The sequence below is a fragment of the Microtus oregoni genome, unplaced genomic scaffold, assembly GCF_018167655.1.
Source record: "Microtus oregoni isolate MIOR12 unplaced genomic scaffold, Mior012 000014F_ref0000157, whole genome shotgun sequence".
NCBI classification, from domain to species: Eukaryota; Metazoa; Chordata; class Mammalia; order Rodentia; family Cricetidae; genus Microtus; species Microtus oregoni.
The window spans coordinates 22,553,007-22,841,364 of NW_024543073.1; the positions used below are offsets into that span (position 1 = coordinate 22,553,007).

Here is a 288,358-nt window from a genome sequence, read left to right on the forward strand (position 1 = left end):
CTGGACTTGACTTTGTCCTAGCAAAGATAATCTGTAACAAGTGATGGCCTCCAAGATTAGTGGTGAATATGCTTCCTGGACTAGGTGGGAGAGCTTCTGAATTGGTTCTTTCTCTCCATTCCCTCTTCTTCCCGTTCTTTTTCTTTTACTCTAATTTTTTAACTTGGAGAGCCTCCTCCAAGAACCTTGCGCTTTTTTCAAGTCCTGTATGATGGGAGCTTGAGATCTGTACCAGGCACAGGCTCAGCTGTAGATTCTCCAGTTTCTTCAGAAAACTGTATTCTAATCTTCAGACAATTATACTATAACCTCACAAGGAGACCCTGAGGCAGAGCCACTGCTGTTAGCTCCCAACTCTCAGAATTCATATGGAATAAGGAACTCTTTTTTTTTATTTACATATTTATTTTAATATTTCTGATCTTAAGTTGACTAAATACATGAATGTGGGAACTGCATACACAGAGATAACTGTGATTTTTTTCCAGTTTCTTTTTTCTTTTTTTTTAAAATTTATTTATTTATTAAGGATTTCTGCCTCCTCCCGTCACCGCCTCCCATTTCTCTCCCCCTCCCCCGATCAAGTCCCCCTCCCTCATCTGCTCGAAGAGCAATCAGGGTTCCCTGACCTGTGGGAAGTCCAAGGACCGCCCACCTCTATCCAGGTCTAGTAAGGTGAGCATCCAAACTGCCTAGGCTCCCCCAAAGCCAGTACGTGCAGTAGGATCGAAAACCCACTGCCATTGTTCTTGAGTTCTCAGTAGTCCTCATTGTCCGCTATGTTCAGCTAGTCCGGATTTATCCCATGCTTTTTCAGACCCAGGCCAGCTGGCCTTGGTGAGTTCCCGATAGAACATCCCCATTGTGTCAGTGTGTGGGTGCACCCCTCGAGGTCCTGAGTTCCTTGCTCGTGCTCCCTCTCCTTCTGCTCCTGATTTGGACCTTGAGATTTCTGTCCGGTGCTCCAATGTGGGTCTCTGTCTTTGTCTCCTTTCATCGCCTGATGAAGGTTAATATTCATGAGGATGCCTATGTGTTTGTCTTTGGATCCACCTTCTTATTTAGCTTCTCTAGGAACATGAATTATAAGCTCAATGTGGAACAAGGAAATCTTGATAGTCACAGCAGAAAGTTTTAGGAATTATTTGTTGTGTAGCATTAGATAACTAATGTAAAATTTTCTTGATACTCAGTGTTTCTCAAAAAAGAAAAGACCTCCAAGTTTTAATAATAATAAGGATGCCTAAAGTGTTAGGGAAATGGCTTAGCAACTGTCTTAGTTAGTTTTCTACTGCTGTGAATAATACACATGGCCAAGGCAGCTTATAGAAGAGAGAGTTTCTAATAGGTTTACAGTTTCAAGGGCTAGAGCCCATGATCACCATGGCAGGAAGGACGGCATGGCACTGGATCAATGACTGAGATCTCACATCTTGAGACACAAGCATGAGGCAGAGAAAGCAAACTGGAATGGCATGGGCCTTTTGAAACCTCAAAGCCTACCCCCAGTGACACATCTTCTCTGACAAGGCCATCCCTTCTAATCCTTCCCAAAGAGTTCCACCAACTGGGAACTAAGTAATAAATATATGAGCCTATGGAGGGCATTCTCATTCAAACCACTACAATAGGTTCAGGTGCTTGTAGGCAACTCTTACAACCCAATTTTCATCACCAGGAACACGTGTTAGAAGGGCAGAATTGACTCCCACAAGGTATCCTCTGATCTTCACATATGCACTACGGCACACGTTTACCCACACAAACATGAGTGCTCTTGTGCATGCACATACATACACACACACAATAAATGTTTTTTTTTAAATAATGGAAAATGATTGTTTTTAAAAGCCTTAAAGTAAAACAAAATTAAAAGGAGGGGTTTCCTTCGAACATTAGCAGAAAGCTAAGGCTGCTTCAGGTTTGCCATGAGGATCAGAGTCACTAAGGGCAACAATGATAATAGTGCCTGGCCCATTCGAGCTCTCTCTCTCTCTCTCTCTCTCTCTCTCTCTCTCTCTTTCTCTCTCTCTCTCTCTCTTTCAAGATAGTGTTTCTGGGTATCCTTAGCAGTTCTGGAACTCACTCTAGACACTCTAGACCAGGCCGGTCTTGAACTTACAAAGATCCACCTACCTCTGTCTTCCAAATGCTGGGATTAAAGGTGTGCATCACCACCGCCATCCAACTGGCTCATACGAGCACTTTCTACATGTAAATGTCATTATTGTTGTTGCTTGAGTAACAGAGACTTTAAAGATGTAACTCAATCTCTGAACTTTGCAAGAGAGGAAAGTGGAGGTCCAGAGAAGTACTAATTTTTAGTTCAAGACCTCAGAGCTCTTTCTTCTCTGAAATGTTATTTTCATAAGAATATTTTTCTTTCCATTTATCTTGGTTACATCTGCTGAATATCACATCTTTCAAAGGTCTACTTTGAGATTCTTACATATAGTACCTTATATTTTAACCTTTAAAATATTTTTATTTCTATTCTATAAGAAACTTGGAGCTTATCACTTGCACACACAAAACTGTTCAGAAGTAAAGCAAGAATTCCAGATCTGGGTTTTGGGGATATTAGTCATAGAAGCACCTTAACCAGCTGGAGTGTGAGGATTTTCCTAGCTCTGGTCTTATAAGAACCTAGAGCAGACAGTTTCTGTGGATTGGTTGTGATTTGTATGTGGAATATGTCCCAGAGGTTCAAGTTTTGATCATCAGGGTGGCACCACTAGACAGCAGCAAAGCCTTTAGGAAATGGGGCCTTAGAGCAGGCTCTAGCTCACTGCAGGAATGTTCTCATGGCTGATGTGGGACCCTGCCCTATCTTCTTTCTCTTTGCTTCCTGGTGTAGGATGTAAGTGGTTTGTTCACTACACACTTCTGTCATGATCCGCTGCCCTTGCTAGAGCAAACAGTGGAGCTGTCCAACCTTGGACTGAACCTCCAGATCCCTGAGCCAAATTTTGTTTAATAAGTTAACTGTTGCAAGCATTTCAAATCTAACAACAAAGATTAACTAATGTACTATGTTCTTTTCCTAAGTGCTGGGTTTACAGGCATTCTATATAATATAATATGCCACTTTCATGTTTTTTAAAGAATATTCAAAAGTGAGATCCCAAGTTTACCATTCCAAAGACTTATTTCCATATATAATACTGTAGTAGGAGGCCACTTGTTTGTTCCCAGCCGCTCAGCCCTGAAATAACCACACAGAAACTGTATTAAATCACTGCTTGGCCTATTAGCTCTAGCTTCTTATTGACTAGCTCTTACATCTTAGTTTAATTTATTTCTATTAATCTGTGTATTACCATGTGGCTGTGGCTTACTGGCAAGTTTCGTTCCAGCATCTGTCTCTGGTGGGAGCTACATGGCATCTCTTTGACTCTACCTACTCTCTCTCTATATATATCTCTTCCAGCCTGGTTATATTCTGTATATATAAGCCATTGGCTGAAGAAAGCTTCTTTATTAATAAAAGTAACACATATACAGAAGGAATTCCCATGCCATTTCCCCTTTTCTGGTTAAATAGAAAGTTTTTAACTTTAACATAGTAAAATTCCATATAACAAAACAGGTATCAAACAAGAATTACAATTACAATATTTATATTCATTTTATCTTTTATCATAGCAAGAAAAACTATATATATTCTTCAACTCTTTCAAAGACTCCAGAAGGGTATATTACCCAAGAAAACAGAAAGTGCATTGTAAGCAACTTCCAGAACGCTAGAATACCTGGACAGTTACGCAACGTTGTTCTGTACTATTGGGGCATCCATCTTCAGCCTACAGGCCCATAGTATCCAGCAGACTTTTCCATGAAGCAGGGAATTTGAAGATCTCTTTGCCTTGTACTGGCAGAGTTTATCATTTGCTTTCTTTTTTGTCCTGCAAAATGTCTGGCAGTTCTCTCATGACACAGGAACCCGGAAGGACGGTCTCACCTTAAGGCAAGTTCAGCAGTCATTTTTTCTGTGGGTCCTGCATGTCTAGTTCATCAAGCAGTCCAGGCAAGAGTAGTTTCTTGCCCAAATGGCTAAAAGACTCTATAAGGAGCGATTTGGATGCCCATTATCCTCTTGAAGTAGATTGGAGCATATGTGTCTCACTGTCATGAAAAGCCTTAAGCTCTTAAAACATTTGAAATGCCATATTCTGAAGGTCTCTGGAAAATTTGAAGAATACCTATCTAACTGAATTATATCTTTATATATCTAGAAAACTTAACAAACATAACTACACACTTGATTATTACAGATGATTGTCTATTAACATACATTTCTTAATTATACATTACATTTTTAAATGAGCTGCAGAAACACAATACCTTAATCAAGAGCAGAAATATACAAGTAACAAAACTGACCTAAAATTTGTATCAATAGACCAAGATTCATACCAATGAAAATCTCTCTAGCATAGCCCCCTTTAATTGTAAACAAACATTTGTAAACATTATTTGGGAATTTGGGTGTAGTTCTCTCCAAACTGCTTCCTGCTTTTTGTTGGGCAAAGTAATTTTTGGGAGTGTTCATGGTGACCTTTCAGGGTGTCTTTGTCCTTCAAACCACATTAGTATGGAAGGATTACACAGGTTCTCATCCTCTGTGGAAACAAAAGAAGAACCTCATTTCCAAAACAACACCTTGAGACCCAAATTTTGAAGTCAAGAAACCTTTAAAACATATATGTTGGCTTATCTTAGCAGCCTGTACAATGATATGTCTCTCTGTACTTAGCTCCTTCACAGTCAAAGAAAACATAATAATATTCATAATCCAGACACTCTGTATATTCCATCTTTGTATGGCTCATTTTTCTTTATTCCTATTACTTTTCAACAAGTTTATTCTGTCTCTTTAAAGACTTTGTTTTGTTTTTTAAAAACCATTTACTTTTTATAACTCTCTATACTCTTTTTCTTCTCTCTTCCAATTCTACGTACATTTTTAAATGCACTATAACTCATTTAGAGTTCTTTTTTCAATCTGAATCTGTCTTTATTGTGTATCTGTAATTATTTACTGACCAGAAGTGCTTTCATTTTTTTAAATGCCAAGTGGCCCTGTCTGCTTGCTCCGCCCAGTCCAATGTGGCAGAGTCATATTCTCTGCTTCTGAGAGTAATATACATTGCCCATTTTTAGGCACACAGAGGGTCTATGTTGCCACTAGGCATATTGTAGCTTTCTGCTCACAGACCCTACTGAAATGCTTCATAACTGGACTTCCAGAAAAGAGTCAGAGCCAGTTGTGCTGGTGAACAAGGAAGCCTTCTTAAAGAAGCCACACAATTTTTGCTGCTACTGCTGAGTCAGGAATCCTTCTCTTAAAAAAAAATACTCCCTCTGCTTGTTTCTAGTGAACAGAGCCTACTCAGGAAAATGCTGCTACTAAAAAGCCATGCTTAACTCTGTTCTTTTGTGTATAGAATTTCTTTTTAAGCTTTCTCAAGTTATATGTGGATATAGTCAACCACATTGGCACAGCAATTTGTCTTGTTTTCCTTATTATCTTATTAAAAATGGTTTGAAAACAGGGCCAAGAATGAGGCACTTTAAGAAATAACACAGTCTTTATAGACTAATAATGGACAACTAGTTGAGAAGATCAATACTATCGAGAGGGATATCATCAACTTGACAGAATTTTCTGAAAGGATTTGTGCTGTTGAATTTAACAATCGGAATATCTTGAAAAGTTATAATATATTAATGGACAAGGTATCTTTTCAGGAAGGTAATATGTACACCAACAAAATTATGTCCAAGGATGAGATGTTATCTTTACTGGACAAGTTTCATACATTGGAATCCTCAATGAGGGCATTAGAACAGAACATTGGACAGAAGATTCAGACTTTACAATAGGCAGTAGTGAAAAGAATTGAAAAGATTGAGGAATTTATTGAAATTGATGAGCAAGGACAGAATTTAGCCTCATCAGTACGTTTCAGACCCCTGGATGACTTATACAGAGTTGTAACTTTATATCTAGTAATTTTCTCAGAAAAACCACCTGGCACAAAGGTAGTCAAAGAATATGCATGGGAATCAATATGTATGTAAGAAATAAAACAAGCAATAGTTTTCTATGGGCTACATTCACCATTTGTCAGGGAAATGGTGAAAATGTGGTCTTCAAGCACTAAAGCACCCCACACGATTGGCTTCAATTAATCTCAGCAGTCCTAGAAAATGAACCTCAGCTGCTTTGGAAGTGTTATTTGAGAGAAGAAGCAAAAATTTTAGAACAACAGAGGAAAGCAAAAGGATTTGAGATTTCCCAAGAACAAATTATTGGTGAGGGTCATTACTCTGATCCTCAGGAGCAAGCTCGCTACGACAAACATACCTTGTCCCTATGTAGTACAGCATCTTGAAATGCTTGGGACAGGATTCAGGAACTACAAAGGAGGACCCAGTCATATATTAGGGTTAAACAGGGCCAGAGAGAACCCTTTACTGACTTCTTACAAAGATTAACTAAGTCTGTACAATTATGAGTGACAGACCCTGAAGCTAGACATATACTAATTGAATCCTTGGCTTTTGAAAATGCCAATTTAGAATGTAAAAAGATGCTTGGGTCTGTAAAGATTAGATCAGCACCCATAGATGAATGCATCTTGCATACAATGAATGTTGAAACATTTAACTATAGTACTGAAGCTGGGGTAGGAGAAGCAATTTCCAGTGGTATAAGGAGACACCAAAATGCCAAAAGTTTTAATTGTGGAAGAGTAGTACATGTAAGAAGGGACTGTAGACAAGGAATTCCTAGGAATAATGTCTCCTTAGGAATGGCAAAAATAGGAGGACTCAGCCTTTTGGTTGTGTAGAAGGTGTGGCAAAAACCAACATTAGAGGGCCGGGCGGTGGTGGCGCACGCCTTTAATCCCAGCACTCGGGAGGCAGAGGCAGGCGGATCTCTGTGAGTTCGAGACCAGCCTGGTCTACAAGAGCTAGTTCCAGGACAGGCTCCAAAACCACAGAGAAACCCTGTCTCGAAAAACCAAAAAAAAAAAAAAAAAAAAAAAACCAACATTAGACTAGTGAATATAGGTCAACAAGAGATGGACAAGGCAATCTGACACTACCAGGAAACTCCTTGGGGGGCCTCTCACAGAAGCCCATGTCAAACAACTTCTAGTCATTCTGAACAACTGTGGAGACATGTCGCACCAGGAAAATTAAACAATCCAGTGCTTACTGTGAAAAAAACCATACTGTTCTGGATGATGGAATAGACCTGGAGGATGAGTTTAAAACAAAACAAAACAAAACCTCTAATAGGAAATAGGAAATGTATGTTTTGGCAGACATTCTATGAATGATCAAAGACCAAAACTAAAAGTGTATATAAATGACATTGTAATTGAGGGATTACTTGTCATAGTTGTGGGTGTGACTATCATTACCCTAGAATCTTGGCATCCAGAATGGCCTCTTCAAGAAGCAGATATTCAATTCCAAGGAATTGGAATCCTATCTCAATTAAAAAAAATTATGAGGTGGGTTGAATGCATAGGCCCAGAAGGACAGAAAGGAAGGCTGAGGCCATATGTAGCTAATATTGCAGGAAATTTATGGAGTTCTGACTTATTGCAGCAATGGAATACTCAGGTTAACATTCCTGTAGTCCCAAACACTCATATTTATGGGAAGAATATTATAAGTTATTATAAATGAAGGTCACCAGCCATTCAGGCTGTACAAGAATACAAATAAACTAACAAACCTTTGAAAGACCCCAGCTTAGCTGCTGTAATGCCATTTTGCAAAGCCTTCACACAAATAAATGTACGTTCAAGGTAAAGTCAGTACTCCTAGGTGGTCAAACAGGATATCTGTGGTCAGATACCAGGCCTAGGAGGGGAATGAACAGTTCTGGGAAAAACTACATGTACCCTAGATAGGGCCAAGTCTGTTATTATTATCAGACCTTCATGTCTCCGGGGAACTTGTCCCCTAAATGAACCCATCGCCTCATTCGAACTGACCAATGAGATCCCTGTAACCATGCATTGCTTCTGTATGCCTGCTTTTGCTAACCTTTTCCTATAAAAAGACCTTCTCCCAGCCTGCAGGAGCGCAAGTCCTCCGAAAGGACTTTGCCGCCCACAGGTACCTGTGCCCACCCAATAAATCTCTTGCTAATTGCAGCCAGTGGTGTCGACTGTTCCTTGGGTTAGGGGTCTCCTCCTGAGGGAAGGACCACTCTGAGGGTCTTTCACCTTCAGAGGTACTAACAGCCTTGCCTTTAAAATGGTTAACTGAGAAACCCATGTGGGTTGAACAATGGCCTTTAACAGAAGACAAACTGCAGGCTTTAGAACAGCTGATATAGGAGCAATTAGATGCTCACCATATTGAAGAATCAACCAGCCCTTGGAATTCTCCTGTATTTGTTGTTAAAAGAAATCTGGAAAATGGAGAATGGTGACAGATCTAAGAGCTGTCAACAATGTTATCCAACCTATGGGCCCTCTACAGTCTGGAATTCCTCTGCCTTCTCTATTATCAAAAGGATAGCCTCTTGTAGTTATTGATTTAAAGAATTGTTTCTTCACTATACCTTTACAAGAAAAGGACAGAGAAAAATTTGCTTTCACAGTGCCTACTTCTAATGATTCTCAGCCTACTAGGAGATACCAGTGGACCCTCCTCCCACAGGAAATGCTCAATAGTCCTACCCTGTGCCAATACTTTGTAAATTAGCCATTAGAAATAATACACAAGAAATTCCCTAATTCTATAATTTACCATTACATGGATGATATTTTGTTATCTGACCCAAATGCAGATACTTTAGAAAGAATGTTTTAAGAAGTAGAAAAAGTTTTGCCTAAATGGGGATTACAAATTGCTCCTGAAAAAAATACAAAGAAGAGATTCTGTCAATTACATAGGTTACAAAATAGGTTTACAGAAAATTAGAACACAAAATTCACAAATTAGGAAAGACCAGTTGTGAACTCTTAATGACTTTTCAAAGATAGTTAGGAGACATTTCCAGTCTATGACCAGCTGTTGGGATAATACCTGACCTAATAGTACATTTAAACAAAACCTTAGATGGTGACAAAGAAAAATGATTTCCCAATCCCTAGTGGCAATCAAATATTACTAATTTCTCAGATAGAAGTGCAGATTCCTGAGCCATCTTCTGCCCATGCTAAAATTTTTGGCTGACTTGATTTAGTAGCCCCTGTGAGCCCATGAGGGCAATGGCCGTGTTGTGCTCAGAAGACATTTGTCAGCCCTTTTTCCGTTCTCTTGCTTTTACATCTTTCCTGCCCCTCCTTTTTGGTGTTCCCTGAGCCTTGCAATGTGTGTGTGTGTGTGTGTGTGTGTGTGTGTGTGTGTGTGTATGACAAAAAAAGAGAGAAAAAGAGAGAGACTTATGTGTTTTATGTGCAGCTATTTGTCCATGATCCTTTTCTTAAATTAATGATTCTCTGTGAAAATAGAGCTAGTTCCATCTCCCAGAGGCATTTTGTCAAACTCTATTTGACTCAATAACTATGGCAGGATACTAGGTATTCAATAATATTTTATAATAAATGGTGTTGGTTGATAGACTAATGAGAAAAGCAGAAAATTCTTAATGAAATAATATGTATCATACAATACAACATATATAAAGGACATAACAGAATTCTTCACAAAAATCAATAATCTAATTGTCTACTTCTTATGAAAACATAAAGAACCAAGCAGAGCTAAAGCAATCCTGAGTAATGAAAGAACTATTAAACGCATCATCATCCTAAATTTCAAGTTGTACTACAGAGCTATAGTAATAAAACAAGCATGACACAAAACAAACAATGAAATCGAAATTAGATTTCAGATAGAAGTCTACACAAATATGGAAACCTGATCTTTTTTAATTAAAAATCCAAAATACACACTACAAAAGAGACAGTTTCTTCAACAAACAGTGCTAGCCAAACTGGATGGCTGCATGTATAAGACTGTAAAAAGATTCATACTTATCACCCTGAACAAAATAATACAGAATGAATCAAGGACCTCAACATAAGACCAAATACCTTGAGTCTGATAGAAGAGAAAGCAGGTTATAGACATCGTCTCATCGACACAAGACGTTTAGAACAGGTTACTGATAATATGGGCACTAATACTAACAGTTGATAGATGGGACCTAATGAAGTTTAAAAGTTTCCGGACAACAAAGGACAGTATCATTTGAGCAAAGCAGTAGTCTACAGAATGGGAAAAATCTTTGCCAATTATCTTAAAGAGTGTCAATATGTAAAATACCTGAAAGAGTATAAAAGAAAACTGGACATCAAAAAAACAAAACAAAACAAAATAAAAACAAATTGCACAGTTTAAAAATGAGGTAAAGATACTAAACAGGGAGCTCCCAACAGAAGAAACACAACCAGCTGAGAAACACTTAAATCATTCAATGTTCATCATCTCTAGTGTCTTAGTTACTGTCCTATTGCTGTGAAGAGGCACCATGACCAAGGACACTCAAATAAAACATTTAATTGGAGACTTCCTTACAGTCTCTGGAATTAGCCCTTTATTAGCGTTGGAGGAAGCATGGCATCAGGCAAGCAGATATGGAGCTGAAATCTTACATCCTGATCCCAAGACAGGCAGGCAATGGGGGGGGGGGGAACCTGACATGGGTCTTTGAAACTTCAAAGCCCACCCCCGTGCCATACCACTTCCAACAAGACCACACTTCCTAATCCTTCCTAAACAATTCCACCAACTTGAGACCAACATTCAAACATATGAGCCTGTGATGGCCACTCCCATTCAAGCCACCATACATAGCATCAGGGAACAATACACTACTCTGAGATTACATCCTATAATGGTCAGAATTGTCAAGATCAATAAACAATGACGGTACATGCTAATGAGGATGGGGAAGGGGCACACTTGTTTATTGCTGCTGAGAGTGCAAACTTTGTATTAGCTACTATGGAAATTAGTGTGGAGCTTCCTCAGAAGGTAAGCCTTGATCTATCTGAAGATCCAGCTCTACCACTCTTGAACATAAATTCAAAGGACTCTACATCTTACTACAGAGATACTTGATCATCCATGTTTATTGCTGGTCTGTTTTTGATACCCAGAAATTGGAAACAGTCTAGATGTCAGTCAATTGATGAATGAATAATGAAAATGTGGTATATTTTCACAATGGAATATTATTTAACTGTTAAGAAAAAGAAAATCAAGAAGCAAATGAATGGAATAATAAAAAAAAAGGTGAGCAAAGTAACCCAGACCCGTAAAGATAAATATGGTTTGTACTCTCTCACATGTGGATGACAGCTTCTAAGCCTTTGATGTGCTACAATCAGGATAACCACAGAAGTTAGGTACCTTATAATGGACGAGGAGGGACAGGGCAACCTCCCAAGGAAAGGGAAATAGAATATATTCTTATGGAAAGACAAAAGGGAAACTAGAAAAAGAAGACTAACAGGAAGGGGTTGGAAGACAAGGGTAATAAAGGGAATATGGGAAGGGACAACTCATACCAAATGTCATTTGAAAAACTCTATGGAGCCGGGCGGTGGTGGCGCACGCCTTTAATCCCAGCACTCGAGAAGCAGAGGCAGGCAGATCTCTGTGAGTTTGAGACCAGCCTGGTCTACAAGAGCTAGTTCCAGGACAGGCTCCAAAACCACAGAGAAACCCTGTCTCAAAAAACCAAAAAAAGAAAAAGAAAAACTCTATGGAAACCTTCCATTGTAGAAGTTTCCTAAAGCGTATACACAAATAAAAGGAATCGGAATGTATTCACAAAATAATAGGCGCGATAAAGCCCCAACTAGACATCCTATGTCACCAAGTAAAACCCCCAGCATCAGCAAAATTATATGTCCACAATGAAACTCTTAAGCAGATAAGACCGTTTTCAGAGTTTTGTTTTGTTTATTTTAAAATGTGTTTTGTGCTTGCTCTGTTGGTTCTTTCCCCTGGAGACTGAAGGGCCTTTGCAACACAACTGGAGGCCAGGGGAGGACTTACTATTGCCTTCCTGGACTTGTGCTGAGGGGGAGAATTCCTTGTAGTAGTAGGAGCGGCAGAGCTGCGTCCCCAGCACCCCAGCCACCTACATGGCTGGCTTAGTTTATGCCCCGAAATAATTACATGGAAACTGTATTGTTTTAAACACTGCTTGGCCCATTTCTATCTAGCCTCTTCTCGGCTATCTCTCGCACCTGGACTAGCCCATTTCTTATAATCTGTGTAGCCCACAAGCTGGCTTACCAGGAATGATCTTAACCTGCGTCTGCTTGGAGTGAGAGAATCATGGCGACTCCTTGACTCAGCTTCTTTCTCCCAGCATTCTGTTCTGTTTACTCCACCCACCTATGTTTTAACCTATGAGGGCCAAAGCAGTTTCTTTATTGCTTAACCAATGAAATCAACAAATTGATATATGACACTCCCACATCAATTCCTGAAGACTTGACCACACCGGGCACTGGTTGTCTAGTGATGGTCCTGAGGATGAGGCAGGAGGAAGAGGAAGGACAGAGCAAAAAAGAGTACAAGGGGATTTGGGTGCCCCTCCGATGCTGACTGTAGACAGTCTTTTGTCATTTCATTGTTATTATCTCCTAGACCCTGTACTTGTTCTTGGTAAATTGGAAGACACCCACGCCAGGGAGAGATGATGTATGATTACACTTCCAATCATTCTGAGAGTGGAAGAGGGGGCCAAGCTCAGGTGTTTTGAAGGTCTGATGGCCTGAGAAATAAGAAGCACCAATTCCTGGAACCCAAAGACAGAGGCTGTGTATGAAAAGCTCTGTCATAGGCACAGTTGGCCCATGATGGTGCCACAGGCGAAAATCTGGAGAATAAATAACTCAGCCTCTTTCTTCTATTTCTCTGATCTCTCAAGGCTCTACTTCAGTTCAACTTATGTGGAAGACCAGTGGGCAAAGGACAAATCTTCCAGGCAGAAAGTAGTATGGGCCAGAGGCGAGATATGAGGGCCAATGGAAAACCTCACACTGCTGGGAGATCTGTTCATCTTTCCTTTGTTGGAAGCAATTAATAAAGTCAAATTATAGCAGAAAATGCTTAGGCAATATAGATCATAGTAAAACAAATTTCTTTACTGGTATTATTAAACCTTATATTCTAATGCATCCAATTCAAATTTAAAGGTCTAGTGCAGATCTGAGAGTTTGAACTCCTGTTCCAAGAAACACATTGCTGTTTAGTGTAGTGGTGCAAATGATCTCCTTTTTATAATTAATTTTTCTGCATTTATAGCATAAGTCATTTTTCATATTGCAGATTTCATCATATGTTTTACGCACATGTGTATAAAACACTATGATTTATACTTCTAATGGTTATCATTTTTGCAAAGAAAAAAACTTTAAACATTAGTTTACTGCTGTCCCTCTTCTATATATAAACGAGAAGAACATAATAAAGGTGAATTTATATATGTATTGAAGTAGTCAGGTAGGCTCATTCAGTAGCCAGCAATCCTGGAGAATCAGTATTTTTGTATGTATCAGTCAAGCACTAACCCCAGGACTAAAATCATTCCAAGTCCAGATGTGATACAGTCAAAAGGTCAGTTCATTAAGACTTATAGTCAGGTATTTCTTTCCTTCCTGCTGGGTACTGGATGCTTGCTGTCTATCAAAATGGGCAAGTTCATGAAATCTGAAAACTCCTGGTCCTGGCTGGATGCTACTCCCGAGGCAAAGTTGTCATTGTGAAGAGCATTGATGATGTCTCCTCAGACCACTCTTACAACAATGCCCTGGTGGCTGGAATTGATTGCCATCCCTGAAAAGTGACAGCTGCCGTGGGCAAGAAGAAAATTGCCAAGAGGTCAAAGATCAAATCTGTGGTGAAAGTTTATAAGTACAATCACCTGATTCCTACTAGGTACCCTGTGGGTACCCCCTTGGGCAAAGAGGATATCCTTAGAGACCAAGGACAGGTAGGAGGCCAAGGCTGAGTTTGATAAGTTTGAGCAATGATGTAACACAAGGAAGAACAAATGGTTTTTCTAGAAGCTTTGTTTTTAATCAAAATTAGAAGAAAAAAAAGACATTATGGTTAGATTAACTGATTTTGGATTTTTGTAAAATTCATTATCTGAAAATCTCTTTGGACTTATAATTTAGTATTTGGTCACTGTGTACAACATACAAAACAGAATAAGTGAAGGTCAGGTACCCATCACTCAGGTAGAAATGATATCACCAGCCTGTGCCTCTCGCCCTCTGTCCCTTCACAGTCTCATTCTTCTCCCACTTCCACCATGATGTGCTGCCCTGAGTTTTGTACTTTCTTTTGCTTTTCTTGATCATTATCTCAAAAATGAATGCACAAATTATTTCATTTCCTACTTCTTTGTCTATATCTGAGATAATGTTATTTTTCCTGTCTAGCCCCTTATCTCAATGTGCAAGTTTATGAAATTCATTATATGAACATATGTTGCTGCAGTTAATTTTGACTTCAGTATTATCTTTCATTTTATGATTTTATGAGCAAGTGCGGTTATTCATTTATTTTATTTTGGTAGTGGTGGTCCTAGGAAGTGAACCCAGGGTCCCATGCATGTTAAACAAGTGCAGTTTCATAGAATTATATCCCCAGTCCTTCATTCAGCTTCTTGTATTTGTGCGACCACCCTTAAGAACGTATGTACTTATTTATTTACATTACTTTTTTTTTTAATTGGTTTTTCGAGACAGGGTTTCTCTGTGGCTTTGGAGCCTGTCCTGGAACTAGCTCTGTAGATCAGACTGGTCTTGAACTCGCAGAGATCCGCCTGCCTCTGCCTCCCGAGTGCTGAGATTAAAGGCGTGCGCCACCATCGCCCCCTTTACATTACTTTTGAAATATCTCTTGGTGTTTCATTTCTTGATGGGAAACATCTCTTGGGTAAGAATTTCTGTAGAGTGTTTATGTAGGCACAGAGTTGCCAGATTATGTGCTCAGCTTTATTTGAAACGCTGTCTTTTCTTTTAAAAAAAAATTGTCTTGAGCAATTGACAAGTTCACTCCAAGTGCTTAAATATTTCAGGCATGTCATTCTACAGATGATAGAACACATAGAAAAACCTATTTTGATTACTCTTGGCATGTCTCTCTTCTCATGACTTCCCTTCTTGACCCATGCTTTTTTTTAACCTAAGGTTTTAACACAAGCTGTTTCTCAGATGCTGAGCAAAGTGTGGAATGGTGTGTAGGTTGATCGATAAATAATCCTGGTGTTCATCAGCCTGGTGCCCTCTCAGTGACACGCTGGCCCCATGCTCTACCCCTTCCTCAGTTACACACACCCACCTCCCCAACAACGAGTTGTTTACTGGGTGACCGTGCTGTGGTACCTGAATGGAGGCAGAGCTCTAATGCGCATCATGTGACCTAGGTATCAGGATCCATACTCCTGCCTTTGGAGCCACCTGATAGATTGTGCAATTGCAGAAATTAAAACTGAAGAGTTCAATTTGGCAGACATTTCTTCTAGATGTTAATGCTAAAATCTCACTCAGGGTTCATTCATTAGAGTAGCTAATCAAGCAGTGCGGGCGCACATTTCAGGGTGAACCAGAGGATACTTCTCACCTATGCATAAGAAAGAGCATTTTACACAAATGCTGGTTCGGTCTTGTGGTGGATGTCAGTGGTCGGTGGTAAAGTTATTAATAACGGTTAAGATTAATCATGTTCATACTCCAAAAATATGAAATAGACAAGCAGATGAGATAAAATTCAACTATTCTCAATCAACTTCACTGAATATTTGATAATAGTCATCTAATTCAAGTTTTAGTGGCACTAATAACACTAAGCATTAATATTTAGCTTTTAGAATTTTTAGTGGTACTAAGAATTTACTCATCCCAACAAAGAGGTAATTCTGGTATTTCCATCCAAGTTCCAAGTAGGAAAACTTACATTTGCCTCTACTGGGAGACAGGAGGTGGAGGCAGGAGAATCCCTGGAAGTTTGTGAGCTAACTAGCCTGGCATACGCAGCACTTAGCAAGAGAGACCCTGTCCCAAACAAGGTGCAAGATAAAGACTGGTACCCTAGGCTATCCCATGACTCCAACATATGTGCTGTGGTACATGGATGCTCCCTCTCTTTCACACACAAATGAGGTGAGCACACATGTGTGACACACACGCCAGAAAGAAAGGTAATTTGCCAAAGGCCCCGGGCAGTGAATGGAATGACAAAGCTAAAATAAACATGAAATCCATAGGCAAATAGACTTCATGTTTTTGCATAACGCATGACTTTGAAGTTCTTTTTCTTTTCTTATATTATTTCAAACACATTTCTGTTTTCTATAAACCAGAAGTCCCACTCCAGAGGTCTATTCTTAGTTTTCTGGCAGCTTGGACAAATACCCAGATGACTGGTATTTCAGTCTTTTTTTCTTTTCGAAGTACTGACTTGTAGGTGGCAATGCTAGTTTCAAACGCTGCTTTGCATTTTTTCCCCTGTGGAAGATTAAAAAAACCATCTGGCTAGTGTCACCCCGAAAAGCACTCTGAGGGGAACTTTCTTAAGGAAAAATTGCAAGCAAAGAGTATAGGATAAAGCAAGGCAGAATATAGAGCAATCTAGACAGTAAGTAAATCTAGATTAAATTCTGATATCTGTGGCTATTGTCTTCCTGTATGATAAAATCTTGTATGATAAAGGTATTTCTGCTAACCTGTTTTCATATTGTTTTCTGAGAAGAGGCTTCTTTGAATGAAATCTTTGTCTTTCATGAAAAATTGTCAAATCTTGCTCAGTTATAGCTTCTCTAGTCTTGAATTTTGGGCTCCTTTTCTGTGCAGCTGTTTCTTCTATGCAGGCATTCATTATGATCAAGCCCATCTCTTAAATGTTGACAACCTTACCAAGAATATTTATTCAGAACGGAATCTGGTAAACAGAGGCTATTAAATATGTTGAATAGTTGAATGAATGAATAAAAACCGAATCAGGGAACAAAGAGGCATGGAGGAAGATTAATGTGGACTATATACTTACCCACATATATTGTAAAGAAACCTTTGTTTCTAAACAAATGACAATACCAGTTGACATGCCAGTGTGGATGGGGGAACTCTCAGAAGGAAATCCTCTAGATAAAGAGCTATAGGCTATTGATGGCTGCTGAGAAAGGGAGGACCAGTGTTCTCCAGACAGTAAGCTCCTGAGAGGTGTTCTAATCCCAAGCAGTCAGTTCTAAACCATGTCCATGTGAGCAATGTTGAATGAGTCTAGCAAGTTATATTATACATTTATATATTAGTAAGTGCATATCATATATTGCCTTTATTATTGTTTTTTACATATATTACAATGATAATTAAAGTAGAAGAGGCATGAAATAAAGAGAAGCCTTTTATACTATTATATTTTTACATAACTTTAGCCTTTATTAACATGTACAAAAATGTTGAAGGTCCACATGTCTATATTTTCAGTTCTTGGTTCAAAATAAAACCCCACTAATTTAAAATATGACTTTGAATTCAGTGAAATTCTTTTGGTCTAATTAACTCATTTAATTACAGTTATTCTCTTCAGCTACTTGGAACTACAGTATTGTAGATCCCCATTTACTAGAAAATTCACTTTCCATTTGTAATTTCTATTATATTTATTTGAATATTATTTTACATTCTAAATTATTGCTCAGAATGCTATTTTGCCTTAGCCTTTTATAGTTTTCAAAGTAATGAAAGCTAAGCATCATGATGTTAGTTTGTCCTTATGGAAGCACACATGTTTTACAGCTGTTCCCTGATGCCAAAAGGAAAAAAGGAGAAGAAAATTGAGACAATTTGGACTTATTTTAAAATGACTTCTTATTTTGTTTTAAGTGTGTGTGTGTGATCTATTAAGAAGGGGAACAAGGGAGGAGACTGAACAGGACTTGCAGCCCTGTTGTTAGGTCAGTGGGAAATTCCTTAGCCAGATTTACCCATTCTGCATCATGTAGCCATGAGCTAACACCTGGGTCCCTGCCGTGCTGTTGTGTGCTAATTTCTTCCAAACTAAAAGCTTCCATTTTCTAGGAAAGCTTGGTAAGCCACAGAATGTTAAAAGGGAGGTGCAACAACAGATAAGCTAAAACATTCCATCCTGCAGGGAAACAAGTTAAGTTCAGGAAGTAAGCAATTGGATTGCTAGTAAGTCCCTGAAACCCATCAGATTCACTAGGCTTCTCCCTCTCCTGAATATACAGGCAGTAACTACTGCACGTACTGGCTTTGGGGGAGCCTAGGCAGTTTGGATGCTCACCTTACTAGACCTGGATAGAGGTGGGCAGTCCTTGGGCTTCCCACAGGTCAGGGAACCCTGATTGCTCTTCGAGCTGATGAGGAAGGGGGACTTGATCGGGGGAGGGGGAGGGAAATGGTAGGCTGTGGCGGGGAGGAGGCAGAAATCCTTAAATAAATAAATTAATTAAAAAAAAAAACTGCTAAGAGACTCTCTCAGCCCAGCCAAGCTGCTTGAAAGAGAATAAGACCAACTGAGCTATCTGGGAAGGGCATTCTTTTACCTGTCCAGTTGCCTTCAGGCTGTGCAGTGAGCTCCAGGTTTCCAGCGCTTGTGAGCTGCCACTGATGTTGGGGGTAGTCTTTTAGTGATGCAGCTGTCTGAGTCACTTCTGCTCCTACAAGTAATCCCCCTCACCCATACTTCTGTAAGTAACCCCAACAAAATTCACTGGATTACCAAGTTGGACTTGGGTATCCTTACTTCAGTCCATCATTAGATCCCTATCTAGGATGACTAGACATGTATTAACATCTCCCCAGGACACACAACACATGCTCAATCATTAGTTAGTTTCTATAGGAGGAACAGTCTCAGCCATCAGTGTGGTGGTAGCTCCAGAGACACAGTAGCCTGGCTTGTCAGTCAACTGCACCCTCCACTTAGGAGAGCCTAGCAGCATTAGGTGTGGCCACCTTGCTTTCTGTCACAGGTTAGATGCCCTTGTTATTTGCTCTTACAGTAAAATATATTTTCCTATTCTCTGTTATTATCATGAAAATAATTGTCTTCTAAATGTTAAAAAGCTCCTCCCCTCCTCTTTAACTAGGAGCTATATAAAGATAGTCATTAGATCCATCTTATTCATCTGCACTTCTTAAGTTGCACGAGAGGCACTAATAGGTACAAATATATTAATAGTCATTATTATTGTGACTATTATTTTTTTCTTTTCTTTTTTTTCTTTTTTTGGATTTTCGAGACAGGGTTTCTCCGGAGCTTTTTGGTTCCTGTCCTGGAACTAGCTCTTGTAGACCAGGCTGGCCTCGAACTCACAGAGATCCGCCTGCCTCTGCCTCCCGAGTGCTGGGATTAAAGGCGTGCGCCACCACCGCCCGGCTTGTGACTATTATTTTTTACAGGACTGAGGTTTGGACCCAAGGACCCCACAGCATGCTTGGCAAGTATTCTACTGCTGAGCCACAACCTCCAGTCTGTGTTTGTTATTGCTTTGGTGGTCTTTGCTTTTCTGAGACAGTCTCAGTATGTATCAATGGCTGGCTTTGAATGCATTATGTAGCCCAGGCTGGCTTTGAACTTTTGATTCTCTCGTTTCTGCCTGCTAGGATTACTGGCACATAGTAGTTATCATTTGTTTCCACTCTTTCTGTTGTTTGACACATTAAAGAATTTATTCAAATTAATCTTGCACTACAGAAAAATTACAGGTTACATATTAATACCATTTTCTCCAAAGCATCTTTATTTTTTAACATATTAGCAAGTTTTTTTTTTGTTTTTTTTTTTTGAGACAGGGTTTCGCTGTAGCTTTAGAGACTGTTCTGGAACTAGCTCTTATACACCAGGCTGGCCTCAAACTCACAGAGATCCACCTGCCTCTGCCTTCCGAGTGCTGGGATTAAAGACGTGCGCCATCACCACCTGGCTGCAAGTTTTAATTAAAAGTGGAGAAGCTTTGAAGATGGATTTATGGTTGTACTAATATAACTCATACATAAAGAAAGAGCTCTTGAGCTGGGCATGGTGGTTCATGTCTTTAATCCCAGCACTCAACAGCCAGAACACCTAGATCTTGGTGAGTTCAAGGACAACATGGTCTACCTAGGGAGTTCTAGGACAGCTGGGGTTATGTAGAGAGACACTGTCATGAGAGAGAGAGAGAGAGAGAGAGAGAGACACAGAGAGACAGAGAGAGACAGAGAGAGGGATGGATGGATGGATGAATTGATGGAGGGAGGGAAAAAGGAAGGGAGAGAGGAAGGAAAGAAGGAAGGAAGGGAGAGAGAGAGAGAGAGAGAGAGAAATAAAAAAGGAAGGAAGAGATCTTGGTCCTGTGATAAATTCCTTCTGGTTTCGTTAATGGATATATCATGACTCCTTTCCTCTTTAAGCACAAGAAATATTTTTAAGCTAGTGATTATTAGCATCTGTCTAAATAACCTGCTTATATTAGTTACTTTTTGTCATTATAACTAAATATAGTACAACCAGCAATTTATGGAGGAAGGCTTTCTTTTGTCTCACAGTTGGAAATGGCAGTGTTTATCATGGTGGAACTTGTGGTGGTGGTAGCATATGACTAGGGTTTCTCACATTTCCTGTGCACTAGGACACAGAGAAAGAAAATGTGGTGCTCTTTATATTCAACGTAAGTTCCCAGACCATGGGGTGGGTGCTTCTCACAATCAGGATGAATATTCTCTCCTCCGTTATTTCTCTCTAGAAATAACATCAAAACTAAGTAAAACCCATACTTCCAAATGACCAGTGTATGTTATAACATATAAAAAAAAACCATGCACAGAAATTTAGCCTAATTGCAACACAGACCAAGAACTTCTTTCTAATTTCAATAACATTTTGTGGTGTATTTGAGACAATGAGTTACATATATTCGTACACACAAATACACACACAAGCTATAATGATCAAGGTAATGAACATGAGCCTTACTCTCAGAAGGTTTCCTCATATTCCTTTGCAATCTCCCCCATCTGCCCTTCTCTGCTCTTACTCCATCTACCAAGCTACGTGGACATGCTTTTATAATCAATGTTGGTTTGTTAGCATTTGGGTTCGGTCCAGTTTCTTTCAATGATCTGTGTTGCTGCACGTAGCCGTTGTTTGTTTGTTTCTATTCTGAGCAGTAGTCTATTGAATGGATAAATATAGGCAGGCTGGTCTAGTTCTTCCTATACTTCCGAGTGCTGGGATTATATAAATGTACCAATAGGCCCGAACTGTATATTTATCATTTAAAGAAGCGGCTGAAATGTTTTACATGGCAGTTATACCATTTGGTGTTTCCAATAGTATTGCATGAGAGTTTCAGTTGTTCTATATTCTCACGAACGCTTCTTGGTATGGCCAGTCCTTGTGGGCCTAAGCAATTGCTCTACCACCGAGTATATCGTCAATCTTCAATGATGGTCTGTAGGCTGGCCTTCTTTGCTTTATGTTTAAAAACCACCTATGAGTGAGTACATGTGATAATTGTCTTTCTGTGTCTGGGTTACATCACTCAAAATAATGTTTTCTAGCTCTATCCATTTTCCTGAAAAATTCAAGCTGTCGTGATTTTTTTTTTTCTGCTGTGTAGTACTCAATTGTGTAAATGTACCACATTTTCCTCATCCATTCTTCGGTCGAGGGGCATTTAGGTTGTTTCCAGGTTCTGGCTGTGACAAACAAAGCTGCTATGAACATAGTTGAGCACATGTCCTTGTGGCACAATTGAGCATCCTTTGGCTATATCCCCAAAAGTGGTATTGCTGGGTTTTGAGCAAGGTTGTTTTCTAATTTTCTGAGAAATCACCACACTGACATCCAAAGGGGTTGTACCAGTTTGCATTCCCACCAGCAATGCAGAAGTGTTCCCTTTTCTCCAGCATAAGTTGTCATCAGTGTTTTTGATTTTGGCCATTCTTGCAGGTGTAAGATGGAATCTCAGAGTTGTTTTGATTTGCCTTTCTCTGATGACTAAGGATGTTGAACAGGAATGGTGCTCACATGTTCAGCCCTTATTTGCATATCAGACCCTGGTGGTTTGAGCAGACCAGGCAAGAGCAAGCACCCTGTCCTTAACTTCTCAGTGACTCTGGAAAAGCTGCTGGTCACCTTCTTGCCTTCAGAAGGCCAATGAGGAAAAGAGTTCATTTTCTTTCTTAAAATTTACTTTTATTACTTCTAATTATGTGAAGGTGTGTAAGATTTATGTGGTTTTACACATGTCAGCTCCGGTGCCCCCAAAGCTAGAGCCTTCCATGCCCTGGAGATGGAGTTACAGGAGGTTGTGAGATGCCTTATATGGCTGCTGAGAACTGAACTTGGAACTTCTATAGTGGCATTTCATTTGTATTTTAATAAATAAAGCTTGCCTGAAGATCAGAGAGTAAAACAGCCCCACTCCACTGGTCAGCCTTACAGACTAGGAAGTGGTAACACACACCTTTAATCCCAGTAGCCACTCTAGTTGCCTTAGAAACTGGGTGGTGCATGCCTTTAATCCCAGTGGTGCATGCCTTCGATCCCAGCCCTAGAGAGGATTATAAAATGGGAGGATTTTATATTATAATCCCAGCCCTCAGATTCATTCTCATTCTGAGGTTTTCTGGAGACAGGATCACCATTTCAGACTGAGGTCAGGGTAAGAGTCAGTAGCTGTCTGCTTTGCTTTTGGATATTTAGGTTGAACCCCAATTTCTGTCTCTGAATTCTTATTAATCATGCTTCAGTCCTCTGAAAGAGCAGTTCCTCTTAACTGCTGATCTCTCTCTCCAGGCCCCGTTTCCATTTTTAACAAAAACTTTTAATACAACATAATTTGATCATGCTTTTCTATTCCCTCAATTCCTCCAAGCCTCTATACCCACCCAATTCTATTCTTTCTCTCTCTCTCTTCTAAAAAAGGAACAAGAAGGTAAAAACAAAAACAAAAGAAAAAACAATTATATTCCATTGATCAAATGTCTGTTTTCCTGCCAAGCCCCTGCGATTTTTATTACTGCAGCTCTGTAACACGACTTGAAATCTGAAACAGTGAACCTCCAGCAGTTCTCTTATTACTAGGGATTGTCTTAGCTATCCTGGGTTTATGTTTTTCTACATAAACTTAAAGATTGTTTTGTCAATTTCTGTGAAGAACTGTGTTGGTATTTTCATGGGGATTGCATTTATCTGTATGTTACTTTTGGTAGGAGGGCAATTTTCACTGTATTAGTCCTACTGACCCTTGAGCATGGGAGCTTTTTCGTCTTCTGTCACCTTCTCTAATTTCTTTCTTCAGTGTCTTAAGGTTTTTATTACACAAGTCTTTAGGTTAGAGTTATCCCAAGATTTAGATATCTTTTTGAGGCCACTGTGAAAGGTGTTGTTTCCCTGACTACTTTCTCTGTCCAGTCGGTTTGTCACTTGAATAAAGGAAGGCTAGAGTGGTTTTGTTGTTGTTGTTGTTTGTTTGTTTGTTTGTTTGGTTTTTCTAGACAGGGTTTCTCTGTAGCTTTGGAGCCTGTCCTGGAACTAGCTCTTGTAGACCAGGCTGGCCTCGAACTCACAGAGATCTGCCTGCCTCTACCTCCCAAGTGCTGGGATTAAAGGCATGTGTCACCACCGACCTACCGGCTGAGGGCTAGTGTTTTTTGTGAAAGAGTTTTTCAGCTGTAGAAGTTTAGAAGTGGAGTTTTTAGGGTAATTTATCTGTAAATCATATCATCTGCAAATAAAGATACTTTGATTTCTTCCCTTCCTATTTGTATCCCCTTGATTTCCTTCAGTGTTCTTTTTCTAATTTTTTTATTTTTTTCCTTCAGTGTTCTTAATGCTCTAGCTAAGACTTTAAGCACTATATTGAATAGGTATGGAGAGAGTGGACAACCTTGTCTTCTTCCTGATTTCAATGCAAATGTTTTACTTTTCTCTCCAGTTAGGTAGATGTTGGCTGTGGGCTTATGCAAACCACCTTTATTATATTACGTCCTTTGTAACCCCATCTCACCAGGACTTTTATTACAAAGAGATACTGGATTTTGTCAAAGGCCTTTTCTCTTCTGTTGAGGTGATTATGTGATTTTGGTCTTTTAGTCTGTTTATGTGTGGATTACATTTATTGACATACATATATTGAACTACCCCTGCATCTCTGAGATGAAGCCAACTTAATTATGATGAATAATCATTTTGATGTGTTCTTGGAGTTAATTTGCAAATATTTTAGTGAGATATTTTCATCTATGTTCATAACGAACATTGATCTATAATTTCTTTGTATGTTTGTGTAGTTTTGTTATGGGGTAATAGTGGTCTTGTAAAAAATTAGGAACTGTTCCTTCAGTTTCTATTTTGTGTGATAATTTGAAGAGTATTGGTGCTAATTCTTCTTGGAATATTCTGATAGAATTTTCCACTGAATCCATCTGGCCCTGGGCCATTTTGGTTGGAAGAGTTCTAATTACAGCTTCTATTTCACTAAGCATTATGGGTCTAATTAGATTGCTTATTTGATCTTTATTTAACTTTGGTTGGTTGTATATATTTTAAGAAATTTATCCATTTCTCCTAAATTTTCAGTTTTATGGAGTACAGATTTTAAAAGTATATTCTTATGATTCTCTGAATTACCTTGGTATCTGATATATTGTTGCTTTTCCCCCTTTCTTTATTTGTTTAAAATTTTATTGATTCTCTGTGGATTTCAAATCATGTGTTCTCACTTCTCTCCTTGTACCTCCCATCCACCCTTTGCCCCTGCAACTCCCCCCACTAAAATCAAAACCAAATTTAAAAGAAAAACCAAAAACCAAACCAAACAAAGCAATTAATTAAAAAAGGGTGTGTGTGTGGGGGGGGAAGAATCCTGTTGTGGAAGCTGTAGTGTGGCATGAGTCACACAGTTACCATTAGTCCATTCATCTTTACTTGCCCATGTTCATTACCACGAGTCATTGGTCTGGTCGAGGCCTCTGGTTTCTGTTACATCACTCATAATGGGCTCTCACTGGGGCTCCTCTTGGATATCCTGTTGTCCTGGATACTGGAGATCCTGTTGTTTTGGATCTGTAGGTTCATCCCCTTCATGCGTTTCCGTGGATGTTGGGGTGAGCTAACTCATAGCCCTGGTTCTGGGCCTGGGTGGTAGTTGGCTGGCTGCTCAGCCTGCTAGCTGTCCCTCATCATCACTGTTGTGCTTTCCTGTCTCTTCAAGGGACAAGCCACGCCCACTCCCATTATGGTTTTGGTCCCTTTAAGAGACAAGCCACACCCATTCCCCTCCCCATCCGCTGAGGCAGGCTGATCTTCAGCTTCCGGCGTGAGCTCGCTCTCTTTTCCATCTTCCTCTCAGAGAGGCAGCTTAGCTTCTGCCTCTCTCCCCACTTCTCTGCCTCTTTCTCTCTCTCTCTCTCTCTCTCTCTCTCTCTCCCCTCTCTCCCTCCCTCCCTCCCTCTCCTCTCCTCTCCCCTCCCCTCCCCTCCCCTCCCCTCCCCTCTCTCTGTCTCTGTCTCTCTCTCTCTCCCTCCTCACCCTGCATGTCCTGTCTATCCATGTTTCTGCCCGCCCGCCTGCCATGTGTCTCCCTGCCTGAAACCAGCCATTGCTCGGGGACCAGCAGCCGTCTCTGCCTGGGGCCCACTGCCTGCTGCCACATGGCCTGCCACCACTGCTCTGAGACCAGCAGCTGTCTCCTGGGACTGGCTGCTACGAGGGCCCGCTGTCTGCTGCCACATGGCCCGCCACCATGGCTCAGGCCACCACTCTGAGACTGGCAGCCATTTCTGCTTGGGACTGGCTGCTCCCAGACCCCGCTGCCTGCCACCACATGGCCCCCGCCACCGTTTGGGACCTACAACATTTCTGCTGCCTACTGCCGCGGGGATCTTGCAGCATTTTTTAAAAAAGAATAACAATCACTACCGAGGTGATCTCTCCAGCACTGCCTTGGCTAGTCCACCCAATGCAGCCTGCAATAAGGAGTGGGACCATTTCTCCTGCTCTCAGACCTGGATCACCACACTCACATCACCAGGGCCAGCTCTACTGTTTTGCCCAAACAAGGAGTAAGGCCCTCTCTCCTGATTACTGTAGGGGGCATATGGTGTGTGTGTTGAGGGAGGGTGTCGGGGGCCAGCCTTGACAAAAATACCCTTTCCAGAGCAGAGGCGTGGGAATTTACAATATAGTAAAGAATAAGAACTGGGCGGTGGTGGTGCACGCCTTTAATCCCAGCACTCGGCAGGCGGATCTCTGTGAGTTCGAGACCAGCCTGGTCTACAGAGCTAGTTCCAGGACAGGCTCCAAAGCCACAGAGAAACCCTGTCTCGAAAATCCAAAAAAAAAAAAAAAAAGAATACGGAGAAGAGACGTGAACATATAGGATAGTATCGGGAGGGAATTGTTCAGAATTTTTCAGTGAGTACTGAAAATTCACTTGTGTTTAATTTCCAACTGGTTAATATACTCCTGACCCCAAAATGTAGGAGTAAAACAAAAGGCTGCATTAACATACAAATTGAAATTCACGGGCTGCATTCACTGCTCCCGCCCTAGAGTAGTTACACTCTAGACCAAACACTCTGTAGGCAAACCACTCCCTGGACAGAATCCCAAATTATTTTCATAAAGGGAACTGGAAGTTAGTTGGATCCTTAGGCTTTTGTTTTATGTAGGAACCAACTACTTTTCTATTTCAGGAACAGGAGGTCTGGCAACTAGCCACACCTGTTGACAATAGCCTCAGAGAGCAGAACTGATTTACAACTAGAGGGGAACTTTCTTTGAGTTAGAAGCTCAATAACCTTGAATGAACTAAAAACAAGTCCCAAAACTCTCTGACCTTTGGCCTCTTTGTGCCTCTACAGAGAGGCTCAGCCTCTGGCTCTAACACCCTCAGGGCTGCCTCACCTGCACACCCAACAGCAGGGTCAGCTCTAGTTTGCCGCCCAGATTGGGAGCAGAGCGGTCTCTCTAGTGCACTGCAGCCAGTGAGGGTCAGGGCTGGCTCTCCCATCTCACTCTTGCGATCCTAGGGCTAGCTCTCTCACCGACTGCAGGTGACGGGGGGGGGGGGGGGGGGGGGGGGGGGGGCGAGGGCATCTTTCTCTGATCCAAGCCACCACAGGTGAGGGGATCACCGGGTCAACTCTCTTACTCTCACAACCTTGGGGGAGGGGGCTCATTGTGTTTCTGAGCACAGAATTAGCTCTAGTGATAAGGTGCCTGCCTGTGGTGAGGGGTGGGGCCATCTTTCCACAGTGCAGGGCACAGCTTGCCCCTGAGGTCCAGGGCCAGTTCTCCTGCTGCTGTGTCCAATGAACAGTGGGGCTGGCTCAACACAGCATGGTTCCAATGTGTCATTGGACGTCATCACAGACCTCAGCTGCAGCAGGACCATGTTGACCCAGACATGGACCTTGGCAGCAGCTTAGGCCAGGACTTTACCATGGCCCCGGAGGCAGCACAGGGCACCCAGATAAGTATGGCTCCATTGGCAGCAAGGTTCTTAGGCATCAGCATAGTCTCATGTGGTTGACCAGACCCTGGGCATCTGCAGAGTCCTCAGTGGTAACAGGAGCTATGGAAACCACCCCAGACCCTGGCTACTGCTGGACCATGAACCCAGCCAAGGCCCTCAGCAGTGGCCTGTGCCTAGATGTCCCTTTGGTCCCAAGATAGCAGTACTGGCCACCCATATCAGTATGGTCCCTTATTAGTGGCATGGTCCTTGGACACCAACATGGTCGCAGGTGGCTGAACAGGTAGGTAACCTGTCATCCACATGGCCCTCAGTGGTAACAGGAGCCACAGATCTCAACTCAGATCCTGGCTGTTGTAGGGTCACATAGACCCAGACAAGGCCCTCAGCAGCAGCCCTGGCCTGGATGATACCATAACCCCAGATGATGGCACAGGCCACTCAGATCAGCATGTCCCTGGAGGTAGCACAGCCCTTGAACACCCTCTTGGTGACAGTTTGCAACCCAGACCCCTAGAGATCTGTGGTCTTTGGTGGATCACAGACATCAGTACAGACCTTGGCTGGAGTAGAACCGCAGACTCAGGCATGGTCTTATGCAGCAGACTGGGCCTGAATGTCACCATGGTCTAAGATAGCGGCGCAGGCCACTCAGACTGGTATGGCCCTGCAGCTGTGTGGCCCTTGGATGCCAGGATGGCCCCAGGTGGCAGCCCAGACTAGGTCCCCACACAGGCCCCAAGTGGTGACAGGAACCATAACTATGAACACAGGCCTCCTCAGCTGCTCCAGGGTCCCAGACCAAGACCTGACCCATGGCCCTAGGTAAGGCCTAGAAATCACCCCCGGACTTGAGTGTTCAGCAGGCCATTCATGTCAGCCCTTTCTGCACCACACTGACCTCTCCAGATCTGCCTCTCTCCTCAGCCAGTGAACCGTTCCACCTCCCTCTTCTATCTCCCCTCCCTGTATTCTCCTACTGCAATGATGCCCGACTGCCTGGCACCAGGGCTCTGGGTCATAGGTAGTGCTTGGGTGAGTCCGTCCTGCTCAGCTACACGGCATGGCATGGAGCTGTGGTTGTTCCTGTCTCCCATGCCTGGGCCTAGAAACCTTGGGCAGCATTTGGTATGATGGTGTCTAACTGCCCCTACATCCTCAACATTTGTTGCCAGATTTATGATAGCATTCTGACTGGAGTGAGATGGTGTCTCAAAGTAACTTTTCCATTTCTCTGACAACTAGGGATGTTGAAGTTTTAAAAAGAAATTATTTGCGTTTGTTTATAAAAAGCATATGTTCAGCAGCCTGACTGCTGACTGGCAGTTTCTTTCTTGGTGTTTCATTCTTCCAGTCCTGGAATTCTGGACATTAGGCCGCTGTCTTAAGTATAGTTGGCATAGATTTTCTCTGTTCTGTGGGCTGTTCGCTCTGCTTATAGTTCTTTTGCTTTGCAGAATCTGTTTAGTTACATGTAGGCCCATCTGTTGATGCTTGGGGCTTGGTCGTGTGCTACTGAAATCTTGTTCAGGATACACTTTCTGAACTCCAGTGTCTGGAGGAGCATTTGCCATGTTACCCTCTAGAAGTTTCTGCCTTTCCTGTCTTAAATTAAGGTTTCTGATCCAGTTTGGGTTGATTTTTATGGAAGCTGAAAGATATATTAGTTTGGGTATAGTATATACTTTATATATAGAGACCAAGAAAGCAGAGAGTTAGGAGATGAGGAAGGACAGAATCTACATAAGTCACAGTCCAGCTCTGTCATAGTTGGTTGGCTTTGTTTTGACTGTGTGTGGTGGTTAAGTGCATACAAATATTGACAGTGAAAATGCATGCAGAGCCCTCAGTAAAGCTTCGTGGTTCAGAACAGTCATTCTAATGTACAGACATCCAAGGGGGTATATAGGTTTTGTTACTGGACAAGTGTAAGCATGCTGTTGCTATCCTGAACTCCCCCATGCCTCCCTAGCTATGATGCTCTGAAACTTCTGAAGCCACAAGCTAACAAAAACCTTTCTATTGTGGGAAATCCTTCAGTAAGTGTGTTGCTTTTATTGGTTAATGAATAAAGAAGCTGCTTTGGCCTGTGATGGGGCAGAATAGAGCTAGGCGGGGGTGGGGGGGGTAGGGAACTAAACTGAATGCTGGGAGAAAGAAGGCAGAGTCAGTGAAAAGACGGGTAGCTGCCATGGCAGACAGATATGCTGGAATCTTGTGGGTAAGCCACAGCCATGTGGGGAATACACAGATTAATGGAAATTGGTTAACCAAGCCTGGCTGTGGTGGCACACGCCTTTAATCCCAGCACTCGGGAGACAGTAGCAAGCAGATCTCTGTGAGTTCGAGGCCAGCCTGGGCTACAAGAGCTAGTTCCAGGACAGGCTCCAAAGCTACAGAGAACCCCTGTCTCAAAAAAACCAAACCAAAACAAACCAAACCAAAACAAAACAAAAAAACCAAACAAACCAGAAATGGGTTAACCAAAGATATGAGAGCTAGCTAACTAGCAATACGCTTAAGTGACTGGCCAAACAATGATTTAAATAATATAGTTTCTGAGTGATTATTTCATGGTCTGGGTAGCTGGGAATGAACAAGTAGTCTCCACCAACACCTTTCTTTGCTTCTTCCTGTCAAATTTTTTGGTCTCAATGAGGAAAAAAGTAAATACAGTTTCCCTTTAGAATGCCCATTAGCTGTATCCACCATCAAGCTGGAATGCCAGCATTATGATCAGATAGAACTTACTCTAGAGCAAAGAACAGATCACTTAACACTGGGGGTGGGGGGCAGTCCATAATAATAAAACTTTGTAGGAGATGAAAACTCCAGCAACAACTGATAGACATACGAGAAATATGGAAGGAGCCACATTATAGTCGTATTTCAGTACTTTTCAAGCACTGGGCATTGAACCCAGGGCCTCACATGGTAGGCTGAACTCTACCTACAGCCCCAGCCCATCAGTATGCCTTTCTTGTAACTAAAAGGATGAGCAAGGCAGGAAACTGTAGGGATGTTGAAGATCTGAGTAATAATATCACCTGACCAGACTTGATTGATGTTTGTAAGACATGCTATCCAATGATTTTATATTTTATTTCCAATGCACAATGACCATTACTTCATCGATACTTGGACTCATGTGACAAGCTTTAATACATTTAAAATGACTAATTAGAAATTATTAATAGAAAGTATTCAGAAATATTTCTTTTTTGGGGGGGGGGGAGGTGTTTTGAGACAGGGTTTCTCCGTAGCTTTTGGTTCCTGTCCTGGAACTAGCTCTTGTAGACCAGGCTGGCCTCGAACTCACAGAGATCCACTTGCCTCTGCCTCCTGAGTGCTGGGATTAAAGGCGTGCGCCACCACCTCCCGGCCCAGAAATATTTCTATAATTTCAGACATTACTGTACTTATAAAGCACCCAATAGGCCAAAGAAGAAATAACGTGGAAATTATATAGGATTTCAAAATAGGATGTGGAATTCAGCTAAATCGGTATATAGTATAGTACTATTTAGTATATATTTCATAATTTGTATTCATTATATGTAATCATTATACAATGAGTAATCAGTATGTAGTAAGATAGCATACTATATAGTAATCAGTATATTTTATAATAGTATATAGTAAGTTATTATATGACCAAAAGTATCATGACGATGACCTCTGTGAGTTAAGAGAAAAATTAAAGTTTAATAAAATTTTATTAACTAAAAGCATTGAAAATAATAAAGAAACAACTAGAAAAAACAAAAGCAATAATCACATCTACAAAGACAAATTATCAGTTTAAGGAATAGAAGCAGTCGGATATTGTCTGAGTGGGACAATAACGGGACCATCGTTAACAGATTTACATCAATAAACCAAACAGTTTAGACAGTTTCACAAGATATTAAACAGCAGTGGCTGTTGGACAAGTGAGACAGGGTACTGGGTGGGTTTGGGGCATTATAGGCAATTTTTTTTTTTTTTTTTTGTCTCCAAGACCAACTAAAACTCAATACTGATCTTCCCAGTAAGGGCGAGGTGAGGCTGATTTTCGACAGTCTGGAAGGCCCGCTATGGACAGAGCAGGTCGGCAGGAAATAGCCAACGGAAGAGCAGCTGCACCAGCCCTCGGCCGAGGAGCACAGGCAGCGCACGGTCCCCGTCCGGTCCCTACCCAGCACCGCGCCGCCGACCGCCAAGCCTTCCCAAGGCGGGCAAGCTCGCGCCTGCGTAGTTCAGCCAACGCGCTCCCCACAGGCGGCTGCCGGAAGTCTGACCTTTGGCTCCCGCTGCTTATTCCCCTCCGGGGTCACGTCGATCTTCCGGGTGTCTCTGACAGGGCTGTCTACGCCGCCTTTTCGGCGACTTTTTGGTCTTCCGCTTTTTTTTCCTTTCTTTTTGTTGTCGCCGCCCCCAACCTTCCACGCCCGCGCGGGCCTGGCCTTGTCGGCTGTCGCCTCGCCGCCGCCCTGCCGGTTCCTGGGTCACCCCCCCGAGCTGGGCCTCGCCGCGCTGCGGGCTGCTCGGGCGGCCGCGTTGGCGGGCGGTGCCGCTGGGCCCTGCTCGGCCCTTCGGCGTGGACGCCGGTGAGTGGGGGCTCCGGAGGGGATGCACGCGTGTAGGCCCTGCTCCCCGGCCGGGCGCGCGAAACTTTTCTGAAACTGGCGCTGTGTTTTGCGCGGGAGAGAGAGAGCCTGGCGCTGCCCTGCGGCTCCCGGACTAGGGGCGTTCCCCGGGTGCTGGACTCGGTGAAGAATGTTGGCGCCGCTGGCTTCTCTCTGATTCCGCCTTCTCTCTAGTTCTCACGCCGCCTCCCGCGCTGTCCTCACTCCCTAGACCGAAAGAGTAAGACTGGCTAGATACTCCCATCTGGTATTCCAAAAGGCCGTGGCGAGCCAAGGTAAATGTCCACATTAATGTGCTATCGTGGAAGGCATTTATCTTTGAGGCATTTAATTAAAATAGCGTGAAGTCCCCTCGGTCAAAACACAGGTTGGGACGGGCTGATGGTTTCCCCGGTCAGATTTCGTGGCTTGGTGCTCCCAACTTTTATCTGGTTAAGAGCACCGGAGTGGTGGTGGGGCTCCTGTGTTTCCCAGACTCGGATCTAAGTTCCCTGCCTTGGTTTGGCCTCTTTGAGCTTTGTTTATGAGAAATCGATTGCGCATAAAAGAAAAGAACAAGATACTTAAGTTTTCTTTCTTGTTTCGCTTCTTTCAGCTTTGTTTAAAAGTAAGATTGCTGATATAAGGAAGAGAAAGAAACGATGCAAGTACGGTTAGAAAATTAAGTACGTGGGTTTTTTGTGTGTCTCTTGTGTTTGAATACAGATGCACTACCATCATATAGTTCAGTCCTACCAGGCTTTGGTGTGCTAACCACGATAACATTTTTAATTTGCACTGACTGATAACTGGTATTAGAAACATTACTTAGTAGTGTGAATAGCCCCAATTGTATGGGATCTAGAAATGTCCCGTACTACATAGACTCCGTGTGACACAGGCCAGTTTTCAATTATTTGAGAAATGTCCATTTGGAGCCGTGTTGCTAGAGTTTCCTTTTAACTCTTGGATGGAATTTAATTCTTAATAAAGAAAGGAATGCTCCGTTAAAACCCGAAGGTGGTTTTGACAGTGGGCGAGCAGGATTTAGGAGTTAGACTTTTTTTCTGTTGTGGAGAAAAGAACTGAACATTTTAGGGGATCAAAGATACTTAGTTAATGTGAACAGAGAACTTGATCTAACCATTCAGTTCTTGTTTGTATTAGAGAGGTGCTGCTTTCCAAGGAGTCTTGGTGAAGAGACCATTATGTAAACTTGAGTCTTCTATAACTTGTCGGAGAGATCAATTGGAGGACAATAATTAAGTTGCAAATTAAGAGACCAAATACTGTTATCATTAGAAATTCTTTCTGAACTATTTATCTTGTCTCATGTCTGCTCATTTGCATATAAATCTGTATTAATCTTGCACTGGTTTAAGCATATTAGACAAAGCAGTCTTTAAGAGTCTTTTCTCAAGGCAAGAACCAGTATCATGGTTTCAAAAACGGTAATGATTTTACCTAGGTTATTCTGTTTCACTGTTTAGTACAGATTAAAAAGCCAGTAATTCAAGGTAAGAAAAGTTCGATGCTATCCATTTCTGGATGTTAGTATAAAATTTATCATACTACCGCAGATAGCAAAGAATAATTTTTTACAGATTGTGTGTAGTGAGGAAGCTTCATTAAGACTATAAAGAAACCGGGTCTTTAATCCCAGCACTCTCTGTGAGTTCAAGGCCAGCCTGGTCACAGCGCTGTGAGTTCCAGGACAGCTAGGGCTATTACACAGAGAAACCCTGTCTCGAAAAACAAAGCAAAGCAAACAAACAAAAACTATAAATTAGTTAAAATTTTATGAAGTTCTGGTATAGTGATTTTATTTCATTAAACTATATTTTTATAAAGATTCCTTATGTTTTGCTATTGAGTCTCGCGTACCCTTGGCTATCCTGGAACTTGCTTTATGGACCAGGCAGGCCTTGAACTCAGAGATCCTCCTGCCTCTGCCTTTCCAGTAGTGGCATCAAATGTGTGTGGCACTACATCTGGTTCCCTTGTATTTTTGCAATAGATCATTGTTTCAGTATCATTACAATCATGATACTGATTTCATTTCTCTAGATGGTCAGATAGGCTATTTGTGGGGGTGAACATCGAATACTATTTGTTAATTCTTAGGAATGGTTCTATTTTGAAGGTTGCCCAGTTAGGAGTTTGACTTAAGGGTCAAGATTCTTGAGAGAGCCTGAGTAGTATTTTATTTTAGAAGTACTCCAGAAGAATGAATCCTTCTCAGCTTCAGACTGATCTCTGTGAATTCAAGGCCAGCCTGGTCTGCTTAGAGAGTTCCAGGCCAGCCAGCTTAGGACAGTGAACCCTTTCTCAATAGAATAGTATAATAGAAACTAATGCTCCATTTTTGTATTGGAATATGCTGAACTAGATACATACCCTAGAGTAAAATTTTAATTATTTTTAACAATTGTCTAGGCTTCAAAGCTTTTAAGTGTAGAATCATTTGGTTTTAATGTTTTAGAGTAGTTCTGGGTACTGTATCATCTTTTAACTTCTACTTAGTTTGGAGTTGATTGTGTAATGGGATAGAAATATAAGTGAGAGGTGTATCCTTAGCATTTTTGCATCTTTAAGTCTGAATGCAGACATATATGGCCTTATTTGGGTCCAGAAGAAAAAGACAATTTATTGTTTGTAGTTAAAAGATTGTCTAGATGTTGAACAGTGAACCTCTGTAAATGAACCTCAAATAGCATTTGTTGTTGTTTTTATTTTAGTTTTTCAGATGTGTCTATTATTTTATGTGTGTGTATCACACACATACTAGTATGTACATGCCTAGTACCCTGGAAGGAAAGAAGAAGGCATTGGGTTTCCTGAAAGTGGAGTTACAGATAGTTATGAGTCACCATGCAGGTGCTGAGAACCATACCTGTGTCTTCTGTAAGAGCAGGCAGTGCTCTTAACCTTTGAGCACTCCAGCTCCCATGTTTGCTTTTAGAGATGGATTTTTACTCCTATGGAACCCAGGCAGTGCTTAAACTTCAGACCCACCTGCCTGAGCCTCCTGGATTCTGAGATTTCAGACATGCACCACTACTCCTAGCTTTGAAATAGAACTTTGGTGTTGTGTTTTTTGAGACAATCTTATGTCCAGGTTGGCTTTGAACTTGATGTGTCTTCCCAACTAGTCTCAAATGCTGACCATCCTTCCAAGTGCTGGGATTCAGGTGTGTGCCACTATGCATGACTTAAAATAGAACTTTTTAATTCTAGTTTTTCTAAGTAGAGATGGCTTCTTTTAGTTAGGTCTATAGTTTCTGTATTCCTGCAAAATGAAATGTCAAGCAAAATTTGTTATAGCTAATCACTTAATGACTTTTTTTTTATAACTCCCATGAAAAACGTTGTTTTAAAATGAGAAGTTAGTTCACAGAAGTGGAATAAAGGGAACCAAATCTTAACCATTATTTCCCTCAAAACAGTGAAATTCAGAGAGTACAGGTCAGCAGATATAAAAAAATAACAAAACCAAGCAACCCCTCCCCCCCAGTAATAGGAAGTACAGACTTCATGGAAGAATTTGACAGACTTATTTCCTATAGACAATACTTTGTTTCTGGTAAAAATTAGAGTCAAGCATTTGGAATGAGGTATGATAATGGTGGTAAGTTGCCTGTCCACTACTTATGATGAAACTTGGACTGATGAAACTGATTGATAGTGGTCAACCTAGGAAATTTTAATCCCATAGAATTGGAAAACCAAGGAACAAAATTTGTATGTGTGAGTTTTAGTTGCTTTTCAGGCTCCCTCCCATCCCCATTCTGTTGATTCTAACAGTTTTTCTAATCCTTTTAATGTCATTCTCTAATACATTTATCTGTTTAGGCTTTGTTTTTCTTCTGATAAAAAATTAAGCTTTTGTAGTTCATTCTCTGATTTGCTTATCAGAAAAGAAAATTTATCATTTTTTGTAACCTGAATAATCTTTTACATACACACTATATACACACCTAAAACTTGACATATCAGTATATAATTTCATAATATAAAATGTGTAAATATACTGTATAATATATAGTAAATGATATATAACAAATACAACAACTAAATTGGTATATTTAATGGTTATATTATTATAAGAAACATATTGCCAGGCTGTGTGTGTGGTGGCTTGTGTCTTTCATCCTAGCATTAGAAAGCTTAGGCAAGCAGATCTCTAAATTGGAGGCGTCCTGGTCTACAAAGTGAGTTCAAGGACAGTCATGGCAACCGGAGAAACCTTTTCTCAAAAAAAAAAAAAAAAAAAAAGACCCCAAAACTGCTGGGCAGTGGTGGCACACACCTTTAATCCTAGCACTTGGGAGGCAGATTCCTGTGAGCTCGAGGCCAGCCTGTTCTACAAGAGCTAGTTCCAGGGTAGGCCTGATAGCTACAGTGAGACCCTGTCTTGGAAAAAAGAAAAAACAAAACCCCCCAAAAAAAAAAAATAGAAAAACACTCAGGTGTGATATGGAAATGATGGGAGGAAGGGTAGATTATTGAATCTACTTTACTCCAAAAATTAATCTCAAAATATTTTACATCGATAAGAATTTTAGTTTATTGGTACAAATTTAAAGTTATTTTTGTTATGCTGTATTGTGTTTCTACTTTTGTTTGGGATATTATGTTTAAGCAACTCATTTAAAAATATAATATATAGTTAAAAATATAGGTTAATAGTCATCTATAATTGTCAAACTTATAGTCATGTAAGGTATGTATTCAAGGGTAAACATATTTAGATAGATGGTCTTCAAATACTTCAAAGACCTACAGAATATGGCATTTAAAATGTTTTAATAATATAAGGCTTTTTATGACAGTAAGATATTTCTGCTCCTGGCAGCACTAATCTACTTTAGAGAAGGTGATGGGCATCAAAGAAACTCTGTATGGAGTTTGTTTTCTTTATGGCAAAAGCTAGCCATATGGGCAAAGAAACTGATGATGGTTTTTTATCCAAACTGAACCAGCAGGACACATACAAGGCGACTGCTGAACTTTGCCAAGACAAGGTAGGACAGTCCATCAGAATTCCCTGCTTCACCAGGAAAGACTGTCAGATATCCTAGGCTTGTAGGCCAGAGTGGATGCCCCAGTATTGCAAAGGAACTTTGGGTGACTGTCCAGGCAGCCTGATGTTCCTGCTATTAGATAACATTTTATCCTTCTGGGGTCCTTGAAGGAGTTAAAGACTAAATAGTTAAACTTACAGTTTTTTTAAAAAATTATGACAAAAAGCAAATTAGGTATAAAACTTTAGATTCACAAAGATAGGATATATAATAGAGTATTTTCTCTGATTTTGCTAAATACAAATAGATTAGATATTATGACTGTAATTCTTATTTAATAACTGTTTTGTTGTATATAATTTTACTATGTTAAAGCTAAAACCTTCCTTTTTAATTAGAAAAAAAGGGGGACATACTGTGGAAAAATCCGTCTGTACTCTTTTGTAAGTTATGCTCTGATTGGTCTAATAAAGAAGCTGATTGATCAATAGCCAGGCTATAAGGTTAAGCAGAAAAGCCAAAATGAGAAGGATAGGAAGAGAAAGGGCGGAATTGGAGGAGTTGCCAGCCAGATGCTGAATGAATTGGACACACAAATTGGGATAGAGGTAAAGGCCATGAGCCTTGGGACAGTACCTGGATTAATAGAAATGGATTAAATTATAAGAACTAATTAATAACAAGCCTGAGCTATTGGCTGAGCACCTCTGTTTGGTAATTTGAATGTTGGCTTCTTGGGCCAGAAAACTCCGTCTGCACTAATAACTCATTGAATACTCTATAAAGTTTCTTTTCTTTTTTTAAAAAAAGTATCCTTCTGTGTAGTGACTTTTATTAGTACTAAAGTATTATTGTTTTTTATTTTCAAGAGGATTATATCATTTACTTTTCTTTTTGTTTTCTTCAAATCCTTTCATTTGCCCCTTTTTGCTTTCTTTTGAATTCACAGCCTTTTTTCAAATTGCTGCTTGCATATATGTAAATACAATATAAACTTAATTATAACCTGTTCAGTTTGTATATATTACTTGTATGTATTATTTTAGGGCTGACCATTCGGTATTGGATAGCCAATTGGTGTGCTCTTTCCTGGGGAAGACTATTTCTCCCATGCTCAGCATACCTTAGTTGGCTGTAGTTCTTTGTGTACGAGTGTAGCCTCTTTCATTACTAGGAGACACAATCTCACAGCAAACTCCCTGATCCTCTGGCTCTTAGATCTTCCTAGCCCTCTTCCCACAGTGTTCTCCATGCCTTAGGTGTGGAAATTGTGTTGTAGATGTAGCCTTTGGGACTGGGCTATATGACTCTGCATTTTCATTGGTTGTGGTTTTCGTAATGGTCTCTGTTTATTTTAAAGAGAATTTTCCGTAATGAGAGAACTGCAGTAATCTCTGGGTATTAAGGACAAATATTTAGAATGTGGTTAGGTATTATGTTAGTTTAGTAAAGTGATGCTTGTTGGGTCTCCTCCAAGATCCATGACTTCACTAACTCTGGGTAGTTGACTAGTAGGTTTTCAGTACCAGGCATGACCCTCTTGTTGAGTCGAATTAAAGAGCTCTTGGTTACTGCCAAGGCATGCATGCCACTACTTCACCCTTAGGGTTATCGTGCAATGTTAGTGTTTGTTGTGGTTCCTAGGCATCATAGCTCAGTTGGACTGTTGGTTGCTTCTCTCCTTTGGAAGCTTTCATGGTATCTTCAGGTACCATGACAGCTAATCTTTAGGTTAGTTCCAGCTCAGGCCTCTGGACTCTGTGTATTAAGTGCATGGCGTCTTCAGGAATAGGGACTTAACTTTCCACCTCTGTGGGGGAAACCAAGGGCAGTAGCAATAGCCTGTAATGCTTTGGGAATCTGTTTGGACAGCTTTGACCAACAGTTCAAAAGAACTTTGCAGCTGGGTTTGGTGGTGCACGCCTTTAATCTCAGTTCTTGGGAGGCAGAGACAGGTGAATCTCTGTGAGTTTGTGGCCAGCCTGGTCTACAAAATGAGATCTAAGACAAAACCAAAGGGCAGGGGTGGGGGTTCTTTTCTCATGCCTGGCATTGGGGTTTTTGTTAGTTATTGGTTCTTGGAAGGTTTTAGGTTAGTTAATAGCATGATTCCTTATGACCTTTTCAAACATCCTTACTGTTATTTAACCTACTCCCCTCCTCCTATATATATTTATTTCCCTCCCCCTTCCTAACTAAAACTTTCCCCTTCCCATTTCCTGGATCAGATCACTTGTACCCTGCTAGTCCCCTCTCTTGTTCCCCCACCCCTGTACCCTAGCAATGGTTCCTTTTTCCTGGTTTCTGCAGTAACTCCAGGGTGTGTCCTCACATCTGAAGATTTGGAGCTAGGAACCTCTGATGAGAGAGAACATGCCACATTTTTTTTGGGGGGGGGGGTTCTAGATTGCCTCACTCAATATCGTTTTTTGTTCCACCTATTTACCTACAAAGTTCATGATTTCATTTTTCTATACAGCCGAATAGTATTCCCTAGTATATTTTATATATACCAGTTTCATTGTATATTTCTTAGTTGAAGGACATTTATTTATTTATTTATTTAGGTTTTTCGAGACAGGGTTTCTCTGTGGTTTTGGAGCTTGTCCTGGAACTAGCTCTTGTAGACCAGGCTGGTCTTGAACTCACAGAGATCCGCCTGCCTCTGCCTCCTGAGTGCTGGGATAAAGGTGTGCGCCACCACCAACGGCTTGAAGGACATTTATGTTGTTTCCATTTCCAGCTACAAGAAGTGGAGCTGGGTCATAACGTAGACTTATTTTTAGCTTTTTGAGGATTTACCCACACTGCTTTCCAGAGTGGATAGACCAGTTTGCAATTCCACCAACAATGAATGAATGAGGATTCCCTTTCCCCCATAGCCCCTTCAGCATTTGTTATTGGTTGTTTTGTTAATCTTTGCCATTCTGACTGAAATAAGATGATATCTCAGAGTTGTTTTGATTTGCATTTCTTGGGTACCATCTTTTTTTCTTTTTTTTTTTTTTAAATATTTATTATGTATACAATAGTCTGTCTGTGTGTATGCCGAAGGCCAGAAGAGGGCACCAGACCTTATTACAGATGGTTGTGAGCCACCATGTGGTTGCTGGGAATTGAACTCAGGACCTTTGGAAGAGCAGGCGATGCTCTTAACCACTGAGCCATCTCTCCAGCCCTTGGGTACCATCTTGAGACTACCTTTCTGCTCTGACTTTGAGCTACTGTTAACTTCCCTTCCTTCCCTTTCTGGGAAATTGCCCTAATGTGGTTTTTCTGGCTTGAGACTCTCCTTGTGTACCGAACTGGCCTTGAACTTGGCGATCCACTTGCTTCGGCGATCCACTGCTAAACAGTTTTGCACCTCAGTCTTAGTGCTGGGACTACTAGTGTGCGCCACCTGCCTCACCTTTCTCTTTTTACGCTTCATATCTGCAAATATTTTCATTTTCCCTTATTGATATTATCCACAGGGGTAGCCTTCTGGCTTTACATTTTACTTAAGCTTTAAAGCTTTAAAGGCATTAATTTGTGTCTTGTGGCTTCCACTATTAGAAAGTCCAAAGACATTTTGATCCCCAACTTTTTAATATTTCCTCTCTTCGAATATTAATAAACTGATTTTCTCTGGATATTCTAAAATTCTATCTCCCTCCCTCCCTCCCTCCCTACTCCTGCTCTGTGTTTCTGTTTTTCATGGACTTCTGTTATAATTTTGGCTCACATACTTGGATTCTCTAGGCATATATATATATATATATATATATATATATTGAATGTTTATTTGATATAGTTTCTGCTTATTTCCTGTTTCTTTTTCCTCCCTCTTTGGTGATCTGTGGATGCATTATTTTGAGTATGAGCTACTAGAAATCTAAATGAAAGCTTCTTATATGTGAGTGGTACCTGGTGGCTGTTAGGATTTCTTGTAGGTAGGCTGAGCACGTAATTCTGTTGACTTTTTTGGTGGTAGACCCTTAACTTTTACTGTGTTTTATTGTTTTTTTTTCTTATATCGTATACTGTCTCTCAGTTGAGTTACATGTTTTAAGAAAATGGTCACGCAAGTATCATTTTTAATTTGTTTTTTTGGTTTTTTTTTTTCTTTCTTTCAATTTTCGAGGCAGGGTTTCTCGGTAGCTTTGGAGCCTGTCCTGGAATTAGCTCTGTAGATCAGGCTGGCCACGAACTCACAGAGATCCCAGTGCTGGGTTTAAAGGTGTGCACCACCACCTCCCGGCTCTTGATTTTTGTATGCTATCTCACCCACCTTTTTGAAGATCTTTACTGGATTAGTCATTGGAAAAAAGCATCTAGTGTCTTACTAGGTTAGTGATGTGTTCTGATTGTCCTCTATAGTTTTCCTCCCTCTATGGAACTGTTTGATTGCAAGTCTTTTATGTATAACTGCTGAGAAAAATCTTGGAATTTTATGAATTAGTAGGTGACACATATTACTTGTTTCTTCAGATAATGTAAAGTACCATGTCCTAGATATCAGGTTATCACACGATAGCATGTAATTTTTATGAGTTAGGTTGTGAATAAATGTAAGGATCTGTGCAATTTAATTAAATCTCTTGAATGATTTCTTTTATTGTTTAGAATAGTGGTGGTAAAAGTTATGTTGCTTTTAAGGTACATTGATTAGAGCATATTCATCAGAAAATTTGAAACATGCACACTATTGAAAGCCTTTGAATGTGGTTTAGATTTTAAATGAGCTATTAGTGATTTGTTGCCCATAGTAGAATTTAAGATGCATTAACTTTCAGAAATAACTTTGCAAATGGAATGACTAATTTGAAGATAATTGTTTTAATTAGTGATAATACTAACCAAAGAGTTCTGTGTCTTTAAGCTATAATAATTTAGTATTATCCTTTAAAATTATAGGTAGAAGAATACATGTTCAACCTCAGTGAGCAAGAGCATGTTCCCAAACTCAATTTTGGGTCGTCCTCCCTTCACTCCAAACCACCAACAGCATAATAGCTTCTTTGCTCTCTCACCAACTCTTTATTCACACCAGCAACTTATTGATGCACAGTACAACTTCCAAAATGTAGAGTAAGTATACTGTTGTTTTGGACCATGTCATGACGCTCTGTTTCCTCTTTGGTATAATGTTGTTGTATGCAATATTTGAAAGCAAAGAAAATATTATTAAACTTTGTTTTCTTTTTTCTAAGTATTTAGTTTGTGTGGAATTTTTGGTTCTAAAGAAAAATATTTATGTTATTATTCTGTGTTTTTGGTAGCTTGTCTAGAGCTGTGACCTTACAGCCCCTGACATATGGAACTGTCAGTCCAATACAGACCTCCACATCCCCATTGTTTCGAGGAAGGAAGTAAGTATTTTTCAACTTTTTTAAAAAAATATTATAGTAGACTGTGTAGCAGCTGTATGAAATTATTTGGAGAGTATGGCCTAGGTTTTGTTTTCTGATAACCTGTGCAGTTAGATTAGTCAAAGAATTTTAAAACTTCTTTGGGTTCAAACATTTTAATAAATCTGGAGTTGTTTTATTCTTGCCACTGTGTGTTTTAGATGGAATAAAGCTATGTTTCTTTAGAAATCTGTGTTTTAATTGATAATTTTAGCCTCATCAGATGCCTTCTTAGGAATTTACTAGGGTTGCCATAGCAAAGTGCTGTAAACTGATACTTGATGCCATAAGGAGACTAAAAATCGAGATCATACTTAGCATGGCTCTGTTCCTTTGCAGCCCTTCCTTAGCATGTAGATTCCTGTTCTTGTACTGTGTATTCTTTCCTATGTGGTGATCTGATCTCTGCAGGACACATTATAACAGATTAGGGTCCATCCTCCAGGAGCCCAGTTACACTTAATTCTCTTTTGACAAGTTTTATCTTGTAAGACACTTTTTGTTAGTTTGGTTTTTTTTTTTTTTTTCTGAGCCATGTTTTCATATATATATATTTAGCCTTGGCTGTTCTGGAACTAGCTCTGTAGACGTGACTGGCCCGGGACTCACAGAGATCCACTTGCCTTTACCTTCCAAGTGTTGAAATTAAAGGCGTGCGTTACCACACCTGGCTGATATAAGGCTTTCTATAGCCATTTCAGATACCAGTCAATTTTAAAATAAATAATAGAATTTCAGAGGTATTTGTTAAAATAACATTTTGTAATATTTGTACAGTATACCTTTTAAAACCTAGTTTATAGTTTCTGTGTTTAGTTAAAAATAATAGTAATTTAAAATGTAGTAGTGTTCTAAAAACTTTAAAATAGTGTCATTAAGTCTCATTGTTATCTTCTTGCTTATACAAAAGCTGTAAGATACAGAAGTTATAGTTATTCAAGCAGAGATGGTATAGCTGCTTCTAGAACCAAGCTTATGATAAACATAAGTTTTTCTGGATTATCATTGGGAAAGTTATATAATGATTCTAAGAATATTGACTTTGTTAGTTTTATAATTTTGAAATTGCCTTAGTAACCAATTGGTAACTCATGAGTGAAGATTAGTTTAATTAATTCATAGTAACAGATATTGTTAAAAATTAAGATTTGTATTTTTAATTGAAGCTACTCAGTGTATATGTTTAAACTCAAGTTTAAAAAAAGCAAATGTACTTTTACGTGTCTAGCCCTATATATGTTTATTTATGAGTAGGAGTTCCAGATCTATAAAGCGAATACTCTTGGAGGAACAGTGTAATAATAAACTTTTAGATGGCATTGGCCCATAGGATTTTAGAGCTTGAAAGATATTGGACCATTTTCTGTGACAAAATATTTCATGTGAACAGCTTAGGTTATCAATGAAATAAATATCATTTTCCCTGTCAAATTACTCATTTTTACTCTTCCTAGTACTGGGGTCTGAGCCCAGGGCTTCACAGGTACTTGGCAGGTTCTCTGTGCTTACCTAATTATTTTCTTGTTATTTTGAAAATTTTTAAACTTTCTGAAAAATGTAAAAGTATATTTTCCCTTGATTTATTAGTTGTAAAGTTTAACTGTTTTTTTCTCTTTTCTCACTCTCACACTTTTTCTCCAAATTATAGTAAAGGAACTGTTGACATTAACTTTATCTGAAAACACTTCAGCCTTTTCCTTATCAAAGTAAAGACATTCCCCTATGTAACCAGAATGCTTTACTTATGCCCATACATCTGTGTTAATGTATATTATCTGAAATGCAGCTTGTTTTCAAGTGTCTCCTGTTGTCTAACTTTTTATAGCTTTTATAAAAATGTCAATTTAGTTTTTCCCATTGATGAGCCAGAACATAGGTATATTCAAAGAATCTTTAAAAAATGTCACACACATATCACTCAGTTTATTTACCCTCTTGTTAGAATTTATCTTTAATTCTTAGTGCTTGTATAATCCCACAAGTATGCATTTTTCTGTATTGTTTTCACTGTTGGGGATGACTCATTTTGGTAATTCAAAAGCCATTAATTATCTTTGTTTTTGGAAGACATTGGAAGGCATCTCTTGTTCTTAAAATGAATATTAAAAGTCCACTAGGGAGTTAATAATGTAATTCTATCCAAAGAGCCACAGTGCTGTTATTATCTGTTTCTATATTTGTATGCTTCTGTTGTCAGAAAGTTGTGTCTCTAGTCACTAAGGTGTATTTGCTTGCTTTCAGGAGAATAAGCGATGAAAAAGCCTTTCCTCTTGATGGTAAACGACAGCGTTTCCATTCACCCCACCAAGAGCCAACTATAATTAACCAGATAGTGCCTTTATCAGGTGACCGAAGATACTCCATGCCGCCATTGTTTCACACACACTATGTACCAGATATAGTAAGATGTGTTCCACCTCTTCGAGAAATTCCACTGTTAGAACCTAGAGAAATCACACTGCCTGAGGCCAAAGATAAGGTAATTATAATGCAGATGTTCATGTAGCCTTTTGGAAATTTCACATAAAAAAATGTATTAAAAGGATCAGGAAAACCTAATTTTCTACCATTTAGAATATGTGCTTTTTTTTTAATGTTTAAAGTTTTATTTACTTTCTAAATTTCACTATGATTTTTTTTTTTTCCTAGCATAAGTACATTTGTCAGGATCAGATTTTTTCTGATTTACAGATTTGAGATAAGAGCTGAAAAGATTTCATTTCTTAGTTGTTAGAGAATTCTCCTACAACTGGTTCTTTCTCAAATTAATTATTAATGGTGGTAGTGGTTGGTTTTTGAGGCAGTCTCTTTATATAGCTCTGGCTATCCTGGATCTCACTCTGTAGACAAGGATGGTCCAGAACTCAGAGATCTGGCTGCAAGTGCTCAGATTAAAAGTGTGTACCACCATGCCCAGTGAAACTTCTTTTTACTCTAAAAGACATGAATACTCATATGGTAATTGTAATAAAATGTTAAAAAGTATTGTCTTTTGGACTTTCTCTGAGAAGATATACATTAAATGGTGTGATCATGAAAGACTTACAAGGGGCTGAAGAGATGGCTTAGAGGTTAAGAGCACTGACAGCTCTTCAGATGTCCTGAGTTCAGTTCCCAGCAACAACATGGTGGCTCACAACCATCTGTGATGAGATCTGGTGCCCTCTTTAGGCATGCAAGTATACATGCAGGCAGAATATTGTATACACAGTAGATAAAAATAAATTAATAAAGATTTATCAAAAAATCAGTAAGAATTATTTCGATTAAATGAAAGTACTTGCTCCTCCTTGGACAATGATGTTAGTGTTGGGAACAAGGAGTTCTTTACTGTCTAATAGAAGAATGTTGCTCTCCTCTGTAGGTGATTGGGAAGGGTGTATAATGTCTACCATCCTTTTGTTCGTAGAGTGATACTGTAAACTCTCCCCTCTTTTCCCTCCCCTCTACTCCCTCCTTTTCTTTCTTCACAGAGTCTTGCTTTGTAGTTCAAGCTGGCCTTAGATTGAAACTCACCCTTTTCAAATGTACAGATCAATAGATTTTACTAAGTTCACAAAGTTGTGCAGTTATCTTTTTCCAAAACATACTCAACACTCCCAAGAAAGTTTGTACCTCAACAGTGTTCATTTTCCTTCCCACTTTCTGTAAGTAGAATCCTTTGATCTATGGCCATTTGTGCCCAGTTTCTTTCATTTAGCATAATGAAAGGGTTTATCCATGCTTGTTTTTATTTTCAAGACTACTTGCCATGTCGTTTAGATGAGCCTTGAACACATTATGTTTCTATCTCAGCTCACTCAGTGTTGAAACTGCATTTCTTTTCAGTAGGATGATATTTTGTTGTGTAGATATACTCCATATCAGTCTAATGGACTTTTAGGTGTCTGCCTCTAGCTTTTATGAATAATGGTGCTGTAATGTCTTGTGTACAAAATTTTGCATGGATATTTGTTTTCTCTCTGTTGATACATACACAGGAGTGAAATTGTTGGGTAATATGATAAAATATGTTTAACCTTTTAGGAGCATTTTAATTTTAATTTCCCACTGGTTTTGTCTAGCATTTCCTGAACATTACCAAGATGTTCTGGAAAGTAGATTTATATGTAGTCAGATGTTCCACTTTCTTTACATCCCTGTCAACACTTGTGACATTTATTTGTGATCCTCTCTCTTTTTAATTCCTTACAGTACTAGAGATGGAACCCAGGGCTTTCAACATGCTAGGCAAACACTGAACTACTGTTGAGGTTTATTCTTGTCTTGCCTCTTTTTATTAGAGCTGTTCTGGTATGAAATTGGTTTCAGTTTCCATTCCCTAATGTCATTTGCTTGTTGGACATTTCCTTGGAGACATGTCATTCAAATTCAGAATTTAGTAGATAGATTTCTTGTTGATGACCTCTAAAGCTGAAAACCTTTTCATTTCTATGTATTCAGTTTATTAGTTTCTTTACTTATTTATAGTTTATTTATTCAGCTTCTTTGGTTGCTTTGCTGTTAGTGTTGAATCTCAGAAACCACCACTCAATGCAATGTCTTGAGTATTGATGCCTGTCTGTTATAAGATTTGTTAATTTATTTTGAGACAGGGCCTCATTATGTGACTCTGGCTAGCCTGAAACTTGATATGTAGACCAAGCTGTCCTTGAACTCACATATATCTCCTGAGTGCTAGATTATATTCTAAGAATTTTTACTTTTAAGTTCTTACATTTAGGACTTTGATCCATTGAAGTAGGCTTCAGCTATATTCTACTTGTTGATTCATTTGTCATGGGATTATTCATTAAAAAAAACTTTATCCCTTTTGTGCCAACATTTTCCTTACTATGAAGTAAGAACAATTAGACAAAACCAGTGGGAAAGAGGAGAAAGCAAAGCAAAATGAAAAAACAATATGGGATTATCTGGTGCTCTTTCTTCCTCATTTCTCTGTTCCTTCTTTGCTTTCTAAGTTTGACTCCTATGTCATAATGTGAAAACCTATGGTATAAGGCCAATGAGGTGAATTCTCTAAATGGATATATAAATAGTTACTACATATCAGAAATACATTTTTTATATATATTTATGTTTGTAGTTAACTAGTAGAACTAACCAAAGAGCTTACTTTTACATATAGCTTAGGTATATGTTGAATCTATAAATTTAATAATGTATAATTGATATTAGTAATAAACATCTTGTAAGATGTGATTCCATATCTTTCTTTGCTTAGTCATATAGAAAAATTTCTCCTAGATCTTGTCTTTGGAATTATGGCATTTCCCCTAGAAAAGTAGAGATAGGTTTTATAATTGAATCAATTTCTCTGAGTGATACTAAAGAAAAGTGCTTCTTTTTGTTCTTTAAATGAATACTTTATTTCTGGAGGCAGGATCTCACTGTATAGCTCAGGCTGACTGTGAACTCATGATCTTGGTTCTACTTTTTGAAAAGTAAGATTACAGGTGTGTGCCACCATACCTGACTTAAGTGCTCTATTTTTAAGCACTTCTCTGTTCTCTTCTCTGTTCATTGATATCTTTGCTCTTTAGACATTCCATTCGTGTTATATTATTTGTTCATTGATATATTTGCTCTTTAGATATTCTATTCATGTTATATTATTTATTCTTTCAATAACCTAGTAGCATATAGTTATTGTCTCAAATTTTATGTTGTTCAGAAAGTTAAATGGTTTGCTCAAAGTCATATCTAGTAAGTGCTAAAGCCAAGATCTGACATCTGTGTCTAAAAATACAAAGAGGAGGAATTTAATGTGTTAAAGTCTAGGATAGAGAGACCACATTATGAGACTTGGTTGTAACATCACGTGATCTGTGATAGTAATAACAATTTTGCTGAGTGTCTGTTGCTGCCAGTAATGTGATAAGCAATTATGTTATCCCCTGTAGAGTGTATAGTGAATACAGTATCTGATGTGAGATAAATAGGCAGTGATTTGGGCCCTTGAAGGCATAGTCCAATAGCATTGAAAGTTTTTGAATAGATGAAATAACATAATTACTTGTATTTTGGGAGAACAGAGTTGTTTGGTTTGGAATGAGGTGGCCTTGGGGGTGGAGAGTCATCTCATAGGTTATTAATGTTTCTGGATAAGAGGTACTGCTGCATTAATTTGTGACAGATGGTAGTGGACATGATGTGTGAGATAGTGTCCAAGGAAGGTGGATAGGGTTTTGCTTTGTGGCTTAAGCTTGGCTTCATATTCACAATCCTCCAGTCTCAACTTCCCAAGTGCTGGGATTACAAATGTGCACCATTTTGACCCATATGTAACTATAATGGGTTTCATTTAAGCACTGTTAGAATTTCCTTATTTTGTGATGCAACAGACACTGAGTACCTATTGTAGTGTCTGGGATTATGTTGTTCGACTTCAGTTAACAAACTGTTGTGAGTCTTTCTCTGTCCTGCCTACCAGCTCCTAAATCACAACACAGAGACTTATTATTAATTATGATTGTTCATCAGTAGCTTAGGCTTGTTTCTAACTAGCTCTTATAGCTTAAATTAACCTGTATATTAATCTACATCCTGACACATGACTTTTACCTCTATCCCATTTTGTGTATCTGACTTGTTCTGTGGCTATCTTACCTCTCTGTCCTTCTTCCCAGCATTCTTTGTACCTGAAAATCCGGCCTGACTATTGGCCATTTAGCTTTTTATTAAACCAATTACAGTGACATATCTTCCTATGGTGTGAAAGACTATTCCACAACAACAAGCATTTTCTTTAAATGACCAGATAGCAAATATTCTAGGTGTTCAAGCTATTTGAGTTATTAGCTCTTTTTTCCTTTTCCACTTAATAAAATGTGAAAATAATGTAACTTGTTCGTACAATAGACTAGAAGCTGTATTTGGCCTATGGACCCTAGTTTGCCAATTCTTCTGTCTGGGTAAATAAAATTAACCCTTATATGACATTTAATTTTTATATTAACCATTTTTACATAATTTATTACAAACTTGGGTGCCTATATCTTGATATGACAAATAGCAAGCATGTACATAAAATGTCAATAATAGTGTTATTAATCCTCTCAGCTTTAACTTAACCATTCCAACATTATGTGACTACAATGTACCAACATAGGAGCAATCTTAATTTAGTTCATATTTTCCTTTTTAATTAGGGTCAGCTTGCAGTTTTTAAGTATTTCTCATGAATATATGCACATTTCTGTGTTTTGTTTTTTGGCATTGCAGCTGTATCTCTGTTAATGTAGCTTCTTTTTCTCCTCTTTCATCTTCTGACTATTCTTGATCTTTCACTTTTCCACATAAAACACATTTTCTTAATTTTTTGAAAGAAGGCTTCGGTTTTGTTTGTTTTGATTATTTTGACTCTGTGTACCTGTTTCAGGAGAATTGATTTGTTTACAGTTTTCTCATCTGTTAACATGGTATAGCTATTTATTTTTGTTTGGAGATAGGATCTTGTTCTGTTGACCATGCTGAACTCAAACTCACACCAGTCCATCCTCTACCTCCCAAGTGCTGGGATAACAGGCATAAACATCCCAGGCTTACCTCTTCACTTTTTTTTTTTTTTGGTTTTTCGAGACAGGGTTTCTCTGTAGCTTTGGTGCTGGTCCCGGAACTAGCTCTTGTAGACCAGGCTGGCCTCGAACTCGCAGAGATCCGCCTGCCTTTGCCTCCCGAGTGCTGGGATTAAAGGCGTGCACCACCACCGCCTGGCACCTCTTCACATTTTTGATGTCTCTTACATCAGTATCTTGGTGGATTTCAGCCTGTTAATCCTGTATAGCTTTTGGAAAATATTCTTGTTAATAATTTCATGCAGTTTGCTTCTGTCATAAGGTTTTTCATTATAAATTTTTCTTGTTAGTATATGTAATTTAAATTGTTCTTTATCTTCTTAGCAAGTTAAATTGAGAAAAGGCCTTTAAAATATGTAAAATGCCCTTATGTCTCCAGGGAACTGTTTTTCACTTTAGCAGTGTTTCTCTATTCATATAAAAACTTTATGGAAATTATTTCACATCTTTTTCAGGTATTATTCCTAAGCCTTTTTTGTTTTGTTTTTATTTTTTTCATTTTGAAATTTATTCTTTTTGGGATTTTAGTCCCCTACCCCAATGTTATTTATGTTTGAGTGAGATAGCTACTTTTTCTGTGCTCCTTTTAGATAGGGAAGGCTAGGCAGGCTAGCCTCATGTTTATGAGCCTTTTCTGTTTTCCTTCTTTTCTTCTGTTGTCTAGACTAGGAATTTTTGCTTTTACATTATTGATGCTATTAGAGCAAATATTTCCAGGGTCAGGCCTGTGTCTTGTAAGATGATTAGTTGTGTCACTGGTCTTCCATGCTCTACTCCTTGCTATGGTAACTAAAATAGTTTCCACACATTACTAACTATCTCTCTGTAGTTAGAATCATTCCCGACCTTTCCTTTACCTCTGACAGCCCTGCCTTGTTTAGATTTCAGGACCTGACAGTATTTTTGTTAGTGTTTTTTGTTTGTTTGTTTCTTTATAAGGGAGTTTTCATTTAAGTTTGAGGTTCCTGAACTTTTAATGGCCTTGGTTTGCTTATAAATTATAGCTTGTGAAGGTTTCTCCTAGAATTGTATATTTTCTACATTGAGGGAACCCTCAGTTTGGAGGCATAGAAGCAAAAGGTAGTAGCTAGAGACCATTTGATTTCTGGGAATTTGATTGTAGGGCTATTCTAATGCTCTTTCCCTTCTTACTGCTTTACTGCTTTGATACTGTGCCATTCTGGTGTTTGACCTTCACTGGTCATGTTTGGGGTTCATGAAGAATACCTACCTAGTCAGTTAGGTGTGTTTGTTGCCAGTGTTTGGTTTTAGTTTAGTTTCATCTGTTTTATTCTCCTACTTGTTGTTTCTTTTATTGTGGGGCAGGTATTTACAGAATTTTTTTTAAATTATGTCTGTTTCATAGTCTAGTTGTCAACAACTCTTGAACCTTCTTAAATATCCTGAATATGATTTAAAAAATAACATCTTGCTGGGCGGTGGTAGTGCACACCTTTAATCCCAGCACTCTGGAGGCAGAGGCAGGCGAATCTTTGTGAGTTTGAGGCCAGCCTGGTCTACAAGAGCTAGTTCCAGGACAGGCTCCAAAGCTACAGAGACACCCTGTCTCAAAAATCAAAACAGAACAAAAACAAGCAAAAAACATCTTAAATGATGAATGAGACTTTTTGTCTGGTCATACGTAGATTGTGGGAGGCTTAAGAGAGGCTGAAAACACAAAAAAGATTGAAGAATTGTTGAAGGTGTTTCTGCTCCTGAGGTGAACAACAGGCTTAGATAATAAAAAAAAGACAAAACGAAAAAACAAAACACTGGTAGAGGGCCATGGCAACAGGACACTTTGTCTTAACAGAAGGAAAGAGGCGAGATTTCCTTCAGAGCTATTAATTTATGTGCTTTAGCAAGATGAGGAATTATATTTGGTATTTTTAATTTTCTTAGTCCCCCCCCCCTTTTTTTTCTTTTAAGACAGGATCTCATGTAGTCTAGGCTGTCCTGGAATTCTCTATGAAGCCAAGGATGGCCTTGAACTCCTGATCCTCCTACCTCCATCCTCTTGAGTGCTGGGATTTGCAGATGTGCACCACTACGCTTGGCTTTTCTTAGAAAAATTTTAATATGAGCTATCTGCAAGAGAAAGTAAGTTTAGGCAGTAAACATTTTGGAATGAAATAGTGAAAAATGGGAACAGTATCTAAGCAGAGACAGGAGAGTAAAGGCTGAGTGATGCTAAGGACACTAAACTAGGCTAACCTTTATACCAAACCTTTGAAAGACTTCCCTAAAAGTTTTCAGTTTTATCTTTTAGTACCTTAGGTTTACTTTTAGTGTTTTCTTTGCCTTCAGATGAGGATTTTGCAGCATAGACATTAGAGCCTGAGGGATAAAATTTCTAAGGCATGATGAAAGAGAACGGTTTGGGAGACGTATTCTGGGATAGTGGCTGCATAGGGTAGGGCATTAGGATCATTTGGGTGCTGATGGAATGGAAGAAAAAGCATTTCAAGGGACTCCTGACTAGGTCTAGAACAGATCCATTAGAGGTGGGGTGATAAGAGAGTGCGTCGAACAGGAAATTGAAGCTGAAGTAGTATAATGGGATTTAAAATATCAGGACTAGAACACATAGCTATGAGAGTACACAAGTGAGAAATATTATAGTGAAAGAATTTCAGAAGTAGAGTATATTGTGATAAGTGTAGCTCACTACAGATAAGGGCATCCTTTATCATCTTACCATCCTGTGCTAATGGCGAGAGTTGGGGTGAAAGGGAAACATAACTATCTAAATAAGGGAGATTGGCAGATGGTAACTTCATTGGAAGAAGTCAGGGTTCAGAGAAAGTTATAAAAAGTAGAATAGAGGGTAGTTTGTTTGAATGTGGAAGATGGGAATGTTCTAAAACCTGCTCTGTATGACATTCATCAGTAAGACCACTAGAAGGAGAAAAAACTTCTTGAGAGAAACCTATAGTAAATATTTTAGAATATGTTATGTACATATGGTTTCTATTGACTATTCTTATTTACTTTGCATATTCTTACTTGTGATTATGACTCTTAAAAGTATGAAAATTATTCATGATCCTCATAAAAACAGACAGTGATGAAAAGGTGTTAGTTTGCTGAGCTACAATTATACTCATGAATTATCTGACTACTTTACTGTCAATTAAATAATATTTTATTTTTTAAATTTGTGTATAGTTTCTCAGGCCATTCTTTGTATGTGAGTAACAATAGCTTTGAATCAGAAAGTGTTAAGAAGAGAGTATGTATTTATTTTTTAATGTTGTCATTGATTTATACTGCTTAGTAGAGTAGTTATAAATTTCTGACTAAATATTTTGTTTTTTGTTTTCTTTTGTGGTGTATTCAAGCTGAGTCAGCAGATATTAGAGTTGTTTGAAACTTGTCAGCAGCAAACAAGTGACTTGAAGAAGAAAGAACTCTGTAGAGCACAGCTGCAAAGAGAGATCCAGCTGCTCTTCCCACGTACGTCTGCCTACTTTGCATGCCTTTCTTGTTTATGCTCCTGTTTACAAACTGCAGACTTTCTTACTGTTTTCTTCTGCATCTCTAGAAAGCAGACTTTTTTTGGTTGGATCGTCTTTAAATGGATTTGGTGCCCGGAGCAGTGACGGTGATTTATGCTTAGTTGTTAAAGAAGAACCAGTAAGTGATGAGACATTATTCCAAATCTGTTTCTCAAGTTAAATCAGAAAAGGAATGGAACTTAAGTTATTTTAATTAATTATTTGAAATGTCTGTTTACTCTAGCTCCAGAAGGACATCTTCCCCTGCCCTATACACGTAAGGCACCAGCATGGTGTGCACAAGAGCCGCTGTAGTAGTTCTGAGCTGTTGAAGTCAGCTAGCTCTGAAGTGTGTGGTTTTTAAAGTGTAGCATCTTATTGTGAAATGTCACTGGGCAGGTCAAGTGTTTACAGGATGCGATAAAGTAAAACATATGGCAGTATTCTCTATATGTTTTCTCCCCATTTGAGTTCTCAGTCCCTTTTTTATATCTGTTTTCCCTTTGAAAATGCTGTGTGCTTTGAATTTTTTTATAAAAAAACTAAAAATTTTTAAAATTTGTAAAAATTTAATGTAAGACTATTGTGATTATTATATTTAACAATTTTTCTAAGATATTTTGTTTCTGGTTTATTTTTATTTAATAACTAAATTGTATTATTTATAATTATAGTTATTTGGATTTCTTGTTAACTGATCTTTTGACAATATTTTAATATTATCATAATAGATATTCAGTAAACTTACTGCAGCCTCTTGTAGTTGTTGAGGAATGTGCTATTTTTCTGTGATTTGAGATACTATAAAGGGAAAGAAAGGGAAAAACGAAGCAAAGAATCTCTTACATGTCAGTATAATGGAGATTGTAAGCCGTGCAGCTAGACTACAAGACTACATTCAAGCATGTCTTACTAGCTCTGTGGTCTTCATTATATGTTTAAGTCATATTGTCACAGCTTATATACAAATTGACTTTACATTGTATGTAATCCATAAGCCCTTCACATTATTGATAAGAAAGTAACAAGTTGCAAAGTTAAGATTTTGTTACATTTTTTTGGAAGAGTTTTTTTATTTTTAGACACCATTTATACAGAAGAGAAAAATGACATGGTTCTTTTCAGTTAAAAAAAATTTGATTCTGAAATGTGAATCTGAAAGATAAGCATTGAGGGTTGACTTTTTCTGTAGTGTATAATTTGAAAAGTATATTTGAAAGAAAAATATGTTTTGTGTTTTGCTGTTATGTTATTTAAAAAAATCAAACACTAAGCTAAGGAAAAATAATGAATAAACACTTTAACTTTTCAGTGTTTTTTTCAGGTGAATCAGAAGACTGAAGCCCGCCATATACTCACCTTAGTCCATAAACACTTCTGTACTCGACTGTGTAAGTTTTAATGCCTTCTGACTTAACTAGTATTTAAATGTTGACCACTTCATTTTTCTGGGAAGAGTTGCTTATTTTCTGATGAGACTAGATATATTGTGGATTGTTTTCTTCTAACTAAATTCTTTTAAACTTTCTCTTTTAAAGATGGGAACTTGCTATAAATTTAGATAGCCCAGGCCGACCTTGAACTTCTGATCCTCCTGCCTCAAGCTCTTGAGTTCTGGTTGACAGGTGTGTACCATCATGCCCATCTTCTCTTAACTTCTGGCTACTTTTCACTTTTGGTTAAAAAGCATGATTTAGCAAATCGTTGTTGAACTTACTTGAAAACTATTCTATTGAATGCATCTTGAGAAGGTGTCTAGGTTTCCCTCCTTCCTCTCAGAAGTTTATAGACCTTCAGGAAGATTGGCATGTATGAGCTGTAAGGCAACTACCTGAAGAGCCAGAAGTGTGATATAAAATGTAAGGTTTACAGCACCGAAGGGAAAGGTCTCCTGGCAGTTGGGATCCAAGGGATATCAACCATAACGTCCACTGCACAACAAACCTCACAAAAAACACAGGACGCTGGATACCTTTGCTTGGGAGAGAAGCTCCAGAGATCTGAGTAGGAGGCAGGCTTTATATGGGGGGTCTTGGGGACAGAGCTTTCCAGGGTGACCTGGGGTTGGTGGGATATTTGTGGCCTGATCTTGCTCTTTTTACTCTGTTTGGTAAGCCTTGGCTGCCCGGGTCTCTAGGGGCTGGGTAACGACTCTTTTAGGGTATCAATTGAAGAGCGAGATAGGGAGTATTCTGAATTGGTTGGGGAAGGATATTTGAAATGGTAAAAGGTGGGCATGACTGAAAGCTAAGGGTAATGTCCTCTACTAATGCTACCGAAGAGAGAGCACTTGGAAAAGGGTTAGTGTTTGAGACCATTGTTAGAAGGTAGGAAAAGACAGTGAGTCATTGGTGACCCAAAGATTAACTTCTTTGATTCATGTGTGAGAAGTTCCGCTGTGGCCAGAGTGTTTAGACAAGGTGCCCGTTCTTGAATAGTATGGTCTAATTTTATTTGATAAATGTTTAGTGGACACAAAGGAAAATCTCAGTTGGTGACTTGGGACCCAGAGAGCATATCTCTCCTTTTCTGTAACATAGGGAGAGAAGGGCAAGTTAATTCCAGAAGATGTACAGCTGGGGCCTAGAGGAGGGCCTGTTGAAGCTTACTAAAAGGCTTGGTAATGGACACAAGAAGGAGCTCATGTGAACGGGCCCAGGGCCACCTTATATAAAGGGTAGAAGAGAAAAAAGAAAGAAGAAGTTCAAGAGCATAAAAAGTCAGCTATCCCTAGGAAGTATCGATAGAATTTTGTTCTTGGTGGTAGGGACTGAAAGCAACTGGATTAGAGGCTTCTTATCTAGGGTAATGACCTTGTGAGTTGGAGTAATAGCTAATCCCAGATAAGTAACCTGCAGAGTGGACAGCTGGACCTTAGAGGATGGAGCCCTGTATTGCTGCCTGGACAGAAAGTTTAATACGGTAGAGGTGTCTGCCTGGCTAGTTTGCATGTGTGGACCACAAAGGACAAGGTCATCTATGTATTGGAAAGCTTGGATTTAGGAAGAGACAAAGAGAGTAACTCAGAGGCTAGAGCCTGACCAAATAAATGTGGGCTGTCCTGGAATCTCTGGGGTAGGATGGTCCAGGTGAGTGGGTAAAAAGGTGAGTATCTAGGTCAGTCCAAGTAAAGGCAAGGATACTTTGTGACTAGGGATTGAGAGGTGTGGGAAAGAAGGCATCCTTGAGGTCTAAGACAGAGAAATGGGAGTTCCCTCAGGGGCTGGTGGAGAGGAGAGTATAGGGGTTGGGTATACTACAGGGTGAAGGGGAACACTGCTGAATTGATAAGTCAGAGGTTCTGAACTAAGCAGGAGGTTCCGTTGGGTTTTGAAAGCACGAATTATGGGAGTACTAAAGGGAGGAGAAGTGGTGTGTGGAAGATTCTTTCTTAAGAGGTCAGAGATGAGAACCTCAAGTCCCCTGAGACTTGGAGAGAGCGTGGGTATTGAGCTGGGTGATGTAATTGGTAGGGTTTTGCAATTGGATGACAAGAGGGGAATGATGTTTGGCAATACAGGGTTTGGGGGTGTCCAATACTCAGGGATCCACCTGGGAGGTTGGTAAAGGGAGTGGTGTATTAGATTGTGTGGTTTAGAAGGAGGAGCGTAACAGCCTGTGAGCCTGGAGTCAAGTGGATTGAGAGGCTTCCACTTTGAGGTCCTTTCCCAGCAAGGGGATGATACAGGTTGGTACCACTAGGAAGGAGTAAGTAGGGGGATTCCCCTGAAAATGCAACTAGGTGGTGGGGTTTGGTGAGGTTGGTAAGACTGTCTCCTAACCCTACCCAACAATAGGAGAATGAGAAGGAAAGGTGGCTCCCCAAAACATCAGGGCTGAACAGGTGACCCTGGGGTTAAGAAGGAAGGAGATGGATCCCCTGATATTGTGATAACTGCTGCAGGCTCCCTGTCAGAGATGACTATGGTTGGGCCAAGGGAGCCCAGACCCCCTTAGTCCATGACCAGACCTAGGAAGTTGACTGGAGAGCAATCTGGGCTTGCTGTCATCATGTGAAGAGGGACGTGGGGGCAGTGGCACTTTGGACACAGTTGAGGTGGTTTGTGAAGGCTTGGGCAAATAAGTCCAAGCCTCCTGAGTACCCCTGACCACATTTTAGACATAGGTCCTGAGGTCCTTGGGTTTTGGGAGGCAAGGGAGCCTGGTAAGTTGCTATAACTGGCCAGAAGACCCAAGCTCTAGCATCAGTTATTTTTGTTTTCAGACTGCTTTCATCTCTTCCATGGTACATTTTGAAGGCCATCGCTAAGACTTCTGCCTGGAGAGTCAGGGGCTCCTTCCCTAGACGTTTAAGTTTGGCCCTAATGTCAGGGAAACTTTGGGAGAAGAAGTAGAACTTTAAGGCCAGGCTTACGGAGACAGGCCAGGAGGCAAGTTGTCTGGACTTCATCTGCATGTGCTCTAGCCTGATCCTAGACTCGCCTATGCTCCTCAGTGTTGGTGAGAATCATATAAACGTCACGGAAGGTGAGGTTGTAAGATTGGGTAATATATTGGAATTCTTTAATAAAGGTGGAAGAGTTAGGAATGCAGGACCCCAGTCTCTCTTCTATTTAAGAGTTTGCTTAATGAAAAGTGGGCGTGTACCCTGACCAAGTGGTCTACCCAGGCAACTTCCTGCAAAGGAAGAACCATGGCCAGTTTAGTCCAGATAGAGGGGGTGGGCAAAGTGGAGCAAGAAGAAGTAGCAGGAGGACTAGGAACTGCTGGTGAACAAAAGTAGGTGCCAGGGAATGTCAGTTCAGGTGGCCTGTCACTAGGAGGGAGAGAAGTGACTGGGTTGAGGCCGAAAGGAGTTAGTGTGATTGAAAATAATGGAGCAATCATTTAGTTTGGGCTTCATTGCGGAGTTGTTTTTTCCTTAGTTGGCTTATGTGTGTGGTCACTTTTAAGCAAGATAGGAGTGATGTTACCTAACAAAAATCCATCCTTTCCAACCCTACAAAGATGGCTGACAGCTATCCCCCTGTGGGGACAGCAGCTAAGATGAAGGCAAGCCATATGTTTCCTTTAAGATTACATATCTATAGATTTTTTTTTACTACCAAGTTTTGAGTTACTCTCTTTTGTTACAGATTTTGCAGATTTGTATGCTTGCAAATCTTGAGGTATAGAAGTTTACACTAAATAGTCTTACAAACCTTGAGATAAGAGTTATACCTTAGTGAAAGCTTTAGAGAGTTACACCAAAACCAAGTGTATGAGACAAGTAGGAGTAGTCCCCTTTGGGAATAGTCTGTCCCTTTGTTCTGTTTTGTTCTCCTTTCTCTGTCACATAGTCAGGTAGCTTGCCTGATATTGGATAGAGAATTTAGAGGAAATTTTTGAACATCTTGCTTGGATCTAGAGGAGAGGAATGGCTTAATAGGTAAAGTGCTTACTGGATAAACACGAGGACCTGAGTTCAGATCTCTAGCACCCATGTGAAAAATGCTGGGTGTGGTATCTTATGTGTATAAGTCCAGCACTACAGGTCAAGGGTGAGGCAGAGATGGGGAGCCTGGCTCTCACTATCCATTCTGTCCAATTATTGAGCATCAGCTTCATTGAGGTTTTATCTCAAAAAAAAAAAGTTGGAGAAGAGGGAAGATACTAGATTTTGACCTGGACTTCACACATGGACTCACATGCATGTGGACTTGCATGTATATTGGAGGAAAACATGAAACTTTACCTTCCCTACCAAAAACCCTAATAAGAATGTTTTTGGCTTTTAAGAAAGAAAATCTGGTATTTTCCTTTTCTATAGTTAAAGATTTAGAATATTCATAAAGGTTTTCATATTTTTTTTAAAACTATTTCTCTTTTGTTTTTAATTATGTGTGTGTGTGGGGGTATGTGCACAGTGCAGGTGCTGTAGAGACCAGAAGAGTGTGTTGGATCCTATTGAGCTGGAGTTGCAGACTGTTAGGAGCTGCCCTACATGGGTGTGGGGGTCTGAACTCAAGTCCTCTGGAAGAGCAATATGTGCTCTTAACCACTGAGATACCTTTCTAGCTTTAATTCTAAAAGTTTCTAATTTTTTGCAGTTTACATGTATTATTTTCTACAGTTCATTTTTATACCTTTGATGAAATAAAAAATATGTATTTATGTTTCTGTATTTTATTCTTTTGAGATCATGCATAATTGAGTGTACTCTTGCTTTACCAAGTTGCAAGCATTTGCATATTATGACATTTCTGTGAGTCATACCACAATTTAGTTATTCTTTACTTTTAGCTATTTTTTTCACTCAGATGTCCCAATAAATGTCATTATAGATACTACTATATATTAAGATTGTATTTTCAAAAATAAAACACCTTCAATAGTATAGACCTGATCCTTAAAAGGTCTTGATATCTGTCTGTCATTCTTTCTCTGTCTCTCTCTGTCTCTCTCTTTCTCATAGGTTCTCACTGTGTAGCCCTGGCTTCTTGGAACTCTTTGTGCCCTTACTCTTCACTTTCTTTCTCAAGACAGCATGCATGTTCTCAAGTTGGTTTTATTTGGTAAAATACTGCTTTTAAAACTGTGCTTTTGTATACTGTGAGCGGAAAAACATTGGTAGATATTTACATTATCTTTTCTCCTTCAGCTGGCTACATTGAGAGACCTCAGCTGATTCGTGCGAAAGTGCCAATTGTGAAGTTCAGGGATAAAGTCAGGTAAATAATTACCAGTCCCTCTGTTTTGGGGTGCTTTAGATTAACTTTGGACAGTCATCCTAATGTGGCTAATGTGGATTGCCAAGAAATCAAATAGGTTATAGCACAGCAGCTTATCTTCAGTGTTCTAGAAATAATTTTCATATACATATACATATGTATATGTATGCATATATATAAATTTATTTTTTTGAGACAGTCTCATTAATCAGGCTCATTGTGAATTTTTATAACTGAGGACAGCTCTGCTTCCACTTCTTGAATGCTGGGATTATACTGTGTGCCACTATACCCTTGTCTTTTAGATTATTTTTTAAAACGATCTGGGCAACCTTCATGCCTAACTGATTTATCTACTTTGTTTGAATTTTGAGTATTTGGGACTGTCCAATATAAAAAAGTATTTGGGTTTGAAAATGATTTTCCTGTAGCCCGGCATGTGGCACACACTTGTAAATTGATTCTCTGAGTTTGAACCAGAGATTCATCTTGGTCTATACCAGTGGTTCTCCACCTTCCTAATGCTGTGACCCTGTAATGCAGTTGCTCATGTTATGGTAACTCCCAACCGTAAAGTTTTTTTTTTTGCTATTGTTGTTACTTCATGACTTTAATTTTGCTACTGTTTTGAAACATAATGTAAATATCTGATATGCAGGTGGTTCTTAGGTGAACACAAAGGGGTCTTGACTTAAAGGTTGAAAACCACTGGTCTTTACAATGAGATCCAGGCCAATCAGGTTATATAGTGAGGACCTTGTTTAAAATGTAAAAGATTTCATGTCTTTGGGACAAATAATTCTTTCCCCAAAACCTATCCTTTGATAAAATTCAGTGTGTATTAATATCAAAAGGGTTTGTTCTAACTTTAAGTATCATTAAACAAATTATATATCACTTAGAGAAAGATATAAAGCATACAGGGAATAAAAACAAAAAAGCTGTAAAAACACTCAATTTCAAAATTTTAGATTTTTCTTCATATTCTCCTAGCCAGGATTTTGATTTTCTAGAAATACTATATTAGAAGCTCTTACATGATATTTGAGTATAAATTACAAATAAATGGTTCGACCAAGTGTTGTAATTGTGGCACTGGGAGTTGGAGGCCGCAGGATGATGAGTTCAAGTGCAGTGTGGGCTACTAGTGAATGTCTGCCCCAAAACAAATGAACAGGCAAGCAGAAATAAGAAAAGTTAAGTGTAGATTGGTATTTGATTTGTTGAAAAGATTTATAAACTATTTTCTACACACAGGATTGTGATAAAGCAGGTTTATTTTTCTAGCTATTTATAGTGAAATTATATGCACGTATATATATTATATGCAGAATTGAGCTTTCTTATTTATGGATTTTACAATTAAGAATTATTTTCTTTTTAAATTTTTCTTTCATCTTTCTGTATTGTTAAGGTGTGGCAAAAATTTGGGGTTAGTTTAATACCTGTGCTCCAAAGTTAGGTTGAATAAGATGACATTCTGGATTTTTGGTTTAGCTTTCTCATCCCTCACACAGACGTCCTTCCTCATTGTCTAATTAGCACCTTTCACTATTTAGAGTGCTCTTAACCATAATTTTCTAGTAGTTCATAAGTGTGAGAAACCTGTGATACGTCCTGTGGAGAAAACATGACAAATGGATATTCAATTCATATTTTTGGAAAATTTATTTTTTTTTTGCTAGTGCTGGAAAATGTTTGCATAGGGCGTTAGGTGTGCAGACAAGTAAGTAATCTACCACCAACACAAAAGGGGTTTTTTCAGCCCCTTTCAAAAGATTCAATTCTGCGGTCTCTACCTATATGGTTGTGTTGAGTTTTGCAGAGGATATCTAAATTGGCTTTGGTGTTTCTTACCCAAGCATAAAGATTAAATATTGTCAGTATAAGTTTTCCAAAGCTAGCTGCTTATATCTTGGTAACACTAACACCACTATCTATAGTCTATGAATAGAAATGTGGGGATGCTTGTAATATTTTTTGGATCTCGAAAAAAAGAAAAACAAGGTAAAGTTCAGATTTTGTAATAACATGTAGAAAGCAATTAATTAATGAACTTTTTGAGATTTTTAATTTTTTTTGAGATAAGCTCTCACACATGGCTCAAACTGACCTCAGATTCTCAATTCTGCTTTGGCTTCCCAAGTGCTGGGTTAGAGGCATGCTTTATCATCGTAAGCCTGGGATCTTATTTTTGATAATGTTTTTGGAAGGGCATTTATTTAGTATATGTGTGACCACACATGCATGTACAGCACACTATGGTGTATGTGCAGAAGTCACTTCTTAGTTTTCTTCTTCTATCATTGGTTCTTGGGGATTGAACTTATGGTGTCAGTCTTAGCAGTAAGCACCTTTACTCCCTAAGTCATCTTTCCTTCCCTTTTGGTAGTCTTTCCATAGAAAACTGTAATATTTAAAGAAATTAGACCAAGCCGGCGGTGGTGGCGCACGCCTTTAATCCCAGCACTCGGGAGGCAGAGGCAGGCGGATCTCTGTGAGTCCGAGGCCAGCCTAGTCTAGAAGAGCTAGTTCCAGGACAGGAACCAAAAGCTACGGAGAAACCCTGTCTCGAAAAATCAAAAAAAAAAAAATTATTAGACCAATAGAATATAAGTGGAACTAATTTATGTAAAGTAATTCTTGTTTGTAGATTCTAACAATAATTACCCTGTTTTCTGAGTTGCAAGTTGAATATCTTTGCTTCAAAAAAGCATCGTATTGGTGATGATTTGAATGTTGCATTACTTCCCAGATTATCAGCACCTGCATCTGACATAGAATTTCCAGCCAGTTTAGAGGGAATATGATATATAGAAGCAGCTTTTTTTAAAACTTGCATTTTATTTAGCTTTTTATTTGTATTGTTGAAAGTAGGTAAACCTGTGCTTTGTAAGATATACCTTAGTGGGATGGTTTACACAGAATATTTTGCTCTTGTGATTTTTATTTATCTATGAAACATTGCATCATTTAAAACTTCATTTGGAGTAATTAGAAACATTAGTATATATGGATCTTTTAAAGAGTAATCTTAGTTTATATTTTTAATACACACCAAGTAACTTTAAATGACATACTATGTATATATTTTTCCTTCTTTAGTGACTCATTTTAAAACCACAGTCTATGGCTTTTCATTTCATGTTGCATCAGTGGATTAATTGTAGTTAGTTAATAGAAAGAGTGGATTTTTGTACTTGTGCTAAAATGTGTTTTCCTTTGTTCTTTTAAATAGTTGTGTGGAATTTGACTTAAATGTAAACAATACTGTTGGAATTAGAAACACATTCCTTCTCAGAACTTATGCCTACCGTAAGTTTTTGTTTGTTTCTAAATAACCTTCAGCTTTTGTTTTCCTTTTATGACTTTTGAACTATATTTATAGTAAATAGCAATACCCCATTGTGCTTAGTTATATGGTTTTGTATTTTTTGATAATATGTTGCTATAGTAAAATCATATGCTATGATTGTTGCAGATGAATCAAATATTCTTCACTGAATGATGATTTAAAAGTAACTAAGGGAAGCTTGTATCACACTGAGAGTGAGCTCTGCCTTTAGTATGGAGGGAAGCAGTGTTTCTTATTGTCATAGAATTAGGAAATTATATAGATTTTCAAAGAAACGGGTTTCATTTTTAAATGTTAATTTTACTTGCAGTTGAAAATCGAGTACGTCCGTTAGTGTTGGTGATTAAGAAGTGGGCAAGTCACCATGATATAAATGACGCCAGTCGCGGTACTTTAAGCAGTTACAGTCTTGTATTGATGGTTTTGCACTACTTACAAAGTAAGTATTATGGGAGTTTTTCACTTTTTAAAACTGAAATTCAAATAAAACTTTTTTGCTCATCTCCAGTTTGCATTGTTTTAAAAAGTTTTTTTTTCTAAGGCCTATACAACTTCTTTATCCTGTTTTGTTGCCTTGAACTGATATTTCAGAAATTTTATTCTCTGAAAATCATTGTAAAGAAGTTTTAATATGTTTTTTATCTTTTGATAGTGCTTATTGCACTTTTATATTAAAGAACTTTCACCACTGTATTGTTGATCCACTGTCTTGCAACAGATGAGTGATCAGAAAGACTGTTTTTATTTAAGACATGTTATAGCTCTGAGGGGAAAGGTGTCTCCAATGTGTTAACCAATGCTGAAGGGAAAGGTGTCCTGGCAGTAGAGAGCTAAGAAACACCACAAAGTCACATTGCACAACAAACCTCCCACAAGAGATGGTTTTTGGGAAAAACACAGGAGGTGACTGCCTCTGCTTGGGGAGCAGAGAACTGAGCAAAGGGTAGTTTTTATATAGGGCTTCTTGGGGGTAGCATTTTCCAGGGTGACCTGGGAATAATTGGATGTTGTGGCCTGATCTTGGGGAGAACTCAGGGATTAGTGGAATTTGATGATCTGATCTTAGGCTTTTACTGTGTAGGACAGAGCTTGGGGCATGGTGGTTGAAGGTCCTCATGGGCTGGGTTTTGAGTTTATAAGACAGAAATTAAATTATATTCTGGGCAAAAGTTTATAATCTGTCCACTTTGGCTCTTTCTCCTTAATTAGGTTTTATGTTTGCTGGGCTGTGATGTTATTTTGTTCTTTAACAAATAAAGCTTGCCTGAAGATCAGAGTGCAGAACTAAGTCACTAGATTCCAGGGAGTGGTGGCTCACACCTTTAATCCCAGCACTTGGGAGACACAGGCAGACGGATCTCTGTTAGTTCAAGACTACCCTGGGCTACGTATAATTGATCCAGTCCAAAAGAGAAACAGAGCTCACACAAAGGTGATCCTAGCACTTGGGATCCCACACCTTAACTCCCAGCACTAGAGAAGTGGAGGCAGGAATGATATGGCTGGGTGGAAAGAGGAATATAATGTTGTATGAGACAGGTGCTCAGGGCAGTCTGAGAAGCAGTGCTGTCTAGGCAATAAGTCTGGAGATGCAGTCTGAGGACAGGATCGCCCCTTTGGTCTAAGCATTGTCAGAGGTAAGAACTCTCTAGTAGATGGTTACTCTACTTCTCTGATCTTCAGCATTAACTAATCTTATATCTGCTCTGGGTTTTTATTATTAATACCAATTAGAATTTATGCTACTTTGGGCTATTCTGTTAGATTGTCCTCTAGAATGTGAGGGTAGCCAGACTGAGACATTGTCACCCTGTTGTTGCTAGTTCATTTGGATAATGTAGCTGTCTACCTTCTCTTCCCATGCTCCTTCATGTGTATCCCTTTTAGAACTGCACAGTCTGAGAAGATGACTTTCTCTGAAATAGGAGGACCATTCTTGACTCAAGAATATACAAAAAAGCTTTAGTTCCCTGATGTACCTCCAAATCAGCCCTCAAATTCCAAATCAGCCCAGATTTTAAACCAATTCAATTAAAAACAATTACCATTGTTTATGAGGTAATTCTGATAAGGCTATATATTCTGTGCTTACTGGGTAATTATAGTAAGTGATCACTTATAGTTTTTACCCTTTCATAACGTAGTAGTGGTGCAGGTTCCCCAAAATATAGCACAGACTGACGTGCTCTGGATGGAACCTTTACTTTCGTATTTAATGTTTTGTATACACAGTCCAATAAATAATATAATCCACATGTTTTACTCAGCTAGATGCTAAGGGAAATTAAAGAGAAAAACTATTTCTAGTTAATCACAACTAGGAGTCTGAGATGTTTCCTTACTGAGTAATACTTAATTGTAATAACTTCATTAACTGTGTGGCGGTACATTTGTGTAATTCTGACACTCGGGTGGCTTAGGACAGAAGATTCTTAGCATTATAGCCAGATCCTGTCTCAAAACAAAAAACAAACGAATAGGACCATAAGCATTATTAACAAATGTTAGAGCTGATGGGTTACTAACAGAATGTTACCTTTTACTACTACTGTATGCCTGTGTGAGGGAAGTTACTGATAGATCACTATCAGTACCATGTGGTCTTAACCAACTATTCTAGTGTAGTGGTTTAGAAAAAGTTTTATTGTATTGTTTGGTACTTTCTGCATTTAGATTCTGAAAGAGGTAACAGAGTTCATATATGTTGACTTTCCTTTTTTTCTCAAGAGATTTATCCTAAGACAATGATCAATAGATTTACATATAAAAATACTTTATAGTGTTTATTGAATTAATAAAAGAAGGAATCTGAGCTTTCAAGAGTGGAATGGCTAAATTAAGTATGGCTAAAATGAAAACTATATAGTCACTACCATCATGTTTTTAAGATTTTTAAGGATAAGATACTCTTGATGTACTGTCTTATACAACATAATATCAATAATTTTGTTTAAAGAATGACTATGTTTGTATATTCATATGTGTGCAAATACCAAGAAGTAATGTGTCAAATTTTTTTCCAATTTTTTAATAGAAAATTAGAATTTTTATCTAATATTTACTATATACTGGGTAGGTGCTTTCTATATTAAACAAGACAGTCAGTTTCATTTGAACATAGACTTCAAAAGAATTAAGACTTAAAATTGTTTAAGTATACCAAGCATTTTCTAGATGAGTCGTCAGAAAGGCTTGTTAAAGCGTCTTATGCCAATCACAAATTGTGTTTATTTGTCATTACCTTGGTTATATGTTGACTTGATGATTGATTCACTCCTTCAAAATTATTTGGAATATGGTGTGTGTTGTTTTAATCTATTCTGTATATCACTGTCGCTAATCATTTTTTCCAATTGTTTAGTTGTGTCTTCTCTTAGATAAATTTTTCAGAACTGCTCTCATCTTTTGCCTGACAGCTCATATTTATTAAGAATTCAGAGGGTTTCTTACAGATACTATAAAGAACAACACAGAAATCATAGTATCATCCAGAGTTGAATCATTTTAATTTTAGTAGTAATTCATAAATTACATTTACTTTCTAACATGCATGCATCTCCCTTATATTTACTGTATGTTCTGATATATTTCCTGTATGTATCTCTGTTACAAGTAAATGTTTGTCTGGTATATGCCTTGTCCCCTGTCCTTACTGGTCACATTAAAATTTTAATCGGTTAAGTGCATTATTAGCAAATGTACTTTAAGCGGAGGCACTTTAAGGTGATTTGTCAAACAAATTGAAAATTTATCTAGAATTAATATTTTACCAGAATAATGAAATTATTTTAGGATTTGGTTTCTTACTGAAGTCGTCCATGTATAATGACACTCTTAGCAAATACTTGTATGTAAAAACAGTTCTATGATGTGTAACTCCATTGGCCAACTTTAAGTAATCCTCTACTGCCCTCCCCCAAAAATATTGATGAGATAGGTAATTTTTTTCTTTGTTGTTATTTCCTTATTGGGAGAGAAAATGGCCTACAAGAGACTGAAGCGGTTCAGCCTTTGGCACAAGTTTTTGTGAAATTGATAACATTATTTTATCTCTCTGACCTTCATATTCTTACCTATAATATAAGTTGTTGGATAATGATTATTATTTAACTTTCTAAATATTCTCATACATATTTTTTTTGCCATGAAGGAAACAGTTGTTCTAAATATTGGTAGATAAAAGGTCATAGCATTTTTATGGTATATGTTAGTAGTCAGTAATAGACTACATATGTTTCAATAAGTGACTAATCAAAGCATAAGAGGAAAAAGATTCTAAGAGGCAGAGTTAACAGGTAAAATCAGTTGGGTAGAATTAAGAACATTTATGATCAGCTAGCTTCTTTCTGGGATAGAATTTTCTAACATCCATTTTTAAATTGTTCTTCATTTTCAAAAAGTGTATTATATACTTCCAATTACATATAGTGACACAGAATATATACATTACCATTCCAAAAGGGAGACATGGGGACATAGGAAATACTGGACCAAAGCAAGACTGAAACCCAGCAGGAAAAACTCTAAACCCTGTAACTATGTGTCTGATGTCAAAGGGCTTAGCTGCCTCTGCCATTCTTTCTGTGTTGCCTGACACATACATCTTTCTTGGACTGGTTATATTCCTTTTGTGCTCTCCTGGTGATGTCTCTTGCTTGATTCTGGTATTTCTAACATCTTGGGGTCTCCAGTGCAGTCCTGTCCTCACTTTGATAACTTCGATTGGCTTCTCCAGGTTTCTATGCAGGTACTTCCCTGGGACACGCTTGGGTTTATCGTCTCAGTCTAATTCTTTCCTCATGAATCCTTCCTGTTTCTAAAGCCAGAACCATGTGGACAACACTGCCAAGTTTGACCCCCTGCTTGGGATGGAACCAGGCTCCCTTGAATCACATTCACAGTTTTCCTTGGTTGTTACTTTTTAGGAGCAGAAAATTTCATAGGTATTTCTTTTGTGCAAGTTGTAAACTTAGCTGCGTGGGGGTCTTGTCTTGAAGGCACCCTTCCCTCTATTGTATTCCATACCAGCCTCTCTTTGATCTTTTCATCTCTTTTATCATAGCCTTAGCTCCTGCATAAACTTTTCTGGTGCTCTTTTCCTACTTCAACTGTATATTTTGTATTTCTTTTTTCTCCAAATGTTCTTTTTCATTAAGGAAGTGCGTAAGAGAAATAATGGATAGCCATATCACAGAATCAGTATTAGGTTGCTTTGAAATCTCTGCCAAAGAAATTAGTCTGCTACTTTTCTATTTAGCTTCAAGAGAATTCATAGGACAGCAAACAGCAGTCATATTCTTTATCAAAATATCGCAAGAATGATTTCTAGCCTAGTTAGTAATATTGTTCAACTCTGAAACCTCCGGAGTCTTGACAGTCAACATAGCTCTCAGTACTATTGCCTTCCAAGATCCTGCTAGAATGGTTCATTAAAATCTACTTAAGAGCATTAAACCACTTCTCTGGAACTAAGTCCCAAATCCACATTCTTCCAAAAACAAAACTTATGGTCAGATCTGACACATCAATAGCCCGCTCCCTGGTATCAACTTCTGTCTTAGTTACTTTTCTGTTGCTATGACAAAAGACCATAGCCATGGTAATTTATAAAAGAAAGCAAATAATTGAGCTTATGGTTTCAGAGAGTTAGAGTCCATGATAGTGGAACAGAAGCATAGCAGTAGGAGCACACACACACACACAAAACCCACTCTTGTGACATACCTCCTCCAACAAGAGCATACTTCCTAATCCTTCCCACAGTTCCAACAAGTGGGGAATGTATTCAAATATACAAGTCTTTCGAGACCATTCTCACTTGAACCACCATAATATCTTTACTTCTAAATTCCTTAGTTTTTAAAGTTCTTTTGTTCTTTGAATGGCTCTAAGCTCAGAGGTTGGTTTTTTTTTCTCCCCTGTCCTTCCAAATAATGGTTCTAGAATTTAAAAATATTCTTTGTGAATTTGTCTTCTTTTTTAATAATAATTTTAATTTATGAAGTATTTAATGGAAGAAATTTTAAGTAAACTAATTCCTGGTAAGAGAGTCACATTTATTGAAGTTTATTAAAAGCATTAAAAGTGTTGTAAAAATATAGAGAGATATAGAATTAAAGTGTCTGGGCTTGAGTTTACATGGAGGGTCTTGTAGAATGATGTCAGAATGCCTCTGGGTGAAAGTGTATTGACTGTGCTTGTATATATCATTACACATCAGGGTAATTTTGGTAAGTAGTAAATTAAATATTTGTCTTTATAGTCCCATTCATACTCTGCACATGCACACATTGCAAAATTTTATTTCACTGCAAGTTTCAAGTTAGTAATATACAAAAGGGAAATTTAACTATATCATACTACATTTTAGAAATAAAGAGTTGGAGGTTATATAGGTTAGTTACAAGACTTAATTATTTGTTTGTAAATGTAGCACAGAGATCATTTAAATTCTTTTTATAGGTAGTAAAGTATTAGGTATTCGTACTGAGCTTCAATTATATATAGACCCTATTCTTAAGTACAGACTTTATTGTATACTGTTGTATTTGTTCACTAATATGAAAGAAATCTTGGAATTAAAGTACTGGTATTTTATCATACTCCACATATTGTAGGGTTATGTCTTTTGCATTACATTTGTAATGATGTGAGATTATTGTTTATACATTTATTGAGATTAGGTTTGCTTAATCATTGAATTGTGAATTTCGTGAGGATATTGCTTTGTTGATAGAGTGTTTTTCTAGCATGCATTAAGCCATAGGTTTTATTCCCAGTACTCAATCCAGAACAGGGGCATGTGGGTGCACTTCTGTGATTCTAACACTTGGGAGATAGAGGCCTGAAGACCCAAAATTCAAGGTCATTCTCAGCTAAATAGTGGGTTTGAGACAAACCTGGTTTATGTAAGACCTTGCCTGGAAAAAAAGAAAAGAAATTTAATTTTAAATGAGGGTAACAGGATAATGGTTCCCCTGTGATATATTTTATTTATATTTCTAGGATGGCTATGCAAATCTCCTGACTTAGATACCTAATCTATATTGAGGTTCTTTAAAGCAATGTTATGAAGTTGAAGGTGACTTCAGTTTTGATTATTAAATAGCTAAATTTTCTTACTATAATTTTAATATTGTTTGTTAATAGAAATTAAATAATGAAGGGACAGTAATGACAGTGTTCTCCAATAATACGGGATCATCGAACTAATGGTATAAGAACCCTGAACTTAGTCTTAATATTAGATGTTTTGGTAGTTAATCTGTAGAATTCTGTGGAATTCAAAATCTGTAGAAGAATTGTGCCTTGCTTATTTTGTTTGTGTTTGATGTTTAATTGAATGACTTGTGTACCATTATTGGTAGAGTCCTACTCTGAAACGTTGTAGGAAACATTGATTCACATAGGAAGATACATAGGCCATTAACAACCTTAGATTGTTAAATAAATTAAAAAATTTAGGAGCTGTGTTCATGAAATACATGAAAATTTGAATTTTAGTATCAACCCTTGTGGTCTCATACCTGGGGTATAACTGACAAACTTTTGCATTGTAATATGAATCACGTGAATCACAGAAGCTTTGAACTTTTTCTTTTTATAGCCCTACCTGAACCCATCCTTCCATCCCTCCAAAAAATTTACCCAGTAAGTGTTTCTTATAAATTATTATAATACATAGTATGTCAATTATATATAGAATTATTATATTCAGTATCAATGTAAATATGAAAGTTATAAAGCTAAATATATAATAACATTTTCTATATAGGCAGAAGCATTGACCGCTAGAATAATTAAATACTTTGTTCACTTTTTCAGAAAGTTCTGGTACTTTTTAGTTATTGGTATATAATCTGGTCAGTTATGTTGATGTTTGGATTTTTCTTGCATGTTATGCATGGCTATATTAATATGGATCACATATACTCAGTTGGTCAAGGCCCATTTGACCTTACTCCAGTTTTCTTCATACTATTTTATGTAATTTTTCAGCATTTGTGTTTAGTTAATACTTGAGAAAAATTCCATCTTAGTGTATTTGTATTTTGAAAAGAGGGGAAAATTAATCTGAACAATTGGATAATCTTTTCACATTTTGCATCATCTTGTTAAGCAGTAAACCAAAAGGTAACAATAGTACACTATCTTGTTTGTATAATATCGAGACTTCTCATGAAATTGATAGAAAATAAAGTGTGCTGCTAGCAGAAGTTTAGTATGTACTATTTCAGTTGAGAGAAACCCAGATGAAGTAATGTGCACAGTCATCATTTATAGGCATTTTGATGCTTTTTCGTTGTTCTCATATTCTTCCACTCTGTTGTCATCAAGTTCCTGCTTTTCTTTAAAGAAGTTATTCATTGTTGTACATAAAATACAAGGATGCTTGACGTGCAACATCGTTTTAAATAAGTCTGTAATAATTGAGGTAAACTGATAACCTTGTATTTCAGTACTAGTTGTTATGATGCACACATGGGATGCTGCCTAATACAGGTTCCTAGATAGCATAGTGGATCTCCCAGTATCCTGTGGGTCATCTGCTAAAACAGACTATGATAAGAACCTCTGGCCCTGGCTGTTTTCTTTTTTAAAACAAATTTTTACTGTTGTGAGAATTATTCTCATGGGCTTTTAATGTAGTTAGAATTAGTCTTTATGTTCTTAGATACAAAGAATGACAATAGAAGTATAGAACAAAAAGTAGCTTATTTAACTTTTTGTCATTCTTTTTTTAGATAGTAGCAATAGTTTCTTTTTATTTTAATATGCTTTAGGGAGTATACAAATCTGATCATTCCCATCATTTCTGGGGAGCAGTGGGAAGCTGCAGTTACTTGAATTTACTGTTTTGTCATGGCTAAGAACAGCAGTTAGCCACAGCACAAGCCTCCTTCACGATGAAATGCACTAATAGCAAGACAGGTGAGGAGCCTGACTAGTGCCCCTGCATGGAAGGTGGCCTCTTTGTTATGGTTGGGTGTTTTCCTCTTTCCACAAATATTTTATACTTTAGCTCATACTGAATGGTCTGAAATAATGTTTGTGTGTTTTATTGTTTCAGCTTTCCTTTTTTTAAGGCCCAGTTTTTGGTGTAAAAAGAGTGACATGTTTCAGCACACAAAAAAATTCAGTACTTAAATCTAAAAGACTCTTTGTTTGTTGTGGTGGCACATACCTGCGGCTCAGTATTTGGAAGACTGAGCCAGGAGGATGATGTGTTTGAGATTAACCTAAGCTATATTGCAAGATCCTGTCTCAAAAAACAAAAACTATCCTTTACTGTATGTTGAAAGCACATCTCTGGCAATCTCACTTGCAATCCTGTGCCATGTAAAGTGCTTTTTTATGAATAATAGACATCAGTTCGGTGTACTGTGCTTGGGGTGGAAGGGGCAGTAAGCACCCTGTTTTTTACTTCCATGTTTCATTTTTCTAATTGTTTGACTTTTCTCTCATAATAGAGTTCTTATTTCTGGTCACATTCGCTTTTTATGGTTCTGTACTCTCCGTTCTTCTTTTGCTAATAGTTCTGTTTCTATGACTGTGATGAATAAATAAACTTACTATTAGCTTAGCCCACAGCCTTGAATGATACTAAGTGTATCTGGTACAGAAGAAACACATATATAATCTAGTATATAGGAGACAGAGACAAGAGGAAGCAAGTTGAGCCAGCCTGAAGCAAAAGACAAAAAACTAACTGTAAAATCCCCTATACTCTGGGAGTTCGAGGCCAGCCTGGTCTACAAGAGCTAGTTCCGGGACAGGCACCAAAGCTACAGAGAAACCCTGTCTCGAAAAACCAAAAAAAAAAAGAAAAGAAAAGAAAAGAAATGGTCTAATTTATATTCGTGTGTGGTTAGGCTGACATCTTAACTGTTTAAATTACAGTTATATTTGCTATAAGATTTATGTTTATATTCCTAAGAACTTACTGCCCCCCTTGGATTTTTTTTAATATGAAATTTACCTACTATTCAGCAGAATACTTTTTTAGTGGTCTATCTAAGAAACAAGCAAATCACCTTGTTTCTTCTTAATAATAACCATCACTTGCTTAGTGTATAAAATTTATTTAATCCCAGACATACAGATAGGTATGATTGATGCCTAAGTCAGTGATAAAACGGCTTTCATAGTTTGATCAAGCTATGTAGTTACAAATGAATGGTTCAGAAGCTGACATTTCCCCCAATACTGTGTTTCCCAGGGGAAAATTATTGTAGCATTCATTAATACAACTAGAGTTGTGTATTGCATTTTATTAGTATATGGCACCTATTCCTATATGAACTTTGAAAAAAAAAACATGGCATATTCTTAACTTACAAATGACTTAAAAGTTACATTGAAATGGGAAAATTTTTCCCTATTTCTCAAGAATTATAATAAAATATGGACCCCCTCTTTTTGGTCTTGGACAGGACCTCTTTTGTAGCCCAGGTTGGCTTTGACTTTTCTCTGGGGCAGCCTTTGACTTGAGTTCTAAGGATTGAAATCATGTCCTCAAACTATTTCCTCAGTCCCTGAGATAAAATAATTTTGAAAATTGATGTATTTCAGTTCACTTGTGATACTAAATGTGACAGGAAACTATAAACATATCATTACCTTCAAAAGAGGGCTAATACTTTAAGTTAAGGAAGAAACAGCCTAAATGATAAAGTCTGACAAAGTTCAAATGGCGGAGTGTGGGTTTAAAGTGTTTTTGTGTTATTGGTAGGCAGTTACAAAAGGTTGTCAGATATTTCTCGTGGTTTTCTTTAAATTTATTTTAAGTTGGAAGAGAAATGGGAGATTATATTTATCCAGAAAAGTTAACATTTATTTATTATTTGGAAAATACTCTCAGGATATAGAAAAGATCATTACAAATTTTGCTTTTGAAGCTCAAAAATAAGAATATCCTAAAAGTGTAAGGAAACCTTCCTTAAATTAAGAAAAGATTGAGCAGCAGTAGATGTTAATATGGAAAATCTGCTCCTAGGAACTATAATTGATTGAATTGCCTTCCATTGATTGTAGTCTGTAATTTTAAGGCTGCTTTTCCCTTTGTAGTGCTCTTTGTGCTTTCTAACATATTAGCCTAAGTTCTTCGCCTGCTTAACGATTAACATTATATATATTTTTCATAAGCCAGAATCTTTTTATAGTGTGAATTATTACCCTAGGCTGAGGATTTCTGCAGAGAAAAAAATTAATTTCTATTTACTTTTAGCTTCTTTTAGGTGTGGTGTGTTCTTTTTTTTTTTAAGTTTCATTTTCTCCTTCAATATTCTGTCATCATTGCATGACTCATATAACGTTGTACCAAAAGGAAGTAAGACTGGCCATATGGCTGTTCCAGTCATTCAGTATTTTAGTACAGTAGGTCTCATATCTCTTTAGTTTAATCTTACAGTTGCTGATCTTTTTCTTTAGCTTACCGAAAAAAATAAAAAGTAATGGAAAGTCAAACAGTTTAAAGAAATGTGTGTTCTGTTTTGAATCGAGTGTTGTATTACAGTGATAAGTGGTATGAATCAATTAGTAAAAAGCCTTCAGAGCAGTGGCTGTTCAACAGGGACTTGCTTTTCTTTTTAGTTGACAAAAAATAATTGTACCTACCACCTTTCTTATATTTGACCTTTATTATATTTGTTTTGCCAGAAAATGTTTTACAGTTCTAAACAATATTGCCCTAAGTCCATCTTTTTACCTATAAAGTGAAAGACAAAGTGAGGTAGAGATGGTGCATTTGTTCTTTCTTCTTCTTGAGTCTTTATTATGAAATGGAACTGTTTTTCTGTTTCCACATTTTTCATCTCCAGCTAGACAATTAAAAGTAGTTTGAGTTTAGTGATGCAAGTGCCTTCCTAGTATGCACAAGGTTTGGACTCTAATGCCACATAAAGAAAGTGGATGTGTAGTGCATGCCTGTCATCTCTTCGCTTGGGACACAGGGGTAGGAAGATCAGAAATTCAAGGTCATCCTCAGCTATGTACTGAGGCTGAGGCTAGCCAGGGTTAGAGAGCCTACATTTGAGGGGAGTGGTGGTAGTGAATCTTTATGAATATATATTACTTGAAAATCACCCTGTTCAGATCCAGAACTTGCTGCTAATAGAGGAAAGGTCAGATATGTAAATGGGTACTATCAGCTTTTGTACAGAAGGTAATAATTCACATTCTTTATATTGGATGCCTTATTGAGACCTAGTTCACACACAACTAATAACTCCTTCATAAATAACTATGATAAAGTTTACTGAATGTGTGTTGTTTGTAGGTATTCAGTCTTTCCCTGCCATCGTCTTTTCAAGTTCAGCTCACATGGAACAGCTATCTTTCTATTTCCCCTTAAAATACAACAGGAAAATCAAACAGTGTTGAAAGTCTCAAAAACTATACTATTCATAGGTTGACACTTTTGTGACCTTTGAGAGGAGTGTTAAGTTGCAGCTGGGAAGAGCTGTTGCCTTATGCTTGACATCCTCATACATAAAGTACAACTTTACTGAAGAAATAATTAGGGAGGTATATTTTATGAATATATGTCTTTGGGTAGAATCATGAATTCTGTAATAAAGTTTGACTCATGCTTGAATTATTTTGCTACCATAATGATACACTCAAGCCAAGAACTAGAATATCTTAGTTTTTCATTTATTTTATGACCTATTCCAGGTACTATGCTGGTGAGACCTTTAATGAAAGGAAGTTTTCAAATTTCTAACTGGCCAGCACAAAAAAAATCTAATTTCAAAAACTCTAGATAAGGTTTGATAAAAGTTCTTAGTATATGTTTTAAATGGCTTTGTGTCTTTTTCCCTTTTTCTTTCAATAGGAATCTTTTAGTACTTCTGTACAGCTGCACCTTGTGCATCATACTCCATGTAATGTTCCTCCTTACCTCTCAAAGAATGAATCAAGCCTTGGGGACCTCTTACTGGGCTTTCTTAAATATTATGCTACAGAATTTGAGTAAGTAAAACTTGAAATTGTTTTTGTTTTTTTATACATAAGTGACTGCTCTAGATTTAGGGAAGCTGCATTTGTTAATTTCAGTGCTGTAAGTGATTCATGAGATAGAGCACCTAACAACTAATTAATAGCAACTAAGATTTCAGTTCCTATTTTTTGATAAAAAAGCATTCTTAGTTTAATAAGCCTGGTTGTAAGATGTAGGTTTTTAAAATATGTGTGTTTGGTGTAGGTTTGTGCATGTGTGGGTTCAGTGCTCATGGAGTCCAGAAAAGGGAGGTGGATCCCTTGGAGCTGGGGTAATAACTGTGGGCCACTTTGTATGGGTGCTGAGTACTGAACTTGGGTCCTCTTCTTAACCTCTGAGCCATTTCTCAAGCCCTGGTAATGCTTGAGGTGTTTGGTTTTTTTTTTTTTTTTCATTTGTGCTTCTATTTCATGTTGAGGACTCTCTAGTAGGGTCTAGGTTGGTCTTGTGTTTTAGTTCTATGTAGGTTGTATATTGTTGGAACATCTATTTTCTAGGAATTTAAAATTTATAGGAAAAAATATAGCCAAGGCAAACGGGATTTTTAAAAAAAAACGATCAATATTTGAATAGTAGTTGTATTAGGGTAAAATGCAAATAAAAAAATACATCTTTTATTTGATTTGAAGGCAATATTAAACATGAAACAAACAGTGTACAACCAGACAGCAGAACTTCTTTGGGGAGTTCTAAGTCCAACTAGAGTAAGGCTGGTGATTTGAAATACTCTGGTCAATATGGAAAGTCTGAAGGGGGGGGGGGATCCTTAGGAGTTATACAAAGAGCCATAGTGACTTTAGTATTATTTTTTTTGAAGGGTTTGGAGAGGGGAGTGATAGCACTAATAAATGGCTGTTAGTCGATGGAGAAGGGTTTCTAAGCAGAGGAGGTCTGTTACCTCATTCAGTTTCTATAATCACTGTATGAACTTGTGTTGTACCTTATATTTTACCAGTGAGTCACAGAAGGATTCAGTAAGAGATGAAGCAATATACCCAAAGAACTTATAACTAGTAAGGATAATGATTTCAGATCATTTGATTCCAAAATTCATATTTAACTGTAATGATTACAGTGACATTGTAATTGCCTTATTTGATATCATGTAGACAACTCTAAAGAAATCTGACTTGTATTTGAAACATAGGACATGAAAGAAGAAATACAATTCAATATGTTAGAAGTAGAGTTTCTGTGCATCTTTTTGTTTGTAGTGATGACCACAGCACCTCACCTGGTGAAAAGATGGTAAAATGTTTGTTACAGTTTTGATGCAGAGAGTGAGATTGGGAGGTTTTTAGTGTGGATCAGAGATCCTTAAAATAACTTAGAAGTTACTGAAGAAAGTTAAGGAAAGGAATCAGAAAAGTGCTAGAGGAAAACTGAGTAAGAACAAAGTTAAAATAATCCAGATAAATGGGTGTGGTGAGGGAGGCAGGCAGCTTTCTGTGTTTGAGGAGAGGCTGATCTATAGGGCAAGTTCCAGACTACAAAGAGAAACCCTGTTTCAAAAAAACAAAGCAAACAAACAAACAGAATAATAATTAGGCAGTGGATGGTGAGAAAAAAGGAGGCTTCATTAACAAAAGATGTAAAACTATGAAGCATGAGTTACTTTTCTCTTTTCCACCATGTGAGTCTCAGGGTTAAAGCTTAGGTCCTCAGTCTTGGTGGCAAGGGTCTTTACATGATGAGCTAACTATCTCATTGGCCCCTACACCAACAATCTTTACTGTCAGTATTTATTGTTATATAAGTTAGACATTTGGTGTAAAGTTAAAGGGAAAGATTCACAGAAAAATGGATTTCTTCTGTATATAGGTGCTTTGTTGGATTGACACAAGAATGGAGATAGAAAGTGTTTTGTGTTAGTTTAACAGTAATAAAGAGTAGCTTGCTGAGTCAAATAATACTAGCTGGGAGGCTAATGTTTGAAATTAGATTTTAAGACTTCCTCATATAGTACTCATGCCAAGTACATTATTTTATACAAGATAATTTCACATAGTTGACTGTAGGGAGCTCAGCCAAGAATATCAAAGTAATGAATTAGGTACCATTTAATAGATTCCTGGCAACTGCTAAAATGTTTGTAAGGATTTCTTCTGAATTTTATTCAACTAGAGGCATCCTCTTTACTTGGAAGCCAAAGAATTACCTGTCTGCTGAGGGGTGTTTGAGTATATATTGTACATTTTGCAGTAGTTTTTTATGACCATTTAAAAATTGCTGATTTCTTTTTTTTTTTCCCCTCCAAGTCGTGCTCTCTGAAGCAAAAATTAAGTCCAGAAGTTAAGGGTCAGGCTATGCAATATAGCTGCATTCTCCTAAAACAAAACAAAGGAACTAATAAAGATAAATTGGTAAAAGTTACTTCTGGTTGTAGTTCTGCAAGCATGCTGAAAAGGATGAGGCAGAAGGTTCACAAGTTTGAGGATAACTTGGGCTACAGCTTTTAGCATCAGGTGTAGTGGGATATGCATGCGTTCCCAGTACACACAAGATGGAGTCAGGAGGATCAGAATTTCAAGGATGTTCCTGACTACATAGCTAGGCTGGGCTTTGTAAGACCTTGTCACAAAAACAAAACAAAAGAAGATCTTGAACGGTAAAGATTAAAGTTGGTTCAGTATGTAGTCATATCATTTTTTTATTCCATTGTTATTAAAGAAACTCTTAGAAGCATTTGTAGTAATAGAACAAAGTCCTCCTTTTCTTTTTGGAACTCAACTACAGTACTTGAAGTGTTTGTTACATCTTACTGTAAACAACAACCAGTGTTAGAATGTCTCCACTGACAGTCCACTTACATGATGCATAGTTTAAAGAATGAAAACTCTGTTGATGATGTATTTTCATGCTTAGTTGTCTTTCCCAATCTCCTTCCCTGGCCTGGGTTCAAACCCACGGCCTTGTTCATGCCAGGCAAACACTCTACTGCTGACATACTCCCTTGGTTCTTGATCTTTGGAGATCGGGTCTCTCTCTATCCCAGATTGGCTTTGAACTTGCAATCTGCCTGCCTCTGCCTTTTGAATGCTGGGGTTAGAGGTGCATGCCACCATCTTAGGCTTTCTGCCAAGCCTTTGATCGAAGCAAGAATAGAAAACTATGCTTGGAGGAAACTTTGCAATGATCAAACTTCACAAGCAGCAAATTATTTCTTACATATTTAAAATTGAAAATGAATTCTATTTCCAGAAACCTTCCATTTAGGACCCATGATTTAGTGATTTTTTTTTTGATACATAGATCTTTCTTAGATTGCTGTTATGATAGAGAAAGCCAAATATTGTTGATAAAAAGATTTCACCCCATCTTCAAATTTATTTTTTTCTTGCACACCAGCTGAATGGTTATGTACTGGAGTGTTCCTTGGAAAAAAGAAAAGCGTTGTTTTTTATAGTAACTCAGAAATAAAAATAAATGTTTATAATCTTTAAAGAAACATGTAAAAGTGGATACTGCAGACAGAAGTATATTCAGATATGTAAACAAAATTGTTGCACTCAAAATATTTTATTACTAGATGTGGGGTATATATAGCTCAGTTGGTAAACTGCTTCCTAGGGTGCACAAAGCTCTAGGCTCTGTTCCCGGCTGCATAAATCGGCACTGTGAGATGGAGGTCAGAGGATCAGAAGTTTAGGGTCCTCTCAGGTACATAGCAAGTTAGGTAACCTGGGCTACATGAAACCTTGTCTTGGTACTGTTAACTACTACTACTGCTTATATAATAAGAGAGAAAACATTAATTTTGTTTTCTTCCTTGCTTCTGCTAGCTGCTTTCAAAGATTTATCCTAATTCCTATAAGATGTAGCGAAGAAATGCAGTGTTATCAGAAAAAGAAAATGCCACAAGATTACCTCACAACCAATGAAAAATTCTTATTGAAGTATGAGCAGTAGACAGTGTTTATGTGTTTTCCTTATTTGAACTTTAAAGAAACATTTTTGTACTATTTCCTTTGTTAGTAAATGTGTATTCAGTATCTAGTGTATACTGAGGAACTAGCTGAACAGCTAAAGAAATATCTCAGTGTCCTGGAACTTAACTCTACTTGGGAGATGTATACAGAATCACACGTAATAAGCATAAATACTAGACATGGAAAACTGGCGCTGAGGGGTGGAGCCAAGGTTTAGCATTCTGTCAGGCAGTCAGGGTCAGCTTTCCAGTTGATGGAATTAAGGAGAAATTAGGAAAGCAGTCAGTTCTTTTCTTTTTTCTCCCTTTAGCTGGAACACTCAGATGATTTCAGTTCGTGAAGCCAAAGCCATCCCAAGGCCTGATGACATTGAATGGAGAAATAAATATATCTGTGTTGAAGGTAGGTTTCCCCTGACCACTATCTGCCAACGAATTAGCATCATAGTACTAATTCCAACTTTTATTTCTGCTAAAATATCTATTTATGTTCTGAGGTGATTTATATGGTTTTACATTTTTAATTTGGAAAAGCTTTTAGAGTTCCTTAGTTATGAGAAATACTAAATGTGAATTTGAGCATTGTAGTTGGTGTGATTTGAGCAATTCATGCATTCTTCATACTGTAGTTGATTGAAACTATATAATTCACACACACAAACACACACACCTGCTAAAACATACAAAATTAAGAGTTAAGAATTATGGGCCTGCTTAGATTATATGACTAAAGTGAACATCTCCATTACATATCTTTGCTTTCTTCAGGTTTTCTTTCTTAGCTACTTTTCTTTTCAGCAACCTCTTTGATTTTTGGCTCTCATTCCTCCCTTTTAGCTTTAAGGCATGTGTAAGACTTGTTTTTGAAAAACAAAACCAAACTTCACGTGATCTGTATGTCCCATCCATTCTGCCTTGTCTCTCTGTGACCTCTTCTGCTGTGTACTATGGGTGAGGGGTACACAGGCTGAGGGCATAGACTCCTGTCTTCTCTGCTTGGAATTCTTTTTCTCTCTTCAATGCTAGAATTCTCACTGGATCTCCTGCTAAGCACATTCATATCATAATATGCTGCACACTGCCCTCCGTTCTCTTCAGTGTTCTCAATCTGTGGGTTGCGACCATCGGAAAACACAGATATTTATGATTCATAACAGTAGCAAGATTACAGTTATAAAGTTGTGACAAAAATAATTTTATGGTTGTGGTCACCACAGCATGAGGAACTGTATTGAAGGGTGGCAGAATTAGGAAGGTGAGAACCACTGCTCTACTTAAAGGCTCCTGACCTTTTCCATCCTGGACAAGATCACTTTAAAAAAAAAAAATTGAGTTTAAGCTTACCCTTCTATAACACCTGACATTGTGCCCTTCTCTTAAATACAGTGGTATATTCTTTATGTAACTTTTGATTCTGCTAAATATACGTCCTTAACCGTCTGTAAATCCTTAGAGACCTTATCAACTCAGTTACTCCTCTGATCATTTTTTGTCATTCCTCTGACTTAAATTCCACCTACCTTACCAGACAGCGCATAACTAGATCGTGTGTATGTGTTTGTGGACATACACATCTAGTAAAAATACTAGGTTAAGCCATATGATATACTGGTAGTTTCATATAACTGAACCTAATGTAAAAGGACTGGGACATATCCTAAGTTTGATTGCCAGTGCTGGGAAAAATGAAAAGCCCATTGTACTAATCTGTGCATTTCATGATGCAGAACCCTTTGATGGAACTAACACCGCCAGAGCTGTGCATGAAAAGCAGAAGTTTGATATGATCAAGGAACAGTTTTTAAAGGTAAACAGTGTTTCATGTTGACCCTAAAGATGTTAGTGGACTAGTGTGCTTTAAAAATGAAAAAAAAAAAAAGTTAGAATACAGCCACTAATGTGACAGGAAAGAAGAGGGTAGTGTCACTTGAACTTAGAGGCACTTTTCCTCCAGAGAGAGCTAGGGAGCTTATTAAACTCAACAGATGACGAAATAAAACTCAGAGGACGCTTTTATTAAAATATCAGGGCATTTATTAAAGAGAAGGATTTGATGTGTGACTTGTACCCTTTTTTTCCTTTTTCTGCTACTTCCACTATGACATTTTATCTTTGATATGTTTTGTGTTTGTGTCCACAATGTTAATTTATTCATCAGTAGCTTTGCTAGATGAGCTACCTGTTGGCAATGACTGGCAGTGTGGAAATGCATTGATAGACATATTAAGTTCAAGTGATACACTCTTTTCCTGTCACACTAGTGGCTTTACTCTTCTAACTTTAGGAAGGAAAGGTTCAAAGGTCAGAGAAGTGAAGCTACTTTAGAGATACTCTTTTCATTATTCGGATAGACAGACAGACTTTGATGTAATTAAAATGCAAGCAGTGTGCTGCAGGCTCTCTTCAGTCTAGTTCTTCCTCACAACAAGCAAAGTGGAGCATAGTTTTCCTGTTGCTCACTTATTCTTTAGCAGTGGGTGAGCTTTTAGAATGATTTAGCAGTAAAACCAATACCATCAGATACTTGGACACTTAATGTTTTCATAAAATTGTGACCTGAACTTTTAGCATGAATAAGAATTGCAGTATCTTTTATGAATGCTTTCACTGGTTCCCAGGCGCTTGCACAAAATTTTACATTCACTCTTGCCTTCTTTTAAAATACTGGTTTTAAAAAACTACAAAACAGTCATTTTCCCCTCTTAAATTCAAATTGAATACTTTGCTATTTTAGATGAAATAATTTAATCTGTAATTTATGTTATTGTCACTTGTAGCTTTTTCGCCACCTGTGTGCCCATTTTTAAAAAAATCATTGCATAGAATATTAAATAATTATTTCTTTTTTGTTGATTAATTACATACCTTGGGAAATAAAAATAAGAAAAAATCTAAATGTATACATAGAAAGAACCACTACTAATATTCTTTTAAATTTTTCGAAATCAGTCTTTTGTTCTGTATATAGTTTGTATTTTAAGATTGATTTTTAATTTATTGCTTTCCTTTCCTAGTCATGGCAAAGATTGAAAAACAAGAGAGATCTCAACAGTGTTCTGCCTTTGAGAGCTGCTACCCTGAAGAGATAGCTGCCCTCTAATTCCTAAACTCTTCCAAGAAATAAAGAACAATAGTTACATCACAATGCATTTGTTTACCTCCATCATGGTTTATTTTTAATCTTGTTCTTGTTTTTGTTTTATTTTTAAAAGGACATACTTATATAAAGATTGCATATTTTATTATGACATTTCCTAATAAACTCTTTGATTTAAAAATGTATTTTTGAAAATGTTTACATTGATGATTAGTAGTATTATGGCATGACTTTTCGGCATAAAATATATTTTGAGAAATTACCTGAACTAATAAGGTTTTGATATAATTTTAAGTAATTGTACCACATGCAAATGAAGAACCATGTGGAATTTTGCAAAGGATCTAAGTAATACATATTTACAGTTTAACTGGCAGTACACAGTTGTGTAACTCAGTTCTAGTCAAGGGAAGATTCAAGTCAGTTATTCAGTTACTTGAAGCAAATGAAATCTTTCATTCAGTGAAGTCACTGGAGTCTTGAAATACTGGACAATTGCCTTAAGTCTCCCTCCACTTGACTCTGGGACAGCCTGTCTTGTCCTGTGTCTGTATTCGTGTTTCATTAGCACTTCACACCTCGCTTTGATCCACTCTGGGGGTTACAGGACCACTAGCAGCAGTTGGTGACCTGCTAATGGACTCTCACTTTGGAGAGAGAGCGTTTCCTATGCTTTCTGATAGCATAGTGCAGGGTACACTGTTGCTTTACCTCTGTTTTCCTGATCTTTTTCCTCATGATAGAAAACTGAACATCAAAGTTAAGATTATATCCTATTTGTAGAATCGGATTTCTGTGGATTATAATCTAAACTGGAATTTTTAGGCAGTAAGCCACTATAAAGTGTTTTAGATAAGACAGTAAAATTATAAATAAAAGTTTAATGTTTATACAAAAATCTTTTTTAGTATTTCTTTTCCACATAAAAGTAGTAGCTTCAGATACAAGCTATTCTGTTTCTTAAGATTGTTTTTAGTTCATGTAAATATTTGTAAATTGGTCAGTACCTGTAAATTTAAATATAAAAAGTAATCTTGAAAGCAGTTTTAACTTTTTCAAAGATTGCAGACTTCTTGTAGGCCTATGGTGGTACAGTTTGTACCACTGAACTATTTTTTGCAGATCAATTAAAAAACTAAAAATATTTGCTTTCTTTGACTTATAAAGGGTGCGTATTTTGTTTTTCTTTTAAGTTTAAATTTTTGTATGCTGTCAAATGGAATAAAGTTTATATCTGGAAATTTTTGAGGTGTAATTTTTCTGTGAAAGTCATTGGTTTTGTAATAAGATTGAGGCTGTAATTATCTGAACTGGTCTGAACCCAATTCTGTGGTTAAGCCCGTCAGCCACTGTATTTCTCTGGCTTTATTGGGAATAAACTTTCCAAGTGAGTCAGTTTTTTTAGATTACTTATCTGTAGTACTTTTGATGCAATTAAGCGTTTTATATATGAATTCTTCTTCTGGGAACTATTCCTGAGATTTACTGCATACTGTGCAGCCCCTTCTCAGAATGTATTGAGTATAATGGTTAAGGGGACCCGGTACTGTTTGTAAATAGTGGTCTCTTAGGGACGGTGTTCTGCATCACAGCTCCATGATGTTAATAAAGCCTCAGAGTTAACCACAGTGTGGACTCTTGCATTGCCACCTGTTCTCGTTTTTCTGTGGCCCCACCCTACTACTTTTGAGCCAAGTTGTTGTTACCAAGTAGGCCAAAAAGCTGATACATTTATATCCTGGAACTAATGGGTTAGCAGCTAAGATCGTGTACTGGTAACAGTCCAGATTTATCAGGTAAGTGGGCTGTTAATATATGAGACTTTTTAAAACATTATTTTCTGTGCTGGGATTGAACTCAGCTCATCCTTGCTAAGCAAGTGCACTACCCATTGAGCTAATATCCTCAGCAGGAGACAAATTAATTTTGTGTGAATACTACATTTTATTTTGTGTGTGTTGATTGCTCCATTTCTGTATGTTTGTATGTATTATTAAAGTATTGTTAGTGTTAAAAGTGTGGACTCTATAAACAGTTCTGTTTTGGGTTATTTAAAATAGGATCTTAGCAAAATCAGTGGTTAAAAAAAAGCCTGCCGCTCTACCCCTTAGTCTACAGGCTGCTGTGGCTGGAGAATAATACCTCTCTACCTGTCTCCTTTACAAACTAAACTGTGACTTGAATCTGCCATGATTAAAAATAAAGGTTTGGAGTTCTAGCCCTAAAGTCCTTCTTAGAAAAGAATACTTTGCTGCCTGTTGTACTACTACATAGGTCTGGCCTTTTTAGAAGCATTCATTACATACCGTGATTTGCCCAGTAACTTCCGAAGAACTGGGTGGTGGGACAAAGAGCATAAACATGGGTACCAGCATACTTAGTAGGCGCTTTGAATTCCTGGAGAGGAGCAGTGAGTTGGGACTTGGGCATTTCAGAGAAAGGTGGTGATCTTGACTAAGTAAATAGGCGGGCCTTTCAGGCAGAAGGCGTTCTATTTGATATGGTGTAAATACCTAATTTCTGAAAGTGGATTAGTCAGGATTTCATCTCGGAGAATCTTAGGCTTTAGTCCTAGAGCTATGCTGAGAGGTTTAGCACTGGCTTTACTGGTTCCAATGAGTCTTTGCTTAGTGTGGATCTAAGATAGAGGTTCTGTGAATACTTGGGCCTGATATTGTATCGACTAGCAAGTTCCCCCATTGTCACCATACTAGCAGTGAGACCTTAAACTATCTACAAGCTGGCACCATGTCTATCAAGATTAAGGGAAGCAAGTTCCTGGCTGCGTGCTGCCTCCTTTGGTATAAAAGAACCATCCAGCAGCTCCGCTGAAAGTGTAAAACCCGCCAGATCACTGGATGGAAGGTTGGGCTAGCAGGTCGCTTGACGCCCAGGTGCAGCCCTCAGCACTGCAATCCGCCCTGTTCCCAAAGGTCTGCCAGAATGGGCGGGACAGTTGGCAGGGGACTGGTACCAAGGATAGCTAAGCCTTGCCCCAGAAGCTCAGTGGCGAAACTTTCTTGACGCCTTCTATTTAAAGGCCTGGGGCGCCCCCACCCTGCGTGCCGGGAATCCGAGCAGCCTCGCGGGCCCCAGCAAAGTGCAGTCAGAGGGAGAACACCGGGCGCGGGCGGCGTGGGTTGCTCTGACTCCGGCCGGGACAGGCGCGATGGCGAGCGGTGACAACAGACACGCTGCTGAGGGCTTCCTCCGCTGGGGTGCAGAAGAGGAGGCGACCCAGGAACTGGAGACGGAGGAGTCGTCGGAGGGCGAGAATGAAGAGGAGGGAGAGAATGAAGAGGCCGAGTCGGAGGAGGAGCCCGACGCCAGGTAGCCTGAGCCTGTTGTGCTGGGTCCCGGGCATCGCCCAGAGCCTGGCAAAGCTGCCCACCCCACAGGTGTCTCGCTGGACCGCTGGCAGCCCCCCGGGCCTTTTCCTTTGTCTTTACAACATCAGGAGTTCATTTCCCTGGAGCCAAGCTCTGTCTGGGGTTCGCCGCCTTCTTTAAAAACTTGAAGGTGTAAGGTTCTTGCTGTCAGCTGGAGTGACAGGTCCGCCTGCAGCAAAGTTCACAGTCGGCCCCCACCCCCACCCCCGCCTCCCAGCTCCTTGTGACTTGCTCGTTTATTCTTGGAGACTTACTTGGGGTTCTGCCTAACCGCAAAAACTGTGCTGGAATGCTTGCCGCTGGCTCCCCGCGCCTAATCAATCTTGCCTGCCTGAGCATGGGGAAGGATCTTGAGGCAGAGAAAGCCCTGTCCATTACCTTCAAAGGTATGGTGGCCTCCTGGAATTCTAGCACTGGGCTAGTTTGCTGTATTTGTATATGCAAACTAGCATATGCAAATACCCCATACATTTCTTAGAGGAAAGAATCACGAAGGCCAGGTGTGATGACCCACCCCTGTGATTCCAATAATAGACAGGCAGAAGCAGGAACGCCATGATTTTAAGGCCTGCTGGTCTGTATCGAGAGATATTTCAGCAACTTCTGTCCTAAGAATCGTTCTGGTCCTAAATATCTACTTATCAATAAGCTGAATGAAATTAAGTAATACTATATATTTTTTTAAAAAAATGGGACTCTCCATTTTGACCCTTTTCATGCAGGCCTAAAATGAGAATAGTGGTATGGGTGTCAGTCAATGATAGCTCTTGCTAGGTGCTCCTATCAGAAGACTTGGGGGCGGGGCAAGTGAATGTGTACCGTTTCAGAATTAAGCACTCAGGCCAGAAGAGCTGAAACTGAAGTAGCCCAAGAGTGGCTCAGGAGGCTGGGGAGGTGGTTCAGCTGGTAAAGTGTTTGCCTTGTATGCACAGGGGCAAAATTCAATCCCCAGTACCTACGTTCAATCCCCAGTACCTACGTTCAATCCCAAACACTGATAAAAATTCCAACATGGTGGCTTGTGCTTGTCATCTCCATGTTAGGGAGACGGAAACAAAATCCCTGGGTCTCACTGTCCAGTCAACCTCATCTAGTTAGTGAGTTCCAGGACAGTAACAGCAGCCAGACTGTCTTAAAAAAAAAAAAAAAGAAAGAAAGAAAGAAAGAAAGAGAAGAAAAGAAAGGTAATGTGTATGTTGCAAGCAAGAAGGTTTTTACTCGTAGTTAGCATGACAAAAGTTATATTATGCTGAAGGTCATCACACAAGGGTCACACAAGATTCCCAATTACAGTCCTAAGCCTATCTCCCCAAGGCTGCTCGCCTGTGTGATGTATCTTAAGCTGAAGGCCAGGTCCAGTCTCTAACAGAAGTCTCTGATTGGAGGGTCAGGACCCTGGTCACTCCAGACGTCCAGAGCAAAGCATTGCTCTTGGTCTCTGCTTAAATACTGTCCAGTGGGTGTCATGGAGTCTAGGACTATGTCTGGTTATTGTGAGTGAGTGATGTCACTGGGTTCTGGTTATCAGGGTGTAGTGGGGTAAGAATAAGCCATTCTTACATATCTAAAAGGTTTTTTGTTTTGTTTTTTTTACTATGCTCATTACATTGACTGTGACGAGTAAGTCTCCACATGCACATACATGTAATCCCGTGTGTACATGTAGCATGACACTGATGAGGTAAAATAGTCAGTTGGAAATCTTGAGTCATGGGCTACATGCTTACCAAGCAGCTTCTGCTTTCAAGAACTTTGAGGGAAAAGAGAGAAATCATGAGGAGTATCTGACTACATGCTAAAGAAGTAAGACTTCGAATAGAGAAGAAAGCATGGTGTTTTAGGGTTTTTTTTCTTTTATTGCTGCAACAAAAGACCACGAGCAAAAAGCAAGTTGGGGAGGAAAGGGTTTACTTGGCTTACACTTCAGCATTGCTGTTCATCACTGAAGAAGGTCAGGACAGGAACCCAAGCAGGGCAGGAACTTGGAGGCAGGAGCTGATGTGGAGGCCATGGAGGGGAGCTGCTTACTGGCCTGCTTCCCCTGGCTTCCTCGGTCTGCTTTCTTACAGAAGCCAGGAGCACCCATGGGTGTCCCCACCCACCATGGTCTGGGCCCTCCCTCATTGATCACTAATTAAGGAAATGCCTTATAGCTGGATCTCTCTCTTTTTTTTGCACACCTTATTAAGTATTTAATTCATTTTCTATGGCCAATAAAATCCTTCTCATGCTTATTACATAAATCAACATATTAGTCTCTGCCTTTTTGGTTTATTTCTTTAGGCAGTTCATAGATTCTTCTATGTTTTTGTCATTTTCTTGATATTTTGCTTTAATGTGTATGAAAACCTAAAATATCTGAGACAATTGCACTGTACAACACTGACACTTACAGAATATAAACTTTTGTGTAATTTTGATTGATAATTTTTCTGACATACTCAAACTAGTAAAGGTCAGAGCTAAAAGGCAAACTCAAATCACACCTCAAATCTATGCAAAATATGCTGTCCTGATTATATTTTTTGTTTTTTTAAATTGTTTTTATTGAGCTATAATTTTTCTCCACTCCCCCCTTCCTCTTCCTCCCATTCTACTCCCTCCTGTGAACCCCATGCTCCCAGTTTACTCAGGAGATTTTATCTTTTTCTCCTTCCTAGGTAAATTCGTGTATATCTGTGTCTCTTAGGGTTCTCTTTGTTGTCTAGGTTCTGTGCTGGGATTAAAGGCATACACCACCACCACCCAGCGACGAGCTAACTTCTAAACAGGATTTGAGAGAACAGACTCCTTTCAGAGAGCAGATCCCTGACAGGCAGACTGGGCAGGCAGACGCCAGCCAGCAGAGTTTCTATAAGGGAGTCAGCAGAAAGAAATGTGATTGCTAGAACACGGACCACGCTGGGCTAACAGAAAGGGGTGGGGAGCTCTTTCTTACCTCACTGTGGTCAGGAATCAAACCACCTCACTGTGTGTAAGTCTAGAAGTTCTGTGCTCCCCTGAGAATGGAAATGAGGATTTGGAATAGGTGCTAATAGAGGGAAGGTGAGAATCACCTGTGCTTCTTTGGACTCCTGCACAGAAGTGAACGCATAGCACATGGTATCATATAAAAAGCCTTTACTATTAAAACTGCAAACAAACTGTAATCTAAATGCTCTCTTTACCCTCCCAGGTATAATATGTAGAATTATTTACCTTTATGGCTGAAAAAAATATCCCTTTCAGTGACAAAAATGATTTTGGAGTTCAGAAAGCTTATCCTCAACATTTCAGGAGCCAACTCTTCTCCTGGTTTCTGCTTGCTGTCTCTCACGTTAGAAGCAAGCGGGCCATACTGCTGGCCCCAGGTCAGTTCTACTTCCTAGTTATAAGGCTCATGAGGATTAAATCAACTGAGAAAGCGTGAGAGCACACCTGGCGCTCAGTGCTCCCAGCAACTTTTAGTTTCTCACCAGCCTTCAGATAGGGCATCATCAGGAGAGAACCCTACTTTGGCCTGCCATTCACTAGAGAGGGGGGAGGAGACAGTACAGGCCGAGCAGAGGATCTGTCCCAGTGGAGCGTACCTATAGATATTTGTGGAGAGCCAGGGATTGTGACACCTGTCGCAGACACAGTAATCAAGAATTTACTGCTGTCTTCAAGGAACTCACATTTGGATAAAGTGACAGAAAACCACAGTTATGTTATTAGCCATCAAAGGGATGGAAGGGAAAGTTCTGTTTGAAGCCTCCCAACTAGTGGAGAGAATCCTAGTTTCCACCCTCGCAGGAAGGACTTGAGAAGCTGCACCCCCGGGAGAAGACTTTGGAATGAGGTGTCCCAGAAGCCTGGCATTTCATGCTTATGAGAAGAAAATTGTATTGCCAAAATCTTATCCAAGATCATCTGCCAAAGCAAATTTGTAAAACCTCCAGATCTTAGAGCCAGGAAAGGCCGCAGGAACATCTGTTCCTGGCCAGTCATCTTACAGATTCAGAAACCTAGTGGCAAGGGACAGTTTTTCAAAGTGGAACCGCTTTTCCCCAGGTAGAACTTAGACCAGCTCGCGGGTGTGCTCACTGGGTTCGTTTCATCTGCAGTCAGCTCCACCGTCCGGCTGACTCCCACAGTGTGCCAGGTACTTCCTAGGCCCAAGCGAAGAAGCCGCGAGTAGAGAGAACAAAGCGCACAGCTCCTGAAACGGACTTTCCAAAATGAGCGAAGAGATAATATATAATGTCCCAACTGGATGTGCGTTCTCTGGGGATCAACGCAGTGGGAGAACGGCGGTGTGTTTGGGATAGGATGGTGAAGATAAGGCCCTCTGCCAGGCCACATCTGAGCAGAGCCTGCAGGAACGTGTCTTTGGCAAGAGGAAGAGCAGGTGCAATGGCACTGGGGTAGGAATGTGTGGCTGGCTAGGAGCCCAAGGAGATGAGGCTGCGGGAGTGGAGCGAGCAAAGAGGAGGTCAAGGGTGAGTGCGAGAAACGCAGGCTGCGGATCTGAGGCTGCAGAGATGGATCTAAGGCTGGGGAGATGGCTCCATGGGCTCAGCGCTTGTCAGGAGAGTGTGAGGAGTGGGTTGGGCTTTCCAGCATGCATCCATGGCCTTCCTGTAATTTCAGTGCTCAGGAGATGAGACACGGAGTCCCTGGGGGCAAGCTGGCTAGCTAGACTAGCCAAATCTTTGCGCCCCAGGCTCAACTGGAATATTCTGCTTTAATATATAAGGAAGATAACAAATACGGACTTCTGGCTTCCCCCGAATACACATGTGCAAGCACCCACCCCCACATACACAGACCACCCCCACCACGGCCACCACATCCTCACACCACACATACCCCAGGTAGCGGCCAGGACTTAGGTTTTATTCTCTGTAAAACTAAAAAGCTGTGTTCTCTTTATCGTGCCATTCGGGAGTCAAAACAAAGCATTTTTAGAAGCAGTGGTTGCAGCAAATTCCTTAAAGAGTAAACACCAGCGGGATCACATTGTCTTTCGTCTGAATTCTTAGAACACACGCCAGGCGCAAGCACTGCTCTAAATGTTTCAAATCCACAGTCCCTGTATGCAGAGAGAAGTGGCAACACACGCAGTTTTCTTTTGTTTTTGCTGGTTTCTGACTGAGGCCGTTCCCACGATCACCCAGGAGCCTTTGGTTTTTTACAGCAGCTTCCTTGGGTCAAGGTTAATTTTCTCTATCTAAGCACAGGGTGGTGGCGGTGGGCGTTTACAGTAGTGTCTTCCAAAGGGGCATTAGCAGGGCCCGTGTAGAACACGCCAGTCTGGACCGAGAGCATTCTGCTTCCTAAGGGCCCTCTGCTTAGGGAAGCAAGCTTTCGGGAGATGGAGGTTAGCGGGAGATGGAGGTTAGCGCTGCAGGGCACTCTGTGTCCCACGTCTTTCTGTGTGGTGTCTCTCACGGGTTTGCTGTCCAGGGTGTTCTGACATTCTAGCTAGCCCTCTTCTGAGGTCAGTGGAGAGCGCTGGGGGTGGAGGTGCCCGGCTGCCTAGGATGCCAGAGGCTGAGGGAGGAGGGAGGACAAAACCAAGGCCCTTGGAACCAGAACGCTAGGCGCTGCTGAAGTGTTGGCTGCATGGCTGTCCCATGCCCTTGGTGAGACTTTGAACAGCGACGAAAATGCAATGAACTTGTTTTCCTTGGAAACAGCAAACCTGCCAAAGTGTAGGACACATCGAAAGCCTCACCGGCAGGAACGTTATGCTGCCTGGCTGTCATGAGTCATGAGCGAGGACTTAGGGAAAGCAGGGGACCACTCAGACACTGGGACAAAATCCTTCTTCCATGTCAGGATATGTAGAGTCAGTTGCAAGAGACCAACTGCGATCTGTGGATGAAGAGAAGCTTCCGTGTAGTCTAGTGTCAACCAATAGAAATACAATGCCAGCCACACAGATAACTTAGCTACTTTTTTCTTTGTCTTTTCTTTTCTTTTTCTTTTTCTTTTCTTTCCTTTCTTTTTTTTTTTCTTTTCCTTTTCCAAGACAGGATTTCTCTGTGTAACAATCCTGGCTTTCTTGGAAGTTGCTCTGTAGACCAGGCTGGTTTCAAACTCACAGAGATCCACCTTCCTCTACCTCCCTAGTGCTGGGATTAAAGGCATGTACCACCACCACCCAGCCATTTAAGTAGCCACTAAAGTTTAGACAAAGGAACAAATGGAAGTAATTTTAACAATGTATTGTGTTGAATTCAATAGTCAAGGTCCTCTTTGTAATGGACACTTGTAAAATGCAGTCATTATGTTTACATTATCTTGTACTATGTCTTGGAAAGCTGGTCACGCTTTCCTTTAGAGAAGGTCTCAGTTGTCCTTCCCTCTCCACACACATTCCTAGTGCTCTGTATCCACATCGAGGAGGGGGAAACCACACAGAACACTGACAGCGTGTAGAAATTATCTAGCTTCAGGGACTCCATGGGGCAATTGCTTCACTGATAATGAATTCAGAGGATATGCCAGAGCCCATGCCAGCTATCAGGGACATTAAAATGATAGCGTCGAGGAGGTCCCAGTCTGGGGTGGGGGTGGAGGACCAGTGACCTTCAACACAATGCCAGATTTATTACACAAAGGTAATTGCTCAGCAAAGAACAGGTAAAGAGGCTCTTCTCCTAAGTCAGAGTTAGAAAAGTTTGGTAGTGCCGCACCAGCTAAGGAGGAAGATCAACCAAACATGATGGGCAGCTCAATACACCTCAAGTTCCCACTCCCACCTCTTGGGCTGCTGCGGATCACTGCAGTAAACTTTATATCCTCCAGGGTCCCTCAGGGTAGCTCAGGGTTGAGAACATTTGTTGACTGAGCGAATGCGTAAGTGGATGAGGGAGTGGATGTCATTGGGATACTGAAGTTGGATCAGGGAGAATATTGCCGGTTTCTGACCACTTGTTTAGCCAGGGATTGATAATGATCCGTGACTCCCGATCCAGTTGGGAGGGGGCGTGATAAGTCCTAAAGGATGCTTTAGTTCTGTTGTCTGCAGGGAGCATCCACGTATTCTGTGACCTGTCCCAAAGCTGCCCCTAGAACACTAGCTCTCAACCTGTAGGCAGTGACTCCTTTAGGGGATCACCTATCAGATGTCCTGCACACCAGATATTTGCATTATGATTCATAACAGGAGCACAATTACAGTTGTGAAGTAGCAACGCTATAATTTTATGATTGGCGGGGCTCACCATAGCATGAGGAAAGGTAGTTCAACCGTATGCAGCATTAGGAAGGTTAAGAACCACAACCCTAGACTAATCTATCAGTCAGATCACAGATGAGGGATAAGAATAACTTTTGCTTTTCGCTCAGAGAAGAATCCTCTATTAAGCCAACTGGAATGTCTTCAGTTCAAAAATTCAACCCATTGATCTGGTAAAGTCCAATACCTGTGGGAAGATGGATCAACACTGCTCTGTCTACCAAGCTAACCCTTAAGACCCACTCCCCTAGACCTCCTAGGCCTCATTTGCATGAGCTGCCTTTAAGAAAACCCACGTGCTAAAAGTCATTCATCACTCGGTACCACAAGTATTTCTAATTTTTTTTTTGCAAATTTAAAAACTTAAGGCATATGCACTCACCACAGATTCCCTCACTAGGACACTCAGAACTGCTGATTTGTAGGTAAAATAGTCCCCTCACCTTACTTAGAACCCATAGTAAGTGAAGAGCTTTATCCTGCAGGTGTTTACTGGGGGCCAACTCTGTGCAAGGCACAGAAACATGGAGTGAGCAAGAGGCAATGTTTCTAAAACATCTACTCTAGACCCTGAAGGGGGAAGATAGGTGTCTGTCGCCAAAGTCACTGGATGGTCAAGTGGGTTGGTCCTAGGAAGCTGAGATACCGGTCTGAACCCCTCGTGATTTTCTCTAAGTCTCTGCTCCCTACTACCAATCCTCCTCCCTCCACCTACAGCAAAAGATGGTCACTGTTTTGTCATTGACTTGGCAGGAGAGCCTGGCCGCTGACGGCACTCACCCCTACAGGGACGCTTTGATGTCATCTCCCTGACCCTCTTATGTTTGGGACCAGTGACAGAGGTGCACGGAAGGGAAGGGAAATCAACGCTGGCTCAAGGAACACCTAACTCATTCTGAGTGCTGTTATCGTTATCTGGATTGTTGTTGTGTTTTCAAATAATAGTCCAACGATACCGGCTTTGCTTTCACCCTTATTTTGTGAGAGAGAAACTGGGGTAAAAATGGTAAATGAGTTACATAATTTCAGCAGCTTGCAGGGCATAAACAAGGATGCTAGCATGGCCTTTGGAAGAATAAGTATTGTAACTCTCCTGTTTTTCTTCAGCTCATGTACACACAACATATAAGAGGCTATAGATATAAAGACATATACTCCCTTTACTGCTTATTAAACAGATGCCTGTTCATCATTAGACAACTTATTTTTGTTTGAGCATAACTTTCATATTTTAATATTTATTTCTTTATTGTTTTACAAGATTATGGGTATATGTATTTGTCTGTTGTGGTTATTCACACATGTATGTGGGTGCCAGCAAAGACCAGAAGAGAGTCTTGGATCCTCAGGAGCTGGAGTTATAGATGGTTGTGAGCCACCCGACCTGAGTGCTAGGAACCTAACTCACATCCTCCCTAAGAACAACGTGTGCTATCAACTGCTAAGCCCTCTCTCTAACCCCAACTTTACCATTTTAAAATGATTATTTAAATTTATTTTATATATATATATATATTTTAAAAAGGTGTAAAACGCCTGGAAAGTAGTCACAAACCCTGACTGGCACTTTTGCTGTATTAGGTTTCCTAATGTGTAATAGAGTCAAACTCATGTTTAAAAATAGACATTAGGCAACCCAGTGCACTTGAGTTTCATAAGGCCAAAGCTGGCACACCAAAACACTCCTCTGCATGCCATATAGGGCCACATGATGCACACCCAGTGGGAACTTACCATAATGTCCATGAAATTCTCATACTTTCTTTAAAAGACAGAATTTATGTTAAGTGTGAGGTGGTAAATTTCTTAGTTTTTCTATCTAGCTTTCTTTTTCTTTTGGGTTCAAAAATACTTTTATAATTTCTTTGAGAATTTCACATAAAGTATTTTTTCATACCCACCCCCTTTCCTCCCCTAGCGCCTTCAGATCTGCTCCCCACACACGGCTTTCTGAGCTAGGGTCTAATACTTTAGCTCAGGTTGACCTAGAACTCATATGTAGCCCAAGATAGCCTCAAATTCATAGCAGTTCTCCTGTCTCAGCTTCCCAAGAGCTGGGATAACAAGGGCACGTCACCTTGTATATGGTCCCAGGACAGGGAGCCCTAGGAAGGGGAGGGTGGCACTTAGCAAGGAGCGGGCTCCATTTGTGCAGTTGTACCCCGTCTTTCTCGCTGGCAGGTGTGCACACAGGGCACCTTCCAGGAAGCTGCAGGAAACAACCTCCAAACCCTTGTCCTCAGGTCCCCAGGGAAAGTGACTTTCTTCCTAGGCTCCTTTAAAAATCTAAGGATAGATGGGAGGAGACATAACATGAACAGAGTGAGTTGTGCTGAGATGTAAACTAAATCTGCCTGGCAACCAAATATGGGGTTAAATTGATTGGCTGATAATTAGGACTGCTACTTTATTTATATACCTGACTTTTTAGGGGAAAAATACTAGTGGATCCTATGGACTGGCAGAGGGTGAGATCACAGCTGGTGGGCCAGGGCAGGAGAAACTGAGGAAAAGTTGTCAGATCAGGGCCTCTCGCATTCTAGAAGAAAACGGCAAGAAAGGCCGACTGCTTCTTAGAGTTTTCTATTCCTCTCTGCTCCAGTTCACAATTCTCGTCCTGCCGGTTTCTACTTGTCAGTTCCCTAGGGTTTCCTTAGACCTTCGCCTTTTAGCTGCTTAGAATCCCAGCCCAGACACCTGGGCTTTGGGCACAGACTGGCTACTCAACAGATTGCAGATTGCTATAGAGCCCTACCTAGGTTGTTGTCTCCAGATGAGTGGGCTGAATTTTTGTCAGCTGGGGTTGTGAGTTGCAAGAGTAGCTAACTGGTCAGTGTAAGTGGAGGATGACCTGGTAGACCAGAGGCTCCTGGGAAGGGTAGGAAACAGGATTTTAAAAGACTGGAAACAGTTCCTCAAACCACACCTCAGAACATGTCTGATAGTACTGTAACTCAGTCAGAAAAGGACAAGCCATTTGGAAACTGGGGAAAGGATCCAAATGGATGGGTTTCCAAAGAGACTACACAAAGTCCAATGAACGTAAGAAAACATGCTCACTGATGTTACCCATAGAAAAAAATGTAAGTTAAAAACACAAGGTAATGGGCATTGGTGAGGGCGGCAGCTCAAGTGTATACCAACCAATGAAGAGATGAAGGAAATATGGCCCATACAGGAGGATGCTACGTCACCATAAACATCATAAGCATTTTGACATGCTATAGTATGGATGAACTTTGGGAACATCAGGCTAAATGAAAGAAGCCAGACATAGAGGAACATATATTTTATGATCCCATTTATATAAAATACCTAGACTAGCAAAACCATAGCGACAGAAAGGATATTAATGGTCTCTAGCACTGAGAGAGAAATGTGGTGTTTGCCACCACATTTGTGGGGAAGTAATTGGAGAAGACATTCAAAATCAACCCTTGGCCTCCATATGTGCAAACACATGCGTGTGCATGCACACACACACACACACACACACACACACACACGCTTGCACGTACACAGAAACATGAGTGTGCACACACTGTTAGAACTTTGCTAAAGAAACTTTTCAGTTATTACTGGTCATTAGATGCCAGGCTGCCTGTTGCCACTTCCGTCTCTGCAGTCCAGCACTGCAGCAACTGTAGCCTCCACTGTCACCCTAGAGAACATGGAGAGCCACCAGGCATCTCCTGAAGTGTGAGTGGTGTGCGGGGCACCCCTGGGGCGGCATCCAGCACTGCCAACTCTGTCTCCCCAGAACCTCCCAAGTGAGGGATTCTCTGGACGGAGGAGAAATCAGAAGCCAGACTGCCAGGGAGGACTTGAGGGGAGAGGGAAACAGCGGGGTTACTGGGCAAACTTTCTTCCAACTCGTTACTTGATCCTCAGCTCCTTTCAGTGTGGCCTAAAAGAGTATTCTCTTTCTATAAACATGTTGCAGTTTTTGAAGTGTGGAACAAAATAGTTAAAACATCTCAAAGTTGCCTTGCAAACCAGCCAGCAGCAGACAGAGTCTTATGAAGTACCTTTCCCAGTACCTGCAGGTTCTGACTGCTTCTACTGTGAGTTCTAGCATGGGCTTTCCATTTCGCAGTGAAAGCACCCAGGAGGGGGTGCTCAACGCGTTTTCTTGTACATGATGGTGTCTGCTTTGTGGTTTCAGAGCGCTAATGAGATCCCTTAACTATCTGGTATTGTCAGAGAGCGAGTCCCATCTAATCCGTATAGTTAGATACCAGACCAGTCCCTTTCTGGAGAATGGCGCCTCAGCTCACAGTGTGGATAACTCCATGGCTTATGTAAGATCTGCAGGGGGTAGAAATGGGGCTCCTGTGGTCTTAGTTCTCTTCTCTGTCAACACAGACATAGAGAGTCAGGGCCCATTTGTTTGTGTTTGAAGAGGGGACATGGGACGGGCACCAACATTTGGGAGACCTACTCAACTATATTTTGCTTTTCAGGCACTATTGTATTATATGGCATTTGTTATGTCTTTGAAATTTATCAATTACTTTTGCTAGTAAAAAGTGGTAAATATAGGGCTGGAAAGATGGCTCAGTGGTTAAGAGTCCTTTCTGCTCTTTTAGAGGACAATTTTGGTTCCCAGAACCCATGTTAGGTGGCTCATAACTCCTGTAACTCCAGCTCCAGAGAATCTAATGCCCTCTTCTGGTTTCCATGGGCACCCATACACATGTAGCATATACTCACACAGATAAACATGTACATACATGATGGAGGAAGGTCATTGGCTAATAAAGGAACTGCCCTGGCCCATTTTATTGGTTAGAAGATAGGTGGGAGGAGAAAACAGAACAGGATACTGGGAGGAAGAGGAAGTGAGCTCAGAGACTCCACAGCTCTCCTCTCGGGAGCAGATGCCTGAGAGAGACGCCATGCCCCGCTCCCGGGATGAAGATTCGACCTAGGATGGACTAGGCTAGAATCTTCCCGGTAAGACCGGTTCTCACAGATTATTAGAGATGGGTTGATCGGGATGTGAGAATTAGCCTGTAAGTGCTAGAGCTAAAGGGCCAAGCAGTGCTTAAAAGAATACAGTGTCTGTGTAATTATTTTGGGGCATAAGCTAGCTGAGCGGGCGGCTGGGGTGCTGGGGAAGCGGCCCCGCCACCTTTATTACTTCACATACACACATACGTAAATACACACAAATACATCTTTAAAAGATACTAAGGATGTTCTCTAAGCTATTCAAAGTGGATTTTTAAGAGAATCACATTAGCTAAAATTTCTGGGAATAATTTGGCATGAGATGGTGTCTACAAAAGAGAAAGTATTTAATGTTAAATAAAAGTTGTTAGGATGGGCATTCCAAAGCACAGAAAGTGTGTGTGTTTGCGCACACACAAGAAATAGCATCCAGACAGGGTCTGAGTGAGGGCTCACACCCAAGCCTATTTATAAAACTGTAAAGCAGTCTTCCTCATTCGGTCTACCAACAAGGCATCCCCCCGCCTCCGCTCAGAAGTCTGCAAGCAAACCCTCTGGTGTCAGGGTCTGAGCACTATTCGACCATACCCTACTTCCATGCCAGGCTTCACGCCTCACACAAACAAGGCATGCCAGCACGTGGCACGAGCTTGTATCGCTTCCCTCACCCATTCTTCTCCTGTTCTGGGAGATGGAGATTAGGAGAAGGAAAAGCAAGAAAATAATCTTTTCTTGGAAAAGAGCCTCTTCCTTTGTTTTGAGTTTCATTTTTAATCTCCATTGAAATAGTTTTCTATGCCAACAACAACCAACAAACAACCCCCACCTAAGACAAGGACTCCAGCACAATCCTGTGGTCTCTGGGACTGGGGCTGTCATCTGGGGATAGTTGTGCTGAGTGTGTATCGGGGGTGGGAATGGGTGAGGAAGAGGAAGAGGGAAGGGGTGAGGAAGAAAGAGGTGTAGAGAGAAACAGAGAGGGCAGCTTTCTTAACTCCTTTTGGGTTTCCAGCTCCCTACCCCCATCTTCGCCATGAGGCCTGGACATGCTCTTGGTATTTGGATTCTATTAGAAAACTCTGTTATTGATGAACGAATGAATGAATGAATGAATGATGAACAGGTGCTGTATAGAGGAGTAATATAAAATTTATCAGTTTTGCTTGGTTACACGTCCCAGAGGCAGTCATTATGAAAGAGATGCTGTCTACCTTGATTATGGCCTTATGAATTAATCAGAGTAGATGTTCAGATCTTCAGAGTTGGGACTGCACATTTGAATTCAACGGTGAGAGGGAAAAGTAGAAGAAACATCCAGAGCATTTGTTAGAACAGGACATTCAGATGTCCCTCAGCTGATGCTGGCTTTGGTGTCCTGATAAACCCCTGGTAAGCTAGAAACATTACAAGTCAAAGTGCATTTAATGCAACTAAGACAGGGACCATCGTTGCTTAGCAGCAGACTGTGCATAGATGCCAGTCCTTTGCCCTCGGGGTACCTAGCCTGGCTGACTGGGAGCTGCGGTTTGCTGTTACTGCTCAGCATCGAGATAGAGTATTGGATCAGGAAAAGATCAAAATTCAAAACACGAAGTATGGTTTATAATGAATGCTTATTGCTTTCACAATTTATATATTTGAAAAATTGTAAGTCAAATCATTGGCAATCTGAGACTGGGGAGTTTTCTACTTACTGCAAAAATAGTGTTAGGCTCCTGCTTAACCTTCAAGCCCAGGAAAGGGAGGAGAAATAGTAAACTTCATTTGCACAAAGTCTTAATCTGCTTTCCCCACTATACTGAGATTGGGTAATATATGATCAGCAGAACCTTATTGTCCACAGTCCTGGAGTCTGGGAAGCCAATAAGCAGGCTGCCCCAGATGTGGGGACTAGTAGAGATTGTTCCTTCTTGCTGAGTCCATATATTCTGGAAGGAGCAAGAAGCCACCCCCACCTCGGGTTCAGGCCCCTGTTTGTGATTACTCCATCCTGAGGGCCTAATTACCTCAACCCTCTCAATACGGTCAATTGCTGACTAATTTTCTTGAATTTTTGGGATATATTCAGACTGTACACAGCTGTTAGTGGTAAAGCCAGGACTCAAACCCGAGTCTTTTGGAAGTAAAGATGTTATTTCTTACACCATCCCATGTTCTTTCTTTCTTTCTTCCTTCCTTCCTTCCTTTCTTTCTTTCTTTCTTTTTTTCTTTCTTTCTTTTTTGAGACAGGGTTTTTCTGTGTAACAGCTCTAGCTGTTAAAGCTGGAACTAGCTCTTGTAGACCAGGCCGGCCTCGAACTCACAGAGATCCGCCTGACTTTGCCTCCCAAGTGCTGGGGTTAAAGGCGTGCACCACCATTGCCCAGCACCATACACTGATTTTCTAAAACCAGCTATCAAGACAGAACCCACAGGGCAGGAAGTATTGACAAGGGCAAAGAAAGAGTGTGGGGTTCCTCTTCACACTGCTGATAGAAATGCTATCCAGAGGGAAAACTTGGGAAATATGTCTAAAAAGTCTGAAAAATAATTTTGATTTTGGTTGTCAATTCTGTTTCCTAAAGCATTATTCCATGAAAACAAACGTGTAGAAAGTTGTGTCTATAGGGAGTTTTTGCTAGAGCACTTGTGTTTTTAAAAACAAGAGTTTACCGTGTAACCCATGCTAATCCTGAGCTTGTGATCCTCCTGTCAAGGCCTCCCTCGTGCTGGGAGCATGGGCAGGCACTTTTCTTATAACATGGAAACGATCTAAATGTTCAGAAAGGTACTGTGTAAATCAATGTCATAGTGTATGTAGAGGGAACTGTGTTTTCTTTTTTTTCCCGTTTATTTATTTATTAAAGATTTCTGTCTCTTCCCCGCCACCTCCTCCCATTCCCCCCCCTTCCCCAATCAAGTTCCCCTCCCTTGTCAGCCCATAGAGCTATCAGGGTTCCCTGCCCAGTGGGAAGTCCAAGGATCACCCACCTCCATCCAGGTCTAGTAAAGTGAGCATCCAAACTGCCTAGGCTCCCACAAAGCCAGTACGTGCAGTAGGATCAAAAATCCACTGCCATTGTTCTTGAGTTCTCAGTAGGCCTCATTGTCCGCTATGTTCAGCGAGTCTGGTGTTTTCAAAGATTGTTCTTTCTATCACTCACAAAGTCAAAACCATTTTCACGGTGGTCTAGGTCTTATTCCCATTTCCTACTCTTACTCCCGTATGAATGTAGAGTGTAGGAGAAGCACATCGATGACCTCCTGTGTTCCATGCAGCAGCTGGTTGGACTGTTAGTTTCAAGTTCTGTGTAGGATAGAGAAAATGCCCACAGTGACCTGAAGTCAGAGGGGAAGTAATTCCAAGGGTCTGTGTTAGCTCGTAAAACACATTTCAGTGGATGAAAGACTGAATTTTTTTTTTTACTGAAGTTTTATGAAATTCTTTTGTGGGTGTTTATGAAGAGATATTTTGGGAAATTTAACTTCATTTTTTGAACTACTTCAGAGATATCTAGGCAGCTTCCTGTCTCATAAAGCTTATTTGGGGGATGTAGAGCTTTTCGGTAATCCCGTTAATCCCAACCATACTCTTCAATGGTACAAGTTAAGCTGGTGGACCAGTTGTATAGACCTTCAAGTTTGAGATGGCAACCCACTACCAAGTTGCTTCCTAGTGTGCCAACAGCCAGCCAGGGCTGTATTCAGTCTGTTTCCTGTCCTCCCCTGGAGCTTTAGAGAATCCCTAAAGCCTGGCTTTGCTCTCTGCTGGGTTTTAAGCAAGAGGGCTTTCGTGTTCTTTTTCTCCAGCGCTGGCCTCCATCCTGCTGGTGGGACCACCGGCTAGGCCCGCTGGAGCTTTCTCACTCAGCAACTCAGCTAGGCCTGTCTCCATAGGAACCAGGTTCCCGGGCAACCAGCCTAATGGCAGGTTTTGACCTAGGGTCATCACCATTTAAAAAGCAGACAGTGACGGGTGTAAAATGCCTAGAGAGCTTCTGGGAATGTAGAAGAGAGCAGCGCAAAGGCCAGCGGCCAAGGGACCCCGGTAGTGCTCTTTCCAAAGAAATATTTCAGGTTCCATCCAGCTCTCCACATGGGAGAGAAAAGCCAACGGCTTTCAAAACCGAGGAGCTTTGGGACACATACATTGTAGATCATCACTTCAAGAATGAAGAATGTAATACTCTCTCTCTCTCTCTCTCTCTCTCTCTCTCTTTCTCGTAAGTGTTCAAATATGAAGAGATCATAGGTGTGTGTGTGTGTGTGTGTGTGCATACATGAAGAGGTCATAGGCCAGAGGTCAACCTAGGGTGTCCTTCCTCAAGAATGCTGTCCACTTTTTAAATAGAGACAGGGTCTCTACCTGATACTCACTGACTGGGATAGGTCGCTTGGCCAGTGAGCCCCAGAGATAGGCGTGTCTCCATCTTCTCAGTGCTGGGGTTCTAAGTACGTGCTACGATGCCTGGCTTTTGACATGGATGCTGGGGACTGAACTCGGGTCCTCTAGCACAGAAATGCGTTCCTGACTGAACTGTCTCCCATACACGACTGAACTTGTTGTCTCGCACTGTACTTGTGGAAAAGACAAAGCTAATGCTGTTACTGAGTTACCATCTGGAGCTGATCTACAGAAAATATCCTAAGAGTTGCCAGGAACTGCAACACTGTGATTGATTTCCCTGAATGGACTGCTGGCAGCATAGTTAACAGAACTACAGAAACATTCCGCAGAGGAGCCCTTTGAAAATGAAAGAGAAGGTGTATGGCTATGATCTGTCACAATTTTCAGGGTACGCTCAGGGTGTTTCTTTCCATTGGAGAAGGGTGGCCCCTGGGACTCAAGTGAGACCCACGACATCCAACTACATATATAGACAAAGCCTGATCACATAAACTGGTCACGGTTCTCTGGAGGAGTAGAACTGATAGAAAGAATACGTGTTACAGAGGGAATTTGTTAGACTGGCTTGCAGGATGCATGCTGGGTAACCAAACAATGACTGGTGATAGCTAGAGAGTATGAGAATTACCCCCCTCCCACCCCAGGCGTGATGCTGAGTGCCTCCGCTGTCTATTCTGGTGCTGGAGGCCTGGGCTATCCTGGAGAAGTCCTGGTCCTTAGTTCACTGGGGGAAGGGGATACTGATGGCAGACAGCAGCAGGAAAGAAGGCGAAAGCCCAGGCTTCTTTGTGTCTGGGCTACTGTTGCACACCATGGGAGAGGGTCTTCCTCCCAGAAAATACCCCACAGACTTCCCCAAAGGAAAGTCTCTTTGATAACCTCAGAGCCAAACAAGTGGACAGCTGAGTTTAACCAGCAGACCATCCAATAGCTGAACTGGTTTTATTTTTTTTCAGTGTGTAATTAATAGCAGTATTTTTTGGGTTCATGATGTGGGGGTTCATTCTTGCAAATTTAGCAAGAAAAAATATTGGAGGGCCACCATTTCCACCATCTGGAAAGTTCACCAGATTTCTCCTGCTTTTTTGGATAAATTCTCTCTCATAGTTCAGTCACCAATTGTAGGTTTAAAAAAGCGGAGCAGCCAAGAAGTATACCCTGGTTTGGTGAGTGATTTCAAAGCTCCCAAACCTGACAGCTCAGATAAAGCATCCTGTCGCTTAGTAACCACCACTAGACAGTCATAGGTATTTCCCAGCAGGGGTTGGGGGGAGTTCTGCTCCAAGCTAATACTCAGCAGCTGTTGAAGAATCCCAGGGCTAAACAACTCAGCCTGTGTTTAGCTCCTCGGATATTCTTATTTTCCATTGTTTTATGCTTCCATCCTTACCCACTTGTTTAATTTTTGTTCATTCTTAGGTCCATTCCAGAGGTTCTTAGGTCTACACCAGAGGTTCTTAGGTCAACACCAGAGGTTCTTAGGTCTACACCAGGGGTTCTTAGGTCTACACCAGAGGTTCTTAGGTCCATTCCAGAGGTTCTTAGGCCTACACCAGAGGTTCTTAGGTCTACACCAGAGGTTCCTTGGGTCTACACCAGAGGTTCCTTGGGTCTACACCAGAGGTTCTTAGGTCTACACCGGAGGTTCCTTGGGTCTACACCAGAGGTTCCTTGGGTCTACACCAGAGGTTCCTTGGGTCTACACCAAAGGTTCCTTGGGTCTACACCAGAGGTCCTTAGGTCTACAACAGAGGTTCTTAGGTCTACACCAGAGGTTCCTTGGATCTACAACAGAGGTTCTTAGGTCTACACCAGAGGTTCCTTGGGTCTACACCAGAGGTTCTTAGGTCTACAACAGAGGTTCTTAGGTCTACACCAGAGGTTCTTAGGTCTACAACAGAGGCTCTCAGCTAGTACAGATCTGAAGACATTTCGTTGTCTCAGTGGGACTTGGCGTCCTACTGGCATCTAGTAGATGGAGACCAGGAATGATCCAGAAAATCTGAGCATGCAGGACAACTTCCAATAGCAGAGCCATTCAGCCCCAGGGTTGGGCATGTCACTATGGAGGAGTTCCCAGCTCCCAAGACCACAAATAACCAACTTGTCTGTGTACAAGGTGAAACAGTTATATCGGTGAACCAGTCCTGGTGCCTCTGATGCTGTTTAAATGCTGATCTCCCCATTTCGGGGATTGAACCTAAACCTTCGTGCATATTAGGCAAATGTTCTCCCAGCAAGCTTATATATGCTTGGGAAGGATGAGCCTAGTGGATCTGGTCAGTTTCAGGGACTTCCTGCTTTGCATTGTCTACTTTCTGAACTTAAGCAGAGTCCCCTTGGGATGGAATGTTTGTTTCATCCCCTTAGGAACAGCCTGGGTCTTCATGAGCTTCCTTCCAAGATGAAAGGTTTCATCTTAGAGGAAACTGTCCTCTTGGCTGCAGTTGGTGTCACTGTATTGCAAGGGTGGGTTTGCCGTCACCACTCCATGTCAGTTTCCACACTCCAGGAAGGAACGGACTCTTTGAGCCCTTTCTCTGTTGCTGTGGGTTAGCACACTGGAAGGTTTCATTAGAACTCGAAAGGAAAATTTCTATAATTTATTTTTCCAGGCTCTGTTTTCATGCTCGCTTTTTTAAATTTGTAAAAATGCCATTTATTAATTGAGTTATCTGTGGTACAGGACAGAGGTTAAAGTGGTTGGCAATTAAGAAAAGCTTGTCTAGATGCTAAGTTACATAATAAGCATGTCTTTGTTTGCCTGTGCAATTAAAAGTATTTGTATGTACATATACATAAAAAGTGTAGAGAGTGTCAAGAGTACACAGACGTTCAGTGTTGGGGTAAGATGCTTCATGGTGACTGAACCCCCGGCTCTCCTAGCCTGAGAAGCTGTCCATTTCTGACTCACAAGGAAATGGTAGGGCTGGTGGTCCAGCGGCAAACTTCTCTCATATAGTAAAAAGTCAAGCCTCCTACAGGTCCTGGTGGCTTGGCTCTTGTCTGTAGCTCTGACCTCATCTTAGATATTCTGTCCTGTTCCAGTTTACTCCCAGTTCTGCCCTTCATTACCTGTGGTGAGCTCAGTCCCGATTCTGCACGCCGGTTGTCATTGTTCTGGTCTTCATGTTTAGTCCCTGTGTTCTTTCCTGGCTCTGCCCACATATCTCCTTAGCTGAGGTGGTGTCCTCGATCACACACATAACACGGTGCTCCAACTCACAGTTGCTCGTTCCTACCCCGTTTGCCACCTTTAATTTTCTTCCTAGCGCTTATCTTCTTAAGGTAAGCAACAAGAGAGCTGGCCCTTTGTTTTCTGCTGTACGTTCATGGACTGAGTCCGGGATGTAATAGGTGTTAAGTTTTGTTGAAGAAACTGAGTGGTGAATGTCTTAGCTGGGTCTGTTGCTGTGTGAAATACCATGACCAAAGACAGTCTGGAGAGAGAGGGTTGGTTTTGCCTCCACTTTCACATCACTGTTCACCACCAAGGCAGTCAGGACAGGAACTCAAGCAGGGCAGGAACCTGGAGGCAGGAGCTGATGCAGAGGCCATGGACTGGCTTGCTCCTCATGCCTTGCTCAGCCTGCTGTTTTATAGCGCCCAGGGCCACCAGCCCAGGAATGTTGTCACCCACTCACCCACAGAGAGCTGGGCTCTTCCACATCAATCACCCGTTAAGGCAATACCTTACAGGCTTGTACACAACCCAATCTTACGGAGGCATTTTCTCAGCTGAGGTGCCCTGCCCTCAGATGACTTTAGCTTGTGTCAGGTTGACACAAAACTAGCGAGGAAAGTGAATTTATAGAGAAAAGAAAATTATTATGTAAAAGTATTAGGAAAACCACTAAGGAATTCACAAATGTGCCTTTCTCTTGTCGCTGAAAACCAAACACCTGCTGAGTGCCCAGAGCACCAAATTCCAGATTTCTGCCCATGTTATGAGTCATATGGTTCTGAGGATAAAACACTTCTTTCTTTAAAGAACACCAATTTTGCTGGACAGTAGTGGCACATGCCTTCAGTTCCAGCAGTTGGGAGGCAGATGCAAGCAGATGTGAATTCAAGGCCAGCCAGGTCTACAAAGAGAGTTCCAGGACAGCCAGGACTGTTTACACAGAGAAACCCTGTCTCAAAAAACAACAACAAAAAAACCCAAAACAACAACAACAACAAAAAAGAATACCAAATTTAACTCTCCCATCATCAAATTCAGGTTGTCAAGCGTAGTCTTTCCAACTTAATAGCTATTTTTTCAGTAAATACATTATTCATCATTGATCACAGGTAAAACACCTTTAAAATTGATCTGTGTTGCCGCTGAAGTATTATGACAGCCACTCTGTTTCTGAAGTTTCTAAAGCGTGTGCATGACGGGGCTGTGTGGGTGTCTGGGGGAAGCCTGCAGAAGTTCAGTATTGCTAATTTCTGAAGGATGGGTAGCTCTTGGTCTGACAGCTTCACGTATCGGTGTGTGGTGCAGACTAACAAGCATCTGGATGATGTGTCGCAGCTGTCCTTGCTATCAAGAAGTAGCCTTCAGGCCCCAACAGCTGCTGTCATTTGCACTGAGACTTGGCAAGAAGAATTACAACATGAGACCCTTCTCCTTCTCCAAGTTCTCCGACAATTGATAGGCAAATCAAGGGATTGGCAGATAAAGGCAAACCTGCCACTTCTGTTAACTGACAAAGCTGGTATCAGAGAGTGTGGCATAGGTATCGAGGACAGCAATGTGCTGTGTAGAACCAAGGTTTAGAACTAGACAGATGGGAGCACCCAGTCACAGTGAGCTGCCAAGGCTTTCCTCACCTAAGCCATTGCAGGCGGAATCCGGAGAACTGGAGGTGCGTGAGAAAAGGAAGTCAGGCCAGGCAGATCGTGCTAACCAACGTCTCTCTACATGAAGAGAAACATGAATGTCCCGACTGATTATCTTTTTTTTAAAATTTATTTATTTATTAAGGATTTCTGCCTCGTCCCCGCAACCGCTTCCCATTTCCCTCCCCCTCCCCCGATTAAGTCCCCCTCCCTCATCTGCTCGAAGAGCAATCAGGGTTCCCTGACCTGTGGAAGCCCAAGGACTGCCCACCTCTATCCAGGTCTCGTAAGGTGAGCATCCAAACTGCCTAGGCTCCCACAAAGCCAGTACGTGCAGCAGTTTTTTTTTTTTTTTTTTTTTTTTTTTTGATTTTCGAGACAGGGTTTCTCCGTAGCCTTTTGGTTCCTGTCCTGGAACTAGCTCTTGTAGACCAGGCTGGCCTCGAACTCCCAGAGATCCGCCTGCCTCTGCCTCCCGAGTGCTGGGATTAAAGGCGTGCGCCACCACCGCCCGGCTTTCAACTGATTATCTTTTTTTTTTTTTTTTTTTTTTTTTTTTTACCTGTGGATCACAATTTTAATGACTTCGCCCTGTATGGTTTGGATTGTGTGCATAAGTCACCTGATGGATACAACACCAGTTGCAAGCAAGATGGCTGCAGTCACGACAAGCTGTGTGCTTACAGCAGGATAAGCCACTTAGCCCTGCTTACCTCAGTGTCACATGACTCTGACCACAGAATGAGATCACTGGTGAAAGAGTGGGTGGCAGCTCAGAGAGAAGAGGCGCATTCTGCTCTTAAACTGGCCCAATTAGTCAGTTTGGTGTGGGTTGGCTGCAGGTCTTAATCTCTCAGGAATATTAACCTTCATCAGGCGATGAAAGGAGACAGAGACAGAGACCCACATGGGAGCACCGGACAGAAATCTCAAGGTCCAAATCAGGAGCAGAAGGAGACGGAGCACGAGCAAGGAACTCAGGACCACGAGGGGTGCACCCACACACTAAGACAATGGGGATGTTCTATTGGGATCTCACCAAGGCCAGCTGGCCTAGGTCTGAAAAAGCATGGGATAAATCCGGACTAGCTGAACATAGCGGACAATGAGGAATACTGAGAATTCAAGAACAATTGCAGTGGGTTTTTGATCCTACTGCACGTACTGGCTTTGTGGGAGCCTAGGCAGTTTGAATGCTCACCTTACGAGACCTGGATAGAGGTGGGCAGTCCTTGGGCTTCCCACAGGTCAGGGAACCCTGATTGCTCAACTGATTATCTTAAGTAACTTGCTGCCATGTATTTTAAGATATTTTACAGATATAATGCTCCTTTAAAAGCACTAAGAAGATGTAAATCTTTACGTCACACATCTTTCCCCTTTACTGTTGTACAGATGGAGCAGGAGACAGTGTTCTCGAGCTCAGCTAGGAGAATGTTGTGTCTGGTGACATGCTTCCACAGACGGAGGCTTAGGCAGATGCCCAGCTCGCTTTACTACGGAGCCTTTCTAGTTGCTTCATTTGGACACGCCCTAGGTTCCAGAAGATGGAACTATGATAGAACTAAGTTTTATTTCTTCTACAAATCTGTAGCTCAGCCAAAAATTGGTTAATTCTAAGTGAACTCTTCAGAACTTTTAGAGATTTTTCATTGAACGGCAATCTTGCTATAAACCATGCTTAAAATAACATTAGTACCTAATTTGGTTTAATAAAGACTTGCTGCATGAGCGAGTCTCCACCTTCCTGAAGTTGGCTGGAAGCCACTGTGGACTGCAGAAGTCTGACAGCTTCGCTTAGCAGACACTGTACAGGGTAACACCAAGGAATCGAAGCTAGCATTGAAAAGAAGGGCACACCTGAGCCACTGTGGCTAAACCTAATGGTTTACCAGAGCTTTCCATTTTCCCTATAGAAAAAAAAAACCTGATGCTTAAGGCAAGCTAATCACTCTACTTAGCAGATTCCTCTTCAATAACACCTATTACTTTACGTTGTATTTGTTTTAAAGACTTATTCCTAATTTCTATCTTTTAATGGGTTTGTGCATGTGAGTGCAGTGCCTGAAGTGGCCAGAAGGCGGTGTCAGATCTCCCTGGAGTTGGAGTTATAGGTGGATATAAGCCTGCTAAAGGGAGAGCTCAGCATCAAACTCAGGGCCTTCAGAAGAGCGCTTGCTTCTTAACCTCTGAACCACCCCTGCAGCCCCTAAGTTGTGTTTCTAAGTAGGGTCATTTTAGATTGCTTTGGAGCCTCTCTTTTACTAGTTGTGTTTGTGTTGTTACAGCACAATTAATTAAATTTTGCTTAAGCTGGTGAAATGTGAGCCCAAGCATAAAAGATTTGTTACTCTGAAAATAATTTGAATGCTTAGGAAGATTTATAAAAGAAGTATATTGAAGAAATATTGGTAAGGGTCAGCCAGATGACTCAATATAAAAGGCACTTGCTACCAAATATGGCAACCTGACCTAAGTTAGATTCCTGAGCCCATATGGTAGAAGTGGAGAGTCCACTCTTTCAAGCTGTCCTCCCTCTTATTTCTACATATACACTGTAACACACACACACACACACACACACACACACACACACACACACACAAACACATAATAAATTAAATCTATGGACAACAACTGCTAACTGACATGATGCCCACTATAGCAAATTTAGAGTGCAGGAGAGGAGTTTGGAGATGTGTAAAAAGTACTTGAATGTAGGATGACAAACGAAGTCAGAGACAACATCCAGATTCTAGAAGTTGAGAGGAAGGAAATTGTGTTGGCTTGTAGACTCTGTCAGCGCCATGAAGAAGTTGCTATAGGAACTGGTCTTAAAAGACAGAATCGGTAATCTGTACAGAGATGAGCCATTCCAAGAGAAGAGACAGATGTAAGCAGGGGACTGGAGGGTAAGCCCCCAGTGGCTGCATCCTAGCTCGTGAAGGGTGCAGTAACTGGGTTTCACAAGGCAGAAGAGGTTCACAGACTTGAGAAATGTCAGGTCACCATGGAAACAAGACCTGTACTCTTTCCACCCACAATGAGCCTGACTGTCCTCTGGGCTCTCTCTCTGTAAGAGCTTTTTCTTGGGGCATCATTTCTTCACTCACTGATTCATAATTTTTTCTTGTGTTCACTTTTTCATATCTTTTTCTATTTCCTTAATGGTGAATAAACTGATTTTAAACTTACCAATTTTATATTATTTTGTTTAAGGATTTTTTTTTTTTTGCTGCTGTTTTGAGACAAGGTCTTTCTTCCTAACCCTGGCTGTCCTGGAGGTCAGGATGGCCTCAAACTCACAGAGATCCTCCTGCCTCTGCCTCCCTAGTTAATGTTGGGATTAAAGGAGCGTTCTGTCATACCAGGCAGGATGTCAAATTCTTGATAAAATGAAAACTATAGAATCACTGATTATCTTAAGAATTTTTGATTTTTTAAAAAGAGATGATGTAATAAGGTACTAGAAATTTTTCTTTTAAGGTTCAACCCTGCTTGACATTTTTTGCTTCAAAATACAATGTTCAAAGTGAAGCATAAGGATCATATGTGACTTCCCCATTGTTGTGATAGTAAAATAGATATTTAATGTATTTAAGAGATGCGGCTGGGAAAAACATGCCAGCGCATTCTTTAACTCGATGCATTTTCTGTTAGCACATGATGATTGCTTGCAAGTGAAATGGGCATGAAGACACAACGCATTGGTTATTACCCCTACAGAGACCTTTAATTCAACCTTAACTGCTTATCAGAGAACGGAACTGCAAGTGCCTAAAAGCTAAGTCTGGATGCCAACAGAAACAAAGCCGTTCGAGGACCTTTTCCCCTTGTTCACAAGAGTGGCGCTGTAAGCGACGGACAGAGTCCCAATTCAAACCAGAAGCAGAGACCATGAAGTCAGAGCATTGTTTTGGCAGCTGTACTTTGCTACACCTCCCTCTTTAAGACTTCCTGTTTGGACATAAGTAGTCCCTCTCGTTTCCTGTGTGGTAGTGTGTGTGTGTGTGTGTGTGTGTGTGTGTGTGTGTGTGTAGGAGTGTTTGGCCTACATGTTCATGCCTGATTCTTGCAGAAGCCAGAAGAAAGTGTCAGATCCCCTGGAACTGGAATTGTGGACAGGTGTGAGCTGCCATGTGGGTTCTGGGAATTGAACCTGTGTCCTCTGGAAGAGCAGCCAGTGCTCTTCACTACTGAATGGTCTCTCTGGCCCCTGGACTAAGACATATTACAAGACCTCTTTTCATTCTCAATTCTTTTTCCTTGTCTGTGTTTTTGAGTCCGCACACGTGTGTGCTGGTGCATGTAGAAGCCGGATGAGGATGCCAGGTGTGCTCCTCCACCACTCTAGGACAGTGTTCCACTGAACCCAGAGCTCTCTGTTTTATGGCTAGGCAGACTGGCCAACAGATGCCATCAGTCTCCTGTCTCTGTCTCCCTGGTACCGTACAGATGCACATGACTACATCCAGCTGTTGTGTTGCTCCTGGGGATCTGATCTGATCTACATGCTCTCACCCACTCAACCATCTCCCCAGTCCTCATGATCCTTAATAACTTCATTTAAAATAAGCTACTGGCTTCTGTTCGAGCTAAGGCGAAAGGAAAAGGAAAAGACTGAAGGTTTACCAGAAAAGGCTACCGAAACATCAGCAGGAAAGATAGAAATTTTTGACGTAATTTTTTTTAAAAAAGAAAACAAACTATCTTTTTTCATTTTACATATCAATCCCAGTTCCCACTCCCTCCCATCCTCCCATTCCCTCCACCTACGCCCCCGCCTCACCCCCATCCACTCCGCAGAGAGGGTAAGGCACATTGCTTGGGGGAAGGTCCAAGGCCCTCCCTTCTATATGTAGGCTGAGCAAAGTATCCATCCAAAGAGAATAAGTTCCCAGAAAGCCAGTATATGTAGTAGAGATAAGCCCTGGTGTCACTGCCAGCGGCCCCTCAGTCTGCCCCAGCCATATAACTGTCACCCACATTCAGAAGAACTAGTTTGAACCTATGCTGTTTCCTTCCCTGTCTGGTTGGAGTTGTTCATGATCCCAGAGAGGCTAAGTAACAAGGTGAACCCTAAGAAAAACATATATAGATCTATCTGGAAAGGGGAAATAGACAAGATCACCTGAAAAATTGGGAGCATGGTGGTGGGGGGAGTAGGGAGGATGGAAGGGGAAGATGAGCGGAGAAAGTGAGAGGGGAGGAGAACTTGAGGGAATGGGATAGTCGAGACAGAGAATGAGAGCAAGGAAAGAGATATTTGGATTGAGGGAGCCATTATGGGGCTAGCAAGAAACCTGGCAGTAGAGAAATTCCCAGGAATTCACAAGAGTGACCCCAGTTAAGACCCTAAGCAATAGAGGAGAGGGTGCCTGAACTGGCCTTGCCCTGTTGTCAGACTGATGAATAGCTTAAATATTATCATAGAGCCTTCACCCAGCAACTGATGGAATCAGAAGCAGAGACCTGCATCAGAGCACTGGACTGAGCTCCCAAAGTCCAGTTGAAGAGTGGGAGGAGTGAGAATGTGAGCAAAGAGGTCAAAACCATGATTGGTTCACCCACTGAAACAATTTACTTGATGTGATCTTTATATCCCAGACCTGATCATTTTAGAACGTCAGAAATTGCATATTTTGCAGCTTTAGTGAAATCCATGTGATTTAAGTTGATATTGCTTACAAAAACAAAATGATTATAACAGTGAGATACAAGGCTATTAAATTCAGAGTGACAGAAGAGTTGTTCGAGGGAGCGATTGCTGATAGTAGAACACATCAATCATGACAATGAAGGAGGAATACTGAGGATGGAAAGGTCAAACAGGGAGGTGGGAGGACAGAGACGAGGAGAAGAGGAGGAAGAAGCATAACCAAGTCCAGGACATATGAAAAAGCCATATAGAAACCCATTATTTCAAAAGCTTACTGAAAAATACAATCTGGGGGGTGGGGGATGCTACAAGGGTGAGGGGTGAGTACGGAGGGACTGGAAATGAGTGGAATTGGGATGCATGATTGATTCCCAAAGAAACAAGAAAAAAACTGTTAAAAAATACAACCCAAAAAAGGGGGTGGGATTTGAATGGGCAAACCCTCCAAATTGGATAATGTCCCCCCCACCAAAGCCTTGGACTAGTAGACAAAATCCCAGCATCAGGTGTGGGGTATTTTCCTATGAGTTGTGGAGTAACAGAGGTCCCCTAAGCCCCGAGCAAACAATATAGGATGTTGGCATTTCTCTTGATTGACCACTAGATCTTGATGGTCAGACCCCATTGCTAAAAGTATCACACACTTTAGTTACAGGTCATAGAGAAGTCAAGCTGATGTTTAGCTGGAAGTTTCTTCTATAACAGCTAGGCTCAATGGTCCCAGAAGTTGCCATGCTAAAGGAGAAAAGCCGTCAACACTTTTGCTTGTCTGTCTACCTTGTGAACCACGATAATGACCTACTAAGGCAGATGTGCTCCCTAGTGCAATAGTGGAAAGACTGTTATGGAGGTTACCAACCACTTCCCAGTAGGATTTGAGGCCTGCTCCATGGGAGCTCCTACCTGTTTCTGTAAGCCTGGTCCAGAGCCTTTGATTTGGCGGTCAAAGGCCCTAGAGATGACCCTACTGCTATTGCACTGCTAAACTGCCTTCTAAATACTTGTTTATACCCACAGATTAATGCTGTGACCAGACTTCACCAGAGAAGCTTCTTACTGTAGCTGGCTGTGGTTAATACAGAAACTCACAACTGGGCAATGTGCCCAGAATAGTGGCAGGTGAAGCAGTCTTCCCTAGCTGGGAGCTGTAATACCCCACAAAGTTCAGACAGTATTGTGGAGGAGGATGCAGAAAGAATAAGAGCCCAGGATGGGGAGGTAGACGACATGAAAGATGTCTTCTAGATATGACATAGCTTTGCACTCACGAACTCACTGAAGCTGTGGTTATCTCCTCAAGGCTTACACAACACTGCACCCATCAATGAGTGAAGCACCCATTAGACCCCACCCTTCCAAAGAGACTATTAACAATGCTAGTTAGGGGAGAAATGTCACTTTCTTCAGTGGTAATCCACAGATACATTGCCTTTCCTCCATGCTGGGGTAAGTAAGCCCACAGACAAAAAGACAGGAAAGTAGGAGGGGGCTCACCAAAAAGAAGAGTGTGTGCCAGAAGGAGAGATAAGGGCCGGTGATGGAGGTGAAAGGGGCTAAAATTAATTATATACATCTATAAAACTGTCAAATGATAAAAAAAGTGAAAAATAGCAGCAAACAGATAAAACCCCATGTAGACACCAACATACCTTTTCTCTGTGGGGAGTGGCCACATAGAGGAAGTACAAATGGTTCATTGGGGAAGACCTGGGGAAAAGTAGAGCATTCTCAGTCCTTCAAGCTGTCATTTCACAAAGAGCAATATTCATCCAGGCCAGAGCTAGCCTGCTATAGGAAAGAGGGCTTTCTGCAGCGCAACGATGCTTATGCAATGCTTAAGTTATTTATGGAGTTGAGTGAACAGAAATAAATGACAAGACAGGACTTTGTCAGAGAACTAGAAACAAAGAAACGGAAATTCTAGAGCTGAGAAGTGTCAGAGCACAAAATGATATGTCTGATGATTTAGTAAGCAGTTCAGACACAATCAAATACAGAATCAGCATGCTGGGTGGAAAAACAACCAAACTATGCACAAATAATATTATAAGGAGAATAATGAGGACATAATTTATGAAAATTTTGAATATTAGTAGAGATGAGAGATAATACAGCAAAAGTAGTATTTGAAACGAGACTGGAGCTAAGAATGTGTCAGCAATGATGAAAGACATTATTGTACAGATTTGAGAACTCATACAAAGTCTGAGCAATACCGTAGAGCCAAAAATATGAAAATAACTCCCGAAAATGAAAGACAGTATCAAATTTTCCCAAAAGAGTTGGGAGAAAAGTTCACGTTGCTTACAAAATTAACAACAAATTGACTGCTAGTTTATCCACAGAAACAATGGAAGACAGAAGATACTGGAGTGATGATTTAAAGGGCTGAGAGAAAATACCCAATAATCTAGAAAATGTCTTTAGGAAGAAGGGTATAAAAGACCTTTAATGAAAACTTAAGACTTTACTTAATAATTTGTCATCAGCAAGTTCACAACAGAGGAAATCCCAAGAGGCATCCTTCGGGGAGGACACATATGATTCCAGGCAGATTATTGGAGATGCAGGAACAAAGGAAGCATGCTCAAAGGTTTAGGTGTAGATAAATCTAAATAAATATTGACAGCTTTAAAAAGCAAAAGTAATTATATCTTGTGAAACTTTAAAATACATATAGACTTAAAATATATAATTACAGTGGCCTGTAAGTTGAAACTAAGGTGATTCGTGGTACGTCCATTGCTTAGGAAAAGGTGAAAGTATCAATTTATGCTAGACACTAATTAGTAAAGCAGGCATGCTGAAATCTCTGGGGTCATCACTATAGGACTATAAAATAGAACATAATTAATAGAGGGGAAACTTAATAAAAATATTCAATCCAAAACAAATCAAGAAAGGAGAAAAGAAAGATCATAGGTAATACAAAGAGGAAACAGTAAGATGGTAAATTTAGCCTCAAATATGCTTAAATGAATCAGTCTTCGATGAGAGTTATCAGAAGGGATTTTTAAAAGATTTATAAATTTGTTTTGAAGATACATCTAAAACACAATTGCCTTAGTTATTTTTCTATTGTTGTGATAAGACAGCATGACTGAGGCAACTTATAGAAGAGTTTATATGGGGCTGATAGTTCCAGAGGGTAAGGCCATGACCATCTTGTCAGGGACTATGGCAGCAGGCAGACAGGCATGGCATGGAGCTGAGAGCTCACACCAGGTAGAAAGAGAGAGCACACTGGGAATGGTGTGAGTGTTTGAAACCTCAAAGCTCAGCCCAAATGACAGCTCCTCCAACAAGACCACATCTCCCAATCCTTCTCAAACAGTTCCACCAACTGGGGACCAAGTATTCAAACATATGAGCCTATGGGGGCCGTTCTTGTTCAAGCCTTCACAATAAGGATGTAGGGCAATGAAAAAATTTTTAAATACAACAAGATAATCATGCAAACTATCAAAAATATCTGTTATAGACTTATTAATGATCAAAGCAGGGTTTATCAGTATCAATATTTTGATAGATTAGGAAAAATAAACACAAACAAAAGGGACATTTTATTAATATTAAATTTAAATTTCTAGGATAATGTGAGTGTTCTAAACTCATTTTTATCTGTCAATACAATTTCAGAACACAAAAATCAAAACTTAATAGAATTACAAAGCTTGAAAAAAATCCATGCGATCATAGTAGAGGACATTGATATCTCTCTAGGATTAGAATAAGCAGACAAAACTATCACTAAGGGCAAAAATAACTTGGTAACACAACTAAATAGATTATTTTGTTGATATATGAAATGCATTGCTAAAAATATGTAAAATATAAGCTCTTTTTATTAACACAAAGACATTTCAATATGACCATACAGAAATAAAATTTCAACAAAGTTAAAAATATACCATAATCAAAATGAGTCATCCAACCACAATGCAATCAAGCTAGAAAGTATAATGAAAGGATGACAAATCTTCATATATTTTGAAATTGAGAAACAGATTTTTATAGAACATATGGACCAAATAAATCACAAAGAATATTTTAAAACATTTTATAATTAATAATAAATGCTGCATAAAAACTTCTACATGAACTATCTCAAGCTATAAAATGATGGGTAGAACTCTGACTGTACATGTTAGAAAGAAAGCTCAGAAATTAATGATACAAGAATTTATTTTAAGAAATTAGAAAAAATATTGCCAATTAATCCAAGGATAATTGAAGAAAGAAAAAATAGAAGGCAGTCATAAGATAGAAAACATCAACAAAACCATAATTTATTTCAAAATATTAATAAAATTCTTCCTTCAGCAGTGCATCCCATATGTCATCTAAACCTATCTGGTTAGTTCTGTTATCAATTTTTTAAATCAACAGTGATATCTTTGTTCACTTGCTCTAACACTAGAGAGATATGATATGGTCTTTGCTATAATTATACAAACTTTTTTCAACCTTTGTAGTTTTACTAATGTTTGGCTTATATATTTATGAAAAAAAAAACCCTCAGAAGATAAATGCCAAGAATGAAAGCAGGGTGGATGAAAATTTACACCTTATTCTTAAAAGATATTGAAAGAATGAGCAATTTTAATCCCCCCAAAATTTTAAAGTTAGTTAAAATAGACACATTTTAAGAAAATAAACTCCCACAGAGGTCTGAATATTCATTTATCTACTGAACAAGGTACTTATAAAAACTTTACTATGGTCTGGGCATGGTGCACGTGCCAGTTCTCTCAGGATGAGACAGGGGTAGAACAAGTGGAAGCATGTCTGAGTTATAGAAAGAGACCCTGCTTCCAAAAACCAAAACAAATAATCAAATAAACACCTTACCATAGGGGAAAAAAAACCCTCCAGATCCGAAAGACTTCAAGAAATGTTACCAAATAGTTGAAAAAGAAATAATGCAATAAACCCCTCCAGAGAATAGTACGGAATAACTTCCAGTTTTTTTGTAATGAAGTAATCTGATCTTGATACAAAATTTGAAAAAACACATTATAAGCAAAGATATTGCAGTCTAGTGTTATTCATGAAAAAGGCAAAAGTTCTAAACACGTAGTAGAACCAAATCCAACATTGTACAAGAAGTGTAACATCATATTCATATTGAGTGCAATTCAAGAGTTCAACGTTGGTTTCGGTGTATTGGTCGCTGTAAGATAAAAGAGAAAATATGACCATCTCTATAGCCACATAAATGTTGTTTTAATAAAATTGGCATTAATTCATAATGTTTAGAGAACAGTCTTAGCAAACGGGATAAAAACTTCCATAGTCAGATAAAGGCAGTTCTCAAAAAAAGCCTTCAGGGTTTGTGTTTGACATTGGTCTATTGTCTTCTTGATCTGTTGAATCTTTCTTGTCCAACTCTGAAGGGGTGTTCACCCCACACCCTTACCCAAGTCTACATGAGAAGCTAAGAAATGATCAGAAAGTTATTGTGCAAGAATGCAGTGGGGGAGAGATGATCTTCAGAGCCAGAATCTTTAATTATACAAAAGAAGATGATAGCCAAATGCAAAAACTTGTGTTGTGCAGTGAGAAACAGCCATAGGAACATCCTTGAGCCCTCTGGGGACAAGTTCTCTCCTGTTAACACAGTTTGTTGTTTCTTTAGGTGGAGTGTAATTTGAATTTTGGGGGTTATGGCTTAATGCAAGAGAAGATAGTCATTCTCTGTTCTTGGTTATGGTGGTTTGAATAAAGCTCCTATAGACTCACAGATTTGAAGGCTTGGCCACTAGGGAATGACATTATTTGAAAATATTAGGAGGTGTGACCTTGTTGGAGGAAGAATGTCACTGTGGGTGGGCTTCGAGGTGTTTTTTTTTTTTTCTTTATGGGTTTTTGAGACAGGGTTTCTTTGTAACTTTGGAGCCTGTCCTGGAACTAGCTCTTGTAGACCAGGCTGGCCTTGAACTCACAGAGATTAAAGGCGTGCGCCACCACCGCCTGACTGGGCTTTGAGTTTTTGAAAGCCTAAGCCAGGCCCAATATCTCACTCTTCCTGCTGCCTGTGGATCTGGATGTAGAATTCTCAGCTATTTCTCCAGCATCATGTCTGCCTGAGTGCCAGTCTTCCCATGATGGTAATGGACTAAACCTCTGAACCTGTGAACAGCCCCAATTAAATGCTTCTTTTCTAAGAGTTGCCATGGTCATGGTAACTCTTCACAGCACTAGAACAGTAACTAGGACACTTCTGGTAGTTCAGCGTGGTCTCTCAGGAAGCCAGGCTGCTTATTCACATACACAGTGCCCACAGCCCACGCCCTCTCCTGGAATAAGCACTACCATACTCACAGCATCCCATCTTCTCGTCCATTCCCCAGCTTCCATGCCTTCCGTAAAATGGCTCTAGACACAAGCATCTTTCTCTGGTGAAACCTCCCCTTTTATCCTCAGGGGACCTTTCCTTTCCCTCCTCGTAGTATTTATCACACTGTGAAAATAGTGTAGGTTTGAATTTCTCGAGGACGGTCCCAGGCTGGAGATGGAGATTTGTGGTATCCTTGCCCAGCATACACAGGGTTTGACCTTTATGATTGGGGGGCGGGGAGGACCTATGCCTTTATATTTCTTACTATCTAAACTTAATAAAAGTTTGTTAAGTGTAGAGATAATTAGCAAATGAATGCGCGAGAGGTTGATTAGGTGCATCTATCTCAGCAGGGCTCTGCTTTCCTATTACTGCCTTTTGGGTGCTCTGTTCAGCACTCCTGAACTCATTCTAGCTAGTAATGAAACTGTCTCTGCTCGAGGACACTGAATTTACAATCAACAATGAACTCCAAATTGAATTTCTAATTGATTTTTATAAGGCCACTACACTCACAGGTGTTCCCTACACTGACTTCCAAACTTGGGGCATAACTTTCATTTCTAATTCTAGCCTGTTTCTGTTGAGTGACCTGTTAAAATAGCACGTTTGAAAGTGAGCATTTGGAGGAATAACCTCACTTAAATATATAAAAGAGTCTGAAAAAAAAATAAGGATTCAGTCGAGGACCAAAATTCCTAACTAGCTTAGTGGTTTAATACCAAAACAAGTAAAGGAGAGCAGAGTTGCCAGAGAAATGGAAAAATGAATTCTTCCCACTTCTTCCCAGGCTTTTCCCCCAAAAGGAATTTGCAAAACTTACTGTTACTTATAGCAGAATGGAGCACGGGGAAAGGCTAATGTCCCAGTGTGCTAGGCGCTGAGGAGGTAAGAGCTAAGCATACCTGTGCCCTCTGCAATACAGACATCTAGGGGATGCTGTTGTCTACGGGTGTAGGCACTTTCATTCCTGTTCTTCGGCGAAGCCCAGCACATCAGGAAGGGGTCAGAGCAAGCAAGACTCTGTAAACTTGCTGTGTGAGTTCCTGTGGCAGGGTTGTTCAGGCAATTGTTTCACAGCTCTGTGTGCTCCTTGAAGCTTCCCAGCACTTTAAAGCAAAAGTATAGCAATGCCCAGGCGCTGTCCTAACAGTAAAACCAGTGTGTGCCGCGGTGTGGGTAGTGTCGGTATGTTCTCAAGGCTTCCTATAGGTGTTTCTAAAGCACTCCAGCGTCTAGATCCAGTCACAGAAGCAGAGATTAATGATTTTTTAAAATGTTAATGAGGGGCCTAGGTTTGATTTATCTTTCTCTTAAAAAGTGCTTAGCTTTACCCTTTGCATGTAACGGCTGTATAGTTTTGCTTCTTTTGTTGTAGAAGTGTACAATGGGCCAACCAGCATTTTGGAATTATCTTAAATTATAGCTATATTCCTAGGAGAAGAGACTCCTGGAGTCTTAATCTCCAGCTTAGTGTTTACGAAGCAATGGCCAATATCCAACAGAGCTGCTTAAATCAGCCAGGAGTAGCCACAGCAGAAGTTTTCAAAATAAGCCTTCTGGGTAATAGACGTTAGACATGCGCAAGAGGTGGGGTATGGTGGGGGAAGCAGTCCAAAGGACTGAACAGCAAAAGCAAGGACAGAAGAAGGAAATCCCAGAGAAGAGGGCCACAGAGACTGATGCTGGCCGTGATGGCAGCCGTAGGGGTAGTCTGGGCAGGTCGTCTCAGAGGACACATAGGAGCAGGCTGAGCACACAGCCCTTCCAAATATCTGTACCACGGAAAATAACTGGGTCTAGGTTTACTTACTAAGTCAAGGATTATATGGAAAATCTGACTGCAAACAACATTTATTGAGTACCTGGATACACCAGGCATGTTTTCTTAGCATACGGTTTATCTATTATATAATCCTTACAACTCCATAATGTATTCTATCATTATTCTTATTCTGCTGATGATTAAAGTGAAGCACAGAGGGCTGGCATCTGACTTTATTATAACTGAGTTATAATAAATATTTGCTAGATAGTGAATTAGAGACACTACTACAGGAACATGCACCAACAAATGCATTGAGTGGGGATTGTTCTGCAAGCATCATAGCATGCACTGGCACTAGATGGTAGAAGTCAATACTGCTTCTGCCCTCCAGATGCCACTAAGGGGCACAGTAAATGAGGTAGGCAGCTTCTGGCATACCACGTCATGGCACACAGTCTTATATAAACTTTCCTTTATGGTTCTGGAAATCAAAACCATAGTCTTTCACATACTAGAAAAATGTCATGTTTTTGTTTGTTTCTGTTGCTGATTTTAGAAATACACTCCAAAATAAAGAACATGTAGCATAACTAGTAACATATCTTCTTCATTATTAAGTATTTCATACTTTTTATGTGATTGTATGTGTTATATGTTATGAATATTTTTTAAGATGAGCCTCTCCACCAACACAAATAATTCCAATCAGATCAAATTTGACTGAATAAAAGATATCCACATTTAATGCAGTGCTCCCGGGTGGCCCGGGAAAGCATGGTGAGAAAAAGAGAGCAGGGGAGACCACATGAAACCCGGAGACCACATGTTCCTTTGGGCAGCAGCCTCAATAGCCTGTGGGAGTCGTGCACTGCTGGGGGGGGGGAGGTTGGTACTCCCTGGGGAGGGGTCACTGCTTGGAGGGCTTTCCCAGAGGTGGAGTCTGGACCAAGGCAACTCCCAGGGGAGGGGCCTTAGGATGGATGCCAGGAGCTGGGGTGATGCTTCCAATCATTATGCTTTAATACAACTGGAAGTGTATTAGGGTTTTGTTTTCAGCATCACAAACATATAGGTAATTCATTGAGCTCTGATGTTAAGATGGCTACAGTGATAATAGGAAAAAGGGAGGCCCCAACTCCATTCTAATCTCCTAGGACCATGGTTGTTTATGTGGTCCACAGTTAACCACATGCCATTCTATGGTACATACCTCTATTTATAGTAGAAGTTAGTCATGTAAGAGGAGGCCATGCTAGGTACTTGGCAATAACGACAGATAGGGATTCAGGAGCCGAGGATTTTGATCTTCCTAGTCTGTAAGTACGAAGAGTTTGTTGAGATTTGTTTTAATGAGAAGCATGATAATGAAATGCTACGTAAAGCCTGCCTGCAAGGGAAATAGAAGGGGCTGGGAATGGGCAAATAAGAGGCAAGCATCACACCTCTGGCCCTTTAGGAAGCCGATGGAGTGGAGGTTCAAAGCTGGGTTTGGGGGCAACTGTAGGAACCAAGAGCACTGATGCAGAGTCACATTGAGGGTCCTGATGAGCCGAGGGAGCCTCCGAGACTGGGGAACGAGGGAGGATCAGGGCAGAAAGCCAGAAAAGGGAAGATGCAGACGTGAACTTCAGCCTCACTTTAGTTTAAAAGCTGTTGAGTCGTTCTGCCCTGGGATATGTGACTGCATTGGCCATCCTGACTTTACTGTTTTAACTTTATATTGACCCCTATAGTTGAGACAGATGGCAATATCGACTTTTATATTTTTACATTAACTTATTCTAGTAATATGAATCTTATTTTATTACTATAACATAATTATTGATATTATTCACTACAGGTTATCAGATGAGGATGAAGAGGGCAAGACCAAGCAGGAGTGTATCATTTCTGACCCCTCCTTCTCCATGGTGACAGTCCAACGGGAAGACAGCGGGATAACATGGGAGACCAATTCAAGTAGATCTTCCACTCCCTGGGCTTCAGAAGAAAGTCAAACTTCTGGTGTATGTAGTTTGGAAGGGTCAGTTCTGAATTCTCCTCCGGGGAACATTTCCTTTATTGTGGATGAAGTTAAAAAGACACATAAAAGAACTCATAAGTCCAAGCGTGGTTCGCCATCATTGCGTCGGAAAGGTAGCAAAAAACGAAACTCTCTGGAATCGCAAGATGCTCTGGCAAACAAGGAAGATGGTCCTTTAATTTCTGAAAGCCCAGTGCTCACTACTGAGAAAGAGAAGTCATCCATTGGCACCTATGATAAAACAAGAAGGAAGAAGACAACATCCAATACGCCTCCCATCACTGGGGCCATATACAAAGAGCACAAACCATTAGTATTGAGGCCAGTGTACATAGGAACAGTACAATACAAAATTAAGATGTTCAATTCAGTTAAAGAAGAATTAATTCCTCTACAATTTTATGGGACATTGCCAAAAGGTTATGTAATTCAGGAAATACATTACAGGAAAGGGAAAGATGCGTCCATTAGTCTAGAGCCAGATTTGAGCAATAGCGGTTCTAACCTAGCTTCCCAAAGAAATAAATTAGTAGCCCAAAGCCCAAAAGATGACACAGAAAGAGAGTTTGCTCCACCCTGGAGAGGTGCCTTCTCCAAGGGGTCAAAGTCCAAGACCTCATTATTTAGCCGTGAAGAGCAAAACAAAATGTATGTTGATTCCTCCTTAAAAGCCACGTCTGCAACAGAGCACACCTTGCCTTCTTATTCCAGAAATTTGCTTGACACAGCAGATCAAGAACATCTAAGACCTCCAAAGACAGAGCTACAGCAGCCAGCTGACCAACTGAAGACCCACAGAACCGAGCCACCCAGTGCGCCAGCAACCACGTTCCCTGAACACGCAAAGGAAGAATTTGAACCATACTCACAGGGAACAGAAAGTTCAGAGAATGATGTGTCACTGTTCTCAGGCCCAGCCGATGATGTAAAAGAGGAAGGTATGGTTTCTGCTGGCCATTCCATGTCAAGGGACTCTGAGGAGTCTTTGGAGACAGGACCACCAAGACTGGTACCATCCATCCTAGAAAGGTTGGAGCCAGAGAAGGAAGAGCTAAAGCTGAATTCAGTAGAAAAGATGGAACCAGACTTTGAACACCTGACCTCATCTGAGCCCACCGCCCACAGAGAGGAGCATGCGCCTGAGCCCATAGCCCATATAGAGAAGGAGCATGCGCCTGAGCCCATAGCTCACAGGGAGGAGGAGCGTGCACCTGAGCAAATAGCCCACAGGGAGGAGGAGCATGCGCCTGAGCCCATAGCCCACAGAGAGGAGGAGCATGCGCCTAAGCCCATAGCCCAAGAGGAGGAGCATGCGCCTGAGCCCATAGTGCACATAGAGGAGGAGCATGCGCCTGAGCCCATAGCTCACATAGAGGAGGAGCATGCGCCTGAGCCCATAACCCACAGAGAGAAGGAGCATGCGCTTGAGCCCATAGCCCAAGAGGAGGAGCATGCGCCTGAGCCCATGGCCCACAGAGAGAAGGAGCATGCGCCTGAGCCCACAGCCCACAGAGAGGAGGAGCATGCGCCTGAGCCCATAGCCCAAGAGGAGGAGCATGTGCCTGAGCCTTCTGTTGCTGAACTAGAGCGACAAGAACTAGAGAAGGCAGTGGAAATCACGGATACCACTGAAGCAGAAGATTCTAGTCTAGAAGAAGAGATCATAGAACTTGATTATCCGGAAAGTCCTTTAGTTTCTGAGGGGTCTTTTTCATCACCTTTGTCCCCTGAAGTGGAGCACAGAGAAGAGCCCATTCTGCCATCACAAATGACATTCACACCTGAACATGTCTCTTTGGCTGAGGAGGAAAGAGAGGAAAGCGAGTCTCTTTCTACTGATTCTGCTTTTGTATCTGAGTATTCGGTCCCACAGGATCTGAACCGTGTACCAGAAAAGCAAGAAGCCGAAGCAGTTTCTCTCTCTGATGTGAAATCCCTCTCTGAGCCTGCGGTTTTTTCAGAGGAGGATGACGAACATGAGTCTTATTCCTCAGCTGTGGCATCTGAATCTGAGCTCTCTCTCTCTGCATCCACCATCGAGAAGACATCAGCATCCCAGTCTCCACTCTTTCCCCCAGTTACTCCAGACCATCTGGTCCTACCTGGAGACGAAGCCTCAGAGAGTAGGTGGCAAACACCAGAGACGGCATCTGCTACCGAGAATTCAGTTCCAGTGCGTGCTGCGCAGGAGTCGCCGGCGAGAACAGGCGACCGTAAGCCCCCATTAAAGTCCCAAGATGTTTCTGAGCCCATGATTCTGGCAGAAGAAAAGAAAGAAGAAATGGGGCCACACCTCCCAGGCATGGAAGCCATCTCTGAATACTCTCGTTCTCCATCGTTAACTGAGAAGGCTTCGAAATGCCCTGTTCCACCGCCATCCCTGACTGCCACACTGAGACACGCAGTTGTATCGAAAGATGGGGATGGAGAAAGCGAACATGTCACATCAGATTCGAAACTGCCTTCTAAATCCTCAACTCCCCAAAATGCAACACAGGAATCCCCCCAGAAAGCAATTGATGACATGCCCCAATTCAGACCACAAGGCATTTCTGAACCCGTGACTCTGTTGGAAGAAGAAAAGGGAGATGTTGGGCCATCTCCACCGGATGTGGAGTCTGCATCTGAGCATGCTGTCCCACTGATCGCAACTGAGATGCTTTCTGAATGCCAGGTCCCACTTCCTTCAGCTGCAGCGTCTGAACATGTGGTCCTACCAAAAGGAGAGACCATAGCAGACCAGCGGTTCTCGCTGTCCTCCACACCTGCTTCCGAACGCTCATTACCAACACCATCTGTGACACCAGAGTCCCAGGAGGAAGACATCGTCCCCACATCCCCTCTGCTTCTAAAAGGTGCCTCCTCACCCACCACTCTATCGGAGCTAGAGCAGGAAGAGGGAAGCCTCGGGCCCTTCTCCCCTGATTCTGCCTTTGTGTCAGAGTTCTCCTTCTCCCCCTATCCGACTCAGGAGACAGAGAAGAGAGAGCTGGGGCGTGATTCTCCACTGTGTTTGACATCGCCATCCGAGCATACTGTTTTGTCAGATGAAGACACGGAAGAGGCTGAACTTTTTTCCCCAGATTCGGCGTCACTACTTTCCGTCCCACCATACAGACTCCCAGAAACAGAGCAAAATGAGAGCCAGCCAGACTCGTCCCTAGCTACAAGGTCTGCTCCAGAATCCCCCTACTTCTCAGAAGCAGACGAAGAAGAGTCAGGATCAACGGCGCTCACACCTGTGCCCGAGCCTTTTAATCCTTCACAGGAACAGGAGGCCAAACCCTTCCTTTTCATGCCTGTACCAGAAGACCTGAGCCTGCCACCTTCAGCAAATAAAACGGGCCAAGCAGAAAGCATCCCAGATGCTCCGACAATCTCAACATCTGTATCTGAATATCTCATCCTGGCCCAGCAGCAGAAAACGCAGGCGTCTCAGGAGCCTGAGGCAGAGAGTTTGGTACCACCACCTTCAACCAGCAGATGGGAGACAGGAGATGTTAGGAGTAGTTCAGCAGCAGCTACGATAGCCGCTTCTTCATCTGCACCATCCTCGGTGGTAAAGGAAGAAGCCGAACCTGATTTGCCCACATCTCAGTCCTCAGTTCCACCTGAGTTGGCCCGTGTCCTTAAGACAGAACAGGAACCCAAGGCATCACCCACTCTAAAATCTGCACAGGAACAGATGGCTCTGCCAAAAGTCAGGACGGAAGAAACTGTGCCGGATTCTCAAGAAGCAACAGCACACACATCACAGGATCAGACACCAGAGCCTCGGCGCCCAAATGTTCCGGGATCTGGGATGAAATATTCAGCTCTGTCTGACTCGACAGAGGAGCCAAAGGCGGATGTCAAACCCGATTTAGCTCCAACTGTGACTTCTGAACTAAAACACAAGGTGTTGTCAATGAATGAGCCCGAAGTGGCAAAGTCATATTCACCTCCAGAGGAAATGGCTGTTTCTGGACATGAGGTTTTATCTGGAGAGAAAACGGAAGTGAAACAGGGTTCCAGAATAACCAAGGAGCTTCCTGCAGCCTCGTCGGGAATAGAAAGGGAAGTTGAACATCGCCCCCCTGAGCCACCAGCATTTTCAGCTTTGTCAGAAGAAATGCGGGAAGAACCCACAGCCAGCTTTTCTGCCGCCACAGTGCCAATAACTAAGCTTGATTCAAATTTAACCGAATCAGGCAGAGATGAAACCCTGACAGATTCATCTCTCACCAGCCCCGAGGGACACCAGGGCCAAAAGAGAGTAGGGAGGAGTGAATTAGGAAGAGGCTTGCCGCCACTCATTCCTTCGGTAGCCGGGCGCTCAGTTCTCATAGGGGAAGAGAAAGAACCAATGAAAGAAGCCGCTACTGTCATTGATAGCTCCTCATCTGGAGGTTCAGCTTGGCCAGAAGCAGAGCAAGAAATGAAATTAGGTTCACCTCCGAGTCCATTATCTCTATCAGAGCATTCTGTTCAGTCAAAAGCAGACGCTGAAGATGTTAAAGCTGAGTTGCCAGTATCCAAAGCGTCAGCAGATGTTCCTGGGGCAGCCAGGGCAGAAGACAAACAAGGCCTTCCATTCCCTCCAGATCTCGATTCTGAACGCTCAATTTCATCCCAGAAAAAAAACTTGGTGTCTGTCTCAGAGGTGTCAATGCCTCAACCCAAACTTCGCACCAAGTTGGGCAGTGAGGTAAAGAAAGAAGATGGTGAGCTTTTATCAGAAGCCTCACTGGCACCCAAGCACACAACTCCAAACGACAAGCCTGAGGGGGCGAGAAGGTCTCCTGAGTCTGAAAATTCAGTGTCCGAAGATTTAGCCCCAACATTACTGGCCCACGGGGATGAGATAAACGAACAAGCAGAGGAGACATCTTTGGTCCTGAGGGGTCTCCTGTCAGGAAAGCAAGAGCTGGTAAAGCTGCCCCCAGAGCCTGAGGAGAAACACAAGCAGTTATCAGAAGCAGCACCTGCTGGGTCAGAACTCATTGGTAGTAGAGGCAGAAATGGATCCTTAAGCATAGAACCAGTACAATTCCTTGTACCTGAACCAGGGTCTTCTGTCTTAGAAATGAGAACCACTGAGCTTAGGAGCAGAGGAAAAGACCAAGAAGAAGACAGGAAGTTCCCTGTGCCTGCCATATCTCTATTAGAGACTGCCTCTTCTGACCTCCCTGCAGGGCAAAGGGAGCTTGAAAAAACCCTGCATGAGGGGCACGTTATTAAGGTGCCTGACGTGAACAGCTCTTTCTCAGAGAAATCAGATCTGGATATCCAACAACTCTCAGATAGGAACGAGAATTCGGAGCAGTCCAAATCATTTATGAGAACAGAACTTGCCGATGTTACAGGAAGAAAAGTAAAGGAGACTCTCTTTTCTCCCAAGGATAGCACCTGGATTCTGGAGAAGCCAGATGACTTGGCCAATCAGCACGAAGAGAGAAAACCAGGGTCCAGGCAGCTGGAGTCCTCTGCTAGCAATGATCTGATTCCATTTGATACAGACCACAAATCTGGAATCAGAAAGCAGGTGTCCCAAGCTGTGGAAAAAACCCACTTGCCATCGCAAGACCAAGAATCCACCCTTCATGTATCTAGTAACAGGGAAGAAACCTCATCCACTGAGACTTCCTTTTCGGAAGAAATAAAGTTGCTTCAGGAACCACAGCTTGTGGTTCCAGCTGGGAAGGTGGAGGGAGGCAGAGCAGAGGAGAGGCAGATCAATTCTTTTACAGAGAGTGAAAATTTGATATCAGAAAAAACAAATGCAGAATTTCCCAGGCCTTACAAAGAAGAAACTCAGGAAGAGATCAAACTACCTCTTGAAAGAACTCTCCATAAATCAGAGCCTGGCCCATCTGCGGAACAGGTAAAGGCAGAAGCTCCCCCGATTCCCACCAGAGCAGCTCGTTTTCCTGCTGAAGTTGCAGAACCTACACTGGACAAAGACCAAGAGGCAAGCACAGCACCAGTGTCTGGTGAGAAGCCATCTGGAGAACTGAAAGGGGTTCCGTCAAAGGCTGTAAATGATGCTGAGGAAAGGAGAGAGCCATCCCCAGATGTGAACGTGTCCACTCAAAGTAAACCTGTGCCTGAAGTCACAGCAAATGTTACACCTCAACCCCTGAAGACACCAGAGGTGACACACAGGCCATCTGAGAAGTCATTGGTAGCTGAACAAGGTCTTCCTGCAGAGAAGGGGAAGAAAGGAATATCGTCCTTCAGATCATGGATGTCTAGTTTATTCTTTGGATCAAGCACTCCTGATAATAAGGTCAGTGACAAAGAAGATTTAGAAACGCAGCCTAGTCCCTCTGTAGAGAAAGCAATGACAGCCATGGACCAGAAAAGTGCAGTTCCTGCTGAGGGTAACACAGCTGAACTGGCTGAAGAATCCAATGGTGTGTCAGTTAAAGCCGGCAAAAGTCAAGACCTTAAAGAAAAACCCACATTGTTATCAAGTGCAGAAGTTTTAAAACAGCCTGAATCCAACTCTGAAAATTACAGGAAGAAGGAAGCTCCAGGCTACCTGGAGGCAACCAGGGTAAGCTCAGCTACATCAGCTGACGACAAACATCTTGGAATTCAACCTTGTTCCCCAACGGGTGAGAGACTGGTTATGGAAGAAGCCCCAAACACTATTCCTCTTCGTGTTACTGAGAGCCAAAGACACCAGAAGCCTCAAATCTCTCCTCCATCTTCATGGACTATTTCTGCTCTTAAGGAAGAACCAAGCAGTGATCGCAAAGAAACATTGTTCTTGTCATCTGACAGAGTAGATAAAATGCCACAAGAGCCCAAATCAGCTCCATCCAACTTCACAGGGGTGAAGGACTCAGAGAAGTCAGCACCAGTGATCTTGCCAGTGGAATCAAAAGGCAGTTTAATTGATTTCGCTGAAGACAGACTAAGAAAAGAAATGCCAAAGCCCACTTCTTTGAAACACCATGAAGAGGAAGTCAAACGGCCAATGGAGGAGAAGGATAGCTGGGACATCAGATCGTTTTCCCTGGCAGAGAAGAGGGAGCTGGCAGAGACACAAGAAATCATGGCTCCCTTGGAGCTTAGGGAAAATAAGGTGGCAGGAAAGTTGCAAATGCTGCCGGAATCTCGACCTTTTCAATCGCAAGAATCAAAAGCTACTGAGAAGCTGGAACAGCGCATCTCTCCAGCTGAAGAGCTCACAGAAAAACCCAGCATGACTCTTGCTTCGGAGGAGAGGAGAGAAGAGGAGCAGCAGACACGGGCATCTTCAGAAGGAAAGCAGGGACACTGGCTCTACTCTCCAATTGCAGCCCTGCCTGTGCCCCGAGCATCAGCTGTCTCTTTGGGTGAAGCCCAGCCACCTTCATTGGTTAAACCAACACCAGTTACTGAACTACCAGAATGCATGTTCACAGAGGTATACCCAGAAATTAGGGAGAGAAAGGCAGCAGAAATCCAACTCCATGCCCTGGAAAGAAGTACAGTCTTAGTAGAAAAAACCAAGTCCTCCCATGTGGAGCCTCCCCGTGGGGAGGAAATGGTTGGCCATTCTTTGACTGAGAGAGGAAATCTGGAGTTGGAGAAAGCCAGTGAGAATAGAGTGGGCCTCAAAGAGGAGAGGAGCCAGTTGTTAATGCCAGAGTTGTCCGCTGGCGCCTCGGTGGCTGCTGCGGTTGAAAGCATGCCGTCAAGGTCTCTCTCTGAGGATGCTGAAAGCGCACCGGACCTCACTCCTGAGGAAACAGAGCATTTGGGAGCACTACCGACTCAGCTGTCACCTGTAGAACCACAAACTCTCGTTTCAGGAACATCTCTAGAATATACAGTGAAGAGACCAGAAACGTGGCTGGAGAGGCCTTCAGTGCACACCATCCAGACGTCTACAGATGGCCTGACCGGGATGCCGAAACAGTCTGCTCTTGTTCCAAAGCGTCCCTCAGAAGCTGTGGAGGATGCGCACAGAGACGAGCCACTCTCTTCAGCCGCGAGCAACTACACTCAGTTTATGCTTCATGCATCAGCCGTCAGTGCTGACGGAACAACTCCCATGAAAGGCTCATCCAAGGAGCCCAAAGGCACCTCAGTAAAAGACGAAGAATTTGCAGTAACCAGCAAGCCCGCCGGACTTTCGGAGGATCAGAAAAGTGCCTTTAGTATCATTTCCGAAGGCTGTGAGATACTGAATATTCACGCTCCCGCCTTCATCCCTTCGGTGGATCAGGAAGAAAGTGAACAAATGCAAGATAAGTTGCATTATTTGGAGGAGAAAGCCTCATTTAAAACTGTTCCCCTGCACGATGAGAGTGAGACATTTGCTGCCCGTAAGACACAGAAGGGCAACTTAGAAGACTCTGATAGGGAAGTCACATCGCTGGTGGAAAGCGAGGCAAAGGAAGCTCATAAAGCGAAAGAGGAGAGAGCCACCGAGCCAGAAACAGGCGACCTCACTTTTATTCAACCCGCAGCTTCCAGTGAAGAGGACTATTTTGAAAAATACACATTGATTGATTATAACCTCTCCCCAGAGTCAGAGAGACCGAAACTAACTGTTGAGGGATTCTCAAGGGAACTCACGGAAGCGGCGGCTTCTTTCCCAGAAAGTTCAGATGAACGCGCCCTGGAACACGAATATGACTTAGTAAAGTTAGATGAAAGCTTTTACGGGCTAGAAAAGGACTACAGTGAGTTATCTCAGACAGAGATGCAAACACCAGGCGATAGAAATGTTCCGAAGGCTATCAGCAGAGATGGGGACTCCAGATCTCCTGGGATGCCTTTGTTTGATGTGGACGAAGGGGTTCTATCAAGAAACCAGATATTCCCTACCACCACCAAGGCTGTCAATCCTGAGCTTCTAGAGGAGCCACCCGCGCTTTCATTTTTATATAAGGATCTGTATGAAGAGGCATCTGGGGAGAAGAACGAAGAGGAGACGGCCTCTGAAGGTGGCAGCGCAGATTCGGAGGCATCGTTTCCAAGGAGACATTCTGACACTGATGATGGGCCAGGTATGTATTTCGAGAAGTACGTACTCAAAGATGACATTCTTCACGACACATCTGTAACTCAAGAAGATCAAGGCCAAGGCCTGGAAGGAAAACCAGTTGGCGAATATGATTCACATCAGCTAAGAGTTGCAGAAAGGGAAACTGGCAGAAAGCCTGACACTGGTTTTTGGGAGAAGAATCTGGAAGAACAGCAAAAGGCTGTTGGCAGGGAAGGAGACTCAATAGGCCACATGGCGACCCACAGTGAGGTGGTGACACAGCAGAAAGCTCCCATTATAGAGGAGGTCAGAGCAGTCACCCAGAAGATGAGCTACGCAGTTCCATTTGAAGATACCCATCATGTTCTGGAGAGTGTGGATGAACCAAGCAGTCAGGGTAACGAAGCAGTAAATGCCAGTCCAGAGGTCCAGCTGAATGTCCCAGTACAGGTGTCTTTCCCAGAGGAAGAATTTGCAGCTGGTGCCACTTACGCTCCAGAAATGCCACAAGCAGAGTTCATCCCATCTGGGCCACGTGAAGAGAGGCTCCGCAATATCCCTGTCCAGGATGAGTATGAGTTCGCCGATTCTCTGAATCAAGACGTGGTCAGCCGAGGCATCTTCTCAGAAGAACCATCTTCAGAATCCACACCTGAAGATGCGTTGTCTCAAGGAGCAGAATCGTCCAAGCGTACCAAGGAACATGAATTCATGAAGGAAGAAGGATCTAGTATGTCTGCCAAGCAGAAAGAGTTGGACGGAAGGAGGATAGAAAATGACCGGCCTGTACCAGAGTCCGTTACAGATAAGGCCCAGAAGGAACGGACGAAGGCCCAGGTTGACTATTACTGCTACACCTGCAAAAGCCAGGTCTCTGAAATGGACAAGGTGTTGGGTGTCCACAAAGACCACGAGGTTTCTGCCCTTGACACAGCTATAAGTGCTGTGAAGGTAAGCAAGCTTAACACACATCACACATGTGCACTGGGTTGCTTCCACGCTTTCCTTAAAATGACCAATATTTGGTATTCATTTTAAGCACAATGTTCTGGAAAAAGTGTGACTATTTCCCTAAGAACTTCGTTAAGACGACCTTATCTATTATTCTTACAGGTATATGGTGTGTTGGAGCATTCATCTAGGTGCTCAGGATATCAAGAAATAACACGGGGGGTCATTGCTATCGAGGAGCTTACTATCCCGTAGCAAAGACCCTTAATGTTATAAAAAAGGAAAATGTTTTTATTCTCAGTAATTATACATTTTCTTACAAAACAAGTTAATTTCTGTCATCAATAATATTGTTTTTTAAATATGCATCTACTGCACTGGCCGATTCTAGCCTAAGTGTTAAAACATTCTTGAAACTGTACGATTTTGATTCTCATCATAGCCCACCTCCCCAGGGATGCTGTTGAGAAGCATGGAGTCTTTGTTCACCCATCTTCCTCTCAATTGGCTATTTTCACATCTCCATTCTACATGTAGCATCCAGAATGATCTTAAAATTAGCTAATGTGCCAGGCCAGTGTTGAGTTCTTTGTATACAAAGTACATTTTATTCTCATAGCTCCCCATCACAGTTTACGGATAATGGCATGGGCTCAGAGAGGTTAAGTGGTTTGCTGAAAGAGACAAGAGAAAAGCTGGGGCTGATACCCAGGTTGGCCTGACCTTGGGGCTTACGTTCCTGACTGTCCATACCGTTAGGGTCAGTGTCTGCCATCAATGGTTCTCAAATGATCCTTCAGTAATGTTGCTGATAAATAATTGTCAGGATCATTTTGATTAAATATGATTGCATTTCAGAATCTGGGTATTTTTTTCTTATCAAATTAATTCTCTTTTATTTCTCTAGGGTGAAATTTCATCGACATTTTTTCTGGTTAAAGTTTGGAGGGAAGGGTGAGGCAATCTCTGTTATGAAATCTCACATATCAGGTGTATTAACTCCACAGAAATGTGCCCATACCTTTTAATTATGTTTTGTTTTTATCTAAGTTTTGCCAAAAATGTTGACAATTTTAAAAGTCCAAAATTAACACCCTGATCTCTTCAGATCATATAAATCTTTCAATTAAAAAAAAAACAATTCAGAAGTAGAATGATGGTGTTATCTTTAAAACAACGTTTTAAGAGTTTGTTTGATGTTCTCTAAAGAAAGTTAGAATCAGTGACTAAAGTCAGGAAGGCTTGCTTTTTTCCCCATTAAGTTACCCATGAAAATGAAGAGTTGGAGACAAATTTCAAAGTAAGAAAAGCTGGAAGCTAGAGAGATGGCTCAGCAGTCAAGAGCACTTGCTGCTCTTGCAGAGGATCTGGGTTCAGTACCAGCACCCATCTGGTGGCTCACAGTCACCTATAACTCCAGTTCCAGGGAACAGAATGTCCTCTTCTGATCAGGCAGGCATGTGTGCACATACACATATGTAGGCAAAACACACATATACATAAATAAGTACATCTGAAAAAATTAAGAAGAAGGGATATCACAAAAATGGTAACTTGAGAATTGGGTGGCATCTTCTAGGTGGACTTTTGTGCCTCCTCCGAGACTGTTGGCTGCGGTTTCCTGAAGCCCTAGCTCTTCCTCCTTTTTCTACCCCCATCATGGTGATTGTCTTCATTCATTCATCTTCATCCTTGATTCAATTCTTTCCCACTTTCCTGGTGTTTACTGGCCTCCTGTTCTATGTCAGGAAGGATGCCAATCATTGGGAGTGAGAAGGAAGGAAAGGGAAGGGTGGAGATGGTCAGCCCTGGCCTTCAGGAGTACAGGATGCTGAGAGACTAAGCTTTAGGAAGCTCAGTAGCAGGGGCAATGTGGGAGGACCAGGGGAGGTGTCTTTAAAAGCTTGGCTTCGCTTTGATGAGGTAGACACTGTCTGTTAATCAGTGGCAGAGAGGACATTATAGAAATGGAAACTATAAGGGAAATATGTGTGAGAAGAATCTACAAAAACATGCAGCCATGTGTCAGGAGCCTAGAGAACGGGGGGGGGGAGGGGGCGCTAGGCAATTGAGATCTACAGGAAATTAGAGGCCCCTAGAAGAGACTTCATCATGGAATGTCATTGCCATTCTAGGGGCACTCGCAGCTCTGTTGTTCTGTTTTGTTTTCTGTTATGTTTGTCGGGCCAGCATACCACTCCACTAGGCTTAGAACTATGGCTGAAGTAGGATCCCTTCTCGCCACTCTATAAAATTTCCACATGGTTGCCACTTACTGCAAACCTTGACCCTTCCAAGATGGTTGGAACCTTGAGATTTAGTTGACAGTCCTCTGTATCACTCGGTGTGCTGGTGTGTTGGCTGGTGGTACCCCAATCACCTTCTCAGCTCTATCAGGCACATTGGGGTTGCACATGCTCATGTGAAGAAACAGCCAAGGCATGGAAGGTCAGTTCAGCCCATGTGTGTTACTGCCTTTCTTGTTGCTGCGAAAATGCCTGACACTAGTAACTTTAGGGAGAAAGGAGGGGTGTTATTTTGGTTTCAAATTTCAAGTGTATAGTTCACCGTGGGGAAGACATGGAGACAGAAGCTAGGGGCAGTGGGTCACGTTGTATTTACAGTCTATCTAGGTGATTCTAGAGCTTGTCAAACTGATAACCAACACCACAGAGTTCTACTTCAGACTGTAGAAAACTTCAGGCGTTATGAACAGTAATAATTCAAATGGAGAGTTTATTAAACAAGAACACCCATGCACATGTGTGCTTCATTTATGTGGAAGTCAGAGGAAAACCTCAAGTATTTTTCTTCAGGCACTAGCCCCGTTTTTACTTTTAGCAGGGTCTCTCACTTTCCTGGAAATCATCAAACAGGCTAGGCTGGCTGACTAGAGAGCCAGGAATCTGCCTATCTCTACCTCCCCATTTCTGTATTAGAAGCAAGCACCACCACACACAGCTGGTTTTACAGTGGTTCTGGGAGTCAAACTCTTGTCCTCATTCTTGCAAAGCAGGTGATTTGCCAACTGATCTTCTCCAACTCAACAAAACTTGGCTGTCATACATAACTGTGTTCAATCCATTAAGAAGAAGCAGCAAAAATTCCCAAAATTTGATTTGTTAGTGAATATGGTATAGTAAATCTCTACAGAGATATTAAGGGAACCAGAATGCCCTGATTGAAATGTTTCCCCCCGATGTTATTCAGTGAAGACACTTTAATTCTTCCCTTCAGGTTCAATTAGGAGAATTTCTTGAAAATCTACAAGAAAAATCCTTAAGGATTGAAGCTTTTGTTAGTGAGATCGAATCCTTTTTCAATACCATTGAGGTAAGTTAGCATCCTTCTTTCTATTTGATCCTGCTTTATTTATTGTAGCAACAGTAAACTATCTGGAATTAAATTGGTGTGTGTATTATAAAGTGTATGTTGTGTGTAGTATGTGTGTGTGGTGTAGTATGTAGTATATATGTTGTATAGTGAATGTGCATGTATGTATTATGTGGTGTGTGCTCAAGAGTGTTTGTGTGTGGGAGGGGTGTACTATGTAGTGTGTATGTATGTGTGTGTGGAGTATAGTATTTGTGTGCATGTACGTGTTATGGAATATTTGTTTGCACTGTGTGAAGATGTGTCATTGTGACTGGTTTATTAAAAAGCAGAATGGCCAATAGCTAGGCAGGAGAGGGTAGGTGGGACTTCCAGGCACAGAGAGGAATTCAGGGAATGAATCTAGGTGTGGATATTAGCCAACGAGACACAGATGTACAAAATGAAGTAGAGGTAAAGAGTCACATGACAAAACTTAGATTAATAGAAATAAGTTATGAGAGCTAGTAGGACAAGTCTAAGCCAAGACCAAGCTTTGTGGGAGCCTAGCCGGTTTGTATGTTCACCTTCCTAGATATGGACGGAGGGGGGAGGATCTAGGACTTACCATAGGGCAGAAAACCCTGACTGCTCTTTGGACTGGAGAGGGAGGGGGAAAGGAGTGGCGGGAGGGGGAGAAGGGTGGGAGGAGGGGGAGGGAAATGGGAGGCTGGGAGGAGGTGGAAACTTTTTTTTTTCTCCTTTTCTCAATTAAAAAAAATTAATATTAAGTCTCTGTGTTATTATTTGGGGGCTGGAATCCAAATAAAATTGAACAAGAAAGACTAATTACATGTATGTGTATTCATGGTGTACAGTGTTTGTGTATTGTGTGGTATAATATGTATGTATGTATGTGTATGTGGTGTATAGTGTGTGTATATGTGTGTGTGTTATAGAGTGTGTGTTGTATAGTATATAATACATATCTTTGTGTGTGATGTTTTGTGTGTGTGTTTGGTTCAAATTGTTGGTTATCTTAATTCAAAGTGAGGTTTCTTATAGTCTCCCCTCCCTGTGAGCAGTGGGATTGCTTTATGTTTAAGAATGAAGGATTTTCCTCTAAAGATGCTCACTTCCTGGGGTCCTGGCATGCGAAGGCAGGTGCTGCCTGAGAGTGAGCCCTCAGACAGCTACTAAGATGTGTTACTGCTTCTACTGCATGGGTGAGAGACGATGATACATCATCTCCTCCACTTTCCTGCCTCTCACCGCGTGGCCTCCAGAGATGCTCTGCTCACTGACTTGAGTCTTGTATCTGGGGCCAATGGTGTCTCGGGCCTCTCTGAACACACACACTTCTGGCTGTTATCTTCTTCCCTCTCTGTGAAGACCATGGGTAGGAACATTCTGTCTTCATTTAGAGGTGGCCCAGATACCTGCGGCTGTCAACCAGGACTGAAGAGGGCTCTAGGACTGCTCAGGCTGACTGTCCAAACCTTGCTGACACTGTAGATCAGTGAATAAGTGCTTTATTGTCCCCTCCCCTGTCACGCTGCTGAGGATAGCCAATCGCCAGTTGTCTCCCAATGGACAATAAAGTTTCTTCCACGGTGGCAAAACTGCCCCTCCCAGAGAACACTGGTGCAGAGGAGGGAAAATCACGATCATCCACAGATGGGATTTTCTTTTCTTTCTTTTTAAATTTTGACGTTTCTGGTCCTTTTTGATGGTATTCTTACAGTGAATTCCATTGCAAAGCTAATTATAGCAAAGCTGATAGAGAAGCTGGAAGTTTAGATCATGTTCTTAATGTTTGACTCATTTGCTGGGATATCAGAGGCCAGTTCTTCCAAAGCAAAAAAAGATGAGGGGCAAACAAAGGCGTTATTTTTCTGTTCAGTAAGAAGTGCTGTTGTCCTGTCCCGCTAGGAAAACTGCAGCAAAAACGAGAAACGCCTGGAAGCACAGAACGAGGAAATGATGAAGAAGGTTTTGGCACAGTACGATGAGAAAGCCCAGAGCTTCGAGGAAGTGAAGAAGAAGAAAATGGAATTCTTGCATGACCAGATGGTCCACTTTCTGCAGAGCATGGACACGGCCAAGGATACCTTGGAGACCATTGTGAGAGAAGCTGAGGAGCTTGATGAGACAGTTTTCCTGGCCGTAAGTACCACAGGAAGCAGGCCCGATGCTTGGTGCCGATGCCGAAACAAGGCTGCTTTGAAAGCTCATTCTAAATTTGTTTATAAACTGGGTTCAGAGGCACAACCCCGTAATCACAGCATTTGGGAAGCCAGGCAGCACAACCCCAGGTACAAGTCCAGTTGGTTCTATACCTCAAAGCTCTGTCTCAAACAACAAATAAAGCAGTGGGGTGTGGGGGCACATGACTTTAGTCCCAGCACTCTGTGAGTTCAAGGCCAGCCTGGTCTACAGAGTGAGTTCTAGGACAGCCAAGGCTACAGAGTGAAACCCTGTCTTGAGAAAAAAAAAATAAAAGCAAGAAATGACTCCAAAGCAAACCCAGAAAGATCTGTTTCTCTGGGTGACAAAGTTCTCTGGTCATCTATGATGCTTCCACTACAGAAAAGGTCCAGAAACCCTAGTGGTCCGATTTCCTAGATCCTGGAGAGATCCATGGGAGGAGGCTGCCCTATCATCATGCGACCAGAAGGTTGATGCTTTCTGAGATTGGAGAACCCCCTCACAGCCTTATTTATGCTTTTCCTGCTCAGCCTCCTGTGATCCAGCATCCTCATGCTGGTCTCTGGCTCTGTCCTATGCACTCTGGCATCTGAGGTGACCTCTCATGTGGCATTCCATCTGCCCTTACCAAGCAGCTGACAGTAACATTTTGCTTCCCTCTTGATGTATAAGGGAGACTTAATAGGGACACCTTCCTCAAACAGGACAGGGATATTGCGAGGAGCAGCTTCCTCGTGACAAGTTTCATTAAGTCAAACAAGGCACTTGTGGAGAACAATCCTCTCCTGGATGCACCTCAGGTTGTTCCTCATAAATCCCTAGAATGTTCCTGAAGATGCTGGTTCTCTACACACTCATGATTAACCAGGACTAATACAGATGTTTCCCCAGAGAACAGACACAAGCCTATTTATCAAGTAGAAACTCTTCTCTCTGTGCTGAGAGGGGCCCCCTCCTTTCAAAGCTCCCCATCTTCTCAGAACTCCCAGTGAAGCTGGGAGACAGACTGAGGCAAAAACAGGCATTATAAAATCTCATGATTGGCCCCTGGAGACACCTCTAGCCAGGGCAAATTCAGATCAAGTGACTATGGCCATCCTCAAAGGAGAATTTAAAATCATCACGTGGCTTTCTGTTTAATTGAGGCAGAGCTTTAATATGTTTAAATTAGGACCATCTAATGAAGTATGACATTAATAAGGTGCTTTGTGCTTCACAGTAAACTTTGTTTAGTGAGAATATTTCTTTCTCTCTAGGAGAACAGATTAGGAGAGGAGAACATTTGTTTCTGCTTTTGGTCATATTTATCTATCCTAGAAAAATTGGAGACTATTGGAAGCAGAGAGAAGATAGTCCTTCAAGATAACTGCTAGTTCCATTATATGTAAAGCCCACACTGAGCCATCTTTTTCTTGCTTTCCAGAATTCTAAAATATTTGTCAATAAATAGAAGTAGACTACAACAGCTCGCCGTCGGCCTTGCCTATCAAAGAGAGCAAGGCAAACTGCTAATGAAGGCCCCTCCCTCCACACAGCTCTCACCCCTCTGAGTACCACCTTCCCTGCTTTTTAACCGAGGTCCCAAAGACAAATGGCCTGAAGGATGCTTAGGGGGAAAGATTGTTTAGCATGTTTGATCTTGATGCTTTTACTCTCTGTTGTTAATTAGCGCTTCTCTCTCTCTCTCTCTCTCTCTCTCTCTCTCTCTCTCTCTTCCCTCTTCTCCCAACCCAAGTCGTTTGAGGAAATCAATGAAAGGTATATGCAGCATGGTGCTGTGCAGCAGGGCTGAGGAGAGCATGGTGGGATATTTGGGGGAGGGGAGGGGGTGAGCTGCCAATTACAACAAACACATCACTGGAGCTGCTGGGTTTTCGCTCTTAGACACAGTGCTTTTAAACACTAAATGACAGCTTCAGGAGAAAATTGCATGTGCTTTGGTTAAATAACAATTATCATAGTGTAGATTTTTAACTGCTTTCCTGAGATGTAGTCTATATTTTCGATCTAATCTCAACCATCTCTCCTGCTACTGAGTACAAAAATAAAACTTATAAATGATTAGATTTATTGGCTAAATATGAACATTTGAAGCAATCATTCTTTGCTGCCACAGACCATTTTAGGACTTCGGTTGCCCCGATGGCATGTTCACTCATTTTCTCTTCAAAAGATAGCTCTGCGCTTACCCTCCTCGTTCTGCTCAGCTAATCTAATCAATCTTATCCCTTGGTTACACTCTGTTTTGATGATGCTCCTATCACTGGTCTAAGAGATTCTTCATTCTTCTGAGAGGCAAAGCGTCAGCATGATTGGAAAGTGGTGTGTGTGAAGACACAGACATCAGGTTTTTGTTTGTCTCCTGGATCATCTCTGCTGCCATCCAAACACTGATCCAACACCTTTTGCTTTTGTCCAACAGCAAGAACTTGAGCTCTCTCCTGCTTGTTGAGCCCAAGTAAAACCTGTTTTAAGATGTTAGTGGAATCGTAAATGTCCATTTCTGAGTTATAAATATTATCTTGAGCTTATTTCTACTGAAGTTCAATGGCTAAGAGTAAACAGCTGAGACTGAAATTGGAAATATTTATCTGGAATGTATATAAAAAAGGAGTTTAAATAGGAAACCTGGTATTTTTCAGATAACTGAAGCCACAGGAATAAATCTTATTTACTTATAATATAGTGCCAATATACTTTATAAGACCTATATAAGGATAGTGTTGGCAGTAGTTGGCCAAAGTTTAACAACAGTAAATAGTCACTTGAGGAGCACTAACCCCACTGATGCTAAGCCAGGTGTGGTGGTGCATACCTTTAATCCCAATGCTCCAGGCTTGAAGTAGCAGATCTCTGAGTTCAAGACCAGCCCAGTCTACAAAGAGAGTTCCAGGACAGCTAGGACTACACAGAGAAACCCTGTCTCGGAGAAAACAAAAGAAAACCAGCAACTGAAACCTGCTGTTGCTGATGCTGATGCCGTGTGATTCTTGAACCCTAGCATTAGGGCTTCATTGGTTTGAAGTGTGTCTGGGTGTTTTCAAAGTTTCCTGGGTGACTGTGATGGAGAGGCATGCCTGAGAACCTCTGAGTGAGAGCAGTCTGTTCTCAGACCCAGCAGGTTCCAGAACTGACAGTGCTGGACTCCCCTGGAGTCCCAACCCCACTCCTTGGAGGGTTGTAGGTTAGTGTGAGGCTCCTTACTTGTTCCCATGGATGCCTTTCAGGAACTCGTACCCAAGGAGTGATCCACATATTTTTGAACTTAAAAATCTTACTGATTTTTAAGTTAAGAATAGGTGGACTCACAGTGCCGCTTCACATATACTGAACGATATAGATGCAAATTTAATTATTTTTATCCCTTCCATATGTGTAAGGTAATGATCAGGAAGAAAACTTGGTGGCTGAAAACTTATAAACGCCTTTTCTTTAAAAATGCTGAAGGATGGTTTTACTTTTCTGGATACTTGATCACCACTAATAGGAATGACAGCCACTGCATACTAAAAACCATTTCTTTGGTGTTATGTTTTAACATGGTAATTTATATGTCATTCTAATTAATCCCTTTTTCACTCCCAACTGACAATGAATTAATCTTTACTATTGCTGCATATCACAAGGGGATATACTTGGGATAATCAATATTTTTCTTTTTATTATATTTTTATTATTTAAAATAACTTTTAAATTTAAATCTACATCAATCATATTCTTGCTCTCAAGTCCTTCTAGATCCTCTCCCCTCCATATCCTACCTACCTACCTAACTTTAAGTTCTTTCTTAAACAAACAAACACACAAGCAAACAAACAGGAAACCAATACAACAACCTCCCAAACAAGAAAACAACACAAAAGAACAAACCATAAAACACGAAACTGCAACGAAATAAAAGCACACACAAAAATCAGTGGAGTCCATTGTATGTTTGTCAACTACTCTTGAGCATGAGGCCTGCCCTGGAGTAGTTGATAGACTCAGTGTCACTCCATGGGAGAAAACTGATTTCCCCTCTCCCAGAAGGTGTAAATGACAGTTCAGTGTTAGCTAGTGGCCAGGTTTTCATTAATTCATTCATTCATTTAAAAAATAACAAAAATAAAATACAATAAGATAAAACAGAAACTATCACATCAAAGGTGGACACGACAAACCAGCAGCAGAAGGAAAAGAGCCCGAGAGAAGGCACAAGAATCAGAGACCCCCTTGTTCACACACAGAGTGACCCCATAAAAACACTAGACTGGCAGTCATAATATACGCCCCGAGGATCTCATGCAGACCTGTGCAGGCCCTATGCATGCTGCCTCCATCTCTGTGAGCTCATATAAGCTTTTGCTCTTGTTGATTTAGAGGGCTTTGCTTTCTCAGTGGCTTTCCCCTCTAGCTTTGAACTCTTCCTGCCTCCTCTTCCTTGGGGTTCCCTGAGGTATTGGGGGGGGGTGAGGGATTTGGTGAAGGCATCCCATTGAGGGCTGAGTGTTCCAAGGTATCTTTCACTGTCTGCATAGTGTCTGGCTCTGGGTCTCTGTATTGTTCCCATCTGCTGTAGGAGGAAGCTTCTCGAATGATGGCTGAAGAAGGCCCTGATCTATGAGGAGAGCAGAAGATCTCCTGGAGTCATTTTACCCCTGCATTTTTTTTTTCTGTTTTCAGACCAGCATTATTTGGCTTTATCCTAGGTCTCTAGGCTATCTGGTCCCTGGTTCCTGGTCACCCAAGCAGTGTTGGGCATGAGTTCCATCTCATGGAGTGTGTGTGAAGTCTAATCAGTTACTAGTTGGTGTCTCCCACAAACTTGGTGCCACCATGGCCCTAGTATATCTTGCAGGGTGGACACCATTATGGATCAGAGGGTTTGTGGCTGGGTTGGTGTTTATGTCTCTCTTTTGGTACTGTGCACAGTACACTGCTGTAACAAACACCAGGATGTAGGGGTGGGGACTAGGTAGGCATCAGTTTGATATCTTCATGTTCAATGAGTTGTGTAGGTGTTGGCATAACCAATATTTTTATGTAGTGAATTAAAGGACAACACAAAGCTAGATTTGGTAGAAATATGAGCACATAAAGAAAACACTATGGGGGCTGGAGAGATGGCTCAGCGGTTAAGAGCACTGACTGCTCTTCCAGAGGACCCGGGTTCGATTCCCAGCACCCACATGGCAGCTCACAACTGTCTGAAAATGCAGTTCCATGAGATCTGACACCTTCACACCAACAAACATAATAAAGTTAAGTAAATAAATAAAAAAAAAGTTAAAAAAAAAAGAAAACACTATGAACATGAACATATACACAACTGTGAGTCTTCAAGATGGCTTCTACTTCCTCTCTATAGGAAGTGCCAAGTCTAGTTTATTTTCTTACTTGTTTCTTCCCCGCTTTTTTTCCTCACTTCATATCTCGGAAGACAGAGCTTTTATATTAATTGATTTTTTGGCACTCGTATGCTTCAATTAAGGAATGCTGTCAAGCATATTTAGACCCAACATTTGCATATCTTCAACACCAGATTTCTGCTTTACAAATGCTGCTGTGTTGAGGGGATGCATTCCCCTGGGTGTCTTGTTCTTCTGTCCTATAATAGTGAACAGGGGAGTCTCCACCATTGTAGGACTGACTTGTAAAAGGATATCAGCTATCAACTTGCTGTTAAAATTGAATGGGTCGGTGTACAAGAGAAAACTCAGACATTTTACTGTGGTATCTACAGGCAGCTTCTGCAGAGTTAGTCAGTGAAACATATTGAGAAGACTTAGTGTGCATATTGTCCACAATTTTTTTTATTTTTATTTTTTGGTATGAGTGTTTTGCCTACATGTATGTTTGTGTATAACATGCATGCCTCATGCCCAAGATCAGAAGAGGGCACTGGAATCCCCTGGAACTGGGTTGTGAGCCACCATATGGGTACTGGGACTTGAACTTGGCTCCTCTGCAAGAGCAACAAGTGCTCTCAAGTGTTGAGTCTCCTCTCCAGCCTGATCACCATTTAAAAATTACAATTTTTCCTAGTTTATTTTTATATTCTACACCCCAAAGCCTTAATATGGGCTTTTAATCTCCTCCATCTAGGTTGGGGGGGGGGCTGACAATGAGGGCCTCTCAACACATGCTTTATTGTGCCCTCTCTCCTCACCTGTCAAGAGGGTACCAACTAAGCCTTCCTCCTGGAGCTGGTGTGGGAGAGGAGATGCCTGGCTCTGCATGCTTCATGGGCCCCAGCCTCTGTGGGGACTGCCTACCTTGTGTGCTGGCTCTGATCTTTCCTCAGTGGCTAGTCAGGGCTGTCTACCCGTCCCTTAGGGAAACAATTCTGTGACTGCCCTTATCCTAAGAGATAAAACGGAAATTTTCAGGGTGTGTGAAAGGCTCTTCCTCCTCAAGTCACAAAACTTCCCTTCTCACACCGGCTCTGTTTTTCAGCACCCGTGCGCGCTCTGCTCGGTAGTGAGCTGCACTCCTCAGCATCTCCGGCTGGTGCTCATGCCATTTTCCCATCTGCAATACCTTTACTCTCTCTCTATTGCCTCAGAAATTCCTGCTCATTTTTAATACCCCGAAGGCCTCACTGAAGCATCCCCCCCCCAAATCAAATAGTAGTGAATTTGATCATGTTTCACAGTAGTAAGCATTTCACAATCTTCCCCCCTTTATTGTAACACCAGATTTACTAAGCCTGTGAGACCCTGATTTCTACACAGACTAAACCATTGGCCTCTTATTAAATCAAGATATATTTACTAAACGCCTACTACGTATCAAGTAAGGCACTGCGCGATAATATTGAACGAGGCCACCTTCTCCTGCATGTAAATTATATTTTTGTGAAGTTGACAGTTAACGAACTAACTAGGCCTTGATAAATACAGGCAATCAACCAACAAGGAAAGGGGCTGCAGGAAGGCTGGTGGGGACAGCCTTGCCCAATCTGTAGCCTTTCTCCAGGATGCTACATTTGAACAGAGAGCTGAGCTAGGTGAAGGGAGGCACTGAGCCAGCGTATGGGGTGGACAGTACCAGCAGCCAGCACGAAGGCCACAGGCTGGTTCTGGTGCTGGAAAACCAGGAGTCCAGGGAAAGGAGCCAATGCAATTCCTCAAAGTTGACTTCCTTGATAGAAGAGCATTCCAGGCCTGTGTGAGGCACCAAACGAGGAGCCCTGGGCCACTCTGAGGCTGCCCTGGCTAAAGACACGTCATGTTGGAAACGCCCCTCCCATTTTTCCCCTTCAGAGCAAACCCGGCTCAGTCCTTTATGCACGCACCTTCTGCGTGGTACCTGGCCCCAAATGTTCAGTGCTTGTGCGGGTGGGTGTAGTATAAAGGAGGAGCAGGCTGTGTCCCGCTGCCTGACGGGCTTACACCTGGGCTGGCAGGCTCCTTGTCGCCCCGGCCACCGGCTAGCTTATACCGGAAATAATCACACGGAAATCCGTATTAATCAAATCGCTGCCTGGCCATTAGCTCTAGCCTCTGCTTGGCCAACTGTCACATCTTGCTTTAACCCACATCTAATAATCTGTGTAGAACCAGGAGGTCGTGGCTTACCCGGAAAGATTCAGCATGTCTGACTCCGGCGACTCCATGGCGGCTCTCTCTGTCTGCCTTCTTCCCAGCATCCTGTTCTGTCTACCCTGCCCACCTAATTTTCTGCCCTATCAAAAGGCCAAGGCAATTTTCTTTATTCAACCAATGAAAGCAACACAAATATAAGAAGGACCTCCTGCACCAGGTGGGCACCTTCCTTGAGAAGGACTTGGGTTACAGAATCCATCCCTTTGGAAGCTGGGGCCTGTCTTCTAAAATGGCTGGCCTTGCTTTCACACTTAGACTCCCAGGCCTTAGAAGAGAGCCTGCCACTTAGTAGGTGAGTATTATCTTTTGTACTACCGGAAGCTTGGTGTTGAGGGTTGAGAACAGCATCCGCATCCCTATAGCATGGAAATTTCCAGACTGGCTTGGGATATTATACCCTTTAGGAAATAATCACTCGTGTGAAGCCATATTCAGGACTCATTTATTAGAAGTAAATCCAAAGCTAGATAATTTGCAAGTTTTCAACTCTGAGAGTCCAGGGATGAGACCTCTTGTATCAGCAGGTGTCTACGAACAAATGAATTTTAGATGCACGTATTTCCAGATGCTTTTGGATACCTAGGGGTGGCGGGACCTTGCTCCCACCGGCTTCGAGCCGAACAGGAAGAGCTGCTTGGGTTCTGTGTTGGTGTTTTCCTGACTGAGTGGAGCTCTGTTCCCTCGGCAGACTGCTTTCAGCGATGGAGAGTACGGCTTCCTTAGAGAACATGCCTGCCGCCTTCTCGCTGTTTGAGCATTACGATGACAGCTCGTCGCGAGGTGACCAGATGTTGAAACAAGCGACTGGTGAGCATTTTAATGTATTACATACCTCGATGGATCTTGGCAGCTCTTGCTTGACTGCTCTGTCAAATTTCTGTAACTGGGGGAAGATGGGCGTGGGCTGTCAGGGTTGGAAGCTCGGCTCTGAGATGATGCGGGGGGCCAGCTGCTCATCTCTGTGATGTCGTCCTTTTCCCTTGGAAGCTCCGCGACTCTGCTGGGACCTGCACAGGAGAGCTAAAGTGACTGGAACTGAAGGGTTCCCTCTTTTTTTATCCTATTTTTTGAAAACTAAAATTTCTCTCCCTCTGTGCAAGAAAATTACTTCATACCAGCGGCCCAGCAGATAGGTAAAAAGGAATAAAATACTTTCACATGCGGTGAATGAATTTTACCTTATAAGTAGTTCTCCCCTCTTCTACTCAGTTCCTTCCTCCTCTTCTTTATTTACCCCTCCCCTCCCCAAGCCAAACAGATTAGCTTAGAGAACTCACAGCTCAGCATCATGGTCTGTAGCCAGGAGCCTCCCACTCAGCTGTCAGCGCATCCTGCCAGCTTTTCAAATTATTTTTTAATGTTCTATTTTAGCAAACAAGGCAATGCAACATTTAAATGCCCGAAGCTGCCGTTTTCCTGGTTACTGAGTTCTGCTTACTGTACAGGGTGCTCAGATGTCCTCATCAAGAGGTACCCTTGTCAAATTTACCTCACAGACAGCAGCTGTGTTTAAAACTCACATTCTTGTCGAAAGGGTTCTAGTTTAGGAACCAGCCAGAATCTGCTGTGTCTTTTTTTTTTTTTTTTTTTTTTTTTGGTTTTTCGAGACAGGGTTTCTCTGTGGTTTTGGAGCCTGTCCTGGAACTAGCTCTTGTAGACCAGGCTGGTCTCGAACTCACAGAGATTCGCCTGCCTCTGCCTCCCGAGTGCTGGGATTAAAGGCGTGCGCCACCACCGCCCGGCTTGCTGTGTCTTTTAAAAAGACAGCCTCCCCCAATAAACACTCCCTCCCTGCAAAATACTCAAACTCCAACACCTTTAGTAAAGTGGACAGTTGAGTCATTTTCACCAATGAATTCTCTGCAGAGCTGTCCCAGATGGAAGGGTATTTGCTGTCCATTTTAAGGTTAGGTTATACACAACTGCCCATTTACAAGACTAGTGAGCGAAGGAGGCTTTTTACGTATTATAGAAGGCACAGAACCACACAGTCACAGACCAGTAGCCGTCACCCCAGGAAGCCCTTCTGGGGAGAGAGGCCTGGGAATGGCCCACGCTGCTGTGTGTCTGCCTTGCAGAGTAAGTGGCCCAGGGCCTAGATGTTTTTGTTCTGTGACCAATGAAACCGCTCAGATACAGGCCCTTGAGGATCAGGCTCCCGTTACAAGAGGCAGCGGTACCACAGAGGCTGGGCCGTCAGTCATCTCATCTCCCACATCAGTCCCAGGAGGAAGGCTTAGTTCCCGCTCGACAGGTAAGCATCGTGTTGTTCAGGACTACACAACTGGCTGAGGATGTGGGGGAATCAGGCCTCGAGTCTCTGTACCTCATCCGATGCCCCCATGACAGGGAAAGAGAAGAGAAATATCAACGACGTCGTAGCTAGGTCTCTTTGACTCTGGATCTTAGATTTGTTTTTAATTGTGGTAAGATAAAAATGTAATTTGCCATATAGGGGCTGGGGAGATGGCTCAGCAGTTAAGAGTGTGTCTTGCACTTGCAGAGGACCTGAGTTTAGATCTTAGCTCACAACTGCACATAACTCCAACTTCAGAGACTCTGAGGCTTTCTTTTGGAATCCATGGGTATCAGTTCTCATATGTACATGTGCCCACATAGAACACACATGTATACCATAATTAAAAAACAAATAAAATAACTTTATTTTAAAAGACAACTTTATTTTCTTTAAAAAATAACTTACCATACTACTACTCATATTTATCTTATTTTTATTTTGTTTTATTTGTTATTTATTTTGGTCTTATCATTAAACCCTGGCTGGCCTGGCCCTCAACCAGGCTAGCCTAGAACTTAGAGATCTGCTTGCTTCTACCTACCTACTGCTAGGATTAAAGGTGTACACTACCACACCTAGCATATTAGCCATCTTTAATTGTGTACATTTAATGTATAAATGTAGCATGAAGTCTGTTCATGTCTTGAAAATTACTACCACCATATATATCCCAGAATTTCTTCTTGCAACACTGAATCTCTGCATACCCTAAACCATTAAACACTAGCTCCCTCTTCCTCTAGACCCCAGAAATTGCCACTCCTTCTCTTTTTCTCTGAGTTTGATGACTTGCAGTGCCTCGAGCAAGTGAAATCAGATAGTATCTTTTTGTAACTGGCTTATTCTACTTAGCTTATTTTCCTCTATATTCACTACTGTTTGTAAGGTGTGTCACAACTTTGGTGTTCAAGACTTAACTACATGCCTATGCCATGGCTTTATCCATCTATCCATCAGCCATCCATCCATCCATCCATCCGTCCTTCATCCATCCTTCATCTATCCTTCTATCCCATTCATCATCTATCCATCCGTCACCCATCCATCCATCCATCCACCCATCCATCCTGGATGACACTTGGGTTGTTTCTACCTCTTGGCTATTGCGGCTGAGGTTGCTTTCCTGGAGACTTGTATTTGCTTTTTAGAGATAGTGTCTCACTATGTAACCCGAGTTGGCATCAGATTCATGCTCCTTCAGCTTCAGTTTTCTGAGTGGTGAGATCATAGGTGCATGTCACTGTGACTGTATCTTCTGTGGAAATTTTGGAAACCGGGTTGAGTGGAATCTACATTTGGCCCCAGGCACTGAAATCCAAGCAGATTAGTGTTTAGGTCCCTGACTGTGGAAACTCTCTCCTGGCACAGTCAGTCAATCAGAGGGGCTGCACTGGGTGCTTCCTCTGCTGGCGTCCAAGCTCCTGGAGAAAAAACACCAAGATTTCCTTTGTATTTTTTGGCATCACACTTATTCAAGTTTACTCCTGTAAAAGTGTAAGCATAATTACTAACAAGTAAAATCCGGGTTCCAGAGTTCTGCCAAATATGAATTATAAATGTAGTCATGATTGTTAGATTGTGTCTATGGGATATTCTTCTTCCCCTTCGGCGCATTCTCGAGAGAAAATGTATTTCCTGTTTGGAGAAAAGGATATTGTAACTTTAATTCTTTGGACGGAGGAGCATATGTGGAAGCAAAATTACTTGTAGCCTACATACTTTGCTTAATCTCCTACAATGGCTTTACCTTAAAATGAGATGATGGGGCGGGGTAGCTATCAGTTTTAGGCTTGCTCAGCTGTGCCAGAGAGAAAAGGACATAGAAAGATGTTGCCAATTTTACAAGGTTAACTCCAGCTCCATGTGTAATTTATAGTGGGAAGAAGAGAGTTCACATTGTTCATGCTCCAAGCTCTCCACACTGCTTCAAAGAAGATTAATAACAATTGAAATGTTTTGTTGGGCTCTTCCATAAACTTGGGTAACTTGAAAACCTGCTGGATCACCTCTCTTTGGATGAGTACTTTTTGAGGGTAGTTCGGATTCTCGGTTGGAAGATACAGCTGTCAGTGTTTGGGGAAAGGCGGGGCAGGTGGGTATCCACCTTCCCATGCAGCTATTCAGCGTGTCCTGTGTCAGTGGCCGCTGTGACCTACCAGGTACAGGAACTCCAGTTCAGCCTTCACTGTCAGGAGTTCCCTGTTCTCTCCTCCGTTTGCTGTGTTCCTGCCAAGGCTGTCTTGCCCTCCGGATGCTGCCCCCAGCCAGGCACATTTATTAAACACTTGATACACATTGTCTTGATTCATGCAACAACCCTAGGATGGAATGGTGTTAGTCATTCAATTTTTTTAAATGGAGAAACCGAGGCTAATATAATACAAGCAGCTGGGGGTCTTGCATTTATCCTAAAGCCAGCCTTAGTTGTGAAGCCTATGAACCTGACCATTCTCCTGTCTGTTCCTCACTTTTTATAATTGCATTATTCCTCTACCTCTTTATCTCTATTGAATCATTTCAATTTGTCTTTTTATTCCATTCTTCAAATCCATTTATTTTCTTTCTCATTTTGACCTTATTGCTGAGCTTACCTTTATTTTCTTTTCTCTGAGTGTCAACTTATAAATTTGGTCTAGATTATTCTGGTAAGCTTATCTCTTAGGAAATTGTTGGCTGGAGAAAGCACATGCACAAATCTTAAAAGTGTGACATCTTTTCAACTGTGAGAATAACCTTTTTCTATGATGTATAAAATATATTCAATGATCATATCTAATAAGCTCAGAAAGATAATTGCATAGAGATTGGTTTGTATTGCATTAATGTCCAATAGACATAATTATAAGTTTCAAAAATCTCCAGTAAAACACTCAAGAATATTGTTGTCTTTAAAATTCACAGCCGCATAATTAGATTAGGCATCTGAAATTTACTTGGAATTCCATTAAGAGGTTACTTCTACCCCCTGTCTAACCTTTAAATATTAATTTAAAAAATCTGTAGAGATACCATGTTAGAAAGAAAAGATGGATTGTGGCTTTAAAAATTCTAGTCTAATATTTAATGCCAGTCTTACTTCACCTTGAAGATACTATAACAATGTTGGGAAAGGACTCACCACTTTTTACTGTTATAAACTATGTCAGTATAGAATAGTTTAGCACTTCTTATCTAAAAAAAGCACATCGGAGGGGATTTTAAGAAGTAAAATCAAGTTATTTGATAAACCATTAGTCACTGCCAGTTTCTCTAATTATAAGATACAGAAAAATGTTACGTAGTTAGGGGTCCACTTTTGTTCATTTCTGTTTGTGTTGTGTATGCTCTTATGCCTGGGAAGCATCCCGGAGGGACATACAGCAGTCCTAACACTGACTGTCTCCAAGGAATGAAGTTGGGCTGTGTGTTGGAAACAGGGACTCCACCTATTTTTATCACTTAAGTTTCTATATTGTTGAAATTTTAACAACCTGTTAAACATATTTTAAACGAAACAGTCGATCGATAAAATGACACTAGTCCTAGGGCATTGTGCTTCTGTTCCAGTTCCACAGCCTCCCAGACTAGAACCTCAGGAATCAAATTCTGCCACCAGCACAACAATTGCAGTGTACTGGAGCATGAACAAGGAGGATGTTGTGGACTCATTCCAGGTGTACTGCATGGAGGAGCCTCAAGATGATCAAGAAGTAAACGGTAAGATTGCTACGCACTGACAGATGCAGGCCTATGTTTTTACATCTTAATGTGAAGGACTTAAGTTCATATACATTATACCTGCATATAAATTTATGTATATTTTAATTATAATATAGTATAATTTCAATATATATATTGAAATGTGTACATTTCTACAAAGCATTTATAGCCACTTACAAAACAAGAATGATAACAAAATCCCTCAACAACCACATAATAAAATATTAGCAGAAAGAACAATTTGTAAAATGGTATCTGGAAAAAAACATAAATATCATCATAATGGTCAACATGAATATTATAATTAGGACTCAGATTACAGTTAGACTCTGAGGACCCAAAGCCTCAGAGAGAATGGAGGCTTAGCCAGTGCTGAAGTCTGAAGAGGGACATGATGTGTCCTGCTCCGTAAAGGGGAAATGAGCCATACACAGGGCTGTGTCCTCCACAATAAGTTCAACGCAAACACAACATGGGATGTCAGGTTTGCAGGTTCAAAGAAGCCTGTAAGTTAGTTCACGTCCACAAGCCCCAAGGCATGGATGAAAGATGGTATAGTCATCAGTGGCCCAAAGTAAGGGGTCAATAGAAGTGACATCGTTTGCTGTAGGAAGCAGATGGTAAGCCTTACAAGCTGAGCTTTTGTGAAGATCTCTCTGCTCAGAACTTCCAGTAAGACCTAACTAAGAGCCAGGCAGCTTGAGGCTGTACTTCCTGGTGAATCAGTGTGGAGAATGCTGGCATTCTGTGTTGCTTGTTGAAGACAGACTCACATGCTTGGGAAATCAGATGAGCATGTGGCAGTGTGAACATCCCGTTACAAACGCAGGAGCCCAGTTTGTAAAGAGGAAAGAATTGTAGACCATTTCACTCTTGTGGAGACTTCAAAATCACTTTTAAAAGTTAATTATTTTTTCTTAAAAACAGAGTCTCCCATATCCCAGATTGTACTGGAATCGCTTTGTAGCTGAGGATGACCTGGGTCTTGGCAAAGAAAGACAGCTAGAGTCTTAAGTTTCTTTTGGGAAACAAAAAAACCTATTCTTTTAAAGGTATCACTAGATATGGTAGGTAGCTTGCACCTGTAACTCCAGACTCCAGAGGTGGAGGCAGGAGACTGGAACATTCCATGCCGGACTGAGCTCCAGAGTGAGATCTTGCATCAAAGAGCCCCAAATCCCAAACAAATAAAAAAACATAAAGGGTGGATATTTGTAACAGTATTTAACATACTTGCTGTAAAAATATTTAAAGTAAAACCATTCAAAAATTTTTAAAAGGAAAAAAATGCCTTGATTGAACCAATTTCAACTTCTTGTAATAGCTCATTGTCTTATCAAATTTAACCATTTCCTATATAAGTAGAAATTGATAGTTAACAGGATTCTGAAATGTGGGGTGTGGAAGACGACCTGGGTGAATATGTAAGGAAAGAACAAATCCCTGAGTGACTGAATGTGTGTTGTTTACATAAGCACAACAATGCCAAGGACCCTAATGCCTCAGACCTATAGGGATGGCCAAGTCTTCCCTTGGTGAGCAAGTATGAGTGATTAGGAATGATTGACTGACCGACCAGTGTACATAGAGACTATCAACCCTAGGCTTCTGCTTCCCAACATTTACAGCCTGAGGTGGCTCCCCTTTAAAAACCTACCAAGTTTACCTGAATCCAGCTCCTGTTCAGTTGTCTGCCATCAACCTGCCTCCTTGTTCAGCAAGAGAGAGCCTATGTAGCATAAACATGCTAAATTTCTAGCTGCTACTCGTAGTGGATGCCCAACTGAATCCCACGTTTTCTGTATGTGGTCATCTGTCAGTCATTTCTTAATCCCCAAAGCTTGCAGAGGGTGGCACTGAAGGAAGTTCTGGAGCAACTAGAAAGTCCTACTGATAGCAAACTTGTTTACTAGTCTGTAAAGATGTCCTACAGAGTCGTAAGTGAAAGCCCAGAGTGGTCTCTTCCAGTGATGGACTCCCATGGGAAGTTGGCATTGGGTTCTGAAGCTTTCCTTGAGACTATATTACTGAAATTTAAAGTGACATAATTTTCTTTGGAAACAGGTTACTTTAATTGTGGATTATGAATCACAGACATGTACTAGCATGCTATTATTTGTGATAAATGTTCACATATGTCAGTCTAAGTATCAGTTTTTAGAGTGCTATTGCTTTCTTATGTATCCTAAAGAGATAATTATCAATTATCACACAATAATATTTGTAAAGTTACCAGTTTGAGCACTCTGCAAAAGTGATAGACTACTCTTTCTTTCTTTCTTTCTTTCTTTCTTTCTTTCTTCCTTCCTTCCTTCCTTCCTTCCCTCCCTCCCTCCTCCTCCTCCTCCTCCTTTTCTTTCTTTCTTTCTTTCTTTCTTTCTTTCTTTCTTTCTTTCTTTCTGTCCTTGGTTTTCCGAGACAGTCTCTCTGTGTAACAGTCCTAGCTGTTCTGGAACTAGCTCTTGTAGACCAGGCTGCCTCTGCCTCCCGAGTACTGAGAATAAAGGTGTGCACCACCACAGCCCAACTCCAGCTACCTTTTCTAATAATTAATTTTTAGTTTACTTTAGAAGTCACCCTTGAACTCATAGTTGTGTCTCATGCTAGAACTGGTGGAAGAATACAGATTGACCGTGAAGGAAAGTTATTGCATTTTTGAAGACCTAGAACCTGACCGATGTTATCAAGTGTGGGTGATGGCCATCAACTTCACTGGATGTAGCCTGCCCAGCGAAAGAGCCATTTTTAGAACAGGTAAGTGGATACTAAGACATCATTATGATGTATTACTCAATTCTTCACAGACTCTTGAGGTCAACCAATGTGTATTTAGGAAGGATTGGCTCTGTATTGAATGTTGGGCAAAATGATGGTATAAAATAAGACCGAGGTGGGGCGTAGAATGGAGCTCGGGGGTAGAGGGTTGATCCAGAAACATGAGGCCATATGATCATTTCTCAAGCACAATAACAACACGATTGAGTTCCTATTTATAAGATGATCAGAGTTGAGCTGAAGAGTTAAAAAACCAGAAGATCATTGGGAATGTTTGGTAAGAGTCTAGATCATCGTGAGCGCCCTAAAGGAAGTACCAAAACAGATCATCGTGAGCACCCTCAAGGGAGTACCAAAACAGACAGGGCAAGGGTATGGCTCCCCAGAGCTGATAGTGCCCGCACAGAATGCTTTACATGGTCAGTGGGACATGATGTGTTAACTGGAGCAGAGTCTTCTTGAACAAACAGTGAGCAGGCATGAAGTATACACTGGGGTGTGGGACTCTATAAGACCTTTGCTTTTCCTTAAGTTTGAGAATAAGGAAAGATATCATTTTTAAAAGGCTTAGCCCTGGGATAAAACCGGACTCTCTGAACATAGCGGACAATGAGGACTACTGAGAACTCAAGAACAATGGCAATGGGTTTTTGATCCTACTGCACGTACTGGCTTTGTGGGAGCCTAGGCAGTTTGGATGCTCACCTTACTAGACCTGGATGGAGGTGGGGGTTCCTTGGACTTCCCACAGGGCAGGGAACCCTGATTGCTCTTTGGGCTGATGAAGGAGGGGGACTTGATTGGGGGAGCGGGAGGGAAATGGGAGGCGGTGGCATGGAAGAGACAGAAATCTTTAATAAATAAATAAATTAAAAAAAATAAAATAAAAAACCCCAAAAAACAAAAATAAAATAAAAAGCTTAGCATATAGAGCTTTTAACTGCAAGCTAGTAAGACTGGGCTTCATTATACAGATGCAGGAAAATACAGAAGGGTTGAAGCCATGGTGTTCAAGTGGGAATATAGTCTATTGGTGGAATCTTTACACATGGAGCTGCAACAGAAGAAACAGTATTGCCCAAGGCTGTCCCACCTTTACGGTCATTACAGCCGCCTCAGGGAGGAAGCAACTTATTCTTAGTCCTGTATATTTTCTTCTTGCCTTTAAAAACAAATCTTTGGCTCAGCATGGTGGCTCACACATATACTCCCAGCATTTGGGAGGTGGAGACAGGAGTTCAAGATGCATAGCAAGTTCCAGGCCAACCTGGGCTACATGAGACCCTGTTTCAACAACCTGAAACACAAAAATGGACAATCTCCCCACCCAAACCTGTGCTACTGAGGACAAAATCATGTCTACCTTTTGGGTAAAAGGAGAAGGTAACAAATATTTCTATTTGTTTATGTAGCAGCTCTATAAAGAAAACAGGGTAGACTTTATAGAAAGCAACTGTGAGGGACTGGGATGAGCTAGAATCTGACAATATGTAATGCAGAGGAGGGAGAGAGACATTTAACTATGTAAGTGATCTTTTTTATCTTTTTTTTCTTTTTTATCTCTTTTGAGTTTTGAGATTAGGATAATTTTTTGATGCAAAAATTAAAAATAAAACCATACCCAAGGATTGCCCTGAGAGCTGGCTTTACTCTGTTACTTCCTTGTTTCTGTCCCGGCAGCACCTTCCACACCTGTGATTCATGCAGAAGACTGTACTGTGTGCTGGAATACGGCCACTGTCAGATGGCGGCCTGCTAACCCCGAGGCCACAGAGACCTACACTCTGGAGTACTGCAGACAGCACTCTCCTGAGGGTGAAGGCCTGAGGTAAGGGTCCCTCTCCATAGGGAGACTGCCTGGAGCCCAGAAACCATGTTCCAGGTCTCCGGCTACCAGAGCAAATGCTTAGCCAGCAAGAATAGCACCCTCGAACCCCGCTGAGCCAATTAAGCTGTTGACTTGATTTGCAGCCCCATCACTATTCATCAATGAACTCTGCGTTTACCATAAAACACATGCTACAGTGCAGAATAATAACTCCCTTGGAAGAAAAATGTATGCGAATTTTAATAAGATAGAACCCTCTTTGAGGGATGTTTAACTTCAGTCATTAGTCAGGATTTATGCACATTTTGTGCCATTTTTACTAGCTCTATCAGAATAGGTTCCACCTAACCCTGGAAACTAATAGTGAGCTGATGTGTAATGTAAATCAGAATGTCTCCATGATATACTGGCAACAGAAAGGAGCCAGTTACACATCTGTTATCACAGCGACAGGCCTGCCTCTCCAAGAACATGAAGAATATAGAGATTCTTCTATAAAGGAAATGCGAGGCTCTCTCACTGAAACCACGAAGCTAAAATCCATCAAGAAAGGACCACACATCTATTGTTCAGTTAGAAAATATTAGCCCATCCATGAGGTGGTATTTCCTTAACCTCTGAAGTGCCGGATGTATAAAACCCCTTCACATGCCATGATGAACATTCAGATTATTCTAACTGATATTTATATTTCGATAGGAGATATTTCTGGTTTCCTTTCTAGCCATGTTTGTTGAGATAAACTATTTTGGCAGGAAGTTGGGAGTAATGGTATGAAATTAAACAACCTTTTAATAAAGTACATTCAAGCTCTTGATTAGCGCCGTGATCAAGCAGCTGTTTATGTAGTTATGATATAAGGGTTCATGCGACTGAACAATAATTATAGTTTCTTTCAGGTTCAAGACAGGCGTTGCTAAATAATGATCAGCGTGTGTATTGGGGCTGGGTGCATGGGGAGGGGTGGGATGCAGGCATTTCTGCAGAAGTGAAGTGTGGTAAACACACAAGTAGCGGCCTGCCTGCTTGTATTCTGACTGCTGGAAGGTGGGCTTCAGGAATCATCACGCTATCATACATTACATTTTCATGTTGGTCGGTTGATTGCTATGTAAAGTCACTAATTTGTGTCAGTCTGAGAGTCCAGACAAGCATGTTGTGATCTCAGTATGCTTACAGAGCCGCCTGAGAGAGCACTGTGCTGACAGCCAGAGCCTTATCTTAGTCCTGCTTTACCCTTGATTCTGGTTCCTATTTGCTACTCACCCTAAGCTGGTTACCCCTTGTGCAATCCTTACACACCTTATCTATCTCAGCAGTCATTAGTTAGTGATGGAGGAAGGTCATTGGTTAAATAAAAAGAAACTGCTTGGCCCTCATTGGTTAGAAGATAGGTGGGAGGAGTAAACAGAACAGAACGCTGGGAGGAAGAGGAAGTGAGCTCAGACTCCACAGCTCTCCTCTCGGGAGCAGACGCCTCAGAGAGACGCCATGCTCCCAGCTCCCAGGCAGACGCACGCAATGAAGCTCCTACCCAGGATGGACATAGGCTAGAATCTTCCCGGTAAGCGCACCTAGGGGCGCTACACAGATGATTAGAAATGGGCTAAATTAATATGTGAGAATTAGCCTAGAAGAGGCTAGATAGAAATGGGCCAAGCAGTGATTAAATGAATACAGTTTGTGTGTTGTTATTTCGGGCATAAGCTAGTCAGGCAGCCGGGGTGCTGGGGACGCAGCCCCACTGCCCATATTACTACAAGTTAGCCAGTCCCTGATATAGACCAAATGCCAAGTAGGGTAGAGGCTAGGCTTGGGGTCTGTTACCTTTTGGGGTTATGCCAATCACATGAAGCCAGGGATCAGGAAGAGATCTGGCATTGTGAGATGCTACCCAAATGCAAGGCTTTAAGAAGGAAGCCTTCCTTTGGCACTAGTGCTGCCAGATTCCCAGAAAAGGTTGCCAGGTGTCAGACAACATCTGAGAGGTGAACTCTGGCCAGAACAGAGGGTAAGGGACTTGAGACCTTCCTCTGTAATGGCACTAGCTCGGGTGCTTTAGGTGTGTTGCTTCAGGTCGTCCTCACAAGGTCGCTAAGAAGTTCCTCAGCTGCTGAAAAGCAAGCAGAGTTCAATCACAGGCTTGTCAACTTAAAGATCCAAACTCTCAACCCCTGGGAGATTGTTTAAGGTGTCTGGGATCCTCTTTGTAAAAGCGTAGGTGCTCTGAGGAACCCCTGAGTCTTGGGGGGGGTGGTCTCTCTCACCATCCGTGAGGAGGCCCCGTTCTCAGGGACGATCAACCCGTTCAGAAAAGCTTTGAATGACTCATTGGTTGTGGCAAACTGTCCCTAGCTGTCACGCACATAAATCATTTCCACACAGTTGGGTACTTCAATCAGCAAAAATCTGAGAACCCAGGGGCCTGGCAGTGATCTCAGCTACTGATCGTGTTGTCAAGTATTGTCGTCTCCCAAGTGTAGTTACAGTTAGAGCTCTGTCGGAGATGGAGCTGATCCATTTAGGTGCTCGAAGGCCCTGGGGGGCAGGAAGTGCAATGTCCAGCCCACAGCTCGTGGCTGGCTTTCCAGGTCTGGATTTCTGCTGAGTCTGACAGTAGATAATCTTCTGGAGGAAGCAGAATTTCCTTGGCTATAGATTACTACCATGCCCATCTGCCAAGTCTATTGCCAGCTACCACAACAGGGCCGTCTCTTCTTCACAGAAGCCTTGGTGTTTTATACCCCAGGTTGGCTCCACTAGATTCTGAAATAGCTCATCCTTGATCTTGGAGACTTGGGATAGCCTTCATCTTTTGGTTCTCTGCTCTAAGAATCGAAGAGGCAAGGGAAATGCTATTCTTCGGAAGTGGCCTTGTGTCTCATCTTCTGAGAGAACATCACTTCAGAGCATGGTATTTTGAAACTCTGCAAAATACATTTATCTGTATTATATATAGCTTAATCTTTATGGCGCCAGCTATGGAGAACTAGTCAGGTTTTGCAATCCACACATAAGGAACATCAATTGTTCCTGTCACCTCTACCTAATAATTCCTACTTTTTTTTTCTATCGTATTAGAACCTCAGTTGGCTCCATGCATAGAAGCCAAGAGTTAAGGTGGTGGTGTCTCTTGGAAGGAGTTGTGCTGAGTGTTGGCTGGTCTCTTCCATTTGTTGACTCCTTGAAGGGATTAGCATGTACAACTGTAGCCCGGGTGTCTGAGGCAGTATCTGGCAACCTAGCGGCACAATGAATATGTGTGTGATCTTGAAATGGATAAATTATCAATTAGCATCACATACATAATACTGGCCATCAGAATAGTTGGATCAGCTTTAAGGATAATCTCAAACTAATAAACTGCCAACAAAGAGGAGAAGAACGGTGAATGGGTTCTCTCCAGAGTTCAGATACATAGGAAAAGTTGAATCTAATTTGCTAGCAGACAATCCTTCTGCGGATCACTGATAGAGAAAACCATGTAGAATTCCATTTAATCATTGGATATATAACCCCTATATGTGTTCCAAGTTTGTAGAAAAACTAATTTAGAGGTTACTGAAGGAGAAGTTGACCAGAGGTGGCATATTTTTCATGTGTCTCTGTTTACCAGAGCCTAGATCATAAAGTGGATGAGGATTGAAAATTCGTCTGTGTAGACATCTTCAAAGGTCTGCTAATGAATGGGGACGAATGGGATGAGTCAATCTCTCTTGGTCTTTGCCCACTTCAAGTCATCTAAGTAGCTGGTATCTCTGGCAGAAGAGAGGGAGCAAGAACTATATTCATTTCTATCTTTATCCCGCCCTAGATCCTTGGGTGGTGGGGAAGGAGCCTTAAAGACTCTGTAGTGCTGTAGGAGAAAGAGTTGAAGTGAAAAAAAAAAAAGGAAAGAAGAATGAGTCATAAGGAATCACACCCACCCCATGCCCACACATGCCCACACACACATTGGCACTCATGGAGGGTGGGCACGGATTCATTGATTGTGCTGTAGGCTGGGCACTCTCATTTCAGCTGCCAGAAGGAAGTCATCCACCCGAGGACCTGTGCTCTTTCTCCCAGTGTGATGACCTCTTAGATACTCTCATTTAAGACCAATGATGGTGGTTGAATTGGGGGGCGCTGTTTGAATGGTTGAATTGGGGGGGCTGTTTGAATTGAATGAGTGATCCTACTGTGCCCTATGATCCATGACACAATATCTAAAATAGATGAGCAATGGAGTCTCTTTCATAATTATGCTAAAAATTTGCAGTTTTTTTTTTGTTTTTTTTTTTTGCATGTGGGCACCAAAGCTAGGTCCCAGCAGTCAGTCCCTATTGGGACTGGAGGTGGGTGGGAGGGAGTGACCGTCCCTGGCTTGTATGTGAGATGGAGGGTCTCCTACTCTTCCTGTTTTGCTTTGAATGCTCTCCTCGGGTTGGGTGGGCTCAAAACACGGCTCTGCTGTTTCCTCAGCTGCTCTGTCTCTCCTGTGCAGAGAGAAGTCAGCAGAAGTGTGGGTGGAGGAGGATAACTGAGAGAAATATAGTACCGGGACAGGCTGTGTGGGCTGTGTAAAGAAGTTGTGCACTGAGTGGCAAATCTGTGAGACGCAATTCTCCACCAATTAGTTGGGGGTGAACTTCCTGTCCTGCCTCTGCCTTAGGCTGTGGCATCCAGAGATCCTCTCTGAACCCTAACCTTGAGGGTGAATTTCTTTAAGAAGGTCTTCGTGGGTGCTGGGTCTGTGAGTTCATTATCCTGCAGCCAACTGCGGGACCAACCATAGAGCAGGAACAGAATTGCCACCCAGAGGCAGGTGCTCCAGCTGGGGACTCCTGATGCTCTGTCCTTATGGGCAACATGGAGGAATCACTTCAGAAATCTCTTGAAAAGCTTTCTTAGTATGTTTCCTGGTAGATAGGTGATGGGTGACTGACCACCAGCCAGCAGCAAATATTTTGACCTCCTCTGTAGCCTGTGGGCTCCAGACATGTTTCGCCTGGCCGTAGGACAATCACGAGTGTGGCAGAGCCCACATTCACTGAGTGATTAAGAAGTAATGGGCTTTGTTTATGTGGAATTGTTTTCCTGGTCCCTTTGCAGAGGCCTTTGGGAGGGGCGTGATGGGATGGTTCCCCCTAGTGTTCTTGGCATTCAGCATTTTCCAAGCAAAGTCTTTTACCGAAAAGACTCCAACTAACTGACCACTGGGTACCTCACATCCCTCCTGCTTGTGCACTAGAAACTCGGGTAATGGGATTGGAACCTGTCCTCCACTGCACGTATGTTATGTCAGTTTCCCAAAAAGCAGACCTAGTGAAGGACCCTGACATAGCAGAGCCCCCGAGGTAGTTCTGTGAGTATGAGAACTGAGGAATACCAGGGAAGAGAGGACTGTTAGAAAGATGAGGCCGAGCACAGAGCCTCAGTGGGAGATAAAATCCAAATCTGAACTTCCTGGCAGCTCAAATGAAAGCCGGAGAGAGGGGGGGGGGGGAGATGGAGAGAGAGGATGAAGGAGGTTATATAACTCATTTCTCTTTAGAAAGGGAGTACAGCACTTCACTAAGAGAGACAATTATATTCCATGACATTCAGCGCAGAGATGAATTTTTCATAGAGATCTTTATGTAAGGGCGGTTAAGATAATAGTGGCCGTCTTTAAGAGCAGTTTTACAGAAGATGCGCACACACCTACTAATTGTTTCCAACAGTGTCTGAAAGCATAGTGTTAAATCGCTGTTCTCAGCGCACTGGCCTGGGGACCTCAAGCAACTGTCCACATAGACGACCAGGGGGCAGTAAAGGAGAGCTTGGAGGAGCCGGAGAAATGGATATTACAAGACTCCGAGGAATCTCTGTCTGAAATATAAACAGCATCATCCAGGCTTTGGAGAGTAAAGATAGGGAAAACAGAAATGCAGGACCCTTCTTCCGGACCCTTTGGCTCACATTGATTTTCTGACAGATCTGAGCTGCAGGAAAGCCGATGCCCTGTGGCTGTCAGCGTGCAGTGCCTGTGTTGTTTTCTGCACTGTTATGAAATAACGGTGCTATTTAGCAACAGAGTCCCACAATATTCTTATTTATCAAAAGAAAAATGTTTCTATTAAAATTTTATTTACCAAGTCTTTTTAATCATGGAAAATTAGTATATAAAGAATTTTATTCTTAACCCCGATTTAACTGATTTTTGCCATCTTAAAAAATTTCTCTATTTATGATAAGTTAAGGGTTTATAAACAGCTTGAAGCACCCACTGACTAGTGGGTCTTTTGTGTTTGTACTTAGTTTTATTGTTGTTTTGAGAGAGGCTCAAGCTAGCTGGAAGTTACAGCAATCCTACTACTGCCTTAGCTTTCCAGGCACAGAGGTCACAGCCACGAGCCACCGGTCCAGCTTGTTTTTATATTTAATGTTGCTTATGTTATGTAATTTCTCCTTTCCTTCCTTTTTCCTCTCCATCTCCTATCAGGCTGTGTTTCCCAAACCTCAGCGATCATAAAAGTCAGCTGGAAATTTGCAAATACAGATGCCTGGGCCCTTCAGGAGCCCAGCTCAGAAGCTGGGTGTGATGGCCAATGCCTGGAATCCCAGCACGCTGGAGTCTGAGGCAAGAGTTTCAGGAGATGGAGGCCAACATAGGTTACACAGTGAAGGCCAGGCCAGCTTGGACTACAGAGTGAGACCCTACCCCAAAAAAGAGTTAGGTAAAAAGTGAAAATTTCAAACTTGCCAGTTTTGGTGTCCGGGCAGGTTGGGAAATGCCGCTTCACTCCCTGCTCCCACGGACCAGCATGCACTCTGTTCACGGTTCGCAGTAAGTGGAATTGACTGGCTGATTTGATGTTGGTGCTGCCAACATGAAAGCCAGTAAGAGCCAACTGTGTTTTTAAACAACAATTCGTACTTAGCCATCTGCTGTGCACTCTGGTGATGGCACCATCCCTAGGCTGCATGCGGGTGCGGTGGCACTGGATTCCTCCATACTGTTTGTACACAGGCCACCTCCTCCCCAGGACACAGCAGGAGGCAAATAGCTGCCCCCCCACACTTGTCAGCCTCTCTAGTCACCTTGAATATGTGTACTTTCCCTCAGCGTCACATCATCAGATGCATGAGAAGCTACTTTAAAGAGCTCAAGGGCATATATGCCTCCAGATTCTCTAAACATGCTCCAGCTGCTCTTGGACTCTTCGCTGTCTAGTAATAGTTGTTTTTGTTTTTTTTTTTGAAATTTTGGGTGCATTACATGTACTTATGGTACAAATTCAAAAGACAAAAAGGAAGACAGAGAACCTTAATTTTCTTTGTATCTATCCTTCATCTCTTAATTCCCATCCCCAAAGGCAATGACTGTCACTTGGTTCATTTTTAACCTTTCAGATAAAAGCATCTATAATTTCCCAACAAATGCTGGCAATCCTGCAACTATTTCTGCCAGTTCGCTTTTCCTGCTTAAGCATATACCTTTGTGAGTAACCATACCCAAGAGACTGCCTCAATTTTTAAAAACAATTCCATTGTATATTCCAGGATGTAATTTTAACTTACCTGACCAACTGAAGAGACACTTCCTCGTCTCTTGCTGTCCCAACCACACTGTAAGAAACAACCCCATGCATAGACAAGCTCACTGATCTACAATTTATTTGTAGAATGATTTCTCAAAATAGAACGACTGTATCTTATGAATTTTGAAAGCCGTGGTAAACTTCATAGGGATTACTGGGGCTTCTTCCCTGGCCAGCGGTGCTAGGGATACCTGGTTCTCCACACCTTGCCTGACTTTGGGCAGTTAGATAGCTGGAACAAACAACCACAGTTTAAGTGTTCGATTCTGTTGTTGGGCTGCACACTTCCTTTTCTACGGCTGTTCACTTCTCTTCCCATTTCTCCTCCGTTAGATTATGACATTTTCTTTTTTATTCATAGTTCCTCTTCTTTGTGTTTTTTTTTTTAAAGGAAGTTAGCTTTCATGTCTGAGTTTGGAATCTTAAAACATATTTTGTCATGAATATTTTAAAATGCTAATTTAGTTGAATTTATCAATTTCTTTTGAAAAAGTGTTCAGTTTTTTTGTAATATTTTAAAATGTCTTCTCTCTGAATATATGCATGTATATATTATACATGTCCTCCCATTTTCTTAGTTTTGTTTGAAAAATCTGTTTTATCATTTGGAATTACTTTGGTAGGAAGTATGAAATAGAGATTCCAAATTTATTTGATTGGTTGACTGATTCTGAGACAGGATCTCACCATGTATCCCCTTTCTAGTCTGGAACTTGCTATATAGACCAGACTGACCTTGAATTTCTGCAATCCCCCAGTTTCTGCCCCTCAAGTGCTGGACTACAAGTTACAGGTACGGACCACTAAACTCAGTTCTCTTTTTCTTCCCTTCCCTCCCTCTCTCCTTCTCACATGCTCTCTCTCTCCCTCCCTCCCTCCTTTTATCCCTCCCTCCCTCCCTCCCTCCCTCTTTCCCTCCCTCCCTCCCTCTTTCCCTTTCTTCTTCCCTTCCCCCCTCTCTCATATGGTAATCTGGTTGTCTCAAAAAGAAGTTCTTATTTCTTCTTGTGATCTGAAATGCTTACCCAAGAGTCTGTGCGCTTGGCTCCATTTCTGACCTTGAACTTCACGCGTGAGCACAACACTGCGTTCAGTGCAGAGCTTTCCTGTCTAGGGTCCTTGGGGCTTAGGTGGCCCACTTGTGATGCTTTTTTCTACTTCTAGTTTGAATTTTATTTTTAGAGTTAGCTTGTGTAGCTTCCTCCACCAACTGACTCCGGATAATTTCTTGTTTTCAGAGAGCGTGCTGAATTGATAGATTATCTTCGGGGAAACTGAAGGTGCGGTGGCCCCTCATTTTCCTGCAGAAGAAATGGCGTGTCTCTTTCAGTAGCATCGACAGATGCCCCTAATGTGGGTCTCCTATGTTTTCCTATCTGTTTCCGTTGCCATTCTCTTCATATCTGTTGCCGTTCTCTCAGCTTCAGTTCTATCTTCTGTCTGGTTTTAATGTTTTCTGAAGGTGTTGGTGGTACTGGGGTTGGAGCCTAGGGCTTCAAGCTTGTGAGGCAAGTGGACCCTGGCTTCTTATGTTAGTTTCGTATCTAGCCATCCTACGGGATCCTCTTAGGGAAGAGTTTTCCAGCTGATTCTAGATAAACAGGCATCTCATCTGCAGATGGCAGGAGTTTTTTCACCTCCTACCTCCCAATTTAGTTTTTAACCTTATCTCTCTTTCTGACTTAGTGGGACTGCTTCTAGCAATTTCTCTCCTAAACACGATGTCCCTAAAGATTTCTTCCCGAAAGTTCATTTTCTTTTTTTTTAAATATTTATTTATTTATTATGTATACAATATTCTGTCTGTATGCCTGAAGGCCAGAAAAGCCCTACCTGAAATGAACTGTTCTCCAACATCAGTCACAGGGCAGAACTCCTAATTTTTTCTTGGAAAGAGTAGAGTTATAGGGCTCAAGTTAGGTAGGTCTTCCTTACCTTAAACACCATTTTCCACTGGCTTCCACTCAGCTGCTCTCCTATGCTACAGAGATGGACAATGTCCTTCATTCGGGAAGCAGCCCTGTGGCCTGCTGAGCAGGCCTTTTCAGTCTCTGCTCTATGGCTCAGGAACCTAACCAAGAATTGTCCTGCTGCCGGGGAGATGAGCAGGCGAGAGTCCTTGGAACACTTGCTGGGCGTAGCTTTAAGTCTAGTTCCAGGCTGCCTGCAAGTCTACTGGAGTCTAGGTCAAGCTCCACATGGATTAAGCTGAAATCCTGACAAGTTTCTGGTTTTGAGGCAATAGAGTCCTAAGTCATGCAAGGGAGTAGCTCTTCACATTACAAACTTGGTTTTCATTTGGCTGAAGAACGGTCATGGCTGACTTGAGAACTTGGGTGGCATCTAGGTTAGTAAGGAGACAGGGCAAAGCGCAGTTGTATCTGCCTTTGTCCTGGTGCTCCAGCAGAGGGCAGGGACTTGCGACAGTAAATACCACCACATTTCACGTTCCATCTTCTGTTTTGATGCTTGGTGCTCTTGTTTTTACAGACAGGGTGAGGGCCCTGCACACACCTGTGTGGCCATCTCGTGTGATGAAGGCGGGATAGGATGCTGCGGTTTGAGTTCAGCGCCATTTCACGGTTGTGCTTTACCCAAGTAACGGTACATGGTGTGAAGTTAATGATGGACGTGGCGTTTGCTCTCCTTGACAGACTTCAGAAAACAGCCTTGATATATAACACCACTGCCATTACAAAACGAGGCCGCTGTATGACGTGTAGTCTCTGGGGCTAAAGTTTCCTCTCCTTCCCCTACCCCTTCCCCTCCACCCCCAAGCTTTAGGGTGGCAGGGCTGGCACAAATGACAAATGAACAATCCATAGTTATTTAATGAGCAGATGAAGTGTAAAATTCAGTTCATGCTGAGCGTGTGTATTAAAACAATAATTTTATTACTGATTCTTATCAGTGTTTATTTAAAACATTCCTTTGGCTGTCAACTTAAATAAGACAAGCAATGCATCTGCCATGGGCTAATATTCTAGAATATTAGTTGGGAATTACACTCGCCGCTGCAGGACATGGGTTTTCACCAATTAACTATAGCACAGTGAGTCATTAGTGGTCAAATGGCTCAATTTCACCCCTCCGCTCTCAGCGTAGCTAAATATACCGCTCTCTGGAGGCCTGGCGAGGTGGTGGGTCCAGAAATAACAACCGGTATCATTTGAGGAGTGTGTGCTGACCTTTTCCAGGCACTGCCCAGCAAAATTGCAGAACCAACCTGCTCCCTACCCCCACCCTCCTGAGGCCCACACTGCGAGTTTTGTGTTTGCAGTCATGGGCCGGGGGCCAGAGTTGCATTGCATACTTTGTTTTTTCTTGAAGACATTCTAGTCTTTCAGATGTCTGAGACTAGAATCTTAGCACCCTAATCTTAGCACCTAGGAGGCAGCAGCCAGGAGGATTGTGAATCAGTTTGAGGCCAGCCTGGGTTATGTGGTAACCCTCTGTCTTTACAGAGCAAGGGCTGAGAATGCAGCTTAGTTTAGCTAGAGCACAGGCATGGGCCCTAGGTTCAACCCCTAACGCTGACAATAATCTAAAGTAGTTTATTTTCTGAATCCACAATGCATTTTCTCTTTTTCTGGTTCTCCATGTTATTCTTTTCCACAGGTATTGAGCAAAAAAAATATGTAGAAATCCCCTTGGGCTGAAAAATCTTATTTTAATGCTTTCATACCACATTTCTTTAATAACAACAATAACGAACTCCATGGCCCCAAGAGTGAGCTACAACAGGGTGCCTTTGTCTTCTAAGAAAAGCACCCCACTCCAGCAGCCAGGCCAAGGGTAATTCCATCAGCAAGTAGCCTTGCTCGCAACTCTGCAGGCTGCTCCAAGTGCATTCTGAAGGAGAGGCCTGAGGGCTTGTATCCACGCTCTAGGCCAGATTATCACACAGAAAAGAGACTAGGAAAGAAGCCCAAAGCCATTCCAGCTCCAGAGAGCGCCACCTTCAAACTCAGCAAGTACTCCTTGGCTTAAATGTAGGGCTATCACAGTTCGCTTGCAGGCCAGTACCACTTAGGCGCACTTCCCCTTTAATTTAAGTGGGCAATTTAGGAATAATAGCAGCTTTGAGGACTTGGGGAGGCGGCAATTAGAATCCTCTTTTCTTGCCAAGATCATTTCTTTGAAAAGATACTGTCTTCTTTGAAGAGCTGCTGTCTTGCTAACCTGAGCGGCACTGGCGCAGTCAGGTGCAAAATCATCCCGCACCCTGAGGTTTTCACAGTTTGCATCTGATGATGAGATAATTGGGGTCCTTTGTGTCGTAAACAGACTTCCCATCATCTTAATCCAAAACTGTCACCTCATCCAAAATCAATTAAGAAAACAACGTGTTCCTGGGGCTCATTAAACACAAGATCACTAATATTCTCTTTTTTCCCCCTCTCTCTTTTTTCTGAAGGTTTTTCAAAATGGTGTCTGTTTTTGTCCTGACAAATATTCTAGAAAATATATACTGAACAAAAGGTGATCAAAAATAGAAACAATTTAGTGAAGTAATCTCAGTGGACAATGGCGATTTTTCTGTTTTTTCTTTTTTAAGTTTTGCTAAGTCGGTGATTAGAAAGGGAAGAAAATAAGTTATTTGTTGATAATGAAAGATGTCCATTCCCTACAGAAGTAAAATATTAGTCTTGTGGCATTATATTCAGAATTATCTTCCCTTTGTATTTAGATCCTTCTCTGGAATCAAAGGACTCCAACTAAAAGTCAACCTGCAACCCAACGACAATTATTTATTCTATGTGAGAGCTATCAACGCATTCGGGACGAGCGAGCAGAGCGAAGCTGCCCTCATCTCTACCAGAGGTACTTTCTGCTTAGCACCGAGCAGGGATGTCTGGGTGTTTCCATTCCTCCCCTTCTGCCATCCAGAGGAGACCCCTGAGGCAACTTCACGAGGGTCCAGCTGCTGTCAGTGAGAGGTTTTGCCATAAGGCCCCCAAGCCTGATGCTGCAACAAGATGGCTCCTTTGTTTGCAATCCTCAGAGGTTCCCAATCTTTGCTGTGCTTAGCGATCAGCCAGGGTATTTAAGATACCGATCTCCTGGTCGCACCCCAGAGAAATGAATGTATTTGATCTCGAGATGGGTTGCAGCATTTGGGGTCTAGAAATCTCCTCAGGAGCTTTGTGACTCACTCAGAATGCACTTAATTTGTAGGTGCGGGCTGTGTGTAACGATTTTCTCGTTCTCTCATCCTTTGAACTCTGTGACGGGTTTCTAGTTTTGTTCTACTTCTCCTCGTTTGCGCTCATTAATGTTTGTCAAGTGAGTGAGCCAACAAATTAATGAACGAATGAATAATTCAAATACGTGATAAAACAGTTCAGCAACAATTCGGGGGGACGTCCCCAGAGAATGTTAACCAAAAACATTGGGCAGTTTTCAATTATGAGGAATGACGGATGGGAGGGTGGAAATTATGCTGCCTCATCCTAGATCCACAGATGGCACAAAACTGAGGGGGGCACATTACGTCACTGTGCCATGCCCTGTTTGTGATGGTGGTAGGGCCTGCATGAGTTGTAGGCAAAGATGAGGAGAGCTGCCTACCCAGGGATGGTTTCCCACCGTCTCAGTACTCTGTGCGCACTTTCCATCGTTGGAGCCTCTGTGGGCTCTTCTAATATGCCCCCAATTTTAAAGCACACCCAGCTCTTTGAGCATTTGTTCAAGAGACATTCCGACTCAATAGGTCCAGGGTAGGGTCTTCATTTCCAGGTGATGAGGATGCTACAAGGAGCAGACATTGCCTAGCATAGACCCCACCTGCAGCAGCAGGTGGGTGTGACCAGCCCAGGGCATCCACTAAGGCTTGCTCATGAGGAGTTGCAGCTGTGGCTTCCAAGCACAGAGTCAGGACGTTGACTTCGGGAGAACGGGAGCCCGTGGTTTGACATGTGTGGATCGGCCTAGTGCTTGGCGTTGTGACAATGCTGTCATCATATTTTCTCCCATAGGGACCAGATTTCTCTTGCTGAGAGAAACAGCTCACCCAGCTCTCCAGGTCTCCTCGAATGGGACGGTGATCAGCTTCTCTGAGAGGAGGCGGCTGACGGAGTGAGTAGAAGCAACCATCGCTGGGCTGATGCTAGGCTCTAGATGGGTTTCCCCAGGACTGTATCAGCTGAGCGCATTCTTGGCTTAACGAGCTTGCACAGTTATGTGATGAATATATGTGCAACAGGCACTGTTCACTGTGAGGTGTGCAGTGACACACATAGCTCACAACTTGGAGCAGTGTCAGTATTTTTACTGGGACCCTAAACACAGATGGTTTTGGTTGAAACACTGGCTACTTTAAGGTATTATCTTTGGTTCAGTGGAAACCCTGTAGCAACCCAGGTATTGATCACTTGGATAGGAACGAGATACTTTATTGAGTTCTTAGTTCTAGCCACAGAATCTTGCCCTCCAGTAGCCCCCCACAAAAGGCAGTAACATCAAAGAAAACAGGATCCAAAAGCTTTGGATGCCTGGCAATTTATTTGCTCCCCCCATCTGTCTCCATCTCTATTTCCCTCTGTCTCTGTCTCTCTTTCTCGCTCAGCTATCTTGAGGGTTGAAATGGCCAAATGGGAGAAGGTATGGGCAAAGCGTAGGCAGAGTTTCTCTGTCCTGGCAGCCACTCCCAAATAACCTCACTGAGACTTATCAATTACAGATGCTTGACCAGTAACTTAGGCTTTTTTTTTTTTTGCTAGTTCCTATATTAAACCATTTCCATCAATCTATGTGCAGTCACAAGGCTTTTATTTTTTTATTTTTTTACCTTATCCGCATACTTCCCATCCTGCTTGCTCTGCATCTCATGGTGTTTCCTGGCAACCTTGAGACTCTGTCTTTCTTCCCAGCAGCCTCCTAGTCTGGCTCTCCTGCCCAGCTATAGGCCAATCAGGTCTTTACTGACCAATGAGAGTGATACCTATTTACAGTGTGCAAAGACTGCTCCATAGCAGCAAACTTTTCAGACGCATGCTGCAGAGGACACTGATATGCCCAGGTGTAGGCTGCCAGCAGGAACAGAATAACTCCAGTCCCTGGTAACTTGCATGCACTCTGGTCCCATCTCAATGCTCGACTGTCCACTGCCAGATTTACATGTGACTTGTTCCTGGAAATGGCCAAGTCTTTCCAGGCCCCAGAACCCTCTGATTTGTATCTATAAGGCTGATATATATAATATATATATATATATATATATATATATATATATATATATAAATATAAAACCTACCATCTACTCATGAATAATGGCTCAGCAGAAGCCCCGTTTTAGGCTTCTTGGAATCACCAGTATCTAGCCTGAGGATTGGAACATTGTAGGTGCTAAAATTATACCCATTCATGGATTGAGAAAACAAGTTTAAAAAATGATTGCAGAGTAGATATGGTGGGGTGGATGCTCAGAGGTTAAGATGATCTGAATTAGATCAGCACTCATGTTGGGCAGCTCACGACACCTGCCACTCAAACTTCTCGGGGTCTAATGCTATCTTCTGGCCTGTGTGGGCTCCTGCCCTCATGTTCACAAATTCACACGCAAAACAATACATACATATAATTCAAAAAAAATAAATCTTAAAAAGAGAAGTATGTGGGATTTCTTTTAAAAGTAATAAAAAAGGAAGTAGACTGGAATTGTTAAGAGTTCACAGATGGTATCTGATGGAAACTGGAATGTATTTTTATAGAATTTTGTTTATTTATTATTAGTATGAAAATTAGATCGTAAATATCAGGGAGCCTGGCTTTACTCCAGGGAGTGAGGGTTTGTCAATTGGCACTTCTCTGAAATGAAGTTATTGGGTAAAGACACAGACCCTGTGAAATACATTTACTTGTATTAATCATTTTCTCATCTGTTCAAGGGCAGAGGGAGGGGTGCTGACTTGAGAAGTTAAAAACGCCTCCTTGCTGTCTCAGCCATTTTCCAGCACCATTGAGCAACCCATGCATTCAAGGTCATGTGTCCGTGATTGCAAGGGCTGGGGCTCATTCCAGGCTCAGGCAGAAAGAGGCCTTGACCTCACCTCCCGGAGGCCCCTGAACCACGGAGACAGTGGAGCACCTCCCAAAAGCCACGGTCACACTGCTCACTTCTACACTCTGCTCTGGCTTTGCCTGCTGTCTTGACATTTAAAAGCTGTGCCCCATGGGGTCACTGCCACAAGGAAGGACAGCTCATTCTGGAATTTGGTTCCAGAAGGTTTGAAAGGCTGAATCTGACCGTGCACATCTATAATCCCAACATTCAGGAGGCTGAGGCAGGTGCAGCACAGAGTTTGAGCCCTTGCGCCAAAAATCCAAAACGTGAAAAGTTCTGGAGATTCCATCTTTATTTTTGCAGGTTCTGGAAGAGGAAAACTCTGTAAGCCATGCTCTCCCACCTGCCTCTGTTATCTCCCTTCTGCTTCCCTAAGAGCAGAGGTTATAGCAGCTCTTTTCCTTCCTGCCATTGCTAGTCATCGCCTGGTGCCCAGACCCTTTACTATACACAATGTACCATATGTGCATGCATAAGACAGTGGGCATATGTCAAATGCACGCTGGAGGCTGGTGAATCCTTGGGCGGTCTGGCCAGGGTTCGGAGCATAAGGAACAGATGGTATCTTTAGTCAATTGTCATCAGTTCCTGAAGTCAGGCCCCTGCCTAAAGGGGTGTATAAGGTTGATGCTCACAGGACAAAGGCTGGTGATTTCTGTGCTAACCTTGAGCTCATCAACGTTGCTTACAGGATCCCCTCCGTGCTGGGGGAGGAGCTGCCTGCCTGTGGCCAGCATTACTGGGAGACCACAGTCACAGACTGTCCAGCTTATCGGCTTGGCATCTGCTCCAGCTCGGCTGTGAGGGCTGGGGCCCTGGGACAAGGGGAGACCTCATGGTACATGCATTGCTCTGAGTCACAGAGGTAAGCTGGCGCCCTGCCTTTTCTAACTTAATCAAAAGGTCACTTGCAGTATCTAGGCAGGGACCTAATTGGGAACTTATCATGTCCTTGCCCAACTTCTAAACTAAGTAAGACAGCAAACACAAAGGGTGTGGCGGTTAAAGTGTCATTCTGATTACTACAGAAACTAAACAAGAGGGCTTCTTATATTCAGCCATACAGACCCAGTCACCCAGAGCCTGGATGGGACCAGCCTTCCTGCTCTGTGGGGCACAACTTATCTCTGAAGAGGCAGAGAGGGTATTATGTTCCCTCATCAGCCAAGATAAAGAGGTAGGGAAAGGAGGAATCTGGCAGTTTTCCCATCTAAACTCAACCCAGGGTGGAGAGAAGTACCACAATGATGCTCAGAGGGACCTGGGGTGGAGAGAAGAGAAGTACCACAATGATGCTCAGAGGGACCTGGGGTTGAGAGAAGTACCACAGTGATGCTCAGAGGGACCCAGGGTGGGTGGAGAGAAGTACCACAGTGATGCTCAGAGGGACCCAGGATGGAGAGAAGTACCACAGTGATGCTCAGAGGGACTCGGGGTGTAGAGAAGTACCACAATGATGCTCAGAGGGACCTTGGATGGAGAGAAGTACCACAGTGATGCTCAGAGGAACCTGGGGTGGAGAGAAGTACCACAATGATGCTCAAAGAGCTCCCTCTACAGAGAATGACTTGGTGGGAGTGAGAAAGAGGTGGCTCCCTAGCGCCCTGTCCAGCATTGACTTATAACAGAAACTGACAAATTATAGCACATAAGTCAAACCTGGTCCATGCTAGCTTTTTGGTAAATAAAGTTTTATTAGAAGGCAGTCATTTTCATTTATTTATGTATTGCCTATGGCTACTTTTGCACTAATGTGGTAGATTGGAGAGGGACAGATTAGCTGTCACTTGCCAAGATATTTTTTTTCTGTCTCTTTATAGATAACTTTACAAAACAAACCCATATTGTTTGGTGGGTGCATATTCAAAGCCATTAGCTTGTGTTAGTCTTGAGGGCACAGGAGAACATACCATGATTGCAGTATGCTTACAGGATAGTCTGAATTTTGTCCTGGCTTTACCCTTGATTCTGCCTCCTATTGGTTACTCTCCATTAGTTTGTTAACTCTTTGATCAATCTTTCATGCATTTTGTCTGTCTCAGAAGGCCTTGGTTTACCAGTGCTTGACATAGACTAAGGCTTGGTAGGGTTGAGGCCTGGCCTACTACCTTTTGGGGTTGTAGGATTTCATAAAATCAGAGACAAGGAGGAGCTTCGGCATTGGAAGATGTTACCCAAGTGGCAGGCTTTATTCCAGTGTGAGACTTTGACAAGGAAGCTGTCCTTTGGTACTCCTGCTGTGGGCTCTCAGGAAAGGCCCCCAGCCTGGGATTTTGCATATCTTCAGTTGTGCATTTCCTCCCGTGTTCTCCTTGACAGCTTGACTCTCTGAGGTAGTTCATGAGGGTGCCATCTCCAAGTGCTATTTAAAGTCACACTGCATCAAGTCAGAGCAATTATGATTAATTGATATTCAGTGCCTTGTCATGCTGAAGGACTCAGCCCCTGCCCAGAGTTTAAAATCATTTAAACTTGGAATTTACAGTCAGCAATTATAGGAGCCCAACATAGGTATTAATAAAAAACAAACCTCTTTAGGCTGGTAAGATGGTTCCGTGACTGAGTGCTTCCTGTGCAAGCCTGCCAACCTAAGTGCAAGCTCTGGCATCCATGGTAGAAGGAGAGAGCCATCGCCAAAAGCTCCTCTCTGACCTCTGCTTGTGTACAGTAGCATTCAGGCATGGTGGCTCATAGTGTTCCCTGCAACGGTGGTGATGTTGATGATGGTGGTGGTGGTGGTGATGATGGTGATGATAGTGATGATGATGATGATGAAGGTGAAGATGATGGTAATAATGATGGTGGTGATGGTGGTGGTGGTGATGATGGCGATGATGATGGTGATGGTAGTGATGATGTTGATGTTGATGGTGATGATGATGGTGGTGGTGATGATGATGGTGATGGTGATGGTGGTGATGATGATGGTGATGGTGGTGATGATGATGGTGGTGATGATGATGGTAATGGTGGTGATGGTGATGATGGTGTTGGTGATGGTGATGATGATCTTTTACATACTCGATAATGATGGTGATGGTGGTGGTGATGATGGTGATGATGATGATGATGGTGATGATGATGATGGTGATGATGATGATGATGGTGATGGTGGTGATGGTGATGATAATGGTAATGATGATGGTGGTGGTGGTGATGATGATGGTGAAGGTGGTGATAGTGGTGGTTGTGGTGGTGATGGTGATGATAATGGTGATGATGATGATGGTGGTGGTGATGGTGATGGTGATGATGATGGTGGTGATGGTGATGATGGTGTTGGTGATGGTGATGATGATCTTTTACATACTCGAGAACACAAACCAAAGGCTAACCTTAAACCCTCAATCACAAGTTCCCAGGACTGACTTTGTAGGAAACACAATTGTTCATTTTGTGACGAGTTCTTCCTTTTCAGGCCCAGTGTGGCCTTCTGGGAGGCTAATATTCCTAACTTTGTGGTTGCAGCACAGTGGCCGGTCTCAGGTGCCTTGATTCCATGCTCTGATGGTGCCGCACGAGGCACTTGTGCCCTTCAAGATTCTGGGGGTGCAGCGCAGCAAGCCCTCCTGTGGTTCTCAGTTTTCTAGTTCAATGACTTTAAACCGGTTCTGTGTCTCTTGATTGAACCTAAGCATAAATGATCCTGGGAGGGCTGGAGAGATGGCTCAGAGGTTAAGAGCATTTCCTGCTCTACCAAAGGTCCTGAGTTCAATTCCCAGCAACCACATGGTGGCTCACAACCATCTGTAATGAGGTCTTGTGCCCTCTTCTGGCCAGCAGGCATACATACAGACAGAATATTGTATACATAATAAATAAATAAATATTAAAAAAAAGATGATCCTGGGAGACACCAGTGGTTCCATTCCTTGTCCTTCTCCACTTTGCTGTTTACCTCAAGGCCACTCATCCTCTGCCAGCCTCAGGCCAGCCATGCTTGTCTGTGCTCCACCTGCCCTGCCTGCCACAGCTAGACAGTGTTTTCAAACATTACTTTATCATACCCCACCCCTTTTCTTCTAAAATATACCCACAGATATCTCTGGTGCTAACAGAACTTACAGGACACCTTGAAGAAGGGCAACTAGGAAGTAATAACCAGGCAAAGGGAGGAGGGAAGTTGTCTGTTGTGAAAAAGGGGGTCAGCTGTGTTCAGGGTGATGGAAGCCCGGGGGCAGGCAATCTGAGAGTCATAGTCACAGTTGGGCTTCTGGAGGGTTCTTGTTTGAATAGACATCAGCAGTCCCAAATGGGGACGGGCAAATGGGGGGTGGGGTCATGCCCAAGTGAGCCTAAAGAAACCTACTCCAGCAGAGGAATGCTTCCGTTTAGCTGATGGTCTCTTTTCCTAGTCACGTGGTCCGGTTGCTTTGGGCACATGGCAGAGGAAAACTGCCTCTTAAGGCTGGTGTGCAAAAACAAGGAGGATGGAATCACAGTCTCCCTACCCCCTTCGAAGTGCTCCCCAGTGGCCTAACTGCCCTCTATGGAGCCCCTACTTCCTGAGGGACCCACCGTCTCCCATTGCACAGGCTGGTGACCAAGACCGAAGGGGACAAAAGCCTGTGAGAATCACAGGTCCCCTCGCTGAAGAGTTCCATGAGGAATCGGTGTGCTAAGGAAGGAAACAGCAGAAGCAGAAATGTACCCCAGGTCTCCTGGGGCTGATAGAGTCAAGATTTTAAGGGGTATCTTTCCCTCTTGCCGCCATAATGGGGATCATCTCAGGACTGACTGGTTGGTGATTGGCCTTCTAGGATTAGGAACTTTCCCAACCATGGGTGAAGGACATCAGTTCACTGGGTCATTCAGAACCTTCTAGACCAGTGGTCCTCAATATGTGAGTCCCGACCTCTGGGAGAAGGGTCAAATGACCCTTCACGAGGGCACCTAAGACCTTCAGAAAACAGATAACTTTATGAGTCCTAATAATAGCAAAATCACACTTATGAAGTAGCAATGAAACTAGTTTTATGGTTGGGGGGGGGTCACCACAACAAGAAGAACTGTGTTAGGAAGGTTGAGAACCACTGGTCTAGACTTGTGTTGTACAATAGTACCTTCTATAATAATAAAAAAAATGGTGTCACAGCTCTTCTTGAACTGTGACTGGTAAGGCTGAAAATCTGAATTTTATAGATTGTTAAATGTTAGTTTTAGGTGGCCAGATGTAGTTAGTGGCTACTGTCCCTATTTGGGACTGCTGGTCTCTATTCAAACAAGAATTATCCAGAATTCCAACTCTTAATACCCATGTGACCCCATGTGAGCCTGGGGTCTTTGCCACCTTGAATACACTACCCAGATCTATTGTCAGGGTCCCATGTCCTCACCAGCCTGCTGGGCAGATGGCGACTGCTCTTTCCCACGCCCATGGCCATTTTGTTCTTGCTACTCTAACTACTGAGCTTTCTCCTTCCTCTTCCCACACACTCTAGTCCTGCTCATTTCTGGTAGCCTAGTGTGAGCTTGTCTGCCCCCACATCCCCAGAGGGCTTAGAGAGGAACGAGGTATATGGTACACAGCACAACCCGTGTGGATGTATTTGTGTTGGAGGGTAACACCAAAGCTCCCCCTGGCTGCTGAAAACTTAGAGATAAAAGGAGGAAACTGGTCTGGGCAAAGTGGGGCTTTATTCAGAGCTTGAAGTGGCAAGAACTAATGGCATTGCTCTTGAGCTTCATAAAAGCCCTTATGTAAGTTACCTATAAATCTTTAAAAATGTAAAATTAATATGTTGTATGGAAGGCCAGCCCACAGTGCCGTTTAAATGCATGGCAGCCTCAAAGAGTTTTGTTGGGAAGGATGGCACGCCGCGAATGCGACAGTGAATGCACGTGGGCAGCAGGGAAAGAATTAGAAGGTGGAGAAGAATCACAGGGGAGGCACAGGCTGGTTATTCTGGGACTGCCCCCTAATACGGAGCAGCAGAAGGATGACGAAGCACCTCCGCTGGATGCGCTACGCATGCCAATGCCTAGAAGGGCTCCAGCAAAAGGCACTGAGGCCAGCATCACTGCAACTCATCCCTGTGAGCTAAACTGACGAGCTGAGGCCCTGATTATTTCCAAGTGATTTTTTTTTTAAATCAAATCTTAAGGATTCCCAAAGATTTTGAAAAACTGAAATTCTCATTTTGTTTCCTTTCAGGTACACGTTTTTCTATAGTGGCATTGTGAGTGAGGTACAGGCGACCGAGCGTCCAGGCCGAGTGGGTATCCTCCTGGACTACACCAACCAGAGACTTCTATTTATAAACGCGGAGAGTGGGCAGCTGCTCTTCATCGTGAGGCATCGATTTAGTGAGGGCGTCCATCCTGCCTTCGCCCTGGAGAAGCCTGGGAAATGTACTCTTCATCTGGGCTTAGAGCCCCCAGACTCTGCCAGGCACAAGTGATCCTGGGTCTTCAGAGTTTATGAGAGTGAGAATTTAGGTTTGGGGTGGAGAGCTGTCATTCTCTCTCAGGTACTGTTTTCAGATGGTCTCCCACACACCTGCTCTAACAATAGCTAAGGGTGCCACAGTCAGCATGGCAGGAAAGCCAGGGACCCCGTGACCTTACAGAGTGTGTAAGTGGAGAGGGTGCAGACACAGCCTCCACCCTTCGGTTCACAGTTGACCTTGTTGACTAAATTCAAAGGCTTTGTACTTGACCTGGGAACCAAATCCAGAGAAATGGACTTCTGCCTGTTTTATCCGTCAAACAAATCCCCAGGTAGCCAGGCTAGAGAGGAGAGGTTTGTTAGTGTCACATCTCCACTGACAAAGAGACACAGGCTTCTTCCACAAGAAAATGTCACCTTACTTCACTAAAGGATAATGAATCCTAGTCATTAGAGGAAATGTTTTAGCTGATCTAAATTTACAATGAATTCCTTTATTATTGTATATGCTGTAGAACTTAAACCCCACTTCTCTGAAATTTTCAAAGTAGAAAAATACTACATAACAGAGATTTCCACTTTGTTAAATAAATGGCTAGACTCTTATAAAATACAATCTATTGTGTGAACTTATTGCACATAACTTCGTCCAGCATCTCTGGACCAGGACACAGTGGAGGAAAAATGCCATCACATCCAGGGGGACAATGCTACTATTGACTCTCATTAGCCAGTTTTGCACAGAGGTTTTTTTTTTTTTAGAAATAAAAATGCTCCCAGACCATAGAACCAGTACAGTTGTTCATAAAGTCAGCCATCAGGAGTTGTTCATCTCTTCTTATGAAAAAGTAGGCTTGTGTATTTTTTTAGATCTTTATACTGAAAGTTCTCAAAAATCTTCCTAAAGTATGTATGCAAAATTCCTGGACTTAGAAGGCACGCAGAGCTGATTGATTCTGCTCTCGATGATGGAAATGCTTTAATTATATTTAAGGTTTTATTTTAATATTATACACTCAAGTTATTTTTCTCTCTCTCCCTCCCTTGCTCCCTCCCTTGCTCCCTCCCTTGCTCCCTTCCTTCCTTCCTTCCTTCCTTCCTTCCAAAACTAGGCTCTAGTCCTGGCTAACTTGAAATTCACTCTGGAGACCAGGCTGGCTTCATACTCAGAGCTCTGCCTGCCTCTGCCTCCTGAGTGCTGGGATTAGAAGTGTGTGCCTCTGTGCTCGGCAGTTCAGTTATTTTCTTGATCTCAGAAATAACATTTTACCTTTTTCTCCTGATACATTCTAAGATACATTTTTAATACCTAAAAATCCCAGTCTGGACCTGTACCTGCTCTATAGAGCCCCGTGAAAGGAAGAATAATGCTGTGGTTGCGCGTGCTCTCTCTCTCTGTCTCTGTCTCTGTCTCTGTCTCTCTCTCTCTTTCTCTGTACATGTAACAACAGTAACAACAGTGCCCCTTAACAACAGTAAGGGTGCACATTCTTCATCAAAGTTAGAGCAAAGTAGAACATGTTCCTATTGTTCTTCTGGGAACACTTCCCTAAAGCCTGAAGTATTGTCACCTTAAGTCCACAAACCAACACAATACTTTAAAAACCAGACACCATCCCTTTTAAACTGGCGGCTTTCTTTCTATCTCACAGGGTTTCTGAAATCCCTTCTCAGCTCACTGCATTTCCTACCCATGAATGAACACGTGTCCAGTTGCTGAGAGAACCCTTGAGCACCCAAATATTCATGCTCCTGGGACAGCTTTGTTTCTGGTAAAGATGTATATATCACAGTCATAGAGACGAAACTTCGGCATCACAGGGTTCCTGACAACTCATGTATTAGCATATTTACCCCCCCCCCCCACACACACACTGTTGATTCATGTGGTTTCCACATTGTCTCCATGCTTAAATCACCATAACTGTGTGCTGGAAGCCTTGATACCAGGAAGCTCAAATCTTGTTTGTGGTAGTGAGGATGGTTTGTGGGAGACTCTAGCTCTGCAACTAGCCCTAACCTTTGAAATTCAGCTCTCTGACCCTCCTATGCTCCGCCAAAACCACGTGCAAGTTATAGATCCAGTGATTATTATTCAGTCGTACCAACAGGCCAAGACACTGTGCTCTGAAGTGACCAGTGATGACAAGATTGTAGAAGTTCACTTGTTTTCAAACGTTAGGGTCCATGGCATTGCCCCAAGTGTCAATAGCTCTGTAGAGATGCATGTGTTTAATAAGAGTGGCTGAGCATTTTCTAGAAGTTTATGGTATTGTAGTCCTGAGTCTAGTTCCTGGAGTGTGTCAATGATACTGTTAATAAGATCAAGACAAGGGCACAGCGGTTCGTGTCCTTTGCTGAAACCAATGTCCTGAGTTTGTTCCCTAGACTCCACATGGTAGAAGGAGAGAGTCAATAAAAACTAACTCAAGTTGTCCTCGGGTCTCCAAATACGTGGCAGGTATGGTGTGTTTGTTTTCATATCCTCCTCCATATACCCTGTAGCGCATATGCGAATACATACACTAAAAGAGAAAAGCCAACCAAGCAACAACAAACCCGACAGACCCCGGCTTTGGGGTCTAGATCCATGGCTTGAAACTGCTCCTGAGTGTGGGATGTCATTGCACAGAAATGCCTGTAGCCTAACGTGGCATCCCATGGGAAAGCCAAACGGGCAGGAGTTCAAACCCCTTCTCATTTCTCTGCTCACTTGTTATATTTTGATACATGGGTTAATACATTTGATAAGAGGGCTTCTGTTGTTAAATGAGGTCCAAAACTGATAGCATCTTCTGATTTCTGTGATCCAGGGTGACCCAAGGGGCTCTATTCTCCCAGTCTTTAGAGGATCCATCCCTTTCTATTCCAATTCAGATATAACCTTGACCATACAAAGTTTTGTATCCTAGCCCAAATTTCCAGATTTCCTGTCCACAGTACATTTTCCTCTGATTCCAGATTTCCCTTTCCTCACCTCTGGTCATTTCATCACTCCTTCATTTTTCCCAAGCCTATTTGGTCAGGATTGTCCCCAAACATGTCCATGGAGCCTTTGGGTGTCTAACAGGATGCTAACACAAAGCTGTGGTTGACACAGTTAGGTTAAGACGTAGGGGTGCATATGGGCATCTTGACTCACACCTTTATTCCCAGAATTCTGAGGCAGAGGCAGGTGGATTTCTATGAGTTCAAGGCCAGTGTGATCTACATAGTGAGTTCCAGGATAGCCAGATAGACCCTATGTTAAAAAAAAAAAAGAAAAGAAAGAAAGAACAGAAAAAGAAAAAGGAAAAAGAAAGAGTTGGGGCCAGTAGGGGACATTTTCAAAGCACACAAGCACGCCACCGATGTGAGACACTACCTTTGTTAAGTCCCTTCTGATCTGTCTTCAGCCCAGCCTTCCTGCTGCAGCAGGCAGGCTTGGCCCCTTCTGGTTAGCTTTGTTTCTTTATACTTCTAGCTTCTGCTCACTTAAGTTTCTTTTTTAGGGCAGACAGTGGAACTAGAAAACATCAAAATGGGCAGATCTCTTACTAGAATAGACATCTTTTATAACTGTCTGAGAGCAAATATGCCTTCCTTATCTCAGCCTCTTTTATCTCGCTCAGTCCCGGACCTCGCAGAACTAAAAGGTGCAGTAAAGCGATTCCTCATACTCAAGGACTTTCTTCTCTCCAAGATGGATTTGGCTGTTACCTCTTCCAATGGTTTAGAATTCCCTTTGCACCCTCCTTTAACGCATTTTCACAGAGCCAGTGAGTAACTAAAAAAAAAAAATCTGTTCTCGACCCAAGTGAACCTCCTAGGCTGTGCTGAGCTATCCCAATACCTTGAAGGATTTTACTCCTTGGAAGACGTTAAAGAGAAATGACAGCCTGCATGACCCTGTATGCCTTCGAGGATCGCCATAACTGGGATGGGGAGGAGATGAGGACACAGTAAAGCTTGTCCCTGGCGGGCTGTGCTCACTCTGGGGGAGGGCGCCAACTTCAACAGCAGCCTGGACCCTTAGCTCATTTATTTAATGCACTGGAATCGAGGAGCTGCGTTTACTGTATATGGTTGAATGAGGATGCAGGATTAGTTGATTTCTGTGGAATTCTCTTAGGGCAAGGGTCACCTGGAGGAGACAGCCGTGGCTGCTAGTTTCCACACCCATAGCCAGCACTGGTACTTGGAACAGAGAAAGGGTCTTCCATCCCTCTGAGTCTCAGAGCTTCCCCCAGGGAAGGTTTTCCAGTCCCACAATCCAAAGCATTGGGGTCCTTGACATGAGCATGTTCATGTCAACCAAACGTTCACGCAGTATTCATCTGCTCCTTAAACATAACTCAGGGCATCCTCCATACCCCTCAGGAGTCCACGTGTTATTCAGGTATTTAAAAACTTCAGGGGAAGCACGTAAAATAACTACAAAAGGAGGAAGAAAGAGGAAATGGGAAAGGAACACCACGGTTAATTCATTCAGCGCACTTACTGTTGCTGACTGTGGCTCGGGGTGGGGGGGATGGGAATCTTTATAACAGAGAGGTTGCTCGTCAGGTGTTTGTGAGTTGTGCTTCTCAACATACAACAGGCATTTCCCAAAGGCTCCCCGGGCTGGCCTTTGCTAGGTCTCAAACTCTGCAGAGAATGGTCCAGAAAGGCTTCCTGTAAGCCGAGAGATGAAAAGGCACCCAATTGTCTACATCTTAGCTCTGTCCAGGAACCCTGTGGCCCTGTTCACCTTCTGCTTCAAAAGGAGCAGCCCCCTGCTGCCTGGTTGCTTTAGAACTCCTACCATTGTATCCAGGCTCTTTGTGCTGAGAAACCTGCTCACCCTCCCGACAAGACAGCACCCCCAAAGATAGAGAAATACAGGCTCATAGGGTTCCTAGCATTTCGACTGCACCATTTTGTTGCTCCAAGGAAAGTGAGATGATGTTGTCACCCAGGGAGGTGGTTGACCAAGCAGAACCTCAGAGGTATCCATACATGTGTGCCAGGATGTGTACATTCCTCGTGTATAAATATGACTTGTTAATGTGTATGCATATATGAAATATGTGTGCTCAGTGGGGTTGGGGGAGTAAAGGGTCAGAGTTACCACTATAGTACAGGGTTGATTTTCCCACGGAGGATCCAGAAGTTAGATTTATTAGTGTCCTCCAAATTGTCACAATCCATGGGTCTCATCCACATTAACCAATCCATGAAAACTGTATAAATCAGAATGCTGATGTGGGATTCCCCTCTGTATGCTGTGCATATCATTGGTTAATAAAGGAACTGCTTTGGGCTTATAGCAGAGCTATAGGGGAACAGAGCTAGGTGGGGAAAACTAAACTGAATGCTGGGAGGAAGGAGGTGGAGAGAAGCCATGTATCCCTGCCAGAGACAGACGCCAGTTGGAATCTTGCTGGTAAGCCACAGCCTCGTGGCGATACACAGATTACTAGAAATGGGTTAAATTAAGATGTAAGAGTTAGCCAATATGAAGTTAGAGTTAATGGGCCAAGCAGTAACTTAAATAATATAGTTTCTGTGTGATTATTTCGGGGCTAAGTGGCCGGGAACTAACTAGTGGCCTCCTTACTACAGAATGCCAATTGTGTGGCTTATATAAAATCAAATGTCCAAAGTGACCACAGAACACATACCTGTTGGTCAAAGCATTGACTCTGTAGGCCCCCAGGCTCTGTCACCTGCAGTCTCACAACTTGGTTTGGTGCTGGTCTATACACTGCCTCAGACCGCCTTTCTTTCAGTGTCCACACACCCTGGAGAACTAGCTTATGCTCACACTGGAAGCCCCAGGCTTGATGAAGGCTGTGCGGTGGTTAAGGCAAGTTAAGTGGATGATCTTCATGGCCGGTGTTACTGACCCAAGTGGCCACAGACCCAGATACATTTGGGTTTACTTGTTTCTGTTCTTCCTATACTGGTACTGGGATCCCCTGAAAACCTCGTGTTTTGGGGCATTCCTATCTCTTCTACCCGAGTTCTCACATTCACAGTGATCTGTTTCTTAAAAATGGCCTTAAATAGAGACCCTGGGCTGAGTATGAAACTTGCACTTGCCTATCATGCAAAAGATCCCAGGTTCATTGTCCTTGCACCAAAAAGACAAAATGTTACTTCTTTACTCAGTGCATGCTTGGTGTGAGGTTTGGGGCTCCTGCCTCCTACTTTGGATGTGAACAAGCTCATGTCTGTCTCTTTGACTATTGCAGAAGATGGAACACAGTGTATTATGTGCAAATCTTCCTAGCTTATTAGTCAGAAGGAAGCGTCCCTGGGAGATGTCATGTCCCATCTCACTGTCTCTCACTGAGATTGACTACAGGTGGGCTGGAATTGATGCGACAGCACCGCTCAGAGCTCAGCTCCTGGCATCTCCGAGATCTGGGGTTATGGCTCTTCTTCAGAGCTCTGTAGTTTTGGGTAAACTTTAGCCTCGCTTACAGACCTCACTGTAAGAATATAGGATTAGTCACAGGTATCATGTCAGAAAGTTGCTCACACATGCACATAGCAAGCATTTTCCAAGTGTAAGGAACTAGGAACTATGGTAGGTACCCAGGGGCATGGGAGTCATCAAATAGACAGGTATTCTTTTTTTTTTTTTTTTGGTTTTTTGAGACAAGGTTTCTCTGTGGTTTTGGTGCCTGTCCTGGAACTCACTCTGTAGACCAGGCTGGTCTCGAACTCACAGAGATCCGCCTGCCTCTGCCTCCCGAGTGCTGGGATTAAAGGCATGCACCACCACCGCCCGACTAGACAGGTATTCTTATTCCCATGTTCCAGAGAGGAGCAGTAGACAGTGTGCTGGTTTGAATAAGAAACGGTCCCTAGAGACTCAGGCATTTAAGCACATGATCCTCAGTTGGTGGCATTGTTTGGGGAGGTAGTGAAATCTTGCTTACAGCCGTCCATCTGCTGGGGGTGGACTTTGGAAGTTCATAGCCTTGCTCCGTTTTCAGTTCACTCTCTCTGCTTCCTGTTCTCGGTTGAGGATGTGACCTCTCAACTCTTCCACATTTATGCACTCTCCTTCCGGAAAACTCACATAAACCCTGTAAATAGCCTTGTGGTGTTTATCACAGCAGCAGAAAGGTGCCTAAGACAGATGGTAAAGGGGATAAATTAGCAACCTGTTTAATATCAGAAAGTGATACATGCTATAAAGAAAAATAAAGGACAACAGGGATGTTATGACAAACAAATGGAAAATACACATTATATATGTGTGTGTGCATATGTATGTTTATTAGAGTGTCCAGCATACAAAATACAGCTGTTCTTGATCCAGCTACAATTACAGAGCACAGTGGACCCCTCAGAAAACCCCACGTCTCTGTACTTTCGCACGTAATCCATCACACTATCCACGATCCCCGTAATCCTGAAGAAAATATAGTATTTTCCTGGTTCTGCTAACTATAGAAATCTAGGAAAATATTTTGAGCAGAAGATAAGTTTACTTCATTCCTCAGAGATAACCAGTGTTTGTGTTTGACAAATATTATCAGGGGCTCGTCTTTTGGACACATTTTTAAAAATGCAAATAAATTCATGCCCATCACTGTGCTCTCGGCCATGCGCCTCCCCCGCGTGCCTCCCCCGCGCGCCTCCCCCGAGCGCCTCCCCCGCGCGCCTCCCCCACGCGCCTCCCCCACGCGCCTCCCCCGGCAGCCATGGGCTCACATGTCTGTGTCACTGCTTGGACGCAGCCCACGGGGAAGATTCGATTCCAAACTTCTCATCTACTTCTCATGCTACACATCATTTCCATCCCAAGTTTCATTTCTAGAGAATTCTTTTCTGATGAAGGTACCTACCCCATTGTTTGGCCTGAGTATGTATTGGATTTGTCATGGGAAACTAAATATTGTTTCTATATTTACATGAATTTTAACTGCTTTTTATAGACCCATCTGTGGAAGAATAAATAAAACACTCTCATGGGATAGTTCCATGCCAACTTTGCTTTTTCCAGTCTACTCAATGTGATTGATTTCAACTTTCAACTTAAGTGATGTATTTTACATCTATCATATCAGGATACCATATTGGTTTCTGTTAGATTGTCTTAATTAGGGTTTCTATTGCTGTGATGAAACACCATGACCAAAAGCAGCTTGGGGAGGAAAGGGTTTGTTTGGCTTATACTTTCATATTATAGTCCATTGCTGAGGGAAGTTAGGGAGAAACTCAAATAGAGAAGGAACCTGGAGACATGAGCTAATGCAGAGGCCCTGGGGTAGTGCTGCTGACTGGCCTGCTCCTCGTGAATTGACTGCTTTCCTATACAACCTGGGAGCATCAACCCAGGGGTAGCACCACCCACAATTAATTGGGCCCTCCCACATTAATAATCAATCAAGAAAATGCACCACAGGGTTTCCCAGATCAGATGGGAACATTTTCTCAGTTGCAGTTCCCTTTTCCAAAATGACTCTAACTTGTGTCAAGTTGACATAAACTAGCCAGGACAAGAATGAAGAAGAGTAAGATATGATCCTTGCTGTAAACTGATGTTTCTTTCCCAATGCTGGCTGCCAGTCTGACTACCACAGTCCCAAATAACTGATTTAGAGACTGAATATTAATTATAAATGTGCAGTCAATAGCTCAGGCTTATTACTAGCTAACTCTTACATTTTAAGTTAACCTATATTCCTTATTTATAATCTTCCATGTGGCAGTACCTTTGTTAGCATGGCACATTTATCTCTCCTGTTCCCTCTCAATTTGACTTGGCCACCTAACTTTATCCTGTTCAGCTACTGGCTAGTCAACTTGTTTATTAAACCGATCATAGTGACATATATTCTCACAGTGTACAGAAGGATTATTCCACAGTACCTTGCCCTCAAGGAGTCCATGGCAGGCACACAAGTATCTGCAACACAACATATGGATAGAATTACGGAGGTTCAGAATGGGGAGACCCCGTTGACACAGCCATCAAAAGATGGGAATGTCCTGTATGTGATGAAAACCAGTGGCGATGAGAACAAGACATGAAAAAGAAGTGTATTTGTGGTATTGGTGCCTCATGTATGCTAGACTGGGACTCTGTCACTGTCCTACCTCCCAACCAAGAATCAAGAAGGTCTAGATAGGGCAATATGATGAGATAAACATATGTGACCAATGTTTTGGGGAACTGTCCTCTTCAGCACAGAGAGCACATAAGGAAATAGACAACAGGCCCAAAGGGTACTTTGAGCCCAAATGGTAACACTGTTTTTGTTTGGTTGGTAGTGTCACCTCAGCTCCCTAGGGCCCCTTATTCACAGAGACTGGAATGTTTGTTTAGGGGCTTCACCCCAGCTCCTGGCATCCATTTCGGAATGTTGGGTGGAAAGCTCCATTTCAAGCCACCTCCCCTGGAAGTTTCCACAGTCCAGACTCCACCTCCAAGGAAGCCAGCCAAATGGGCGACCCCTCCCCAGGGAGGGTCAAGACCACTCCCATATGCTATCTAAACTGCTCCCCAGAGAAGGAACATGTGGTCTCCCCTTTTCCCTCTCCATGTTTTCCTGGGTGGCCACCCAGGAGCGCTGGCAACCATTAAACCTGGGCCTCTTCTAATTCGGTCTGATTTGCTCTGGTTTGCATTATTGTGTCCATGGAGAGATTTATCGGGTCACAAACAAACAACAGTTTTCACTTGGTTCTAGCTTGCAGCAGGGTTAAATAAAGATCTCAGGTGTGTGAACGAAGTGGAGGCAGTAAGAGCCATTACAGTTGTGGTTGCCAGAAAGCCTCACAGACATAGTGATGACATTCTCTTGTAGAATACACTCGAGGAGAAAGGAAACCAGCAAACAGACTCCAGACCATTGTGCTATGGGATCTATAGGTTATGGGGGTGGGGGGATGGGGGCAAGAGTAGAGTCACTGACCACTTGGGATTCTCAGGCGTCTCCTAAGTCAAGAGCAAAGGACTGCAGTGTGGAGAGAGAGCTGGTTTGTTTGGAGACATAATTGAACTCGGGACGAGTACAATCCAGTTCTCTGTTAAACCCCAGACTCCTGGGCGCACTCAAGGCTAGGGGGATGTATTCTGGAGTCTGCACTAAATAACTCACTTGCTCTGTGCACTCAAAATGATGTAATCCAACCTTTTCTTACTTGAGTTTCTCCTGCAAGACTGTGACACTAATAGATCTCCTCCTCCTACTCCTCGCGCTGTGGAGAGGAATGGCATTTGAGATGCTCCGTGCTCTTAGCACAGAGTCTGCTGCATAATAAGACGAGTTAGCTTATGTCGTCACGCTGAGTGACAAGAGTCCTACAAAATCATCCGAAGGGACAAATGATTTTTTTTTTTTTGTCTCTTTGCGTCCTTTTAAAATTTATTCAGGGGAGAAGTTCTAAGTGAGAATGTAGGTAACGGAGCTCAGAAAATTTCTGTGTTCTTTCTAGGAGAAACGTCTAAACTGAGGCCCAACATGACTTGCTAAAGGCTGACCAGTTAGAGCCAACAGCATGCCAGGGTGTGGGCCATCTGCGAGGACCCGTGGGAGGTGGCTGTGATAGTTAGCCCTGACCATCCACTTCTGGGTGTGCCTGGGAGGATTTTCCAGACAGACAGGATTAGCTAAAGGGTATGGGCGGCTCTGTTTCTTAGCCTGAGGACCCAGTTGTAATTAAAGGGACAGAAGAGTGTAAGTTCAGACGCTCCCTTCTGTTTCCTGGCTTCCAGATGAGGGCTGCTCAGTGCCACCAGGCCTCTTTCCACCGTGATGGACAGAAATCTCTGAGATCGTGAGCCCGAATAAACCTTGTTTGTCCCTCACACTGTTTTTCTGTTGGGGGGGGCATTCTTATTTCACAGCAATCAAGGGCGTGACTAATCCAGTGACTGGTGGGGTGTCTTTGGAGATGTCTGGTAAGAGACCGCGAAGGGAGCTATTGTGTGGGGTGGTTTTGAAGGTACCGGTAGCGAGTGATATTTTCTCTGCACAGGTCAGGCTTCAGAAGAGGCCTCACACCAAGAGAGCAGGAAAAACATACTGCTGACAGTATTTTCTGAAAAGATTACTGTTTCTTTTTGAACACCATTTCACTTTCTCATAACTTAAAACTACCACGCATCAACTTCCTGCTTATCACCTCTGGAAGATTCTAGGGCTCCCTTGAAATAGCTCTCGGGCTACAGGTCAGTGGGAGGTAAATGGTTCCTTTTGCTTCACAGACAGAAGTGCCGGAATTTGCTAGCTGAAGCCAGGTTCTCTCAGAGGGAATGATAGTGGAGAAGGGTTGAAGGCCAGGGGTCAAGAATTCTCCTGAGCGAGGTGATACACTCAAGTCTGCTCAAAACACGAGCTACTTCCAGGGTGATTTTCTTCAGAAGTGGTGATCAACGATACCTTCCGGGAAATCAATTCTGCCTTGAACTACGATTTACACTGTCTATTACTTCATCTTCTGTTAGTGAATTAAACTCTAGTCAAGCTTATTTCTTGGTTTGCATTTTTTCCTTAATTATTCTGAGCTAAGCTCTCCCCCACGGAACTCCAGAAAGATGGATAAAATATGCGTTTGTGTGTGAAGCAGCAGCGACAGACACCTACACAGCAAACCCGGCTGTGTGGGACGCCGCCTTTCTCGCAAGTCATTTCAGGTCAGAAACACCTCTGCTCCCAAAGGATGCCATTCAGAGACCCCCCGCCCCCCCCCCACACAGAGACACACAGACACACAAACAGACAGACACACAAACAGACAGACACACACAGACACACAGACACACACACACAGAGACACACACACAGACACAAACACAGACATACACAAACACACACACAGACACACACACAGAGACACACAAACAGACAGACACACACAGACACACACATAGACACACACACACACACACACACGCCTCTCTATGCATTTTAGGAGTGTCATGGAGCAGTCTCTGTACTGAACCCTCTCAAGACTATGACCAAGGCTGTTTTTTTGCCCCCAGAGGAGTATGGGATACCAAGAATTCTCAGATTATTTGGTTCAATGGGAAATCCAATGCATTATTTCCACAGGACTTGGAGTTCAAACTCAGAGGAGTTTGCTTCATTATCATCTCATTAGTAAAAATTGCTTAAAAAATAGCATTAGTACTTATCACTGTGGGACACTAGGAAGCAGCAAAGAATTTCAGTGACTAACTTGGCAAGTGACCTCCTGTGCCACAGACAGAATAGGGGCATGGTGTTTGAAGGTGGTTTTGTTTGTTTGTGTTTTGTTTTGTTTTTGGTCTGTCCCTTCTCACGTACAGATGCAAGGAAGGCCTCAGAGTGTCACAGACATCTTGGCACCCTGAAGATAAAGTTCACACCCTGACCATCGTTATGCCTGGATTGTGGAGTCCCCCAAAACCCTTCAAGAAGACCGGGTTCCATTTGTAAAAGCAAAAGCCTTTATTTAAGCTTGAAGGTGGACTCTCTGTGTGCCCAATGCATTGGCACAACCAGAGTCTCGAGCTCAGTGGGGATGGGGTTTTTATCATAGCAGAGGTTGAGGTGAGGGATTTCTAAGGTTCATGACCCCTGATTGACTGGCATTTGTCTAGGGGTGTCCTGATGAAGGGAGATGGGTGTGTGCTGGGCTAAGGGATATCAGCTGCTCCAATATACAATGGTTGGAACATTAGGTATTTCCTTTGGAATGTTAGGTATTTTCCCCTTCAATGGTCCTGTCATGGGTAGTGCCTGGGTGGTCTCTGTTGAGTTAGTCATGGTTGGACCCTACAAGGGTAAGGGAACACAAAGGCTTCTAAATGGTACTATGGAGACACCACTCTGGTTCTCCACTGCGTGTGTCTCAACTTCCTGCTGTCTGAGAGAAAGAGTGAAAAATTATAATGGGCTTTATTTGCACTGCTATGGTTTGAATCTGAAATATTCTGCACAGGGTCATGTGACTGGACACGGTTTCAGCTAGGAAATGCTGTTTTGGGAGGTGGGGCCTGGCAGGTGGAAGGGTCAGTTGAAGAACTGCCTTTGAGGGTTAGAGACCAGCCTTGCTTCTACCCATAATCTACTTCATGGTTGACTGCCATGATGTGACCAGCTGCCATGAAATGAATCTCTCCAGCCATCATTTCTTCCCAGCCCTGACCAGCTGAAATATCCTGAAAGCAGTAACTGATAGATAGATAAGTAGATAGATAGAGAGATAGATAGATAGATGAATGGATAGATGATAGATAGAAGAATGGATAGATAGATGAATATATATATATATATATAGATAGATAGATAGATAGATAGATGAATGATGGATGGACAGACGGATGATAGATAGATAGATAGATAGATAGATACGTGATGGATGAACAGATAGATGATAGGTAAATAGATAGATAGATCCTGAAAGCATGAATCAATAGAGAGATAGTGTTTAGTTGGAAGTGTCACCCCAGGTCCTGGCATCTATTTTGAAACGTTGGGCAAAAAGTTCGATTTCAAGCCCTTCTCCCTGGGAGTTGCCTCAGTCCAAACTCCACCTCTGAGAAAACTCGCCAAATGGTGACCCCTCCCCAGGGAGGGTCAAGACCACTCCCACAGGGTATTTAAATTGCCCCCCAGAGAATGAACGCATGGTCTTTCTGGTTCTCCTTGGTCTCCCCGGTTCTCCTTTCCCCCTCTCTGTGTTTTCCCGGAGGGCTTCCCAGGAGCGCTGGCTTCCATTAAACCTGGGCTTCTTCTAATTTGGTCAGATTTGTATTATTGCGTCGATGGAGAGGTTTGTCGGGCCAGAAAAAAACTTAACAGATCAATAGATAGATGATAGATAAAGACATATAATATGATAAAGAGATAGGGAAATAGATCCTCTCTTAAGTTCTTTCTGTTATGTGTCTTGACTTAGTGATGGAAAAAGCTGACTGGTGCAGGCTGATCTGAGTTGCCACTTGAGAGAGAGAGAGAGAGAGAGAGAGAGAGAGAGAGAGAGAGAGAGAGATTGGGGGATTGACATGTGCCTTACCAGTTTTATCAAGTTTTAAAGGGGAAAACCACAAGTAGGGAGGCGGTTGTACCAATTCAGACCAGTGCAGAGGGTGAGCAACTAGGTGTTGTGTGAAAAGGGGTTGGGGGACAGGATACAGATGATACAGTATTCAGAAAGAGAGAGAAAGGGATAAGAACAAAGACATTTAGGGGAAAGAAACAAGGAATGAGTGGGGGACCCTGGTGTCATGGAGCAAAAATCATTCTGTGTGATTCTCTTCAGACAAAGTTCAAGAACAAGTAAAGGGAATCTGTTGTTACTTCTGGACACCACATAGTCTCTGCTTAGTGATACTAATGGTTTCCCCCCTTGTTTTGAAAAGTGTCTACTCCCATCTTAGCTATGAAAATTCATTAGGCTCTAAAGCGTGATGTGCTTCTCTGAACATACAGTTATTCAGGAGTGCAATGCCCTGCTTTACTGGGAATGGCTCTCTCTGCAGAAGTGCAAGCAGCCATGTGTGGTGCAAGCTCATTGGGAGGAATCATGACTGAAGTCCAGTCTCTGGTCCTCTAGGACTAACCTTCTGGGATCCCCCAATCTTTCAGCGATTTGATTTTTACTTTTCCACAAGTTAGATAAATTTGAGGCCGTCACAATAGCTTTCTTTTAAAACCGTATGTTCAGGAAAGTACATTGGCTTTCAACTCTCTGAAACTGTTATTTTTTGGAGCACTTCTGCACATGAAGGCTTTGTGAGACACCCGCACTTCCTCCCAGTCCCTGGGGACAGGAATGGGGGCTGTGTCAAGTAGGTGCTCAGCTTTAGGGGACCCTGCAGGAGCCTCCAAAGCTGCACCCAGCTCTGTTCTAACTCTGGCCTGGGCATTCCAGTAGCTTCACATGTCACATCCTTGCTGTCAGTTGGTGCTGCTGCTTGGTTCTTATTTTAAGTGGGTGAATATGGAGGGGACCACACTGTCATCACTCGGATTTACATCTTCCTCACAGGTATGCAAATTGAGCACCTTCACAAGATATATTCCGCACCTGCATCTTAAGAAGCATCCTTGATCAACTCTTGCTCATTTTCGACACTTCGCTTCTCTTTTTACCGGCATTTCCGTGTGGATTCTAAATGAGAGTCTTTCCTTGGATATGTGCTCGTGAGCATTTTTCCTACTTCTACAGCTTCAGTTTCCAGCATCCTAATGACATTTTATAATAAGTGAATTTTTTTTTATATCTTGGTAAAATTCAAGGTATCTTTTATCCTATGGTTAGAGGTTCTTATACTCAATTTAAGAAAGTTCTGCCTATTGTATGACCATGGAACTATTAACATACATTTCTTTTTAAAAGTTGTTTTAGTTTTCACATTTAGACTATGTTAATGTATTTTTTCTTATGAATATTAGCCTCATGTTATATTTTTTGTGTATGGTGTGAGGCAAAGGTCAAAATGGATTTTTAAATTATGGGTGGGAAAGACCCAGCCCTTATTCATAAAAGACGACTGCTTGCTTCCTCCACCTCCTTCCCTTCCAGATTTATTTATTTAACGTGTATGGATGTTTTGCCTGCATATATGTCTGTGCAAATGTGTGTGTCTGATACCAACAGAGGCCAGAAGAGGGTTATGGATCCCCTGGAACTGGGATAACAGGTGGCTGTGAGCCACCATGTGGGTGCTGGGAATCAGGCTTAGGTCCTCTAGAAGAGCAGCCAGAGCTATTAGCCTTAGAGCCATCTCTCCAGCCCGTAAGTGCCGCTATGAATCCATCGTGCCCTTCCTTTTGCCATAAGTATGGAAGACGCTTGATCTGTTCTAACTTTATTTATAGGTGGTTCTGGGGCTGAATCCAGAGCTTCCTGTGCGCTCGGCAAGAGCTCAACCACCGAGCTATATGCATCCATCGTGAATTATTTCCTACTAGAAGAAGCCAGAGACTAACATTGGCGTAGATTATGAGTTTGTATATCTTTACATTTTCCTCCATATCTTTAAGTCGTCTCAAGAACATAGTTTTAAATATGTGTCTAAGAGTCTACCACAGATATGTGCAATCATTTTCCTGATAGAGATATGTGTCCTCTAACTTCTATTTATAATAGATGATTCGAAGGTCCTATCCTTATTAATAACTATTCACACACACACGTTTTATAACTTTCTTTAGGTAAGCTCCTAGACATGGAATTGTGGGTTAAATGCACAGAATGTGGGATGCGGAGCTGGCTTAACGGGAAGAATGCTTGCTATGTAAGCATAACGACCCGGGTTCAGAACCCAGCATCTATGTCAAAAAGCTAGGCTTGGCCGCATACATGCCTGGAACCCCAGTGCTGTGGTGGGGTTTGAGGAGGAGGAGGTGGAGACAGACAGACGGCTAGGGTTGCTGAGCCACCAGCATGGCTCCATGTCCGTTGAGAAACCCGGTCCCAGTGGAATAACGCAGAGAAGGATAGAGCTATATCCCCCTCTGGCATGTATCCCCCCCAACACACGTGTGCATACATCATACATGTACCACACACACACATAAACACACGGAATTTTCAAAATTCTTGATAGGAACTGACAAACCCAGCACAGAGTTAAACCCCAGCTGAAGGGACAGGTGGTCTGTGCATGTTGAAGTCTCTCACTCTGCAGCCGAGAAGCCAACCAATCACTTTTCAAATACAAATAGATTTGCTTAACTTTTCTTCTAACACACTACAGGATTTTCCTACTATTTTCTACTATTTCCACAGATTGGAAATTATTCGATATAAATGTGAAGTTAGCTGTCCCAAGAGACAGTAAAAAATTCCAGGAACTGGAGAGATGGTTCAGGGGTTAAGAGTACTTGTTGCTTTTGCGGGGCAGTGGTGGCACACACCTTTAATCCCAGCACATGGGAGGCAGAGGCAGGCTGATCTCTGTGAGTTCGAGACCAGCCTGGTCTACAAGAGCTAGTTCCAGGATAGGCTCCAAAGCTACACAGAGAAACCCTGTCTCGGAAAAAAAAAAAAAAAAGTACTTGTTGCTTTTACAGAAGACCCGGGTTTGGTTCCCAGCATGCATCTTACAACCATCTTAGCTCTGGTTACAGGGGATATGATGCCCTCTTCTGGCCTCTGGAGGCACTGGGCATGCATGTAGTGCATCTGCATACAGGCAAGCAAACACTGATACAAATAAAATGAATCTAAAGAAACCCAACATTTCTGTAGACTTTTTGCTTTGCTTTGTTTGCTCTGCATTTTTATCTTATTGGTCTCTTGCTTGTTTGTTTTTTGTTTTGTTTTATTGGGTTTTTTTTTCTTTTGTATTCCTTGTTTCGTTTTTGAAAGAGAGAGAACATAAAGTTGGGTAGGTAGGGAGATGGGGAGCATCTGGGAGCAATTGGGGGAAGGAAAAACGTGATCAAAATGTACTGTGTGAAAAAATTAAAAAACAAATACAAAGTAATGCAACGTTGAAGACTACCTATGTTTTCTTGTACTTGAGTTCCCCAAATGCAGGTAACAGCGAGGGACACAGTGCTCACACTCAGCACGCTCCCGAAACCCTTTCAGGTCACGAGTTCCTTCCCTTCCTTTCATCCATCGTCAGCTTCCCTTATTTCCAGGGCCATGCGGGGGTCAATAGTGAAATGGAAACATCACAGGGCATGTTCTCGAGGAGCAAGGCCTCACAGGAAGGCCTTAGCGTAAAGGGGATGTGGCCGCAGGGAAATGCTTAGCATTCCACGGGGCTTCCTGCTTCACCTTTAGCTCAATTAAAAAGAAAGATGAGATAAAAAAGGAGAAGCAGGGTCGAGAGGACAGGGAACCCCATCTCTAAAGTCCTGTTTTGCAAAAAAGATCGAAAGTGACTGTGGTCACTTTGCCATCCCAGAGTACTCCAAGACGGAGGACCCATGCCAGCTGCTCTGCAGTTTCAGCACACAGCTCCTTCTGGATTAGAGAACGGGACTCTCTTGGTTACCATGGTGATGGAGGGTTTCATGGGAAGGTGCCTACTTATCTTTACAAAGCTAGAGTTTATTCTTCAGAACAAAGTCAAAATTACATACCTTATGATTCAGGGAGAGGAACCTTTGTGCTTTGCACGCTAACCAGGGTCACAGTGACAGCACCTACCTCCCTTCTGCTGGCTGGTCGGCCACTGCCACCTGGGCTGGCACCAAAGGAGGATTCGTGTCTGTTTTGTGTGTGTCTGAAGCACAGCATATGCATTTAGAGGAATGTTCTTCCTTTCTCAGTGAGAAAGGGGATAGAGCAGCCAATGGCCCCATGCAGAAGCCTGAAGGTGTAAATCTTTTGGAGAACACCTATGGGACACTACTGTCTTGCCTGTTGGAGCCCTGGAAGGCAGATACTGCCGTGGTCCATTGGGGCGGGGTTTCTACTTGAGCTTCCTGAGCAAGCAAGATGAACGAAGGCCATCATTAAATGAACATTTCTGCTCTCATGGTTTTGTTTTATTGTATGTGTGTGCATGTGTGTATTATGTGTATATACATGTGTGAGCATGTATGTATGTGTACTTGTGTCTGTGTGTGTCTATGCGTGAATGTGTGGATGTGTATGAAGATATGTGTGTGTTTATGTGCATATGTGGATACGCATGCGTGTATGTGAATGTATGTGTGCATGTGTATGCATGTTTATGTGTGTATTGTGTATATGTAGTGTATGTGTGTATGCATGTGTATGTATAATGTGCACATGTATATATGTATATTAATATGTATATGTAGATTGTGTATATATGAATGTATTTGTATGTCCATGTGTGTGTTTGTATATATGTGTATTTATAGGTGTGCATATGAGTACATGTATGTGTTTGTATATATGTGTATGAATGTGTTTTGTGTATGTGAGTATATGTATGTGTATGCATGTGTATATGTTTGTGTATTGCTGTGTGTATTGTGTTTGTATGTGTGTGTTTATGTGTGTCTGGTTGTATGTGTATTTATATGTGAGTATGCTGTTATCTTTATTAGTTTTTACTTTTCTTGTAACATTACTTTCAAAAGCTTCCAATTTTTGCCTTGGTCAAACAAATCTGCATGAGAAAATGTCTGAGTGGCTGGATAAATATCAGTCAATAAAGTGCTGTCCTGTAAACACAAGGACAGAACCCTGTAAAGGGCCCTGTGTGTGGTTCTGTGCATTGTAACCTCAACCTGGGAGGTGGAGAGAAGTGGAGTCCTGGGCTAGGTGTCTGGGCCGCCTACTCTACTCAGTGAGCTGAGGTCCCAATGAGAGACGGTATCTCAAAACACAAGGTGGGGCAATACCTGCAGGCCTTGGTCCAGTGTTGTCCTGGGCAACCTGATATAGAGCCTACAGGACAGAGTGCGGCATGGGGACCCCACACAGACAACCCTAACACACAAGCTGAGGCTGGTGCCTGCGGGAAAAGCTCACAGATGCAGCGCATCACCGCTTGCCCTCTGGGGTTTGTCTCCTGGATGTGGCCATATTTGTAACACCGAGGTTACTGACTATCCTGGGGCAAAGCTGAAGTAGCACCGCACCCCCCCCCCCCAACTGCATGTCCATGGAAGCCCGAAGGCAGGTTTAGGCCAAGCGCCTTGCTACACAGGAAGTGTGAGCTCAGTGGGACAGGCTTGCCTGCATTTGTCACTGGTAAGGCACACAAGGGCTGAGTGGTTGAGTGGTTCCATTTCAAGGAGACTGGGGAGGGGAGTCTGTGTTTTAGCCTTGTTTTGAACCCCAGCACCATAAAAAACAAACATAAAACAATGTATTTTAGAGATGTGTATGTGTCTGAAATAGAGGGGCCAGGACTCTGGGCAGGACGGAAGGAACTGGCTCCAGAGGGCTCCATGGGAATGGGGGTGTGGTTAAGAGGGGGTTCATGAGGCCTCTCGCTGTTTCTTCTATGTCTTCTACATAATTTGTAAAGTTTCTTTTCTTGGAGTGCAATTAAAAAAAAAACACCACAGAACATATTTCTCTACTTTGTTTTGTTTTGCTGACAAGAGTGGGCTCAGGGGCATTTCTTCTGGTCTTCAGCCCTTGGAAACCATCAGGAAACTTCCGTGGATGCTTCAGAGTCTCATTCCCGCTGCCCAATCCCCACATAACATTTTCATAGAGTTTACACTGAATACTTGCTTTGATTTGCTCATTATAGTCTTTGGGTCTGCCTGTTACTTTAACCTTTTACTTATTCTTTCTCTCTCTCTGTCTCTCTCTGTCTCCCTGTGTGTGTGTGTGTGTGTGTGTGTGTGTGTGTGTGTGCATGTGTGTGTTGCTGGGTTGTGCATGTATGTGCAGGCACACCCATACCTAGACGCTAGAGATCATCCTAGATATTGTTACTCAAAAGCCAGAGTCACCCACTCTTATTTTGAGGCAGGATCTTTCACTGGCCTCGACATTGTCAATTAAGCTAGGCTGGTCAGTGAGCCCCAGGGATTCCCCTGTTACTGTTTCCTTAGACTGGAAGTGGTACCACTAGGCCACACCACACTCAGCTCTTAATATGGGCTTTGGAGATTGAATTCAATTCTTTGTGCTTTTTGAGGCAAACACTGTACCAACTAAGTCACCTCTCAAGCCACAGCCTAATAAAGAAGGCTTCAACTATATTCTGCTGGGGCCAGAGACCTACATCTCTGTGCTTGCCTGGCGTGCATGACGTCCTGGGTTTCACCCCAGAGCCATAAAAACTGAAGATGGCGGTATATCTTCATCTGTTAGTTCAGATCTTAGGAGACAGAAGTGGGATGATAAGAGGTTCAAGGTCATCCTTGGATGCAGAGCAAGTTTGAGGCCAGCCTGGACTACATGAGACCAATTTCATGGTCCCTTAGGTAGGCCTATTAGAGGGTACTCCAATTGCCACACCCAATTGTCTGGTGACTCCACCCAACAAGAGGAAGTCAGATTCAGTCAGCCATCACCTCAATTCCCTAAACAGAAATTGGGGTTGCCTTTTCAGAGGGTGGAATGATAAGGACCGGAGACAGAAATGAGCAAGCACGTTGGGGTGGGGACCTTGATTCATGTCCTCATCTATAAGCTGATGTCCTGGTTCTGTCCCGACTAGAGGCTGGGGTGTCATGAGTGTTCGGGAGCTCCGGTCCTGGCTCCTAAACGATTTCAGAGTTACCTCTTCAGAGGAGGAAAAGTTACAGGAACATCGAAGGGAAGATGTTGCACCCTGGACAAAAGAATGGAACCTACCATGGGTGGGGACTTGCCCTTCTGCCATCCCATAAATAAGTTAATCCAATCGGGCCGGCCAGTCACCTGGCGAAAGGACCACCTCTAGGGAAGGCAGACTTACCCTATGCCCCACTAAAGAGATAGGAGGAAAGCTTAGGTCTTTAATGACATCCTATACTTTCCCTTCCCAGAATTCCTGCACCCAGCACAGCCCACAAGCCACTCTGAGGACCCAGGAAGGCCTAACTTTGCATTGTTTCTTGTCTCTCTCCCCACACTCTGGATGCTTGCCAGAGCTCAAGTGTGCTTTCTCTGGTGTTTGGTTTTTCACTCTTTCTCAAAGCTCTCCTCCCCACTGTTCATTTGTCCACCGTCTGACTGACTTCCATGTCTAACTAGATGGCACAGCCTCTTTCTCCCCTCTTAAGCTCCTACCTATGAATCCTGTAATAAACTTAAAAAAAAAAAAGTGAAATGTTCTTCTGTGGAGAATAACGACACCAAGTTCTATTTGTGTCTGACCTTTATTCTCTAGAGTTCAGAATCCTGAGAACTCACCTCCTTCCCAAATTCTGGGGGATAGGAGACCCCCTGAATTGGTGGCTGAGTTCTGTCCTTCACTCACAGGTCCCCAAGCTGAGGCTGGATTCTGAGCCTGTCCGCTTTCCCTCAGTGCGTCTGGGTTTTGTGTCACCTCTGTCTTCAATGAAGGCTAAGAGAGAACCTGGAAAATGCTGACTGTTTTGACATTGCTGAGTGGTAGATTTAGAACGAGATTCAGGAAGCTGCCCTTTCACAGCGCGCAGCAGATTGCTGGGCTGTGTGTGGTGGTTGAACATAAGTCAGGAGTCATTCCTCATCTGTTCCTTGCTGGATGATGATTCGTAGAGCGCCGTGCCTTATGCAAGAGACCTCGCCTTTCATGATGAGCTAAAAAGTCCACAGACCATGGCCATGTTTCTGCGTTGAGCTCTGTTCATCCCACTGATGTCCTCCCCAGTCGCTGTCAGAAAGAGTTTTTGTCCTTCATGGCTTGGGTGGGGATAAGGGTACAGACGGAGGCCAGAGGCCCCAGCCACCCGATAACTAAGAAGACGCCGGGGTGCTAGCACAGGTCTCAGAAGCACTCGTAGCGTTAACATAGGTGTAAAGAATTCTCTTCGTTTACTGTCAGACCTGTAAGGTGAAAAATACATTCATCTGTGCAAAAAACAGCACAAATGTAGAACTCCCTCTGTTTTTTACTTGTTAATGTTATGAGTTACAACTGTTACATTACAACTGCAATTATTCCCTTCAACAGTGGCGGCCGTCATCCAATGGTTTATGAACTTGACAGACACAAAGGGAGAGAGGAGGGGCGCACAATGTACGTTCTCTCTGCCTTTTAGGAAACATGGAGTTGTCCCTTTGAACACGCGTAGCTACAGGAAGGGTGCTGTTGTAGACATCAAGGGATGGGTGTTGTCCAAACAGAAAAGCCCAGTAAGTGTTACCATGGCAAAACGGGAAGTGTCTACGTCACTCATCGTGCTAAGAGCATCTCTGTAAATAAATGAGTTACGGGCAAGATTCTTGCCAAGAGAATTAATGTATGGATTGAGCATACTGAACGCCAAGATGGCTTCCTGAAAAAGGTAAAGAAAAACAATTAAGTGGGGGGGAGGCCGAAGAGAAAGTTACCTGGGTCCAACCGAAGTGCACCCACAAAGTGCACACTGGAAAAAAGCTGCGGGTGCCCACTCCCTATGGCCTCATGGCTTAATGTACAAAAAGAAATAAAGAGCCTAGATGGCAAAGAGCTTTTCTTAAAAAAATAAAAGAATATAACAATTAAAATTAAAGAATAAAATAAAAATCAAGCTTTTTAAAAACGTACGATCTGATGGATTTTGACAGGTATGTCCATACATCCCACTAAGACAAGGGTCCTATCCATCAGTCTAGGTTTCTTTGGCTTCTTCATAATTGATCCCCATTTCCATCTGTTCTCACAAAACCCCTGACCAGGTTTCGGTCACCACAGACTAGTTTGCATTCTCTAGAATTCAATATAGCTGGAATCAAAGCATATGTCCCTTGTTTAGGTAACTTTCTTCACTCAGCCGAAGTATGTGGGGATTCTCTTCCGTTATTGTATGTAACTAGCTCATTGCTATTCACTACTGAGAAGGAGTTCACTGCGGACTTTACACAGCACACTTCTCTTATTAACCTGTGGGCAGGCTTATGGGTTCTTTCTAGTTTGGGATTATTACAATGCAGCTGCTACAAACAGTCATGGACAAGTCTGTGTACAAGAAATTCTTTCATTTCCCTTGGGTGAATTCCTGGGGTTAGAATGTCTGGGTCGTGAGGTCATTTGTAGGTAGCTACACTTCTAAGAGAAGTGCTGACTTGCCCGAGAAGTTCATGACCTGGCGACTCTGTCTTTCTAGCTCTTACATCCGGGTCACTCTGATGGGCTCAGGTTAGTATCTCTTTGTAGCTTCAGTTCATATCTCCCTGACAAAGATGACCACTTCCCCTGCAAACAAAAAAAAAAGCTGTTTTTTTTTGTGAAGTTCCCTTTTTATCCCATAATATTCTCCTTTCAACCTGGGCCTTTCTCGTTGGATCTTCACAGGGTCACTTAATGAACAAGAGTTTTTATTTTATTTTAACAAAATCTAGTTCTCCAGCTTTGTCTTTTTCACGGTCCCTACTTAATAATTCAAAAGTACCAAGATTTTATCCCAGAACTATGGCTTTATGTGGTAGTTGTGATGGCTATTGGTTGTTAACTTGACTACTAATAGGCTTTCTATAATACAATAATAGGTTTCTCTGCCAACTCAGTAAGCCAAATCAAGCTGAACTGAAAAACAAAACAAAAGAACAAGTTTAGTCGAGCAATACAACTCCAGGGGGAACCCCAGCCCCAGAGACTGGGGCAGGAGAAGTCACATGCCCCATCTAGCAGTGAGCTTATATAGCCCATAGGTGAGGGGTAATGAGGTATCTATCCTCCACAAGTTGGATTTGTGCCCAAGTATGGTCAAAAGCTGACCACTTTAGCAGGGTCTTGGGCCACTGGCAACTTTAAGGGGAGGAGCTGCTGCAGCTGCCAAGAAATCAAAACTGGGCTTTTTGGAGCCTTTTCTTTGTTGGCGATTCTCTGAGAGGGCAGGGTTTGGAGAGAGAGGAATGGAGCTTTCTGAATCAAGCAGGAGTGAACTGATTGTTCCAGCCGCACAACCAGCTCTGGGGTTGATTAAAAGTCCCCAGATGGAGAGCACAGCTGGGAAGGATTCTTTCTGAATTCGAAGTGGGAAGGTCCACCTCTAGTCTGCATCTTTGAGGTGGGAAGGCACACCTTTAATCCAGAGGTTTTGAAGTGGGAAGAGCTACCTCTAATCTGGGGCGCACCTTCTGCTGAAAGCCTATGTAAGGACTTAGAAGAAGGAAGGTTCACTCTTTGCTGGCTTGCTCTTGCCTCCATAGCAAGCCTTTTCCTTCACTGACATCAGAGCATAATTCCTCAGGATTCCAGGGGATACTGAACACCAGCTGGGACATCCAGCCTCATGGACCCAACGACTCCTGGATTGTTGGAACCTCTGTTAATAGCCAGTCATTGTTGGGTTAGCTGGACCACAACCTGCAAGTCATTCTAATAATGATTCGTTCTAGAAGTTCAGTTACTCTAGAGAACCCGGATTAATACAGTGGCCAGGATGAGAATGGCCCTCCAAGGTTCACATATTTGAATGTTTTGTCCCCATGTAGTGGAACTGTTTGGGAAGAATTAGGAGGTGTGTCCTTGTTGGAGGAGGTATGTCCCTGGGAGTGGGATTTTGAAAGTTCAAACCCATGCCAGCCCCACCCCCCTCCTCTCTCTCTGCCTGCTGCCTGCAATTGCAGGATTTAGTCCTCATCTTCTGCTCCAGCACCATGCCTGGCTGTCTGCTGTCCTGCTTCCTGCCGTGATTGTCAGGGACTCACCCTCTGAAATCATAAGCAAGCCCCAATTAAATGTTTTCTTTTATCAGCTGCCTTGGTCATGATGCCTCATTCCAGTAATAGAACAGTAATTAAGACAGAAGTTGGTACCAAGCACTGGGGTATTACTGTGACAGGCCCGACCATGCAGTTTGTTGGAGAAATACGGAACATTTTGTTACTTTGCACTAGAAAAGTGGTTGATCACTTTAAGCAGAGATTCGTGGGCCATCTTAGGAGAAGAATGGAAGACAGTAGTTCTGAGAGCAATGCGCCTGTGGAGACCCAGCTTAAGAGGTTTTAGGGGTGATAACACTAGAGACCATTTTTGTGATATTGGCGAAGAATTTGACTTCTTTCTGCTTTTGTCCAAAAAGATCTGCCAGAGGCTGAAATTTTGGACTAATTCGGTTAGCGGAGGAGATTTCAAGACAACCTGGTGTTGACCGTCTCCCACGGTTACTAGTGATTACTCTTACTCAGATCTTGAATGAAATAGAGCACGTGGGGAAAGAGAAATACAAACCATACAGTTTGAGGAGAAATTTAATGTGCGAGCCAACTCTTCTGCTTAAGGAAATGAGAAGTTTAAAGAAAGCCCAGATGCTAAATGGAGGGAGTGATGTCCTCTGGGTAAGATCATGTCCAGCTAATCCTGCAGCCCACGAGGGTAATAAACCTGAGAGGTTTTCTTTGCTTAAAAAGCATCAACCAGTCAAATCTTATGCAAATGTAAGTCACAGAGTGAGGCAGGTTTCAGCCTAAGCAGGTAGCAGAGCTTGGCAGCTTCAACCATCAAGAAGAATGCAGAAATAAAATGCTGTGGAAACTTCTTTTGTGGTTAAGGACAGTCACTAAGGCCAGACTTCTGGCAGGGGTATCCCTGCATGGAGGCCCAGAAGGGCCATTGCATGAAGCTGTGCAGGTGAAGCCTGGATTGCATTGGAGACCCCCCCAAGACATTGGGAGACACCAGGGCTAGGGGATACCTGCCAAAGGGAGCTGCAGATAGGGAGTGGAAACTGCCTACGAGAGAAGTGTGTTGCAGTCAGGAAAGCTGGAAGGAGTAGGAAATATGATAAGTCATCTAATAAGCCCTGTAATATCAGACATGGGCGTGCAGAATTTGAAGTTTGTCCAGTTGGGTTTCATTCTTGCTCTGGCCCAGAATTTCCTCACTATGCTCATTTCCTCCCTTTTGGAATATATATTTTGTGCCATCCTGTGTTGGAAATATGTGATCTGTTTTTGATTTTGCTTCTACAGAGGGTTACACTTAAGAGATGGCCCTGAGTCTCAGAAGAAAGTTTGGACTTTGAAGCAGTCTTCAGAAGGTGGAAGACTATGGGGCCTTTTGAAGTTGGACTGAATGCATTTTACATTTACAATATAACTTCAAGCCTATGCGGGCAGAGAATGAAATGTGGTGGTTTGAATGAGAATGGTCCCCACAGGCTCAGATGTTTGAAAGCTTGGTCCTTAGTCAATGGAACTGTTTGGGAGGAGTTAGGAGGTGTGGCCTTGTTTGAGGAGGTGTGTCACTGGGGGTGGTGCTTTTGAACTTTGGAAAAAGTAAAAAAAAAAAAAGATTGCTAGGCTCTCTCTCTCTTTTTCCTCCCCCCAACCCCCTGCCTGTACATCAGGATGGAAGTTCTCAACTGCTGCTCCAGCATCATGCCTGCCTGCCTGCTGTCATGCTCCCTGCCACAATGGTCATGGACCATCTGAAACTTTACACAAACCAGCAATTAAGTGCTGTCTTTTAAAAGTTGCCCTAGCCCTTGTGTCTCTTCATAGCAATAATAACTCTGCCTTGGGTTGACCTGGTTTGTTTTTGTTTTTGCTTGCTATTGTTTTGTTTATTTGCACAGATCGAGTTGTTTGGGCATTGTTCACTGAGAAATCCCCTGCCTATGCTGAAGTGCCTTAGCATCTTTATCAAAAGTCAGTTGACCAGACTTGTGTGGATTCCCCATTTTGTTCTACCAATCAGTATCTACCATTATACCTGTACTTCATTATCATAATTACTTTTCATTTCCATATATGTTTTTACATAATTACCTTTTAGCATTTTCAAATCAGTTGGTCCAATGACCTCTAAAATAGTGACCAAACTCTTAAGAATTTTTGCAAACATAATTAAAATCCCCCTAGCATAGCTATGTTGCTGCAGATGGAAAAGTCTTTGTGTGTTCTTTGTCTGTGTCCTGAAATGTGATAAAGTGTATTCTAGTGGTTCTTCATCACACACACACACACACACACACACACACACACACACTCACACACCACATAGTAGATAAAAGTCATTTGCATATGCTGATGTAAAGCCCAGTGCTTGACACAATAGAGTGGGTGGGGTAGAGAGTCCTCCTTATCCTTGTTCTCTTCATGAAGGCGAACACACCTTGTTTCCATGGTGCTTCCAACACACGCAAACCATCCCTCTATCTTTACTCCACTTACTGACCCAGCTAAACTCTCTCTGTCAGATTTCAATGATTCCTAGGTTCCAGATTAGAAACTGCAGCAGACACACTGAAGCAGCTCCTTGTGATTTGAATTTACATTTCCCTGTTGATTCATGGTGTTGATCAGAACAGTGCTGTGCTCTGCTCGAGACTTAATAGAAAACTCTGCTGTTATTACCTTCTGAGTACAATTTAAATTTGTTCTTTCTGGAGTTATAACTGAACTTTCTCATACTGATCCTTTCTCAAGGATCTTGCAGTCACCTATCTGTGAGACCATTCTGAGTTTTTTCCTGATACAATTAGCATTTCATTGCCCAAATAGATAGCAAGATTTCATGGTGTATGTTCTCCTTTGGATTTAATTTCCTTCCTTCCTCCCTCCTTCTCTCCTTCCCTCTTCTGTCCCTCCCTCCCTCCCTCCCTCCCTCCCTCCCTCCCTCCCTCCCTCTCTCCTTTCTTTCTTTCTTTCTTTCTCTTTTCAATTTAAATAAGAGTTGTTTTGCAACAATCCTGGGAAGACCCTGCTGTGGTTTAATTCATTCCCATCATTGGGGTTCTGCTGTGTATCAGTGTTCTATGCAGGACAAATCTTGGCAATCCCTGACATACAATCCCCAAAAATAAAGTTTTAAAAAATAGTGTGTGTGTGTGTGTGTGTGTGTGTGTGTGTGTGTGTCCGTCCATCCATGTCAAAGACTTAGGAAAGGGAAAATAATGAGGTTGAACTACCAGGGTTCTGTCTCTACCTTGTTGTTTGATGAAGCTAGTCGAATTTGTGTTCAAATTTCAGGAAAACTCCACTCTAAGCAGTGTTATGACTTTCAGTGGGCAAAGCTCCCATGAGCTCGCTCGTTCAGCATTTGGAAGGGAAGGAGGGGAGGCTGACAGGCAACACTGCTAAATGTTAAATCAAAAGCTGAAAAGTCATTGAATGCAAAATAATTCAAATTCTGAGTGAGAGAGTTCAGGGAAGGACTGCTCAGTAGAAGAGGAAAGTTGTCAAACCAGCAGTAATTGAGGGAAAAGTCAGCGGAAGGGTGGATGGCTTTCTCCCCGGGAGTGAAGGGCTAAGTTAGGATGAGGAGAATGATGAGCCCTTGAGAAGATGGATGGGGGAAAGCAGGAGATACTGCTGGCTGAGCAAGAAGTGAAGGCCAGAGGCTGAGGGGCCCCACCCTGGACGTAGGAGGATCTGAGAACCGGTGAAAAGCTGCCAGGAGCAGGGATATGAATTAAAGAGGTGACCTTACAGAAATGGGAAAAAATGACCTTTCTGTAAAATCTAGAGAGAAAAGATGAGGATATTAACTAGCTAGGAATAGAAGTCATTGCAGGTTGGGATTCTAAGAGTTCCTTAGAGATCACACGGCATCCAACCCTTGCATTTTCCTGCTGGGCCAACAGCCAGAAAGAACGAGCCATCTGTCCAAGCTGGTCCACACGGTATAATACGTTTGCATGTTTTAAAAAGAAATAATCCCTAATCTTCAGAGCAACTGCATACTTGTTAAAGACACAGAGTTTTGCTACTGTTTTTGTTGTTGCTGCTATTGTCTTCCTTTTTTTCTTTTTTAAAAGGGGTCTCATGTAGCCCAGACTGGCCTCAAACTTGGTCTGTAACCAAGGATGACCTTGAACTTCTGATCCGCCTGCCTCCACACCCCCAGTGCTGGGACTGAGGTTGTATGCTACCATCCTTGGTTTAGGCAATGCTGGGATTTTGTGCTTGGCAGACAAACACCCTCCCAACTGAGTGAGGTACTCCCCTGGCCTAAGCTGCTTTTGAAAATGTCTTAGTTTATGTAACTCTCAGCGCCCTCACACCCCTCTTTGAAAAGCAGCAACTTCATTAACTTTCCTGAGAACTGGTTCATTTTGTGAGATTCATTTAAATGCTGTTTTTCAATTCTTTAAAATAAATATCACCCGCATATTTGGTGCTACACTGAAAATTCCATATACCTTAATTAAAAAAAGTGAACAGGCACACTATTTGAACAATGTCACGGCATACAAGTTCAATATTGTGTGCCAGAGGCAGGGTGGATAAAACCAAGAGAGAGCTCATGGTTTCTGCCCACCCCCTCACCCCCGCCCTAGCCTCCCTGGAGCTACAGGAAGAGTGGGTTCTTCCTGCCTCTCCTCTGTCTTTTTCCAGCCCGCCTTCTGCATTACCCTTCAGAATTACCTTTCTCTCTCTCTGTCTCTCTGTCTCTCTCTGTCTCTCTGTCTCTCTCTCTCTCTCTCTCTCTCTCTTTCCCCTGCTAGTTTCTTTTTTTTTTTTTGAGGTGGCATTTTATGAAGCTCAGGCAGGCCCAGAAGTCACTATATAGCCAAGGTGAGCCTTAAACTCCTGATCCTCCTGCCTCTACCTCCCGAGTGCTGGGATTACAGGCATGCACCTGCACAGGTCACAGGTACCTTTCTTGAATGCATGTCTCATCATAACTCTCTCACATACCAACCACAGTGCACAGTTTGACTTCACCCTCCCCCCACATCCCTGCCTGGGCTCTCGCTCTCAAGTCCTGCTCATCATCTTGTATTTCTTGCCCGTCAGGCCAGCTTACTGTTCCATTAGGTTCAGGGGTGCCCTGGGACCCCTTTGAAGTTGAGCTATTGAATCAGCATCTCCAGGGTGAGGCCAAGACACGCAGCTTGTCCAAGGCTCAGAGTCGCCATATTCTGTCAAAATGAACCATCCCATGCACAGCATCTCACTCCTGTCTGACATTCATTTGAACGCCTGTAATGTCTCATTGCGTCTATCCGTGTACACACGTGTGTCTCATTGCGTCTATCCATGTGCACACGTGTGTCTCATTCCATCTATCCGTGTGCACACGTGTGTCTCATTCCATCTATCCGTGTGCACACGTGGGTCTCATTGCGTCTATCTGTGTGCACACGTGTGTCTCATTCCATCTATCCGTGTGCACACGTGTGTCTCATTGCGTCTATCCGTGTGCACACGTGTGTCTCATTCTGTCTATCCGTGTGCACACGTGTGTCTCATTGCGTCTATCTGTGTGCACACGTGTGTCTCATTGCGTCTATCCGTGTGCACACGTGTGTCTCATTGTGTCTATCCGTGTGCACACGTGTGTCTCATTCCGTCTATCCGTGTGCACACGTGTGTCTCATTCCATCTATCCGTGTGCACATGTGTGCTAGAGAAAGCAGTGCTCTTTAAGCTTCAACAGTGCTTATAAGATTCATCTAAGGAATCTCTTTAGAAAGCAAAGTGCCTTGGTCTCACCCCAGAGATACTGATTCAATAGTTTGGTGTCAGAGGGGTCCCCAGGCACCGAGGAACCTAAGGGGAGCTTATTTGAAAGCAAGGAAGTCTTTTCTTGTTCCAAGCACCCATTTGCCAATGGTGGGGCGCGAGCTGGTTTGTCCCACCCACTTCTCCCCCATCACTGGATCCCCAGAGTATCAACTCCAGAGATTCCAACATCTCCTCTCTCCCTTCCCACTCTCTGGGAGGTAGGATATGCAGAACTCATTTATATTCCCCCAAGTAGGTGAGAATACATTCCGGGCCATCACCATTCAATAATGGAAGCTTTGTGCAAAGTGGTGACAGGTGAGAGGAATGATTTCATTTTTCACTCTGACAATTGGGTGAAGCAGATAGCTGGCAGTTCTGCAAAGGTTTTATGCCCACATAGTTACCCAAGGGATCTGCTTAGCAACCAAGAGTCGCTGCAAGGAGAAGATGAAGCAGATGCTTCTCCCGGCAACATCTTGGGATTGAGCTGCCGAGGAGCAGGGCTGGAAGGGGGGCAGCCCAGATTCAGGTCTGCTTGTTTCCCGGTCTCCCGAAAGTCCAGTCCTGAATGCCCAGTCCCATCCCCAGGGCGCATGAAGAGCTTACCATGCCAGGAGCTTCTCTCCCACTGAGATTGGCTGTGCTTTATTATATTTCCTCTTTGTGTAACTATTGTTTAACTCTAAAAGTCAACCAATTTGTTGAAGTTTTGAAGGGGTCCAATAAATAGCACGGGTCTTCCGTGCTTTACTTACCATTCCTTGGTGAGACTAATATCACAGAGCTGCACTTAGGACTGCGGAAGCTGGTTTCCAAATTCTGAATTTAACCCTTCCACTCTGGGGACCTCCCACCCCACCACCCATCCTTTTCATGGGTGGGGTCACTGCTTCCAGTCTTGTGAGCTGGGGTGAGCTGGGGTGCTGGTAGGGTGTCCATAGAGAAAGGGGAAGGACAGGGGATCGAAACTTCCAGGTTCTTTTAATCCAGTCTAGAAAATCTTTCTGCATCCCAGAGGAAGGTGGGGCCCACGAGGAAGCCTGGTAGGAGCAGGATCCAGACTGCTGAGCTGGCTTTACTGAAAAAGATCTGGAAAACGTTACAGAGTCAAAGAACAATGCAGAAGCGACAAGGAACCCCAGAGCTGTTTCTTCTCTCTAAGACAAGCATTCCTTACCTTCGAAGGTATCTTGCGATGGAATTTTGCATTTTATTTTATAATTAAGGCTCTATTATTTCTTCACAAAACATTTTGTTGTTAAACCTCTGGTTCTTCTTTCAATTTCATATCTCAGAAATTGAGAAGCATGATTGGTTTTGATTTTTAAGTATATCTATTATATTAGAACATCTCTCTGTGTTAAAAGAGAAGCCGTGATGCTGGAAGACCATGAAATAGTCAAGCTTCTGCATGTACAAGCGTGGGCTCAATAAACCCCACCTCTTGGTACTTCTTTATAGCCATTTCTGCTGTTTTACCCCTGCATTGTAGAGTAGATAATGTTGTGATTAATGTGATTAATGTTCCTTGTCCCTAGTTTGCCCCAATAATTTTTCCCTTTAAAACTTGGTCTTTGAGTCAATGAGATGGCTCAGGGGGGTAGAGGTGCTCACTCCCTCAAGAGAGGAAGCTCCACAAAGCTGTCCTCCACACTCACACCATGGTGCAGGTGCTGGCACTTACCTCTCTCTCTCTCTCTCTCTCTCTCTCTCTCTGTCTCTGTCTCTGTCTCTGTCTCTCTCTCTCTCTCTCTCTCTCTCTCTGTCTCTCTCTCTCTCTCTCTCTGTCTCTCTCTCTCTCTCTCTCTCTCTCTCACACACACACACACAAATAATAATAATTTTAAAAATTAAAAAGGAACTAAAAGTTGATCTTTTAATTTAGAATATTGACTTTTCAAAAGCTCTTGGGTTCATATGACCAACTTACTCCACTGAAGCTGCCCCCCCCCCCCCCCAATCTGGAGAGCACCTGGCTCAGGGCTCTAAACAGTGTGAGGTGTTAGGCATTGTCAAGGACACCTATCGTGGGATGAGGTATTGTGAGTCAGTGCTGTAGGAAAGATGAAATTTCATAGCTGTTGAGAGATGTTTATAGCCTTAGTTCTCTGGATCCTCACCTCCGTCCAGCCCATTTGCTGACCTCTTGGTTAGAGAATGAAGATTTCTGGGTGGAGTTCGGTGTCTTCCCCAGAAACACAGGCAGATGCAGGCTGGATTGTGATAAATACAAATCTATTATATTTACCAGGGAAAAAAAGAATGCACTCAGTTCTTGGCTCCCCCAAAGAACAACATAACCTAGTAAAATTAATCTTGTAGACATTGCTTATCTTGGTGGCTCCTGCCTAGGATAACAGGAAGATTCTAGAAGCTAAATGTGTTTAAAGCTTTGGTTCTTTGCTGGGATACAGATTATCTGGAGACTCAGATATTTAGGGGGTTTAGGCAAAGGATTTAGATTGGATTTGGTTCATCTTTTCCCAGTAAGATGGTCCAAAGACTTAGTGGAGTAAGCTCTTTCAAGCTATAACAGCGTGTGTTTAAATATTTCTAAAATTAGGGGGCATATAAGATTTCTGGATCAGGCAAGCTACACCAAAAGAAAGCTCTCTGGTACAGGAGCCAAAGAGTTCTCCAGGCTCACTACCAAGGACAATGGCTTTGGTGTGAGACGAGGGTCGTCTGTACAGACTCTTGGTAAGGAAGGGTCCAAATAGGGTGGAGGTTCAGAGAGCTGAACTACGTAGTAGTGGGAGTATATACTGCTGGAGAAAGATAGCCTACCCTGAGACTTCCTCCAAAGGATTTTGGAATCAAATTGTCTAGAAATAGCATCTCATCTACCTAGTAAAGCTCTGAGAGTTGGCTCAGGTGTCATCTGAAACCTTGTTTCCCAGGGAAGCATGGCATAGCAGATAGAGCAAGCACTTTGGGGAAACGGAGTTTCAGACACAATCCCAGACCTTAAAGATCTTCTGTGCTCAGGGGAGATGGAAAAAGGGAGGTTGTTTTCTTGGGTTCTCCTCTGCACAGTGAGATCTGCTTGGAGCAGTCCCAGACTCTCCAAGTCGGGGTGGGAGCTGGAAAGGGAGGGTTGGAGAGGGGGGAAAGCCTTCGTCAGACAACCCTGACTTGAGATGGCTTCTCTGTTAAGCTCAGAGACAGCTGAAGGGAAAGTGGCCTCTAGTCTGGCTGGGTTGAACCTTCCTATATTAGCATTTCTGGAACCCCACTCTTTCCACTCTCATTGGAAAGACAAAGATCTAAGAAGAACTGGGCAGTAATTCAGAAAATTTAAGTCAAATACTGAAAGAAGTTGGAGAGCTCAAGATGGGCTTAAAGCCCAACACGTGCTCAAACAAACAAACAAGCAAGCAAACAGAATCTTCATTAACATTTCAATCTAAAGGAAAAATAATTCAAATACCTTAGACTTAAAATGAGAGAAATTAAAGGCTTCAAATTAAAAAACTAAAACATAAAAGACATTTTGTGTATAGGAAGTTAGGAGAAAAGTTGGAATTCTAATTAAAGAATGTTCAGAGTATATTTAAGAAAAACACCAAGATACAGCTAGAAGAGATTTAAAATAACATAAATGGAAGAACTCCAGTACAGATTGCAACCTAAAAATCTATGCTACACATGATTAAAATAAAAACCAAGATCCATGAGGTAGGTATTAAAAAGTGTGAGTAGCGTTAACAGCTGAAGACTCACACGCGTGGCTCTGTCCTGAGACAACGCACTTGCACAGAGAGAGCTCATCATTTAGAGGCTCAAACCCATGACTGAGGTCCCACTGTTCTGTGGAGGGAACAAGTCACAGCAGGAGTGAGCAGTTGTACAAAACCACTCACCAGGAAGTGTGTGAGAGAGAGTGTCTGCCATTCCACGGTCCCCATCCAGGGTACACTCCCAGTGACCTGGAGACCTCTCACGATGCCCCATCATCTAAAGTTCCTATCCCTTCCCGAACATCTAAGGAGCAAGGTGACATATGAGGCTTTTAGGGGCACTTAAGATCCAAACTCTAACAGCTAAACAAAAGGTGGGCTGCAGAGGGGACTGGGGAGAGGTCTCAGGGGTTAAGAGCACTAACGTCTCTTCCAGAAGACCTGGCCTCCATTGTAAGCACCCGCTCCAGTTCCACGTGATCAGACCCCAGAGAAGAAAGAAAAGACATGGAGGGGTGGAGCAAAGACCCAACCAGGTTCGAGGGTAAGGAGTCCAGAAATGGAGCCATCCGGTAGCATCACCTCTTCCTGTGTCTGCCTCACAACACAAATGCCAGTGGCAAGGAAGTTCATCTCACAGAAAGTTGCTAAAGCTACTCCATATGGAATTATATATTCTTACTGTATTGGCTCAGAATCGAACAGAAGAAAGTGGAGTCTAAAGAGGAACCAGAAATAGTTCTTTGGTTTCCTTTGCCAAATTTCCTTGAAAAAAAAAAAGATATGCGTGAGAATCTAAAATTAGATAATCAGCTAACAAGTATTTGCTGAGTATCCCATGTTGGGGGCCTGGCAACCTTCCCTGGAAGCAACTAGAACAGACATCCTGGCCTGGGTTGCCACCAGACAGCCATGAAGCTGAATCAAGGCCAGTGTTCATAACAAGGGCCTATTGAGTGTCATTCTGACAATGTGTTTGAGGGGACATTTGATCCCTGGGACTCGCTTAGGTCCATGTTTGTTTATTTTTCCAGTGGACACTTTACAAACGTATTGGGCTGTATTTCTCCCTCTCTCCCTCGCCGTCTCTGCCTTAGATGGCATGGCAGACTTGACTGTACGGTCTAAGCAACAACAGGGGGGACACACTGCCAAGAGCCAGGGATAGCGTTTGACATTCATTCAGGCCTGGGCTTTTCTGTGTATTACCTCGTATCTTGTCTGTTCCTGCTGCTATAATGAAGTATCTTAGTCTGGGTACTGTATAAACAACAGAGATTGATAACTTAAAGCTGTGGAGGCTGGGAGATGCAAGGTCAAGAGGTCAGCAAATCCCGTGCCTGGTGAGGGCTTGCTCTCTTCTGCTTTCTGGCTTAGCCCTCATATAGCTAAGGAGCCAAATAAGCCCTTTAGTACTCAGTTGGAAGTGTCCTGACTCCCGGGCAGGATGGGTCCTCATGACCTAATCATCCCCCACAGATTTCACCTGTTAATGCCATTGCTAGCTGGAGGTTAGGCTGCCACATTTCAACACAGGAACACCGATGGAACACAGCATTCAGACCAGAGCTTCGAGTGACTCAGCTCCTACAAGTCTCATTAGCCTATTGGTAAAGAAAAGCTGCAGGAGCAAAAATAACCCAAGCGTCATTTCTTGTCTCCGACCTCAACAGATGGCCAAGCACATTCTGTTTTTTGAGGGCCTGTCTGTGGCGTCTCAGACCATGTCTTTGGTGTCCTGTGGTCCCCTCTGTGCCCCATCACCCTGGTTGTAGGGTTTGCGTGTCAGTGTCACTTATGGGTCCCATGTTAGTGGCAAGTGGGAGCTGGGGAGCCGTCTACACCTCATTCCCGAGCCTTCAGCAGACTGGAAGAGGAGGTTTTCCAGTCATCCTGACACGGACTCTCCCTCTGCTGGTCAGTGTTGGCGGACATCCGATCACACTGTGAACCCCAAGTTTGCATTGGTGTTAATTAAATAAAATTAAACTTGGGCCAGGAGGCTGAGTTAGCAACTAGTTGACAGAAAGTAGCATCAGAGGGCTTCTGGGAGAGAGAGAGAGAGAGAGAGAGAGAGAGAGAGAGAGAGAGAGAGAGAGAGAAGTAGGGAGGCCTTTTCTGGTTTGACAGAGCGGAAGGAAGCACTGGTCTTTCGAAGACACCAGCAAGGAGAGAAGATCGGCTTTTGCTACTCAGCCTCTCTGAGCTCGAAGCGTTTCACCCCAGCCCTTGAATTTTGAGTCTTATTTATAAATAGAATGAGAGACATTTAGTTAAAGCTACCTTTAGTGACAGCGACAGAGCCAGTGCCTGTGGGAACAGAATCCCCACCAGGCTGTGGCCAGAGTGACCTGGCTGCTGCTGGAGAAACAGACCTGTAACTGTGGAGTTGCAATAGCTGGCTGAAATAGTGGTAGATTAGGGCACAGCCACTGTGCCGAAGTTAAAACAACAGGTCAGATGGACTCCCAATCTTGGAATCCTGCACCAAGCAGAAAATGAGCCGTGTGATCATCTGTAAAGCATCTGCCTATTCTGAGCATCTTTCTCTTAGTCATGTGACCTGCCCTTTTTATACCAGTTTATGACACTTGAGAGAGAAAATGATGGTTAACCCCTCTTTAAAGTGTACCAGTCTCTCCAAAAAACAAGCTGGAGAAAAATGGAGTTGATTGCTTGTGTTATCTATCAGCCCAGAGTGGTAAATTTGTGTGAAGGCTGGATCCTCTTTTCTTAATAAAATTTCACTGGCCTACCTCAGCCTTCATCCTACAACAACAACAACAAAATTAAAATAAACTTAACTCCCTCCCCCATCTATGCAGTCAGAAGAACTGGCCTAGGAGCATGAAAGAGAATACAGATAGTTTCAAAAATCAAAATGATTTCCTTATTTTCATTTTATCTTGTCAAGAGACTTAGTACATTAAAGCTATTGGGAAAAGAGAAAGAAAACATGAAGCAGTTACTGTAAAATACATTTAGTTCAATAGTTCTTGAGGCAAAGCTGCAAAGACCAATGATGGGATCGGCCAATACGAGAACCAGCCTGACCATTTCAGCCATGGCTCCCACCTCAGCAGACATTGCTAATGGATTGCAGCTCTCTCACTCTCTTGCTCCCTCTCTGACCTGAGGCTGGGCTCACGCTCCTCCTCAACAAAATGCTTTAAGGTTTGCATTGCAGCTAACATTCAAATGAAACAATTGGATTTTATTATTTTATTATTACTATTTTATTATTGTTCTAGAATATTTGCAGAATATATAGTTATATCAGAAAAGCCCATGTAGCAATAGCAGTTTGAAACTATAATCATTTTTTAAAAATCAATGTAGCTATATGCTACAGGAAGCTGCTTCGTGACGTGTTCAGATAGTTGGTAGTGGCTTGTGGAAAGATTATCCATCTACCAGGAAAGGGCCAGAAAAAGTGGGGAGTGGGCCTGAGCCTGCTGCAGTTGGAGCTCAGTGATTCCTAACTCCCGGAAGCCCCTCCTGCATGTAGATTCTTAAACTGTGTCACATTTAAATATCTGTTTATTGCATTTAGACTGGGAGGTAAGCTAATTGAAATGAATTAAAATTTAAAGTGTAGTTCCCTCCCTGAAGTAGCCGCATCTGACCATCGTATTGGCGCCCTAGAGAGAACACTTCCATCGCCTTGGTTAGGTCTCCTAGCAATCTAAAGAAAATTCCACTTCTGTCTTCTCATTCTACACAATAGCCCAGCAACCTAGGGCTCAGCCTTCCCTGGTTGAAGTCAGTCTCTTTGATGTGATAGCAGAAACTGGCCTCTTAACTCCCTCCTGCGTCTATGCAGTCAGAAGAACAGGCTTAGGAGCATGAAAGAGAGCACAGACAGTTTCAAAAATCAAAACGATTTCCTTAGACAAGAAAGTCACAGGAAGAACAGATGGCACTCTCTAAAAAATGAAAATCTGGGATCAGAGAGAAGGGAAGAGCCAAGATCAGGCTCACGGTTGCTGTCAATCTTTCTCCCTGTCCCCTCAGCTTACTTCAAGTGATCATAGATGTTTCTGTTAAATCCACATATGAACTTGAAGATTTAGGTTGCACAGGGAATTGTTAGATGCAGTTGGAAAGATGCTGCTTGCTCTTTCTTGCCCAGGCTTCTCGTGATTGTGATCATCTGAACTCCTATTCGGGCTGCCAGTCTGTTGTTTTGTGCCGGAGGCAGATCAGATAGCTTTGACCTTGGAAACTCTGCGTGGAATTTTCTGCCGATGGTTCTCAGTAATAAGGTGTTTGCTCATTGGTTTCTGGGTTCTTTTTCTTTCAGAGTAAAAGTGCAGCCAAATTGACCCTTGGGGAGAAAACAGATTAGGCAGAAAATGGTGTCTCTTTAGATTTCTTACTCAAATGCACTGGTACCACCTCCCCATGAAATTGTCCCACCAGGATGCTGGCAATAATAGAACAGGCAGGCCAAGGGAGAGGGAGGGGGGCTAAGTAGAGATCTCACTTCTGGGATCCTGAGATCTCAGGAACTGAGAAGACAGAGGGTGAGTCCCGAAGATCAGCAGAAGGCTAAGTCTGAAGTGTCCCAATTGACAGTCCCCTAAGAGGTGGGGCATGGGCTCTGTCTCTGTCTGTCTGATCCAGGCAACCTTGAGAACACAGGGATCATTTGGAGGCACACCCTGCCCCTAACTGAGGCAAAGGGATGGAACAGGAGTGCATAGTAGCTAAGTGGGTAGCAGCAAATGCTGCCGAACCCTTTTATAGGAAACACTCTCGATGATTGATCTCATCAATCTCGACAATAACTCTGTGAAGTAGGTATTACTATGATTCTTCTCCAAGGTCACACAGCTAATAAGTGGCAGAGCAGGAACATAACTCTTAAAAACCCTTACTGCAGTGTTATCCTAACCTTGAGGAAGCTCTGCTGAACGCAGTCTGTGCTATTGGGTGCTTGCAGGATTTAAGCTGCCAATAAAAGTCCTATTCATCCCAAATCTACCTTTTAGATAAAAAGAATTCATGGTCCAACTAATTGTGGATGAGTTATCATGGACACCAGGTCAAAGGATACAGGTCAACCTCCTTTTCTTGGTGATTCTAAGCTGGGCACTGTCCTGGGCCACCCATTTGCACTGGGTCAGCATGGTCTATGACCTTCCCACCTGCATACTGGGGGCCTCCAACCCATTTCCCAAGGCAGACATAATCCGCCAAGAAAGAGTTATGGCTCCTATTGGGAGATGAATCTGCTTCTAGGGACATTCAGCCAATGTAGAAAACAGGGGTCACAACTTTGTGTGCATGCATTTTTCATCTTGTTACAAATGACCATGACAATGACTTATCTCGCACAACTGTGGTATCCCTACCTCAGCCATGGCAATCTGATCCCTCTTGATCCTGTTCTACAACCAGGTAGCCGAGGCTTCCTGAAACAGTGAAATATTTTCTTTTAAAAGTGGCTATATTTCAAAGGCTGGTGCCATTCCTTTCTGCCCTGGGACAGGTTCATCAATCACTTGAAGATATTTTGCAAGCAAAGGACAAATGCATTTCTCAGAGGAGCGGCCTCCACCCCAGTACCCCAATCCAAGAGCAGGTCAGGGAAGGGCTTGGGGTTCAGCCAGTCCCCTGTCTTCCAACACTAGCCATCTGGGAAGTGAATGCGCTTGCCTTCTGTTCCCACTGGGGGGTGGACATACCACAAGATGTCTGTGACTTCTGCTTCTGGAATATGTGGGTTTCTGCCAACCTACTGTCCTCCTCCCGGGAGGGAAGTTTTATAATTGAGGAAGCTTTACTTGGAACATCTAGCGGATTTATTTGCTTGAGTGTTCTAGGCATGGTATTTTCTCTCCCCAGGGCTACAGTGAAAGCTAAGAACTGGACTCTCATCGTGTGTTTGGGAAAGACCTTTATTTTGTGGCTATTTCTTGAGTGGTGGCCTCTACTATTCTCTCATGGAGGGGCTTACAATAGACAGGGGAGGTGTGTATATTTTTAGGGGCTTTGGGTTCTCTTGGGTTTCCAAAGAAGGCAGTTCTTTCAGAGAGCCTTTGCATACCCCTTCTTCTTGCATGGCAGATGGATTGGGGAGAACTTCTGTACATGTTTTCATGGTTTCTACATCTCCAGACATCTCAGTGGAAAATCTCACATGAAGCTAACCAAACCAAGGAAATCTGTCATTTGCAAGAATGATAATATACTGACCCCATACTTTTGTGGGAAAGTCTTGAAAGACGTGGAGAGATGAAATGAGGTGTGAAGAGTAGGGGCACATGGCAGGGACCAGTAGTATGAACGGAGGTACCGTGAGACGGTGGGTAACAGCACTGGTCCTCAGCCCACTTGTCTTCATTTCTAGCCATGCTGCTTTCCAGCTGGGACTCTGAGTGGTTCTTGGTGGCTTGGTCTGAAAATGTAAAGCATGCCATGGAGTTGCTAGAATTAGGGTCAGCAAGATGTTTTATTGGTTGAAGGTGCTCGCTGCTCAAGACTGATAACCCGGGTTCAATCCCCTACCACATGGAAAGTTGGAAGGAGAACAGAAATCCCATACATTTATCCTCTGACCTCTTTACTCCCCCACTACAGTACGCATATGAGCCCACCGTGATAGCAATAATAATTATACGTTACATAAAGTTTAGTTTAGTTTTGCGTCTATGGGGTTGAATTTAGGACTGTTTATCTTACATTTGGAAGATGTAATATAAAGCTTTGAAAGCGTAAGGCGTAAGATGATTGTGAGACACCGAGTGGGGTGCCTGGCATAGTGTAGATTCCTGGGCGGTATTAGCTGCTGTTATGTATGCCTAATTAAGAGACAACAGTGGAGCTGTGGAGACCTGGCCAGCGAGGTTTTGACTTAGCCAGGTTGACTTCTCCACCACTTGGGCCACCCCGTTTTCAGGGAGGTTGTCCAATGAGTTGGACCACTTTAACCTTCCACAAGCTAAGAAGCTCGGCTTCCTAAGAGCAAGGTATCTGAAAGGCAGGTGGTTTGGGAAAAGGTGCCACACACCTCCCATGCCCACCCTCCTCTGTCTGCATTTTCAAGGGTGATTTCTGAACTGATTAAAGGCACAGTCGGCATTCCTCCGCAGAGAGGGCTGCCGGGGTTTGGACGCCTTCCCCATCCTCTCCGTCTCTCTTCTCCCCAACCCACCCCAGGCCAGAGAACCCTGTGTTTCTTTTCAGTCCCTTCAAGAGGAGGGTGAAGGGCACTCAGGTAAACACAAATGGGAAGGGTAATTAAGTCTGGCAGTATTTGAAACGCGGCTCTGACCCACGACTCTGCTTGTATCTCTGACAGGCCGCTCATCTGAGGCCTGCGCAGAATCCACAGGCAGAAATCAGTAACAAACAGCCCTGGCACTAAACAGAGAGGTGCAGCCAGGCATGTTTATGAGCCACAGGGAAATTCTCCCTGATAGAGCCTCAAGGGCTGGCCTATGGCTTAGGCCAGCTGTCTAATAAAAGACCGTCTTTGTAATCAGCGCTCAGTGGAAAGGTACCATTTTCATTTATAGAAACAGCGGAGCTGCCTGCTATTTAAAGGGCCCCTCCTCCTCTTCTTCCTCACCCCAGGGCTGAGTTTTCCAGCATACTCCCTCAACCAGCTGTGTCTTGTCAAAATCCCAGCCCAGTGCCCTGGGAAGCATGATTCTGACCAACAATGCCATGTGTTCTCTGCTTTTTATACCCGGCCTGGAGTCCAGGGCTGTGGCCTCACTCACAAAAATAGCTTCCATGAAAATGGTCAGCTAGGCAGGAACAAGATGTGCTGGCTGGACTGGGGGTAGCCAGGTGATCAGTCCCCTTCAGCGTCTCCGCTGGGTGACTCATTCCACGCTGGTTCCCACACAGCTCCGGCTGAGTCAGGTTCTGAGAGCTGAGAAGGCGGGAGGGAGAGAAGCAGGCAAGACAATGCTGCTGCAGAGGCAGGAGCTCCGTGGCCCAGAGCGGAAGGTGTAGGGAACCCCAAACTCAAACCCACTTAGAGAATGAACATTGGTGAAGAAATACCGAGTTAACTGTAAACAGGCACGGTCTCTTTGTTTTTAACCCCAAGTTTATAAAAAGCTTTCCACAAGCCTTTAGCTCACCTTAAAAAACAAAAATTACTAATGGTGAACATAGGACTTCTTGGTATTGTCAAGGGCAGTAACTGGAACATGAATCCTAATTGCATTCTGGAAGGAAACCCCACCTGGCTGAAATAGATGCCCAGTCCCTCTGCTTGTCCTACAAGGGAGACCCCAATTCTATCTATCTATCTATCTATCTATCTATCTATCTATCTATCTATCTGCTTTACTTATCTAAATCATGGATGCTGAGGGCCCTTGCTGGTGTTTAAGTGTGCAACACACTCCCATGCATCCTTCAGGTCTCGACTTGAAGCCCCCTCTCTGTGAAGCATTCCTGCTGCCACCTTCCACACAGCCTCCACGTTTCCCTTCCTGCTTAGCTTGCTATGTTTAAGTACTTTGTTATCATGGCAGGCAGCAGGCAGATGGTCGAGGGAAGGCTTCATTTATGAGTCTCCTTGTTAAGCGGAGCTCCAAAGCTTTTCCTGATGACAAGAATCAACCCCAATTACTTGCAGGTTCTTGAAAGGAAGAAAACAAGCCCTGCTTCGCTGTCAGACCCGCCGTCAACCAGAGACAAGGACGGGAAGGGAAGAGGGATGGATGATAAGAATGTTTACTTCATGCTTGCTGATTTAATTGAGAAGACAGTTCGTATCCACTCCCCTCTGACCCTGGAGGAAAGAGCTTCCGCAATTCTTTTCCGTTGCTGTTGTTTAGAAATCACTCATAACCATATTTGATTTCATAAGGTAATACATTCCTTACAAATATTATAGAGATCAGGGAAGTCGTCAAGATTTAGGAAAGAAAACTTGACAATTGTTAATAAAACTCAGTAGATATGGGTCAGACTTGTGGAAGTCATACTTCAAGGAAGTTCAAGACCAACCAAGAGACTGACAGGCTAGTTCGCTCTGTTTGCCAGGCTTCTGGATAGCAGCCTATGGACAGAAAGTTACCAAACCCGTTTTTACTGGGCCATGTCTGTGGGCTAGGGGACAGCTGCCTGGCCACTGGCCCTGGGAGCATTAGAAACGGGAGGCCCAGGAACGAGTAGGCAGGCTGTCGTCTGGGGGAGATCTGCTCCATCTGCCCTGAGCTTAGTGGAAGCATCTCTCGGCCTCCTCTCCCCTGGGCCTCCTATCAGTATCTGCTGATCGAGCAGTCCCTCATGTCCACCTGTTCATGACATCAAGTCTAATTTAAGCTAAGCCTATGTGCTCCATGGAAACACACAGGCACCGGGTCTCTTATTCACATGCAGGGATGCCGGAAGAAGGCTCGTCACGAAGGTCAAAACACCTTGTTCTTCAGGATTGCCAGGGTAGTGAGTATGGCAGTCCCAGGGACCGACTGCCTGTAATGTGTACAAGCTGTGTGTGCAGACTTTCACCCACAGGCACACCGCAGGCAGCGCGAGGCACACTTCCTGGGCAGGCTTCCTCTGGTCTCCCAGGAGGCAGGGCCTGTTCTTATTCCCTCTGTACTCCCAGTATCTTGTGAAGAACCTGACAAAGATGCTTTCTAGATGAATATCATACTTCTCTTTTCAGGCTTTAATTATGACTGGATAAAGTCTGGCCCAGTGCTCGCTCATAGCGATGAACTCACCAAATCTCCCCAGGGTCTCAATAACTCACCTGTCACTCAGCTTCCGCCTTTTCAGTAGGAAGAGGACTCCTCATGTCACCAAGTCAGAGCGTAGGGGCTTCTGTCCCAAACCCATCTGAATGTCACTTCATTCACTTCCTACCCTGGCTTTCCAGTCTGTTTCCCTTCTTTTCACCTTTGCTCTCCCTCCTTGTTAAGATGGTTGTTGTTGTTGGTTGTTTGAGTCTTGTGATGTGCCTTCAGATCTAGGCTGAACCAGGTTGCCTGCCGTGGACACACACTTCAATAGCGTCTGTGCTCCTCGTGTCTGAGTCCTGCATCAGCATGGCTGTCCACGGGAACTAGATGAGATGCTCTCTGGTAAGCTTGCTCATATCTGGGTCATTGTCTCTGATGCCTGGTGGATCAAGGACTTTGTGTTTCTCTCCTTTGAGGGGGGCCATTGTTTCTCTGGAGCACTGAGTTCGGAGGCAGCAGGAAGTGATGGCTCAGAATCCATCTCGTGATTCAATTATTCAATTTAGGATTATTCAACTTAGAATTTTTATTCTCTTCATTAAGTTTTGAGTGTTTTCTTGTCCTACATTTACTTACCTTATACCTACATGTGAGCATATTCTCATCTGATCTCCACACTGGGGAAGCCTGGCTGTGAGAAGGCAATGTCTTCATCCGCCGTGGAGATACAGTTCTACGGAGCATCTTTAGGAAGTCAGGTGGCCGTGTTTCTGGTCCTGCACAGTTGCTGGCTGAGTTACCATAGTTGTATGACTGAGGACCTGCTCAGATGCCTTAGAAGAGCCCTGAGCTATAGGAGATAGGGCCGAGTTCCCTGTTTCTCAAGGGCCAAGAAGACCCTTGGCAGACTATTTATCAGTACACAGAACTGCTGCCTCCTTCAAATAACTTCACCAAAAGTCCTGAGAGGAACCAGATAATGTTGAACTTCACTGCTGAACATTCTCTACCTTGCTGTGGGATGCTCTTCTCCCCACCAGAGGCTTCCCTCGACTGAGTTCTGTTGTAATTTATTTATTTATTTCCTTATTTATTTTATTTTATTTTATTTTTGGTTCGAAACAGGGTTTCTCTGTAGCTTTGGAGCCTGTTTTGGAATTCACTCTGTGGACCAGTCTGGCCTCAAACTCACAGAGATCTGCCTGTCTCTGCCTCCCTAAGGCTGGGATTAAAGGCATGTGCCACTACTGCCTGGCTTTTTAATTTTTTTTTGGTTCCTTTGCAATTTATTACAGAACCTCTATTGGGTATTCCCTGCTTAGACTACTTTCCCCTCACCTATTCTTCTGGATTCACAGATGCATTCAAATTAAAATGTAGATTTGTGGCTTCACACTGCCGTCGTGGGAGGGAACCCTGGACTAAAAGGGACAGTGAGCACAGCTTCTCTCCTATCTTCTTCCCTTTGTCTTCTTTCTTTTGAAACGCGTTTGGTTTTGGGTGGAATTAGGGGCATACATGGAAAAGGTTAATCTGAAGTTTAGGAAACAGGTTTAGCCACTGAGTGTGAAGCCCAGAAGCAGAGAAAGGAAGGGTTCTCCAATTCTGGCAGAGTTCTACAGCAAAATCAATGCGTCTTTCAATAAAAATACCCCAATTTGTGTTATGATGACGTATACAATGGCATTTGTGGTAAGACAAGGCTGAGGGGGAAACACACTAGTCATAATGACACAGCTTGAGTGGCCAAGTGCCATGCGCGGACCTGCCAGGTTACTGGTTTAGACTGGGCATGTCTGACAGTGTCTTGAGCATTGGCATATTGGATTAGTTGATAGAAGCCACTTAAGCTGTGTCAAGAAGCATCTGCGATGCATCTAATGTCATCTGCAAAACCATGAAATGACCAGTGAGTGGCGTCAGATGTACCCTATCGAGGAGAAGGGAGCAGATATGCAATGTTCTTCCCACCTATGCAGCTTAAACTGTAGTTAGTTTGTATATCTCCACCTTCCCAAAGGACTTGAGTCACATTACTTATATTTTGGGTATGGTTATTTTTGGAAGCTCCGCTGCAGGTCTGCTGCTCTACCTTCCGTAGCGCTCTTGCTCCATGCTGAGTACTTTGCCTCACTTTTTGACTGCGTTAGTCTAATACCCCAGATGGCCAGAATGGTGGCGTTTTTTTATGGGAGTCTCCTCACCTACCGCCTCCCTGTTTCCTGTGGGTATATAATCAGGTTTTTAGCAACAGGGCTGATGTCATTATGATTTCAAGTGATTTGGCTCCAAGACAACACCCACTCTCTGAATAATGTCCATGAACACTTGACACAGTCATTTGGGTGAGTCACATTTTCCCTGTGGATGTGAGCTGCAGATGTCGAGATGGAAGCTCACCAGGTTTCCTCCTGAAATGGGACTTCCAGAAGCAGCCCCAGAACTGCAGAGCGTCCTTCTCAGAAAATGAAACCTCCAGTGGGCCAGCAAAAGCTCCAGCCAAGTGAATGCCAGCAAGTGTTCTAAAGCAATTCAAAAGATAACCAAGAGAGCAAGGGAGACCCTCTGCTTCTTCACGGAAACCCTCAAATTCACCTGAATAAAGAGTGCCAGCTCTTAACCCCAACTGCAGCCACAAACACTGAGTTATTCAATTTTCACAATAACCTTTGGATCCAGACCATGAATCCAAACACCAAATGTTTTGCAAACTCTGTCTTCCATTCTATAATGAGATAACAAAAAGGGAATGTCGTAGAATATTACTTTATGCAAAGATGTGTTACATATGTTTATGCTGCATTTGTTCAACTATGTAAAGAGGTGTTGTTGTTTTACCTTGCCTGCCTAAGGCACCTGATTGGTCTAATAAAAACTGAATGACCACTATCTAGGCAGTAGAGGGATAGGCATGGATGGTGGGCAGAGAGAATAAATAAGAGACAGAATCTAGGCTCAAGAAGAAAGAGAGAGAGAGAGAGAGAGAGAGAGAGAGAGAGAGAGAGACTGAAGGAGAAAGAGAGGGAGAAGCCTGAGGCCAGACAAGCAGGCAGCTGCCCTCCAGCCAGCATGAAGGAAATAGTGGAAGTAAGAGAAAGAAAGGGAGGAAGGAAGAAATAAAGGCAAAAAACCCCTCTGAGGCAAAAGGTAGATGAAGAGAAACAGGTTAAATTAAGTTATAAGAGCTAGCAAGAAACAAGCATAAGCTAAGGCTGAGCATTCATAACTAGTAAGAAGTCTTCATGTCACGATTTGGGACTGGTTGATGGCCCAGGAGAAAGCCTGCTACGAGGGGACATCAATGATTTTTGCCACAGGCACCTGATTATTGAGCGATTATGAGGCCCAGGTCTCCGAGTCACTGTTTTCTCACCTTCCCTTGCCTTTGCTATCTGGAGACAGGCCACCTGAGTAACAGTTCATTTCTTAAAAACAAAACAAAACAAAACAAAAAAATGTATCTTTAGAAGAAGAAGCATGTCAAAATCATATTAAGTAAACATGAAAAAATACTGTAGCTCTTTTTTTACATAATTGAAGCTTTTTTTTTTTTTTCAGTCATGGACAATCCAGGTTAAAGACTCATTTTAAGAGCTTTGTCCAAAAAAGACTGACTGAGGAAGAGAAGGTGCATTGAGCAAATGCTAAAGCCAAACTGCAGAATGATCGATCAGGTATGGTAGCCAAGAGTGGCCAAATTTGTCCAGATTGCACTTCTGTGGACCAAGATGGGAGTGTCAAGGGACTTTATTGGAAACGTGCATAGAAAAACATGGTGCTGCCTTTGTTTTTCTGTTGTCTGAGACAGGCTTCCAGATATAGTCCAGACTGGTCTCGAACCCATATTTTTACTGTCTCAGGAGTGTGCCATGATGTACAATTTAATGCTTTGAACGAATTCTTTTTTTTGCGTTTGGTGGTTTGGGGAACTCAAATCCAGGACCTTGTACATGCTAGACAAACATCCCAGCACCGAACCCCTCTCCCCAAGCTGTTCTTCCCTTTGCTTCAACCAACGTTATTTTCTTTTTCTTTTCTTTTCTTTTTTTTTATTTTTGAGACAGGGTTTCTCCGTAGCTTTTGGTTCCTGTCCTGGAACTAGCTCTTGTAGACCAGGCTGGCCTCGAACTCACAGAGATCCTCCTGCCTCTGCCTCCCGAGTGCTGGTATTAAAGGCATGCGCCACCACCGCCAGGCCTCCAACCTTATTTTCTAATGAAACATTTGGGAGGCCAGAGGAAGGGTATTCTGCCTTGCTTTCTCTAGTTTTGGCCTCACTCCACCTTAGAGCAGCTGGGGAGAAAAGATTCTCACCTGACAGAGAGCTTATGTAGAAGCCCTCAGCCTGCCTTTCTCTCATAGAAAGTACCCTGGCTGTGACAGCACACCCAAGACTAAAGAAAGTTGGTGGCAGGAGGGTCTGGAGTATAGTGTGTGATGAAAATAAAAACCAAATCCCTTTCTCGTACTTCTTCTGAGGCTGAATCTAGATGAGGAATCTTTTTCCTTTTTTAACTGATCTGAATAAAGTTTTGTGTTTGTTTAGATCAATGTTGACGGATGTGGGCAGCTGGTCTTGAGCCCAGGCCGGGGGTCATTAGCATCCTGTCCTCACAGTCTGTTAGTGTAGCTGAGCCAGAGATCTTAAAGCCGTGCTTATTCCACTTTCCCTCCCTGGAAGTGCACCCTGGCATCTCCTGCACTAACACCTGAGCCGCGATGCATATGAACGAGATGTTACTACAAAGCTCATTATTTTGTGACTAATGCATGCTTTAGGAGAGCAAACGAAGGTATAAAAATGTTTCGCCAAATGGAGGAGTCAATAAATGCAAACTATATTTAAAAAATTATAATTATTTAGTTATATATATACACATATTAAAAAGCCTAAGGTGTTGAGGAAACTAAGGTGACGGAATGAGTGTAGTTAGGGTCCTTTCGAAGGCCAAATTCTCCCATGTCACCTCCTATTATGACGGTGGAACTGAAAATGCTGTCTGTAAGTACAGGTTCCAAGGAGGCATCTCCCCTTTCCTCCCAACCTTGTTCAGAAACAGAGGCAAGGAAGAGCAGAGTTGACCAAATGAGTTCCTTTGAAAAATATTTGCATTTGAATCTCATAGAAACAACCGAAGGGGCGGTTTCTTTTGGCTCATTGTTCAATCCCAGTCCATCATGGTGTGGATGACACAGTAGAATGTCTCAGCTCTTGATGGCTGCAGCAAGCTGCACAGCTGAGGTTGTTCACATTCTGGCTGATCAGGAAGCAGAGTGCAACAGGAACCAAAGGCTGGCTATCATGTTCCAAGGCCACATGGACCAGAGGCTGGCTGTGACAGCCAAAGACCCTCCCCTAGTGACTCACTTCTCCCAGGTCCTTACTTCCCAAAGTTTCCAGAATCCCCTAAAACGGTGCCACAAGCTGGAAACTATGAGTTTTAAAACTGAGCCTGTGGAGGGACTTTTCAGATTAAAACATAATGAATAGCAAGAAAGGTTTATTAGAGATTGTAAGTAAGCCTGTATGAGAGCAGGGACCACCTAGGTTGGGTCCAGAGCTATGACTGGGGTATATCTGTACATCCATAGCCATTAAAATGAGCTCTTAGCCAATATTATTATTATTATTTCTTCTTCTTCTTCTTCTTCTTCTTCTTCTTCTTCTTCTTCTTCTTCTTCTTCTCTTTCTCCTCCTCCTCCTCCTCCTCTTCCTCCTCCTCCTCTTCTTCTTCTTCTTCTTCTTCTTCTTCTTCTTCTTCTTCTTCTTCCTTCTCCTCCTCCTTCTGATTATAATATAATTACATAATTACATCATCCCCCACGTCCCTTCCATCTTCCAAGCCTTCCCATATATCTTTCCTTGTTCTCTTTCAAACTTACGGAATCATTTTTCATTACATATGTGATAATATATATTCATACATGCATATTCCTAAATATATGAATATAATCTGCTCAGTTTGTATAATGTTACTTATGTTTTCATAAGCTACTTATAATGTTCCTATGTTTTCAGGGCTGACTTTTGGTTTTAGACAAACCCATTGGTAAGTTCTTCCCCGAGGAAGACTATTTTTCTGCTCCTGGTTCCTTGGTTACCTGTAGTTCTTTGTGTATGGTCGAGACCTCCGGGTCTTTGGCTGTCCACATTGGCATCTCTGCTGTTCAGCTCATGTTTGGGCAAAGGCTCTTTGCTCTGACGTTTGGTTCTGACATTTTCAGCAGACACAATCTCAGTGCAAACTCTCTGATCTCAGACTCTTACAGTCTTTCTGCCTCTTCTTCTGCAATGTTCCCTGAGCCTCACACATGGGAGTTATTTTGTGGATGTGTCCGCTGGGACTGGGCTCCAAGACTTCTCATTCTGTTTGGTTGTGGTTTTCTGTCATGGTCTCTATCTGTTGCAAAGAGAAGTTTTCTTGTTGAAGGGCGAGAGCTACAGTTATTTGTGTGCTTAAGAACAAATGTAGTTGGGGATTATCAACCACTCTATCTTAAAGTTTAGCCTTATTCAACTAGGTCAAACTTTATTTCCTCAAGATGTGAGTCTCTGGTACCCAGAACCCTTACAATTGGCCCAGTTCATATTTCAGTTGCATTGTCCTTCTTCAGCTTAGTGCTAATACACAACATGACTAGATCAACAAAGACCCCGGCTACTGTAGCCTGGAATGTATCACAAATATCGGACATGCTAGTCTGGTGTCTAGGGTATGGGGCACCTGGAGGTTGGAGACCTGAAATGTCCCCTAAGGTAACCCACCCTACCACAGCCCATATACAGCCCTGCAGAAGCCGATGTTTACACTAAGTACACATCAGGTCTCTATAGAGAAAGGAAAATATTGAGTTTGACTGGTAGCACAATCCAGAAGGTTCTGGAAGTGTCATTTGAAATAAAAACCTTTGGGGGTACAGGGCGGGAGACCTGAGAACAGAGGTGGTCACATGGTCTGAGCTTACCCTTCAGCCCAGGGAAGCTCCGTCAGCAGTGTGTGGAGGACTGTACCGTACCGCATGTCACTGACGCTTGAAACACTTTCCTTAAAGTCCAGGGGAAAGATCTGTGATGCCGAGGTCTGTTCTGGAAGGCCCGTCTCTCTTAAAATGGGCCTGAGAGTAGGATTTTTTAAAAAAACTAATGAGAAAATTCTTGTTTTCTGAAACAGTAGGTCCTGAATAAGCCCTTGGCGCTCATCTGAGGCTCTGGAAAACTTGCCACCTCTGAACGAATGTCCACCCAGACGCTTAGGAACAACGACTTGGAAGCGCGCGTCTCCTTCCCTCAGAGGCATGCCTTTTCTGTGGCTCATGTATAAAGTTCCAAATCTGCACCTCCCCTGATGCTCACAATTAATGACATTGGGCCAGGGTTCAGAAGGCGGGGAGGGCTCTTGGAGCCTGGCTGGCCCAAACAGACAGCAAGAGCAGGCAGATATATTGGTCAGGACAATTAGAGAGGGGGGGTCAGGGCATTGGAGGCTTTGGCCGCGAGTGCTGGCGATCCTTCGGACATGCATTAGTGTCGGCTGATCTAACCCAGTCAGACAAAGGGAATTAAAAGACAACTTTAATCAAGACGGAGCCTCTTTCCCCAGCCAGGCAGCACTGTCAGGGCCTAAGAATGTCTGATCTGGGATGTCATGGTCCAGCTTGCCTCGTGAGTGGGGGCCCCGCACCTGCGCTGGACAGCAGTGTGCTCAAACGATTCAGGTTGGGGAAGACGATCTAGATCATTCTTGCTGCTTTCCAAAGATTCCAGCTGTGAGCATGTTTTTATTTGGAGGTACCGGTAGTTGAACCCAGAGCGCCATACATGTAAAACAAGTGCTCTACCCTTAGCCACCCCTAAGCTGTTCCAGTTCCCATTTGGATACAGATGGGAGCTGAACTCTGAGTTATGAAAAAGAATACTTTTAAGTTGCTGCCACGAACTGCGTGATTAGCCCTGGAATTCAACTGTGGTTCGATAGAACGTGACTTTCAAAACCTTCTCCCATCTCTAGAGCCTCACCAAAGGCTCCTGGTCCTCCACTTGAGTGAAGGAGCCTGAGCGGGGGTGGGGGTGTGAACTGGTGCTGCAGGGGGTTGACCTTCCTATGTGTTCTCTCCTCTTCCTCACATTCAGATGGCTTGATCTGAGGCTTACTGTCAACTCTTCAATGGAAGTCCAAGGGACCTGAGGATCACTTAACAGCACTGACTGATCAACTTCTGGCTGGGGAAATCAAGAAAGGCAAACTGATCTCTGAAGGAAATGTAGGCCAACGTTTCTGAGCTCAGACGACACCTTGCAATCACATCACGGGCAATGCTTACATGCTTGGCCACACCCAGCCATTTCTCTTTTAGCTGCCTGGGGTGAGGCTCCAGTACCGATACTAGTTCTCAGTTTCTCTGGCTGTGTGTAAGAACCCCCACCGGAGGCTTCCAGTTGAGAGGAAGACTGTATGTGTGGGCACGTGTCCCATCTCTCAGCTTATTGTGTGAACGCCTGGGACAGTTCCTCACGCCTTGGCATCTTTTCCTAGGGTTTCACAGAGCACATCCACAGTGGGCTCTGAGTAATAATCAGGCATGAGTACTTGATGCACGGATGCACAGCGTCATCTCCAACTCAAACCTCCTGTCCCCTCCTCAGACCTCCCGTCCCCTCCTCAGACCTCCCATTCCCTCCTCAGACCTCCCATTCCCTCCTCAGACCTCCCATTCCCTCCTCAGACCTCCTGACCCCTCCTCAGACCTCCCATTCCCTCCTCAGAGCTCCCATTCCCTCCTCAGAGCTCCCATTCCCTCCTCAGACCTCCCATTCCCTCCTCAGACCCCCCATTCCCTCCTCAGACCTCCTGCGCCCTCCTCGGACCTCCCGCCCCCTGGAGGCAGAAACTACCACTTTAAATACGCTGCAATGCAGAGAGGGCTTCTAAGAAAAATCTGGGCCAGCTGGACCTGTGATGACTCTTCTAGTTGCTCAAGGCATGTCTAGACAGAAAAAAATCCTTGCAGACAGAGAAGGCAGATGTCTGGTGGGGATTTTTGGTGGTGGTTTCTATATTTTGGTGGAGTGTCTGATAAAGGCAGAAGGCTTCTCTCAGGCAGGTCATTGGCTTCTGTCACTTTGCGGGGAGGGTTCTCTTGATTACTAAGACTTCATATCTGGTTTTCTCTAGGAAGGGTAGGCCATGGTGCCTCTTGTCTAAAGGACTCTGGGAATATCCTCTGCAATTATTCCCTGCTACACCATTGAAAGCCAAGTACCTGTAGTCTGAACACTCAGTTTAAAATATTTATTAAAGAAGCTAATAAAATCACCCCTTCCAAAAACAAAACAAAACCAAAAACAAATCAACAGCAGCAAAAACGATGTAAATGAATCAGAAGAGAGAGCAACTGGGGTTTAGAACGAAGACTTTCTGTGCAAGTCTTGCCGCTAACAACACAAGAAGCTATATAGATAGATCTCATGGTTTTTCGTTTGTTTGGTTTGGTTTGGTTTGGTCTGGTTTTGGTTTTTTGAGACAAGGTTTCTCTGTAACTTTGAAACCTGTCTTGGAACTAGCTCTTGTAGACCAGGCTGGCCTCGAACTCACAGAGGTTGGCCTGCCTCAGCCCCCTGAGTTCTGGCATTGGCCTGTCAGTGGTGCCTGCCACTGTACCCAGAGAAAAGCAGATTTCTTGGCTTGCGTGTCTTCATGCTTTCTGCTCTCCTTATTCCTCTTCTCCCCACAGACACTAACTGAACTAAAATAAAAACCTCACAGCAGACACTCACTGAGAGCAGTCACAGTGTGTGTGTGTGTGGGGGGGGAGAGCCGAGAAGCTCTGGCACAGGGGCTCTTATGAGAGGCACCGATCTTCCCAAGGTGGGAAGGAGAGTGTGCTCCTGAGGACAGGGGCTGCCCAAAGAAGCCCAGGAATCACCTTTGAGGTCCGGCACTCCCACCAGAGTACTATGGCCTTTCTTAAGCAGCTGTCTTCTGCTCCATTGGGCTGGCATTGGGAAGAACAGTACAATCAATGTGTCAGCAGTGAGCACAATTGATCTTGCTTACAGGAGACACAAGACTGACAGTCTGCATGAAACAGCAGGGCTCACACAACTGTACTGAACAGGGAGGATGTGTGGGGACAGGCAACGCTGGAAAACGGGCTCCAGCTGGTTCGATGAAAAGGGGATATATAAATTCATGTAATTGAAAAGACTCATTATTTTTACTCTCTTCCTTTTATTCTTTCCTGTGTTGGCTCGGGGACTTCTTATAGGGACAACTCCTGTTCTAGGTCCTCCAACTGGAAGAGCAATGTATCTCCCACCAGTTCCACCAATGGTATCTGCCATCAGCTGATCGTGATACGGCTGCTCTTACTGTCCACCTCTACGCCGGACTCTGTGGCCAAGATGTCACTCTGCCCTGATGGTTAGAGCTAAGTCCACACTCATCTTGGGTCACAATTAGAAAAACAATACTTAAGTTGCAAGGGCTGAAAACATGACAGTCTGTGCTGTCTATAGAGGACTGGGGACAGTCTGGGCTGTCTATAGGAGGACTGGGGACAGTCTGTGCTGTCTATAGGAGGACTGGGGACAGTCTGGGCTGTCTATAGGAGGACCGGGACAGTCTGGGCTGTCTATAGAGGACTGGGGACAGTCTGGGCTGTCTATAGAGGACTGGGGACAGTCTGGGCTGTCTATAGAGGACTGGGGACAGTCTGGGCTGTCTATAGGAGGACTGGGGACAGTCTGGGCTGTCTATAGGAGGACTGGGGACAGACAGTCTGGGCTGTCTATAGGAGGACTGGGGACAGACAGTCTGGGCTGTCTATAGGAGGACTGGGGACAGACAGTCTGGGCTGTCTATAGGAGGACTGGGGACAGACAGTCTGGGCTGTCTATAGGAGGACCGGGACAGTCTGGGCTGTCTATAGGAGGACTGGGGACAGACAGTCTGGGCTGCTCACAGGAGGACTGGGAGCCGCCTGGGCTGCCCGTAGGAGGACAATGGGCTGCTCCAAGGGGACAGAAGCTCAGGAAAGATAAGTCCACTGGAGAAAGCAAGGGAGGAAGTTCAAAGAGAAAGAGAGATGGGGCCAACAGTGCATGCGATCTGGAGAGACTGAAGACAAAGGGAATGGTTACGGTCTCTAGACAGGGTGGTTGACTCATCTTTCTCTGAAGGGTCAGAAGTATGGGAGGGAAACAGACGAGAGCTCTGCGAGGGAGAGTGGGAGTTCCTGAGAAAGAGGCTAGGGGTTGTTGTCGGCAGAAGTCCTCAAGGAAGAAAGCAACAACTTTCTGGACCCCAATTCAGCCCCTAATCACTGAGTGACTCAGGGTACCCCACCCTGGAGCACTCTCGGTTTCTGTCCTCGAGGTCCTCAAAGCTTGCCATGAGGAAGGACCGGAAATTCGAAGACGGAGGGAGGAGAAGCAGTCCAGACTTCCAGGCTTTAGAGAAGGAGGGGCTACAGTGAGGAGCTGACATTAAGTCACATTCATCACGGCGCGGGTGCTGGCATCAGTCCAGGGGACCAGAGAAGCTTTGCCGGGAAGGTGGTGCCAGAGCCATGCTGGAGCAATATGAAGAGAGAAGTGATAGACGAGAACCACACGTTACCTTACAGGGCTCACCAGTGTGTCCCAAGTCTCACACAGGGGCTTCCGAGTATCATCATAGGCACACTCACAGCTCGGCATCACCGGAAGTCATGGGACTCCCAGGTTTGCTATAGTGTGTGAGAAAAGGGGGGTGGAGTCAGTGGCAGAAACAAGGCGGGTGAAAAGTGACCCAAGAAAAGACAAGGGGAGTAGGTGCCTGCACCGGCAGACATGAGGAAAAGGTGGGGGTTGGGAGGCTCCTCACTTTCCACCTCTTGCAGTGCCTATCCCCACCTCTCAGCCGACAATGCCGCCACATGGCATCTGAGTCTGTTGCAGCCGACAGAAACAGGCAGGATAACAAAACGCACGCATCACAGGCAGATAAAGGCGAGCAGTGTCTCACATTCCTAAAATGTCATGGCTTTTCTTTCAGAGACAAGTAATTTAAGAAAAGGGGGTGGGGGGAAAGACCCCAAACTATGGACAATGTAGAGTCCCTGGGAAGCTTCCAGAGAGGCGAGGTTTGTGTGCAGCACTGCCCTCTGCTGGCTACATCTAGCTCTGCAGTTGAATGTCACTAATATCAGCCATCTTGACAGGGAACCACAGAGAGCGCAGGTGAATTGGGCTTTTCAGTCATTGTAAATTGAGTAAGACGCTACCATTAAATCCACACTTCCTGCTCTTGAGGGACTGATTCCGCAGCTTTGGTTTTTAAACTTCCTAGTTGACTATTCTAACAAGACATGTGCTCTATGAAAAACCTTAAGGGCTTGAAAAAAAGGTTTGTTCTTTTATCATTTTAATGTACCTATAATGGTCACAGTCACTTGGAGATGGGCTATAAAAGTAGAATAATTTCCTAGAATTAGCTAACTTTCAGATAATGTCTGATAATTTCGTGATGTTAACAATAATGACCAACATGGATTGAGCATGGTACCTTTTGTACATCATATTAATTTTTTTTTTTTTGGTTTTTCGAGACAGGGTTTCGCTGCAGCTTTTGGACATCACATTAATTTATATATATATATATATATATATATATATATATATATATGTACAGATAAATGAGAGAGAGAGAGAATGTGTTATTCCTTAGGCACAGTCCACCTTCTTAAAACTTTATTTATTTATTTATATTTATTTATTTATTGAGGCAGAGTTTCTCTGTGTAAATGCCCTGGAACTATCCTGGCTATCCTGGAACTCCCTCTGCAAACCACATTGTCCTTGAACTCACAGAGATCCACCAGCCTCTGCTGGGATTAAAGGCATGTGTCAACGCCTCCAAGCCTTAATACTTTTTAGATGGTTCCTCTCACTGGCCTGGAGTCTGCCAATTAAGCTTTGAGAGCTGGCCAGCAAGCCCCAGGGGATCATCTGTTCCCACCTCCCCTGTGCTTAGCTTACAAGTACCAACTCCACCCTGTGGAGGAGGAGGGCGGAGATTCTGATGACCAGCTACCCATCTCTGTCATCCCTCCTAGTATAAGCTGGTTCACCAGGCTCCTGAGACAGCTACCACCCCAGGGGGTCTTTAGCATTACACCATCGGTAAGCTTTTCTTGGTGATTAGGCACTTTATGCCTGTCGTCTTGTTTAAACCTGGCAACCCTGTGAAACAGCTAATTGCCCGTGTTTCACAAGTAAGGAAAGTAAGAACAAGCACTCCAATTTCACCCATATTCTCACAGCTGGGTCAAGTGATTTATTCTGCTCCTGTAATGGAGGCACTAACCTGGGGAAAAGTTTACCCAGAGGCCAGGCAGGGAGAAGTAGGCAGGGCTGTGACGAGGAGCAGGTCCCCACAGAACCATGACCCAGGTCAGCCTTGCTCATTGTATCTGAAGCCCTTTGATCCGGTCTCATCAGAGATTCTAAAATTGAGGGGGTGGTTGGGGTTGGGAAAGAAGGTGATAACGAAGAGGAATGCCGAGTAAAGGCTGCTGGGAAGAAAGCAGGGTTCTTAAAGGTTCTTCTCATCTTCTTTTAATAGTTCAACACCTCCTGCAGAATTGAACCCTTGGTTGCTATGCCCTGTGTCACGGAGCACACGGAGCCCTGACTTGTGTCTCACGTGTGATGACCTGCGTGGAGAGTTTCTTTCACTCATGTAGTTGGTTGTTACGGGTTTGTCCTTCTGGGAGGCTGCAGGAGGTCCTAGGTTGCTTTCCCATCTTTCTGTCCCCCCTTTTCATCACGGTCTTTATCACTGAGAAAAGCTGCAATGATTTTACGATCACCAAGTTGTCATTTGGGGTCGGTTTATAATTGTTCAAGTTTTATTTTCATTGTGAAGTGTCTCCACCCAAAAGCCAAGGGACACAGAAAAAGGTAGATACCTGACAGCAAGTTTCAAATAGCTGCATTTTCCAAATGTCTTTACATTATTGATTTCCGTATGAACCCCATGATCCTTGGAGATTAGGCACTGGCTTGCTGAAAGGAACATTCTAGACTAATTAAGTTCTGTGGCGTTTCTCTGAGCAAAGCAAACAAAACAGAAGGATTCACTAATTAGGCCGCTCTCAGAACCAAAGAAGGCTTTTTTGGTGTGTGTGTGGGGAGGGGAAGGGGGCTTTTCAAATCTTTATTTTTAACCAACACATAAAAATATACTAAAGGGTACCATATGACATTCCATATATGTGTACATTGTATAATGTTTTAAGTTAAACATACCTGTCCTCACTTATCCTCATTTCTAGTTTTTTGTTTTTTTTTTTTTTTTGAGCACACAGTACCTTGCTGTTACCCACAGCCACCATTCTGTGTGACAGAGCAGCACAGTTTCTTGCTCCTGTCTGACAGGCCCCCTCCTGCTCCAGAGTGCTTTCTGAGCACTCCAGTCAGCAACGTGACCAGGCAGCTTCATAAGAACAAAACAAAGATGAGAAACAGAAAACAACTTAATTGATTATAACCTCATCAATCACCCTGCCAATGGTCACAGGCTGTGTGGTCTCTCATGTCCAGCCGAGGCTCAGTTTCTGTGCTTAGTGTCTGTATTGGTTTATCTGTTCAGCCCAGTGCACGAGTCTGGCCTTCTGGAAAGGTCCCTGTGCAGTTTTCCAATGCTGTTACTGTCACTGGGTTTGGTGGTGGTATATCTTGATGTGGACTGTCTTGGAGACTGTTCTGTGGACGCTTGACAGGAATGACCATTGCGCGGTGCCTGGAGAAAGTGTTCTAGATTAACACTCCAGAAAAGGGGCTGACGGAGCTCAGATCGTCCACAGCGCTGCTGATTTTCTCTAGATAAATACTCTAGTCAAGGTAGCCGACAGAGCTCAGATCTTCCTCATTGCTGCTGAATTTCTTCCTGCTCTTTTTTCTTTTGAATCACTTGTTACTATTTCATACATATGAGTATTCTGTCTTTGTGTGTACCATGTGTGTCCCTGGTGCCTGCTGGGGCCAGAAGACGGTGTCAGGTCCCCTAGAGCTGCAGTTACTCGATGGTCACGAGGCACAAGGCAGGTGCTGGGAATTGAACCTGAGTCCTCTGGAAGAGGGGTCAGTGCTCTTAACCACCGAGCCATCTCTCCAGCCCCTCTACCTGTTCTCTGAACAGCCAAAGGGTGTTGCAATCTCCACGGCCGTCATAGACTTGACGATCTCTTCTTTAGGTTCCTCCACTTCCAGTTTCACACACTTTGACAATCTGTCTGAATTATGCTGTGTCTTTGGTTGAACAGAACCCTGTTATTCTGAAATGTCCCTCATTATCTCTGAAATATTCCGTGCTCTGAATGCCGCTCTGAAGAGAACATGGCCATTTCAGTTCAGCGTATTTCCCTCATCCTTTGGCTGTCTTTGTGTTGAAGGTAGAGCTCTTAAATTCTGTTTTTCATCCAATTTTTATTCCTCTGTTTTCCAAATTAGTTTAGATTATTTGACTATTCAGTATCATATTGGGCTAACCTGTTTTTGGGTAATGGATATTCCATTTCAATTCACCTATTGGTTTTTGATACTTTAGGGGTTGCAATGTGCACCCCCAAACCATCACACTCCACCAACAGGTGCCATTTCACCATTTCAGGTGAAATACAGGCTCCTTCAAACCTCTCAGTCCCTTTACCTTCCTTCTTATGTCTACAGACAGTAGACATAATATCCACTATACATTGTTTTCCCCTTTCAACAGTCATACATGTTTTTAAAATCTGACAGAGAAGAGTCGTTTTGGCTGCATCTTTGTCTTCTGTGGCTCTTTGCATCCCAAGCCCCGCTCTATGTCATCTTTCTATGTCATCAGCCCGAAGATCATCAGCAATTCTTTTGGGTAGGTCTGTTGGTCATAAATTCTTTTGTTTTTGCTTCATGACATAGGAAACCACAATGATCATGATTAGACCCTACTTTTGATCAAACGAACAAAAATGGAAAGATTAAAAAATCCCCTACTTGGCAAACTAATTTTAAAGTATACTTTTTAAAGGGAGGACTTTGAAAGGAGGCGCCAGCATAGAAATGCCCTTCCTTAGAAGGCTAAGGTTGTTTATTAGATGAAAATCCAGGGGCCCAAGCATGGGATACCCCTGTATGAGTTATTGGTCAAGGAGGCCCAGAGATCCCCAAATAACAGACTGTTGTCATTCTCTAGGTTGTGCACTGTAACGAGATGGTAAAACCCTATAGCTGATGACACTGTGCGCTTCCATTGCAGGAGAAAGAAACCAAGCTGCAGACTTCTTCCTGTCGACTAGTTTTCATTGTGGGGTGGGGGAGTGTTATCCAAGCTCCTGGGGAGAAAAGGTCACGAATGGGCTCACCTAGCACTGGACCCTGTATACTACAACACTGACCTTCTGGTCAAGATGTGCAGACCAGTGCAATAGTGGCACGACTGTTATTGGAGTAGCCAGCGGCCTTTTAAAAAATTGTATTTTAGGCCTGCTGCACAACAGAAAATTCATGCCTGTACTGCTTGTATGTATGTGTACCATATGTGTGTGCCTGGTACCTGAGGATGTGAGAAGAGGATGTCAGATCTTCTAGAACTGGAGTCACAGACAGTTGTGAGCCACCTTGTGGGTGCTGAGAATTGAATCTGGGTCCTCTGCAAAAACAAATAATCTGAACTGCTAAGCCGTCTCTCCAGCCACAGAGAAACTCTTAAAACAGTTAGACAACAGCTAATGCAGAGACCCATCCCATAACAGGGCAAGTCCTAAGAAAGCGTGAAGATTGACACTCTGTACTAAAGAGACAGCTACATCAAACCCTGGTGACTCAGGAAACTGCAGAAGAGAGAGAGGGCAGACAGGGGAAAGGCCAGAAGGTAGAAGAGGAGCAGTGTTGTGAAATCCTGTCTCTGGACATGATGGGACCACTGTGTTCACGAGCTCACTGTGGCCATGGCTGATTACCTGCACACGACCAACATAAAATCAATCTTCAACATTCTAGTATGGACTTGAGAGGCACTCAGAAGGCCTCACCCTAACTGAGGAGCTATCCATAGTTAAGGGCTGCTAGAGAAAGGGAAGATATTTTCTTTCCAGAATGTGGCTACTGCTAGGTATCCCAGACTCCAGAGGGTGGCCCCACACCCATGAATGTACGGGCACCATTGGCTGGGCTCAGTCATATAAAAGAAGAGTATATGAAGCTGGGAGGGGTAGGTTGGGGTGTATCCTGAGGAAATTAGGGTGGATACAATTAAGATACGGCATATAGATGTATGAAAATTATCAATGGATAAAAATATTCCTTAAAAATGGGAAGACCACCACAGAGACTCATCTCTGTGGATCTTGTAGACCTGGAGTCTTTTTCTCTTGTCCAGTAATTTTGATTATAATCAACACAACAGACTGTAATGGACTTACTCTATTTTGGTTCGAGTTTGTTTCTTCTGTGTTTGGTTTTATCACCCCCCCTCTCTAGCCCCTGGCTTCTTAATATGGAAGTTGGGTTATAGATTTGAGGGTTTTGTTCCCAGATAAACATTTAAAGCTCTAGATTTTCCTCTGAGTACAGTTTTAATTGTGTTCCATTTTGATAGACTATGTTCAAAATATTTTTCAGTTCCAAATATTCATTAATTTCTTTGTTCTTGTTTGAGCCATGAATTAGCTAAAGTGCTTGGTTTAAGTTCTAAACTTTTATTTATTGGTTTAAAAGTTTATTTTTATTCATGTGTACAGATGTTTCGTCTACATGTATGCCTATGCACTGTATGTATTCTTGGTGCCTATGAAGGCCAGAAGAGAACTTTGACCTTCCTGGTACTGGAGTTACAGATGGTTGTGAGCCATGCATAGAGGTGCTGGACTCTAACCTGGATCTTTTCAATGAGCAGCCAGTGGTCTTAACCACAGAGCCATCTCTTTGGCCCCCTGATATTTAAATATCTTCTCCAGATAGGGTGTTTTGATTCTGAATTCTAATTTAATCCTGGTGCGTTAATGAAGAACTGTTTCTGCTAATTAAGGATGTCAAGTATACCGAAACTTGTCTTATGACCAATACGATTGTCACCCTAGTGAATGCTGGTGTGAAATTCACGAAGCAGTCAGTCATGATTTATAAATGTTAATTGCGTGGAGTGTGGTCAGCACCTGTTTATTGCCCCTAATTTTCCATCTTTCCTGTAAATTGCTCCGCAATGTCACAGTCTTGCACTTCTCCCCTTCTACTAGTTTTTGTTTGGCTTTCCCTGTCCCATCCTGGGGATTCCACACAGGGCCTCGTGCATGCCTGAGGTGCTCAACCGCTGAGTCACGTCCTCAGCTCCCAGTTGATCTTTCCGTGAAGTTCTGAGCTTGGGTAGACAGTTGGCCTTCTGACTCACCCAGGCACAAACCAAAAGTACCTGAAAATCTACCTCTGCACCAAACACCCAAGACTGTTTTCCTTGTAATTATTGGACAGCATCCTAATTGTGTTATTATTGGCAACCACAATAAATCCAGAGGGCCCCAAAGCACACGGGTGTATGCACAATTCATGTCAGACAGGGGCTTGAGCAGCCCCAGGCTTAGGTGTCATAGGGAGATGTTGGAGCCAACCCCCACAGACACCCACAGGCTACCATATACACTGGCAGCATTCTCTTCCTTCAACATCGTGAAAGGTTTCTTTTGTCTTAGAGGGCAAACATCATCTCCTCCTGGTGATGATATAAACACAACCATGACAGTTTTCTCACAGTTACTTCTTTTCTGGCGTGTCTCCTACCCAGCCTTTAACTTCTCTGAGGTCTTTCTAATTTAAACTGAGAAGTGGGCTTTCCTATAGGAACCATTTATGGGCATCATGTTTTCCCTCATTTGCCAGTGTCTTTGCATAGTTCGGTCATCTATAGTTAATGTGATTATTACATAATTGGGTTAAAATACAATAGCTTGTTGTTTGTTTTCTAATTGCCCCCAAATGATCTTTGTTCTTTATTTGATTTTTAAGATCCAATTTCGAATCCATTGACTTTGAAAAGAGAAAAACACACTGTACTGTTTCTCCTCTGTTAATTTTTTGCTTATAGCTTTTTCCTTTTTTAAACTTGTTATTGTAGTGAGTGCTACAATATGAATTTTTAACCTGGAAAACCTCTCTTCAGAGATAATCTTTTCCTTCATAGTGTTGTCTTTCTGCTTCTTTCATCCACCCTCTGTAATTACCCTTGTCATACATGTTACATGCATGTAAACCTTGCATGCACGGTTACCAGAAAGTTTAGATAATAAAAACATCTTTTTTTTTCTTAAAGGTTTAACTTACAGGTTCTGTGTTTCATACAGGTTCACTGTCTGGCTTTCTTTTCTTTTTTTTAAAATTTATTTATTTATTAAGGATTTCTGCCTCCTCCCCGCCACCGCCTCCCATTTCCCTCTCCCTTCCCCGATTAAGTCCCCCTCCCTCATCAGCTCGAAGAGCAATCAGGGTTCCCTGACCTGTGGGAAGTCCAAGGACCACCCACCTCCATCCAGGTCTAGTAAGGTGAGCGTCCAAACTGCCTAGGCTCCCCCAAAGCCAGTACGTGCAGTAGGATCAAAAACCCACTGCGATTGTTCTTGAGTTCTCAGTAGTCCTCATTGTCCGCTATGTTCAGCAAGTCCGGTTTTATCCCATGCTTTTTCAGACCCAGGCCAGCTGGCCTTAGTGAGTTCCTGACAGAACATCCCCATTGTCTCAGTGTGTGGGTGCACCCCTCGCAGTCCTGAGTTCCTTGCTTTTGCTCCCTCTCCTTCTGCTCCTGATTTGGACCTTAAGATTTCTGTCCGGTGCTCCAATGTGGGTCTCTGTCTCTGTCTCCTTTCATCGCCTGATGAAGGTTAATATTCAGGAGGATGCCTATGTGTTTGTCTTTGGATTCACATCCACATTCCTATCTGGAATTGCATGCATCTGTTTAAAAATTACCTCCTGGGGCTGGAGAGATGGCTCAGAGATTAAGAGCACTGGCTGTTTTCCTAGAGATCCTGAGTTCAAGTCCCAGCAACCCACATGGTGGTTCACAGCCATCTGTAATGAGATCTGGCGCCCTCTTCTGGCATGCAGGCATACATGCAGGTAGAATGTTGTATACACAATAAATAAATAAATCTTTCATTTCTTTCCCTGAAAGCCTCCCTAGCGATAACTGTACCCAGCTTCAGTAGCCTAACAATGCCTTATTTGCTATCTTTACTTTTGAAGGTATTTTTGCTGGTTGCAGATTCTAGGTTATTAGTAACTTCTATTATTATTGTGACTTATTGCATATTAATTAGTAGGGTGAGTGCCTCCTCAATTCTTTTGTTTTCCCCTCAAATTTATTTTTCCCACAATAATCTTAGATATCTTGTCTAATTAAAAGAACTTACCATTTTTTAAAAATTCCATGTATAGGTTACCTTGGGAGTAATCCACACGTTTTTGATCCTATACCTGTGTATGAAGCAAGCTTGTCTCTCCACCTTTTCTCAAGCGTTCATTTGCATTACAAAGAAATGTCCTCCAACACGTCTTAAATATTTCTTACTGTATTTGGCGGTCTTTCCTATTTTTGTGATTGTTCCTGTAGTAGATGGCACCTCCTTGTTATCTGTTCTCAGGTGCCTTTGTGTAGGAGGCCACACTCCTCTCCACCAATGTGGGAGGCCATTCCTCTCCACCACTGGTGTGGGCCCAACCGCCCGGCTCCACACACTCCCACTTTCCATTCATTTGCTGGTGCTTTTTCAAGCCTGCGGTGTAGCGGTTGTGCACTCTTGCAGCTGAATGTCCTTTTCACACAGTCCTGAGGGTGCCTTTTTTAGTCCCTTCTGGTTTTGAATGCTTTAGTCTTCACCTAAAACCCTTTTCATCCTGTTGCATTATGTTTCAAGGTAGCTTCTTTTCCACATGGTTAGATGGGTTTCGCCTTGATCCCATCTGCAGTAGGAACCACTTCCCGTGGAGTCCCGCGGGCCTGTCTTGTGCCGGCATCTGCGTGACTTGGTTCGCATTCCCTCGGCTGGCTCCGTTCTTAGATAATTTTTATGTTTATTTTTTGACTCTGACTTCCTTCAGCTATGGTTAGGAGAAAACTCTGAAGAACACCCACACATGGCACAATTTTGGAAGTTTGATTTCTGGAGATCTCCTCTTCTGCCACCCACAACGGCAGCAGACAGTCAACTTCCTGCCACAGCCTTCCACCGGTGGACAGAGTTTTTCTCGTCCTTATATGGACAGAACAGCCCCATCTGGCTTTTAGTTCTCCTCAACAAGATCAGTTCTGTCTCCTATCACTTGCAGCCCGGGGCTCGGCCCTGCTCCTGCAGCTCTTATTGACCCTGCACCTAGTTGCCGCATCCCTATGTGAGCCATTTGCTTTCAGCATCTGCTCAATGCTACAGTTTTGATTTTCTATTGTCTTCTTGGCGTTTGGGAATTTTCCTTGCTTGTTGAGTTTGGCTAGGAGACAATGGTAACAGCAACAGTGGCAAAGGCATTTTGACTTTGCAGTAAACAGGGTGACCCTTGTCCCTCTTGTGCCCTGATGTCCTTGACACAACAGGAAGCAGCAGGCAGTTTGCAGAGGTAATCTTTGACTCCAATCCATAACAATCGCCTGAGAGAGGACTGGAGGCTTTTGCAACAGTTGCCATGGTTGTTTTTGTTACTAATACCATTACGTAATCTCACTGATTTTAAGAAGCTTAGATAGTGTTTTCCCGAGAGAAAGGGGTCCACAAATTCAAATGGCAAGCGGGCTAGATTTTCTGTCCTATAATGTGTAGCTCAGCTTCTCAAGGTAAAGAATGGGAGCTGATGAAGGGCAAAGCAGTCAGAGGCCCTGACTGACAGCTTCTGTCACACAGCGGTGAGGCTGAACTCCCGGGTCTGCAGAATTCACCTTTACTGACTTGCATGACACCTCAGCGGGGTGGGGGGTGAGGGAAGGCACAGAGCGCCAACAGTAATTGTTAGTAAGCCCAGTTGGAGGACGCGGGGGAGATGCTCTGAAGCCAAGGTTCTGAATGTTTCTCATTAATTATCTTCAAAACAAACTCTCAGCCTAAAAACCCCAATTAGAGAGCCATGTACGGCTCGGACAGCCGTCGTGGTAAATTCGCGATGTGCTGGTTTTCATTTCAGAAATTGGAGTGGTCCAGTGGAAACTGTGGCCTCTGAAGGCTGCCAGACTGGCTTCAGATTCCTTCTCTCCCATTTGCCAGTTTGAGGGCAGTGGACAGATTACCTGGCGGGAGGCCGTGCGCCTCAGTTTCCTCTTCTGAAATAGAGATAACAGTATGGCAGTGTACACTTCTTAACGCTCTGGCACAGATGAAACCAGCAGATACCTGAAGAACCTAAGCTGTTCCGTGGGAGGGCTGGCCATCATCCAGCCCCTTACAGGGTACCTCTTGGTCCTTCCATGACCTTATTGGGACACAAGCTACCTCTGATTTGGTGGGTATGTCAGCAAGGACTATCATGAGGATCCTAAAGACAGACCCTCCTGCCTAAGCAGAGGACCCGGGATCTGGAAACCGGTGGCTCTTTCCTTCCTCTGCCATGTTCCCTTCCTTTTTGGCCTCTTGCAGTTCCTTTTCATTCTTTTGGCTCCAACATCCTCTCCATCTCCTCTGCTGGCTTTTCACACCAAGCCCCCTTCTCTGGAGTGTCCCTGGACCTGCAGCTTGCTCTCAGGGCCCGGAACTTCAGAAGCCAGACTGGTGCTAGCCCTTGAGTGGTTTCTATGCTACAGCCCTACCCAACCAAAATGGAGCTCCTAAGCCCAGTGATGGCTTCTTCTCAGGAAAGGGCCCAGAAAACTCAGCTGAGGGCGAGTCTGCTACCTCCCCAGCTGGAGAGTTCTCTTGGCTAGGAAGGGGTGAGTGATGGCTTCAGTCCCTGCAAAACCCTTTTCTCAAATGAGCATTTGATGTGCCAAGCTGACTTCACCTCTCTTTAACTGCTTGCAAGGCGTCCTGTCCACTTTGGCTTTGATTAAGAGATGCTGAAGCTTGGGTAAATGATGAAAGATATCGGAGCAAAGAGATTAAAGCTGCGCTTTGTTCTTACTGGAAAGTTTAATGTTTGAGCCTTCACCATTATGTCTGAGGGGAGGACAGCAAAGCCAGCCTGTGGGGGGCACACTGACTAGTGAGTCTTTCTGAATGAGTTCTTAGCAGACTTCTTTGGTACTCTCACTTGTCACTTGCTAACAAGTGCTGCTCACACAGATCCAACACTTCGATATATATACGTTTACACACCTAGAACTCTGTGCTTCCACCAGGATCGCAATGTGAAGAAACTGAAGTCAGTGAGAAAGTGGTGCGGCTACTGTTTGTTTATCTGTGTTGCTATAACAACAGGCTAGTAATCGAGCACCTGAGTACAATAGAAACATACAGCCTTGCTGTTCTGAGACAGGGGGTTGCTGCAGTACACTCCCCTTGGTGTGTGTGTCTGTGTGTGTGTGTGTGTGTGTGTGTCTGTGTGTGTGTGTGTGTCTGTGTCTGTGTCTGTGTGTGTGTGTGTGTGTAGAGTGGCCTCTCTCTTAGCTCTGCTAATGTCTTGGCTTGTGCGCCATAAACCCAGTCTGCATGTGGCATACTCCTGGTGTGCGTGCCTGTGTCTAGATTTCTCTTTTATAAGGACATCAGTCATATTGGGTTAGCCCACCCTTCTCCAGAATGACATCATCTAACTAATTACATCTGTCTTTTTCTCCTACTTTTAAGACTCCCTGTGATCGCATTGGGTCCCAGTATACTCACAATGAACAGTCCAGAACACTTCTGAGGGAGGTTCTAGCTCCATAGACTGGGTATTAAGATTTTAACATATAACCTGGTTGGGCTGGGGTGATACAACTCCATCAGGGACAGCCTCACTACATCCTATATCCATGTGACTGTACGGAATCAAGAGGATCTGCCTGTGCATAGCCCATCCCACAGCACCCTCACCTGTCCTTTGACCAGAGCTACCTGGGTGCTAGTCCATCACATGGGGAAATGAGCCACAGGTGTGGGCATGGGCTGAGCCATATAGGGCTGTGGAGACCTTGTAAAGATTTTGCATTTTTTTTGAATAGCCATAGCAACCATGGAATATTTACACACAGAAGGGAGATCAGGCTCTAGAAAGCTCTTTCTTCCAACCCTAGCTCTGAGAACTGGGTTGACATAGGATGTGAGCTAAGCAAGTGGGGGCCCTGGCCTGCCCCTCCATCGTGGTGTTGGGCATATAAAGCAGACCATGTGGAGAAACATCCATGACCAACAAGCCTGTCATGGCATTTGAGAGGGACACCAGTAAGAGTTATTTTAGCCAAGTTAGACCCACAGTTGAGGTTGTTGGCAAGGAGAACTGTCATTTGGGTTTCTGGAGATGGACACTTTCCTTTTGGGATAGAGAGCGTTGTCAGCTCAGAAATCACCAGGATAAACAATATGGCAACACCAGAATAACTTTATACCATTCACCTGTACTACGTGATGGTACATGAGCCGGAAAAGGGGTTGGAGATTTAAACACATATGCACACAGACAGAGACGGGGGAACACAGATCATCCTTGAAACAAGAATGCTCCCTTTATTGTGTTCCAGGGCAGCTTATATAGAGATCCTTGACTGATAGCCATGCCCCAGCCAAACCCACTAGAAACCACTCCCCTGCCATCAGGAACTCCCGAGGGTCTCCTTCTCAGAGCAGCAGCAAACACAGGAAAACAAGTTGTTTTGCTCAGAGCAGCTGCAAGCATAACAAGCTAGTTACAGGACATTCAGGGTCCGGGGGGTCCACAGCCCCCAACAGAACTTGTTCTTGGAATACAATGGTGACCTCACACATCTGGATGTGGCAGTCGCAGAATGAGACAAGAAGAGTGTTTCCTCAAGTGAGGACTTACACCGGCCTATTGGTATCTTGGTATTAGTTACCTGTTTGCTGCTGCGACAAACTACCATGAACTTGCTGTGTTAAAGCATGAATTTATTCCCGTAGCACTGTTGTTGAGAAGTCTGAGGTGGCTTTCTCTAGGTTACAGTCAAGACTCTTGTTTTTTAAGGCTGCTCAAACTCCTTGGTCTGTGGCCTCTTCAAACCTAGCGGTAGAGTATCTCCCTGGTCCTTCTCTGAGCCTTCATTTTTCCTTTGTCCTCTACTTGTACAAATTTGGGGCATGGTAGCATGCTTCCCATTCCACTGCAGAGAAAGCTGAGGGAGGATTTTGAGATGTGGAACTGTTTCAGTTGGATAAGGAGGCCCTGTTTTAAACCTCAAAAAACGGTAACAAGAGGGAGAAAAGGAAATCAACGACAGTGGTTCATGCTTGTAATCCCAGTACTTGGGAGGTGAAGGCAGAAGGTTTAGGAGTTCCAGACCAGCCTGGGACTGCATAGCAAGACCCCATTTCAAAAACAAACAACCAAGAGCACAGGATTTCCTTGCCTGGCACTCTGCTGAGCGCTGTGGGATAATGCTCCTGTACTCTGTAAGGACTTGTCACTCGTACTGGTTTAATAAAACACTGATTGGCCAGTAGCCAGGCAGGAAGTATAGGCAGGGCAACCAGACTAGGAGAATTCTGGGAATAGGAAGTCTGCAGTTGCCACCCAGACACAGAGGAAGCAAGATGAAAATGCTGAACTGAGAAAAGGTACCAAGTCACATGGCTAAACTTAAACTATAATTATGGGTTAATTTAAGTTGTAAGAACTATTTAATAATAAGCCTGAGCTAATAGGCCAAACAGTTTATAATTAATATAAGCCTCTGTGTGTTTCTTTGGGACTGAATGGCTTTGGGACCAGGTGGGACAGAAACTTCTGTCTACAGCTGTAAGTGATACCAGATGTTCTTCCTAGCTCATGGCCAGTCCTGAAAGAAAGGGGAGTTCCCACAGCCAGGTGGACTGGGGGAGCCTGAAGACATATTAGACCAAGAGAAGTCATGGTGGCTTCCTGCCCTCTGGGGTGACAGGTTGGAGGAGGTTATGTGGAGGAGGTTATGGCAGTTAGGTTTTGGCCACGGTGGCAACCTCAAAGGGAGGAAAGATTTATTTTGTCTTGTGGTTTCAAGCTGTCATCCATGGTCATTTGACTCTGATGTTGCAGGGCCTGACATGAGACAGGACATCATGGCTGGGGACATGTGGCAAAGGGGAATGACTCACTCCACAGTGGACAGGAGGTGGAGAGAGGAAGATGCCAAGGAAAAGAGAGACCCCTCAATGACACTAGGTCCCTCCTTCAAATAGCTTATTCAGCTATAAACTTGAAGAGGCTGCTTCACTGATGGGTTAATATCCTATGATCTAACTGCCTCTTGAGAGTGTTACCAGCTGGATGCCAAACTTTCAATAGATGGGACTTTGTGCGTCTGGAGGTCAGGAGGTGGATAACATCTTCAGAGGAAAGTTTGGACAAGAATATGCACTTCGTATTTTGACTTATTTTTTTTCTTAACATGTTTTAAGTGAAAAAAAAAAAAGAGCTGTTCAAGTTTTGGTCTTAGACATCCAGCTCACAGTGGTTCACAGAGTTACAAGTTCCTATCAGTTTTGATGGTCCAAAATGCATCTCCAGGACACACACACACAGAGTAATGAGATCATTGACAGCTGGGTTTCCACTGGTCATGGGAGCAATGAGAATGAGGGTAGGCCTTGATTCACTTCAAAAGGACATTTTGTGTTAGCTGTTTCTTACCCTAGATTTGTCTCACATTCCCTTATTTCTGGTTCTCTGATTTGGCCACATGATGTGAGTTTTCATTCATGGGGAAGTGGTAAGTAGCTTCATTCAGCAAATTGCTATAGGGAGATACATGTGTGTGTGTGGCCCAGCTAGCTCGCTATAGGGAGATACATGTGTGTGTGTGTGAGTGGGGCCAGCCTTAGCAAGATTGGCTGGAGAGTCTTTCACAGCTCACAGAGGGCAAGAAGGACTGTAAAGGCTTGAGGAATTAGAAGACAAAATAATAATGATGCCTACATTGTTGTTGTTATATTTAGAGACAGAATCTGTGCTGTGTTGCCAATACTGGCCTTAATCTACTGGGCTCAAACTAGAAGAGTGCCTGACTCCTAGCCTCCCAGGTAGCTAAGACTTTTTGAAATCAGTCCTTAAAGGATTAGCTAGCCGGGCAGTGGTGGTGCACAGCTTTAATCTCAGCACTCGGGAGGCAGAGGCAGGCAGATCTCTGTGAGTTCGAGGCCAGCCGGGTCTACAAGAGCTAGTTCCAAGACAGGCTCCAAAGGTACAGAAAATTCCTGTCTCAAAAACCCATAAAGAAAAAAAAAAGGATTAGCTCAGTAGAAAGAAGGTTCTAGAAGACAATGAAGATAAATTATGGGAGAGAACATACAGGATATAGCAATATATTGGACACATGTATAACATAATTATATGTGTAAATACAAAACAAAATTCAAGAGGATTTAGATGAATCACAGGGTCTGTGTATCCTCCGTCACCTGATTCTTTCTCTAGAGGTAATCTTGATACTGATATATATTTAGCAGAGAACCTATCCACTCCCTCCCTCATGGCTGGATGGTTGAACCATCTTTTAAGAACAGAATCAAGCATGCCTGTTTCCGTTGTTTTCTCTGTGGTGAGATCTGTGGCAGCTCTTCCCAACCACCTGCTCCACATAAAAGGCTCCACACACCATTCTGAGGGTCGAGTTCTTGCCTCAAGATGCAGAAAATTTGAGACCAAAGGTAATTATCCAATGTTAACCGTCCCTGCCCCAACCCTGAAATCCACAAAAATCTCCAGAGACTTCGGGTTTCTACTGGCATCCATTGTGGGTTTGAGCCAAGAGGAGCAGGACCCATAGCTAAGGCACTGGGAGCCCCAGATGGAGACCAAATAGGCTCAGGTGGGACCGGGGCAGCTTGAGACAGAGGCAGGGACAGGGCTTCTTTGTTTGCCAGGAGCTAGTGTGCAAAGGGGTCTCCAGGGGGCCCTTAGAAACCACTGCCATCCAGCATGGCGCTGGAAGAGAGGGCTCTACAGACTAGGGAAGAAAGCCCACAGCACACAGATGGAGCCCAGCTCTCCCCAGCCGGCTTTCCTGACCAGAGAAGGTCTCCCTCATGGAAAGGTTACAAGGGAAAGATACGAGTTTTCTTCCCCTGCTGTGAAATCAATTAAAAACAGGATGGATACAAAATGGTTTTATAACCTCCTCCACCTCCTGGCTTGCTTTCTTCTTGGGGCTGGGCCAGGCCAGAGTGAGGAGAGACAGGAGTCTCATGGTCTGAAAATTCAGCAGCCGTTTAAAGAAGAGTGGCCTATTGCTCTAGCTCTCCTCAGGGGACCTGAAGCTGGCTGGGAAGTGTCTCCCTGGACGGTGCACTGGGGGAGGAGGTCTCAGGGAAGGGGAGTGCAGAGGAGGCTTGTAGCCAGCCTCAGCTTCTGTGGCCCACAGCTTCCTCCAGAATAAAGCAACCAGATTCAAAAGAAAATTTATTTCCCACAGAATAATTCAAAGGACTTGTGATATTCAGACATTATTGATTTATAGGAACTAGCATCGATAATTTTTCATTGTTGCTTTGGTCTATGAAAACTGATCCCGGGTAATGTTTACTGAGGATGACTTTGATCCAGACACATAATTAGGTACTTTCTTAGATTAACTCTGATTTTTATAATACCATGCCAGATTAAATAGTATCTTCTCCAATTTCAATATAAGGAAGATGAGGTCCAGAGAGGCTAAACTATCTGGCGAAGACAAAAGAGTTAGTGAATGTCAAAGCCAAGTCCAGTTCTCGCTGTCTGCTAACAATAATAATGCTACTATAACAACAGCAATTGTCATAATGGCTGTGTGCCTGATATTGGCTCTTTGGAATGTGATACCTGAAATCTTCATAACAAGCAGTGGCAAAGGTCCCCGAGATCCTCTTATAGATGAAAAGGTCATATAGTTCAGCAAACTGTCGAAGGGCATGAGCTAATTTGGTGAACGTGGTTTTGAAGCCAGGTCTTCTTGGGTTCTTTGATATTGGTATTCAGTCCAATGTGAATAGATGAAACCTCAGGGACTCAGGATGGTATGTTTGTTCCTAGGTGCTTCTGATGCTCCCCTGGTCCCCAGACAGAGGCCCCAGCATGTCTGTGGTTCTCTGAGGCCGAACTGGGCTGTCCACACAAACATAACAGCCTCTGCCAACACGCATTGTTCTCAGCTGCATGTAATGTTTCCTAGGGCCTTGGCCAACTTGGCTTCGGCATTTTAGACATCTTGAGGGCCAGGGTTCTAAGTATCCTGAGTGGATCGACAGATTTTGTCGGGACATTCTGCCTCAAACCGCAAAGCTGCCTACGTTTTCCCAGTGAAGAACATTGGCTGGAGCTGACTGGTCCCTTCAGAGTCTGGCGATCCAGATTGCCCTTTGCACATGCGGTGAGCAGTCACGTGGATGAGAGTCTGTGCTTTCCGGGCCCTCCCCTGCTCAGCAGATAGCTCTGCTCTGCTCTGACTGATCCTGTCTTCTCTGAACCTCCACTTGCCAAAGCATTGCCTCCCCCACATCTTGGAGAGTCTTGACATCTTTACCTTAACTCACTTGTCCCCACATCTCCTTCACCCTCAAACCTGTCACCCACGAACAACGGCAAGGCAGTCTGTGTTCGGGTTGACTTGGAGAAACGACCAAACCATTATGTCCTTTAGGCCCATATTGGCCGAAGGGCTGTCCGGGACTAGAACACAAGTTCCCTCCAGACCACTCTGTGCCCATGTCTCTCACTTTGTTCTAAGTCATCGCCACTCTGCTGCAGGAACATTGCCCTAACCTGAAACAATTCCCCCCCTAGGGTCTTAAAAACTCAGCCCCAAAGTCTAAATCGCTGTGAAAGTAGAACTTATTTCCAGAACAATCTATTTCAAAGGCTTAGTTCTTGAAATTGAGATCGCCATACAATTTCAGTAATCTCAGTAGTACCAGTGATCGATCATTCATTCATTCAATAAAGGTTTACTGAATGTCCTCCAGGGACTAGGTACTGGCAAGCACTGTGATCAATGAACGTAATTGATGAAAGGCCCTGCTGTGTTCCCCAATTCATCACCACCTCCGTACTGGAGCCATGCTACCCATGGGCAGCTCCCAGCCTCTGAGTGTGACTAGGATGCTAAGGCAGCCTGCTCTGTGGAGGCATGATCCGCTGGTGCCACCTTTGACCTAAGGTACCTCGACAGCCTTGTTGAAAAACTTCCCATCGCTGCATCGTCTAAGATGCTTCTGCCCAGCCTTGCCCACTTTCTCCTTCACTCAGAGGTGGACTTGCTCCATTCTCCTGTGTGCCACGGAGATGTTACCCAGAGATGGTGAGGGGTAGCTGAGCAGGGCCAAGAAGCAAAGGCAGAGAAAGGGGCAGGGGCTTAGGGCAGGTCTGCACACTTTCCTTCCCACAGGAGACGTGTCAAACCTGCAAAGTCCTCCTTCAAAATTCCAGACCAGCCTTGACAGGAAGTGTAGTTTTTCAGGACACAACTTCAAAGGGTTCTGGGCATAAGGAAGTTTTTTGCAGAATCATTTTGTTTGTTTGTTTTGTTTTGATTTTACCTACAAGATCTTGTCTTCCATCCCCTAACAGTTCTTAGTCTTTATGGTGGCAGAAGAAGGTGCCTACAGTCATCTCTGTAGGGTCAACTGCAGACTTGGGAGAAGCCTAGTCAGACCTCAGGTTGGACCAGTCCAAAAATCAGGCATGTTACTATGCAAATGGATACTGTGGGCTCTCTGTAACTGATGCCGGTCAGGTTCTAGAGTCTTCTAAACGACAGTCCCAATTCAGATCCCTGGAGGCTGCCTGGGGAGGGCATCCTAGCACCGGCTGCCGCGAGTCACTTGGCAAATTAAGTTCTCACTGCACATTCATAAATAGATTTTTCTAGTTTTATTTTTAAAACAAGGAGAAGAATAGCATTAACATCAAGGGAGGTCATCAGAGAGAACAGGGTAACAAGGAAGCCACGTGAAGCCTGTGGGTGTTTGGTGAAGGTAAGTGAGGGTGGGTTGGGACTGTTGGGTGGGCATGGCTTCCTCAGGCAGGATTTCAATGGTGTCTTTCAGACCCTTTCTTCATCTGAGTGGTGCCTGGAGATTCGGTAGGAGTGTGAAGGAACAAATGACCCTGCGGTTGAGGAGGTATTTTTGGACATTTAGAGGAAGTCAATCTTTACACAGCCTGCAACCTCTGAATGGAACCCATCATCCCCCTGGGGTTTGAGGTGAAAATTAACAACAGGCCCCAGGAGTCCTGGCTGTTAGCTGTACTGGTCATGAGGGTCAAGCTATGAAGAACAAAGCACCATGTTCCTGAGCTGAAAGTTCCTGGTAGCTCTCTGGAGGAAACCATCTTATGTTCCTAGGGTGCTGGGCTCACACTGTCTCCTTTCTAGTTGGTCTTACCACCTTTCCCCCAGTTGGTAACACAGCTCAAACACAGTGCTAATTAGACCCTCTTCTCAGAAGCCTTGGCATTCCAGAGCATGGCTGCTTGCTGCTTCTACTCTACAAAGAACCTCCACCATCATTACTTATCTATACACTGGGCTACAAACGTCTCTGGGACAGAGGCTGTGCCCTGAGCAGGAATAAATGTTGACTAAATGAGGAAGCGTTGAATTCTACCGCTTAGGGTATGGGCAGCCTACTTCATGGGCTTTCCAGACCCTTGTGTCTGTGTGTGACCAATCCTCTTCTTCCTCCTGGATGGACGCCAGCTTATCTCAGCTAATTTACATGCTTGTCTCCAGAGAAGCCATCCACACTGCTGAAGTGAAGTAGCTAAGATGCTTGTTGAGAATTTAGTGTCTTTAACTGTGTTTCTGAGGCAAGTGAGCCAGTTCCCCAGAAATCTGGCCTAGAAGTATTGCCAATGCACATTCCAGAGACTGGGAGATTCTAGAAAAACAGACATATCACCTTTCAGGCTGAAATCACTGGGCACTGTGTTTGAAAGTCGGGCTTCCTTCCAGTTTTTAGGTTGTGAATGACACACAGTTGGTGGAAGCATTATGAGATCACTAAGCACACTGAGGTCTGAAAATTTCAAAACATGTTTAACCAGAGTTCAATCAAACACTGTATATGCATGTTAAAGAAGAAAAAGAAAGAAAAAAAAACAAACCAAAACCAGCAAGCAAATCCTCAGCCCTCAGGAAGTAGAGGCTGAAGGATTACAAGTTCAAGGCCAACTTCAGCTTACTAGGGTGTGGAGGCCACACTAGGATACTGGAGACTCCACCTCAAAGGACAATAAAGCAAAATCCTGGAAGCCACAAACCTTGTTTGCAAATCCCAGTTTTAATCCATTTCAACAATCATTTGTTCTGAACTTCTGGAAGATGTCGATGATCAATTTTAAAAGAAACATAACCATGCTGTGGTCACTTTGGGAGCCTGTCCTCCTTCCCAGACTAGATGCCCCGTAGTGGAGAGGACCTCAGCATGCATCCCTAGAGCCTGGCAGAGCATCTTGACCACACTGGCAGCTTCAGAGCTCTTGGAGGAACAGAGGAACGAACCAGCACCTGCGTGCATGAGAACTGAATAGCAAATGTAAAGTGCTTTGAGGAGCGCATATGTGAGAACCAAAGTTAAGTGCCGGAGGCTATTTATGTTCTCACTCCCCTAAACAAGTTTGTTTGACCCCTCTGCACCACCACTGGCTGCGCTTGAACACATGGGCAGGAAATACACCATGATGTATCCTTGTCCCTGATTGGATGTAGGTACGGGGGCAGGGGGAGGAACATATGCAAGAAACATGTCCATTCTTGCCCCTGATTAGACTTAACGGGAAATACGGTGGCCATGTGTGGTGGCCCATTTTAAGCCTTTGCAAGGCATGGCTTGTGGTCATTTTCTAGAAACCCAGAGATAGACCTGGCCAGAGAGCCTATCAATCTGGCCAGCAGTTAGTGAAAGCTTTCTTCAAATTTGGCTTAAAATGTGGCAGTGGTCTTATTCTCAAACAGTGGGATTAACACATGCAGATGCTGGCTCATTCCTCTGAGAACTCTGAAGCTGCCAGTGTGGTCGAGGTTCTCTACTGGGCCCTGGGGATCTGTACCAAGGTCACCTCTCACTGTGGGACACATAGTCTGGAAAGAGGGACAGGGCCCCCAAAAGTGACCACAGAAATAGCTCATGAGGTTTTTCTTAGGGACAGCTAGAAGGGTCTACTAGTGTACAGGCAGGGGTTGGGGACAATCTACCTGAGGAAGTGGTTTATAAACTAATGGTAGTGATTAATAAGCATGAATTCTCATTGAGGTGATGAGAAAAGAATACTGTAAGAAGGTAGGATCTGGAGACCCTAAGATCCCCAAGAGCTGAAGATTCCAGAACTGCTAGGACACAGACTGGGAAACGGTGAGAAAAGTCTTGAGACACAGGCAGAGACAACATAAAAATATTTAACAACTGAGTCATGAATATGAGTTCATAAACACATAAACTCCAAAATTTAAAGTATATGCCATTTTACCCTCTAAACTGGCTAGATTATAGATATCATCCAGTCTCCTCTTAAGAGATTGAAGGGATAGTACAAACTATTCATAGATTTGACTCTTTTTGCTCAATTATATACCTGCAAACTAGATAAACAGTGCCCAGAGTTCTGATGAAAGTGTCTAACGATTTTCCACTGAATTGCTGGGCATTAAATAACGAGTCATCTCCAGAGCATGAGAATTCACTTCAACAGTATTTTGCAAGATGCTTTTCTCTCAACATTGGCTGAACTAACAATTGTGTTAGCAAAATTTCTTAGCCCTTATAATACTGTCTTAGATTTTTATCTATTCAATATTCCCATATTGACTAAATCATGAAATTTGCACATTAGAATACCGTAATACTCTGTCATGATTGGCTGGGGGTTTCTAGCTGGCAATTAAGGGCTGGGCTGCGAGCTTAGAATTTTGGCTCAGCCACTCAGCTTAACCTCTATACGCTTCCATATCTCTCATTTAGAAGATGGAGATCATTATATCTATAGTCCCCAACTGAATCCGCATACATTAGTGGAGCTGGCACTCTCTACCCATTAGCTCTCACTTCCAGGAATTAAATTAATTTAGTGAATGCCAGGCCAAGTGAGCATTGGGTAAGTTTTAGCCAAGCCTTGCAAAGACCTCCACAGAGATGAGTTTCACACTGGTTTCCATAGCACCCTTATGGGTACAGGTTGCTCTTGAAGAAACCCTGACTAGCTCCCGAAGAGAGCACAGCCATCTTCTTTCTCACTTTTTGCTGCGTACTCTGGGAATCAGTCCAGTAGAAGCCTGGGTGTTCATATGTGACCAGGCAAGGAAAGCATCGAGAGAGCCCTGACACAGTAGTTGGTCACAGCCTTGGAACACCCTGAATACCACTGCCTCCATCAACGATACCATTACTGCTTACCATGAGTTTTGAGAGCATTATAGTTAGTGGACCTCTCTGGGGGGAAGGGCTGGAGGTTTTGAGCTGGTCTGATTAATGAAGAACACTATCATAACTATTATAGATAACTCTACATAATACACATAATTATATATAATAAATAACTTTAATAATCCCTGAGCAACACTCTCCAGGGGTAAGGAGGAGCAGAATTCCAAGACATGGTTCACAAACATGAAATAATTCTCTCATGGTGGAGACAACGGCACAGCATCTGCCAATCATCAGCCAATCAGGACAGATTCAGTGTAGGAGGTAGGGAGGTGGTTTCAAAGTAAGGAAGAACTCCAGTGTTTAAACAGTACAACCCAGGGAAACACCAAGTTGGAAACTATCCTTGAAAGTCATATTCATGGCTCTGAACTCCATCTTAAGGGGATGGAGAGTTGTGAGGTCTTAAGAGGTCTGCACTGTTTCCAGCAAGGTTTTCTGAGAAACCATGAGAAGGAAGGACAAGCTAGAGTTTAGGCTGCCAGCTTTGATGCCTTCTCAGGAGGCCTGGCAGGGAGAGGAGATTTAATACATCTAATTCTCATGACCCTGCAACTGATTAGATGAGGCCCCCGAGGGGAGGACCAGTTAGATATGACTCCTAGGTTTCCCTAGGAGGACTTTAGCTCGATTATATGTAGCCATCTGCCATCACCACAGGGAAATCAGGAGTCTAGATGCCTTTGGGGAGGCGAGCTGATCCATCTGGTTTAAGACATGCTCCCTTTGGCAAACCTAAGACATATCCAGGCAGAGATTCCATAGATGGTTAGAGATGAGAGTCCCACAGGGGAAACAGGCCTGGCTGGAGATGATAATGTTGCAAACCTTGCACACTTACCAGATGGAATGTCCCAGAAAGAGACTATAGACTCTGGTACAGAGTGAGAACGGGAAGGTAGACCACAGAGGAACAGCATGTAAGGCGCAGGCAGCAGATGAGACGGCACAGGGTTGGGAGTAGGAGACAGATGTGCTGTAACAGAAGGCAGGAGAGCACAGTTGCTGAGCCCTTCCCGTCCCTCCTTCTTTCTACCCTGTCTATTTTTATTTCCTGGACATAGCAGGACAATACAGTCAGAGGCCTGGGTAAAAATTGCAGCCCACCAATAAATCCCACTCTTGATGTATAACAGGGAACTGAGGCAGAGGGTGATCCTGTCGCTGGGGCCTGTTTTCTTTAGGTGTGGAGCTTTTTCAACAGCAGTTTTCCACAGACTCTAGCTAGCTTCGTGTCTGCTTGTTGTCATGGTGACGGCACCAGTTTGTTCAGGCTTAGACTGTAGCCATAGTCATGTGCTCTGCATCCTTCCCATATCTTCTTGCTTTTGGACAGAGGTACACCGCTCCTTGCAGCTCACTTAGGATGAATATTCCTGGATGACCAGTTGCATTTCAGCACTTCCCAGCATTTTCATAAACATTTGGATCCTAGATTAAATCATTTCTGCTTAAAATACCAAGTGGTTTCTCTTTCTCTTATTTAGTCTTAACTGGTACAGAATCTTTAAGGAAGGAATTATTGATTGAAATAAGTTCTGCCGAGAGAGCAATAAGAAATAAAAATGTCCATTTGAGTTTGGCAGTTTAGTTGAGGGTCATTTTGGTAGCAAAATAAATCTCTGAATTATTGAAGCTGACAGGAATATGTGCTGCAGCTTCTAGTCTGTCTGCCTGCTTCCGACAGGATCGCAAAGCTCACAACTTCACGTGCCATTGTGTGGAGCTCTGAATTTGGGAGGCCAGTGTTCTAATTCCAATCTTATCCCTGCCGAGGAGTTGAACATGGCGCAGTCATGTTGCTTCCCCTTTTAACAGATGTACAGCCAAACTCTGAATTGCACTTACACTAGCATTTTCTCCAAATTGGCTCCCTACACAGCTTCCTTAACTCCTCAAGGCACAGAAAACACCAAATGGTGATGGTGGCAGTGACAGCCAGAGAGAGGAAAACCCAGCAAACTTAAAATATGATACCAAAGTACGCTTCTAGAAACCACCAGCTCCCCCACCATATCACTGAGAATCTGCTGTGGAAGTTCCTTCCACTCCTTCAGCCAATAGCCTTTAAGATACCAGCCTACTTGGGCGTGGTCTCTGCTGCTTTTTAAAGCAGCGGTAGCCATGAGCTCTCTCTCTTGCTTCGGACTCCGGACTCTGTTTCCAGCTACTAGACCCCTTTTCCTGGTCGTGCAGAGGGCTGTTGTCTAGGACAATGATCTGTAAGTTTTTCCTTTAAATAAACAACCCTTTTATTAATTATAATTCCAAACTGGTGTGGGATTGTTTTGTGACTTACATCTTCATCTGGTGCCCCACGTGGGGTGCCACCCTGTATCAGGAGGAGTAGGCTGCTTGTCATCCCAGCCTCCCAGCTTTCTTACACCTGAAATCATCACACAGAAACTGTATTCATTTAAACACTGCCTGGCCCATTAGTTCTAGTCTCTTATTGGCTAACTCTCACATCTTGCTTTAACCCATTTCTAATAACCTGTATGTCACCACGAGGTCATGGTTTACCGGGAAAGATTCAGCATGTCTGAGTTGATGTCTCCATGGTGGCTCTCTCTCTCTGACTTTCTTCCTCCCAGAATTCAGTTCTGTCTCCTCACCTACCTAAATTCTGTCCTATCACCAGGCCCAAAGCAGTTTATTTATTAACCAATGAAAGCAACACAAATACAGAAGGACCTCCTACACCAAGAGCCTCCAAATGGGATTGTTCTGAACATCTCCCAGGGCTCTGGGTTCACTCCTAGCTCAATTTTCTTCAGAAATAAAGAGGAAGCTCCCCATCAGCAGATAATGAGTTCTGAGGTGGTGTACCTTACCTCAAAGTTGACAGTTCACAACTTGGCAGATGTGTTCTTTCCTCATTGCCACCTCCCTGCTATACTAGAGAAGGAAGTGTATGGCTCCTCTTTTGATATCAAAAGACTCATGGGAAGGTACTGGTGGCAGTAGTCTCTTAGGGAGTGGCACTATTAGGTGTGGCTTTGTTGAAGTCAGTGTGGAATTGTTGGAAGAAGTGTGGCCTTGTTTGAGGAAGTATGTCACTGTGGGGGCAGGCTCTGAGGTCTTTTGTGCTCAAGATACCACCCAGAGTCAGTCTATTTCCTGTTGCCTTTTGATCAAGATGTAGCCAGCACCATGATTCCTGGGTTCATGTCCCACCATGATGATAAGGGACTAAACCTCTGAAACTGTAAGTCACTGCCTTAATTAAATGTTTTCTTTATAAGAGTTGCTGTGGTCATGGTGTCTCTCCACAGCAGTAGACACCCTGACTAAGCCAGTTCTGCTCAGGGCATTCCCTCTCCCAAATCAGTTTTCTCCTAAATTTGAATTCTTTCAGCTCTCCAGGAGGGGCAGGCTCAAAATTGCCCAGGTGCTTGAGTTACATGCTCTCTTACTACCTGGGGATGAAATGATCTTGCCATGGAGTCTCTTTGGAATTCTACTGCAAATTAGAAGTGTGTTCAAACACATGATAAGATTGCATAGAAATATTGCCACATGCATGTATTCACAAACATACATGTAACTCTGCCAAAAATTAAAGTCTGTAGTTAAAAAAAACAGCATTATCCCAAACCCAATTTCCTAGTTCTGATTCTATATTGTGGTTACATTAGACTTCTGCTGGGGTAAACTAGGCAAAGCATTCTAGAGAATCCTGGTATTGTTTTACAACTCCACATGTTTATAATTATTTCAAAACAAAAAATGTAAAATTGAGTTAGAGGGAGACAAATTTTATTCCCCTGAGATAAAATGACCTATGAATATCAACAATGAAGTCGTATTGCCCCAATGTATGATCTGAATCTATTTGAGCCATTAGATTTTACCTCTGATACAGTAAGGAAGTAGGTGAAAGTGCACTATAGGAGCAGTCAAGTAAATACAGAGCGTGCTTTGCCAGCCTCCATCAGTCTCCATCATCCTTCTCGATTGTTGGTTAGAAGGTAACTTGTGGAGCCATCTTTAAGCTCCCTGGCCCACATCTGTCTGTTCAAATCTGCTTTTGAACCCCCAGGTGATTTTTTTTTTCCATTTCATTTTATGTAGTTTTATCTCTAGATTTTCTTTTCATTTCTGTTTCCATTTTCCATATTTTATTGATATTTCTGTTTTGTTCATACATTAAAAAACAAAACAACAGCAACAACAAAACCCCAAAAACCTTTCCCCCTGTTTTATTTTGGTCTTTGGATAGCTTTGCAGCAATTGTTTAGAAGTTTTGTCTAGTAAGCTTACCATCTGGTCTTTCTCAGAAACAGCTTCTCTTGATTTTTTTTTTATTTTAAATAAGACATTGTTTCTGGTTTCTATGTCTTAAGATTTTTGTTGTTGGAAATGGGACTTCTGCATTTTTGTAACTCTAGAGGTACAATTTTATGCCTTTGGTTTTTTTATTTTTAAGTGTTTTTCTTCTTCTTCTTCTTCTTTTTCTTTTTTAAATTGGTATAGACCATCCAGCCTTAGCCTGAGATATTTGCAACTCTAGAGGTCTGATTTCTGCCTTTGGTTTTTTACTTTTAGTTTTTTATATGTTTTACTCTTCTTCTTCCTCTTCCTCCTCCTCCTCTTCCTCTTCTCTATCTCTTCCTCTTCCTCCTTTTTTTTCTTCCTGGTAGACCATCCAACATTAGCTTGAGATACAAACCTAGATCTACCCAAGTCCTTTCTGAGCCTGAGATCGTCTCTGGAATTCATGGTAACTTTCTAAATTCTCTCACAAACGTGATTGCCTTTCAATGGCTGCTAAGTCCTTATATTTCTAGTTTCCAAACAGAGATGAGAGAGACAGAGTCCGGGGGTGAGGTGGACACACAACTGGGCACAGGGAAAGACATGATTCTTCTAAGTCTCTTGAAAGTCACTTTAATCAGGGAGGTGAGACCCTTTCAATGGCGGTGAAGGCTATAGGAAGGTTGTTTCTTTTGGTTCTGCATGTGTACAGATGGAAATCCCAAACACCAGTCAGAACAGAAGCTCTTGATGCTGGAGAACAGATCACTATCATCTGATTAGGCTCCCACAGCTACATGTAGGCTGCTGTAGAATATGTGCACAGTAGCTTAATATGAATCTCACAGGTAGGGATGAGTGTGCATGCTAAGAGCTGATATTAACTGTGAGTTACCATCCATCTCATGGATATTAAAAGTCTTCAAATAGGTTCCAGTGTTCCAAAATATTTATATCAGGTAGGTCCCTTCAGGAATAGAAATAGGCTCCGGGGGCTTTTTCCTTTCCCATTTGCCCAGAATTCTGTACTGATTAGTGGCTTACTAACTCTTTGACATAGAGTTACAAAGATGTTTGAGATGTGGGTTCTATCTCACCAAAGACTGAAGAATGGCCCATTAACAGCACTTGCTGCTCTCACAGAAGACCACAGTTCCGTTCCCAGCACCCACACGGAACATCTCACAATGACAACACATTGCAATCACTAGGAGATGGTGGACACAGGACATGTGATTTTCTGTTTGGGTTCCAGTTTAGTGATGAGACAGATGGCAGGAACCATCTACATTTTTTCACATAGATTTAAGCTATCAAAGAGAGTTGGGATTTTATGACTCAATCTACATAAATGTCAGAATCATCTTGATATAGCTCTAATGCTACCCTAAAATGTGTCTCTCTCATCTATGAGCCAAATGGAGAGAGAGACAGAGACAGAGACAGAGAGACAGAGAAGGAGAGAGGGAGAGAAACTTTGCCAGTATTATTCAGATGGAGTCGTTGGAAAGATAGAAAGGCTGGAAGGGTGAACCTGTCAGGGCAGCTGTTTGTCAGTGTTCTGGGCAAAGTATGTGGGGCCGAAACCAGGGCAGTGGAGATGTTAGAAGAGACTGTATGGTAAGGCCCTTTAAAAATACAGAGTGAGCCATGAGACTACCTCTAACTTAAGAGTGATGGCCAATTGGTGGCTTCCAGGACAGGGGAGACAGTTTCCTTAAGGGTGTGACCCCTGAGAGTTTGATCACGCTCCGGTGGATGGTCCCATACCTATGAGTTTTGGACTTAGTGGGTTATTTAAAAAAAACAAAAGATACCAAGTTGGAAAGGCGTTGGAATTAAGAGGGTAGATATAGGAGGAGTGGGGGAAGAGTGGAGCAGTGAATATGATCAAAATTCATGTATGGAATTTTCAAAGAATTAATAAAAATATTCTATTAAAATAATATAAAAATTGTAAGTCCCAAATGCCTATTAACCTCAGTTAAAATTGAAAACAGTTCACCGTGGTGTTTTATGAGAATCTCTATAAAGAAAATAGATCACACTGTTGACATGAGCACTTTAAGAAATTAAGTGTGTTATTTATAGCCCTTCTCAGCAAAACGAGGAAGAAAAAATTATAGAATATTTGCATTCTAGCTACCCCAGGACTATAACGAAAAATTAATTCAGATGGGGCAAGGGTTTCAAGTAAGATTAAGATGTACATGTTTTGAAACATGAATTATGGCTCCTTTCTCTGTGGTTAAGACCTGCAATGGAAAGAACAAGAGCTCGGGGAAGACACACAACTGTTTGTGAAGTTGTGACTTAATCTCTCAAAACCCTGAGCTTTACAGGCTTCTAAAGATCCCAGAGGATAGAAAGCCTGTTCTTTAAAGAAGCTGTTTACTTAAACTGGAAATGTGTTTGGTACAGAAAGTAAATTTACTTGTGTAAATTGTGGGTGAGCTCTGGGATTGCGTTAAGTAAGCCACTACTCAGAGCAACATGTGAGCCAGAAGGCATCTGACAGCTTGCTCTAGTTTGCTTTCCTTGCAAAAGGCTTGGGATTAAAGCATACCTTTGATGGATTCTGACCCAAACAAGGGACAAAGCCGTGTGCTTTCTTATGTTATGGGAAAGTCAGGACCTGGTGTTTGGCTTGGGGGTGTGAGCTGTGGTTTGAATGTGTAATGCCACTGTAGGCTCATGGGGGATAATATGGTGGTCCCTGGATTGTGGTACTATTCGGGAAGGTCATAGAACCTTTAGGAGGTGAAGACTTGCCAGAGAAAGTGGGCCAGTAGGGGTGGAACTTGAAGTTTTGTAGTCTGGCCTTACTTCCTGTCCACTCTCAGCTTCCTGACTGCAGAGGCCACGTGAGCAGCTGGTACCCTGCCCTCGCTACCATGCCTTCCTTGCTATGGTAGAACGTAGCCCCTGGAGCCAGAACAAAACTTTGATTCCTTTGTGCCAAGTATTTAATCAGTACAGCAAAACAACTAATAGAGTGAGCAAAAAGAACTCTGCAGGATCAGTGTGCACGATGCCCGCCAGGCAGGCATGGAGATGCTCAGGGACGGGGAGTGCCCTAGAGGAGAAGGCTTGTAAGGAAAACAGTGAGGTTGATATTAAACGTAAGGATACGGGTTTAAACATAAGCATACAGGTTAAACATATAGGACATCCAAACATGAGCAATCCCAACGTGTAAATCTGAGCTAACTGTGAACGTATCTAGTTGATAGTCATTATCAGCCAGAACAGGGAGCTTTGTAATAGAATTTGACCCGAGAACATTTAAATGTTTCTTAATGCCTTAGCAATTTTCTCAGAAATTACTAATTAGAATAGGATTTATTGACTTAGGAAAGGAATGAGGGTTCACAGTGGTGATCAGAGGTAGAAACCAGACACATCGTTGGTGTTCACTGACCAACAGGGCGCCTCCATTTTGCCCTCACCAGGGTCCAGAGCGGGATGTGTAGATGTTAACTGTTTTTTGAATGAACAAATGGTTAACTAGTCCCACACTCCACAGCTTTCCTTGAATCCACCACTATGACAAGGCGACATTGAAAATGCACAGAATTGAAGCCTTTTTTTCCATTCTAGAGTGGGTCTGGGGACTTCTTGGGTTTGGTAAGATATCAATTCCTGGCATTCGCACAATTCCCCAGTGACGTAATTCTGGAAAAGGGGGAAAGGAGTGAGCATGGGAAGGAGGGATAGATGGGGAACGAGAAGGGGGCCATAAATGCCAGGCTGCCTCCCCTCCACTTTTCATGGTGTTGATCTAGCTCCGACTTGAGGCACTCCTTCAGGTACTTTTAAAGATGAAGGAAAAAAAAAAAAGCAAAACACCCAAACCCCCGAACAAAACAAAAAACCTTGTCATTCTTGTTCACACTTGCTTCTGAGACTCCCTCGGGGACACATACAGTCTGAGGCCTGCCTCCCACCACCGCTCAGCTTCTGTTACCTGGCAGTGTGAATCTTTGTGAGTAAGCAGCCCTGTGAAAAGCCAGGGAATAGCCTGCTTCTAGCCGAGGTCCTGAAGCCTCTCAGGGGACTACCAAGATCCCGGGGCTGAAAGTAGTAAAACATCTCTGCAGGAGGGAGGATGTGGAGATGGAGAAGAGGTGGGGGAGCCAAACCTCTGCTCAGTAACAATTCTAACAGAGACCCCCAGGGAAGCCAGAGTGGAAGAAGTGACAACCTGGGTGGGGACGTGGTCGTCACACTCCACTCTGGGTTCGGTCATCACTTACCCCTGTGTTCCAGCTTCTTTTCTCCTTAAGTCATTGTTGGCTTCTGTGTTGATGAGCAGAAAGCTTAAACCTGTCTCTGGAGCACCACCATTTGGAGACAGAAGTGGGGGAATTTCTGGAATAACCTTTCCGCTGATGCCTGTGTATAGCCTTGGCACGGGCAATTCTCTGACAGGGAACTGGAGAGTGTTGGACACACCTATGGTGTAGAAGCTTATAAAATCATTCTGTACAGTGAGATGATTAACATAAGCACATTGGGACAAGTGGTGGGTTTCTGAGCTGGCAGGACAGGAGCTTCACTTACAGACCTCTTCTTGGCAGCTGCCTTGTCTGATGGTAAATTTTAGTAACTATTTGCACTGTGCACTGGAGGCTGAACTGGGTTCATCTGTTGGTTCTGAAGTGCCTACCGGTCCCGCTCCTAACAGCTTTGGTCCAAGAGTTTCTGAGTCCTGCCTTCGAGAGCTGGATAAAGGCTCTGCCAGGCTTCTTCTCTTTCCCCAAATCCTAGTGGATTTATCACCTGAGTTAAAATTATCCTCTCCTAACACAGACCCCAGAGACTTAAGCTGTTTAAACATCAGCCAAAGCCAATAGACTTCATTTCAACGGAGAAATGAGTGTTAATGCTGGAAATCCACCACTCTAAGAACAACCAGGAAGCCAGGCGGTGGTGGCCCACGCCTTTAATCCCAGCACTTGGGAAGCAGAGGCAGGCAGATCTCTGTGAGTTCGAGACCAGCCTGGTCTACAAGAGCTAGTTTCAGGACAGGCTCCAAAGCTACAGAGAAGCCCTGTCTCGAAAAAGCAAAAAATAAAATAAATTAAATAAAGACTCAATCGAAGAGTCCAGATCAGTGCTGTGCCCTCAGGGATGCAGTGGGATGAGGAGGATGGGTGGCCACAGCCCGTCTGAGCAACGCCTGTTGTTTTGCAAGCTGAGAGTTTATTTACTGAAGTGTATCTGAGGAGTCAGATTTGGTTTTCCTGCTTCCATTCTGGGCTTTGATGCCTGATTTGCATTGTGAGGTTCCCAAGGGACAGATGCTTCCCATCTGCCGACTTCATGGTGGCTCTGAGGTGACACCTTCTCATGAAAGTAGCTCCTGTTTAGAGTCTGTGTCTGCCTGTTCCAGTCCCTGCAACTGCTTTGCAGGTTTCTTTCCCTCCGCTGATCTCATTGGATCTGAATGGATGAGTCCCCACTCTCTTCCTGTCAATCCAATCCCTTCTGTGTTCCATCAGTATGGGATATGGCACTTTTTATCCATCTCTTAACTTACTGGACTGTGAACAGGGAAAGCCAGCAACTCCATTTTCCACTGGAAAATGCCCAAGGATTGGTTAGCAACAGAAGGATTTACGGGAAAATAAATGAAAAGTCTGATGAGATTTCAGGGTGTGTATGGGGAGAGTCAAGGAACAGGAAGTCTCTTAGCTGCTGCTGAGGCCCTGAGTATTCTCTATCCCAAAATGGGATTGAAGAGTAGATCCACACTTGATGCGTGGTCTTTGCCTAGGACAATTACATCCTAGGGGTTCTCTCAAAAAATAGGTATTTAACTGGTTTGGGGTGTTTTTATCTCTGAAGTGGAAGGAGTGGGATACACTCATAATTAATCATTGTTGTTATTACTACCATCACTTGTGCGTTGGGGATATTATTTTCAGGTGTGTGACTTTTGTTTATGCTGCATTTGTTTATCTCCATGCAACTGTGTTACTGTGCCTGTCTAAAAGACCTGATGGTTCTAATAAAGAAATGAACAGCCAATAGCAAGGCAGAAGCAAGGATAGGCAGGCTGGCAGGCAGAGTATAAACAGAAAGAGATCTGAGGAAAAGGAGGAACAAGAAAGGAGAGGAGGATGTCAGGGGCCAGCCACAGAGTAAGACTGAAAGTAAGATAGACAGAAAAGGAAAAATCCCAGAGGCATAAGGCAGTCAGGATAATTTAAGATAAGAAAAGCTGACAAAAAACAAGCCAAGCTAAGGCTGGGCATCCATAACTAAGAGTAAGCCTCAGTGTACGATTTATTTGGGAGCTGGGTGGTGGGCCCCTCAAAAAGACAAAAGAGTAAAACAGTACACAACAGTTGTGGAGAGGAATATGACTGGCCTTAGCCCCTAGTATCTGAGAGGTAGCCTCTAGCTCAGTGGAGTTTCATGAGTAATAAGGGTATTATTATTTGTGGTGGGCACCTAAGACTATGCCTGAATGTATGCTTATGAGATGATTCAGGATGGGGGCTGGCTAGGCCAGAAAGACTAATTACATGATTCAAAGGCTGCTACTTTGCCATGTGACATGGGCTCAACCTCTCAGATCCAGGATCTAAGGACTGTTGTGAAATATTTCTTCACACTATGAAGATGTGTCTCTGTCTAAGGAGCCTTCTGATTGGTTTAATAAATAGCTGAATGGCCAATAGCTAGGCAGGAGAGAAGAGGAGGGACTTCTGGGGAAAGAGAGGAACTGAGAGGGAAGAACGTTGTGATAGAGCGGAGGGGCTGTGTCTCCTGGTGCCCGGTAACCCGCACAGCTAACTTTACCCAAAATAATTACACGGAAACTGTATTCTTTTAAACACTGCTTGGCCCATTAGTTTCAGCCTCTTATTGGCTAGCTCTTACATATTGATCTAACCCATTTCTAATATTCTGTGTAGCACCATGAGCTGGCTTATCAGGAAAGATCTTAACCTGCGTCTGTCTGGAGTGGGAGAATCATGGCGACTGCCTGACTCAGCTTCTTTCTCCCAGCATTCTGTTCTGTCTACTCCACCTACCTAATTTTCTGTCCTATCAGGGCCAAGGCAATCTCTTCATTTAACCAATGAAATTAACACAAAACAGAAGACTCTCCCCCATCAGAAGAAGAATTTAGGCATGTGGGAGATGCCAGAAGGGATGCAGAGCAGGTTAGACATGCCGTACTAAGAAGAGGTAACCGAGCCACGTAGCAGAATGTAGATTTAAAAATGTGGGTTAATTAAGTTATAAAAGCTATTTGGGGACAAACCTAAGCAAAGGTCAAGTTTTCACAATTAATAATAACCTTCTGGGTCATTATTTGAGGGCTGGCAGTCCAAAGATAGTTGAACAAGAAAGCATGCTACAAATAACACACCTGGTGTATCTGTCAAGGTTCCAGCTTCCTGGTAGCGGTGCCAGGAGGGTGATGGGCCCTGAGAACACAGACCCTCTACCCATGTGACCCTTTCAGGCCTTGCCCTGTTGATCTTGGTTTGTGTCCTTTATAGAAAAGTCACAATACAAGTGTACTACTTTCCTGAGTTTTCTGAGGTCTTTAAAGGGATTACTGAACCCGAGGAGGTAGGAAGAACTTTCACATATATCTAGTTGGTTAGAAAGTGCAGGTGGCCCAGAGTCCTGGAACTCAGCAAGTGACATCTGAAGTGAGAGGAGATTTGTTGGAGCTGTGACCTGAAACTGTCAGCGTCTCTGTGAATTCTAAGGAGGTAGGGTCGGAACAGCATGCAGTGGGACCGCTGTTACCACTGCTGCCATGCATGTTACCATCGTCGCTTTATTGCGTTATTGGATTCTTTCCTCGAGGCACTGTGCATGTACAGTAGGACTCCCCCAGGTTTAAACAGTTCTCTCAAAAATGCAAAGAAAATGCCATCCATGCCATGGGTTTTATTTGCCTCACAATCTCCACGCTTGTTCTCAGCCACTGAATGGCGTGAGAAGAATGAACGGAACCTGAAGGTTAATATTCAGGAGGATGCCTATATGTTTTTCTTTGGGTTCTCCTTATTTAGCTTCTCTAGGATCACTAATTATAGGCTCAATGTCCTTGGTTTATGGGTAGAAACCAAATATGAGTGAGTACATCCCATGTTCCTCTTTTTGTGTCTGGCTTACCTCACTCAGGATAGTGTTTTCTATTTCCATCCATTTGTATGCAAAATTCAAGAAGTCCTTGTTTCTTACTGCTGAATAATACTCTAATATGTATATATTCCATACTTTCTTCATCCATTCTTCCATTGAAGGGCATCTAGGTTGTTTCCAGGTTCTGGATATGACAAACAATGCTGCTATGAACATAGTAGAGCATATACTTTTGTTGTATGATAAGGCCTCTCTTGGGTATATTCCCAAGAGTGGTATTAACCTTCAGCAAGCGATGAAAGGAGACAGAGACAGAGACCCACATTGGAGCACAGGACTGAATTCTCAAGGTCCAAATCAGGAGCAGAAGGAGAGAGAGCACGAGCAAGGAACTCAGGACCATGAGGGGTGCACCCACACATTGAGACAATGGGGATGTTCTACTGGGAACTCACCAAGACCAGCTGGCCTGGGTCTGGAAAAGCCTGGGATAAAACCGGACTCTCTGAACATAACGGACAATGAGGACTACTGAGAACTCAAGAACAATGGCACTGGGTTTCTGATCCTACTGCACGTACTGGCTTTGTGGGAGCCTAGGCAGTTTGGATGCTCAACTTACTAGACCTGGATGGAGGTGGGGGGTTCCTTGGACTTCCCACAGGACAGGGAACCCTGATTGCTTTTCTGGCTGAGGGGGGGGGACTTAATTAGGGGAGGGGGAGGGAAATGGGAGGCGGTGGCTGGGAAGAGACAGAAATCTTTAATAAATAAATAAATTAAAAAAAATAAAATAAAATAGGAAAAAGAAAAAAAAAGAATGAACGGAACCTGAGCTCAGTCATTTTTAGTACGGGAATTACTTTCAATAAACACATTCCCTTACCACTATGGCTCTTTAGAGCGTACTGTCAGCCTTTCAGATTTTCTGCTTTTACCTCTGGTCTATTTATTTTGGGGAAGAATCATGGCCTAAATACTTGCTATACAGTGGCAGAACAGGGAACTCAAATCTGTGGATACCTAAGCAAGAGTGGACCGTGACCTTCCTGAATGAGCTTCCTCTGCCTTTCTAGTCATGGCCACACCAAAGACACAAGTCCATGGGTCTAGGGGATGTGCTCTCTGAGTTATGAACCTCCACTTCTCTACTGCACATCAACTCCCCAAAGCATTGGCGTAGTTTCCCCAGATTCCTCCAGTCTACTTCCAGGGCCCTTGCAGGCCTCTTCCTGGCTCTTGAGTTCATCCAACTCACCACACAGCTGGATGCATATCTTAGGGCCTGTGGTCCAGGTTCCACCTGTTTGGATACACCTTCCAGGCACATCTGGGTATAGAAAGAAATGAGAAGAATGTGAGCCCCAGACTGCATTTGTAACTGTGTGACTTTGGGTGCATTGTGAATATTCTGGTTCAGTTCTAAGACCGGCAACCACTGGAATGGCATGCTTTTGTGATGATGAGCAGGGACCTATCAGTGTTCTCTGTGGTTCTTGATACGTATTATCAGTCATGGTGTTCATGAACGCAGGGTGTGCCAAGGGATGACTCTATATTCAGTCTACAAACCTCTCTTTTGTCTACTTACTTAAACACAGGGAAACTTCTAGAACCCCTACACTCTGCATGCCAGTCAAGTCATGTGAAGGCGTAAGTCATAAACAATCCCACACCAGTTTGGAATTATGATTAATAGGGTGGTATTTATTTAAAGGAGAAAAAACTTACAGATCACCGTCCCAGACAACAGCCCTCTGCGCAATCAGGAAGGAGTCTAGTCGCCAGAAGTGGAGCAGGAAGCAAAGAGAGTGTGAGGAGGGAAGTGGCCGCTTTTTTAAAGAGAGAGACCACACCCCAATGGGCTGGTATCTCAGCAGCTATTGGCTGGAGGAGCAGAAGGACCTCCCGCAACACCTCCCCCTTTTGTTTAAGTAAGAGAGTTCTAAACCTACTACAAAACTATATACAATAAGTACAAATATCCTATTCTAACTTAGCTTAGGTCTTGTATAATAAATAGCTTGGCCAAGTCATGAGTGGAAAGTAACTACATTTATATAGTCTTCAACCCCATCGAAGATCTGAGAAGGGAAATAATGTTACCTGAGTAATTAGGAAGTGCAATCAAACAACTTCCAAAACATGCAACAAATTACAGAGACAACTAGCTACCTGGGCAACCACCCAAGGTCACGTTTGCAGTGTTGAAGCAACCAACTTTGGCTAAGGCCTAACATAACTGACATACCATTTTCAAAGGCAAGCAACTTTTCAAAACTATCTTACCCTGTCTTGGCAGGATATGACAGTCCTGTTTTATCCATCGATGCACGTTCTGTATCTCTGTCAGTGGTTGAGGTATGGGCAATTCTTTGCCTCAAAGGCCAGTTCTGCCAAAAAGAAAGGCTCCAGGTGGAGTGTCTTTGGTGCTCAACATTCTTTCGGGAATAGAGTCGTGTTGCCAGGAGCAATTGTGTCTCACTACCACAAAACTCTGAGTTAGATTAAAGGCCATTTTCTACAGCTCTTTGAAGAGGTGGAAGATTTTCTATCTATACTGAATATAATCTCTATGTATCTAAAGAACCTGATTAGTCTAATTATAAATGACAAACTTAGAATAGTATTGATCTATATAATTCTCAATACTATCTAACTTAAAGAATAAGACAACAAACGACTTTGAAACAAATGAGGACAATGACCTCCAAATATAAACAATGTACAAATATACATTGCAGTATGGTGAATATATATCAATACACAAACAATATATAAGTATCTTAATCAGAGGTAGAAATGTACACTGCAATATGGTAAATATATACAATATATATCAATACAATATATGTCAATACATAAAAAATGTTTTAAACAGAGGTAGAAACATGCATGCATACAATAGTCAATATAATTTAACTTTGTATCAATATACAAGAATCAAAACCAATATATTTGTCTAAAAACAGTAACTCACAATTATAAATCTATTATCCCATCATCCCTCTTTTTTTTTCCAAAATGATCCCTGAGCTTATAAAATTTCTCCCCCAACCCTCAACCGTATACTAATTATAATCAACCCCTAAATGATGTCCCTAAACCCAAGGGCAAACTTTACTGGGAGAGGGGACGTTGTCCTCTAGAATTACTTCCAGCTGTCATGGGGGTGACGTTCTTTCTGGGGGATCCTGTGAAAGTAAAATGATGGTTAAATTTCAAGATCAATGCCTTTTAAAATTGCAAATAGTCTCTGAGTATTTTGTGCAGGTCTGGCCAAAATGTTGTATAAGATGTGCACCATTTCAGCTAACCAAGTTGGAACTGTCTTGTGCAGCTGGTACCCAAAACAGGTCTTGTAGTAGTGCTATCAGTATCATGACGTCGTATCAACCAGGTGGAGTTGTTGTTATGGGGCCCCATCTTCTTCCTGGAAACTTCAAATGTAACTTCAGGAAAAACTCATTGTTCATTGTGAAATACTTAAACATTAATCATATAGACACATACACACACACACACACACACACACACACATATATATATATATATATATATATATTCAATGAAAGGCATGATAGATATATTCAATGAAAAGTATGATAGAAATGAAGAAAAGCAAAGATGTTTTCTAAACTCATATTTCTTTCTGTCCCATATCATGGCTCTTGACATGAGACAGAAACTCCAGAAACTCTGGGTTTTTCTCTTATTAACAGGCTTGGAATTGGAGAGGGACTGAGCCAGGGTCCAACTTCAAAACCAGCTTTATAAATTTAGAAATATGGTTTAATATATTTTACTTACACAACCCATTCAGTTTTCTTGATATTTCCTATTGGGCAGGTATTTTTCCATCTGTCAGTATCCAAACATCCAGAGTCCCTTGAATTTTTCAAAGATGAGTGTTTTCCTGTGGAGATAAGAACAGAACCCTGCCCCCATTCTATATGTTTTTCTTACCACCTGTATGAATATCATCATTGTGGATGAGTTGTCATTTCTCCTTTCCAAGAGGTTTCTCCTCTTCAAATCGAACCTTTATTAGTTTTGATGGTATCCACAATTTTTCTTCTCCTGTGGAAACAAGAGCAAAATCCCTTCCCCAACATAGCATATCTCCTGGCTTCCATTGAGAGGTCAGCACATCTTTGAAATAAATCGGTTGATTTAGTTCAGCAGACTTTTCCATTATCCAATGTCTTTCTGCTGCTGTCGTTCATTTCTCATTAGTGTTAAAAAAATTCAAGGTTAATAAAGCATTATGTAATCTATTTCTGGGGGTATTTTCGGTCCCTTTCTGTTTGTTCAGCATATCCTTTATAGTACGATTTGATCTTTCTATAACTGCCTGATCTGTAGGATTATTTGGTATACCTGTAATGTGTTTTATATTATAATAATCAAAAAAGTGTTTCATTTTCTTAGATACATATGCTGGACCATTATCTGTCTTTATTTGTGCAGGTATACCCATGATGGCCATAACTTCCAATAAATGTGTGATTACTGAATCAGCCTTTTCTGAGCTCAGGGCAGTAGCCCATTGAAAACCTGAATACGTGTCTATGGTGTGGTGTACATATTTTAATTTACCAAATTCCATAAAGTGGAACACATCCATCTGCCAGATTTCATTTCTCTTAGTACCATTTGGGTTACTCCCTGCAGGCAACGGTGTTTGATTATAGAAAGAATAAGTAGGACATCTCTTTATAATGTCCTTAGCTTGTTGCCATGTAATGGAAAATTCTTTCTTTAGGTCTTTACTATTGACATGATGCTTTTTATGAAATTCTGAGGCCTGCAACACGCTTCCAATCAATAATTGATCAATCTCAGCGTTGCCTTGGGCTAGAGGACCAGGCAGACCTGTATGGGATCGGATGTGTGTTATGTACATCGGACAAAGCCTGTTCCTGATTATGTCTTGTACCTGGATAAACAATGAAGTCAACTCTGTGTCATCTGGTATAAATTCAGCGGTTTCAATATGCAAGATAACTCTTTCTGCATATTGTGAATCTGTAACTATATTAAGAGGTTCTTTAAAATCCCTTAGCACCATAAGAATGGCATATAATTTTGCCTTCTGGACAGAATTATAAGGGCTTTGTTCCACCTTACTCAATTCATCTGACTTGTAACCTGCTTTCCCTGATTTATTTGCATCAGTATAGAACGTACGAGCTCCAGTTATTGGAGCATCACGTATAATTCTAGGAAGAATCCAAGAAGTTCTCTTTATGAGGTTAAGTCTACCACTTTTGGGATAGTTGCTATTAATTTCTCCCAAAAAAATTAGCACAAGCTCTTTGCCATGGTTCATTGTCTTTCCATAGCTTTTTTATTTCTTCAGTAGTAAAAGGCACTATAATTTCTGCTGGGTCTATACCTGATAGTTGACGAAGTTTCAGCTTACCTTTTATAATTAATTCAGAGACTTTTTCCACATAAGTTTTTAATTTTTTACTTGGTTTATTAGGTATAAATATCCACTCTAAAATAATATATTCCCTCTGCATTAGAATCCCTGTAGGAGAAATTCTGGAAGGCAATATGACTAGGATGCAGCTAAGATTTGGGTTCACCCTATCCACATGTGCCTCCTGTAATTTTTCCTCAATCATTGTCAGTTCCTTTTCTGCTTCAACTGTCAGTTTTCTTGGACTATTTAAATCTTTATCACCATCTAAGGTTTTGTTTGAATGAACTATTAGATTAGGTGTTATCCCAACAGCTGGTCATAGACTGGAAATATCTCCTAACAATCTTTGGAAGTCATTAAGAGTCTTTAACCGGCCTCTCCTAATTTGTGCCTTTTGCATTTTAATTTTCTCTAACCCTATTCTGTAACCTAGGTAATTAATAGAATTTCCTCTTTGAATCTTTTCACGGGCAATTTGTAATCCCGTCCTAGGCAAGACTTTCTTTACTTCTTCAAACATCCTTTCTAAAGTATCTTTATTTGAATCAGATAACAAGATGTCATCCATGTAATGATAAATTATGGACTTGGGGAATTGTTTACGAATTATTTCCAATGGCTTACTTACAAAATATTGGCACAATGTAGGACTATTGAGCATACCCTGTGGGAGGATGGTCCATTGATATCTCCTATTAGGCTGAGAATTATTATAAGTAGGCACTGTGAAGGCAAATTTTTCTCTGTCCTTTTCTTGTAATGGTATAGTGAAAATACAACCTTTCAAATCAATAACTATAAGAGGCCATCCTTTTGGTAACAGAGAAGGCAAAGGAATTCCAGATTGTAGTGGGCCCATAGGTTGAATTACTTTGTTGACAGCTCTTAGATCTGTCACCATTCTCCATTTACCAGATTTCTTTTTTATAACAAACACAGGAGAATTCCAAGGGCTGGTTGATTCTTCAATATGGTGAGCATCTAGTTGCTCTTGCACCAGCTGTTCCAATGCCTGTAGTTTATCTTCAGCTAGAGGCCGCTGTTTGATCCATATTGGCTTCTCAGTTAGCCATTTTAAAGGTAAGGCTGTTGGTACCTCTAAAGGTTTGGTATTTGCTGTATGTTCTTGTACAGCCTGAATGGCTGGTGACCTTTTTCCATAATACCTCATCATATCCTTCCCAGAATTATGAGTTCCTGGAACTACAGGAATGTTAATCTGGGTATTCCATTGCTGTAGAAGGTCACGGCCCCATAAATTTATGGCAATATTGGCTATATATGGCCTTAGTCTTCCTATTTGCCCTTCGGGCCCTATGCATTCAACCCATCTTGTGCTTTGTTTTACACGAGATAGGGTTACAAGTCCCAGGAACTGAACATCTACCTCTTGAAGAGACCAATTCGGATGCCAAGATTCTGGAGTGATGATACTTACATCCACACCTGTGTCTAATAAGCCTTCAATAAAAGTGCCATTTATATAGACTCTTAGCTTTGGTCTTTGATCATTAATAGAAGTCTGCCAAAATATACGTTTACTCTGTCCTACTGGGTTTTTTGACTCATCCTCCATGCGTAATTCATCATTTAGACCAGTATTACTTTTTACAGCAGAAATTGGAGCTTTTAATTTTCTTGGTGAGGCATGTTCTCCACTGTGACTGGGAATGACTGGGCCACTGTTGGCTTGGGAGCCTGCGAGAGGCCCCTCAAGGAGTTTCCCGACGGTATCGGGTTGCCTTGTTTGTCTGTTGTTGACCTACATTCGTTGGACCAATGTCGGCCTTTACCGCATCTCCTACATATACCTGAAGGCCTAGGTCTCCTATTTTTGTCATTCCCAGAGGAGATATTATTCCTAGAAATTCTTTGCCTGCAATCCCTTTTCAGATGTCCTAATTTACCACAATTAAAACACCTGGCAATTTGATGTCTCCTCATTGCTGTGGAAATCGCTTCTCCTACCCAAGATTTATCATTATAGCTAAACATCTCAACATTCATCGTATGCTGAATCCATTCATCCATAGGTGCTGATCTAGACTTTAAAGGCCCAATTATCATTTTGCATTCTATGTTTGCATTCTCAAAAGCTAGAGATTCAAGAAGCATTTGTCTAGCTTCTGGGTCTATTACCCCTATGTCCAGAGCCTTAATTAATCTTTGCAAAAAGTCAATAAAGGGTTCTCTCTGTCCCTGCCTAATCCTAGTATATGATTCAACCTTTTTTGCTGGATCTTGTATCCTATTCCAAGCATTTAAAGCTGCTTGGTGACATAGACACAGTACTTCTTCGTCATAAAGAGCTTGGACCTGTGGATCAGCCTAATCTCCTGCACCAAGAATTTGATCTTGGGAAACCTCCACACCTTTTGCTCTTCCTTGCTGTTTCATATGTTTTAATTCTTCTCTGAAATAAATTCCAAACATCAAGGAAGGTCCATTATCTAAAACTGCAGACACTAACTGATGGAAATCATGGGGGGTAGCTCTAGCATTAGAAGCCCAAGTCCTTATCATTTCCTTAACATATGCAGAGTGCAAGCCAAAATTAACAACAGCTTGCTTAATTTCTTTCAGATCATTCATTGGTATTGGCGTCCATCTAGCTTCTTTGACTCCCTTTGAGCCTTTAGAAGTTGACGCTTTGTCAGAATTAAGTACAGGGTATGTCTCTAAACACTGGGTAAGCCAGTTCTAATAGCTGGTGGAGGCATTGTATCCTGTCCTCGTGCCTCCTTACTTTGTTCACCATCTCCAATAATTTCTCCAATCTTTTCTAATCTTTTTATCATTGTCTCTCTTAAATCCTGAATCTCCTGACCTGTATATGTTTCCAGTGATTTCACTGAGGTATCAATTTTTTGGTCCCCATTCTGCACCTGTGATTCCAAAGCTTTAATTTTTTCCTTCAAAGATAACATGTCCTCCTTAAACTTTTCTTGTATATCATGTAGATTCCCATCTTGGAGGTACATTCTGTCTGTTATCTTATCAAAACTTTGTGATAAAGTCTGAATGTTAAATTCAACAGCCTGAACACTTTCAGGTAACTTTCTAGTACCCTTGGATATGGAGTCAATTTTGTCTGTCATAGTATCCACTTGTTCAGATAACCTCTGATTTTCAATAATTTTAATCCTGTCAATTAGTTGTTCATTATTAGTTCGTAAAGATTTTATCATTCTTAGGAGTGCTATATTCTTCTGCTCATTATTAGTTTGTAAAGATTCTATCGTTCTTAGGAGTGCCATATTCTTCCTTAATGATAGAATATGGAAAAGAAAACTGAAACCTAGAAACAAGCAAATTAAGATATCCCCATAATCATATAAACCTTGTATGTCATAATCCATTGTATTAGTAAATACAAATTTACTAATCCATTGTATTAGTAAAAACAAAGCAGTAAAATTTGCATTAGAAACGAAAACTGCCATATTACCTATTATCCAGCAGGTGGCGCTGTTTCTGAGTCGCGATGAAACCGGGGTCCTGTTTCAGTGTCTGCCTTAGTAGATGTTAAAAACTTGAAAATGCTTGTTTGCTAGCTGAACATAGCGGACAATGAGGAATACTGAGAAATCAAGAACAATCGCAGTTGGTTTTTGATCCTACTGCACGTACTGGCTTTGGGGGAGCCTAGGCAGTGTGGATGCTCACCTTACGAGACCTGGATAGAGGTGGGCAGTCCTTGGGCTTCCCACAGGTCAGGGAACCCTGATTGCTCTTCGAGCAGATGAGGGAGGGGGACTTGATCGGGGGAGGGGGAGGGAAATGGGAAGCGGTGGCCGGGAGGAGGCAGAAATCCTTAATAAATAAATAAATTAAAAAAAAACTTGAAAATGCGAGTTTCTCAGCAAAGTAAATGTAATTAAACCAATTCCATAGACGGAACCAGAAACCCAGAATCCAGGGGTAGAGAAGAGCAACCTGGAAGCCGCTTATGCCTCCATGTGACAGAGTCGCCCTGAGAGGTTGTAGCTTTCGGCAACTGCTTGTGCTCTGGTTTGCACCACCCAAGCGCTGCACTTGCAAGGGAGATTTAAAAACGACTCAGAAATGAGCAAACCACATGGGCAGAGACTATGGCAGGCCTGTGGAGTTTAAATCCACGTGGGGAGGCAAACAATAGGGTGCGTGGGGACTTGAAGTCAATCTGAGGTTCTAAAGGGAAAATATAAAGAACTGCAGCAAGAAAATCTGGCTCCACCCACAAGGCACAGGCCAAAGCTGAGGGAGGAAGGGCTCACGCCAAGCCGAGCAGGCAGCAGGCAGCTGAGGGGGGGCGTGTAGGATGGGGGGGAAAGGAGGGGTCCTAAAACCAAATGTCAGGTGCCAGATGAAGGCGTAAGTCATAAACAATCCCACACCAGTTTGGAATTATGATTAATAGGGTGGTATTTATTTAAAGGAGAAAAAACTTATAGATCACCTTCCCAGACAACAGCCCTCTGCGCAATCAGGAAGGAGTCTAGTCGCCAGAAGTGGAGCAGGAAGCAAAGAGAGTGTGAGGAGGGAAGTGGCCGCTTTTTTAAAGAGAGAGACCACACCCCAATGGGCTGGTATCGCAGCGGCTATTGGCTGGAGGAGCGGAAGGACCTCCCACAACACCCATGGGACTCAGGAGCAGTGTTGCCTCCCTGTTCTGCGTGTGGGCCGCATATGAGGCCTCTGCTAACGTTGCACCATCCAGAACAGTCTATATGTGGCATGCAGAAATTCTGTAAGTTTCCCTGTATACTCAAATGGATTGTTCTCAGTGGAGGTGGTAGTGGAGGAGGCAGCAGTGTATAGCCTCGGGTATAGTAGCAGAGGCTAGAGGAAGTAGAGTCAACTCTCCCTTTCTACCTTTATGTGGGTCCTAGGCACTGAACTCAGGTTGCTAGGCTTGTGTGGTAGGTCCCTTTCACCCCGTGCACCACCACCTTGCTGGTCCTCATGATGAACTAGAAAAGAGTTTGTTTATAACTGAGATGTGGCATATCAAATTCACATCAGGTTCCAAAGAAGGAGATGAAGGAAAAGAATAAAAACCTCGTTTTCAGTTGATTGCATATGAAAGATTTTGGATATACTGGGTTTTACGTAAAAACCTGTTACTGAAATCAGTGTCTTTTGTTATATTCCAGTGGCTTATACTTGATTTTGTTGGTGGCAATGGTTTTCTTTGGTTATTTGTCCTGATGCTTTGGTATTCCGGGTAGTCAAAGTGTTTAACTTAGAGCTCTCATCTTGAATAAAGGGAAATACAAAGATGAAAACCCATAAAGAAGAAGACAGCTACAGATACAAACATGGCTGGATTGACACAGTTTAGCAGATGGTCTTGAGCCACATCAAGGACCAACCATTTTATCCATTTCTCTCTGGGGCCCATTGCGGTTACAATCCCGCCTGAGAGTGAGTGCCCAAGAGTGACAACATTTGACCCATCGCTGATAAAGCCAAGAAGCCATTGATTGACAGACCAGTGAAGGCCTGAGATGGTCTCGAGCAACTACGCTATGCAGTAAAGGCCTTTCCACTGGCGGTAAAAGCTGACCAGCGGGATGAGAGCTCCTGGTGTTGACACAGACAAAGGCTGCTCAAGTGGTACAGAGGCACAGGCATGCCTCTCCATCATGGTGAGCCCCATGGGGACCCACAGGGCCTAGGTGACGTCACCCACTGGGGATTGGCTAGCAACATCACCAGAGCATCTACTGGGATGGTGGGACCACAGCTGCTCACTGGACCATGCCCCAGTTTGGGCCATGTGGCCTGAGACACTCCCTGTGTGTTTCCCTATGTTATCCTATAATTACTCCTCATTAGTGAAGTGATCTAAGGGTATGGTTGCATCCAGAAGTCTTGAGATCAACTAATCTAATAACATATAAAGGCCACAGAGGAAGCAGCCCAAGGTCTGGTCACGGTTGGGTTCCCCAGGAAAGGACTGGTGACTCATGTCAGAGCCACAGGGTGGTTCTCTACACACATGGCTGGGCTTAGTTCATCCCTGACTTCCTCCTGCTTTGCCAGCCTCTGTTTAAAAAACATAAAAGCAAAATACACATTTCCCACTCTTCCTTACAGATAGGGATCACTTGTTTGTTTTACTCTCAAAATATAGCTGTTGGGAAAAGTTAGAGTTATGTATATGGTTCATATAAAATTCCTATAGGACAGCATTTTAGAAACACATGGCAGCTTCAACCAAACTGTCCTCAGAGAAGACTGCTCCCAGGGTCTCACCCAGTCTTCTCTCCCCAGCTCTGCCCTCCCCTCGGACTCCCCCTCCTCCCTCTCCATTCGCTCACTCATTTATAACTGTTGGCATTGGGAGGGTCAACTTCTTACTTCATTTTCGTGTCTCCTGTGAACTTTATCTTCTCTTTCTTCCCTAGAGTTCTCAGGTGCAATCATGATGGTGGAAAAGGAGCCCCTATATCCAGGAAAGACATTCTGTGGCCCCACCACAGTGGGACTTGCTCTTGAAAAGTATTTTCACTCTTTCCTTCTCAGTAAAGTTCAGTCTGAAGGCTCTTACTCCTCTGTCCTAAGTCATACTTAAAATATAAAAAGCTACATATAACCACCCATCTTTTGTACTATCATTTATAATAAACTTAATTATCCAGAATAGAAAAGGTTATCTCTGGCTGAATGGGGTGAATGAGAGAGAGAGAGAGAGAGAGAGAGAGAGAACACATTTTATATCCTAAACATGGATATCCATCATATGAGTTATTTAATATAACTCTCAACAATATAAAAGCCACAGAAATAAGTGCAATTAGCTCTATTTTATATATGAAGAAATGAGATGGAGGAATGTTAATGGTAAAACAAAAGTCAGTAGCTTAACTCTTCGGACTCTTCAAAAACTTCATTTCTTTATGTGGTGATTCTGTCTACACTTGGCACTGTTCTGGGACAAATGCGGCATGACCTCTGACTTCACAGGGCTCGTTTTCTAGCAAGAGGTGAGTTGATGAGCAATGTTATAAGATGATGTGAGTATAATAAGAATAATGAACCTAGAAGATTCACACCCTAATCCCCAAACTGTGAATACACATCACAGTAGCACACAAGAGAGACTTTGGAAACACGGTGACACTTACAACCTGGTTATCTGGAGAGGAACTAGCCCAGTATCACCTCATGGGCCCTCAGAGACCAGGCGAGGGAAGCAGAAGTGTCTGTTGGAGAGAAGACAGGGAAGTGTGACACATGAAAGGTACCCAACCCACTGTTGGGAGCTTAAAAGACAGAGGCCTAGGGTATGAACAACTTTCAGAAGCTGAGAATGCCAGCAGGAGGCTCAGTCCTTAACCATAGGGAGCTATATTTTGTCAACAACCTGCCTGCCCATCTTAGTTAGGGTTTCTACTGCTGTGAAGAGACATCATGACCATGGCAGCTCTTACAAGTGAAAACATTTAATGGGGTGGCTTACAATTTCAGAGGATTAATCCGTTATCACATGGCAGGACATGGTGGTGTGCAGGCAGAGATGGTGCTGGAGAAGGAGCTGAGTCCTATATTTTGACCCACAGGCAACAGGAAGTGGTCTATGACACTGGATCTAACTTGAGCATAGCAGACCTCAGAGCCCACTCCCACAGTGGCACACTCCCTCCAACAAGGCCACCCTCCTGATAGTGCCACACTCTGTGAACTTATGGGGGCCAGTTACATTTAAACTACTACAATGGCCAAGGACACAGGCTCTTCCCTAGAGCCTGCAGGAGTAAATAAAACCCTGTCAAAACCTTGAGTTCAGCTTTAGGTGTCTTTCCAGAAAAGCCAGCTGAGCCCATTAGACTTCAGACAGAACAGCAAGATAGTAAGTCGGTATTATCTTAAGCTACCAAGCTTTGGGGATTTCTGGTGACAGCAAATGAAAGTGAATCCATCAGTGTGTATAAGGCACAACTGATTCAGGCGACATCCATCCAGGAAAAGAAATCACCCTAAATCCTTAAAACCGAGATTTACATGCAGGACTGGTGAGAACACCACAGAAGGGCTGGAGGACCTAATGGAAGGTGTTGTCTAGTGCTGCACCCTCAAAGCGTCCCTAGCTCCCAGCCACAATGCTTCCAAGAGGCTTTCAGAATCCATAGCCTGCGACTCTGAATTAACTCCTCTGAACGTGGAATACATGTCCCTGCTCAGTGTGACTTATGGGACAGAAGTGATGAGCTCACACTGAAGCCAGGCCTGTGAGACCCTGCATATTCCACCCGAATCCTCTCCCAGGTCTGTGGTCACCAGGAGAATACCCTGGTGGACCTGGAAGGAAGACAAAGTCCAGCTGCTGCAGTGATATACAGCCTAGATAACCATCAGTCTAGATAGCCATCAGCCTAGATAACCATCAGCTAGCCTGCAGGCTGCAGAGTCACTCAGCAAACCTGGAACAGACCTCAACCAGAGAAGTAATAAACGCTCACACTTTGGTTTGCTGTTAAAGTTACACAGAACTATTTCAAAAACAAGTAATTGTGCACCTGGAAAGTATTATCTACTACTGATTTGGAGGGTAAAAGGTGGAGGCATAGCCCAGAGATCAGGAAGCTGCTAGAAGCCCAAGTCAAGGCCCACAACCTGGTGTTTACCATTGTCTATCTGAGACCTGTTACTATTACCAATGATGTTGGAGACACTGTGGCTGGTGCTGTTGGGAACTCGGTGGATCCCACTGCAGCCATTCTGGTTTCTAACTACCGAGAATAGGTGTAGTATGGAGAGTTGCGATGAATCCAGTCATGGTCCGGATAGCAGCAGCTTGGTTGTCCCCCAGGCCTTCAGACATGCAGGGCTCAGTTAACACCTAACTCATTTACTGTTCTAATGTGCTGGGGAGAAAGTCGGCCTCTGTTTACCAAGCTTCTTTCTGAGCAGTTGAGTGTCTGGCCCCGAGTTCTTTCTCTTGTGAATATCACCTCTTTACTGCATCCAGTTGGGACACTGAACCCTGCCATGGTCCCTTCAGACTCCATAGGGCCACGACCAAGCCTGTGTTTGCAGCAGCTTTAATGGAACATTCTGGCAACTGAGGAAGAGTGGCAGTGCAAAATACAACTAGAGTGGAACTTCATGTTTACATACACACATATATACACACACATATATACACACACACATATATACACACACATATACACACACACATATACACACACATATATACACACACATATACACACACACATATACACACACACATATATACACACACATATATACACACACACATATATATACACACACAGGTATTTACAAGCACACACATTAATAAAACAAACACAAAGAATTTCAAAGACAAAAATAAATATAAAGAAACTTCACTTGGATACATCAGAGCAAAACCACAGCAAACCCATAAGACACATAGAAGCAGCTTAGAGAGGAAACAGTGGTTATATTTTCAAAAGACAAATGTGGGAAGACGGCCAAGGGTTTCTCAAGAGAAACAACAGAAAAAATAACAACAATAACAACAACAACACCAAACTCACCACCAGCAGACCCAAACCAAAAGAAATGCTGGAGAGGGGGCAAGCATTAGGGAAACAAGAACCACAGAGATGCGGCTCTTCTCCAGAGAAGGCCAATGCTCTCCACCCGAACTTGACAGGCGCAGGGTACAGTCATATTTCTGTAACTGAACGTGTTTGTCAAAACTCACAGGACTACGCACTAAAAAAAAAAGATACGTTTCACTCCAGCTTTTGTAAAAGAAAGATTAAAATACGTTGACCAATATTTGTAAACCTGTTTCTGGATCTTTCTTCTTTATTGCTCATCTCTGTGTCTACTCTCTGTCAATAACACATTGTGCCCAACACTAACTCGGGAGGAAGTCCTAAAATCCTGCAGTATAGTGCAGTGTAGTGTAGTGTAGTATAGTGTAGTGTAAGCCTGCTCTTTTTCAGAATCAGTTCTAGCTATTTTGTATTTTATATATATTTTATATCATTCCTGTCTATATATGCATTTTGATGATTTCTATAGAAATCTGATAATACAGGGTGCACATAGTCTATGGATCAATTTTGGATAATAGACATATTAAATAAGCCTATCTTTCTATCTATAGAGATAATATATTTTCCAATTTATATGTTTCCCTTGATATCCTTCAATGTGTATATTTCTTTATGAAATAAGGTCTCTTGCTGTGTAGCCCATTTTGACCTTGACCACCCCATCCTCTGCCTCACAAGTTCTGGGGTCGCCACCAAACCTAGATCTGGACAATTATTTTAAATAATTATAAATACATTACTATATGTCCATCAATTTGGTATTTGTAAGTAAAATATTTCACCTACATCCCAAATGATGAGGTGCCATCTAACCACATGTGAATGGTTAAGTGAAGCCAAATAACAAGAACAAAAATTATTTCCTTGGTAGCTTACAAAACGGCTTTTAGTTATCATAAAAATGGAGAAATCCCCCCCCCCCCAAATTGATCGTCATTATTCAGACAAGAAGAGGAGCTCCAGTATTGATAGAGAAATCGCACAAAGTTCAAGTGCAGCCCCCCCCCCCATCACTTCTAGTACAGGTATTACCCAGTGTCACCGTGATCAATACTGAGCAAATTTCAGAAAAGCCCCGAGCCTTCTAAGCAATGGCCACCAATTCAGAAACAGGCAGACTTACAGTGGATCTGAACAGTAGATAATACAACACACACAATCAGTTTGCTGAGTTAGACAGTCCAGCTGATGGGAAGCAAAGGATACACTGAGAATTGTCAGAAGGGGGTGCAGAAAATGTACCATAAGTGAAAGACAGATAGATGTCTGCTGCAGGGCTGGGTCTTCATTCCGGAAAACACACACAGAACAGCAGGTACTGGTATGTTGCCTGCTTGAGTTACTTAACATGGAAGGCTTCTTTAAATGTCCACCCAAAACAAAAGAAGTCACCAAAAGAAAGAGCAGGATGGCCTCCAAATTCTCCGTGGAGACATTTATTTACAGAAGAGAGAGGAACAAAACACAGGCATTCCTGAGGCTTAGGGTATGACTCAACGATGCTTGGGACAACTGGTATTGTCAACTGTGGACAAAGGCAACAGCCAGTCATCTTCAAACATGGACAGTTCATATTTCACAACAATACCACAGTATGATCCATTTCATTCCAGAAAACCTATGTATCTGTGGCATTGATGTTTGCAAATATCTAGAAATACAGGCACTAAAAAGATCTGAAAATCCCAACAGAAAAATGTCACCGGAAGTAATTGTCTCTAAGTAGTGAAATTGTAACTTTCAACCTTTGCATTTCTCTATGGTAATTTTAAAAACTTTTCTGATAATTTCTTCAGCTTTTCTGCAAAGACAGGACCAGGATTATTAAAGCTTTGGTTCTGAGGGGAATTATGGTGTAGGTGGGTCTTCTTTCTATGTGTTGCTTTCATTGGTTGAATAAAGAAAACTGTCTTGGCCTTTTGATAGGGCAGCCCTTAGGTGGGCAGAGTAGACAGAACAGAATGCTGGGAGGGAGAAGGGCAGTGTGGCAGACGCCATGATTTTCCTGCCCCAGACGGACACTGATTTGACTCATGCCAGTGAGCCACAGTCAAGTGGCGATACACATTAATAGAAATGGGTTAATCAAGATGTGAGAGTTAGCCAGTAAGAGGCTAGAGCTAATGGGCTAGGCAGTGTTTAAATGAATACAGTTTCTGTGTAATTATTTCAGATGTAAGCTAGCAGGGCTGGAGGCAACAATTATTTATAGAAGGAGTGGAGTGGCTGTTTTCACAGGTAAAGGGGGAGGACAGGAATCACACAGAAAGTGGATTCAACAAAATGGGAGCTAGAGGAATTGCATGAGGGGAGCAGCTCAGGGGGATGGCGGGAAGCAGGACTCTGTGTGTGTGTGAGAGCTCTCTCTGGTTTTAGGAAGACTCTGAAGTGTGCAAGGTCCTAGTCAGGAGGATGTGAGCCGATGCCTTTGGCAC

General features: G+C 42.7%; 2 protein-coding genes across 8 annotated transcripts; both read left to right on the forward strand.

Annotated features, from left to right (window-relative positions):
• The first annotated feature begins 31,790 nt into the window (after positions 1-31,790).
• Tent2 (terminal nucleotidyltransferase 2) lies at positions 31,791-85,664 on the forward strand. Of its 7 annotated transcripts, none has more exons than XM_041663382.1 (17): positions 31,791-32,405; positions 32,726-32,795; positions 42,030-42,203; positions 42,395-42,484; positions 44,765-45,002; positions 53,442-53,556; positions 53,645-53,736; positions 53,842-53,874; positions 54,910-54,988; positions 60,199-60,268; positions 63,507-63,583; positions 63,934-64,062; positions 71,230-71,273; positions 76,459-76,595; positions 80,863-80,954; positions 82,279-82,358; positions 83,566-85,664. In XM_041663382.1, exons 3-17 carry the CDS (start codon positions 42,067-42,069, stop codon positions 83,638-83,640), a joined length of 1,488 nt encoding a protein of 495 aa, XP_041519316.1. In that variant the 5' UTR covers positions 31,791-32,405; positions 32,726-32,795; positions 42,030-42,066; the 3' UTR covers positions 83,641-85,664. The 7 variants fall into 7 exon arrangements, with proteins under 7 accessions (XP_041519316.1, XP_041519317.1, XP_041519319.1 ...); XM_041663383.1 differs by having other exon boundaries at positions 32,726-32,777; XM_041663385.1 differs by lacking the exon at positions 32,726-32,795 and having other exon boundaries at positions 31,791-32,091; positions 32,305-32,405.
• A 1,101-nt stretch (positions 85,665-86,765) lies between these two features.
• Positions 86,766-180,471, forward strand: Cmya5 (cardiomyopathy associated 5). The gene is made up of 13 exons (XM_041663587.1): positions 86,766-86,978; positions 124,019-134,117; positions 137,355-137,450; positions 139,362-139,595; positions 141,373-141,395; positions 147,912-148,030; positions 153,069-153,218; positions 155,829-155,975; positions 157,677-157,824; positions 170,080-170,213; positions 171,368-171,467; positions 174,146-174,319; positions 179,609-180,471. The coding sequence occupies exons 1-13, from the start codon at positions 86,818-86,820 to the stop codon at positions 179,853-179,855; spliced, it is 11,832 nt and encodes a 3,943-aa protein (XP_041519521.1). The 5' UTR covers positions 86,766-86,817; the 3' UTR covers positions 179,856-180,471.
• The last annotated feature ends 107,887 nt before the right edge of the window (positions 180,472-288,358 follow it).

Bases quoted from the DNA above. Each gene is read 5' to 3' on its own strand.
- Tent2 (XM_041663382.1), top strand. From the start codon at position 42,067: ATGTTCCCAAACTCAATTTTGGGTCGTCCTCCCTTCACTCCAAACCAC. The intron at 42,204-42,394 runs GTAAGTATACTG...TGTTTTTGGTAG, and splicing joins TACAACTTCCAAAATGTAGA to CTTGTCTAGAGCTGTGACCT. The intron at 53,875-54,909 runs GTAAGGCACCAG...TTAACTTTTCAG, and splicing joins TCTTCCCCTGCCCTATACAC to TGTTTTTTTCAGGTGAATCA.
- Cmya5 (XM_041663587.1), top strand. From the start codon at position 86,818: ATGGCGAGCGGTGACAACAGACACGCTGCTGAGGGCTTCCTCCGCTGG. The intron at 139,596-141,372 runs GTAAGTACCACA...TCCCAACCCAAG, and splicing joins ATGAGACAGTTTTCCTGGCC to TCGTTTGAGGAAATCAATGA. The intron at 171,468-174,145 runs GTGAGTAGAAGC...CGTTGCTTACAG, and splicing joins GAGAGGAGGCGGCTGACGGA to GATCCCCTCCGTGCTGGGGG.